Source organism: Scatophagus argus, chromosome 1 (genome assembly GCF_020382885.2).
Source record: "Scatophagus argus isolate fScaArg1 chromosome 1, fScaArg1.pri, whole genome shotgun sequence".
In the NCBI taxonomy this organism is placed as follows: Eukaryota; Metazoa; Chordata; class Actinopteri; family Scatophagidae; genus Scatophagus; species Scatophagus argus.
In genome coordinates, this window is record NC_058493.1 from 28028380 (window position 1) to 28259468 (window position 231089).

Here is a 231089-nt window from a genome sequence, read left to right on the forward strand (position 1 = left end):
CTGACATGTATTGAACCTATGAAACGTAAAAACTAACGTATCCATGGTTTGCTGCAACAGCTGCCATTAACAATCTGACCAAGAAGAAGCCTCATTACTTTTCCTCTGTACCAACATGTCCTCCATCTTACTGAACCGACAGAAATAACACGAAGCCCCCAACACAAAGATGTGATTTTTATCAAATGATCTTTTCTATTATTTTTCAGCCATGTGAACTTTTAAGTGTTTTCATTGCTCTCTTTTGAGCTTTTACTTTATGCAAACACAGCATAGCACATATAGCATTTTGTGATCATGATTTTACTGAACTAATACTCATAAATCTTTTGTTCCCAGGGAGAGTCAAGTGCATTGCACACTGCATCAACCCAAAGTTTGGGTGAAGAAGCTGCCTTTGTGCTCCGAGAGAAGCTCAATGGTTCTAAGCTGAGATAAATCCTACTGATGTGTTATGGTTTCCCTGCTGTGAATGGCTTTCTCACCCACTGTGAGACTGGGATGTCGGCTGCATTATTTAAAAATCCTCCTCCCTGCCTCGGCCTCCAAACCGCTGCATGTTCCCTCTTTCCCTGAGAGCACAAAGCAAAACGGTTGATTTGTTTTTACAGACAAGGTGAGCACTTCTCAGGACTGAAAATGTGGATGTCAGTTGGACCACCCATGGAGGAGATGGCGAGCGGAGGTTTCACTCGTCCTCATCGCGGCTGCTGATTGTGCTGAACAGACTGGAGCTCCCTGGTGTCCTCGACATTTTCTGCCAGATGGTCCTCCTCAGTCAGTGGAGGGAACAGAGGAGTCCTGTTCACGGTGCTGCCCTGCACCGAGCTGTGTGAGACGGATCCTTATGCCCTTCACACAAAAACAACAAGCAGCTTGCTGAAATATGATGTATATTATGTGGATAAAAGTATTGGGACACCTGACCTTCACACCAACAGGGACTTTAATGACGCCTCATTGTAAACACACAGACAGCTTTGCAGCTCTAACAGCTTCCACTCTTCTGTGAAGGCTTTCCACAACATGTTGGAGTGTTTCTGTGGGAATTTGTGCCCATTCATGCAGTAGAGCATTTGTGAGGTCACACACTGATGTTGGACCAAAAGGCCTGGCTCACAATCTCCGTTCCAGTTCATCCCAAAGGTGTTGGATGGGGTTGAGGTCAGGGCTCTGTGTGGGCCAGTCAAGTTCTTCCACACCAAACTCATCCAACCATGTCTTTATGGAGCTTTGCTTTGTGCACTGGGGCACAGTCATGCTGGAATAGAAAAGGGCCTTCAACAAACTGTTGCCACAAAGTTGGAAGCATAGCATTGTCCAAAATGTCTTGGTGTGCTGAAGCATTAAGATTTCCCTTCACTGGAAGTCAGGAGCCGAGTCCAAACCCTGAGGAACAGCCCCATGGAGAGGACACTTTTGTCTATATAGTGTATTTCTCTGAAGCCCAAAGACCCCAGACTGATTTGAAAAGATGTTATTACACCTTTTTTAAAAGCCAAAAATCTTTACTGTATCTGCCAAGCTAAAAGCTGTTTATTCCCCAATGATAAATTTGAGCAAAAAAAAAAAGTTTTTCCCCTTTAACTGATGTTTTTTTCTCTCATAAACTGGTTGTGGATTAAAGTGCTATGTTAGATGCAAAAACTAAAATACTGAAAATAAACTTAGTGGTGCGGCTTCATGAAAGCAGGAGTGGGTCACCTTGCCCAGAGGCACGATGGCTACACTGGCCCATCAACTCCATCTGCAGCAGTCGATTGAAGCGAACATGCGCCAGTGAAAACACAATGTGCTCAATGTGTCGTCCTTTTTATCTCTGGCCTGATTTCATATTCCTTAGCTGTTCCATGCAGCATGTGAATGACAGCCTCGCACATTTAGTTGTTTAGCATCCAAGTGGAGCACAAAGATCACGAAACGTGAAGGGAATTCTTTAGAGGTTGCTTTGTGGTTGTAATATTTCTGATATGACACTGTAAAAGGGGACGGCTTATGAATTACACTGACAAAAAAGTAAAGTGGCTGAATAACCTTTTTGTGTCCAATATTCACAACAGTTGAAGGCCCTGCAGACCTCACGTCGATGTTTTATTCCTTTATTTATCCCCGAAGGGAAATTCTTCTTTATTACGCAGGTTGAAGTCAGGCACAGTTTTGTAGTAAATTAAACGAGGCCACCAGACTAAACACTGTGTTAAAAGTGCTGCAGTGAAGGTAAGACGAGTAGGCTTTTCCTAAAAACAACGTATAGACTCACACGAAAGTAACACACACAAAACACACAAAACTCATGACCTACTAGAAGTGTGTGGTGGAGATTCTGTCATTCTGCATTGTCTGATGAAGTACAAAAGTGTTAGCACCAAAATATACTTTAATTACCAAAAATGTAATGTGTTCATCAATAACGTTGCAGCTGCTGAGGCTGATTTTAACGTCTTTACATGGCTGAGCTGTGAATATTTCCTTCTGTGTAGTGGTGGACAAGGAGGATAAAGTAGCAGAAAATGTAAATACTCGTGTACAAATACCAGTGTGTACTTCAGTATTCAGTTACTTTCCACCCATGGTTATTCAGCGTAACAGATTCCGATGCGGCACCTGCCCCGGAAGTAGTTTTATTTTGAAACTATGGACCGGATGCTATGTGTGTTGAACAGTGTCGCTTTACGGGGGTTTAAACGGGAGCGTAAACGCTACCAAGAGTTCACATCGCGGAATGAACACAAGTCCGCCGCCTCTCCTGTGAGCGAGCCGCCGGACGCCGGGCTGTCGGTAGTTTGCTGGATTTATTAGTTTGTCAGGAGACGCTGGACTTCACTTCCTCAGCAGATAAACGAGAGGATTTGGAGAAAGAAGCTCGTCTGTCAGCGGTAAGTTTAAATTTAACGTACAGCAGCGTTCAGGTCGCAGCCCTCAGCGAGCGTTTAGCCGCTAGCTTTAATGTTCACACCGTGAAATGATGGCAGCCACTAATCAATGACTTTAATCTGACAGCTGCTGCCTGGAGTCCACTTGTTGGTGTTTGTTCAGTTTGTGTTGACCATCAGAACTTGGTTTGAAACGTTGATGGAAAATGGTAAATACATAACATTAGAATTATTGAATTAAACTTTATTTAAAGGTGTAGCACACGATTTATTTCTTTTTTTGTGAGTGTTTTAGCTGTATGTTGTTATAACATTCATCAGATTGTATTTTTAGTGCCTGACTGATAAATCAGACTCGCGTTATGCATCTGAAAGTATCTGCATGTCTTATTTTTAACCAGTTAAATGTCTTGCTTACTACACATTTCTGTCTTTATTAACCGAAATGAACGGCTGCTTATCAAAGTGTTTCTTTATAGGGCTGCAGCTCACAGTATTCTCAGTATTATCATTTAATCCGCTTGATTCAGTCAGTTTACTGCCTCACCAGAACCACAACATGTTGGGACTTTTGCCTTGAAAAGGAAATGAAAAATTCACCCAAATGGTGAACAGTTGCACATTAATTTTTTTACTGATTGGCTAATGGATGTTTGGACTCATCATTTCAGCTTTACTGTTTATATGTTTATGTTAAACAGATGTGCACCAGCTGCTGAACTGTGACCAGTTCTTTCAAATATCAGCATCAGGACCAGCATTAACAATCCTGCATTTTATGGAGTCTGATTATATAAATGACTTTCAAATGTATTAACGTAGACGATGCAGTAGTATGAGAAAACATAAACAAATATAACTTTAGAACATGTGTATTACTACAGCTAAATGTTACTGCAGAGACCCTCGAGGAAAGAACAGTCGCTCACAATAATCCACCACCGATGGTTTGTTGTTCCACAGGGTTTCCACAGCCGTAAGTGTTTCTGATGTCTTTTTTTTAACATGCAAGTAATCAAAACACAACTCAATAAGCAGTCTGCTATATTTATACAGCAAAATAAAGTCTCCAAATGAGAGTGGATTAACTGGCATGGCGTCCGGCTGGGGAGCCAAACGAGCATTTGGCTGGTGTTTGCTGCCGCTTTCACACCTCGTGAGTCTGTGCAACGCGTTCGCTGACCCTTCCACGAAATGTCCTCCTTCTCAGGGCTTCAGCTGCCAGACTCGTATCGAGAGACTCTGCTGTGCGAAGTTTCTGTTGTGTGTAAATCAGTTTGGCAGATTAATGTGCACCATCTGCATGACAAAATGTTCAGAATAGGAATATATTTGCCACCTGAACACCTCTGCCTGCCAAACAGAGACGTCTTGTATGTTCACATAAGGAGGCGAATGTTAGTCAAAGGGAGCATCCGCCCTGTCGTTGAAACGGTTTGTTTTGTTGTTTGTTGAGTCCTTTTTGCTGTTTGATGTGTACTTCAGGGCTGCAACCGCAGATCAGTTTCATCACTGCTTCATCTGAGGTTTAGTTTTGTTTGTAACGAATGAAGCGTTTAGTCTATGAAATGTCAGAAAATAAGAACAAACGTCTGTTGTGAGTAAGAGTCAAATGTGATGTGTGCAATGTGTTTAAAAATATTCAGGTTAAACTGATGTAAAGCAGCAAATTCTCACAGTGGATGAGCTGGCGTTAGCGTGATGCCAGTGCTGGTCTGTCTGTCAGTTCGTCTGTCTGTCCACCACTGAAATGTCTCTACAAGACAGATGGTCATGAAAGTTTGTACACACATTGCTGGCCCGATGTGCTTTAGGGCCACCATGAGGCGGACATTTTGGTGTGCTGTGTTGAAGAAGACTTGAAACCGCCGACTGAGACCATAAACTCACAAAGAAACTGTTTTCTGAGGTCGTAAATTGAGCGGGAAGTGGACTCATTTTCTCATAAGCTCACATACAATGAGACTTCTGTTTGAAGCCAGTGGAGTCGCCCCCTGCTGGACAGATCTTGAAGCTCCGTCCACTGATTACACTGTCATTGTGAGCATGAGCCGCCTGCCTCATAACCGCATCGTCCACAGTTCGATTCCCAGCTGAGGGTCCTGCCTGTCTGTCGGCTGTCAAATTAAGACAAAAATCCCCAAAATTATCGGTCATGGGAACAAATCTAAAACCACTTGTGTTTTGATCATGGCTCGATTCTTTCCTGGTTCTGGTTTTGTTGCTCTACCTTTGCCGTCTGCCTCAGTGCGTCCACATCCTGGAAGTTCAGGTCGCGTCTCTGTGGGACGGCCACAGGTCCATCTGTGCCTTCCCCTCATGTGCAGCGCTGAGGCACTTAGTCTATTTGTGGATCACAGCGTGGTCGCTGCTGCCTGACAAAAGGACCGACGAGCTGCGAGGGGGGCGGCGATCCTCTGGGGCTGGCAGCTACTTTACTTCCCATCCTGCCAGCAGAGCGTCCCCGGGGTAAACTGAAGGCGGAGCTGGCGGTTGGACGGAGGTCGAGCTCTGATAAACACGCGACGTCTGGTGTCGTCTGAGGAAAACTCTGAATATCAGGCTGTCGCTTTCAGCTCCAGTCGCTGAGTTTGGATTGCAGTCTTGTTGCTTCATCCTTTTAAGTCAGAAGGAACTGAGGAGCTTTTTTTGGTTTATGTTCTTAAACAATCAAACAATCAACAAATTATTTTCTCACTTCATTGATCATTTGTTTAAGCTATAAACAGTGAGAGTCATAAATTCCCAGAACACTTTTTGACTGCAAATCACTTTTTTTTTTATTATTGAAATTATTGCAGAATCATTTTCTCACAATTGTGAGCTGATTTTGTTGTTGTTGTTGTTTTTATTTGTACTTCTCAGATATGTTTTGTTTAGACAGAAGAACTGAAAGAATCCAGTATAAAGAAATACTGGCTCCTGGGCCTTCAGATTTCTGTCCGCTGATGATTTATGTGGCTGAGTGGACAAAAGCGAAGAAGAAGAAGAAGGAAGAGGCTCGTTTCCGTGATTTGTTGATTAAATTACCAGCCTTTAACACAACCTGTTCCCCTCAGACACAGTGTGGACACGTAATGCTAATGCCCCGGTGCTCCTTCAAAGGTTTCTGCTTGTAACCAGATTAAATTCAGTCAAAGTGAATTAAAAAGCAGATGGTCAGGCCTCCGCAGAGTGACCCCGTCCCTGAACTCTGCTCCGTCTCAGCACGGGGACTTTCTCAGCTTGTCAAATCTCTTTCTGAGTCGACCATGCGAGACGTTCGCTGCTTCACAATCACAACTCAAGAATTAAACTGAATTAAAATAAGCAAAGAAAAACCGTCCACGTCTACAGCCACACCGGAGACTCTGTCCACGCTGTGTTTACCGTGTCATCATCCTGATGCAGCGTGTTAGCATGCTAATATTTATTCATTAGCACTAAACTGCTCTGGTTTATCCCGAGGGAATGAGGGGACGAGCAACAGAGGACAAATCATTCAGCAGGACGGACGGACTTTGGGAGACGTTAAACAACTTGAGACGTCACCAGTCGGACCAGACAACGTGGATGATTCATCCTCTCAGGACCACGAACGGCCGTACAAAATGTCATGGGAATTTCCTTTAACAGTTGATGAGATCTTTCAGTCTGGACTGACATCAGGCCCCCCCCTTCGCCGGTGCCACGCTGCCAACATGGCTGAAATTATGACGAGGTTTTTATTTTGCTGCTGCAGGCGGCTTCGGGCATCAAAGCAGCTCTTTTTAATGTGTTGATGGCTGCTGATGGTTTGACTTGTGGTTTGTGGCGCGTTTCAGTCTCCAGTGTCTGCATGTGGGCTTCGTCAGGGCTCATGCAGCAGACATGCAGGACTGACGGCGACTTTAGAAAAGTTGGTGTAGTTGATGGTGTGAGTTTTTAAAAGGTCTGAATCACAGCCCTGATTCTGAAATTATTCCATTTTTTAACTCCTAACAGCAAAGGAAGAATTTCATGGTGCAGGGAACTTGTTTCTTCACTGTGCATATGACAGTAAACACTTTGCATCTTGACTTTGGATTAATTAGATTAAAGAATTTGCTGTCTAATCCTAATATTCAGTAACCGTACATCAAACTGAATGCAGTGTGGTAGCTTGTGGTAGCTTGTGGTGCTTTGGCGGCTCAGTCACTGCGCTGCAGCTGTAACACGGTGGCTGAATCACGAGAGCGTTTGGCACTCGTATGCACAGTCGGCAAGTCAGCACTTACTGGGAGCCAATAATTGAGCCCGTAGTCTGAATATGGCTGCTGAGAGAAACCAGCAGACAGCGTTTCTCTCCACGAGTTTATTCTCCCAAACCTGAACCAGATGGCCTCAGCTGCTGTGACTTTTACAGTGCGAGGCAGTTGCTGCTCCCTGTGTGGTCCTGGCCGGCGGTTCCACTTCGCGGTGAGTCTGAGAGTTGGCTCATCTGCGTGGAAGGTAGCATTTAGTCACACCTCGTGCATCGATTTTCAACAGCAGTTAATAGAGGAGAGCGTCGGGGTGACGAGAGGCAGCCGTCCTCTCCTCCGCCGCCGCATCCACCTCTTGGGGTTCGAGTGTAATTGGGTCTCTGGGGGATTACGCGTCTGCCTCTGCGCTCCACATTTTTACTTTCATCTCTTAAGGTTGGGTTCGTCCTCGACTGGCTGACAGCTCGGCGCTCTCAGATGGCACCGAGGGCTGAAGTGTTGGCAGCAGTGGAGAATAATTCTCCTCTCATCACACTCCCATCAGAGCTAAAGCTTTCCTTCAGCTTTCACAGCAGCCAGAAAACATCTTTTGGTTTGTTTGTTAGCAGCTCCTGCTCGTGTGCTGCAGCTCGCGTCTCTGGCTCGGTGTCGTCACTGGTTGTCAGTTTTACTTTGGTGGACTTTAACAGCGGCGTGTTTTTTAGCGTCGGTCCCTTTGACAACATTTCACTGTCTTGCTCTTCCTGAAATATTCATCAGAGCCCTGGTGTTGTCAGCCGTGACTCTGGAAGCACACGTTGGAAAGGCAGTTGGTCTCCTGTGAGCTTGTTTTCATCAGGATGACTTTGAGTTCAGCTTGAATCTGCATCTCAAACTGATCATCAAACACTTCAGAGATGAAAACGGTTATTCAGGTCTGATAAAATGTGCAGCTGGTGCAGGATTAGTCACCATCTCACCTCATCTCTGCGTGAATGTGATTTTATGTTTTCCCCCCTCAGTTTCACGCTGAGGAAATAGAACAAGTAAGAACTGGAGAAAAAGGCCTTTTGCTGTGTGGGCAGCGTGGCTGTCAACAGATTTGGAAGGTCCTTCACATTCGTGAGTCATGTGCCTTCTGTTTGACAGGCCTGCATCATCAGCACAGCAGCCAGCAGCAACCTGTGGCTGCATGCAGGGTAACAAGACGCTGTCCTGCTCCCAAATCAGACACACCTCACACCATCTGTGTAGACAAAAGTATTGGGACAGCTGAGCATCACACCAGCAGGGACTTTAATGACGTCTCATTGTAAAGACACAGACAGCTTTGCAGCTCTAACAGCTTCCACTCTTCTGTGAAGGCTTTCCACAACATGTTGGAGTGTTTCTGTGGGAATTTGTGCCCATTCATGCAGTAGAGCATTTGTGAGGTCACACACTGATGTTGGACCAAAAGGCCTGGCTTTTTGACTGTACGCATAGAGTCAGTCAGATTCTTATTATCTCTGCAGTGGGATGCTGCTCTTCCTGAAGTTTCTTCAGTTTTTCCTTATCTCTTAGGTGGTGGTTCCCGAACGTTTTCACTGACACAAGTTTGATCACAGACCTCCCACCTGATATAATTTTGTCATGCATGAAACCCTTGATCAAAGTACTCATCCATTTTGTCATTGTATTCCTTATGGATGGAGTTAAAGTGAAAATAAATTATTCCCTGTTTTGCTCAGAACCACTTTGGAACCCCAGCGCAAGGACCCACAGGGTCCTTCCCTGTGGGTCCTTGAACCCCACTTTTAAAACCACTGGTCCGTGGATGGAGGCTGTCGAGTGTTGTACAGCCTGAAAAACCTTCTGACACAAAGCTGTGGTTATAACTTACATAACTTGATGTGTTATGTCAGAAGATGCATGAAGAGTACACGTTTGGAGGTGTAGAAAGCTTTTATTTAGAAACCTTTGAGGTAAAAGTAGCTGCTGTGGATGCTCTCTCTGGTCTCATGAGATGAAGAGGAGGTCAGTCCAGGACCTGATCACGTACCGCTGTGTTAGCCATGACCAAGTCCGGACTGGTCTGTAGTGTTCAACAGAGCAGTGTTTCATTGGCCTGTTCTTCTCATCATCATCATTATGTGTATTAACACGTCATGCAGTGATAAAACGCTGAAAAGAGTTAGGAATGGACTCTTAAGTGATCAGTTTTTAATCCACTTTTTCACTTTCATGTTTCCTCTTTGGTGAAATAAACCGTGAAGGCTGTGAATCCAGTGAGAGGAATGTGACTTGTAGACAATTAAAGACATGAAAACCTATTTTTATTATTCATGTTGTGTGATCTCTGCGGTGGGAAAAGAGCTCACGACTCGTCTGTCTCGAACTCAGTTTCCAGCCTACACTTTGAACAGTTTTGGACATTTTTCTGTCTTTGTGGGTGCATGTTAAACCAATGAATATCTGACTCATGTGTCAAGAGCTTTAGATTTGAAAATCTGGACATAAATGTGATAAATGTGGTTATCATAGCATTCAAGAACCATGAAGTCAAAGTCTCTGCCTCCTGCTGCTGCATGTTTGGCTGCTTTCACATCCAAACTCTCTGAGAAGGAGCTGGAAACAACCGGCCGGTCACACATACGGTGGCCCAGAGGGGACAGTATTCATGCTGAGTATTCAGCCAAAACTTTGTTAACAGTAACATGCAAACAGAAGAGCTCCTGAGCGCTGGAGGATTAGTTTGTCCACGTTATGAGCTGTTCATCCTGTCACGACTGCTCGTGTCTGTTTACTGCTCACGTCTCTGCTGACAAACACTTGTGCAGTTTCGGATCATATTGAAAACAAGAAAAAAAAACAAAAAACAGAGAAACTGAATCATGAAGTGTGAATCATGTAGCACAAAAATGCTAAACACTGTGCTTTAGCGCAGTGAATCACTCATTACTGCAGCAATGTTTCCTTTTCTTTGACATTTCCTGTGGCCCGACGAGCTCGGGGTGCCACGCAGCACAGAACCCATCACGTGTGCTGGTTGCTATGGAAACAGCTGGACGTGAGGCAGACTACAGGAAAACTTGAATCCTGGCTCAGGAAATCTGTGAATTCATTTGAGACCTGCAGGGTTGGATGTGACCCCATCGGCCCCAGCAGTGAGCACGGATCAGGCAGAGAGTTTATCTGTCATTTCACTCAGATTGAAAATGATAATGTGCTGCAATGCTTGGAGCTAAATGCTAATGACAGAATGCTAACATGTCGTATTATGCGTCAGCCACCCGTCATGTGGACTGAGCTTCAGTGCGAGTCGTGTCTAAACCTTCTAGCTGTACCTCTCGGCTGTATATTTCAACCACCCTGACTCCTCTTCCTCCTCTCTGCAGCTGATGTGAAGAGGTGCGACGTCGAAGGCTAAACCAGCGTCTGAACCAGCGAGCCGTTAAACAGGTACATATGGTATGCCGCTTTCTGTCACTCCTCCGCCCTGTCCTGTCAGCCTTCGCTTCACTTTGCTTTACTTTTGTTCATCTTCACACATCACAGTCACCCACAGGTGTGTGAGTCAGAGGGGAAAACGTTTGGGTGCTTGTAGACTTTAGCAAAGCACCAGGAAGTCCTGAACCCTGAAGCTGAGGGGCAGACGTCTCCATTGAGTTCTTGTTTCAGGACGTGAGCCTGATAATCAGACCGTCAGCTGATTTCTCCTTCTTTGGTGGGTTATTTTACTTTTGACTGAAGTCCATCACACCGACGAACAACAAAGAAACATTCAGATTTATGACGCATTTCTCCTCCAGTTTGTGGCCAATTTTCATCATTTTTCTGTCATTATTTTTCGTGTACGCAGCCTGTTAGCTTTGCAAGAAACAAAGAAGTTTATTATGCACATCTGAGAAGAACTAATGTTGTGTAATCCAACGAATATGAGAGACGTCTGCTGGTTGAATACGGCTGAACAGCAGCACAGGCTACCAACACGATCACACAACAAACTGAACATTATAGCCGTGAAAACTGTTGAATTTAGCGCTTCAGTTCGAGTTTGGTCCGACTGAAAACATTCTCTGTTTTTAAATATTAAATTGCGCTGCTTTATTGCATTTTAGGGGCGCGTGTGTCTCAGCCTGGTTCACATCACTGCACTGATTAGATTCAGGCTCAGTGATGGATGCAAATCAGACTGCAAGGCCTGATCACATTAAGTTCAATTAGAACTAATTTATTTGCCCTGTCAGACGTCTTCGATGTTCAGGACGTCCATCGGTTCATTCATCAGAAACGCATCAGTTCGTCGTCTTTTCCTTTTCTTTGTTAATTCATGCAGGTTTGATCGACTGCCTCAAAGTGTCTTGTCGCTGTGTGTTCTGTTAAACCACCTGCTGACACACACACACACACACACACACACACACACGAACGTGTTAAAGTGTGGCAGACGGTGAGCTTGACTGTTGAGTCCTCAGTCTCTTTACATGTGAAAGATTCCTGTCATCATTAACAGGAGTCACAGGGTCTGTCGTCCACTCCCGTCTGTGTTAATAAAGGTTTAATGACGGTTCATTGGTTTTAAAACAACAGAAGCACAAACCCAGAGATCAGGCTGTTTCTGACTCAGGCTTAAAAATAAATAAAAGAACGTGTCGTCATCCTTTAAAGGCGGAAGACGCTGAAGATGTCGACGTTCGCAGCAGCTCCAAACTGACAGGCTGGAAAAGCAGAACCCGCGGCGTCCACTAAAACACCACATGTTTGCCAACTGCGAATGTGCTCGTGTTTTAGTAGAGTGTTAAATAATAGAACTCCCTGGATTGTATTTTAGGGTCCAACTCGTTCAGCACACATCATTACATCACTTTCACCTCAGCTCAACCGTCACAAACCACCAGCCTCTGGATTAAATCTCCTCTGTGTCTTCAAAACATTTTTACAAAACTCTGCTGTAGATTTAACAATAGAAATACTGGGCTAAAGAAATCCTGAGTGAAAATGACTTTAATTTGCCCTCTGATGATCAGTACTTTAAAGGGGTCGTTAGTGAGCGACGCTGGGCGACTTCTGCGTCTGAAAGGAGTTCAAAACCTGACCAGAGGATCGATGAATTGACCCTAAAATGCTGCTGTTTTGTTTTCCAGTATTTATGTTTTTTAGCCTTCAACAAACACGTTTTTCCCAGAAGCCCTTGCGTCTCGAGGGCTAAACGTTGCAGCTCGACAGGAGAAGAGAGCAGGACGTGAACGAGCGAACGCTGTAGACGTGTTCAGACGGCACAGCTTACTGCTGGAGACGGCCATCGCGGGTCGACGTGTCCACGCTGCCGCGCTGCAGTGTTTTCCCGTGTAGTTTAGAGTAAAAGTGTTGAACAACGGCTGTCTGTAGATGGAAGTGATGATTTGAAACCTTCGTCACGTCACATGAGCGCCTCACATTGGCGGCGGCAGCATGAGCTTCCTGGCGGGTGTTTGCTCTCCGGGACTCACTGAGTGTTTCGTGAGGCTGCGCTGACCCACGCTGGTTGAAGAAGCTGCTGACCCCCTGAGAGCTGCTGTACCTTCACCTTCACGTCTGTTCAGCATTCAGAGCAGGAACACCAGTCAGCCTCTGAAGAGGCTCGCAGCAGCTCCACCCTCAGGGGCTCCGCACTCTTTAAGTAGTCTTCACCCGCCTGCTTTTGCTTTGGTATGCATCTCAGGGCCTTTCCAAAATCAAAGTGTGTGAAAGGAGATAATTTGATGTCTCCCCTGCCAGGTCCTCTTTAAGGTTCTGGGTCTTGGTGGCAGTCTGTCAAACGGAGACGCTGTCCACACGACTGGACCGGGACGGGTAATAATAACCTCTTTGAAAACTCTCCCCTGGGGCTTCCTCTGTCCACCATTTATCTTCTTCCCCCATTTCTCTCCTCTTCATTCAGATGCTTTAAAGTGAAACGAAGTCAAGTCAGATTTGCTCCTTCAGTGTGCTGAAGAACCTTTGAGAGACCAGGAAGCAGATGTGATTCGCTCAGTCGCTTCTCTCGTGATGCAGCTCGACTCTGACGGCTTTGAGGATGTTGAACCCACCAAATGTTTGATTTCTTGTTTGGTTGCTTTCACCAAAACTTTTGCTAGGATCTGTTTAGTCTAATAAAAACAGCATGTGGTGCCTTAGAGAATAACTGAGACAGACTGAACAAACTGATCCTGTTTGTGGGCCTTTTCCCCCACATATTTAACATATTCATTAATATTCACCATTCACGTTGGCAGAACATCACAACCCATCAGACAAGTGGAACCACAGCGACATTCCTGAGTGCTTACCACCGTCAGTTCAGACTGAACCAGCAGGGTTGTGGTGCATGAAGGCGTGAAAACTGAAATAATCTGCATCAGCAAAATGAACGTGTTCACGTGGATGTTTAAAGGAACAGTTCACTGAATCATTTCCTCCTTGTTTGGGTCACTTGAGAAAATGGAAGTGAATTATCCGTGTGTTTGGGTTTCTGCAGTGTGATGGAACAAATCGTCCTTTGGACAAACAGCTGACTGTTTAACACTTCAACTTTAGAGTAATAAGGTAGCAATAGTCAGTTAATGCAGGTTTAAAGCTTAGGGAGCCCAACAGACCAGTCAGCTGTCAGGTGCTTTGACACCAGATGTGCTGCACGATCGGTCTGTCAGCGCGAGCCAGTCGAACCCGTCACCTGAAGAATGTCCAGTCTCTCCCCACAGGAAGCTGCCGCAGGCTGCAGGATGGTCGAGTCCAACCAGAGCCATTCACCATGACTACAGAGGGGGATTATGTGTGGCCGCTCTGGTCTGGCTGTGTGAAATTACCCAGCAGCCCAGACCTATTTTTGAAAGGAGCCACAGCTGCTAAATGGGCTCTGAGCACCACTCTGCGAGTGTGTCTTTGTGTGTTGTACACACTCAGAGCTCCAGGTACAGGATGAGTAGAACCTGTGCTTTTATAACACAGAAAGCTTTTTCACAGATGGACCTCAGACAAGCCAGAAGCAAAACATTTGATTGTGAGTCTTTCACCATTAAAGCACAGACGAATTTCTGATGGTTCAAAGTTTTGTACCACTTCAGCCTGAACTAAAGGTGCAGTTTCCAGGGGGCTCGGGGTGAAAAGCACAGAAACTCCGAGCTCGGCTGATTCAGACCCTTCAGACAACGAGGGATAATCGGCCTTTTGGCGAGGAAAAATGTGCGGAATATTTAATAATGAAAGCGAGTTTTTGTATTGTGGAGGTGCAGCTCGGCCACAGCTGCAGAGGACGCTGATGACCACATTCAACAACCTGATCTGTCGGAGCAGAACGCACTGAGGGCCAAGTCAAGACCAGGACCAGACCAGTGCGAGTCCCGCACTGCATGCCAAACCACAGGCTGTCTTCGAGTCGATCTGGACGAGTCACATGCTCACAGAAAACAAAAGAAGGTTCCTTATTAGCCCCCTCTTTATCAATAAACTGATTCGTAATTCTTCTTAATATCCTGTGTGTGTGTGTGTGTGTGTGTGTGTGTGTGTGTGTGTGTGTGAAAGAAATGCGGCGTCTTGATTAAATTATCAAGAGGCTTTGCAGACGTGATCTTCTTGTGAAGGAATTTGTCTTTATTCAGTCATTCAGTCTTTTCCCACGTTTTAGTGTCTGCCTATCAGGACAGGACACGATGCTTTTGTCCTGCCATCAGGCTTCATCACTCCTGTCTCCTCCTGTCCACACGCTGACGTCCCTGCTGCTCTGGTCTCCACGGAGTCCCCGCCTACACACCCGTCTGAGCCAATCGCATTGTTGTTCCAACTCCTTTTTATAGCATCAAATAACTAATTAAAACCAGACTGATCTGAAAAATAACACTTGAACAAACATCAGCTTGGCAAGAACATCCTAAAATGACAGAAAGCATCTTTGAGAAAAAGTCTATTAGATGTTCACTTTGAGTTATTAGTTTGACTCATGTCTCATCTGCTAACATGAAGGGGGAGGAGCTTATGAGCTGTACTGCAGCCAGCCACCATAATTAATGCTACAGTACATTAATGTAATAAGTGTGTGTGTGTGTTTCAGTAGTTCTTGAAGTGTCTTGATTTCAGAATTTACAGATACAACACATGGTCCTTTATTTTCTAAATCTGAATTCACAAGATCATTATTTTAATATGAACGTTTCGTTTGATTTACTAAAGAAACAAGCGACTGCACACGTGTCCGTCCGTCCCCTCGTCCGTCCCCCCGTCCGCCGTCCCCTCGTCCGCCCCCCTCGTCCGCCCCCCCGTCCGTCCCCCTCGTCCGCCCCGTCCGTCCGTCCCCCCCGTCCCCTTTTGAAACCTGTTGAAAGCTGTGGTCCCTGCGCGGTGCGGCTTCAGCAGGCTTCAGCAGGCTTCAGCAGGCAGCAGGACTTGATGCTGCTGAGCTGAGAGGAAAGTCGCAGCCTCTCACTTCATGTCTGTTTTCACGTCCAGAGCCTCTGAGTGTGTGAAGTGATCAGTGATTAACACTGCAGCTGGTGTGAGTCTGAACAGCTTACAGCTGGCTTCGTTAAAACCCCAAAATGTAACTGTAATCATGTAATTATAATTGTAGTAATTTAATTACGACTGATTAAATCGTGATTACTGTCATTTTGGGGCCCCCGCTGGTTTAATCAAGACGTCTGTTCTTCGTGACGATGGCGGCGGTTAGTGAGTGCGGTGGATGTGACTGTAATCACGATTCTTCTCTGCTTTTGTGGTTTTGGACAGCTCGTCGTGTGCTCGTGTTTGTGTCGTCCCCTCTTTGTTCCTAATCACACATCTATCTGCGTAATTGTAACTGCTGTGTAAATGTGCTGACAAACATGTGCTAATAATGCTGAGTGCACGTGGAGGCAAAGTCCCAACGCGCCACACGTCCTGTTTTATTAACCCCGACCTCACCCAAAGAGCCAGCAATTACCCAGAGTGCACCGGCAGCCACAAAACCTGCCTTTAATTGCAGTGAGAGCAGAGCAACCGCTATTTCACATCATTAAACTAAAAGCCACACACAGAACGGTCCAATTAGCCGTAAATACACGTTTGGACAACCGGGAGCTCCGGTGTTAACTGCCGCGTCCCCCGGGTGGACAGGGAGCATCAGAGGACGCCTCCAGTCTGAGAGAACCAGCAGGAAGTAGCGCCAGACTTCACGTGTCACATGTCTTCTCCCTTTTCACGGTTTCGTTGACGAGGACAGCAGTTTGTCTCAGGCTCCGTCGGTTTGACAAAAGACAACATGAGAGACACGACTTCAGTGCCCACAACACGATCTGATTGGCTGTTCGTCACAGGTGACAGCCTGTCCACACTGAACACGTGGTTTACGAGTTCAGTTCAGTCAGCGTCGGCCCTGAGAAACCACGTCAGTCCCTGCTAATGATAATTAATCAAATTTACAGTTTATTGAGCTGTTTTATCCAAGAAATCCTCCACGTTAAGCCACCGAACGTCCTCGGTTACTGAGTGGACAGACGGGTCAAAGCTCAGCTAAAATAACCCACAAACTGTTGAACAAGCTGCGGTCTCTGGTGTCTCCCAGGACGTCCGTCCACACGTGGCTTTTGATGATTTCATGAGATTTACTGACAACAAGACAAGCGTAGCAGACGTGTCCTTTAAGAAGCCGCGGTTATTTAAAGTGCAGTCCAGTCTGGACCACCTGCTGTGTGTCCTGTCGTGTTTGTTCCTCACGCACAGGGACAGCGACTTTCAAAATCACTTCAGAAAACCCTGAAACGTCGTCAAAGCGAACCGAACCAAATATCTGCTGTGACCAGAACCTTTCAGATAATCCGAGACGCTGAGGGTGTGAAGTCCCTCATGTGGACAGGTGGTGCATGGTGCTTTTCACTGGTAAACACCATCAGGGAGCATCAGTGCACAGTTGGTCCTCTTCACACCCCCACCGATGGCCCCACTCACGCCAACATGTCCTCCTCGGCACCAGCCGACGTCCCTCCGCGTGTCAAACGATCCCACGGGGACAGGCTGTCAGTGTCACGTCCCCACAACTGACACAAACTGTGACTGTCGATGTGTCATCCAGCATTTCTCCGTCCGACTGCGTCTCTGCGCTCGTGTGGACGGCAGAGCAGACGCTCACTGATGGAGACGTTACGTCACGTGTCCTTCACTGCCTGACAGGTGTGTGTGTGTGTGTGTGCGTGTCTGTTTGTGTATGTGTGTGTGTGTGTGTGCTCTCAGGGCCAGGGGAAGGTTTCAGCTCGAGGCTCAGCCATGGAGGGGGACTGCCTCAGCTGCATGAAGTACCTCATGTTCATCTTCAACTTCTTCATCTTTGTGAGTTCACAGCTTTCTTCTTCTTCTTCTGTTGTTCAGTGTGAGATTGAAATCAACAGGAAACTGTGAAGCTGGCTCGACTGTTTGTTTCCTGCTGTAAGGTCAGACAGCACAGACGGAAACTCGTCTGAATCTGCCGCGTTTTGCTTTCGTCTTTTCGTTCTTTTTGCTGTTGTAACTCCTGCTTTGTGTTTCTGGGACTAACAAACTGTACCTGATCCGGTCCTGACTGATCCATTGACCCTCTCCCTGCCAGCTGGGTGGCTCCTTCCTGCTGGGCGTCGGCGTTTGGGTGCTGCTGGACCCGATGGGGTTCAGGGAGATCGTGGCGGCCAACCCCCTCCTGTTCACCGGCGTCTACGTCATCCTGGCTATGGGCGGCATGCTGTTCCTGCTGGGCTTCCTGGGCTGCTGCGGGGCCATCAGGGAGAACAAATGTCTCCTGCTCTTTGTGAGTCCTCTGCAGCGTAAACCGAGCAGTTTGTCTGGATGTGTAAAAATAGTACATGTTATGATTACAGTTCAGGGTGCTGCTCTCACATGCCCCACGTTGAGTCTAATTTCATGAACACTTTATGAATTCACGTCAGTGTATAAAAGTGGGGAAAGTGCAACATGAAGGGGGTGAAGCTGAGGTCGAATCGCCGTCTCATCCCGTTTGTGCGTTACGTAAGACCGGAGTGGAAACGGTGCAAGTGTGCCATCTAGAGGAGAGAAATGTAACGACAAGTCTGACTGTTGTGTCATCAGAAAGGTTTTATTATTCAGCGTCAGTATGATACTGTGTGTTGTGTAGAATTATTTCATGGCCGTAATTTGCGTGTGACTTTCTTCTTCTTGTCCTTCCTCAGTTCTTCATGCTCATCCTCCTCATCTTCCTGGCTGAGCTGGCTGCTGCCATCCTGGCTTTCCTCTTCAGGGAGCATGTGAGTGCAGACCCCGGATCAGTTCAGCTCGTCGCTGCAGCTGGTTTGAGCTCCGTCCTGTGTTCGCACGTGGCAGACTCTCTGAAGTGTGTAACTCACCAGGAGTGTAAACCACCATCTCACCATGACATGATGTCACATTGGTTCTTTGGACAGTTGTGCATAAACTGTTGTGATTCAATTCTGTGTCCTTGTCTGTTCATTCATATGTAATCTGCTGCAGTAGACGTTTGCGAGCTGGAGCTACAGGCTGGCCGGTCGTGGTTACCTGATCTGGACTGTGTTTGTGTGTCTGTACAGTTAACCAGAGAGTATTTCAGCAGGGAGCTGAAGCGTCACTACCAGGGTCAAAACAACACCGACGTCTTCACGACCACCTGGAACGCCATCATGAGCACGGTGAGGCGGTGATTTCCCAGTTTCCACCTTACAATCCACCCAGTGTGACAGCAGTCCCATGGAGTCCTGTCGTCGTGTTTCTCTGCACAGTTCGACTGCTGTGGCGTGAGTGGCCCCGAGGACTTCGACGAGAGCCTCTTCAGGCTCCTCAGCCCCAGTAAGCTGGTCCCTGAGGCCTGTTGCCAGAGGAGCAGTTACCTTGGAGACGTGAGCGTGGAGCAGTGTGTGAGCGGCAGCGTGGCCTTCAGACACAACAAGGTCATTAGAGGAAACACACGCACACACACGCACGCACGTGGATTCGTGTGAACATGTCAAAGGTGCTTCGTTGTTTAACTCAAACTTCTTGCTGTTTGGTAATTCAACAAAACGATGCCTGAAGAGAAGCTGAATGTCATTTCCCCCGAGGTGTGTGTGTGTGTGAGTGTGCGCGCGTGTGTGTGTGTGTGTGTTATGGAACAGTGGAATCAGTTTCGTGTGTGTGTGTGTTTTCTTCTTGCAGGGCTGTTACTCGGCGATGGTCGACTACTTTGAGACGTACATTTACACCGCGGGAGCTCTGGCCATCGTGGTGCTGACAATCGAAGTACGTGCTGTCGTGTAAAAATGCATCAACGAGACCCACTAGAGCACCTAATGTAGATCAATCCGCCGCTGAAAATAGTCCCCAACAAATTCTCTATTTCCTCTACAGATGAAAGGTTTTATCGTGCCTGATTGATACTGCAGATGAAGGAAGCTTGTCTAAAATCTCTGTGCGTCTCTTTCTCTCTGCAGCTCTTCGCCATGGTGTTCGCCATGTGTTTATTCAGAGGAATCCAGTAAGCGCTGCGTTATCGGCGCCGTCTGTCAGGAGGGCACAAACAAAGCTGTAAAATATGAAACGTATTTGTACAGTGATAGTTTCCGTGTCTCATTGGTTTTGTGACATTGTTTCGTACTGCACCGCTGCAGCAGGACGTTTCGGGTACTTTGCTTTGGGCACAACAGACGCACACACAGGAAGTGGTCCTCCAGCTGAGGCTCTGCACCGTGAGCATCCAGGCTGAGAGGTTCTACAAGCCAAACGCTGAGGGCAAACCGGATCACAACCCGTGACCAGCAACCATTTGATTCATAGCCTGATCTGACAACGATGATTGATTTTCACGATCACAGAGAGTCTGCACAAACCTGCAGCTGCAGGGAGCCTCAGGACAGTCAGCATCAAAAACGTGTACTTTGCTGTTATACTCCCACCATCAACCACCCGACTTACTAAGGCGTCTGCTGCTTCGCGTCTCGTTCGCCAGACTCCGCTCAGACTCGTCGTTCATCACTCGGCTGATGGATTCCCACCTGTTCAGCACCCCCAGATGGTTACAGAAGACCACCTGCTCAGTGACCAAGATCAGTAAAGAGTTTCACTTCGTGCAGCTTCAAGTTCTGCCTCCACAAATCAGCAGACGAAAACCAGTTTGTCAGCAGAGCGGAGCTGATGAGAGTGGAACGGCACAGCTTTGCTTTAAAGCAGGCTGATGGCTGAGATGTGAGCTGGTTAAAGGAACAGTTCACTTAAAAAATGAAAAGTCAGTCATTAGCCTGGAGACGCCAAGCTGATCTGAAAAATCGTCATTTACACCCTTTTTTAGAAGCTGAAAAAGTGTTGGCACGCGTCCCGTCGGAGGTGGGTGCCCGAGCTTCAGAAACTGGTCCCTGATGATCTGTGTGACGGCTCTGGACCGTCAGTTTCATTCATACCTCACAGAAACCTGCTGAATGCGACACATTCTGCTTGTCTCCTGCTCGAGCCTCACCGTCATCAACACAAGTCATGAAAGGTGAAACGTGATTCTCTGAAAACCGTGTTGTTTATTTTCACAAGTCTTTACATTCAGGCAGCATTCAGTGTAAAGTATTTAGTATTTAAGTTTGTAAGTTAAAGCATCTTCACATCATGAGACTGAATGTGTGTGTGTTTTATGTAAATATGCCTCAGTGGGACAGTACGTGTTGGTGCACAGTGGATTAATGATCATTTTTGTCAGTAGTTATTTAATGGAACTTAAGCTAAAATAACCTTTTTCTGTAGGTGTGTTTGTATAAATGGCACTGACTGACATTAAACTGATTTCTGTGATTTTAGTGGTGTGACATTTAATTTGTCCTGCATACAAAACAAGCATCGTGTCAACAATTTTACAGACGTCTTTTACAACGGTGGTCGATTTCACTGCAATACCACCAGTGGCCACTGGGCCGAGTGGCGCGCTTGCATCCAGGTCTAAAAAAATACCCTACATAGACGAAAGTATCCAGACACCCCTCTTCATGGGCCTGTTCCTCAGGGTTTGGGCTCGGCCCCTGACTTCCAGTGAAGGGAAATCTTAATGCTTCAGCACACCAAGACATTTTGGACAATGCTATGCTTCCAACTTTGTGGCAACAGTTTGTTGAAGGCCCTTTTCTATTCCAGCATGACTGTGCCCCAGTGCACAAAGCAAAGCTCCATAAAGACATGGTTGGATGAGTTTGGTGTGGAAGAACTTGACTGGCCCACACAGAGCCCTGACCTCAACCCCATCCAACACCTTTGGGATGAACTGGAACGGAGATTGTGAGCCAGGCCTTTTGGTCCAACATCAGTGTGTGACCTCACAAATGCTCTACTGCATGAATGGGCACAAATTCCCACAGAAACACTCCAACATGTTGTGGAAAGCCTTCACAGAAGAGTGGAAGCTGTTAGAGCTGCAAAGCTGTCTGTGTGTTTACAATGAGACGTCATTAAAGTCCCTGTTGGTGTGATGGACGTGTGTCCCAATACTTTTGTCTATTGGGTGTACATTCATGGTCATAAGATTTAATTTGTGTAGAAACTGTTGAGTTTCTGTACTTAACTCAATGTAAACAGTTCAGTCCAACACAATATAATTTGTGAAAATCTGGACTGCAGTGACGTCCACTGAAATCCACGGATCTGCTGATGTTAACTTTTTCTGACAAACTCAACAATGACAGTTTGCTTTATGGGTCTGTAAAGATTCAACAAAACAAGCTGAAAACAAGCAAATTCACAGTAGCTGCAGTCCAGTAAGGGCACGCACACACACACACACACACACACACACACACACACACACACACACACACACACACACACGTCTCCACGTCAGATTTCAGCGTCCTGCGATGAAAACTCTGGCAGCTAAATGGTGGGGATGAAATTTAACACTGGTGGTTATGTTTTCATTGATGTTTCATCAAGAATTGTGGTGTTTTGTGATCTTAAAATGAGCCTTTTATAATTAGAGGGAACGTCTGCACTGTTGCACCAACATGTTTCTACAGTAGCCCAGGGTGGTCATGATTAAGCCATCTAGTGGCACATGTATGAGCTGTTTCTGTCAGCTGGCAGTGGAAAGCACCCCGATGGCCTTCCTGGTTATGGCTGACGACACACACTGACGTCCCCACCACGGGATCACGTCAGGTGGACTCGACTCGTGTGAAGCCTCAGGGCGCCTCCAGCCGCGGCTTGTAAACTGATACACCTGACAAAACAAAAGTGATACGAGGCAGCTTCTGAACTTTGTGCTCCAGCTTCTTATTTTGTTAAATAATATTCATGTGAGCGCTGTAACCTGCGGGGTAAAGCCATCACCAAATGTGGAGGACACCTCAGGGACAGACTGGGACGGCCACGCTGTACTTTGGACTGGTTCTGTCACACTTGGTTGGTGAAGGTAAGTCCTCCGCTGCACCTGAACCAGATTCAGCACAGAGACAGGGTCAATTCAGGTAAACCTGACGTTCCTATTGATCAGACAGGAGAACACTGGGGTTTGCTTTTCTCTTTCACAAGATAGATAGATTGATGCTTTATTGATCCTAAGGGAAATTCAATTCAATTTATTTATACAGCACCTTATGCAATCAAAACTGTCTCCAGGTGCTTTACAGAGACCCAGAGCCTGAACCTCTGAGCAAACAGACAGTGGCAAGGAAAAACCCTTTTAACAGGAAGAAACCCTGAGCAGGACCCGACTCACAAGGGAGAACCATCCTGCTGATAGTCAGCTGAGTGAAGGAGGAGAAGAAGAGGTAGACAGGACAGAGAGGATGAGAGAGAGAGAGAGAGAGAGAGAGAGAGAAACATACATGCAGTGAACATCATACATCACAAAGGACAAACATGACAGGTTGTTATAATTGGAACTCTGAAGACTGTGTTGTGTGTAAAATCAAGCATCCAGCAGCACATTACAGCAGCGTAGGTTAGTCAAAAAGCAAACAAACAAGGCCTAACTGTGGGTAAACAGAAAATAAAAACTATACTGATCACAAACTGACTAAACATATACTAAACTAACACGTTTACCGCCACATTCAGACCTTGTTGTTGAGCAGACGAGCTGCAGTTTGTTCCTCTGGAGGAAACCACAGGGGAAAGCTGCACTGTCATCCTGAGGAAACCTGTTAGCATCCAGTTAGCATGCTAACCTGAGCCCCACACACACACACACACACACGTCTCTCACGTGACGTCAGCACTCTTCTGCTCATGTTTGTCCTTTTGTTGGAATGTTTTAAGCTCAAATTCTTGCCGCAGCCTACAAACATGAGCTCGTTTCTTCCTGAGTCATGCTTCACTTTCAGCAGCGAAGACTACAACTCCCATGATCCCACGCGGCTCCTCCCAGCAGGTGTCTCAGAGGACATCTGATGTGCTCTGTGTGCAGGCGGCGTGGTGCGCGTGCTGTGTCCGCCCGGTCAGCCCGTCACGTTGCCGTGTTCCTATCAGTATGAGGACCACACGAACATCTCGCAGCTGTCTGTGCAGTGGAGGAGCCCGCGCAACCGGCTGCTGTGTCACTACATCAAACACAAAGCCTTCCGGAACTGCACGGCGGGCTACACCATCAGCTACAGCCCCGGCACCATCACCCTGAGCATCCAGCGCGTCCGGGTCCAGGACTACGGGACTCACGTTTGTTCTGTGAGCAAACCGCACGAGTTCTCTGACTACAGCGTCGAGCTGGCCAGGATGTCAGGTGAGTCCGACAGGTGAAGGCGGGGCGGGTTTGTGTCCTCGCGCCCGCGCTGACGCAAAGTGTGTGAGTCCACAGTCAGTAGCGCGTGGTTCTCCTGTGTGTTTCTGCAGATTCTGTCACTGCAGCGCCAAACTGTGGATGGAAGCAGCCAGGTGAGCTTACGTCACAGATTAAAGGCTTCATGTCTGTACACTCTGTCACAGGTGAAAGTCACGCATTCAAAATGTAAGCGTTAGCATCAAGATACACACGATGTGCCAAAAGTAAAAGTCATGCAGGTTTGCCCGTTTCAGAATCCCGCTGTTGCTGTGTTAATGTACGCGTTCATTTAATGTTGCAGTGGAACTACTTTAATCTATAATAATAATAATATAATAATATATCACCACACTTTGTTGGTTATGTTTTGTATGTGCAAAGTAATTGAACAACTGCAGTGGAGTAAAAGTACAACGTGTGCCTCTGACATGTAATGGAGGAGAAATAAAAAGTATTTCAGGTGCAACACTTGAGTTAGTGCACTTAGCTGTGAGAAGTCACACCTCTAAACAGCAAGTTATAATGAATCAAAGAGGCTGAAGTGTTCACAGTGCGAACACGCTGACATGATTCGTGTGTGTGTTTGTCCTTTCAGGTCCCGTCTGGACTCCCGTTCTTCTCCTCGCTTTGGGATCGTCTGTTGGCATGTAGCAGATGGACAGTGGAAACATTGCTGCTTATCGAACTTAATTAAAATGTAATGACAGATGTGTTCAGCGACAGACACGCTTCACTTAGTCTGAAAAATGAAGCCACACAGAAGCTAAACTCGTGTTGTGCAGAGCTCTCAATAAAACCTGTCAGTGTGTGTGTTTACTTTTTCTTTTCATTTATGTTTCTGTGCTTTTATAAATGACCCACCTGCTTCCGTTTCTTCTCTTTTCCCATTAAGAAGTAAGTTTTTTTGGCCACAAAATGTGTTGGTACACTAAATAGTCAAAAGTACCCAGACAGCCCTCTTCATGGGTCTGTTCCTCAGGGTTTGGGCTCGGCCCCTGGCTTCCGGTGGAGGGAAAGACATTTTGGACAATGCTATGCTTCCAACTTTGTGGCAACAGTTTGTTGAAGGAGCTAAAACTCTCTGTTGGTGTCAGGTGTCCCAATACTTCTGTCTATATGAATGACTTTAAAAAATATTTTTAAAAACTGCAGGGTCCATCTGTGGCCTCAGGGTGGCGCCAGATGGCCGCCGGGTTTCAGTGCAGAGGTGAAGGGTCAGCGGAGTTCCGGCACAGCCCGTCTTTAAAGAAGACAACAAGCTAACAATCGTTATTATCGTTCAAAAAGGCTAACTTCCGGTTAGCTTCATTAGCGGACTCTAAACCAGTCGCGTTTGTCAGCTGACAACAAGCGGTTTAAACAAACCAGACTGTTTGGGTTCACGGTTCAGATGTCGTCTTTGCCCCCCGGTCAGATTCGGATCAAACATTTCCGGTTTCCTGTGGGTCTCAGCTGTCCGTTAATAGGTTCAGTTCCGGGTTTTTTCGGATTCAGGCATACAATTTTGTAATGGGCGGACAACAGGCCTCAGCAATGTGTGAGGCCATTTCATAACGATGAGAAAACTTCCCCTCTGGGCTTCCGTAATTGTCGTTGCTGGACAAAATCAGACAATAAATTGAGAAATATAGAAAAACCCCAATAATATTATCCTGTATGTGTATTTGTCCAGTGTTTTTTAAATATAATTGACCTAATGTAACTCCAATGATAACCTCAAATCCCCTTTAAATCGTAGCGTTAAACCTTTTATTTGTGGTATGGACTGTCTGACAGCAGTACTAATATATTCTCTTGTGTTTATCCAATAAAAATATGTTCGTTCATGTTAACCTCACACGTTTTACATCATCTGTGTGTATAAACTACAGCGTCTCAAAGGCGGGACAGGCTGCAGTACTGCCAGGATCCACTTGAGGGCATCGTCACGCCCTTCAGGCAGATCCGGTGCACCTGAGGCTTTTGGCGGCCAACGTGTTGTCTTCTTCCTCGTCATCAAGCTGGAAAACACTAAAGCAGCATTAAGGTAAACGCTGTCTTTCTGCTCTAATCATACGCTGTGACGTGTTTCGGGAGCTGATTGCTGTAGTCTGTCAGGACTGTGGATCCCGGACGACCCTCGTCCCTGAGGCGCTGCGGGCAGCAGTTCCACATCCAAGCCGGCCGACCGGAGACGTAACACCAGAACACCAGGATGCGAACTCCACCCAGCTGGCCCAGCCGGGGATCGAACCCAGAAGCTTCGTGCTGCGGGTCGCCGCGGAGCCTCACAGAGGTAACATCAACACCTGTCAACAATACTTTGACTACAGTCTCCGTGTTTGTGTCCTGACTGGAATCCGATGGCCCCAACGCCCTCCGCGGGATCGACAAACAGGTGCGTCTCCACGACACGTGGCTTCGTGACTGCGGTCCAGGTGATCCTCAGTGACCTCCCCGTGAGAGTTTCACCATTTCTGATGTTTGTTCTGCATTCATTCAAATCAGGCAGGTTCACAAACTTTAAAAAGTTCACACTCAAAAACATTATTTTCACTCCAAACAAGACAAGAGTTTAGTTTTCATCAACTCAGGTTTAATCACATAACCAGCCATGATACAAAAATAGACTCTGTGCTTTACTTTCAAACAAACAAGCCCCACTTTCAGTTCTAACGTTTAAAAACAAAAACGTGAGTCATAATAACACTAACTGTTGAAGTGTAGAAGTGTGTGTTCACCCTGAGCAGAATGAATCATAGGCTCAGTAAAAGATGTTTGGGTGTGTGGCGGGACACAAACGTGCTGTGACGGGGTTATGAAGGGCATTAGGTTTAAAAAAATTATAAAACAAGAAAAAGTTTTTATTTTCTGAGCATAAAGTGTTGACTTGACGAGAAAAAGTCTGAAAAGTCGTGTGGAAGTCAGTCGTTATGATACCTTCATGCTAAAATACTGCGTTTCTGCTTTGATCTGAAAGGTCAGGAAAGTCAACAACATTCAACAGCCTGCTGTAAGTCAGCTTTTTCTGGCAAATATATGACCTTATAATCTCAGAGAATATCGGAGATTTTCTTGCATATTTACCGCTTTAATATCAGAGAATATCTTCTGTTTTCTCCAGCCAAATGTAGGACTTTTCCTTACCTAATGGCTGTACTGCGCCGCCGCAGCTTCCTGCTCATAAACTCATTAAACAAGTTTGAAATCGATTGGTTAAAAAGATTCACAGCGTGATCAGCTCGGTGACGTTCAGCAGACGCTAACAGCCAAAACGTTACACAAAGGAAATCAGGTTATCGTGTCATTAATTCCTGATGTTGAACTGTAGTTAATGCTCTTATAATTCACGTTTCCTTGAACATCATCAAACACCTCATGTGTGCTTCGCATCGTGAAGCATCTGATGATGATTCAGAGCGTGCAGACGAATGTGCCCTCGTGATTCAAAAAACGCAGGAGAAATTTAACACTAACCATTTGTGAAAGAGAAAATCGTCTTCCGCCTGTGGCTTCCTGGATGCCGTCCTCCCAGACCAGCTCGAGGTCCTTGAAGACGTTTCACCTGTCGTCCCAGAGGCTTCTTCAGTTCGGACTGGCAGGTGTGGAGTCTCAGGCACTTAACCTCATTGTCATTGTGTTGATCTGTCCCGTCAAAGGTGAACACCTTCTGACACCATGACTCATGTGACCTGAATGACTCACATGATGGTTGGGGGGGTTCAGCGACTCACACGTCACCTCGAGAACCCTCAAGTTAATGACCCGTCAGGAGGTTAAATTCCTGGGAGCAGTTGCAGTACTCCAGGACCTACCGTGTCACTCCATCTCCAGCTGAATCTACGCTGTCGTCGCACACACCTGTGCAGCCACGTCCTGGTCCATCAGAGCCAACTCCCTCACCTCCTCCAGGAGGGTGTACAGGTTGGGAGTCTTGCTCTGACTGAACACTCTCTCCTCTCTGGAGAGTCTGGGCCTCTGGGCGGCCTTCTCCTGGGCCTGCTGGGTGGCCTCCTCGGCCAGGCGCACCACCTCCTGGACCAGCTGGCCGCGGCCCTGGGGGCGGAGCTGCTGGGGCTCGGCGCTGCAGTGGGGCTTGTTGCTGATGACCTCGAGGTTTAGGCTGTCTGCATGGCAAGGTGTGGAGTGGACAGAAATACGGACCTGAGGGGGGCACAGCGTTGTTAATCATCAGTACTTGTGGTGTCGGACCAATCGGATAGAGCTGTGGGCGGAGCTTTTAGTGAGACTACAGACCACAAATGAATTATATATTATCTTTGTTCCCTGTGGAGTTTCGACCACTAGGGGTGCTGTGGAGCAGAGTGTTTAGAGAGTTGGTCCTTGTATTGTTTGTAAGCACTGACTGTATAAAAATGGACAACATGAGACCTCCCCATAAGTGAAGCCCAAAACATCTGGACGCCCCCTGGTGGCTGGCTGCAGCACAGCCTGTAAAATCCTCCATGTTAGCAGAAAGGACAAAATAAAAACTCAAAATGTGTCATCCATTTTTACATGTCAGCGGCTAAAACGTGTAACACATGTAAACAAAGCAAGAATATTAAAAAAATACTCAACAAATTCAGCACTCCAGATATTTTACAAGGAGGGAAATGAACCTGGAAAATAATTTGAACGCAAGCTTGTCCAGAATGACCTAAACATCCACTATTATTTAGACTTTTATATGATTAATACTTAAATAACATCCAGTTTGACTTTAATTCACATGAACACATCTGGAACAGAAGGGGTCGTGTTGATGGGGGTCCTGAGTCGGTCAGACCGGACTGTCGGGATACGTCTTACGATAAACTTTGTCTTGGACACGTCAGGTGTCCTGATGAGAAGCGCACAGTGTAAACTTTGTGCTGAGGTCAGCAGATGTGCGACTCACCGTGATGTGGTCAAACAGTCTGAAGGTGGAGGTGCCGCAGCTGGAGGTGGTGGCGATGTGGTCCGAGTGCTGTCGTATGGAGCCGCTCTGCCACTCACAGCTGCCGTCCTGTCCTGCCGCCACCACCAGACCCTCCCGGTTCTTCAGATACACCGGCCCCTTCACGCCGTACCTGCAGGAGAACAGGTGGAGTCAGGGTTGCTGGGCTCGTTACACCATCACAACTCCAGTTTGACGTTCACTCAGCGCTCTGCTGCAGGGGGAGGAGTAGATGTTTTTGCAGCAAAGACTTTGCAGCTTTGCCAAAAATCACCCAAAGACTTTTTCCCAAGTTTGCCACTGGACTTGATATGGTTAAAAAGTTAAAAACAGAGCAGAGAAACAGGACAACAGCTGTCAGTGCGCACTACGTTTCATTAATGTGACAGAAAACGCAGAAACTCTCTGGTTATCACTGAAACGACTTGAGCAGACATCGAAAACAAGTGACAGTCTGTTTTCTGCCGAGCGACCATTCATACATCAGCCTCAACGCGCTGCTGGATTTGCTCTTCCTGACGACGGCAACACAAACAGGACACGGCCGCCGTCATCCTCTAGAAATAACCAACCTGACTACAAACTGATCTGAAACTAATCTGTCGGCAAGCAGCCCCACTTAAACCCCCAGTGAGTTTCTTACTCTGGGACGAACACCAGCACGCCGTTGTTTCGCATGGAGTAGATGACGGCGTCGGCCACGCAGCGCTCGTCCGTCTGAGGGTCTCGCTCTTTGAAGTAGAGACACTGGAACAAAGCGGTGGAGAGCTTCTGGGCCCGCTGGGCTGCCTGCAGGGGCCACAGACAGGTCAGAACAGTTCACACACCAAGAGGTGAGTCGTCACACAACCGCACTGACCCGGTTCTTGTTGTTGATGTGCTGAGCCATCTCCTCCACTTCCTTGTTGCTCGCTACTGCTTTCCCAGGGCCCAAGCCTCTCTCCACGTCCAGGGCTGCGCTGAGAAGGCGGTGGACCACCATGTCGGCATAGCGACGGATGGGCGAGGTGAAGTGGGTGTAACGGTCCAGAGCCAGACCTAAGACACAGAAAAAAGAACGGAAATCGTATTTAAAAAAAACATTAAACAGCAGATCCAGTTCCACTGAATAATGAGGAACATCCCGACTGTTTGGTGTACCGTAATGGTAGTACTGGTCTTGGGACTGGAGACCAGTGGAGAAGTAGACAGCCTGTGACATGGCTGTGGTGGCCATCATCCTCAGCAGCCTGTTCACCAGCGGGTCCTGAGGGTCCACAGCCCGGTCCAGAGACTCGGCTAAGGATTTGTTGGTCCTGGAGGAACACAGTTAACCCGTTCAGATACGCAGCTCTCTTCTCATCGACTGTGTGTGCTCACGGCTGCAGTGGTGGAAAATCACGATGCAGGAAAACAGAATCTCAGCAGCCACTGCAGTAAAGTGGAACAGATCACCTCAGGCGTGTAGCCTGATTCATGGTCATGCGCAGCTGTGATTCATGGTCGAGCTCAGCCTCTCAGCCGTGCGTTTCTGTGAGCCTTAAAAACATTCACAAATTGTGCACCAGGACCCGAGTCACCTGGGATCGATGGTGAATCCTCTGGACGTCGCGCTCTCCACCAGCTGGCTGAAGAACTCCTGCCGGGGTGGCGGGTGACGTCGCAGCAGAGCCTGATGAGGGAAGGTCTCCTGGATCTTGCGCGCCACCCAGTGGTTGGCGTAGATCATGCACTCAGCCACAGTCTCGTGGACCTCCAGAGGCTGCCGGGGCACCAGGGCCGTGATGTTCCTCTCCTCGTCCAGCTGGGCTCGCACCTGAGGAGGGATGGTAGCAGACACTACTTACTCTACACCATCTTGTTTCAGCAATGAATCCCAGGAGACGTCTACTGTTTTAACCAACGCTGTTTCAGCGCAAATAAAAATAAAAGAGGAGAAACCGATTATACCTCCACCCCTTCCAGCTCCAGAGCGCCTCCTTTGTCCCTCTGAGCCCGGAGGTTTCTGGCTACATGTGTCAGCAGCTCCAGAGCCTGCGTGAGCTCGGCCAGCTTAGCGTCCTTCTCCTCAGGCTTCAGCCGGGCCAGCTCCGGCACCTCCGCCTCCTCTCCATTGAGGAGCGCCTGGGCCAGCTCGTAGTGGAGCTGGTAGGAGGAGCGGATGACCGTGCGACCAAACCACACCTTGTTGACGGCGAAGGTACTCGCATCGAGCTCCCACAGCACGCTCATGGCATACCTGGAGTTGAGAGCGAACACACGCACATGAACGTGCAGACAGTTCGTCTCAGTGCGCTCACTAACACGAGCTGACTAGCTAAACAAAATAACACAGAGACGAGGAGTTTACTGACCGGTCGACTCCTCCCAGCAGAGAGCAGAGGTCTGCACTGAGAACAGCAGGCAGCATGTCGTACCTGCGGTCGGCCAGGTAGTAGGTCGTAGCCCTGAGACGGAGACAGAAGAATCAAGGGTAACTACATATTCCGTATTTTCCACCTCCTGTCCTTCAGATCACCAAGTACTGATGTGAAGTACATCAGTTATTTGTTTCCATGCATAAATAAATCTTCCTTATTTTTACCCTCCGATGAGAAGTTTCAAAACTGAAGATCTAAAAAACTATTTAAAGGGAAAAATGATTTGTGCAAAACAAGACAAACAACATCATCAAACCACTGAAGTAAAGGTTTCAAACTAAATGTCACTGGTTTCTAAAACCTCAGACATCCACTGTGTTGGCCCCTACAGACAAACCGTTTGAGAACGTTGTGGGAACGTTGCAGAGGGGTGACGCCCCGCCTCAGCTTCACGTCAAAGTGGTTGCAGGTGTTAGACGGTGACGCGCCTCACCTGTTTTAACAGCCAATCAGCTAGCAGAGTCGGCTGCTCAAGTCGGCTACAAACTGCCAGCCCGTCATGAGGAGAAATGAGGAGCTGGCCTGATTAGTTTGTTGAAGGATTAGCCGTGTCTGTGGGAGACTTCAAATTTACGGCCAACCTTTTAACTCTCTGCTGCTCGCACTGGCTCAGCCACTACGCACCTGTGGTTTTCGTCTTTTCATCAGTACTAGAAATGCAGCTGCAACTCACCGTCAGTCTGCTCATTCAGGATGCTGCAGAGAAACGCCTGAAAGGCCGGCACTTCGAGGCACAGAGAGTCGTTACTATGGAAACTACGCAGGCAGCAACCTTCGGACGCTTAAACAAAGCTAATTTGGAAAAATAAATGTTTCTGGTATTTCTGCGATAACTCAGCGAGCTCCTAACCTTGAACGAGCTTCCAGGTCGGTGAGCGAGCCCTCGGTGACAAAGTGGGTGACGTCTGCGATGTGGACTCCCAGCTCCAGGAGCGTCCCGCCGGCGAGGCTGCGCACCGACAGCGTGTCGTCTACGTCTTCGCAGCCCCGCGGATCGATGCTGAACACCACGTGAGTCTGCCGGAGGTCCCGTCGCTCTGCTACCTGGGCGGGATCCATCCTCCACGGCCTCTCAGGTGAGTTGACCGGCATCTCCCTCAGCTGAGCAGACAGGAAACGCAAGGTTACCGAGGGTGTCAAAAAGATGCAGAGCATTAGACACGGTCCTCCTCAGGCCAATAGCACCGCAAACTGACTGCAATTCACATAGAGGGCACTCGTGAGTTAGTCCTCAGTGAACGGGAGTAAATGGAGCCAGCTGGCTGAAATAATTACTTACAACTACTTGCAGACAAAAACAAAAATTTTATTTTAATTTTTGCAAATATATAATCAATATATCAGAATTGAAAAGAAAGAATAATAATATTCGTTCGTTTTCCTTACAGGACAGACTGTTTCACCTGTAAAGTGCTAGCATTCTGCTAATGTATACTGATTGGTCGGTAAAAGATTTACGACTACCTGTGCAACCTTAGGAAAGGCTAACTTAAATCATCATCGTCACATGAACATAATCACAGTAATTCGTTTTTGTGTATTATCATCCTTATTTTCCCAATGGACGCTACAGCACACGTCAGAAGCGTTGTTAAAACAAAACACAAACGTAGTGCTTGATTGATGTGTGAAACCAAAATGGCGAAAGCCGTAAACTGGCGCGTATGCCGCAAGTTATAAATGATCATACAGAAAGCCGCGAAAATGTAATCTAATGGAATTATACTGAAAAGATAAATACAATTGGCAGAATTTTTACACCATAAAACATCATATTTTGGAGCTACTGTTCCATAAGACCCTATTCGTTTTGGACCACCTTGCGAGCGCCCCCTACCTAACCGGAAGTTCTTCCAGATTCTTCCAAAACCAAAGTGATGGGACAAAATTCCCTTCCTGCATTAGTAATTTTTTTATTTTATTTTTCTGTGAGTTAAACAGAGTTATGAGTCTTTCACAGTGGAAAGAGATGCTGTACACAAACGGATTCTGAACAGCTTTTATTTGGAATTCAGGCTTCTGTGTTGGGATCCGAGTGCAGAAACACCCAGTGGAAGAGCTGGTGACCAGTCTGTATTGAGTACATGAATACAGATGTTAGCTGAAGCGTTAACTGATGTCAGCAGCCTGATCACCTGCATCGAAAACCAACCTCGCAAAATTACAAATCACGCAACTGAACAAACGCTTGCGATGAACTGGCTACGCTATACAAAGAGTCTGTTTTTGTTTTGTTTTTTTTTTTGTTTGTGAATCTGGGTAGAAAACTGAGATGCTGAGTACTGAAACCCTTCCCTGTTTATCGGTATGTAGATAACACAATGAGAAGTGGGAGATAAAATTGTGCTTGTTTTCAATATTTGTGGGTTGCTTTGTATGAGTTGTTGAATTCTCATTCATCTGTACTGATCTTTTGTACAGTGTTCACTGGCTTTGAATTGTGTATGAATGTATTTTTTTCCTGTCGATATTAATGTCTACTGATGTAATCTGTCTATGTATATATGACAAGTGTCAACCCCAGGACAATTAGCTGATTGCCATGGCATCAGCAAATGGGGATGAGTTGAAATAAACAAACACGTATGAATAATTTATTTTGCTTTGGGCTGAGAGGAGACCATCAGATATTATGTGCCGTGCTGAGACATGTCTTTCACCAGAGGCCTTTCTGTACAAAAGGAAATGAGCAATGTGAACTAAAAGAAAAGTCCTTGGATTGTTGTCACATGAAAGAAGTAAACGGGTAAACATTGGCAGGATGATCTGGGAAGGATGAAAGAAATGTGAGCATTGAGCATTCAAACCATTCATGTCTGTGTCCTCATTGGGTAAATATCCTTTACAAACGCTGATGGACTCTTGTGGTACGGAAGAGAAACTCTGCACTGGAAAAAGGCTGTGATGTATAACATGGCCTCTTGGGGGCAGCATCAACGCACGAGGAGTTACCCACCCACAGCGTGCAACGAACGAGGAGTTTTCAAAAACGTATAAATAAAAAAAGAACAACACTGCGACAATTCAGGTGGGCTTTTAAACATCAGATCTCAGTCACCCAAAGCTGAGTTTCAGAGGCTTATTTTCCATCACTGACTGATTTAATCATCACGGAAAAATCTGAAGGTCACTCTTCATTTTTGGCAGATTCTGAGGTCGCTCTTCTACAGCGTTTATTAATTCATGTCAAATACACGCAGTGCACCCCTCCAGTCCAGCTGAACTTCTATTTCTTCCACCTCTTCAGGTGAAGAGGAGATGAAATTCAGTGACACTTAATGCATGCGCTCGGAAAGCGTGGTTTACCCTCACTTCCCCACTGACCTGTGCATCTGAGAAGGGAGGCACGTGGATGCAGTTCTCGATGAGGATGGTCTGGACCTCGGTCTCCAGCTCCCCGGCCCGGCCCAGCACCCGCACGCTGTGGCCGTTGGGATAGAGCGACGTGCTTTCCCATGAATCGATGCGCACCACCACCCTGTGGTCCTGGGAGAAGAAGACGGGGAAAAGAGTTTAAATTAACTCAACATTGGACACATTTTGAGATGTTAAAAACTGCATTTTTTCCTTTTTTTACTCTTACATTTAAAACTCGTAATATTCCTGTGAAATGATCTTAAAATGCAGATCCCAGACAAACCAAAGTCTTATATTCTCACGAGTCTGTGAGGAAATTCGTCAGTGGCCACAGGAACTTAAACCAAACCTGCAGAGTGTCAGCCTGCTGAGTACTGATGCGGATCTTGGGGATGCGGCGGTCCCAGGGAATAGCAAGGATACGCTGGGAATTCCTGCTCTGGGACTGAGTCCCATCTCTGGGGGGAAAAGTGACCACATAGTCCCTCCAGTTCCTCTGCAGGATCCCCACAACGCGGCCTGTGGTTTAATGTCGGACATCAGCGGTTCACTTCTACACCACAGGTGTGACTGATGACAGTTAGTGCAGTGTTGTAATATTAAAACATTTCATAGTCTGACTATTATCTTGTATATTTTTTAATAAATACTGAAACAGAAAAAAATTGTCTCAACAGTATCAAAACGTGTCTCATCTCCAAAGTCCAAGCTCACAGTGGATGGCGAACATGGATGTTAACACTGCAGCTATCAAAGGTTTTAGACCTCCAGGAAGCTTTTTGCCTCCAAACATAACTCGGTTTAGCCAAAAACCTTACGTGCTTTACCTTTATTATATATTAAAAAATGAATCATTTTTTCAGGGTTCATCCAAATATGTTGTTTTTAAACAATGCTGACTGGATGAAATGTGGTGTTTTAGTACCTGTATAGCCAGATGGACAACAGGAATCCAGAAAAAAGGAAAGCTCACCGCTACAGGACAAATTAAATTCTGAGAAAAGGCTTCTTTTTATGTTTCTGTTGATCAGTGTTTGAGATCTTGCAGATCAGCAGGCAAACAAACAAACAAATGGGACAGCAAACCTAATGGCGTTCAGTTCAGCCTCAGTGGATGGACGTCCCCACCTGTCGGCATCGGTTTGCTCTGGTTTTCCTCTCCGCTCCTGTCCTCCGCCTGGGCCTCCGACAGGGCCGTGACCCTCCCTCTCCACTCACTCTTTGGCAGCAGCTCCACCACAACCGTGTCGCCGTGCATGGCTCTGTTCCGATTCTTACCGCCGTACACCAGCACGCCGCCGCTCAGATCTGAGATCAACGAGAGACAGGAAATGATGACACAGACAAAGACGGCAGGCTCAGGACAAAACTGTGAAAGATGAGCTGCTCAGGCACTGCAGATGGAAATCAGCTCATACGCGATTCTGCTATTAGAGATTCAAGTGTTTTGTACTCGGACTCTGATAGAAATAAAGATAATAAACCAACCACGGACCAAATGACCGTACGGCTGCTGCAGCTTCTCACCTGTGTCCTTGTTAGGCAAACCCTCCGTCAGCACAAAGGCTTCACTGTGGTGTTTGTTGATATTCAGAGTGCCCTGAAAGGAGAGTAGAAAAGTATGAACATTAATATAGTTTAATTCAACCTGTTAAAACAGGACTGGCCCTTTGAAAGGCTCAGACATACTCCGACTGAGCGTGCTCAGCACTTGTAAGATTCTACTTGAAGCAAGTTGACTCTCATATTGGTGGCAGATCCGGGCTCAAATCTCATGTTTTACTGGATATTTTTTTCCAGAAGCATTACAAGAAGTCTTTTCCTAATTTCCAGTCCAATGTCACAACTGTTGTCATAATGAAAGACTCATAAGACATAAAGCTGCCGTGTGGGCTTGTACCTTCATGTAACGCCCAGATTTGATTCCAGCCTCCAGGACTTCAGCGGGCAGATGTTCGACAAACTCCTTCTGCGAGCCCTCACTCTCCTTCTCTTGCAGCGCCTGGGAAATGGAGCCGTGCAGCTCGTGAGCCGCCTTCAGATCCGGCCAAAAGTCCCGCAAAAAGTCCTGAAAAACAAAGACGCATTTCAGGAAAAGATGAAACAAAAAGTAAGATTATGGGTCAGGGGATAACGTGGCTGCTCATTCTGCCGTAAAGGCACGACAATTTTGGATACTTTCCAATTAAAATTAGTGTAAAATAAACAACTGGCTGTGTGGTGCTTGGCCTAGTTTTAAAGACATCACTGCAGGATGTTTGGTCCTTTTACACTAAAATGCAGCTGAATCAGCTAAGCATTGTGAAGTAAAACAGGAGCAACAAGTTTTATTCTAATGACATGAGAGTGCAGACAAGATCAATACAATCAGCACAGTCTGAAGTTTGGACACCCAAGACTCGAGTCACCAGTTCAGTCTGTGACCATGTGAGATCTGAACCCAGTCTGTCCTTCAGTTCCTGAGTTCTGCTGCTGAATGATGGACAGGAAACACCATGAGGTCACAGTGAGGCTGACCTTTGACTCTTTGGGTTGGAAAATGTCATCACTTCATCATTTTATCCTGTTAGACATTTGGATGAAATTTCTGTCACGTGTAGTGTGTGAATTCTTGAGCGTTCGGATTAACTGAGCATGTTGGTTGGTTACCTGCAGGTGTGTCACGTACCTGGACGGAGATGACGTACACTCCTGAATTGAGGCTGCTGTACTGAGCCACAGCATCCTGGTCCTCTGTGATCATCACGACATCCATCAGACCTGCCAGGTGGTTGTGGTACCACACTGCCGCAGAGTACACACACCTACAAGCACACACACACACACACACACACACACACACACAGACAGCTTGCCTGTTAAAGCCCTAACCGTGATGTGTTTACGGTCTCGTTTGACGACAGCAGATCGCACCTGCAGCCTTCTGTCTTTCAAACTGAAAACTTCAGACGACATAATGTACAGCAGTAAAGAGTAAGCAGTACTTTTACTGTGCCTAATTATCTCTTCCCTCTGCATTCAGGTAAAGACGGGCATCTGCCGACCGAACGTTTTCATCTCATCTGCAGAAAGTTTAACCTGTGCAGCAGATACCACAGCAGATCTGATTTTTTTTTTGCAGTTGGAAATCAATAAAAATAAATCAAAGCATCAGCACATTCATCTTCATTTAGTGCACTCACAGAGCATCAAGCTGTTGAACGCTCCTTTACTGCTGCGCATGTGCCCACATCTATAGGGGGCTGAGTTCTGTTCAGTTCGAGACATTCTGGTGCACTTGAAGTAGAAAACAAGTATAATTAACCAAGTCTATTATAAAGTCTATACTGTACATTGTCATTCTGAACAGCTCCTGCTTTCTTCATTATTATATGTCCTTTCTAGCTGAAGTGGAGGAAAAATATCTCAAGAAATACTGAAATTGCCCCTTCAGTCCTCAAGCTCCTATGGATGTGCCTGCTGTTAATGCTTGATTGACAGCTTAGCCAGCAGGGGGCCCAAAGTGGAACTCAGCACAACCTCAACTGAAGTTGGAAGGGTTGACACAATCCTGAGCTGCTGAGCTACCCGACTGCTGGCTCAAGCTTCATCCTTACTGTGCAGACATGAGACTGAATCCTGGAGTTTTGGCTAAAAATGTTGCAGTGACCTTTGAGCACCAAATTCTAATCAGCTCATCTTTGAGTCCAAGCGGACATTTGTGCAAATTTAAAAGAAATTTTAAAGAAAGGTATCGCACTGTGAGAATGGACCAAGCAGACAACCTGAAAATGTACTGAACATAAAACCCGCCTCAGATGACAAGATGACACATTCGTTTAAATGAGTAAACATCAGGTTAGGATAACAGCATAATCCCTACTTATTATAAACTGCATGATTCTGAAACACACCCATACACTATATAGACAAAAGTACTGGGACAGCTGACCATCACACCAACAGGGACTTTAATGGCGTCTCATTGTAAACACACAGACAGCTTTGCAGCTCTAACAGCTTCCACTCTTCTGTGAAGGCTTTCCACAACATGTTGGAGTGTTTCTGTGGGAATTTGTGCCCATTCATGCAGTAGAGCATTTGTGAGGTCACACACTGATGTTGGACCAAAAGGCCTGGCTCACAATCTCCGTTCCAGTTCATCCCAAAGGTGTTGGATGGGGTTGAGGTCAGGGCTCTGTGTGGGCCAGTCAAGTTCTTCCACACCAAACTCATCCAACCATGTCTTTATGGAGCTTTGCTTTGTGCACTGGGGCACAGTCATGCTGGAATAGAAAAGGGCCTTCAACAAACTGTTGCCACAAAGTTGGAAGCATAGCATTGTCCAAAATGTCTTGGTGTGCTGAAGCATTAAGATTTCCCTCCACTGGAAGTCAGGGGCCGATGTCTGAATACTTTTGTCTATATAGTGTTTCTCCATGTATGCAGACACAAAACAAAGTAATACCTACAGTACTGTGCAAAAGTTTTAAGCAGGTGTGAAAAAATGCTGTAAACTAAAAATGCTGTCAAAAATATAAATAATTGTTTTATTTTTATCAATTTACAAAATGCAAGGTGAGCGAACAAAAGAAAAATCTAAATCAGTTCTTAAAGGTACACTTGCAAAAAAATCAGGGATTTTATAGGATTATAGTCACGTGTATGATCAACCAATTAGACCAAACAGGTGCTAATGAGCATCAATTTCACAGGTAGGTTGAAACACAGTCATTTAATGAAACAGAAACAGCTGTGCAGGAGGCTTAAAACTGGGTGGGGAACAGTCAAACTCTGCTGCCGAGGTGAGGCTGTGGAAGCCAGTCTCATGTCACAGGTTGTACACCCAGGCAAGACTGAGCACAGCAACAAGACACAAGGTAGTTATGCTGCATCGCAAGGTCTCTCCCAGACAAGCATTTCAAAGCAGACTGGGCTTTCAAGATGTGCTGTTCAAGATCTTTAGAGGAAGCACAAAGAAACGGTCAACGCTGAGGATCGTACACGCGGTGGTCAGCCAAGGAAACTTAGAGCGGCAGATGAAAAACACATCAAGCTTATTTCCCTTCGAAATCGGAAGATGTCCAGCAGTGCCATCAGCTCAGAACTGGCAGAAACCAGCGGGAACCAGGTACACCCATCTACTGTCCGGAGAAGTCTGGCCAAAAGTGGTCTTCATGGAAGACTTGCAGCCAAAAAGCCAGACCTCTGACATGGAAACAAGGACAAGCAACTCAACTATGCATGAAAACATAGGAACTGGGCTGCAGAAAAATGGCAGCAGGTGCTCTGGACTGATGAGTCAAAGTTTGAAATACCTGGATGTAGCAGAAGGCAGGTTGTGTGCCGAAGGGCTGCAGAGTGGTTCAATAATGAGTGTCTGCAGGCAACAGTGAAGCATGGGGGAGGTTCTTTGCAAGTTTGGGGCTGCATTTCTGCAAATGGTGTTGGAGGTTTGGTCAGGATTAATGGTGTCCTCATTGTTGAGAAATACAGGCAGATACTCCATCATGCTATACCATCAGGGAGGTGGATGATTGGCACCAAATTTATTCTGCAGCAGGACAACGACCCCAAACATACAGCCAATGTCATTAAGAACTATCTTCAGCGTGAAGAAGAACAAGAAGTCCTGGAAGTGATGGTCTGGCCCCCACAGAGCACAGAACTGCAGATGTTTCCCTGCAACCAATTCACACATTCCTAAAGACGTTTCTGAAGTTTCAGTGGTGCAGGCTGATCCAGTGTTTGGATCAAGATGCTCATGAAAGGAAATGTAGTCACCTCCAGCTGTTATTTCACCGTGTCAGATACATATTTGATCTACATTAAAGCAAATATGAGCATCAAACTGGATACTACAGAACATTAACTGGGACATCCCCACCACACAGCTGTAGTCTGTTTGTAACCCCATGAAACATGCTGCTGGGTCTGACTGCGCCTCAGTGCGCTCGTGTGAACAGCTCAGCGACGGCGTTCGGGACGTAACCAGAACTGACCTGGTCTGCCACTGGTCCTGGCTCTCCCCCTTCTCCCGAGGACAGTAGGAATACTCCTGGAATTCATTGGCAAACAGCACACAGTCGTGTCGGGGGTCTTTGAGGAGGCCTCGCAGACGGTTGTACTGCCTAAACAAAAACACGTCCACAACAGCAAAAAACACTCAGAGTCCAGAAGGAAGAGAGAACTACGACAATGAATACAATAACTTAAAGGAACAGGTCCACGTACTTCACTTTCATGCTGAGACTTGGACAAGAAGATTGATAAAAATATAATTTACAATATTATAGACAACCATAAAATCACTGAAAACAATAACTAATATTTTTTTCCTTATTTTTGGTATACAGAATTATCCACTTTCACAGTGGTACATCTCAATACATTATATCAGTGCAGTTCACTTCTGAAGCCTGCATTGATAGAAAAGCAAAGCTGCAAAGAAACTCAGAGGTCATCACACACACACACACTGTGTGGGCTCCTTGTGTGTGAACGGAAAACTGCAATTACTGACACAGTATGGCATCAGCATATGATCTACCAGCTATGTCTACCTAACATTATCAAATGTGAAGCTTCATCATATTAATGATGCCACATTTGAGAAAGGCAGCGTAAGCAGAAATCAAAACCAGAGGCCATGCGGGACTCCTTATTTACAGTGTTCATCAAGTTTGTCAAAAGCACTCCAGTGTGTTTGTGAGGGTGAGATATTGCAAGTCACAGGCCAGATCTCATTTAGCTTCGTCAGCAGAGCTGTTATAATGAGGTTGACCCCCACCCACTTGATACACACTCAGGCAGGTAGGTTCGCATTAGAGGAGGGAGGAACAGAAGGTCTTGACCACAGGACCTGTCCTGTTGCCTTCAGGGTAGAAACATAAGAGTGTTCATGTGTTTCTTTTGATATATGATAACATGCGTCTACATGAAAGTCTTACAGGACTCACAGCGATTTCCCACACAGGACCAAACCAGGACTGAACACACAGTGCGTCTGTCCAACATGCCGATGTGAGCGTACCTGCGTCCTTTGGTGTGCTGCACAGCCTGGCAGGCGGTCTGGGTGAAGACGATGCCCTGCAGCTCTCTGAACTCCAAAATCTCCAGATAGTCGACCACCACTCCAACATCAGGTACCACGTAGTGGGTCAAATCCCCCGGCAGCACCTTGCCGTCTAGTCGGGATGCGTTAGATGGGTGAATTTCTGCCATTCTCTGATTTAATGTCAAACACTGTTTCAAGTTTCAATGTTTAACTAAAGAGATGAGCACAGGTTACTTCACCTTTACAACAGGAACACATTTGTTTTTCATAAACAGTCCAGAATCTTAGGAAAGACCCTGACCCTGATAAAATCACAGTTATAAACTAATGTCATACGCCTCTTTAAACAGCTCCTGAGGTGTGTTTTTGACTGCTACATGGACAGGGAAACTGGGCTCTTCATCACTTAGTTTGGACATTTCTAAATCAAGCCGGACACGAGTTTACAGGAAATATTATTAACTCAACATATGTGTGACTGCAAACGGTGTCCTGCATCTCATTTCCTCCTCCCATGTCTCTGCTGTCAGTGAACCTCCCGTCAGTCTGTCTACACTGACTGGATTTTCACTGATTTAAAAGCTGGTGAGAAGTGACAGCTTCGCTATGATGCATTTGAGCTAACTGAACAAGTTCTGCGTAAATGTCGTTAGTTTCATGACTAAATGAAGCTAGCTAGTTTAGCTTGGTAAACCCAAAGCCACTGCCTGGTCTATTTTCGCGCTCCTAGTTGTGCTATTAGCTGCAGATTATGTTTGTTTGGAAGTCCATTGTAGTTTTCTGCGTGTGTCAGCTTTAGTTTTGACCTGACTTTACCGTTGTCACAGCCCGCCTGACACAGCGAGCTGTAGCAGGGGACCTGCGCTCTCAGATAATGTTCCCGGACCACACGGACCTTCCTGCCCCGGCAGCTCTTCAGATGCAGAACCTTCTCCGTCTTAATCATCTTCAGGACTCAGGAATGAGCCATGTGCGGCTGCCTGCTCCTGTTATCCTGCTGAGAAGTTACAAAGCGGGAAGCGACGCTTGTAAACATTCACGCTAAACTTCAGGGAAGTGCGCGAGGCACGTCCTCTGACGTCATGACGTTCAAAGCGGCACCTCTCGCGCTGCATTCAGGTGCTGTTGGACGCGGAGTCATGCGTGACGATGTAACAATAAAGAGCTCAATTTAACGTAAGATAACAAAACACAGTGATTTGTAGTTTCAACTGATTATTCACTACTTTAATGTAATCTGCTAGTAGACCCCCAAAATCCTGCACACTGGAATTTATAGTTTATACAGGTCTGGTATCGCATCCAACACCTTACAGCCTGATGTAAGCAACTCCTATCTGTCTCTGGGAACTGTCAGTTTCAAGAAAAATGCGTACACACTGGGATGAATCCAAGAAAGATGTCAATAAAAACTTATAGTTAGGACCACAGGAAGCATTTGGAGTTCTGTATTGATGTTACAAAGTTGTCTGAAAATGATGTCATAAAAACTTCCATTATGTAATGAATGGAAGTTCATTGGAAAGACATCAGTCAGTGGTCAATAATGAACGTTACAAAGATGTTCAAAAAAATCAGTCCAAAACGTTCATTCTGACTCTTTTGTTGAGGCTGGCGGGCCATAAAATAGGTTTTAAACCCTTAAATTAGATCTTAATCCCGTTGTACCGAAAAATGGCTGTAATTCACCTTGGGGGCATTAGGGAGTGAACAGAAGTAAATGTTAGCTAAGTGGCTAAAATAATTTTCACACCTACTTATAAACAACAAGGCTCAAATTTTATTTTAGTTTTTGCAAATATAGTATCGATTATATATCAGAATTGAAAAGAAAGCCCGTTCGCTTTTCTCAGATGCAGACGGTTTTGCTCATAAGGGGCTAGCATTCTGCTAACGGTTAAAGATGTCGGACTGTCAGCATTACATTACGGTAGGTTAACTTAAATCATCATTACGTGAACATAACCCCAATATAGTTTCGGTTTATGTATTATACTCCTTAAATATGTTTCTAATGGTGGCTACAGCAGACATTAGAAGTGTGGTTAAAAGAAAACATTGGTGCTTAATTGATGTGTGAAACCAAAATGGCGAATGCCGTAAACTGACGCATAATGCCGCAAATACTTAAATAGTAATGCGGAAAATGTATTTCATTACAAAAAAACAGTGGATATATAATGTAATGGACCTATATCTATTGTCTCTCTTGTATTGAAAATACGTTGAAAATTGGCAGATTTTTTTTTTTTTTACACCTAAAAGTTATATTTTGGGGCTACAGCTCCACAAGCCACCATTCATTTTGGACTGCCTTCTGAGCAGTCCCCTACATAACGGGGATAAGTTGAAGAGAGTGGGAATTCTTCCTATTAGAGTTTGTTTGCTATCAGGATAAACACTGCCCATTTCCAGTCAGTTATCTTCCAATTGTGGATACTCTGACCAGTGTGCCAAAAACACCGTGGCTTCGTTTAAGACTGTCAACACAACAGCATGCACGCAAAGGGTTAGCGTGTATTGGCTATGCTACAGCATCAAGAAAAAGGAGGAAAGTTTAAAGAAAAAGAAAATGAAACAGAGAAAGGTGTCATCAACAGTAAATTGGCCAGTTTTGAAAGATATCAGCCGTCATATTTCTGGTGATAAATGGCTGACAGATTACAACTGGAAAATGAGTGGTGACAGTGCCAGATAATGAAAACTGGTACGCTAACCTCCAAAATGAGGGCACCTGTCCAGAATGCTCTGCGGTTCAAATTCCTTGTGAAGAAGGCTGGCTAAGGTGACAAACGGACAGATGGGACTATTACCTCAGCAGCTGGCACACCTGGCAAAGGCTAAAATGTAAGTAAATCAAACTTGAATTCAGCGGGTGTATGATAAAATCACGGCTATGCTGCTCTGAACTCCTTTGCTAGCATGCTAGCAACAGCAAGTTGATTAGCGAAATGCTCAGTCAGTGCTTTGTTTGCCTGTTTTTCCTGTCCCTTGTTGCTCAAAACAACGCAATTTTCAGCTATCAAGAGTTAAATTTATATTTACATGTCGGTCGTTTTATTTTTATACAATACCTATAAAAGTGAAACTCCATCAAAAACCGCCAGCTCTCAGCGGTTTTTTCCCCAAAGCGAAGAAGGCGGTGAGGTGGGGGTTACTCCTCTCGCTGCCTCTGCTGCTCTTTGGCTGCGCTCCGGAGAGAAGCCGCAGCGCAGCATCAGCAGAGAGGACAGACTGAGCTCAAGTTGCCAACTACATCATCACGGACGCTGAGGACTTTACTCATGTTTCTAGATCTAAAAACGTGTTTTTACGAATAATTTCTCCCGTGTCATCTCCTAGGCCACTCTTCTAATAGTGTATTTATTTGCCTATAGCCCACGAGAATGAACTTTATTTAGGACGCATCCCTCCCTCCTGCAGGTAAGCTCTGAGGCTGTTATCGCGCATCCCGCCTTGTTTTCAGTTATTTTGCGCACACATGTGATCAGTTTAGGAGTAAATCAATTAAAAATGTTACTAATCTGACACAGAGGGATTCATGAGTTTCTAATCTTGTCACCGCACTCGTGTAGGCTGATTTTAAATCTTGTGTCGGTTGAATATTCTCCCTGTACTCCTGTCAGCGCTGCTGCTGTTATTGTAGTTTGTCCTGCTGAAGTTGATCTCAGGATTGTAATTGCATGACTTTTTATCAACGCTGTGGTCGTTTTGCACCAAACGGATGCAAGTCGAGTCCGTGCAGTGTGACATTTTGAAATAAGCTGCGTGCCTTTAAAATGAGTAACAATGGAAATTAGTGTAAGGAAAGTAAACATGAGCGGTGTATCCTGTGAAGAGGGATTTTAACATCGCCTGTCCTCTTATTCAGCAGTCGTGTTGTTTGTCTGGGTGTTTACATCACTGAGTGTTCGAGGCTGGCGCAGAAAGTTTCTCCAGCAGCTCTTTTTTATTTGTTCTTTCTTACCACGCAGTGACTTTGGTGTTTTTCTTTATTTACTGCAGTCTGACTTGTTCTCAGTCTCCTCACTTTGTGGTGCGGGTCTCGGGTCCCTGAGCTCTGCTGGTTTTTGTTCCAGTCGTCCGCTGGGTGGAATCAATCAGCTGTAATCACGTAGCTGGAATAAAAAACGAGCTGCGACCTGAACTGAAAACCCGCAGAGGACTGGAGACCACCGAGACAGCTGCAAGGCTGGACTCGCAAGGATGTGGTGTTTATCAGAGGGGTCAGGACGATCGCGGTGTCAGCACTAGATGGCGATGTTGAGCAAGGCACCTGTGAGCTTCCAGCAGGTGTGCAGGACCGCTCACACATCCAGGTGTGCAGGTTTCAGGTCACTTCTCTTTGGGGACCAGAATCATCGGTTGACGTAGGCTGAATGTTCAGAATATCAGCGTTGAAGCAGGGGGACAGGAAGCTGGCAGGACCTCATGGGAGGTGCACTTTGCTTCCTGCTTTGTGTTCTCCCCAGCAGCTCAGCTGAACGTGCTGTGCAATACGTCACAGAGACGTTTGTCACAAATGTGCCCTGGCAATAATAGTAATGCAGCTTTTGACGACTCCTGAGCTCTTACCTTAATTAAATGTGTTTTACTTCTTAAGATGATGATGATGCTGTGTGGGTGGCTGAGGCGGTGCTGCTTCTGGTGGGTCAAGAGTCCCTCCAGGAACGCAAGTTTGCCAGGAGTGCAGGAGAGAGCTGCACTCCTGCACTCCTGCACTGCCAGACAAAGAAGCTGCACTTACTTCACAGCACCTGAGACGGATGCAGATGCTGGCGGCTGTCATCCAGATGAATCCTTTTCTGTGATTTCAAATGCTCATATGGTGCAAAATGTGGATCTGAGACACTTTGAAACACATTTCGTGCTAGTTTTAAATGTTTGATACTTGAATCTGAGCGCAGATTTGATGTTTAAGTTGATATCGAGTTGATGTGATTCGAGGCTGTTGGCTGTTGGAGAAAATTAAGACTGAAAATCAAAATGTTCAGCCACTGTTTTGGGAAAAAAAAGGAGGAATCAATGATGGTTAAGAGAGCCTTCAGTATTTCAGCTAATCAGTTGTGGCTGCAGCAGTAAGATCCATTAAATGAGAATTTATTCTCAGGTCCACGTGAAAACACTTCGACTCCGTGGACCTCGTCTTAATAAGTGTTCCCTTCTCGCGCCTGCACTGCTGGTTTAGCCTGTTAATGGTAAACATAATTCCAGTCGCTGTTTAAAGCATAACAGGCCGTCGAGGGCAGAGTATTGAAGTGTGTCGCCTGCAGAAAACAGTTCCTCCAGGCCGGCTGCCCTCCCGTGCATACAAACCAAACCGCGCTGCTCTTTGCAGCCACGGAGGCGTTAAACACCTGACTGGGTGCAGAATGCAGAGGGAATACTGGGCTCTTGTGAAGCATGTGGAAGGATGTGTTTGTCCCTGAAATTCAAAGATGTTCGTGCAGTGTGTTTGGAAATGCTGTTTGTCAGTCTGTCGACACATTAAACCAGACTTTCCATTTCCATTCCTATTTCAGGCCAAAATGCTATTCATATTTATGCTCATTTTGGAGAAAACGTCTGCCTGAAGCACATCAGGCAATATTTGCAAATGATAAACGATTCTGGGTATATAAAAAATGAAAATCTGTTACACACAAATGACTGGAATGGAGATTCAGACTTGAAGCTGCGTTGTGGCCCACCTTCATACCAACAGCCAAGTTTTCATTACTTGATTTTATTTTGAAAGCAAGTTAATTTGTGTCTTGGGATGTTGTGTTTAGGTGTCACAGAAATGTTGTAACCTGATAATTCACGCACAGCCCCTTATGAGCAAACTCTAATATGACTTACCAACTCGACATTGTGTGTTCAGCAGATAATGACGCTGTTAAACACTGAGCTCGTCAAACGGCTGGAGGCTGATTGATTTCACCGTGTGAAACTGTTCGTCTGTCTCAGTCTGGACAGACACGAGCCTCGGCGACGGACGCCACCGCGTTTCCAGTCTGCTGAACCCTTTCGACTGGGACTCGTCCACGTCCTGTCAGATCAATACGTGTGATCACTGTTGATAAATGGGAGAACGCTGGCTGTTGCTTCTCAAGGACGTGTTGTATTGGAGCCCCGGCGCCTGTGGCTTCCTGCCTTTACATTAGCGAGTGTGTAAAGCCTGAACCTCTCGTGCTGCATTAGCACACAAAATTATTACGAAGCAGCTTCAGGATGTGAGGAGGGGAAAGTCATAATGAAGTGTCGTGTTTTCACTGGGTTCTAACCAAACCGCTCGTCTGCGTGCATTTGCTTTGTTTCTCGCATTAGAAGCAGAGATGAAAATCAAGCTCTTTGTTTATGGTGCTCCGCAGTGTGAGGAATGAATTATGGAGAGACTTTGTGGAGAAGTTTGAGCCCTGCTCTCTCTCTCTCTCTCGTTCTCAGGATGAGGCAATGGCACAACATCAGTCATGAAATTCAAATGGCTCATAAGGTGGAGGTAGAAGGGAGAAACCATTAAGGCCAGCAGCCCATCGGCTCTCAGCGTCTTATTCATCCTGCAACAAAGGCAGAGCGGAGGAGGGAGAAAAGAGGGGGAAGGAAAAGCAACATAAAAGACTTTTAAGTGGTTCTGCCTGGTGGGTACTGTGGAGTGGACAGGAGGGAGGGTGATGGAGCTGACCATTACAAAACATCATGAATGCTCTCCTCAGGGCAAATGGATGAGTAACACATTACACAGAAAAACACAGTCGGGGCGTCCGCATGTTGTCGCTGCGCAGACGCACAAAGTGCGTGCGTGTCACGCAGGGTCACGTGTTGGTTTTAAGCCTCTACGTTTGAGCATGACACCATGTGACCTAAGATCACAGCCTTCGCCATAACACAGGTAGAATTTATCAGGTGGTCGAAGGCAGTCGGCTGGTACGGAGGACTGCGGCCGCCTCAAAGAGTCAAAGTCCGACGGATAAATGGCTCGTTAAATAAATGAATGTGCCATGAAGAAAAGATAAACGACAGCTTAGTCTTTTGCAGAAATGCACAAAGAAAAGTAAACATAGGAATAAACAAATGTGAGGAAATAAACAAGGGGGAAATGTAAAGGGAAAATCATACAAAAATAAATACATTTAAATGACAAATTAATACATAAAACTGAAAATGAAATGGAAAATTAATAAATATAAAGGGAGATTAATACAAAGCTAAAAACATAAGCAAATTAAAACTGAAATGCCAGATTATGTCAAGTTTATAAATTGACGATTGCCTACATTTATTTTCTATATTGTTTTTGGTGCATTTAAAATGTTTTGATTCATTTATTTTGGATTTTGGCAGTTTTTGGTGGGTCTTCCACAGTTTGAGCAGTGTGGCAGGAAGTCATGATGCGTTCACGGTGAAACGGGAGTTTACATGTGATTTAGATGTTAGAACTTCAGCACCTCTGCAGTAGAAACACAAGGAGATGTTTAACTGTGGAGACGTTTAAAGGACAAATCAGAGCAATTTTTCCCTTCAGTGTCAAAACTAAAACTTAAAGTTTTGCCTCTTACACATGTTTCCTTGTGTAAATGATTCTTACTCACCAAAAGTGTTGCAGTTGGTCCAGTTGATCACCTTGTTTTTGTTAAAGAGTAAAAAGCTTTTTGTTTTGCTCCGGGAGACGTCTCACTCTGACATCTCTCGAGATCTGCACGAGGGAACAAGCAGCAGCATCTCAGCTCTCGTGACGCTTCAGAGTGAGACTTCCGTTTGCTGCCGGATGCGGTCAGCTTTGTTTTCTGTTAACCATGACCACCATTTTGCACTAACCTTTACCAGACTGTAACCTTAATGGTGGCAACGGATCTTCAAACTGGACGAACTCGTCAGCTGTCCTGGAAATGAATTTTCTGAATACGTTTGAGGTGGCAAACAGGCCGCACAGCTGCAGATGATTGGTTTACCCAAATCACCCCAAAATGCATTAACTCTAATGATAACTGGAGACTGTTTCTCTGCTCGAAATGATGAGGACTGTTCAGGACGGGCTCTGACATTCACTGCAGGAGTAGAAAATAACAATAAATAAATAAGTACATTTTCTCAAGCACCTAAAAACTCTTTCGAGGTACTTGTATTTGACTTGAGTCTTTCCATTTCCCACTACTTTATACTTCCACTCCAGTACACTTATTTGATAGCTTTACGTGCTACTTCTCAGATGTCGTTTAACAAAAGAAAATGTGATCAACACATCAGATAATAGGAATAAAACTTTAATGATCCCGGAGAGGAAATTCAAAAGCTACCCTGCAGATCAGCTGAGTGAGTTGATTCAGCTGGAGAAGTCGTGTGGACGTTGTTGGACTGTTGACTCATGCTGAAGGTGTGACAGGTGACAGGTGAGCAGCACGGTGAGGTGACTATCACGAGCCTTTGCTGTGGTTTGGTGGAACATAATGTGACCGAGTGCAGCTTTAAGGCTCATCTTAAAACTGTCACGTCCAGGTGTCAGGAGCTCGTTTTCGTCCCGTTTTTCTTTCAGTCCAGTTGCTAAGCAGTGAGCTCGACTGTGCTGTCGATCTTCTGAGATTTGACTTCTTCCTGATAACAGTCAGTGAAACCGTACTTTAAGAGCACGTCTGTTGTGCGCCTCACAGTAGATGGGAAAAAGCGACTGATGCAAGCAGAAAGAATGAGGCAAAAGCTAAAATAGAATAAGAGACATTTAACAAAAAAATGCACCCACTGATGTGCTTGTGAACAAGATAACAAAGTAAAATTCATTTCTGTTTAACCAATCAAAGCAGAAAGTAAATCAGAGGTTGAACTTTTCATTCTGTTAGTCTGTGAGTTCTGGCAAGGCTGAAAAATGTAATAACTTCCTCTCACAAAAGACGCTCCACCATCCACTCCATTATTTTCATGCTGTTTCATTAATAAGGTCTGCAGTTCGTGTCTGGCTTTTCTGTCAGTCCTAAAAACAATCAAATAAAAAGCAATTCTTGCACGTTCGGCGTGAAGTGTAAAAAGCATTTTATCGTAGATTGTAGGGTGGTTTCAGTCAGCCAAATCAAGTTGCATATCTGAGCGTTGCATTAATCATAGTGACCAAAAAGTCTGAAATGATGCCAGCTGGGACTTTGTGTGAGATCTTTCTGTGGCATTTCCCACTGCATCCATTAGACACGAGAGCCTGGAGACGGACAATCCGACTCATTATGCTCCTCGTTATAAGTAATGACCTTGCCTGCTCCGGGAGACGAGTGGAACCAAATTACAGCAGCGATCACCCCGTGACACCACACAGCTACTGGTGCCGAGCGAGGGAAGCATCCAGTTCTGCTGTTGCACTTGTTTCTGACTTTACCTCAGCGTGTGGCGAGCTCTCGTCAGCGTCCTGTGAGAGGAAACACAAGCTGAATAGCCTCTCCATCTTCAGTGTTTAGTTGCTTTCTCTCCTCAGATCTTTGCCTTCAGATGAAGCTGTCATCTTCCAGCTAACCAGCTTTGACAGCTTCCCTCACAGAAGACCCCGAGAGCTGAAAGCATTACAGTGGATTATACTAAGTCCAGCAGAGCACAGCTAGACGTTCTCATTGTGAGGCGATCTGCCTTCTTTCCTGACAGTCTGCACAGAGTCTCTATGGGGACGCTTACTGACCACGCTGTGACAGCTGCCAAACAAACCAACCTGCTGGGTACGCCGCTCGGCTTATGGACGTTTTGATAGAGCAACATAAACTGAATGGAATCCTGATGCTGCTCAGGTATCATTGAGCCTCCAGTCTGACTGAAAAATAAGTACAGCTTTTCAGAGCTCTGGGTAGTTAGAGCCCAAACAGGATTAACCCACCAGGGGGGTCCTGGAGCAGCGAAAGACCCTCAAGGCCACAAAAACCAGAGGATGTCTTGGTTTGGGTTTTTAGTTATTTCCTGTTTTACTCTGTAGCTCACTCCCCTCATGTGACAAGGCATCACTTGTGTAGGACTAGAAACTCACAATTCAGGACTTGGGACTTGTCAGTCTTGACTTGAGACCTTCAGACTGAAGACAACAGACCCACAAAAATGCATTTTTCTCTTTAAACTTGTAAAACATTTTCAAAACGACGTTAATACATTTTGCACATTCACCAGCTGCAGTTGGTCAAATCAGGTGACAAACCCAAACTCCAGGTATACACTGGGTCCTCTACAACACACGTGGAGGACTTTGTTCCTGTAGCAGCACCGAAAGCACTCAAAGTGTTCATCTCACATTCTCACTGTCAATAAAAAGGTAAAAACTCATCATGTAAAAACAAAACTGTCACCAAGAGAGGAGTGATTTACTTTCATATAATAGAACAGTAGTAGTGCGAGAACCGAAGGCTTCATAGTATTAAAGACAAATCAAGCAAATGTAATCTAATTACATTTTTGAAATGTAACCTGGCCTGGTTATAGTTACTCATTGTAATCTGACCCCAGATTACATGTAATCCCCGTCCGCTGTGATTTTCTTCCTCCTGAAGCTGCTGTTGCTGCAGCTGATTGGAGCTGAGAATCTGCTGAAGCGTTTTCATATGAGCTGCGACACTGCAGATGACCTTCAGTCCACTAATGAAGGAAAGTGCTGATTGCCGTGTGCTGCTGCGCATTGGAAACACCTTCATGTGCTCTGATGTGAATTCTAAAGTGAATATCTGAGGAAACTTTGGAGATAAATTTTCCTTCTTTTGCTTTAATGTTAGCGGCGGGCCTGCAACAACATACTAATTATGACTGACAGTCCTCAGAGGTTTCAGATGCTGGTGGGGTCAGAGACGTCTGTGTTTAATAAGGAGACGGCTGATAAATCCATTAAAGGTTTGGAGGTAACGCATCCATAAATGTATCTCATGTTCCTCCCCAACAAAAGTGACCATGGCAACAGGCGTGCCATCCAGCAGATGATGTGCTTCATGTAAAAGCTGCAGGAAACTTCTGTTTTGGTCGTTTGCTTTTTTTCCCTCACTGATATGAAGCGTGAACCATCTTATGTAACTAAAACTATCAAATCAAATCAAATAAAACTCCCCAGTGTTTTCTGATTGCAGATTAGATTGCTGTTATATGCTAAATTCAAACGAGATAATGCAGTGACCTCAAGTGCAGGTTGCCATAGCACCCTATAAACCACAGTGTGGAAGAGTACATGCTGAGCATTAACACGTCAGAGAGCGGAGGTCTGGTTTCTGTCACAGAACGACGTCTGACTTTCACTTTCGTCCGTGTGCGTTTGGCTCAGAGGGTGTAAGGAAGGATTTACACGTGACCGACATTACGTCCACAGTGACATCGATTTGATGACCTGTAGAAACGCCGCCAATCGAAATCCGTCTGTGTGGTGGAGGCTTCTGATTATTATAGAAATCCTGAGGACCACCTTCTCAAATAAGAAAAATAAAAGATAAAAACAAAACATACTGAACCGTAGATTTGTAATGTCCCTGTCAGCTGTGATGACCAAAATAATATCCTGCATTGCGCTGACCCTCGGCGAGACGCTTGGCCTTTCTGCTCGGAGATAATGAGATCAAGCTGTGGTGAAGGGCTGACATGCAGAGCAGAGCTTTGATTTTCTGTCACTCCATCTGAGGGAATGTTAGCGAGCTTCTCTCTGTCCAATCAGCTTTCGCAGATAAAAATAACCAGTTTTGTGGAAAAAAAAAAAAATCTTTCGTTTATCATTTTAATCTAACCATTTGGCAGCCCATTCTCGAAGCTGCTCCGAAGGCCGGTGGTGGAGAACGGCTGGTGTCTAACCTGTTCGCCATTACGAGTCTTTGGATGCTTTCTTGTCTGGTTATTCCGTCACTTAGGGATGAGCCAGGACAGAAAAGTTGTAATTCTAGTGTTGAATGTAGTCTGTGGAAGGTCCGGGAGAGAGAGGATTGTGGGAGTTCAGTGGCTCCCTTTGTCCCCAGAACAATAGGACATGCAGGCTCATAAATAAAATTCAGGCTGAGTCCCACAATGAAGAATTCATCTGTGGAGACCTGCAACAGCAAATGCATCTCACTCTTTGTTCAAGTCTTTTGCACCCGATGGAAGAAAGTGTTTGTTCGTTCCCTGTTCAGCTAACATGAGTGGAATTTAAGGGCTTTGACCTCAGCACATGTACCTTTTCAATTAGCTTTGATTTATAAGATACTCGGGACGTTCTTTAATTTCATAATGGGTTCAGCCGTGTCAGACTTTATGCAAACATGAGGATTAAAAGCCACATTATATCTCATTAATCTCACAGTGGAAGAGTGCTAGACAACAAAACACGAAGCTGAAGTCCTTGGTAAAAACAAACAATGGCCAAATGTTTTTTAATCAATATTAGCCAAGAATTTAAGCCCTTGTGGGTCACATTGTTTCAGATAATTTCACACCATCTGAGTACCACGTGTTTTGGCAGCAGATGCATTCGGCCAGTTTGAAATTGAGAAAGAATTGAAAAACCTGCAGCTACCCTGAGAGTACATTTTGAGATATGGGAATTGTTATGCAGCAAGTGCATTTCCCATTAAAGAAATCCCACAATCTGCCTGAGTTAAACCAAACTCTTGTCTTTCTATCACAGCACACACACACACACACACACACACACACACATGCACAGAGCGACAAAATAACTTAAGGGTTTGCTGTAACCCCAGTGCCCTCCCTTCATTTCTGTGGTGATCAATTATTAGCCAGTTTATCTCAATGACAAGTGGACCGTCCTCTGCGGGGCTGTGTGTGACTTTTTACAAATAGTGCTGATATGTCTTCTTATGTGTGCCAGCTCACCCAGGGGAATATCACCGCTAACCCACAGCTTCCTGGCTTAACTCCTCTTACTGTCTGTCAATAAGCGCAGGGGAGCGGACCGCCTTCAGAGGCTCGACTGTACAGCTCGGCTCTGCAGACGGGAGGGACAACCTCAGTAGTTTGGAAGATGAAGATGTGATGCTTTCACGAAAGCTGCGCTAATCAGTATTTTTGCATTAACGGTGGGTGAAAATACAACGTGTTATGTTACAGGGTTCACTCACAGAAAAAGATCACCCGACTCTGCGGTTCTCCTCAGCTCCGCAGAGCATTTTAGTCTCTTTCAGTCTCTTTCGGTTTAGAGGCCCACTGCTGGTTTTGACTCTCCTTCGCTGCTATCATCAGGACTGTTTCTAATCTTCACAAGCAGCAATTTTCAGAGAAAAAGCTTTCACAAACCCACAAACCAAAGTTAGCAGCCAGCCGGGGAACATAGTGGCACATTTAGCAGCCAGAGAGGCAGAAGCTTCTCTAGCTGGTGGAGACCAAACCAGAGCTAGAGGAGAGCGAATATTCCGATTTCAGAGTCAGATTTATCAGGTGTCTGGAAACAGGACTGTGCTGGAGTCATGGTATCAAAATTACAAGAGGATAGTTTAACAGTCATATGTTTAAAACTTGTACAAAAATACAAGCCAGAAAATCAACAGAGACTTTTCTAAATGCAAACTGTCTATCAGAAAACATTTCTGTGTAAAGGTTTTACATTTATTTATTTAGTTCCAGCAGAGGAATTTTTAACTTCATTCTCTACAGATTGTTCAGTAGAAAGGACAACATCTCAGCCTATTTTCATTTAAGGACGCCGTGTTTTCATGTGAGGACTTTGACTTGTCTGGCTTGTTGCTTCATTCAGTCTGACATTGTGTTCATGTCGGCTGGTTTCCTGTTGGGAGGGACGCTGCTTTATTTTGCTATGCCAACCTAATTGCCTTAACTAATGAGAGATGAATCCGTCCTGCCAGCATCACTTTCAGTAGCAGAACATGGGAGCAGTTGATGTTTCCATGTCAGTTTCATGTCACATCCACACCTACAGCATGCAGCTTCATAGGGAGAAGGTACGAGCTTCTGATTGGTCGTCAGTGACTTTGGACCTGTTTGAATCACGGTAAAAATCGGACATCTGCTCCGACTGTCACTCCACTTTGTTCATGATGTTTTTTGAAGCCTCTGCTGTGAGGATTTGGCTTTAAATAAATACTCTCCCAACTGGCAACTCTATTGTGGACAACAGCAGGTTTCCCTCCAGCGTATCTCTGTGGTTTATTGTTTTCTTGTTACCCTCAGCTTTCGACAGCCTGCTGTGGAGAAACACGCCTACGGCATGACGCCGCCACCACCGTCCTCACTGCTTCATGTGTTTCAGCTGATGTGCACCAAACATGGACAAACGGCTCAGTCACTTCCTCCAAGCTGTTTCAGGGTTTAGCCTCTGGCAAACAACACCTCACATATAATTTGAGTTTTTGAACTTTTTCCTCTTTGCCATACGACTGTGACTGATGAATCAGCAGGCAGAGACTGTTTGTCTCCTCTTTGCTGCTCCTTTATAACTTCGGTCTCCCTAACTCACCAGTTCGCCTCTCATACAGACTCGCACTTTCGAAGGACAGCCTGCTCGAGGCAGATTTACAGCTTTGACATATTCTTTACATTTTTATGGTAGACCTGACTGTACTCTGTGGAATTTTTGTGCCTGGGAAACTTTCATGAATCCTTCCTGTGATTGATACTTTTCAATAACTTTGATGCAGATTTGTTCTGAATGTGTCTTTGTCTCAGAACTTCTTGTCTAACCTGGAAACTGACCTGCCAGCAGATGAGACAGGTGTTTTAAAACTAAAAACTTATTGTGAGCCATTCAGACCAGGCTATATGGACACAAGTATTGGGACTTAACTCTTCATTATTGACTTCAGGTGTGGTATGGGTCTGTTCCTCAGGGTTTGGGCTCGGCCCCTGACTTCCAGTGAAGGGAAATCTTAATGCTTCAGCATACCAAGACATTTTGGACAATGCTATGCTTCCAACTTTGTGGCAACAGTTTGTTGAAGGCCCTTTTCTATTCCAGCATGACTGTGCCCCAGTGCACAAAGCAAAGCTCCATAAAGACATGGTTGGATGAGTTTGGTGTGGAAGAACTTGACTGGCCCACACAGAGCCCTGACCTCAACCCCATCCAACACCTTTGGGATGAACTGGAACGGAGATTGTGAGCCAGTCCTTTTGGTCCAACATCAGTGTGTGACCTCACAAATGCTCTACTGCATGAATGGGCACAAATTCCCACAGAAACACTCCAACATGTTGTGGAAAGCCTTCACAGAAGAGTGGAAGCTGTTAGAGCTGCAAAGCTGTCTGTGTGTTTACAATGAGACGCAATTAAAGTCCCTGTTGGTGTGATGGGCAGCTGTCCCAATACTTTTGTTCATATAATGTTTTTTATGCTATGCTATGTTTGTTTATAGCTAAGTTGAAAACACAAATCAAATTAAATTCATGGCCGTAGTAAATAGAGTAAAGTAGTTTTAATAAAAGGCATTTGTGGTTTAACTGAGTCAGTGTTGCTGAAGTGTCGTTGAGCAAAATACTAAATCAGCCACTAAATTGCAGAAGTTCTGCTTCATTCGTGAAAACATAATGATCATCCAGATCAGTTACCACATGAACACCCTTTCAAATCCAGTGTTCATGTTCATAAAGTTGGAAAAAGACACCAAACTTTAAAACTGAGCTGGTGGCAGTCCTGCTCTTTCCGAGTTAGTCATGTTGACGCCTAATGATCCTGCTGCCACCAGGACTTTTAATGTGAAACAGAATATAACAAGAAAAAAATCCTCCCTCCAGCTGAGGAACCACACGTCTTATGAAGTTTTAGCTTTAAATGAACGACCGTGTTTTTATCTGTCACCATCATGACTGACAGATCCAAACAGAGTGTTTTCACCATGAAATATGTCTCGAAAAGTTGTCTTGTGAATTGGCATTACAAACATGATCTCAGAGACGCCTGAGGAAACATTTTCAATCATATTATTTATTAAGCTAAACCAGGCCCGTACTTACACCTATAAAACAGAATAACCCAAACAGAAGAGGCACAAATAAACCAGCAGCACAGCGGACACGGTAAACCTTAACCAGGGAGAGCTGACATCTACAAAACAAACCTGCACCAATAACAGAGGAATCTGACACCAGATCAGCCCATTAATCCCAGCTGACGTCTGTATTTGCCACTTCGCAGCCTGAAAAGCTGTCAGAAAACAAACTCTAGCTCATTATTTTCCAGACATCAGGCCCCTGTGTGCTCTGTGCCAGACACATTTAAGCTCTCACAGAACACAGTTCAGTGTGTACGTAACGTGTCGGACCTTCGCTGTTTTCATCTTCACTGCACTCAAACACATTTTGGCCTTTTGTAACCCCGAACAGGAAATAAAAAACACGCAAATGTAAACCTGATGTGTGGTCGCACCAAGGAAAGCTTTTGTTTTCACAAGGTCAGATTTATTAATTTCCTGTTTGAGACAGGAAGTAACAGGAAGTGTTTGATAATGCGATGGAACACATTTTAGACACAGTTTTGAGATTGTACATGATTTGTTGTTCTCTCATGTATTGTGAAATTGGAATGAAAGCGTCCAGTTGGGATTATGTGCAATGTTGTGACTGGTACATCTGATTGTTTACTATTGTTTTTATTAGTAATGCTGTGCCTGTTGGTTCAGTGTAACTGTGGAAACATTTATCTGTGCAGCACTGAGTCCAAGACAAATTTCCCCTGTGGGGCAATAAAGTATTGTATCGTATCATATCGTTTCTTATTGTTTCGTATCATTTGTTTTGTCTTGTCTTGTCTCGTCTCGTCTTTCTCCGCTTATCCAAATCCGGGTCGCGGGGACAGCAGCCTCAGCAGGGAAGCCCAGACTGTTTTCTCCCGGCCACTTCCACCAACTCGTCCGGGGGGGATACCAAGGCGTTCCCAGGCCGGACGAGAAATATAATCCCTCCATCGTGTCCCGTGTCCATCACGCCCAAAACAACACCATCGGAAAGACCTCCAGGAGGCATCCAAACCAGGCCTCTGTAGGGCCCGAACCACCTCAACTGGCTCCTCTGGATGCAAAGGAGCAGCAGCTCTACTCTGAGCCCCTCCGGACGTCCGAGCTCCTCACCCCGTCTCTCAGCCACCCTGCAGAGGAAACTCAATTCTGTTGCTGGTATCCACGATCATCTTGTTCTTTTGGTCACTACCCACAGTCGTGATCGTAGGTGAGGGTTGGAAGACCGACCGGTAAATCGAGAGCTTCGCCTTCTGGCTCTGGTATCGTTTTGTATCGTATCATATCGTTTGGTTTTGTATCGTTCGTTTCTTATTGTTTCGTATCGTATTGTGTCGTATCTACTCATCTACTAAGTCGTGTCATTTTGGAAGCAGCCTTCCTGATGAAATCCGAGCTGACAGTCAGGCTCACGTTGCGGTCAGCATATCACTGATCCCTTAGTCTCCAGTCTGTGGTTAAAGGAATAATATGCAGAATATTTCGGGTGCTGTTTGTACACGCACTATTCAAAGATGGCCACTCATCTGTAGTTTAATGGTTGCGAGAGAGATAGACAGCCAGAGACAGAACACAGCAGTGAATCAAACTTTATTTTCTGGTGATTCAGACCACTCAAAGAAAAAGCAGAAAGCCCTCCCATTTAAGAAGCTGCTACCCTCAAATGTTTTTACAGGAAAATGAGTAGTTGACAGTTCATATTCTGTAGATCAAATAAGTGATTAATCAACTAATGGTTTCAGCTGTGCTTGTATAAACTGTTGCTAAATTATATAATAGTTTTCTCTCTAAAAACCTCAATTTAAATGTAGTGGTGTAAAAAGGACTCATAGTACTCATAGTATTTCCCTTCAAGGTGTGTTGGAGTAGAAGTAGAAAGCTGCATGAAAATAAAATACAAATGAGTACAAATATTCATCAGATTTGCAGTTAACATTTACTTGAGTAAATGTACTTTTCCACCACTGTCCCTGGTGCTGATTTTATGTTCTTCACTTTTATGGTCTTATCCTTTGATTGTTTATGTTGTCGTTTTGACCTGTGCTCATGGTAACGGTAGGTCTAAAAAGTTTCAAAAGTAGTATTTTCAGTCAAAGTCAAATAGTTTCAGAACGTTAAGTCCACACAAAATCTATATGGTCAGATACGTTCCTGATTGAACCTCTAAAGCCGAGTGCTTAATCAGCATTATACTTGGGCTTCTAATCAATGTAAAGGTGGGGATGGAGTGGAGGCCTGGCTTGCCTGACAAATTACAGAGAGTGAGTTGTGAGCGTTGCGCCTGGGCTTCAGAAATACCTCACGGCGGCTCGGCTGGCTGACAGGCTTCACTCATGAATTACGCAGCTGACATCGCAGCTCTCGGGAGAAAAGTTCCTGCTGGGATGTCGAGAGTTTGCATCAGTTGTTTGTTCTTGCGGGCCGTGATAAAAGCTCATCGCCTTCACCTCCTTCTCAACGACTGCAATTCTAGACGTAAATGCCTTTCAAGTCTGGGGCGTGCGTTCGGATTTAAATAAGAAAAGCTGAACTTGTGCTGTGAATAGCTGAGTGTTCCTGTCTAAGATTTCATCACTTTGATTAAGTTTTGCGTGTGGTGACAGCATTTTGTGACTGAACAGAAAGCCATACACGTTTGTCATCGTGGCGTTTCCCGCCCACACGTGGTTGGGTCCACTTCAGCGTCTTCGGCCCTGAGAGACGCTCCATAATGGAAGAGCAGAAACTGGGGCAGCCATGTTTCAGAAAGCCCTTAGTATGTAAGCGTGAGACTCAGGCCACATCAAGTATTTATAATCTGCAGACCGCAACCTCATTCAGGCGTGCGTTCAAAGGGAACCAGCAGTGATTATACAGCTTGTACTCATTACGTGTTATTGTACATTGATCCTTCTTTCGTTTGCAGGATGTGTACTAGTTTGTTCTGTATATTAGCACTGCGAGATACTTGGAAAGATTGGAGATTTTTTTAGCAGTGCATCTCACTGTGCACGCTCAATATGTCATCTAAAAGCAGGTCAATTACTGAAGGGATTATTTTCCCAATCACAGCGGATAGATTGGTGGTATAAACTGGAATTAGCAGAGCTGTCTGCTGACAGAAATTCACTTCTTAGGTTAAATATGCTTCCTGTGGTGGATACAAGCAGTATGTACTATTTATGGAAACTTTTTTAAGTATTTTTTTAGCTATTTCACTAATTGCTTTAAGAAAATCAGTTTACAGGTAGTTCGTCCCATTCTTGTGAATGCAATCACTTTGAGGGAATCTCTTTAAATTTAGCACAAACTTAAAGATGAGCTGATGAGAATTTGGTGGTCAAAGGTCACTGTGACCTCATAAAGCACTCATATAGAGTTCTTATGATAATTATGGCAAAACTTCACAAATTGTGATGACATTTTCCATCCCAAAAATCAAAGATCAGCTTCACTGTGCTCTCATGTTGTTTTCTGTTATTCAGCAGCAGAACTCAGGAAGGGCAGCCTGGGACCAGATCTCACATGTGGTCACAGACTGAACTGGTGACTCTGATCTCAGGTGTCCACCTTCAAACTGTGCTGACTGTGTGGATCTTCTGTGCTGCTGGGCTGAACGTGTGTGTGAAGCCTCCACGTTTTACAGTCTGTATTTGAAGCGCTGCAGTCCACCACGAGTTCACTGGTTTGAGGTTAATGAGCTTCAAGTGGTTGTCGATGCACAAGTGGTTGATGAAGCCCTCTATGAGTCTCTGCAGATATGATATGAGTCTGGACAGGCATGGATGGAAGCTACAACCTTGTTGTGCTGTCCACCTCCTGACCCCAGATGTTTGACAGTGGGGTGGACATCAGTGAGGTTGCAGAGGTATTACCACACATTGTGTGAGCACAGGTGAAATTTGATCATTTGATTCATTCAGTGAAATGCACAGACTCATAAAATGACTGAAGAATCCAAAGTGTTTGCTGAAGAGTGAGAGTTTTTGGTTTTTAATTCAGAGATGCACCCAGAATGACACCCAGGATGTTTTTACCTGCTCCCACAAATGTGTTTTCTTGCTGGATTAGAGTCACATAAAAGCAGACAAACTGTGCAGTGTGGACAGGCTGATCAAAACAGTTACAGGCAGGCAGGAACAGGCAAACAAAATGAACAAAACTGGTCTGACAAACAACATCTGAGCTGGGTGATTAAATGAGGTGACAAGTGCAGAGGTGAAGCAGTGACAGGGCCCGCCAGTAGGCGCTTTGTTAAAGCACCAAACCCAGAGCTTAATTTATACTGGAGAGCAGGTGAGGATGAGGAGGAGGAGGAAGAGGAGGCAGCTGTCACCATGGCATCAGTGTTGTTCTTCCCACAACAGCCATCTCTGACCTGCAGCACTTGTTATGGGATGTACAAACACTGCTGGGTCTTTGTTCCTCAGTACATCACACACAGAGACGTCCATTAATTAGCCTTAAAGGTCCAACCGTTAACAAACTCTGATAAAGCTTTTTTTGATAGGAAGTGTTTAGACTTTAATCTGGATCTGCATGTCTGAATCTTGCACAGGAATTTTGAGACGTATGCAAAATTTCACATTTCTGACTTGAACTGTCGAAGTTGGAGCAGAATTGTTCAGCGCGTGGGTCGTCTCTTGAGTTTGTATGAGGCTTATTAAGGTCCTTGAAAACAACCTTAAAACACGAGACAGTGGAAAATATCTCGTCTTTGTGTGTTATTGGATTAACTGACAACACAGCTCATCCTTCACCCACATGAATCACCACACAGCACATGAATGGCTGTGGGAGAAAATATGCTTACATTCAATGTGTGGTGTTTTGCAGCGATTTATTTGAACTGGACTCTGTAAGGACTGGTGAGTTGTCAACACAATTGAGGGCACATAGACTGATAAAAATAACACACATTGCTATTTGTCATGTAATTCAAAAGACCATCAGTCACCTCCATACGAAGCAGAGCACAGTAACAAAACCTGAGAGGATGGGGACTGCGTTCCCTGACATGCTCCTGTTTTTCAGGGAACACGTGACAGATTTTTGATTCACGGCTTTTTTTTTTCTTTTCTTTTGGCGACTCAAGTTTATGTGCATAAGAGTGTAAGAAATGTGTCCCCTCAGCAGTCAGAGTCTCCAAACCTGTTTTATTCCACTTTCTGTGTATTCCTGCAGTGTTCATCTAAATAGGCTCATCTGCAGAATTTCTTGAATGTCATTGGACGAGTTATCTTGCTAATGCCGCAGTGGGGGTCCGCAGTTTGGCTGTACTTTAACAGATTGTGCTGTTCTGTGGTACTAACGTGTTTACAGGGACGGCGGCCGCTTTTCACTCGCCGGGGCCTCTCTGTCCTGCAAGGCAGAAATGCTTTCTCAGCTCTCTCTTGTGCTCCTCCTGAAAAAGCCATTACTTCATTGTCCTTGATACCAAGAGGGAGTTGCAAAACAGGAAAAGCTTCAGTTTTCCTGGGGCTAATTATACATTATGTTGAAGTTAAAAGGCCCCGGGAGCCAAGGATATTACAGGCCATGAGGGGTTATAGGAGGCAGGGTGGACTGCATTCTGCCCCGAGAAAGGCTTTAATGTGGCATCTTGAAACATTACGAAGCCCAGTCAGTCAGGGACAGCAGTTTTCTAACATCCACGGCACAAAAGCTGCAAACATAACCTCCTGTGACATCTGCTGCTATTAGGAAGTGAAGCTTGTCCGAATTAGAGATGTCGGGACAATCGAGTCGCCACTGGTGGCTGCCCTGCTTATTCCACTGTACTATGATGCAATTTTATGATTTCTGATGACTGTGATCACCGTGCGGCACGGTGTCATTTCATCATGCGGTTGGTCCAGTGTCAGTGATAATAAGACCAACTGCCAGTTTCTCAAAATGAAAATCCAGTTAGACAAGTTAGACATTCGCCAACATCTTTCTTGTCATTTCTACTCTAAAAGGTCACTGAGTGGAAGAATCTCTTAGTTTATGTTGACTCACAGACAGCTTCCTGAGGTTACAAATGCTGACCAGAGCTCTAAATATGGATTAATCCACCGCTGAATATAGTCCCCTACAAACACACTATTTACTGCTTTTTGAACAACATTCACCAGAAACTGCAGTCAGCAGCTTTTTTAAAAAATTCCATTCGTCTTCCATACGTTCGTCTTCAGTCAGAATCAGTATCCTGAATGCCACAGATGGGGAAGGACGGACCTGAGAAGCTGCACACTTTTTGTTTTGGTTGGTTTTGGTTTGACAGGCTGTGGTTCACTTCCCCAGATGATGTTCCAGTCCTGGGAATGCAAACTGCACACAGGCCTGTACCCAGCATGCATTGCGTGGTTGTGAGAACCAGCATCAGTTGATACTCTTATGATCACATACTGCGATCATTTGCTGAAAACATCTTCTCATTAACGGGCAGTTTGGCTGTTTTCTGATTTGTCAGTGATGAGTGTTTTCAGATGTTTTCCGTCTGAAATCTGCCTCCTCGTTTGTTAAGAGGTCACTCTGAAGCGACATAATATTCCCTGCTGAGGGGAAGCGAGTGCAAAAACGTTACTGAAACACTCCTGTTTATTGGATTTAGTGAGAAAATACAGAAGATGAGCAGATTTATCCTTTAAGTCACTTATCACATTATGGTTGCAGCAGGAGCACGCGTTATCATTCTGATAAAGTTCTCACTTTGCAGTTTTTCTGGCAGGTTGTTGAGCCTGTTTTGCAAGTTTAATAAGAGCTAATATTTGAAAACCATCTGCAGTGAAATGCAAGAACCCCTTAATCAACAAAAGTGAGCGTGTCTTAAAGATAGAAGGGACTAAAGTGATCAATTTATTGACCGGGCTCCATGGCCATCAATACCATCCCTCCACCCTCGGATCCCCTTCGCCCATAGGTGACCATCGATCAGGGCCAGATGAAGGGTGAATGGGCGGATTAGGGTGATTTCACAGATTGGTGCATTGCCAATTGAGTGTAGCTGTTAAACACGCCGCAGCCTCGTGTGGATCCCTGAGGTCACAGTGCACTGACTCCACCGCCGTAATAACGGCTGCTCGTGCACTGCTGTCAGGCTTTCTTAACCAAAGCTTTGCACTTGACTGGTGAGACGTTACATTGCAGCCCTGAGCCGTAGAAATGACATTCAGCTACAACTAAATTGAGACAGTAAATGCATTTATGAAGGAAACATCACTGCTGATAAGAGACAATGTTTTTGTGTTTGACTGAATCCAGCGCCACGTTTAGAGGAGTTGCAGGGAGGTGGTCGACGAAACAGGAAAGAGACTTTGCTGCTGAGATTTTCAAATCTGAGAGCCACAAGACATCCCTACTTTTCCACGAGTTCGATTAGTCGTATATATACATCCTTTTGAACATTGCTTATTAGTAAGATTCCCTGTTAATTATCTCCAAACAAGTCATTGGCTCTGGGTCATCACGTGGTAGAGATGTGCTCTCTGTCAGTGTCAGTTCAGACTGAAATGAATACACCACTCAGTACTCATGACTTATTGAATGTGTGAATGTGGATCCTGCTTCCTGATCTGACTTAGCGTAATATTTAATTTATTAATACGTTCAATCCTATTAACACTTCAGGCTCTGTGAACACGTTTTTGGTTGCGTTTGAGTGCGTCCGACAGGCCTTTTAAGCTGGCTCAGTTTCAGTGAGCTGTGTGCTGCTTTGCCATCATTTTAGAGCTCAGATTACCAAAGAGCCCTGGAGACCACTGAGGAGATCGACTGGTCTCTTTCTGCTGTCAGCAAACTGTAACTCTCCATCACGGCGGGGCTGAGTATTGGCCACAGAGGAGCATGCTGGTCAATGAAGCTTTGAGTCACATATTAAAGGTCTGTATGGCTGCAGACTCTTTGGTGTGAGGACACGTTTGGGTCCTGGCTGTGGATGTGAATCAACTTGTTGTGGGAAAGCCTGGATCAACATCATTAATTAAACTGTGGGGGATGATGACCTTTGCTAAGCATTCATTACAGGAAGCAGCCCACGGGATGGATTTATCCATTGTGCCATGCAATGTGCAAGTTGTTAAGGGGGAAAGATGTTTGACTGCATTGAGTCGACCAAATGAAACCCAGACTTTTAAACATTTCCAGTGACTGCATTTGCTTTGTTATTTGAATCAAATACTCGGTTTTGTGTTTTATTTTTTTTTCTCAGGACTGAAACAAATTCTCAGAATGAACTTACTGCTGGTGAAAGAGTAACTGCAGAGTGTCTGTTTCACGGGGACAGCCGTGTTTACGGACACAACTTGCATATAATGACAGACGTATCACAGGTTTCGTCTTATTGTTGGATAATTGCTGACAGTGCAGCTGCAACCTCAGCGTGTTTCTGCCTCCCACCTTTACAGATCAAAATAGACTAAAAGACGAGGCAGCGTACCAAAGCACTGAGGTGTGTGTCAGACCAAAGGAAGAGAATAATTCATGGAACATCCACTACATTAGGTGTGGAGCAGTAATGACGTCACATCTTTAAAATGTAAAACACACTGATAGTTAATGGAAAAGCACACTCATCAGTGTTTTCTTCTGCTGGCCTGAAGAGCAGGCTCGATTCCAGTCTTCCTCTCCGGGGTTAAGGTGGTGGTGGTGGTGGTGGTGCTGGAGTTGATCCCAGCTGACTGTGGGGCAGGAGGCGGGTTTCACCCTGCACAGGTCACCAGTTCATCACAGGGCTGACACACACTGAGACAAACAAGCGTCACATTCACACCGACGGACAGTTTAAAGCCACCGATCAGCCTAACCGGCGTGTTTTTGGACTGTGGGAGGAAACCCTCGCAGACAGGGAGAATCTTCTGTTCTGACTGCAGAAAAATTTAGTGGAGGAAAAAATATCCAGAAATTCCTGTCTGATTATGTAAGACAAAACTGTAATTTATGGGAAAAGACAAAGCAAGATGTCAGTTTAACCGTGAAACACACGACGCAGTGGGTTGAATCCAGTCTGAATCAGCACGAGGTGTCTGCTGAATGCACAGGAAAAACCCACATGTGCTGGTCGTGTACTGAAGAGAAGATGACTGCACACTAAGCTCCAAGGATTTTATTAGCAAACGTACCTGATCTTTCTTGCTGATGGTTTGAACCTGTTTGATGTGGACACATGTATTCATTAGCCAGCACAAAAACATGAAGTTAGAAGCCCAAGCTAAGCAACTGAATAATGTAGAGGCATAAGATGTTGTATAAACTATGCGAGAAGATCATGAGAAGGGAAAACAGAGGAGTCTGTACATGTGTTTAGAAAGCACTGCTCTAAGTGCACATTAGCTGTTCTCTTACATATTATAATATACTTGAAATATTCATAAGAAGAGATCAGATTTCGGTTTTGATACCATAAAGTTTTCTGGTTTTTATCCAGTAGATCTGTTCTGATTCTGGTAATATCTAAATTCTCAGGAGAGGAATCTCATCTCAAAGCGTTAAACTTTGCGAAAGCATTTGGAAAAGACAAAAGATATCGGATGACTCTGAGTCTGAAAGCACTGGTCTGTTTCCTGACTGTTCGTTTTAATAGGGTTACTTTGGAGTGTGTGTGCCTGTTGCACAGTGCAGCTCGCTGCACTGCATCATATCCCCTTCCCCTGTAAACTCATAATACCAGTGTCTGTAGCACATCTTGGCAGCTCTGCCTAAGATCACTGTCTGACAGCTCTACTGCAAAAGCCTGATGTTGAGACATTCGTCAGGACCAGGGAAATAATGTTTGACTAACAATAACAGTGTTTTTATTGATTTCCTGTCGCTGTGAGTTGCTGCTTATGAGAAACAGCACCCAATGAGCACAAGGCCGACACTTGCACACAAATGTACTTTTACACAAGCAAGAATACTGTACACACACACACACACACACACACACAGACTGTGGAGTTGTTTTAATTTTCATGAACCGCAGTGATAAAATATGGCAGAGCTCAGGTAAAACCACTGCTGCCTGAATGTTTGATGACGCTGAATTATCTCTCGGTCGAATCCTCAGGAATATCAGATGGAAGCGTCTACCTGTATGTGCTGAAACCGAATTAATTTGCAGAAGTGAATTCTCTGCAGTTTCAGTGTCCTCAGGTGCGTCTTACACGAAGGTGATGATTAAGACGTTGTTGGAGTGCAAAATGTGGGGAAATCTACAGTACGTGGGTGGAAAATCTGCACCATCTCGCTCATGAGATGAGAAACGAGACCTACATGTCTAAAGTATCCTGTAATGAAGCATGGATCAATAACCTGTCAAGGCCTGCAGACTGTGGTCATTTCAAAAATATCTTCGTAATCTGAATTGCTGTATGTGTATTCATGGTCCTGCATTGGTTCTTGTCTGTCTCAAACACAGGGATCCTGAGATCCAGTCCCACCTTTGTCATCAACTGCGGGTCTTCATCTTGAAGTTCAGTCTCACCTCAGATTAGCATTCATCACACTCAATATTGCTCAAGGTAAGCTGGGTTCGTGTCTCTGGGAAACCGTTTTGTTCCTGTCTTACATTAAGTTCAGATTGAATCTTTGTTTGTGGACAGGCTACCTTCTTATCCAGAATGAGGCTTTGTTTCTGCATGTTCATTCAGAGGTCAGCTCTTGCTTTTTGTTTGGCATATAAACATCCTAATTTGACTTGTCTTGTTTGTCCTACATAATCGTAGACATTTAAATTAGCTGAACTGATTTGTGCTACAAAACGGCTGGCAGTGATAAACCACTTGCCATCCGTTTTGCCAGCATTTTGTTAACACTTATGTTGTTTTTAGCAGTGACGGCGTATCATAGCTGTGAGTCATTTACAGTACTATGATTTGATATGAGCGATCTGTTGTTGTTTGTAATGACATGAACACAGTGTCAACACAGCCGAGAAGAGGGAACAGTTAGCCTTCAGTCAAGAAGAAGAAGAAGAATCAGCTTTATTGACAGTATATATATTTTTACATACACATACTGAATTTGTCTTCTGCATTTAACCCATTCTTAGTGGAACACACATGCATCACAACGCAAATCACATGCAGTGAAACGATATGGCCCCCAGTGCCAACATGGTTTAAGTGTTGTTAGCTACCAAGCGACCAGTACAGGATTCACTTGGGTTTTGATGCACAACAGCTAGAAGGTAGCATTAGCTTCCACTAAACCAACAACACTTTACAGCTTTTCACTGCTCGATCTGAGTAGCACACTTGCCATTGATTTGGCGTCAGGGAACACATGCAGAACTGCAGTAAAACCAGCGATTTGTCCGATTAATGACTAATGTTGTAACACAGCATTTGTCTCAGTGTTCATATTGTTGTTATCTTGTATTGGCTGAGTTTTGGACAAACTGTACTTTAATGCTTTGGTAAGAGCATTAGCGATCTGAGTAGCATGCAGCTACTCAGATCAGGTAATGACACAGGTTTTGATTGTAGCTGGTTAGCTAACTTAGCTAGGCTAGCTGTTTCATTACTTCCAGCATTTGCTAAACTATGCTAAACTCCTTTTTTTCTTTGCTGGATCTACAGAGGTGCGGTTCATATCAACCTATCAATTAAATGTTTAGTCAGAAGGCAAACCAGTTGCCCCTCAGTTTCCTGTTAGCTTGCCAGTCAACACAGGCAAAACACAAATTAGCACAAAGTAAACGTTTCATGTACATGCACAATAACTAAGGCTGACTAATACTGGGTTTTGTGTAAATTATGTACATTTCACATTTTCAAGATGGGATTTCATCTTGAGAGAAATGTAATCAAAAAAACAACCAAACCAAAGCAAGACTTGGATATCTTATGTGCTGTGTGATTTTGTCTGATTATATATTATATCCACCCACGCAAAATTCTCTTTTTACTGTGAATAATGATCAGCATTTTTCAAAACTGCTTGTGTCTCTGGAATGATTTTCTGCTGGAGTTTCTTATGTGCGATTTGTTATTCTGCTGTCAGGAAATTGTCCAATTTCATCGCATCTGAATATCTGAATAATAATAAATAATCGCATTCAGAATTACATTGAGAAAATGTAGTTTTTATCCTTGACCCAAACTTGACACCACACACATGCCTGTGCCTCTCTTGCTTTAATGTATAATTATTGTCACTGTTACAACAATTCAGTTTGTCTTGGACTTAACTCGTCATCAGAGTTGATTCATGTGACTTCACCTTAATTACCAGGCACCTGTGAGAAAAACAACAAAAACATGCAGCTTGTCTGGCTCTTCAGTGTCTCCTCATGGCCTCGCTCGTATCACACCTAACGAGAACACTTCACCGGTTGTCCACAAACATCTTAATGTCACTCCGTTATGGGACAGAGTTGGAGGGACAATTTGACTCGTACCGCCTCTGTCACTCAGGTTTTTGAGTTTTTTTTTCATCATCTCCATGATTTTCTCGGGCTGTCAGTGTGTGTGCTGCTGAAATGGCCTGATGGCATGAGGAATCGGTCTGCTGTGGAGCCTTATGTCACTGTCATGCCCACAGGCGCCTGGGAGGAAACATCCGTTGTGCAAACAGTTTGAAGATGTAGGTGCCTCCATGGAGATATTTATCCTCTGAGGCTGGGTACGATTCAGTGTATCCTTAAAGAAAAATGTTTTGGTCATAATTTTGTTTTGAAATTTCCATCTGTATTGCCCCAAATTCCCTCCTTGCATCAGAGCCATAAAAGTGGCGACACAAACAACAATAACAGTAATATCTATGAAGCTAAAAATTGATGCTACATTGAATTCCTTTGAGATTCCGCAGTTTTCCTGTTTCACTTTCTGTAAAGACTGACGGTTGCCTGCTGCTGCCTTTACTGTCATAGCCACCCTTTATGTAAAGCAGCGAGAGATTTCAGTGGAAACAAGATTGGCTGTGTCAGACACACAACCTCACATTGAGTTGTTGCTTGCAGAGCCACGTTTGCTGATTGGCATTCTCAGCAGTGCATGTGTGCCCTGCTATTTTATTTGCATAAAGTACAGGAGATTTTAACTTTTCAGCGGCGGTCTTTTCTCCAGACGTGCATTCACCCGCCCTCCCTTTGCTCCACAGAAAATAACAGTGAATCACCACAAGCAGAAGTTTCATTGCCTTCTAAAACGGCTGTTATATCGTTCACATTTAAGGAACATTTACACCCTGGTTGCGTTGCTTTTCCTGTTGCTTTTTGTATCATGGCACTGGCCTCAGACTGTGCCATAACCTGCTGATTTTGTTTTTGAAAGTGCTGCTTCTGTCAGTTAGGTCTCATTAGTTCCACTGATTCATTTTGACCAGTGGTTCACTCTGTGTCACTCTTGTGAATTACAGTAATTACATTCTTTTATATCCATACCAGTTTACACCCACTCCCTAAACATACACTGAACAGTTTTGTAAATTATCCTTCTTTCATGCTGATCCTTTTTGTAAGGACAGAATCTGCCAAGGGACAGGTTGGGACAACAAAGATGATGAAAGGAAAAAATCCCCGGTTAAGTCTTGGTCTGTTCGGTCAGTTGAGACAGGGAAGGCTGATGCATGGATATACATGAATGAATGTGTGTGTATATTTGATTCTGTACTGTAGGCCTGCTGTCTCTGTAAACACTTGGACATCTTCTCCTGCTGCTGGTGGATGCTTAACGTACAGATTGGACATCAAACCTCCTGCAGTCCATTCCTTACTGCACTATAAAGAGCACAGCCTAACGGGGTGCAGACTACGAGCGAGGGCGAAAGAAATACTCTGTACTCCAACAGTACTATTAGTACTGATATATCACTATGTAAGGAAACATTACAGTAACATTTTACTGCTAACTGTATTTGTGTAGTTCAGTGGTTCTCAATAATCTGGGCTTCCCTCCAAAGGAACAGCAGATAAACGTGAGGGTCTGTGAGATGATTAAAAGGTGCAACACACTTCTGTATTAGACCAGAGACGGTTCAGAAACAAGGCAGGGATGACCACACCCACGCCGGAGACAGGAAGTGTATACCATTTCATATATTTTTCACAGCTTGTAAAGGGTCAACCTCTCTTATAGAGAATCTTTGATTATAAGGGAGAGGTGCGTTAGTTAACGAGCACCAGCTGTGCCAATCAACTCTCATGAGCCATCATCACACCTCTCCCCTCAATGAACTTCCTTTGTAGGACGGGTCCTTCCAAGTTGTGTGCTGGAAGGACAGTGATGCGGTCCCTTTGTTCTCGTTTGTCCTTTGTAAGAAGTCCTTTATAGAATCTGAAGGATCCTGGACATCAGAAAAGTATTTCGTTCTTCCATTCGATGAAGTGGCACCCTTGAAATTCAGTTTAGTTATTTCTCTCTGAAATATAAAGGAGTAGAAACCAGCAGAAAGTGGAAGTACACAAGAAAAGTACCTCACAAGTACTAGCACGTCATTTGAGGACAGCACCTGAGTAAATGTACTTAGTTACTTTCCAGCACTGCCACAGTGGGTTAAGGTGCAGTTATTTTCCAAAGTGAACTGGTTTGAAGAGCTGTTTTCCAGCCATGTTTTTGGAGATTGCGATCAAATGTCTGTTTCTTCAGAAGCCTTGTCCTCCTGTCTCTGTTTAAAAGGTGAAGTCTCGATCCTAACTGCGTCTCTCTGCTTCCCCAGGCACAGAGGGAGGAGGACGATGGGGGCTGGGGAGGTCTCCCCGCGAGCCCTGCTGCTGTGGCTCAGCCTGGCGGCCTTCATCTCTCTGGTCTCGCCCCTGAACCCGGATGACCCCAACGTGTGCAGCCACTGGGAGAGGTCAGTTTCCCCAGTTCAGGCTCTTCTCCTCCACTGTCCAAAGTGAAATAACACGTCTCTCAACGCTGCAGTGAACTAATGGACTCCCCGCCACAAATCAAGACTGAGTGTTTGCCAATAATCAAAAGCAAAAGGGAAGAGGTTTACTCCTGGGCACATATGGGGGACATAAATTCAGAGCGACGGTAATGTGACTGCTTGAGTGGTCTCTCCACTCAGTGCGATGCTGAGTAAAAGCACAATGTCATATCTGATGAGAGCGACGCGGAGTGCAGGTGCTCTGATCGATAATCTCTCAGTGTAATCAGGAGGAACTGTGGAAATGGATATTACCTCTGATGTCTATTACAGTTTTCTCTTCCTGCTAAAGGTTACACTCAGTCCAGTAACCTTTATTTAGCACGAGTCTGACAAACTCTCGCTGAACGACAGAAAAGTACAGAAATCAAAATTTAAGTCGGGATACTTGAAAATCCTCAATATTTTTAGGAAAATAAAATGAAAGCTTTCAGAGTTCTCTCAAAGAATCAATGACTTTCAAGGATTTTTCAGATTTGGAAAACCTCACCACACGAACACGCTGCGTCCGAGCTACCTGTGCAGGGATCAATACCTCACATTGTGATGATCTGATTTGAAGGGGAATCTAATTGACTTGACAGCATCAAGACAAAAAGAACTTAGCTCATTGATCTTTAGCTTTAAATATAAGATAAGATAAAATAATCCCGTATTGATCACCCAGCGAGGAAATGTTACTGCATGGACTGTTGAGTCCTCACTACAGCTGGTTGTTGAGCTGTGTACAGGTGAGTATAGGTACGGTAGTCATGATGCCTTATAAGCACCGTTAGTCAACCTCTGGTTTATAACCATTCACCAGCCTAGATGCATAAGCTTATAATTCATTACAAGTCACATCTATAATGTTTTATGACTGAAGAGAAATATTGCGTCCTTCTACGCCACAAGCTGCCACTTTGAGTTTTCAGATGTCACAATGATGGCGAGCGACGTGCTGGTTTACGAGCGACGAACGTTTCCTTCAGGTTCTGATTGTTCTGTTAACCTGCGATTGGCTCTCCTGTCCCTCCAGCTATGCGGTGACAGTGCAGGAGTCTTACGCTCATCCGTTTGACCAGGTCTACTACACCCGCTGCACCGACATCCTCAACTGGTTCAAGTGCACCAGACACAGGTAAGACACAGGTGGCAGCACGTTGTTCAAACCGAGGCGGCAGTGTGGACGAGTGTAGCAGCTGCTCTCACTGTATTAACCTCTTGATTATTGTGTCGTTCAGCCAGATAAGAAGTTAATCCATGAAATGTCAGAAAGCCTTGAAAAATGTCTCTCAAATGTCACGGTGACTGCTTCTGATGGCTCACACGGTTGGACCAGCTGTCTGAAATTCAAATGCTTTTGGTTTAATGTGGTATAAAACTGTGGTTTTTCTACATTTACTTTTTAGTACTGCAAACTGATATTTCAGATAATTTGTCAGTGTTTTAATTAATATTAAATGTTTAACGTGTGACAGCTTCCTTGTGTGACTGAACTTTCACAGTCAAGTAACGTTTTGTGTGTGTGCATGTATGATCCTATAAGGACATAAGCATAACGCCACCACTCGTGTTTTACGTTGAGCTAACGAAGCAGTTCAGCTCGTCTGAGTTCAGAGAGAAACTTGAGTTCAGAAGGTGGATGTTTGGATTTTTCTGCTTAGTGAAGAAAGTGTGAACATTTCCTTTGTGGACATTTTGTTAGTTTGTTTTGTCTCCTGATGAAACTGAACTCTAAGAGCCGTGCTGCTGGTTCTTCATGGGATTAACTGAAGTGTGGGGGGAATCCAACACTACGTGGATCGTAAATACCACCTGAAGTCCCCTGACAGTCAAATATCTCCAATGGTGTAATGGAGCATCACAACCTTCTCTGCAGAGACAGAGAAGACAGACAAAAGTATGCAGACACTCCTCTTTATGAGGCTGTTTTTCAGGGTTTGGGCTCAGCCCCTGACTTCCAGTGAAGGGAAATCTTAATGCTTCAGCATACCAAGACATTTTGGACAATGCTATGCTTCCAACTTTGAGATTGTGAGCCAGGCCTTTTGGTCCAACATCAGTGTGTGACCTCACAAATGCTCTACTGCATGAATGGGCACAAATTCCCACAGAAACACTCCAACATGTTGTGGAAAGCCTTCACAGAAGAGTGGAAGCTGTTAGAACTAAATGTCCTGCTGGTGTAATGGCCAGGTGTCCCAGTATTTTTGTCTATATAGTCTAACTATTTTGTGTGTGTGTGTTTATGTACATATGGTACAAAGGCAGAAATGTGTGAATAAGTGTTTGATCATTTCACATCTTTATCTCACATAATCTCAGATATTATCCAGCCAGTTCACATCTTATTCAGCGGGTCACACTCTCCACATCTTGTACTTCATGTAGTGCTGTTCCTGAGGCCCAGAGGCAGTCGGTCTCTGGTGTCTACTGCCCAACACCGACACTTCAGCTCCGCCTGATGTGGTCATTTTGATGAGCGACTGTCTGCGTATCGGATTTAATGACCACATTAAGCTTTATGGCAACCGGTTTAGCTCCTCCAGCTAAGAGCTGAGTCATTGATCTTAAGCTGGAATGTCAGACAACATCAGCGTCCTTGAACGAGTGGGAGAACCTCGCTGGTCTTCAGCTCTTTCTAAACAGCACCACCAGGTGTGAATTGTTGGTTGAAGTTTTTAGTACAACTTTTAGCTGTCGCTCTGTTTGCAACCTTAACATGAAAGTGACATTACACTTAAAATTAACATTATACCACATTAAACCATTTGACATTTGAGAGTCAGAGGAAGGACTAAACGTTATGCAAATTAAACTTTAAAAACTTTACCTTGTCGGTCAACATTTCAGCCTGAGTCACGTCAGATTTTACATCACCCTCACTGCTTACGTCTTTTCTTTTGTTTTTACTGAGACACCACGAGTGGCAGAAACTACATACTGTGCCTTTAAATGTACCTTGACATGATCAGTGGCAAGCAGACTTTTATCTTTATCACTCGTGTGTGTGTGTGTACAGGATCAGCTACAAGACGGCGTACAGGAGGGGCGTGAGGACCATGTACCGGCGACGCTCTCAGTGCTGCCCGGGCTTCTATGAAAGTGGAAACCTGTGTGTTCGTAAGTGTTGGTTCCTGAGCGTCTTCTGAGTTTGCATTAAATCACATAAATGGATGTTTTTCAGAGCATTTGATAAATAGCTTTTTACAATTTCTGCGTCTTGCTTTGTCTGAGCACATGCAGCTACTACAACAAGCAAATCTTTTTATCTCAACGTCTACCCTTGAGGGGATTTCTTCAAATTTAGCACACGTGGACTCAAAGATGAACTGATGAGGATTTGGTGGCCGAAGGTCACAGTGAGCTCACAAAACTTAAGAATTCACACACTAATTCTGACAAAACTTCGCCCAAATGTCTGACAGGATAAAATAAGTGATGACATTTTCCAACCCAGCGATCAAAGGTCAGCCTCACTGTGACCTCATGGTGTTTTCTGTTGTTCAGCAGCAGAACTCAGGAACTGAAGGGCAGACTGGGACCAGATCTCACATGTGGTCACAGACCGAACTGGTGACTCTGATCTCAGGTGTCCACCTCAAACTGTGCTGACTGTGTGGATCTTCAGTGCTGCTGGGCTGAACGTGTGTGTGAAGCCTCCGTGTTTTACAGTCTGTAGCTTCTCTGCAGAAACGTCCATGTTTGATGCTTTGTCTACTGACGTTGGGCAGTCGTGGATCAGCGGTTAGGGTGTCGGACCCGTAACCGGTGGATCGCTGGTTCGATTCCCTGTCCCGGTGTCCATGGCTGAGGTACCCTTGAGCAAGGTACCTAACCCCCACTGCTCCCCGGGCGCTGCACGCGGTCGCCCACTGCCCCGGGTTTGCTGTGTGTGTGTGCACGTCACTTGGGTGGGTTAAATGCAGAGAACAGATTTCATTGGAGTGAGTTCCCTCCAATGACAAGATATGTCACTTTCCTTTCCTTTCCACAGCTTATTTTAGCCGCTCTTTAAACTCTGATCCCTCTGGCCATCTCGTGCAGAAGTCTGTTCCCAATTATGTAGGCGTCCTCTGTGGTTTTGGAAAGCGTCTTAGGTTTATCTGTAAATGAGGGTTTGCCAGGTTGTGTGTGCAAACATTTACTCAAAGTTTGACGTCACAGCAGCAGTGACTCCGTGTCGGTCCGCATCTGCAGCCTCAAATCAGGGCAGCAAAGCAGGCCTGTGATTGGTCCATCTCCTCACAGTTTATCACAGGCTGGGCGGATTTTAGTGTCCGTACGTAAGCTGAGAGCACATGAACCAGATGGTGATCAGAGGATCATAAATGTGCACAGGAAGCCAAACAGGACAGGGGGAGTCCTGTTCCTCTGGTGGAGTCCGGACAGATCTGGATACTAACTGTCATTGACTGGTGCATGAAGGCACACAGCGATGAAGCACCAATTGTAGTTTTTCTAAAGCCTGCAGCCTGCTGCAGCTACCAGGGAGGATGATGAGAGTGGACTTGTGGTCTGAACCAGAACAATGAGCTAAAACTGGCTCAAAGGATCTGCAGTTCTGCAGTCGGGTGACTCTGGTCCTCCTGTCTCTTACATGTCATCGTTTGATCCGTAGCTTTAAAACTGACTCATTCTTTTACTTCAGAGGCGTCCGCTTATCGCAGTCATCGGGGTGTAATAAGTTTCTGATCTTGTTGACGTCCAGTAATAATCCAAATTTAATCAGCAGCATGAAACAAATGTGTGTTATGACCATTGTATTTTATATATATTTTATATATAGGAAAAGCAGTCTTGTTAGCTGATGTGTAATGCATACCTGCAGCTGTTAAGAGTCTGAATGATATAAAGACCAAATAAATGACTTAGTTCACATTGTGCCTGAGCAACAGTGTCACGTTGTTCATAAGACGTTAACACACACACTGCTCTCTATAATGCTGCAAATGCACACTTGATTTGATCAAAACGGCAATAAGAACAGATCGGGTGTTGTTGTTGTCTATCAGACTTCACAATCTGCAGAATACAGCTGGATCTGAAATATTCCCACAACGGGGGGAACGTGTGCGCGGCGAAACGTCTCGCCAACAAACAAAATCATTTTCCTGTCATCTGCATTGTTATTTTCAAACTTTTTCCACTCGATACACACAAGCCATCCCGCCTTGTTAAAACTGCAGTGTAGTGTTGTGGAACAGTGATTCAATCTGAGTCGTTATCTTTTCGCTGGCGCCACACAGTTATCTATATCTGCTGTTAGAGTTGTCAGAGTCAGAGATCAGTCGACAAAGTGGATCCAACGTAAAGTTTTACCACCCAGAGCTTTGAAATCGATGTAAACACGAGGAGAAAAATTAGAAAACAGGAAACAAAAGCTGCAAAGCGTCTGCTAATATGGAGTTAGAAATCAAACGCTCGGCTCAGACTCATTCTCCCTCTTTTCATTTTAACACGAGAGGCCTTTTATGTCTCTGAGAAAGGATGTCTTTTCGATATTTTCCACATTCACCTTATCTGCTCAGTTTCATCCCCTGATGTGTGGGACGGATCTGTTTTTGAAAAAGTTGGTCAGGGAGATAAAACATTTCTCTGTACAGTTGTTTCTGTCTGAATCTCTGTTCCCAGCTGAAGAAAAACACAACTCTTACCACAAACAGAACATCAGACAATTAGACCGAGCAGCTGAGACGACAGATGTTCCACACATACGTTCGGTTCTTGTGCTGTACACCCAGCCTTCAGCTTCTGATCCAAATTGTTAGAAAAGTACACACAGCACACACACTCGCACCCTCTCGCACATCTCTTTAACTCATCACATCTGACAAAAGTCCCAACACATCAGCCGACTGCCTCATCAGCTCACGTTGCCGACCCTGCGGCCCTGCAGCCCTGCTCGCAGGGCAAAGAGATCACGTGGTTCACACGGCGTTCAACAGCTCGTTTAAGCTGCCGGCGCTCGATCTGTAGGTGCTGCAGGAAGCTGAAAGTTGCAGTACTGGCAAACACAAGAGGTTATTAAAAAAAGCCAAAGTGACTCTTAATGCTGTGCTCCCAGAGGACTCTACGTGGCTGCGTGTCAGACGTGTCAGCGACATTCAGGTGAAGTCGGGTCTGCTGAATCACCGCTCAAAGCTTCCTCTTTGGTTTTTGCATCATACACAGCCTGGCAGGCACCACAGAGGGCAAAAAGCCTCCACAATCATTTGATAATTTGTGCTCTCAAATTTCTTAATTCGCAAACTTGAAAAAAATGAATTTAAAACTAATTTGCTGTTAGATAGCTAGATAGGTAGATACTTTATTGATCCCGAGGGAAATTCAAGATTTATCATTAAAGTAGTAGCAAAACCGTAAAGTTTCAACATGCAGAATGTGTCTAGAATTCAAAGGTAGCGACTTCAACTGGTGTATAAAGGCAAAAACATTTTCACATTTTACTCTGTGAACTGAGGTGATCATAGAAAGATAAACCATGTCTGCGTCCTTTCTGGAGTATCGTCCAGGCCTAAACCTGTAGTTTGTCCAAAGCTGTCGTGAACTCGTGAAGGCTGACGGACGCTCGTACGGGGAAGACGATCAGCTTCACCGTTTGACTGTCTGACTTAAATTTATCATCCTCACAGACTCCACTGGAAAACCTCAGCATCTCAGATTGAAGAAGCGGCACAGCGAAGATGGGCTGTCAGTTTATTTCGCCTCCAGCCTGCTCGAGCTTGTGTGTGTACATTTGGCTGTTTATGGATGTGTCTGAACATTTCTGTGGAAATTAATCCCATTACACAATAAACTGCCCAGAGCAAGCAAGACTATCAGCTGCATTTCATATTACAAGGATGGAGCAGTGATGGGAGCCGGACATACTGACAGACAGACAGACTCGTCTTTACAAGACAACAAGTTTTATTGCAGTACCAGTTACTCGGTGTACTTTCTCTGCCCACCTGCAATCAAACACATGCAGTTTCAAAGTTGGATCCTGAAAGTCTGCTTGAGAAGGTTGAACTTCAGCCCAGAGACGATGTCAGCGTTTGTGTGTGTGTGTGTGTGTGTGCGTGTGTGTGTGAGGGAGAGAGAATTCCTCCCTGCACAGTCTTTATCTCTTGCTGGTATACCTTCCTTGAGCCAGCAAAAGAAATCAATTATCCACCCTAGATGGTAAATTCTATAGGGCAGCGCTGCTTGTTCCTATTGAAGAGAGGAAGTGAATGGGTTCGCCTGGGGGGGTGAGGAGGGTGAAGACGACCGTATTGTGTGTCTTTATTCAAGATCTGCTTGTAAACAACTTTATTAGATTCTCTCGAGGGAGCACACACACACACACACACACACGACCTCCTTCTCCCGTTGGCCGAGTAGCCTGATTGCTGGAAGCTAATTCTTCAGTGTTTTCCTGCGAGGATCCGCCTCCCTGGTTGGCTAACGTTAACGGCCTCGGACAGGTCTTTTGTTGTGTGATGCGCTCAGCCTGAGCTAATTGAAAGGTTTCCCTCCCCGACAGAGAGGAGGAGGAGGAGGAGGAGGAGGAGGAGGAGGGCTGCTAATTTATTAGAGGGCTTTCCTCTCTGTGTGTTTTGCGTGCGCTCTCTTTCTTGTTTCCCGTCTGTCTGTAGGCCTTAAATAAACATGTAATTATGTGCAGAATGTAGTACATGTTTACTCCTTTGGCTTCTAGATTTCTGATTTTTAGGTAAGTGCCCTAAATTGAACGCATCTTTTGTTGTATTGCAGGCGGAGGAAACCTTTTGTTATTTTTCTTCTGTGCCCGAGGCCATTTTATCTCTTGTCAGGATAATTTCTGTCTTTTTTATTCTCGGCCAAAGTCAATCCATCCTCTTTTTGTCCTCTGTTTTTTCTTTCTCTCCGGCTCTTGAATGCCGTTTGCGTCGCCTTTCCGGCTGGTGAACCCGAGCAGCGTCTGTCTGTGACCTCGTCACCCGTCGACCTGCTTCCTCCCGTTTCCGTCACCCGCCTGTCTCCACCATAACCTCCACCACTCGCCCCTTTTGCACAGCAAACCTGGTACAAAAGAAGGTGGTGGAGATAAAAATAAAGTTGCTTTGGTCTGTGCAACATTAAGCAAGTTTTATCCTGCAAAAATGACTGAGGAGGAACCACACCTGGCTTTTAAATGACACCTTTGGTGAGTCATCACCGTGAAAAGTCATGCTTTGCTGACAGTACTGGACTGTACGTACAGCTGGTGGTTAATGATACATGATGGCAGGAGGTGTCAGAACCACCTACAAGGTGACAACTCCTCTGGAGGCGAAATACCTGGAACTCCCCATCAGGTTTTAGGACTGAAGAAGCCTTTCGGATGACAAGTGAAACGTCAGCAACCTTCACTTCTGGCACTTTAACCACCATAACCGAGATGACTGAGAACCTACACAGACAACTACTGCTTGGATTACTTTAATACTGCAGAAAAAGTCTGATTCTGACAATTCAGATGACATAGGCAGCTTCTCTTCTTAAAACCCGACGTCTAAACGGACTGACTGACTGATGACTGACCCTGACAATCTGGAGGAGCTCGTGTCAAACTGCATGAGTAATGAATTGAACTGCAGGAATGTGGACGCTGTTCACATCAAGGAGCTTTGTCTTCTAATAGTGATGTTTTTGTATGTGGTCACAGCCCTTATTCAACCAGGCATTTTCTGTACTGTTATGGCCAAATATTCAGTTTAATTTTCGGTCCCCGTTGCTCAAAGAGGTCCCGAGCAGCCCGGTCAACAGCTTTACTCTGGGATCAGCCTCACACTGTTCATTCTGGAGCTTCTCAGACCTCCACTCTCATCGAGGGCTTCAAGGGCACTGAAGACAGCTTCAGTATGCCGAGACAATAGCTGGAATTAGGTAGCGATTATTTAATTTGATATCTATTAATCTTTTTGTACCCGCTGCTGATGTAATCCTCCTTGTAGCCGTTCTTGCTCCGATCCGCAGGATGAAAGGATTTGGCAGCCGTTTAATGATTTATCAACTCTCCTTCAGGATTACAACACCATGTGTCGGTGGCTCTCTTATTAAAATCTGGGCCTGTATTTGCAGGATATTTTCTCTTTCTCTCCAAAAATATGCTGGAAAGAACCTCATTATAAAGTTCAGAATGCGCTGATTGCAGAAATGACCCCATCAAGCTTCTTTGTTTGCACTGGAACTGCAGAATGACACATGACATTATGCTACAAGGTGCTACACAGAAGACTACACATAAGTAAAATAAAATAAAAATACAAAAGCACAAAAGTAAAGAATAAAGGTAGAAATGTACAATAAAAAATATAAATGTACAGATATCCGCTGTATACAAACTGTTAAGCTCAAGGCAGACTAGACAGGGCAATACAATAAGTAAACTAAAGTATCCAGACAGACAGTGGAAGCTGTTAGAGCTGCAAAGCTGTCTGTGTGTTTAGAATGAGACGTCATTAAAGTCCCTGTTGGTGTGATGGACAGCTGTCCCAATACTTTTGTCCATATAGCGTATGTGTGCAAGCATTAAGTGTGTTTGTAAGTGTAGTTATAAAGCATCATGAAAGCATTACAATACACTGTAAAGCACTATAGATGTGGTCTTCATAGAAAGTGTCAGCAGAGACATGAATAGCGGTGTAGTATAAAAACTAAACGAGTCCTGCAGTATCTTTTCATCAACATTTAGTGTTAGTACAAACTAATACTCGTCACACATTTGCTGCTGGTGAAACACAGCAGCCCTGTTCTGCTGTATTTCTGAGCAAATGTAAAGCTTTCAGTGCTGCCGGCAGAAGCTCCTCCACCAAGTATAAATCTTTACTCAGCGTGCGGTGCCAAGCGGCTGCGAGGATCCCCGTCCTAATGCACAAAAGAAGCTGTAAAATGTTAACACGCCGCCACTGTAAATTTAGACAGGATGACCCCAGTGTGGCTAAAGACTCATAAAACCTATAGCTCTGCGAAGGACAGGCTAAGTCCTGGATCCAGTGTGCCCACTCTTCACTTTGAAGCTTTAAACTCCTCAGTGCCTTAAAACACAGCTAGTTTGGTTAAAACATGCCCTTAAAGTGTGCGACGCAGGATTAGTCAGGTGTGCATGTAGTGAAGCTCTTCTTCATTAATGTGACGCTTATTTGTTCCTGCACACACACACACACACACACACGCTGTTTTCGAGAGGAATCAGCTACACAAGCGGAGAAGCAGAGCAGCAGCATCCCTGTGATGGAGGAGCTGAAGTCTCTGAGCTGTCAGCTCGTTTTCTCCCAGCACGAAGCCTACCTGATGTACGATGCAGTATTCATACTGCGATGCACAAGTGATCCTCGCAAAATGAGTCGGAGGGGATGTTACATAAAGTTCAGCCGTGCACTTTTTAACAAGTGGCACAGATGATAATAAAGCTGTTTCTGCTTTGATTTCTGATGGCTTCTAACCTCTTCATGTTGTTCTGTTTGAGCTGTGGGACTGTGTGTGCTGGTCATGAGGCGGGAGGGGACATCAGTGTCCTCAGAGACGCCGAGTCCAGCCGAAGGAGTTAAGTTGGTTTTCTGTTACTGTGGATGAAACAAATGAGCTCTGACTCCCAGCGACACTTCCCTCGTTAAATAAAGTTTCTTAAAAATGTGTTGATTAGTCTGCTTTCTAGGCCTAAATATATATTTTTATAATTATATTTTGGAAATTTTCTGACTTTATTCCACATCTGACAGTAGAGAGATTACTGCCTAACTTGTTTACAGCCAGCGAACAACAAAACGGCTTTGGTCTCTGTAATTTCACCTAATGTCATGATAAGTGGCTCCTCTAAGTTATGATGAGGCTTAACGTTCAGGATGATTAAAGGTGTGGCTGCTGGCTGTCAGTAACCAGGCTTCAGATGTGGCAGAGCTGGCTCAGATTTGTCTGTAAACTCTTGTCATCTCGTGTGTTACGGTCATGATGGAAGCTGTAGCTTCAGAGGGTGTCTGTCCAGTGAAGCGAGTGTTATGTCCGTCTTTAATATGGAAAGGACATCGAGACACCGTGGAGGCTTTACTGAAGGCACAAATCCAGACACGGATCCATTCGGTGTGTGATACTGCACGCCCACAGGGTGTACATGTAGTACATGTAGTACATGTAGTGCAGTACATGACGCAGTATGAGAGACCTGAGCCTGAGACGCTTTATGAAGCGAAAAGTTTATGTTGTTGAAAGTCAGTTTGATTCGCCGATCACTTTAAAGTTTTACGTGTTAGGCTTTGAAGTCAGAGCGAGTGACGTTTTCAGATTCATTCATTTTAGGCTTTAACTGTGATACAGAGAGAAGTGTGTGTGTGTGTGCGTGCGCGCAGCCTGCATTAGTCTTCACTCTGTCTTTATTGCTCACTCTGTCTTTGTTTTTCGGCTGGCTCTGGTCTATATTTGATTTTTTCCTCTTTATTCTTCCTCTTGGTCTCTTTCCTTTTTCTTTCTTCCTCCTCTCCTCCTCTTCCTCCACCTCTGGCCTCCGAGCTAATCGCTGAACACGATAATGACACGGCAGCCTGGTGAAAACACTGCGTCATTTATTATGCTGTGATGGAGTCATTTGTTTTGAACCTACAGATAATGTGTGACAGCTCTCAACTGTAAGGTCGCGTCGGGATGAAATATTACACCAGGCGGAAAAGCTTAAGGTGAAAATGAAGATGTCAGTGCTGCCTTATCTGTTTGCTGTTCGACGTAGATAACATGCCTCACACACTATCAGCGGACCGGCTCGGAGCATCCTAACACATCTGACTGAGGCTGATTTTCTGAGGTCGCTGAAATCATAAATATTAAGAGCAACAAACAATTTGTTCTCTTGATGGAGTAATCTGCGCCTCACTGATGTATTAATTTGTCAAAGCACAAACAGTTGAAGCAGTGACACAGCACAGCCGTGACATTCACGCGCTCTCTGAGGTCCACTGTGACAGATAGGCACCTCTTCAGTGTGCGGGGTTAAAGGCACAGTTCACCACAAAAACAACACTACACGTTTCCTCTTTCGTGAAAACCCCACATTGCCCCAAACCCTCAGCTCAGCTGAGGAGGTCGACGCCATGGCGCCCTGTCGATCCTGCCGTCTTTTTAAATATGTGTTTTTTGAGCATCAGGATAAGCATCAAACTTTGGAAGAAATGTCTGGTTTTGTTTTGTTTTTGACAGTCTTTAAAAAACAAAAATCATCTTTTGAAAATAAAGTATACTAAGTAGATGTAGTCTGAATAACATTCAGAGTGTATTTGAAAGGTTACTGCAGTCTAACATTACAGTCATACAGCGAGTAGTAGACACAAAACACATGTTGATTCATTGCAGGGTGAGCACCTGATCGCCGTCTGTGAACTAACTTTCCTGACTGACACACTGGTCATGTAAAGTGTGTGTGAAGAGCCTGATGTTAACCTTTCTGTCCTCCTCTTCCTCCCAAGCATTGTGTACTGAAGAGTGTGCCCACGGACGGTGTGTGTCCCCTGATACCTGCCAGTGTGAGCCCGGCTGGGGAGGACTGGACTGCTCCAGTGGTGAGAGATTACAGTCACACAGTCACAGTACAGTCACAGTACAGTCACAGTACCGTCACAGTACAGTCAGAGTACAGTCACAGTACATTCACAGTACAGTCACAGTACAGTCAGAGCACAGTCACAGTACAGTCACAGTACAGTCAGAGTACCGTCACAGTACAGTCAGAGTACAGTCACAGTACAATCACAGTACAGTCAGAGTATAGTCACAGTACATTCACAGTACCGTCACAGTACAGTCACAGTACAGTCAGAGTACAGTCACAGTACATTCACAGTACAGTCACAGTACAGTCAGAGCACAGTCACAGTACAGTCAGAGTATAGTCAGAGTACAGTCACCGTACTAATGGTAATGGTTAAAAAAAACAAGAATTAAAAAAGAAGAAGAAATATTAGAAGAGTATTTTATTAGATATTAATAATAACTATTAGAAGAAAATACAAACAAAAACAGTTTAAACCAAACTATCATCTATAACGCATCATAAGCCCCATCAGTCAGCCTCTAGTTCATAACCAGTCGAGAGCCTCCATAAGACACCTGAACTTATTATTGATCATAAGTGACATCTGTAATGTTTTATGACAATTGATATGGTGCATCAGAAAGCTTCATGTGTGTTTATGAAGCTATGAATGCATTATAATGCATCACGTATGCCATCATAATGCACTAAAGAGGTGGCCTGCATAGAAAGTGTGTCAGGTTTTTTATTTATACTCCTGAGTTGAAGGAAGGTCAAACTACCAGAAGTTCTTTAGCAGAGTGAATGAGATTTAGTTTGAGGCCAGGAAATGATTTTTGAAAGCTTGAAGAATTTGAAGTAGAGATCATCTTTTTGCGTCATGGTTACTGATCAGAGCCCACCAGAACATTTAGGTCAGCTCTGTGGTGAGGAACACTAAGAAATTGTACCGATTGCACCTTTAAACTGGAAATGAAGCTTTTGCATCTCAATATCATTCTCATTTCTGCTGCCGTTTGGTTCCACTCCTCAGCTGTTTACACTGTCATCCTGCCCTCAGGCCTGCTGAAGGAGTCCACCTCAGTATGAACTGTGTGTGTGTGTGTGTGTGTGGTGGGGGGATTGAGGGGGTTATTGACACTTAATGAGTCACACAGCCCCTCGAGTCCCGCTTTGTTATTGGTATGCTCAGCCTCCTCATTGTTTACCTGTTTTTATTGCTGCCCTGGTGCCAGGGGACTGAGGCTAAACCAAGACAGGGGTTAAGTAAATCTACCACCACTTAGGCTAAGGGGAAGAGGAGGACAGAGAATGTCGATCAACTCGGCCTAATCTGCTCGGCCTCGCCCTGGAAGTTTTCTGACTTTAACTTCCTTTCCTCTGTGTGCTGTAGTTTCCTGTCGTTGTTCTGGCGTCCATCTGTTCATCACCTCTTGTTTGCTTTGGCGATAAAGCAGAGCTTGGTATGCATCAACCTCACACCTCGCCTCGCAGACTGTGTGACGGTGAATCCGAAGACCGCAAAATAGATTAAAAAACATCTTTTCGCCAATATCCCTTGTTGGATTATAACACAGCGGTGTGTACTCTCACATCCCTACAATAGAATTTGTCATTTCCACATTACCTGTGGAACAATGTCATTTGCTGTGAAGATGCTGCACAGTGAGACTGAATCGACCCTCCCACGGGGATACTGAGCTTATTCCTACACAGGCTGTTTTACTTTATGCACGCTCTCACCCGATTGGTCAGACGAAATGAATCCTGTGGTCAATAACAGATTCAAGGGTCCCATGTTGTTGTACTCGTTTATAGTTTTGTTTTCTGATACACTCTGAATGAGAGCTGCATCCTTCGTGACCATTCGCAATACACTCGGTTTAGTAGCAGTGGCATGTATTGAATAATTTTAAGGGCTTAATGTCTCACAGGCAGAACAGGTGCGTTACTGCATCCTGATTGGTGGATGGCACCTGAGCCTCCTGATTCCGATCAGTTCGGTGGAGGCTCTTCCAGTTCCAACGTGTGATGAGTTAGTGATTAGTCTCAGAGGGGAAGATAAAGAAGATAAAGTCCAGCTGTGATTTGCTGATGAGAGTCATTCAGTCCTGTGTGTACACAGAAAATACTCAGACACGTTCCAGTTTACTGAAGTGCTCTAACTCAAGACCATTTTGCAGCTTGAGGGGCTGTTGAACAGGACAGGCCGTCGTCGTACTGATGTAGTGTAAAGAGCAAAGCGTCCACATGTGGGGCAGGTGCTGGTGGATGCAGAAGATACTCTGCAGTGTCTGGATGAGGCGCTGAAGGATGTGACAGACCGAGAGCAGGCTGGTCATTTAGGGCGTCAGTCGTTCCCGTGTGAGGACGTGTTGATTAGAACCAAAATAGTTTGCAGTTTAAAAAAGCAGTAGAGTCATGTGATCTTTTTTCTGGCACTTTTCCTGTCCACCTGCCTGTCACGTCTGTATGGCAGCAAAATATAAAAGAGGACACTGGAATGGAAAAGAAACTGCCTGTGGGCATAATCACGTTTCCTGCACAATCTGCTCAGGAGCATTTGAATGTAATTTCCAGGGAACACGGCTCCACGTGAACAAGCGCTTGATTATTTCATTTATCATTTCGTTTACTGTTTTTCTATTATATGATTTTTTTCTAAAGCTGTCAGTAACAAGTGAGTCAAAGCTGAAGTGGACTCTCTGAGCACAAGGACGCTGAGGAGACGTGGAAGAGCAGGCCACAGGATTGTCCTTCGTATTTCTGTCGACTGTAGCCAACCAGATTAGCTGGTGAAGCCTCAGCCGCCTTCCTTCTCCAAACTCCGGCCCAGCTGAAGAACTTTGTTGCTCTGCCAGGCAGTTTAAGCAGCAAGGATGAGACGAAGAAGACAAAAGGGGAGATGTAGGCAGAGGACTGAGAGAGTTGGGCGAATGGTAGATAAGTACAAATTATGATGGCAGTTATCATGTAACGATGGTGATTATGATGAGAGAGATTATGAAGAAGGAGAAGATGAAGGGAAGGGACAATACAGCAAAGCAGCTTGAGATGCTTAACTGAATTAAGCAGAGAAGTAAGCTGCCACGTGGACACTTCATGAGTGAATAAGTTTGATTAACAGTGATTTTTATCTGTGCATTCAGACTTTATAAATCAAAGTTTGAAGTTTGGTTCTCTTGGGATTTGACTGATAACCAATCAAAGGATCATCAAATAACAAACAGGTCATACGCAACTTCAGTCGCATAGACTAGATTGCTAAAATGATTTCTTCCTCCAGGTAACCTGAACATGAGCAGCAGAGATACTTTATGTGTACAAAAGTATTGGGGCACACCTCTGTTTTATTAAATCCAGGTGTGGTATGAGTCTGTTTCTCAGGGTTTGTGCTCGTCCCCTGTATTCCAGTGAAGGGAAATCTTAATGCTTCAGCACACCAAGACATTTTGGACAATGCTATGCTTCCAACTTTGTGGCAACAGTTTGTTGAAGGCCCTTTTCTATTCCAGCATGACTGTGCCCCAGTGCACAAAGCAAAGCTCCATAAAGACATGGTTGGATGAGTTTGGTGTGGAAGAACTTGACTGGCCCACACAGAGCCCTGACCTCAACCCCATCCAACACCTTTGGGATGAACTGGAACGGAGATTGTGAGCCAGGCCTTTTGGTCCAACATCAGTGTGTGACCTCACAAATGCTCTACTGCATGAATGGGCACAAATTCCCACAGAAACACTCCAACATGTTGTGGAAAGCCTTCACAGAAGAGTGGAAGCTGTTAGAGCTGAAAAGCTTACAATGAGACGCCATTAAAGTCCCTGTTGGTGTAAAGGTCAGGTGTCCCAATAATTTTGTCTAGTGTATTTAATGTGAATATTTCTGTTCATACCTGCACGTCTTCAGGTCACCCAAACAACCTCGGCATACAGCTGAAAGGGTGACTCACTGTCCTCTTCTTGATGGAGGTGACAGTGCAGGAAATGGCCCTGAACACAAGGGTTTATGGGTAGCTGACCTCAGTCCTCCCTCATCAATGGGGCTGAGAGGCAAAGTGCACAAATCCCAGACTGCAACAATTGGGTTTCTTTGTGAACCCCACTCTCAATCTTCAGTGCGTGTTTCATTCGGCCATGAGTGATGAATTCGGCAGAGGTTTCCATTTGTTGTCATGGAAACGGACGATGCTGTTCTGCATTACATTAATGAGCCTTTTACTGATGAGCTTCTGAGACACCAGAGATTTGTTGTTTGTGTCTCTTATAATGGATGAACTTTGACAGTCAGGAACAGAAAAAAACATTTTTAATGAATGTGAATAGATAGATGTGACTGATTTAAGACTTTAAGGCTTGTTAATTCCCAGTGCAGCTGTGACCAGTTTGCTGCTGTTAAAAATAGCAAAGGTGTTGGAAAACGGCTGAAGCAGGGGGACCGTGTTAATAAAGGTGTTTTTGGTGTCTTTTACCCTCGGAGCTGCACATTTTACCTCCTGTGTTTTACTCCATTACTTTCTCCTTAAAGTTGCTATAAATATGATAATGAGTCAAGGTCGAGTTGGCCTGGTGTCGACTGCTGAGACGCACCGCGGCTGTCAGCGGCCAGCGTGGGCGCTCGCTCACTACTGTGCCCTGACATGCCATTCGTCAGAGCTGGACGCATGCAGCACACACATAAATACACTAACACACGTATCTCATGTGCACACACAGGCAAGAGGCTCACAAACAAGCAGAACAGCAGGTGGACACACACACACTCTCATAGAGTTGCTTACAGTGATGTATTTGCCTCTTTTTGCAGCTTCCTTGCGCAGCCTAAGTCCCGACAAGAGCCAAGTTTCACATGCTTTTTCTTGCTGGCATCCATGTTGGATAAAGCCTGTCAAGGTGTGCAACAACATAATGCAGCCGATGCTTTTCCTTCAGTGGCTCTTCCCTCTTTTCGCTCTCCTGTTTGTCTCCTGTGAGCCTCTCTTCTTATCTCCCAGCACCACTCTTCAGCTCGGCTGTACAAAATCCATACAGATCATTGCAGTGCAGCTGTGCCTCGGCTTCTGCCTTTGACTTGTGTTTGTGAGTGTGTTTGCTCCCTGACACTCAGCCTTTTTAACACCAACTTTATTCTTCATGAAATGTGTCGATAGTTTACATGTTTTTATACCATGGTGTGGTTGAACACTGGGTTCTGATTGGCTGAAGGGTGACCATTAACTAAATTACTGTGCTGTCCGCGGACCTGACGTTATCCTGCAGTGCCTCATCCTCACCACAGCGTGGCGACGGTAAACGGACAAGCTGCGGCAGCCTACACTGCCTCTCTGAACTTCCTCTGTGGGCTGTGTGACATGTCATTCTGTGTTCATCTCTGCTAACAACACACACACAGAAGACATCTGTTGGTGACAATCTGGAGATGGACAAAGACACGGCTGGATAGCCGATAGTCTTGTTGTCAGATTAAATTTGCACTTTGTTATTGACTCTGAATCTTGTTACCGTTAGCTTTCTGGCTAACAGGACTCTGTAGAGGCAGCCTTCCTGGCCTTTTCGCTGTCGATTAATTTGTGATAATGGACACCTCGTCAGGCCGGATAAGCGGTATAGAAAATGGATGGATGGATGGATGGATGGACACCTCGTCAGGCGTTACTTGCCATAATTCTTATATGCTTATGGAATTTATTTCTGATTTCTGGTTTGACCAACATCACGAACTCGGATCATAGCCATTGCATTCTTTACTCTTGTCTCCACATCTTGTTCCTTACAATAATTTTTGTTTTTAATGTTGCACACTCTTTCTAAATCTGACTGCTTTAAAAGTGATGGATCATATCAGGAACCAGAAGCAGCAATTAGACAACAAGAAAGTTTTTAAAAAAAATGTCTGGTGTTTTGAACTGCACGTCAGCTCCTTTAACATAAGACTAAGAGATGCAGTTACTACCTAACGACATCAGCGAAATGTGAGGTGAGAGTTACTGCAGCGACATTAACAGACTCAGCAGCAGGTTGATTCACTGACACCCCTGACTCAACAATAATGAGATGAGTGTCAGTATTTTTCTTCATGTAAATGTTAAAAGACACAAACAGTGAATGTATCTGCTAACAAGTGCTGTGTGTGAAGCCTGATCTTCTCCCTCGGGGACCCGGCCCTCCAGTGTCGGCCAGAAACCATTAAAAACACATCATGGAGCCACACTGACGCAATCACTGATGGGGACTCGAGTTTACGACTTGGACTCATTTCACTCATAAGTTACACGCACTGTGACCTTACAGTCGCCTTCAAAAGACTTGAGGCCTGATGTGTGCGAGTCATGAACAATCCCTTTTTGTGCGTTAAAAAAAAGGAAGTGCCACGCTGTACTAACGCCGCCAGACAAGCTCACCTGCTGCAGCTTTTTCAGGCACCTGAAAACACCACACGGTGATGTGAAGGTTAACCTGTGGAGGGTCAGCAGGCGCGCTTAACTTAGATGTGTGTGTGTGTGTGTGTGTGATCAGAACTCTTTGAGATAAAAGTTTGCATAAAAGTTTTTAGAATTTAAAGAAAATAAAATATTTTTGCTTAGTTTTGGAGTAACTAGCAGACAATACATCCAAATGCACACACACACACACAGATTGTAAAATAGCCACACAGCTTTTTTTTTAATATTCTGTTTTAGTGCCAAATAAGCGTGTAAAGACCCCACCGAGATCATCATCAGAAGCGTTTCACAGGAGAAGCTGCTTCCAGTCTGTGGCGACTTCGACTGCTCGTTGAAACCACTTGATCTTGAGATGCAGCAGCTGAATAACTCATAAGAGGAAGTAGGCCGCAGGTTTGTAAGGTTAAGTAAGAAGACGGGAGTAAGACGAGGAGGCGGAGGTGTGATTTGGGGGAGTCAGGGGAAGGTAGGGCAGAGACAGACGTGACATGTTTCTTGAAGAGATGAGTTTTCAATCCCCGCCGGGACATAGACGGTGACTACGCAGTCCTGAATAGGATGGGAAGGTCATCCCTCCATCGGGAGACACGAGGGAACAAAGTCGAGGCCGCCCGGAGGCAAAAGGAACTAAGCTCCCGGTAGGAGCTGATAGACTGTAGGCTCAATAAGAGACAAAACCCCCTGGGAACAGAGTGCACGGTGGCCTTTCATGAAGAACACTTCTGCAATTAGACACCGGGACTCACTCAACCTTTTCATTTCGTGTTTTTACCTGACAGGGCGCCGAGTTCAAGGACTTCAGTAGAGAAGTGATCAGTATGTTCAAGTCCACATGCTGTCTGTTACTTACTTTACTTCAGTCTAAATGCAGCAAAGTCGAGCTGTGAGCAAACAGTCGTGGAGTTAACTCTTCTGTCAGGCGGGCCGTGGAGTCTGTACAAACCAATCAGGAGCCTTGTTTTGTTTTATGTGAGCGTACGCACCAATTTCAGGATTCTCTTGAATATATTTGTGCCTTGCTGTTACGTTGCTGTGAAACAAAGGTGGAAGTGACAGACTGCAAATTCAGTCACACAAACAGGTGAGGCTCTAGTCCGATCTGTCTACCTGGTCTTCTTCATGTTCTCTGATTTCTGACTGTTTTCTACAGTTATAACATCTCTGAAAAGGCTTGTGTGCTTCAGGATTTCCTTTACACCTGGTCCACATATCATGTCGCCTCAGAACAATTTGGACAAACTGAAACAGATTGGGAACATCATGTGTGAATGTTGGAAAGAGGATTCAAATCGGATTCAGTGGGGTTTTCTGTGCTTCGGCGTCACATGACCTTCTGAACCTCCTGTTCCATTCAGCGCTGTGCAACATGAAGTCGTGTTTACGAGCGTAGCGCGTTTGCCGCGTTGCCTACATTCATACTTAATCCCATAAGCCAGTGCGGCTTCAGTCTGCGAGGTTAATGAGATGTCACAGGAAACCTTCTCGCCCTCCACTCAGACGAGATGCTCTCGGAGGATGAGAACAATTCAGCCACGTCTGAAATGGGATTAGCTTCTAAGAGCTATGGAGTGTTTATGTCCTTTGTTTATAATCTGCTGCCCTTATTGGTTTCACATGCTGAAACCTCTGAGTTTCACAGCGATGTTAAGAGGGCTGGCTCCAGTGTTGGATGTATCCGTGAAATGAAAAACAAAAGATGTTCGAAAGCAGAACAAAATCAGTTTACTACATCGTAAAAATACGTAAAACTGTGTAGTCCTGCCCTGTAACCCAGCGTGAGAAGCTGTCGGTCTTTGTGTTCTTTGTTTTGTTTCCTGTGTGCATCGTGAAGCTGCCAGTCCACCTGTGCTTTGCCTGGCAATTCATGACTGTGAACTCCCACTGCTCTTCATTAGCATGGAGTTCAGTAGGCAGCTAATACCTGTTGCCCTTGTTGGCGGAAGGGGAGGGTGATGATACTGTGGGGTCAGCAGCCATTAGCCGGTCTGTCCTCTGAGCTTTGTCCGGCTGTGAACCCCATTCAGGAAAAGACTGGCATTTTATGACAACGTGTATCTTTCATTACCCAGCAGACCGAGTTCAGCAAGTCATTAAGTGCAGCTTTGTGAGGATGAGGCTGCGAGTTTCCGTGGAGAGGCAGAGGAGAGCTGCAGGAGGAGCCGAGGAGATGAGGGAAGTGCAGAATTAGAAACCAAGCAAGACTGTGAATGCATGGAGGGGTGTGTGTGTGTGTGTGTGTGTGTGTGTGTGTGTCCTGGCACTTCATTTAGGTCCTCAGTGATGGTACACACTGTCTAAAGGGGGACGCTGATTGTCCTGCTTGACACGAACTGCACACACACACACACACACACACAATGCTGACGAGTGGACTTTCCCCACTGCCAAGTCCAATTAACGGCTGCACCCGCATCAGCATGCCCCTCGTGTTTGGTCAAAATTAATTTACCAAACAAACTTTTTAATCAGATTTCACCACGAGCCCTGAGGGGCGTTTGGCTCCGCACGCTGCTGTTTGGTGTCCACCTCCTACCAAAGGGAGCTGTGATCCAACTCAACGCTATGAAGCATGGCTGTGAGCGTTAAGAAAAATGATCCTTCAGCACTTCCTGCGGTTTGTTAGATTACAGCGAGCGACACAATGAAAGCCGCAGTCCGCCTGCTGCAAAGCAAAATGTTCAAATGTTTTCTTGTGTTAAATAACAATATTTTATAGACATTTACTGCTGCCAGAGGGAAGTCAGACACTGTTCCTGTTGACTGAATGTGTAATGTCAAAGCAGCTCATTCCAGCAGGTTAGATGACACTGGCAGCATATATGAACAACATCTGAAAGGCTTCTGGATCTGTGATCAGGCTGTCTTAGAAGCACCATTTAAAATACCCACGGCTCAGATCTCCGCTCTGTTATGGCTCATGTCACAGTTAAGACTCCACTATCATTTTATGAAACTGCTTTATAAATGTCACAGAGACTCGACGCCCTTCATATCCACAGCCGCATTTAAACCACAGGAACCTTTGGAGGAACCCTGTGTGCCTGAATTAACTTCAGGGGATATCATTTCACACCCCAAAAGGATCTTCAGTCTCTTTATTTTAGCCACCGTGTGTTAACATCTGCAGCTGTTTTTTGTCCACTGTGCACGAGATAAAGCCATCGAAGCCATCTTTTGGCACATCCCTCAGCACAACCTGTCGATTCCCTGAAAAGTCGTCCCTGGGACTAAAAGTGCTTTGAGTGGAAAACACGGTTGTTGTGTAACAGTAGGTGTGCATGTAACTTCCTGTCAGCTCTCATGTGGATGTTTGGTTATGACACAACTGGCTGAAGTCGTTAGGGTTGCATCTGCTGCAGAAAGTAACACAAGTCAAAAACACTAATACATTCAAATACAAAATTAAAATAAGAGAAAAGGTGAAATAAGCGGTGAACATGAATTGCCCGTGTCACTGTGACACAAAGCTCTATGAGTTGCTTAAAAATTGCACGCACATTTATGCAAATTAATTTCCCTAAATTTCTCGTTTTTAGCAGTTTGTGAATCATTCACCATCATTTCATGCACGCAAAACATTTCTCTGTGAGAAACTAAAGATTTAATGATCTTTGCTTTGCTTTGTACTAACGACACGTTTTGTTTGCAAACTGTAAAAAAGAGGCTTGTCAAAAGGCTGAGAAAGTGAGCAGGAGAATTAAAATTAAGCGCTTCATTCAGGCTGAGCACCTGGGGACAACACAACACCTGTGTGTCAGTGCCAATGATGGGATAAATTGATTCATTAGGCCTGCCTCTCCTGCAAAAGCACAAGTGGTTTTAAGGGAAAACACAAGCCTGCGCTCAACAAAGAGAGAACTTTCCATTTTGACCCACTCAAAGCAAATTAATTACACCTGCCAGGTTAACAAGGAAATGTGAAAGTTACTCAAAACGCCCCTTTGAAAGTGAAGACAGTGGACTGCAAACTACTGTAAACCAACTTTATTGATAGGATATATAGACGAAAGTATCCAGACACCCTCTTCATGAGGCTGTTTCTCAGGGTTTGGGCTTGGCCCCTGACTTCCAGTCAGAAGCTGTTAGAGCTGCAAAGCTGCCTGTGTGTTTAGAATGAGATGTCATTAAAGTGCCTGTTGGTGTGATGGGCAGCTGTCCCAATACTTTTGTCTCTATAGTGTACTTTTGATCACTCACAGTTGTCATGAAAAGAGCAGCTGTAGAACAATTAATACAGTTTTCTTTACAGCATCACAAACACCCTATGCAGGCGGATCAGATGAGACCGTTTCTGCCACAGCGGGCAGCAGGACTCGAATGGCGTCCTGTCATCAAGTCCGTTTTGGCAACCAGGTGGTGTAGAAAATCTCTCTTTATTTTTAGATTTTATAAGATTAACATTATGGGAGTTTGGTATATGTTTTGTCACAAAGTGTATAGTTTCGCTGCTCTCTGAACAGATTTGGGCTCCTTCAGCAAACAAATTGCAGGCTGCTGTTTTCCTATCAAATCCAGAGAGTGCTTCCCCTTCTCCCTCTGTATGCCATCAATCTTATGTGTCTGAGAGAGAGGGGAAATGGACTGGCTCCTCACCTCGGAAACCTTTTGATTACCCATTTTCCTTCTAATGCCACGTGAGCCCACGCTGGCCAAACCTCATGACAGACAACCCATTAAGGAATATAACGACTTGGCCATTCTGCGCTCCTTTCCCTCCCTCTGCTCGGCCTCAACATTTCTCTCTCTCTCTCTCTCTCTCTCTCTCTCTCTCTCTCTCTCTCTGTGCGCTCTGATTAATTTCCAAACTAACTTGTTTATCGTCCGCCGCCGCCTTCAGTCGGACTTGACCAGCAGAATAGATCCTTTTCCTCCCCCACACGGCTGACTTTGCTTTGACTTTGAAAATGTCCAGGAATTATTCATCGCCTTGCCTTCCCCCACTTCACATTTGCTGAGAGAAGAGGAGCACAATCGCAGCCTCCCCAGTCTCTTTTATTTCCTCGTCCACTTCTCTCTCAGTCATTTTGCACTTCAAGCCGTCTTGACCTTTCTCAAAGGGGCTGGTGCTGCAGAGGAGGGAACCGTGACCTCCAAGTGAGACTGACGGCAGGTCTGATGATTCCTAAAGGATCCCCTAAAGCCGGTTTGCTCTCTAGGATCACTCAGACTACTTTCTGGGTTGAGGATAAGATGATTCTTCACTGATCCCTCATGGAGGAATTGACTTCCAGGACAGAGAGGAATATGTAATGTGGAACATATCAGCTAATGTACTTTCACAGTATCCAAAACACACAGTCCAAAATTGAGAATGTGTTATTATTGGTAGTGGTAGTTTTAATATTAAATGAATTTAGATTCTCACATTGGGAATAGGTGGCACAGCACTGTGTGTTGGTGTTTCTAATGTTAACCGTGTTTACTAATTTAGTGTGTTGACAGGCTAACATACACTGTAAGGACAAAATGATTGAATCCAGGTGTGGGGAAGGCCCTTTTCTATTCCAGCATGACTGTCTATGAAGACAGGGTCCAATGCAGAAGAAGCTGACTGGCCTGCACAGAGGCCCAATCTCAACCCCATTGAACACCCACAGGGCAATCCGAAACGTAGACCCCAAGTCGGGCCCCCATGTCCAACATCAGTGCCCGACCCCACAAACCCTCCAGTGCACAATTCCCTCAGAAACACTCTGAAAGCCTTCCCAGAAGAGTGGAAGGTGCCACAGGTGAGACCAACTCCACACCAACGTCCATGCTCTCAGAATGCGATGTCTTTACATTCTCCATCCATCCATCCATCCATGCATTTTCTAGACCGCTTATCCATCCGGGGTGGTGGGGGGGGGGCGTATCCCAGCTGGCTACAGCCGAGAGGTGGGGTACACCTGGACTGTTTGCCAGTCAGTCGCAGGGCTGCTTTCTGGATGTATGAAAATGTAAATGCTTTCTAACTTTATCAGCTTTTTAAGGTGTGTTTACAGCTCACTGCGTTGCCTCCGAGTGGCCACAAAAATCCCTGAATGCATGACTAAAGGACAGATTGGACTCTTCTTGACTGTCCTCACTCAGCTGGACGCAGACTGTAAAGACAGTCAGCCCGTTCACGTCCAGTGATGACGGCTGACCTCTGACCGCGGCCAAATGGAGCCATCAGCTGTCTGATGTGCACCTCTCACCTCTTAATATTAGTCAGTGGTTCAGTGGGAGGACAGCCACCTGCCAAGAGCCATTAGACCTGAACTCAAATTTATGTCCCAAGTTTGCATAAAAGGAGATCATTAAAATGCAATTACCACACGAGAAAGCAAGCAGGACTATGGCTGAGCGAGTCCACACACACACACACACACACACAAAGAAAACATTAAGTGATCCAGTGAAAGGTTGCCACATCCCATGCGTCATTCCACAGCAAGGTTGTTGATGACGGCTAATGACAGCAATTATTTAGTCTTAAAAACAATACAAGAAGTGCAGAGTGCAGAAGTCAGTAGGAATTACTGCAGGCCTGAGATGTTTTGCCAGCCATCTTAAAATGATTGTTTCTACCATTGATTCTGCAGTGTTGACTTTCCAGGCTTATTATCTGGACATGAAAATGGCCACATTAAAAAGAAAATCTGTGAAAACTCAATCACGTAGACGCGCAGCCACCGAGCCAGTCGGCGTCACAGCAAACCGACACTTTATTCCACGCCTGTGAGCGATAAACTGTGTCATCCATCTGGCCTCCATCGCAGCCCCCTCCCCCTCCCCATCGACCGGCGTCCCGCGCAGCCTGGACTGTGCTGCCGCTAATTACAATTATTAATTGAAAATAGGAAATCAATGACTCTGAATTAAACACAAGCGTGCATGTTTGTATATGGGTCATCCGTCTCCTAATAACTCAGCTGTGCTTGACACAGTTATCTACTGACGGGATGTTGCAAAGTGCCACAGCTCCTCACACACACTTAGCGACACACTCGCGCGTCCCGAGTTCTGCTGTCGGCGCCTTTCATCACTTCTGTTTTGGAGGTGAAACTAGAGAGAAGCAGCCGCAGCCCCTCTGCTGCTTCTTATAAAGTATTGTTTACTCATTTGTCAAGGGAGCGCACACAGGCCGTCTGACAGTGTGCTGATGAAAATAGTTTTACTCATGCAAGCAGTGTGGCCTTGAATGAAGTGCTGGGCAGAACCCCAGTGCTGCTGGAAATATAAATGTACTGTACTTCTAAGGCTCAGCTGTGTTGACCTTCTCAATGAGCCCGAGGGACATTTCAGTTAAAAATGTGCCTCTTTTTCATTTGATGTGCCTTAAAACAATCATTTACAATTTTTCATATAAATAAAACACTTTTTATTTTACCACACTGTCGCCATGAGTCAAGCAGCGGATTGTTTTAAAGCCCTTACTGTGCTGTTCAGCTATGACGGATTCTCCATTTCTGCTGGCACAGGAAGTTATCGTCTTTGTGTTTATGGAAGCAATAAGGGCAATTTGTTTGGGATAAATACAAGCGAGTAGTATTTAATAATAGATTATATTGAACCTGTGCCTGCAGTAAATGCAAAAACACCAAAGTAACAAGCGAAGCAGCAAAGGTGTCATCGAAGTCATGAAAAACAAGGTTCTTACAGCTTGTTTCTCTCCGGGCCAGTCCAGAGGTTTATGACAAGGATGCCATTGAATTAAAAATGAATGAATTAAACTGGAGGCTGTGTGTGTGTATGTGTGTGTGTGTGTGTGTGTGTGTGTGTGTGTGTGTGTGTGTGTGTGTGTGTGTGTGTGTGTGTGTGTGTGTGGTTAGTTCACTGGCTTTTGCCCAGCCGACACTCTGAGTGTAGCTGAGAAGGCGTTCATTGGCTGACAGCAGCATCGATCCCCAGCGTCTCGACAGGGTGAAATCTTGACAGATAAAGAACGACTTTATAATCATTTATTCATCCCTGCAACGAGCCATTTAGTGGCTCTCGCTTCACAGAATGAGGATCCTTTTCTCTGCCCGCAGTTAAGGCACGAAGCTGATATGCCAGGCTGCCTGTAACTTTGCACGGCGTCTCTTTTCTCGTCTGTGTGTGTGTTTAAGAAACACACTCTCATCCCAGCTCGTCACATGTCGACGCTTTGCTATCCAAACATGAAAGAAAAATGATGAAAAATGTTTGAATGTGAAACCACTGGGAAGCTACAGAACCACCAAAAGTAATGGACCCACTCTTGCTGAGGTTGTTTGGGTGAGTTGAAGGCATGCAAGTATGAACAGAGATATTTACCTTAAATACTCTATATGGACAAAAGTATTGGGACAGCTGCCCATCACACCAACAGGGACTTTAATGACGTCTCATTGTAAACACACAGACAGCTTTGCAGCTCTAACAGCTTCCACTCTTCTGTGAAGGCTTTCCACAACATGTTGGAGTGTTTCTGTGGGAATTTGTGCCCATTCATGCAGTAGAGCATTTGTGAGGTCACACACTGATGTTGGACCACAAGGCCTGGCTCACAATCTCCGTTCCAGTTCATCCCAAAGGTGTTGGATGGGGTTGAGGTCAGGGCTCTGTGTGGGCCAGTCAAGTTCTTCCACACCAAACTCATCCAACCATGTCTTTATGGAGCTTTGCTTTGTGCACTGGGGCACAGTCATGCTGGAATAGAAAAGGGCCTTCAACAAACTGTTGCCACAAAGTTGGAAGGATATTGTGTTCTGGTGCTCAGGTTTTCAATATAGATAGAAAGATAGGATCTCCCAGATCCTCTGACTGTGCACGCCCCTAATTTATCCAGGTGGATAAACTCAAATAAAACCACGCTGTAGCTCAGAGTTGACCCCCCCCAAAGCCCAAACCGCGATCAGCAGGGCTCAACCAAGACAAATGAGTGCGGTTTCTGCTCCATAGATCAACAGATGGCCCAGTGGCAGTCGGAGTGCTGCTGTGTTTCCGGCCACTCAGCACTCTGCCTGGCTTATTGGCAGGGTGTTCCCCCCTCGTTCCTGTGCAGTCAGGCTGCTCGTCGATCACCGTCTTGCTGGGGCTCTGGTGGCCTCTTTACAGGGGAAACTCTTTCGCAGCCTACTTGGGTTCATGTGACAAAGTCCTCTTGTCCCTGGTTGTCCCCTAAAGATGCGTAGTCCAGGTTTCCAGGCAATCAGATTCAGGTTTACTTTCACTGTCCCCAAATCAACAAATACGTGAACAAATAAATAAACAGCCACCCTTTTTGTGTGTGTGGAAGACTCTCCAGTGGGTCAACAATCATCAAAATTCTTGTCTGAGTTCTCGTCTCGCGTTTTCACTCATCAACCAGTTTAATTCTGATTCAATCAGCTGGAAAATAAGCACAGTTGAGAGCCGCACACGAACAGCTAATTCAGCTGCAGATGTTTTGTTCCTCTTGTTGTTTTTATTTCACACAGTCAATCACTATAACTCTGTGGCTCAGCCTGCGACTGTATTGACTGCCGAACAGGTTTGAATGCTCATCAGGAAGATGTCAGTGCAGACAGGAGTGGACAGAGAGGTTTTCAATTTTAATTTGATGCTGGAGAACTTTTGTATTTTCTCATACTGGTCAGAAGCAATGAATTAGTTATCCGTTTTGTGTTTGTGACAGGAGTTTGAAAAGTTTGCTTGCGAGTGGAAAGAGTTTGAGATAAGAGCCCAGAGAGGAGCCCGACATGAGGACGTTTAGCCAACCCCTGGAGCAACACGAGGCCGTGGCACACAGCACCGTCCTGTTTGGGACTGTCTAAATGTGAAGCACATTCCCGCTAAAGACCACACTCAGTCGCCTTTGCTGGATAAATAAAGTTTCAGTGAAACACATCTCTGCACACTTCAGCGATAACAGCCCTGTGAACTGCATATTGAAATGTTTTGGTTCAGGTCACATAGCTCCGACTTCCTCCTGATAATGACTAATGAATGATTATTACATTAGCATAACTTTTGCCTGTGTCATGAAAAGCGGTACAGTGAAAGCCTTGAGGTTTTTTTTCTTTTACGAATGGCTGCAAAGACAAGAGAGAACAGCATTTAAAGTGGGTGCAGCAGACGATTTAATGACGACATCAATCAGCCGTGCTGTGTGTCGATGTTACCTAAAGCGCTTCACAGAACCATTTAAAAGTAATACAGCTCAAAACAATGGGAGAAAAGGGACCTAATCATGTCCTGTTCTTCAAATTTGAATTTTGTTGGAAAATTTGTGGTAGCACTTCCTATGACGACAACATCTATAATGCGTTATGAGTGCATTCGTAATGCTTGCTGGTGCACCACGTCAACAGTCATAAATCATTATTGATGTGACTTATAATTCAATTCAGTTCAATTCAGTTTATTTATACAGCACCAGTTCACAACAAAAGTTATCTCATGACACTTTCCAATCACAGCAGGTCGAGACCAAACTCTTTAATTAAATTGTAATATGGAGAGAGCCCAACATTCCCCCTTGAGCAAGCACTTGGCGACGGTGGCGAGGAAAAACTTCCTGAATGATAAGTTCAGGTGTCATATGGAGGCTCTTGACTGGGGGGCTGACTGATGGAACTTATAATGCATTTTAACTACCTTCACTCACCTGTACACACCTGAACACTCAGCTGTAATGAGGACTCATAGTGTGCTATAACAGGCCATGTAGTATCATAAGTTGTTCCTGTATGTGTTCGGTTAAGTGCAGCACGTGTTGATGCTTCCTGTCATGAACTGAGAAACAGTCCACGACAGGAAGCAGCGGCAGTTTGGATCGGGAGCTTCGCCTCAGTGACACTTGTTGTTATGTAAATGTATTTTATTACAGGTGGGACGAGCAATTCTGGAGAAAGTTGAGTTTCGTTCCCAGAATGTCAAATACTCCACAAGGGACTCAGCACTCGACTGTCTTTCCCAGAATCGCTCGCCACCTTTAAGTGTAACCTTAAATGAAGCAGACATTAAGCTCGTCTGACTCCCTTCGTCTCTCCCGTCATGCAGGAATGAAGCGATCTGACATTTAGCCGTAGCTTTGCAAAAAAAAAATATTCTTAACGTCAACGTCAGTCTCACCACAGGACTAAACGTTTGGTTTCTACTAAAATCATTTGTGGCTCAGCTGGTATCAACTAAACTGCAGAGAGAAACTGGTCGGAGTACATCATGAATGTCAAAAACCAAGTTAATCCATCACTACAGAACTTTATACCTCACGTAGTGTCTCGTTGTAGGAAGCCACACTGGACTCACATGTTCAGTCTGAGTTCTGTAGAGGAAGAAAAAGACAAGAGCTGAAACAGAAGGGATTGAAAATAAAAGCTGTCAGACACAGTGCAAAGTGGGATGATTTAATAAGTGACTATTCAAGACATTATTCATGTAACACAAAATATTCTGTGAAATATTATGATTCAAACTAATTTACAAGTTCCAGAACCAAATGTTGAAGGATGACTGTTGCCAACTCGGTAATGAGTCGATCCGTCCATCCACCCATTTGCTGCATCTTTTTCTGGGGTTGCGTCGCAGCAGCTGCGGGATAGCAGCACTGCAGACTCTCCCCAGCAACACTTTTCAGCTCCTCCAGGAGGAGCCTGAGGTCTTGTCAAAGACTATATGGACAAAAGTATTGGGACAGCTGCCCATCACACCAACAGGGACTTTAATGACGTCTCATTGTAAACACACAGACAGCTTGTCAGCTCTAACAGCTTCCACTCTTCTGTGAAGGCTTTCCACAACATGTTGGAGTGTTTCTGTGGGAATTTGTGCCCATTCATGCAGTAGAGCATTTGTGAGGTCACACACTGATGTTGGACCAAAAGGCCTGGCTCACAATCTCAAAGTTGGAAGCATAGCATTGTCCAAAATGTCTTGCTTTGCTGAAGCATTAAGATTTCCCTTCACTGGAGGATTGGAGATTTAAAAGAGGCTACAGATGCATGTCTTTTCTCTCTGAGTGTAAACTGCTGGCCGGCTCACATAAGAAACATCATGTTAGATTTCAATAACTTTTCCCATCGCAAAACAGCAGCAGTTGTTTGAAATGTCTTCTTGTTTGTTTGGGGGTTTTTTGTCTTTTTTGGCAGCTATGAGATGAAGCCCACGCTTTTATTTTAATTAAATTAAGCATTTTGCTTTTAAAAAACGGTTAGCCTGGATGTGTGCTTCATGTTATTTTTTAGTGTTTGGTTTTTACATGAGTTGTGAGGTCCTCTTGGTTGGGTGCTGTGACTTCTGTAACATGTTAAACCCACCAAACACAACTTGTTTTCACCTTTTAAAAAGGAAAGACTGACAGACAGACAGACAGACAGACATAGTGTGTTGGTGAATGAGCCGTGGAGGTGATGGTAGGTAGATTTTCTTTGATGCTAAGCTAAGCTAATCTCCTGGCACCAGCTTCACACTTAATACAAGCTCCTGATATCACAGTGCAAAAGAAATCAACAAGCACATTTCTAACTATTCCTTTAATCAAGAATTAATGTGCTTCTGACAGCAACCTCTGGAAGGCTGAGCAGAGACAGAAACAAAGAAGTAGGTTAAGAACGTAATCCAGGTGTGTTTCTCTGTTAGGCATGAGAGAGAAGAAAAGAGCCAAACCTCCTGAGCAAGCTCAGGTTTTATTATTGGCAAAGAGTGACTACCCCACAGACAAACCTAGAAATATTTCTCAAAGAGTTAGCCCCTGCCAAAGTATATCATGCAGCTCTTAATTTAGTGCAGAAAGTTCTGCTTAGTGCCAGCGAGCTACTCTTGATCAAAGTCATTAGTCACTTGATTTGGACTCTTTGCTGCTGAATAATTGAGGCTGTGAGAGGATAAAGGATTTGACTACGCCGGCTCTCTAGTTAAGAGAAATAAAGAGAACTCCCCTCTTTGAGAGAGAGAGAGAGAGAGAGAGAGAGAGAGGAGGAGAGAAAAGGAGAGTGAGGGCAGGACGAACTGAGAGATGCATAGAAAACAGAAGGAAGAGTGTAAATTAGACAAAGATTGGAAGGGAGGGAGCGCGAGTCTGATTTACGCTCTGCCTGCGTGGAGCTCTGTCCACCACAGTACTTATGAAACATTTAACGCTTTAATATCTGTAAAACTACCTCCCACGTTTGGGGAGAAAAGTTCGGCGAGTCTGGACGAGTTTGCTCGTCATCCCTCGAGCTCGTTTCAGCGTAACGCCTGAGGTTTTCCCTCTCGACGTGAGGCCGTTCTGTCAGAGCTCTTGGCACTCCGACTACTTTACTTCCCTTCTGTCTGTGCAGCTCGCCCCGTGAGCATATATCAGAAAGATAATAGCGCTTTGATTTGTGTTATCTGAGCTGATGTAATATACAACAAAATGTTCCATCCTCCGTGCTTGTTTTCATTTAAACTGTGCGAGTTCTGATTTATATCAGCAATTCATCTGCTTACAGGCCTGCGAGTAGTTTCATAATACAGAAACTAATCCTCTCGTCAGTGCAGGTAAAGGAAGGAGACGCCTTAAAGGAAGGGTTTCTTATCGCAGATACTCCATCTGTGTGCTTACAAGAGGCCAACAAGGCTGAAAGTAACTGTGCACAGTCATGTGCAGGTTTAATTTTTGTAAATAAATGCAGTACTAGAATACAGAACAAACAGAAACGCTGTAGTTCCACTTTATTCAGAAAAGCACTTTGGTTGCAGTGATCGACTGAATTAAAATGCAGAATGAATTTTGTGCTGCTTCAGCCTGATGGGACGACTGCAGCGTCGCCACTGCTGGCGGACGCTTGTGGTGTTTTGTTCTGAGGTGTCATCGTGTCACATGAAGATGAACGTGGAGCAGTGTGTGAGCGTTTACACACTCCTGAGATTCAGATGCAGTCAGGTGTGTCCGGCTTACGGCCTCAGCGTGCGTGGGAGGGAAAACCACGCACCAAAAGGGATGTTTGGGAATGTTCTTCAGCTGTCAGTGGTGCTGATGCTGCGGCTGACCCGTGTCAATGCAGATGGGGTCATGTTTCTATGGCCTTAAAGATCTGATGACCTGGGATGGTAACACGTTGGGGATTAGAGCACATGTGAAGCTTCACATACCAAGTTTTTACAAATAAAAATTCGTAGAAATATTGTGCTGTCGCAGTTGTTTTCGGTCAAATGAAACAAACACGCAAAGTAATTATTTTCCTCTGAGAGTAATTAGCATCGTAATTGATAACTTTTAAATTGTAAAGAGTTAAAATGTGGTTTAGTGCAGTTTTTTCCACCACAGACCCATCAGTGACAGGATGTTTGCTGCAGCTGCCTGTGGATTACTTGTCTCTGAGGCATCAAATCATCTGAAAATTCCTCCTAAACCCCAATTTTGTGCTTTGGAGTTTGTGGCCTTATAGTTTAAAAGTCACAATATAATTACAGTTGCCTTGGCTTGCATGCACTTGGGTATCTGTGGGTATGAAGAGATCACAGACCAGCTGGGCTGGTAAACATCAGTGTGCTGTATAGAGTTTAAAGTTTGCTGCAGATCACAAAGTTTCAGTGTTATCACATCTGCTCCTCTCAGGTTAAACTTCTGTAAACTTTATTTATGATGCCAGTGTTCATGAAGACGGAGATCTGCTTTGTTTGCACACTGAATGAAGGATTTCTGTCCACAGGGTCATCTGTCTAATGTGTGTGTCTGCAGCTGTTAAAACCTGAGATATTCTGATCTGCAAATGGAGATGAATGGATGTTTGATTTTGATGTGTCAAGTTTGCCAACTTTATCTCACAAACCTGTAATAGTAGGTAAGAAATATAATTTCATTATTTCTTCAGGCTTTTGCTGACGAAAGTCTGAGTGAGTGATGAACTGCTGAGTGACCGTCTGAAGGTCGGCCGTGAGCGAAGCTTCAGCTGCTTCTGCCTCGTACGACTCTGCCTTGTCTTGTCGTTAAATGCATGATGCAGTAATGAAAATTGAATTCATTCACGCATTCATTGTTAAGATGTTTGTTTCAAGAAAAAGATTTTTCCTTCAAAGAGCAGACAAAACTCCAATCCTCTCCTGTTCTGCTTCATGAGAAATTTTGAAGCAAATGAAAAGGCAGAAGTAAAAACTCTGAGACGTTTGATAGATGAGGCTCCTGTGCTCGTCTTATCCCGCCTCACCTCTGCTCACACTCATGATGACCTCATTCCCGTGAATCCTGCACAGTCTCGGGCCTCGTGACTCACGCAGATGCTGATGATTTCAAATCACACGTTGACCCCTGTCCTCCTGCTCCGTCCAGGCTGTGAGAGCGACTTCTGGGGGCCCCACTGCAGTAACCGATGTCAGTGCCGGAACGGGGCCAAATGTAACCCGATTACGGGAGCCTGCGTCTGCACCGACGGCTACCAGGGCTGGCGCTGCGAGGAGCCCTGCGACGTCGGCTTCTACGGCAAGGACTGTCTGCTGGAGTGCCAGTGTCTCAACGGCGCCACCTGCCACCATGAGACGGGCGAGTGCCTCTGCGCGCCCGGATACACCGGGGCCTTGTGAGTGGCTCCGTGTTTTCTCCTTTTGTCTGAACAGACTGGTGAGAACGTTCGCATTCTGGTTTTTGCGGATTTGTTGTTAATCTTTGATGATTTGCGTCAAAAGGAAAGCACATCCACACACGACGAGTCGATGAGACCTGCAGGTGCATGCGTTGCTGTTGATGTTCTCCTTCTGATTTTGGCCTTTAATGGCCGACTTAAACGCTCGTAGGCGTACGTGCTGCCCCTTTAGAAGAATTACATCTCCAGTATAGAAAAATCATTCTGAAGATGTCACATCTTCAGAATCAAAATAATCTGCTTTTGATCATTAATAGTGTTTACAGTGTTTATCGGTTCACCCAACGTAGCTTCCTCTTCACTGGTCTCAGTTTCCTGTCTGATAGAAAATGTGAGCTGAACGAGAATCAGTTAAATTTCAGTGAAGGCGTTTGAAGCCCTGTGATTACGTTCCCGTTTCCTCCAGACTCCTGCTCTCCCTCCTGTCCGATTCCTCAGGGACGAAATGCTTTGCTGTGAAACGTTAAATCACCTCTCACCGTAGACTCCCGTGTCTTCTGTCTTCTGCCTCCAGCTGCGAGGAGCCGTGTCCTCCAGGTAAGCACGGCTCCCTGTGTGAACAGCGGTGTCCCTGTCAGAACGGAGGAACGTGCCATCACGTCACCGGCGAGTGCTCCTGTCCCGCCGGCTGGGTGGTACGACCTGCACCACACCCGCACCAACACTCTGAAGCTAAACTGAGCTTAAACATCAGTTTAGCTTCACGTGGATGATCTCAGTAAACTCACTTGTTTGCTGTGTTTTTTTCTGCTTAAACTCACCAACATCAGCGAAATGTTCTCCTCAGAAGACAGAGGAGCTAAATTTTGTGGATGCGTTGAGTGTGTGATATGAACATGGCGCCTGTCCGACGGGCACCATGTAGACCTGATGGTCATGTGATGTTCCTCCTCAGGGTCCGGTCTGTGCACAGCCCTGTCCCTTCGGATCGTTCGGCATTAACTGCTCTCAGGAGTGCACGTGTCGTAACGGAGGCCTGTGCGACCACATCAGCGGCCAGTGCCAGTGCACCGCCGGCTACGTCGGAGAGAGGTACAGTGTGTGACCACGATGACGCTGTTGACAAATGTTTATTGGACCCCTCAGGGAAATTCTCTCCTTGTAGATGCAAATATTAATAGAATTCAGCAGGAGACATGATAAAGCACATTCAGTTAGTGTCAGCGTAAAGTTGTTGTTTAACAATGCCAGTGACTAAATACAGGAAGCAAGTGAAATACCAAGTTTGACCTGCTGAGGTTAGCAGCAGGCGTGACTGCTTATTTAAAGGTAATTTAAATCAGTCAAATACAAAACAAGATCATAATTATCTGTTTAAAGTAGTTTTTGCAAAATATAGTGTTTGACCTTAATGTATAAAAAATGTAAATGAATGTCAAACCATAAATTATATAAGATGAATATTTCCACAGTTTTTCCGTACAAAATATAAAAATATTTTTTGGTGGGCTCATCCTGCACTCAGAGGCTTAAATTTATCCACTCACACGTGATTTATGGCGACGTGACGTCAGTAGCTCCACCCCTGAGCTCATTAGCCGAGGTGACAGAGTGACGTCAGAGCAGAAGGTGTGCGTTTCAGTAGGATTCACCTTAAACTGTTTACCTTTCAAAACAATGTGATTCAGGTCTGATTTATTTGTTTTGCTCGTCATGATCTGATAACGCAAGCGAAGGGGGTTTGGGTGCAGGCCAGCGCTCTGCATGACTTTGGTTCTCCAGGGACTCCAGAGACTCGGATCAGATCAAAACCCGTGAAGAATCAGACGCCGTTAATGTTTACATCCCGCCCTGTCGCGAGCCTCTCGTCCGTCAGCAGGTGCTTGTTTTGTTCTGCGTGGTGACAGAAAATCGTTCCTGTGCGACAACGAGGACGTTGCTGTTGAGTTTTCTTAAATGAATATTTTTGGCCCTTTGAACACCACAAATGAGGTGTCATGTAGCTCCATTACACTGAAGAGCAGGCAGACGTCCACACACTCGCACCACAACAACCTGCGTGGACAAACTGCACCGCGGGTAAGACCAGATCAGATTGGTCATTTTGATTCTGGGATGAACTGTCCCTTTAATATACTTCCCTCCTCCTCTCTCCTACATACTAATGCTCATGGACTTCTGTTATGCTCTTTTATGTCCATATTTTGTCTGTCCCCTGTCACCCAAAGAGGGAGACTTTAACAGAGAGCCATTTGAAATTGTTTCGTCTTTATTTCCTCCATCACCTCCAGTGAGAAAAGATTTTCCCACCTCCCTCTGGTCAGCTTTATCTCTCTCTCTCTTCCTTCCACTCTGTCCATCTTTGTCTCACTCCCTCTCCATCCTTCCTCCCAATTGAGCCAAATTACCTCCATTCATTTAGGCCCCAGACAGGTGAATTAGCCTACATGGAATAATTCCTATATTGAGTTCTCCTCCACCCCGTCCACGTTCTAATGGAATTAACCGAGATAAGAGTCCCGAGGAGTTCGGCATGATTTAAACGCGACACAAAACAGAAATCCTCACTGAGCTGTTTTAATTGAGTGATTTGTCTATTTCTTAATGTTTCAGCTTGCGGACGTGTTAAGAATGATGCAGAGACGTCAGCCCAGCTCGGGCTTTCGCTTAGCTCGAATCCTCTCCAGTCTGCTCTCTGCTGTTCGTTATGAAGACCAGTCAGTGTCTCAGCATGGTGTGGAGCTTGTTGACCTGCAGCACATGTGCTCTCTGTGACTGAGGGACAACAGGACTTTTTTTATTGTTAGGCAGCAGGAGAAGAAGAAGAATTACCCACCAGTTGCTTAAATGTGCAAAATATGTAAGTCATGACCTGAATTTTAGTTTAAGACGTTAAAAATGTACTAATATATGTCAGAGGCGTCTGCATATTGTGCAGCAGAGATATCCACTGAAGTTAGCATGCTAACCAGCTAGCTGTAGATTGTCCTCTCTGTAATACCACTTTGCACCACTAGAGGTGCTAGTTGGACAACCAAATTCCCCTCTTCCTCCTGCTAAATGAGCTCTATAAAAAGCCTGTGGGATGAGCTGCATCATCATCGTCTGTTTGCGTGAGCTCAGGAACCTGCTTGGAGATCCTGGTTCTCACAGGACAGCCGAGTTCCAAACACACCACGGAAACACGTTTTACTGCAGTCTGAGTACTTTCCCTTTTTTCTGCACATTTTTCTGGCAATACTTTAATAGTTTTATTAAAATAAGATTTTGAATGCTTAGAGACCATCAGCATGTTATTTAACATCATATTTTCAGTTTTACTGTCTAACTTAGACTCCTGAAGTACTAATATAAAGGTTGCATCCTGTCTGACTCCAAATACACTGTATTTATATTGCAGTTTTATCTAAAGTACTACTTCAATTCATGTTCCCTGTCATTCACCCTTTCACGTTCACACACCACCTGACCATCCAGGTTTCATGAGTGTGTGACCCTGTCAGCCTGCTGAGTGCTGCCTTTATTGCAACAAATTTCACAGGAACATTTCTAAGATATTTTTCCCCGCTGAAAGGCTTGAAGTGGGGCAGACATAATGACAGAGATGACAGTGATTAGCAACAATTACTCTCTGTGCAGTAAATCGCAGATAAAACGTGTTCTCTGTCAAAGAGGAGAAGTTGGCCACGTTAGCAATGGAAGAAACTCTTGATTTACATGTGACACCTACAGAGGTCTTCACGGGTCCACCAGAAACCTGACAGGCATGAATCAGTTTTCAAAAAACCAAATGAGATCCAGAAGAGGCAACAAACCAAACGATTATCAGGGTTCTGCCATCAGGTGTAGGATCGAAACTTGTCATTTATTCCTGCACACTTCACTGACTCAGCAAAACACATTTTGCCCCTGACATCACAACACTGAAAACCAGGAAGTGGATTTTGTCAATTCATGTTTAACTGCTTATCAAGTGCAAATGACCGACTTTGATGGGATGGGTTTGGTGCTTTTCTGTGATTATCTGTCGGTTTGGGACTGCTGGTCAGAGAATAAAAGCAGCTTTTGGCACTTTTTTCACCATCTTCAGACATTTTTACAGACTGATTAGTCATAAATCATTAATCATTAGCTGCAGCCTCAGACCTGAAAATCACAGTCAGTGAAACACAGCGAGTCCCGGGTTTAAACTGCCTTCAAATTCACTACATTTTTGTTTAAAAAAACTACAGAAGCTCACCTTCACTGCACACCAACTTTATGCGTGTTATACATATTTTTCATCAGTAACGAGAGTTGAACCAAAGCCAGTGCGTTACATTTCTGTTTCCACTTTACATTTTCGCTGGTGCCCGTTTGAGCTGCAGACTCGTTCAGACTGAGACGAACAGGATTTCCTGCGTGCTTCGCGTCTCTTCTCAAAGCTCCTGCGTTATTGTCTTCACACCAACCCAGGTGTCAGGATGAATGCCCAGTCGGCACCTACGGGCCGCAGTGCGCCCACAAGTGTGACTGTCAGAACGGGGCCAAGTGCTACCACATCAACGGGGCCTGTCTGTGCAACGAGGGCTTTAAGGGCCCCAGCTGCCAGGACCGCTTCTGTCCCCCAGGCCTGTATGGACTCATCTGTGACAAGTACTGTCCCTGCAAGGCTGAAAACACACTCAGGTACTGCGCTTTACACATTGGAATTACTGTAGCTTGTTCAACAGTGAAATTGCTGACATCTCTGCACTGAAAGAATTTTTTGTAGAGCCTGACTGATGTACACTATATGGACAAAAGTATCCAGGCACTCCTCTTCATGGGGCTGTAACTCAGGGTTTGGGCTTGGCCCCTGACTTCCAGTGAAGGGAAATCTTAATGCTTCAGCACACCAAGACATTTTGGACAATGCTATGCTTCCAACTTTGTGGCAACAGTTTGTTGAAGGCCCTTTTCTATTCCAGCATGACTGTGCCCCAGTGCACAAAGCAAAGCTCCATAAAGACATGGTTGGATGAGTTTGGTGTGGAAGAACTTGACTGGCCCACACAGAGCCCTGACCTCAACCCCATCCAACACCTTTGGGATGAACTGGAACGGAGATTGTGAGCCAGGCCTTTTGGTCCAACATCAGTGTGTGACCTCACAAATGCTCTACTGCATGAATGGGCACAAATTCCCACAGAAACACTCCAACATGTTGTGGAAAGCCTTCACAGAAGAGTGGAAGCTGTTAGAGCTGATGAGATGTCATTTTGTCCATATAGTGTATATTGACCCATCACATACACACATATATAGATAGAGATATATAGAGAGTGTAAGTGAATCCAGACGTAAGTATAAAGAAAATCAACTATCAAAATCCAGTATCTCATATATATATATATATATATTTATATATATATTTATATATATATTTATTTATTTTCACTATAAAACTTTCCATGTGAGATCTGGACATCACTAAACCATTACCTAAACAGATGAAGTAAGACTTCCGGTCTGGTTTGCCTGTGCACATCAGTGTGTTGTCTGACCTCTACTCTCCTGCCCTCTCAGCTGTCACCCTCTGTCAGGTGAGTGCACCTGTGCAGCAGGATGGGCGGGGCTGTACTGCAATGAGACCTGCCCGGCAGGTTACTACGGCGAAGGCTGCAGAGAGCTGTGCGCCTGTGCCAACGGAGCCGACTGTGACGGCGTCACCGGAGCTTGTATGTGCGCCCCGGGTTTCATAGTAAGTACAGAAAGACTCACTGAATCGTTCTGACACCGGATTCAAACCAACATCAGGGGTTTAAGGTGTTGAAAACATGAAAACCAGTCAGGCTGAATCTGCTTATAGATATGACAAGCCTCCATGGGGGCATTTCTTTGGGGGTGTTTCTGCAGAGACACATGATTAAATACAAATTTTAATGACATGGCGACCTCCGCCACCACAGCCAACAACTACATCCTACAAACAAACTGAACCAGGCGCTGCAGGTTGCTGCTGCTTAATTATTGTAATCTCTTTTGGGAGTGGAGATGCCACTAAAATGAGTTTCTGCATTATTTCTCTGTGTGGTTCCTGTAGCAGCAGGTTACTTCAGCCATCGTCGGCTTACAGAGCAGACTTTCTGTGTCAGGAAAGCAGAAAATATATTTCTGCTGTGCAAAATTATGTTTTTATTATCATCATTATTATTACTACTGGCTCACACAGTCGTCAGGTAGGCAAACGTACAGTAGCTAAAGTTTGAAAGATCCAGCACTTAGTGCCATCTGGCGGTCAGGTTGCAGACTTCAACCAACTGAACCTACTGATGCTGATCAAAAACATAAAAGTCAGTGTTTGGAAACCTAGTGGCCAGATGTTCTGCTCCCTCTGGGGATATAAAAGGCTCGTTCCAAGGTAATGAAAACACAAAGATTCATTCCTCTAATTATGATGACATTTCTGCCTGTAAATCCCACAGCCTGGACCTTATAGCTCTCAGAGGTTGGACGCTTCTGAATGCAAAGCTTACCTACCAGATTGGTTTCTGTGATCAGGAGGCACTGCCTGCTCCCAAGCAAATATAGCACAGATCAGGCACAGAAGCTTCATTTCTAACTTATTAAACAGTTTAATAAATCTTTTCTGTCCCCAGGTACATGAAAACAATAGGACAAATGTGGTGCTGTGTCTCCGCCACACACCTCACACACCTGGTGTGAACAAAACAGGAGCCTGTAGCTTAACGACCGTGTGTGTGAAAGGATTACATTTTCTCTCAGACTCTTCATTCTGAGTGTTGTTCTGTCCAACCAACCTGTGAGGATCACAAGTGTGCAGGCTGTGATGGCTGCAGGTGCAGGACGACCTCCGTAACGTAATGAGGTTAATCAGGTGCTGGTGACTGTGCAGGTTTCGCCGCACAATGAAAACCTACTGCAGGTGCAAACTTCATGATATGAGTCAACCTAAAGGAGAAAGTGTGTGGATGTCCCTGTAGTCCACTGTGAATGACGTGGCCTTCACAGGAAGTGTTACTGTAAAAGATCCTGTACTGTACAGCTGGCAACCAGCTGGTGTTTAAGTTAACAACTTGGAGGGAAAAATAAAATCAGGATTAAAGGAAAATGTTGGATTTTGTTGTGTGAGAGAGTGATGAAGCTGTAGTGTGTGTGTGTGTGTGTGTGTGTGTGTGTGTGTGTGTGTGTGGCGTGATGCCCCCCCGCTGCGTTGACTGATGATGCGGTGACTGAGCTGAGAGAGCAGATGAGACACCTGGGAGCACAGAGATGACAGGGACTTTGATAATTGGACTGAAAACATCGGGGGATTTTCAGCAGATGAAAGTCGGATGAGCTGTAGATGAATGTCCGCTTGGTTTATGGCGGCTAAATTCAGATAGATGTTGCTCTCAGTGCAGCCTTATTGATTTGAACTGAATTCACGCTGTGCTGGTGACTTGCAGTTTGGTGTCACTGTGTGGACAAGAAACCAGCTTTAAACAGAATTCGTGTGTGCGGTCCTGCTGTCACCGCGTTGGACAGAGCGGTCGGTCGCTGTAAACATGTGCAACTCTGAGTCACGACTGGAAATCCGCAGAACACGACCGACGTGTCGTACCGTGAGGAACTGCTGTGCTGGTTTCAGAGAAAAGGAAAGAATTGCATAAGGTTTTCAAACTGGTGTTATTCCTGAAAGCAGAAAATGTGAACTGTGGAAACCTTTACTGCATACTTTTACAGTATTCGTTCGACTGAGGGTTCCTGAAGACGTTTGTGATTAGCTCCCCTGCCTCTGGATTCGTTCAGGGTTCTCTTTGGAGTTTCTGACCTTTATTGGCGTCCCTCTGCCCCGCCGGTCCACAGGTGGTGGAAACGACCGAGTCAGGCGGCAAAGAGGAAGACTGCAAGTTAATAAGCACGAGTCTTTATGGACCGTAAAAATGTACAAGAAATGGATTTAAAAAACAGTTCTGTGATTATCACTTAAGCTGCCAAAATGCAGTGAAGTACAAGTAAAATTTGTCAGCTTTATGAATTGAAGTTATAAACCCTGTATGACATATTTAAAGTAAGAGTGTGTTTAATAAACCATCAACAACTGAATACAGCGTGGATTCTTTGTATCACAATACATTCATAATGTTCAATATGACCACGCTCACATTATGTTTTGTGATGCACTAAGTCAGCTGCCGTAACGCATCCATAATGTGTTACGACTGTAGTCAAAAAAACCTGATGTTTTGTGAGTGCTGACATAGTGCATCAGAAAGCATTATGAATGCATTATAATACGCTTGTGGATGCCCCCATAAGATCTTTTTATCCAAGTGTTAATCAGCAAATATTCTTGCACAAGTTGCTTTACTGCAGTACTGTTTAATAATTAAACACTAAAGTCATGCACAATCAGCATTTTGGCCAGTTAAAAATGTATTTATCAGTCCCCGGACCCCCGTGTGGTAAACCCCAGCTGGCCCCTGGACCTCGTGCCTCTGGTGACTTCAGACTGTCACTCCTGCTTTGTTTTACCGCCTGTCTGTGATGGCTGTGCACAGGAAAACTGAGGCAGCCCTGCACTGTTAGCTGTCTTCTGTAACCTTGATCCTCCATGTCGCTGCTGTCCAAAGAACGTGAGCTGGTTCCAAACCGAACAACCTGCTGGCCTGTCCGTGACCCTCCAGTCCATGTTCTCTCAGGTTTTCTCCCATTGCTGTTTTGATTGAAGTCATATTTTATGTAATCATCTTTGAATACAGACATCTAACCACTTCATTCATCACTTATTTATTTATTGGAATGACAATAAGAAAATTTAAAGAAAAATAAAAGCAACAGGCTGATGAAGCTCCACTCTATACTGCTTTGAATTCAAAATTGCATGATAAATATCAGGATCCATCGATCCACGTCTGCTTATTATTCCAGAGGTCACTTGTTTGAACTCCTCTGGGAAAATCTGATGATTTGCCTTATTTGGCCCACACACGTTATTTATTAACAAAGTTTCGGAAAAAAAAAAAAAAAAAAAGTCCTTAATTCACCAACTTTTTAATAAGGCCTCTCTCCTCTCCTGTCTTTGCACATTTGGCTGGCTTTGTGAATATTAGATTAATCGCGATTTAAAGGCAGCAGGTTGGAAGCAGCGGCTTTAATTAGCACAGTTTATATGTTGAAGGTCCTGATCAATGCGACGGCGTGCTGGAGGTTCAGGTTGTGTGGAGCCCTCTTTGAGAGCAGCTAACAGGGCCGAGCGAGCTCAGACGTCCTGCTAATGCCAGGCTGTCCTTCTAGCTGCTCTGACCGTGTCCTCTATTGATTGGACAAGCGCAGACACAATGTTTCTCTGCGGGGACTCCATCAGCGATGATCGCCTCCCTCCTCCATAATGCATGCGCTTGTTTGCTGCATCTCCACCATCAAATTTAATGCAGTCATTGGCTTTTAATGAATTTAAAGATGAGCCCTGACTAAAAGCTGTTTCCCTGTGGCGGGCTGGCAGCAGGGGGCGACGGTGGCCAAATGCTGCCTGACAAGTGGATCCGAAAAACTCCAGACTTGTGCAGGCAGTCCGCTGTTCACAGATGTATTGCAGCTGAGCAGGAAGTGGAAATTTGTGTAAAATACTGGATTAACATTACTGATGCAATCACATATATTGTTTTATATACCGTCCCAAGTAATATTTCATATACTCATTACGTTGACCCCCTGGGGGAATTCATAAAGTACCCTACAGTAATAAATTCCCCTCCAACACGGTGGGTGTACACACTGTGTGGTGAGGATGGAGTAAATTGTTTTCTATTGCAGTATTTGTACGGTGGCCTGTACAGCCCAGTACCGATGCTGATATTTTGGTGTTTAATAATTTATCAGCTGATTAGTAAATTTTTAAAACACATAACATAAATAAACAATGTTGGTACAGATCCAATAGATTTGTGTGTGTGTGCGTGTGTGTGTGTGAGTGAGTGATACACACAAAGCAGGATGTTTTACAGCTGATAAATCAATCTGTGCCCTCTAGTGGAAAGTCAACATAACAGAGAGTGAACTGTGTAGTATGAAGAGCTGAACGATGAAGAGGATGAAATGGACAGAATTTTCAATGAGGAATGTTCATCGTTTAAAAAGAAATGTTAAAAAGTCTATTTCTCACCGTTTTGGGTTAATCAGCCTTTGGTTGAAGTGGTGGACAGTCGTGTCCTGGAAACCATCAGTGATTTGATGTTTGTGCTTTAAAATAGAGGCGGAAAACAAAATGAGTGATAGTGAATACATTAAAGTCTGTTAAAATCTGTTTCTAAGGCTGTCTGTTACATCCAGTATTTATACGCTATATAGACAAAAGTATTGGGACATCTGATGTTGGCTCACAATCTCTGTTCCAGTTCATCCCAAAGGTGTTGGATGGGGTTGAGGTCAGGGCTCTGTGTGGGCCAGTCAAGTTCTTCCACACCAAACTCATCCAACCATGTCTTTATGGAGCTTTGCTTTGTGCACTGGGGCACAGTCATGCTGGAATAGAAAAGGGCCTTCAACAAACTGTTGCCACAAAGTTGGAAGCATAGCATTGTCCAAAATGTCTTGGTGTGCTGAAGCATTAAGATTTCCCTTCACTGGAAGTCAGGGGCCGAGCCCAAACCCTGAGTTACAGCCCCATGAAGAGGGGTGTCTGGATACTTTTGTCTACATAGTGTACATACAGTAAAGCTATTAGCAGGTTACAAATGAACACAGAAACCCATCATTCAGTTGTACTGCAGTGTGTGATCAGTTTCTATCTGTCTGTCCAGGGTGACGACTGCTCTATCAGCTGTCCTGCAGGTCTCTATGGGACCAACTGCACCTCCTCCTGTTCCTGCCACAACGAGATCGCCTGCTCGCACATCGATGGCTCCTGTCTCTGCAGAGAAGGTTGTGATGCTCCATTACACCATTTGAGATGTTTGACTGTCAGGGGACTTCAGGTGGTATTTACGATCCACGTAGTGTTGGATTCCCCCCACACTTTAGTTAATCCCATGAAGAACCAGCAGCACGGCTCTTAGAGTTCAGTCTCATCAGGAGACAAATCAAACTAACAAAATGTCCACAAAGGAAATGTTCACACTTTCTTCACTAAGGAGAAAAGTCCAACCGTCCACCTTCTGAACTCAAGTTTCTCTCTGAACTCAGACGAGCTGAACTGCTTCGTTAGCTCAACGTAAAACACACTTCATTCAAATTCAAATGAGACAGAAGTGACTCACCTAACCGTCTCAGTTTGTCTTTCCACCGTCCCCTCTGCTTTGGTCCAAATAAATCCTCAGTCCACAGAGTCAGATTTTTAGCAGCTTTTTTACCTTTTGAGTTTGCGTTTGTTGACTTTGCTTTTCTTCCCAGCCAGAAACTCCTGAGCATCCAGAATTGCAAAAGCGCCCACCTTAACGATCTCCAGAACTTTGTCTTGCTTTAGATTTTGTCCTCCACTTCACTTCCTTAATGTCTCTCAATATCAGCATCTTTAAATATTAACGCGCCACCGAACCTCATGGGGAACGTGGATAATTAAAGTGGAGAGACATCTGAGGCAGAGCGAGGGGCCAGAGGCCTGAGAGCTTTGGCTGGAACAAGTGGGTGTCCGCCTTCACCCTCTAAAACCTTATCCCCTTTTTCTCTTCGAGCTGCTGAGGGGAAAAAGTTCACGGTTATCAAACATGTGTCGGCCGTGTTACTACAACCATATTTATGCTTGAAGCTTGTAGAGCAAACATCTGTTCAGGCACCACGAGGACTGTAACGCGTAGAGAAGGAGGCGTTCAGTCCGGATGGCCTGCATATCAAAAAGATTTAAAAAAGAAACTTTGGAGAACTGATGCATTATTGCATCCTGCATCTGCTCGTGTTGAAGAAAATCCACTGAAGGAAGGAGGTAAAATCAGGACACTCGGTGCACTTTTTAATTTAAGTAAACAAAGGCTCAGCGTTTCAGCACATGTTGCCGTCCTCAGGATGAAAGCCAGTAATCTCTGAGCTGAGACAAAGAGGACGAGCGCTTAAAAACCTGTGGAGTTCACAGGTGTCCACACACTGGAGAGACGACAGGATGTGAGACGGGGACGGACGTGTAACCCCTGCAGTTGACCACCAGGGTGACCAGTTTGTCTTAAGAACCAGCAAATACAGGAAGGATACAACGAAACGTGGTGCAACATGTTAAAAATCAGCAGATATGTTCAAATGAAGCTTTAGGCGGCCCTGACTCAGGGGGCCTTTAGAGGAGTTTTCTGTGGACTGATGGTCTTTGGGTCCTGTCTGTGTGCAGGCTGGCAGGGTGTGGACTGCTCCATCCTGTGCTCCAGCGGTACGTGGGGTCTAGGCTGCAATCAGACGTGTCAGTGTGCCAACGGGGCGGCCTGCGACCCCGTCAACGGGACCTGCACCTGCTCCCCGGGCTGGAGGGACGAGTACTGCGACCTGCCCTGTCCCGTGAGTGCTGGGACGTTGGTCCCTCAGTGAGAAAAGCTGGATTCAGCTGAACTCAGGTTGTCGCTCAGTATTTTGTGGCCTGCAGTCTAATTGTGATAAAGTGCATGTGTGTTTGTTCGTCTGGTGTGTTCTTGCTGGGGTCAGGACGGATCCTACGGGCTGGACTGCAGGATGAGATGTGACTGTGTGAACGCCGACGGCTGCCATCCAGTTTCCGGCTTCTGTCGCTGTCTCGCAGGTTGGACAGGTGAGTCACGCCGCTGCAGGCCACACCAGTGACAAGACCTCAGCAAGCGTCTGCTGTCTGTTTACGCAAAACACTCCAGGAACGTTTCTGTAACGCTGACAGCAGGTGAGGCAGGTGAGGCAGGTGAAGCAGGTGAAGCAGGTGAGGCAGGTGAAGCAGTTGAAACAGGTGAGGCAGGTGAAACAGGTGAGGCAGGTGAAGCAGGTGAAGCAGCACGCAGCCTGGGACGGAGGAGCGAAACAGGCTGACTCAGGCCTTTGCGGAGTCCCCCACAGATAAAACACCTTGGCTCTTCTGCTCTCGCTGCTCCTCCCTCCTTCAGCCTTTGTTTACTTTAACAGGTTGAGTTGCAGCTCTGCTCATTTTAACCCGCTGATCATCAGTCAGCAGAGTCGTGATCGCCGATGATCGATGTGAGAGCCGATGAATATGGAAAAGGTGTTTTAATTGAGCAGCCAGAGGGAGGACCAGTAACGAACTGACACCGAGAGGAGCTTTGATCCACTGGAGAATATTTAGACCAAACGTTAGAAGTAACCGAACGAACTGAAGAAGCAAAGAAACATGAGGTGTTTTTCTAAAGTCTGAGGTGTGTGATTATAGTTAAACCTGCGTGCATCAGCTTCAGTGTGTGAGCAGCCTCAGACGCCTGCTGTTGTCCAGTTCTCAGGGACGACACTCAACCGCTTCGTCTTCTGCTGTGAGGTAAACACATAAACAATAAAAATACGTCGTTACAGAGATAACAATGGAACGAGCCTGGAATGAGCCCATAATCTGTCACATATCCTGTCCTAATACTCTAATGTATGCAGCTTTTGTAGTAAACAACACTTCAACAAAAACAGGAAACGATAGACATGAATAATCAAACTGAAACTTTAGACCAGCTGGGAAATAAGTCGAGAGAATTGCATTGTGGGACGAGTGTGTCCGTTAGCTCCACGCTGTGTGTACATAGTGAAGTATGTCACAGTAAGTACTCGTCAGTACGTGGTGATGAGCTGGGACACAGCATACAGTAACTTCATTTCCTTCAGACTGTACGTTTTGCGTGAACTGAACTGGGTCAGACACATTCAGAATATTTGTGTCAAATCACATGTTTGCACTTCCTCTCAGCGCTGCAGCCCCTCGGGAAACGAGCGCTAGCTGTTAGCTTCACACCTGAAGCTTTAGTGTAATGCAGCGCTGCAAGAATGAACGTTTCTGCTCCGTATCCTGTCCCCACCTCCTGGTCCTCCACCTTCCTTTGTTGTAGCTTCACAGCCTAATGAACAGAGTTTCAACCCACTTTGTGGCTCAGAGGTAGTTTATTAATTGAGTTGTAATGGCTGCCTGCGCCACACTCTCATATTCTCTCATATTCTGTGTCAAAGGAAGTTTCTAATGAGCTGCAGATGTGCCGGGCTGCAGACAGCAGGACGGAGACACGCTGGATTTGCTCATACACTTTTCTTACTCTGTCTGTCTGTCCTGCTTTCTGTCTGCGGCTATATTTAGAGAGAGAGTGTGTGTGTGTGTGTGTGTGTGTGTGTGTGTGTGTGTGTGTGTAAATAAGAGTTAATGTAATGTAAGTCTCATGGGCCTCGCGGTCCCCGGACTGTCCCCTGTGAGCAGACCGGGCTCTGATCCGATCTGCAAGCCAGCCTTTGTGTAGACAGACTGCTGCCTCTTAGGACACACGCACACACACACACACACACACGCAAGACTGATGAAAGAAGGAGACATTTCAGCACATGATTAAAGGGCAAAAATGCTCAGGCGGAACTTGTGGAATTTTTTGTTTTTTTGTCCTAAAGTATATTCCAAAGACGTTTTTTAACTTTCATGCAGCCGATTGGCATATAACAGCATGGACAATAGTGTTGATGGATGGTGTTCACTTTCCAACTCTAAAGTGTCAGTACGTATCTGAGCTACACTATCAATCTAACAGCCAAAACCTCGTGGACTGCAGAACCTCGTTTCATTATGTTTTAATAACAAACTGGATTTAGCACGTGGCAGACTCACTTCATATCTGTGGCGACTGACTGAGAGCTTCATCACCTGAAGCTTGTGATGGACCTCACACCTGTTGCTGCAGAGAAGCTGCAGACTGTAAAACATGGAGGCTTCACAAGAGTCTGCAGTCGTGTTAACATGCAGTGACCTCCATGTTGATGTTAGCCAGGTAACGTCAGTGTGTCCACCATGACAGCTTAGCGTGTTAGCATGCTGACGTTTGCTAGTCAGCACTAAACACAAAGTGCAGCTGAGGTATTTGCACGTAAAAGAAAGTGTTGGACAAAATTAAATTTGATGGGACATTTGTTGTATCCAGGTTGCACAGTGTGAAGCTCCACAGTCCTGTGATAAAACAATCAGGATGCTGACTTTCTGGATTTGTCTTATTGTCAACAAAATGCCATGAAAAGACCAAATCTGTTTATACTGTCTGACTTCCTGTCTGAGGCTCTCAGCTGTAAGTCCATTGTTTCCTGTTGAAGATGTACAATTTTAATCTCTTTAAGCTCAAAAATAGACATAAGACAATAGCATAGTATAGACACTAGACAAAAGTATAGTATTGGTCAGGTGTCCCAATACTTTTGTCCCTGTCGTGTACAGAGTTTCATTTTTAAACAGCTGCTCACAGTTCATTTGTTGGGAACTATTTTCAGCGGTGGATGAATCCATATGCGCTAGTGAGTCTTTGTGGCAGCAGGCCGTGTGTGTGTGGGACAGAATGAGAGTCATCCACTGTGTGTGTGTGTGTGTGTGTGCGCGTGTGTGTGTGCGTGTGCATGGCTAACAGTGCAGCTCTGTGGCACAGAGGAGGAAGACGTACGAGGCTGCGGTGCGCTCAGTATTTGTTAGCTGATACATTCGGCGTCAGTTATGGTTTTTTTGCTGATGAAAATAAAAAACAATAGAGATTATCACCAGCCTTATTTCTTAGCGGGGAGATGAGTGTGCAGGACTTGTCTCTCTGTGTGTCTCCCTCCTCTGCTGTTCCCTCACCCACACGTTTTTGCATCATTCTCTTTTCTCAGCTTTAAGTGGCACATCTGAAACTCATTTAAGAGCTGCGTAACTAAGAACAAAGCTTTAGCACAGGCTAAAAATGTGTGTGTGTGTGTGTGTGTGTGTTTTGTGCAGGTGTCCACTGTGACAGTGTGTGTGAGGAGGGACGCTGGGGACCGAACTGCTCCTACAGCTGCACCTGTGAGAACGGAGGCTCCTGCTCTCCAGAGGACGGCACCTGTGTGTGTGCTCCGGGCTACCGGGGCACCAACTGCAGGCGAAGTACATCAACACCTGACAACACACACACACACACACACACACACACACACACACACATACTCACAGTGTGTGTTGGAGGAATCCAAATCCAAAGCTTTATAAGAGCTCAGTTTGAAAAATGACTGCATTAGAAGACAGTTCTGATTGTTTCAGGGGGTGGACACTGAGCACCTGACGCCCTGTGGAGGTTTCCTGTAAAAAACATTTCTGTTTGCATTCACTTCTACTCACCAAAACTCTCTGTGTGTATCCTGGAGGTCTAAAGTATGTGTTGAATGTATTTCCCACCTCATAAAACATTTGCAAAACTCCCTTTTTATAAAAGTTTGAAAGCTGAATTGTTTACATCCATCTTTTGTCTTCTTTTTTCCTGACTTTAATAAAAAGTATAATTGCTAAATTGGTCAGAAACTCTCTTAAACTCGATTCAAATCACCATTTAAATCCAGCCAGCTTGCGAACTGAATCGGGACCTTCAGCATTTGATGTAAAGGGGCCATTTACTGAAGATTTCATATACTGAGCTGCTCATCTCGTCCTCAGGCTGCACACAGACGTTCATTTCATGCCACTAAAACAGCAAGCAGGTGGTGACTGAGTTATGGCTGTGGTGCCCTTTACGTAAAAGCTGAGCTAAACCTAATAACACTCAGTTATTGCCCTTGAAATCTGTGAACAACTCTGAAGTTATGATGAAGTGAAGCATCCTGCAGCTGCACGTCTTTTATTCAGATTTTTGACATTTTGGTGAACAGTGAAGCAGAATTTGGATGTTTCCAGAAATCTGAATCCAAACCAGCGAGAACCCAGTCAAAAGTGTCCTCGTCCAGTCAGGAGTAACACGGTTTTTATTTTACAGTCTGATTGGACAGAACTGTAAATCAAATACTGTACGTGTACTGTACGTGTACTGTACGTGTACTGTACGTGTACTGTACATGTACTGTACGTGTACTGTACATGTACTGTACTGCGCTTGAAGTAAAGTCAGCTGCTTGCCTGGTGAATCCGAGGAGTGTTGATATGTAACACACACCAGCTTTTACTCTGCTTCTCCCTGCAGCAGGGTGATAAATTTAAGGGCTCTCGGTTCACAGTTTAGGCAATTATCTTAATTAGGAAAATCCTGTAGCGTGAGAGAAGCAGTAGACCAGGCTGCACCAGCTTGTCTCACCACTTAGAGGAACATCAATTAAAGCAAATTAAAGGCCTCAGGAAGACGTATGAGGGAGGATCAGTGGCGAGAGGAAAACAAAGCAGAGCTAACACAGCCAACAGGTTGACCCCAGAGAGGAGACAGCAGGCAGGGGGCACACACACACACACACAGATACATTATATAGACAGAAGTATTGGCGTCTCGTTGTAAACACTCAGACAGCTTTGCAGCTCTAACAGCTTCCACTCTTCTGTGAAGGCTTTCCACAACATGTTGGAGTGTTTCTGTGGGAATTTGTGCCCATTCATGCAGTAGAGCATTTGTGAGGTCACACACTGATGTTGGACCAAAAGGCCTGGCTCACAATCTCCGTTCCAGTTCATCCCAAAGGTGTTGGATGGGGTTGAGGTCAGGACTCTGTGTGGGCCAGTCAAGTTCTTCCACACCAAACTCATCCAACCATGTCTTTATGGAGCTTTGCTTTGTGCACTGGGGCACAGTCATGCTGGAATAGAAAAGGGCCTTCAACAAACTGTTGCCACAAAGTTGGAAGCATAGCATTGTCCAAAATGTCTTGGTGTGCTGAAGCATTAAGATTTCCCTTCACTGGAAGTCAGGGGCCGAGAAACAGCCCCATAGAGAGAGGATGTCCCAATACTTCTGTCCACATAGTGTACATATTATAGGTATGGTGGACATGGACAACATTAAGCCTTCATGTTTGCAGAGTTTGAAAATGTAGCTTAAATTGGGACTACGTGGACCATGAAATCTGTAATTAAACTGATCAAAGATCTAATCAGAGAACTAATCAGGAAGTTTCCTTTAGACTCGAAATTGGATTTATCACACACGCACACACACTCACACACACACACACACACACACACACACACACACTGTTCACCAACATCCTTCCAACAGTAGTGTGTGTGTCTGCAGCATGTTCACCTGGTTTCTACGGCCATCGCTGCAGCCAGTCATGTCCTCAGTGTATCCATAGCGACGGGGCGTGTCACCACATCACCGGCCATTGTGAATGTCTCTCCGGCTTCTTCGGCTCCCTCTGCAATCAAGGTCAGTTTCTTCGGTCCTTTGTTCCAAAAAGATCCGACAGCTCTGCCTCTGAGGACAAACGGCTGGTTTTTGTTGGGCAGTTTTGTGTGTTTGCAATAAGGAATTCTTCATTCATACGAAATCTTTAACAGAATAAAGCCTTCCAGATGACTCAAAGTTTGTGTGGTCGAAGTGTGCAGAAGTGAAACTGCAGTGAAGTGTGGTATGCTGTTGGAGTGAAAAAGCTGCATGAAAATAGTTTCTGCATCACAGAGTTTTAATGGGGTAATCCGGCGACTTAGTATTGAGCTTTAATAAAGTTGGAGTCTTGTGAGAGACAGATGATAAAGAAAAACAGTCAAATGAAAGCGTTTTGTCGGGCTGTTCCTATGTTGTTCACCCCTCCTGCCTTCAGACCACATGCCGCCCTGAAGGGACCGATGAACCCGACACAAGCCTCCCTGAGCGTCCTCAGAGCCGGTCAGGGAGCCCGAGGGACGCGTCCGACAGCAGCATCTGGTGTCGCTCGAACCTGTTTCACACCTTTTCTCCTCGTGTCGGGTGGAACTGCGAATTCAGCTTGTCGTTCTGGAAAGAGTCAGGACTCAAAAACCAAAGTAACACTGCAAAGAGGACAGTTCATGAGTGTGTGCACATTCTACTGAACCAGGCTGACGGTCTGAGGTAGAACAGCCTAAAACCTCTCCAGCTCCTGACTGACACGGGGTTCAGCTGGGTCGTGGTCTCGTTAACCCGCGGATTCTGATCTCCTCCCTCTTCATTATCTCTGCCATCAGCTTCACAGTGGGCAGCTCGGCTACGGGAATAAAATGTGCAGATTCCACCGAGACCGAGGTGTCACCATTTTTACACCACTTACATCATGGTTGGTCACAAGAACCCCTGGCTGATGAAGTCCAGCCATAGAGAAGGAGAATCCTCTCTGAAGAACCTGGGCTATGCTGAATCAGTTCTATAGGCAGTCTGATGGGTGCTGGTCCTGGTTCCTGCCTCTGTGCCTCCTCCACCAAGTCTCTTGGCTTTCCCGATGAACAGAAGGTTCTTTTGGTCAGTCCAGAGAACACACGGCGCCATTTGAGGCGCCACCCAGCCAGAAATCAGCCAGGATCGAGGTCCTGGATGCTCAAAGCTGCACGCTGTTACACTGAGGTCGCCTTTTTGCATGCAGCGTGTGAGCTGACACTAATATGCTGTTTTTAGTTCAGTTTTGGAGCTTTGGCCCAAACTCTCAGCAAATTCTTCACATGTAATTTGACAGTATTTCGTAATCACTGTCTTTCACGTTTGGCAGCCAAAGCCTTCAGGAGCCCTGTTTCCTAACCAACCGGCGGGTTATTTGGCAGCGGGACTGAACCCACAGAAGTCAGCCTCTTGACATCTTCGTTTACAGAACCTCTTTGTCGTGAGACCCTGGCATCTCTTTTTAACTCGAGGTTAGGATTGAAGCCTGCATACAAAGCAAAGCCCTTGGATTTCAACATTTCATTAAAAAATGAAGGTGATGAAAGGGAAAAAAAATCAAAACCTTGAGCTCGTTCTGCGTCCCCTTTAACAACTTTTCCTACCTCTTCATTTTATCTGAATACTCTTTTTGTCGGTTCCTCCCGTACATCATTATTTCAGGATGGTTTAGCTCCTCTGCAGGTTAAACAGGTGTTAATTCTCCTATGAAGGCAGTTGGTCCAAGGTTCGTTGCCAAGTTGAATTTTAAATAGAGACAGTGGAGGAGTGTGCTGTGAAATATTCATCATCATTAAACATGAAGACGGCCTTAGCTATGCCCTGTCCTACATTAACCATTCTGCTGGCCGCTGCATCTTTGAGCAGGTCCGTAGATAACCGAGCGAGCCTCGATAAATCACACGTCCAGCACGGAGGCTTTTAATGGCCTGAAGAGCCAGTCGCGCTTCCTTCCCTGCTCCCTCCATGTTTGATACCCTTTTGTCCGAGTTATTGGTGTTGTCGTCAGGCGACCCCTCAAAGGGTCTGCAGGAGAAACCGCCTCACTGTGTGTAAGAGTTAACGGAGACTAAATGAAGAAGCCACGTTGCTTTATCGAGCAGGTTTACACAACAGAAACGTCCTCTCAGGAAGCTTGCGGTGTACTCGGTGTTATCTGTAAATCTCGACGAACCAGAAGCCAACTCGCCGTACATCCACACACTCAGCCTCAGACAGCCAAACCGTATTAGGATTCCTTAATTGAATTCTTTCAAATATCAGACTCTTTTGATGGCTGGGCCTTCACCTGAATGAAACATAAAGTGAATCTCACCCTAACAAAACATTAATATAATCAGAAGTGCTGCTCTTCAGGAAAGCCTTTACTGCTGTGCTGTGATTATTGTGCACCGATCACTCAAAGAATAATAAATTATATTCAATATATGGCTCTGTGTGGGAGCTTTCTTTGATTTGAATCGAACTTCTAATTATTCCAGATATCCTCCTTCTATTGTTCTTTATATATTTAATCATTTCAGTGTTTTTTCTAGCTACATTAAGGTCCAAATTGTTCCTGAAACTAAATCACAATTCTGTTGTTTCTGGCCACGTTAAAGGTCAACAGCAAAGGACAGTGCTGCTTTGGTCATCACTGCAGACTGATAATGTGAGCTTTCTGAGGAGTGACTGACCGTTTCAGGGCTTCTAAAGAAGGTGGCTGGACGTGTTGAGAGAACTGAATGGACTTGGATGATGGTGCTCACTTGCTGATTGCAGTGAAAGCAGCTCACTGGACAAATAAACTGGCTTGCATATTTTTGGAGGCCCGTGGAGCATGAGTTTGGCCTGGGTAAAGCCCTGCTGAGAGGATTTGCCAGAACTTCATTAAGGTCCTCCCCGAAGGCCTCACACACTCACGTTTTTGCCTCAGCAGCTGCAGAGGTTGGAGCTTTTCTGGCCTCCTGGCGTCAGGAGCTGGAGACCACACTGATGGAGGCCTCCGCCAGACTTTCCCAGTTCACTCTCAGCACACGTTAGCAGGTCTGTCTGGCAACATCTCCCACCACCTGATCCAACCTATCAGTGGTCAGAGCGTCCAAGATAATAGCTGATCATCAGTCTTGTCATGGCCGTGGCTGGCGAAGTACTTTGTTGTACTTGACCTTCTTGTTTGTCCCTCCAATAGTTATCCAGATACTTCACTCTGGACCAAAGTTCTGTACCGACCGGGTAACATCACTGCTAGCAAAGCAGCTAAAAAATGAATTAATAAAAGTTAAGAGAAGATCCTCGGGGAGCTGCTGAACAGTCCCCGTCCTGCTAATTATTTCCATTAAACTCTTTTTATTCATACGTCCTGGTCACACTTTGATCCAAACTTTACAGACGCTAGTCAGACATTGGTAAGTGTTACATAAGTGGAGAAGTGGACTTCATTAAAGGATTCATAATGATCTTTATTGCACTTGTAGTCACAGATAAGAACCCCCTTCTGGGTTTTATTCTTTCAGTGAAACAATATTCACTCCTGGCTAATGGCTATTATCAGCACAGACAGGGAGAACCTATTAATGAAGACAATAGATTTTATGCAACAGGTGGAAAATGTAGTAAAATGCAAATCGGTGCAGAGGAGTCGTGTAAAAGCAATGAATGTCTGCGTAGCTCATACATATATAATGTATTTATCTTATCTGGCATTAGGAAAGAGGAGTTCATGAAACTGAAATAGAGCTGTGAAGTTCTGTGAGGATAACCTGAAGCACATGTTGTCCCTGTGATGCAAACGCTCGTTAAACACCTCAAAGTTTGGTGCTCGTAAGCATTTCTGACTTTTACACTCTGAGCTGATTAAAATGCAACGTGACGTCCTCTTCTTGTCCTGTCCGGGGAATAACACTGTGGGCTTCCTGTTTATTAAGTTTTACACTTTTAACTTAATGAAGGCAAAAATTCAGTTAACCACAGTTACATATACTCACAGTCGTCTCATGTGAATTCGAAATAATCACAAAAACCCCAGAGCTCATTAATATATTATCAGGCTTGTCAGACACGAGAGTATCTGTCTCAATATTTTATCGGTGTAACCGCATTTAGTGAAATCTGAATGTAGAAAAAGTAGAAATATTACATCCCCGAGCAACAGGAAGAGCAGCGCGCTGAAATGATTAACTGGAAAACAAACTAACTTTGTGGAAAAACTCCCTCCAGCTGCTTTTAATATTTCGAGCTGACTCATTCCATAAACTTTCAAGCACTGTACTTTTGAGGTACTTGTACAGATTATGAGTATTTCCATTTTCTGCTTTAGTTTCTAGTTACTATGCACATTAATACAAACTCTAATCATCAAATGGGTTTTTCGTGGGTAAAGAGAAGACTGGAAGACTCAGGGCTCCAAGGGGGAAATTCACAAGCTGAAATAGGACATTTGGGATGAGTACTTTTAGTATACTTGAATGCAATTACTTGTACATAAGATTGTGAATGGAGTAACTGTGTGTGTGTGTGTGTGTGTGTGTGTGTGTGTGTGTGTGTGCGTGTGTGTGTGTGTGTGTGTGTCTGTCTCAGTGTGTCCCAGCGGGAAGTTTGGTAAAGGCTGCGCTGAGACGTGTTTGTGCACCAACAACAGCACCTGCAACCCCATCGACGGCTCGTGTCAGTGCTTCCCCGGGTGGATCGGCGAGGACTGCTCCAAACGTGAGGCGCGACAATCACTTCCTGTTCCTCTTCCTCTTCCTCTTCCACTTCCTCTTCCCCCACCGCCAACCTTCATTCTTTGTTTTACAAAGAAGAGCCAACTGACATGAATTTCCTCTGCGCTCTGCTGCTCCCTCGTTACACTCAGGGTGGCCTTGAACCAATCAGAGACAACTGGAGGAAAAACTTAAAAGCAATCACTCCATTGGCTCTGGCGTTAATTATCCATCTTACACTGAACGGAGACACGACCATCAGTCCTTCACTTCAGGGGCCTGTTTGAGAGGAGGCTCTGTGTGTTCATTTGTTCATCTTTCTGTCTCTTTCCCTAACTGTGTGTGTGTGTGTGTGTGTGTGTGTGTGTGTGTGTGTTGGCAGCGTGTCCTCAGGGCTCGTGGGGTCCAGACTGCATCCACACATGTAACTGTCACAACGGAGCTCAGTGCAGCGCGACAGACGGCGAGTGCAACTGCAGCCCTGGATGGACGGGACTCTACTGCACTCAGCGTAAGTGTCACACACACACCACACGTGCACACACACGCGTGCGCACACACCACACACACACACACACACACATACACGCAGACCTAATAAGAGAAAGAGTCATTCTGCTTTCAGTATCTCATACCTACACCTCCACCTGGTGGCAGATAAGAGAACTACATGTCATTTGTTCCTTCACCTCCATAAAATCCTTCCTTTCCTCCCTTCCTGCTCCTTTCCTTCATCTCTTAGATATTCAGTTCAGTCGCACCAATCAGATTGTGTTTGACAATAATTAAGTAGCGTCTCTTTTCCTTCTGAGAATCTTTGTCTCAGGAAACAAAAGCATGAAGCCATATTTTTGGTGTTTCATCCATTAATGTCCAGATGTGATGTCGTCAGAGTTTGCTGACTGCGTGTGGCCTGAAAAAAATAGATAAATAAAAATAAATATGTATAAGCATAAAAGGTCAAAATGTGTTCCAACATCTAATGGATGCTGACAACAGACATTTGTGGTGAGAGTTTAGAAGTTTGAACTCATCTCCTCCACAGAAGTTCAGCCTGTTTCTGAGCTCGTTTACAACATGTGTGAACAACTTGTTTCCTGATTTGCTGGAATCTGCAGCTGAGATGTTGCTGCATCAGTAGAAACAAAGAGGACAAAAGACAAAGAAACACATCCAGAGCGTCTTCAGGTCCTCTGAGCAGACTGGGTTTGGTTCAATCTGCAGAGCTGATCCACGTTGGTTCCACTGTGACATAACGGATCAGCCAGTCCCAGAAAAGCTGCTTCCGACACATCTGAGGATTTGTGGATCATCTCTCAGGTTGTGAGTTTGAAGAGAAAACAGCTGATGTTGACGCAGCGTTTGTTCGTCTGCAGGCTGTCCTACGGGTTTCTACGGCTCTCAGTGTGCTGAGGTGTGCCGCTGTCAGAACGGGGCGGACTGCGACCACATCACCGGGCAGTGCTCCTGCAGGACGGGCTTCATCGGGCAGAGCTGTGAGCTCAGTGAGTGGCTCCACGTCTTCAGTCTTTTGGTGTTCCGTTGTCAGTGCATTCCTTTCATTTATATTCAGTGTAGTTTAATGCAAACAAGGCCGAAGAGAGTCGACCCACAGAGTCCAGAGTTCACATGTGTCAGCTGTGCTTCACTGTGTCCACCTGTGAGACGCATTAAATCTGTGCTCCCGTGTCCAGAGTGTCCTGCGGGGACGTTTGGGTACGGCTGCCAGCAGCTGTGTGAGTGCATGAACAACGCCACGTGCGACTACGTGACGGGGACCTGCTACTGCAGCATCGGCTTCAAAGGCATCCGCTGCGACCAGGGTGAGGACTCGTGTCAGGGTAATGCAGCCTGATGACGAGTGTTTGAAGCTGCTTCTGTCTGCTGCTTTAGATCAAATGAATCAAACAGAAAATGGGATGACAGGGGAATGCACTCATATGTGTTTTTTAAAGATGAAAAAGAAGACTCAGATACAGAAATCTGCATCACAGAGTGAAAGTGTTTCTAAAAGATGAAGGAACAAAGATGCCAGATGGACTAACATCATTCATTTCACAATTAGTCAGAACATTTTTTATCTGACTGAACTTTTTTACAAAGTTGTGAAAACTTTCATGGCAGGTGGTCCAATAGTATAGAGACATAGTGTTTCATAGTACTTCTAGACAAAAGTATTGGGACACACATAAAGACATGGTTGGATGAGTTTGGTGTGGAAGAACTTGACTGGCCCACACAGAGCCCTGACCTCAACCCCATCCAACACCTTTGGGATGAACTGGAATGGAGATTGTGAGCCAGGCCTTTTGGTCCAACATCAGTGTGTGACCTCACAAATGCTCTACTGCATGAATGGGCACAAATTCCCACAGAAACACTCCAACATGTTGTGGAAAGCCTTCACAGAAGAGTGGAAGCTGTTAGAGCTGCAAAGCTGTCTGTGTGTTTACAATGAGGCGTCATTAAAGTCCCTGTTGGTGTGATGCTCAGGTGTCCCAATACTTTTGTCCACATAGTGTATTTCAGTCTGGGCAGACCAGTTCCTTTAGGCCAAACATACACAGAGATGTGTACTGACTCACAAGTTGACAATAACCAACAGGTATATGTTCTCTATGGTATATAATATACATTTTACTTGGTTTAAGGAAAAATACCAAAATTAAGGGATGACAGGAGCAGCACATTCAAGGAAAAGCAGAAAAAAATGCCGGAGCTTTTATTTTGAAACTTTAGACAGAAGATGCTGCAGTATGTGCCCTGAAGTCTTCAGCACAGAAGACTAAAATATTTGTCCTCCTCAGCGGCTCTGATGATGGAGGAACTGAACCCCTACACCAAGATCAGCCCCGCCCTGGCGTCAGAGCGGCAGTCAGCCGGCGCCGTCCTGGGCATCATCTTCCTGCTGCTGCTCATCATGGCCATGCTCAGTCTGGTGATCTGGTTCCGCTACCGGCAGAGAGAGAAAGGCCACAACGTGCCGAGCGTCACCTACACGCCCGCCCTGCACATCAACTCCACCGACTACTCCCTCTCCGGTAAGACGTCTGCCTCTCTCGCCGCTTCTCCGCCTTTTTGTTCCAGGTTTCTTCGCACATCCAGGCAGAATGAAAAACCTAAAGTGGGACTGGGCTGATTGCTTTTCTGATTAATCGTTTAAATGTCAAAAAAATCCTCAAAGCATCTTCCAACTGTTTGTTTTGCCTCCCAGCAGACAAAAGATATAATTTTTTTCATTTAATGATATGAAACAGAAAAAAAAGAAAATTCTCCCACTTTAAACGATTAATCATTTATCCAAACCTGATTGTAGGTGAGTCAGTCGATTGATCTCGCTGTGTGATTGTTAACCTCCTCCTCCTCCTCCTCCTGGTTCCACTTGGAGTTCCTTCAGTTTATTTTACAGCTCGGGGTGACGGCGTCGCTGTCAGTACTCAGATGGCTTGTGTCGGGTGTACTGTGTGTGTGTGTGTGTGTGTGTGTGTGTGTGTTATGGCGGTCATGTTGAACTGATGTTGTGTGGTGACAGCAGGGCTGCAGTGCACAGGCCTGCTCTCCTCTGCAGACTCCTCTCCCAGTAACAGCTCTGTAGGCCGCTGCTTCTCCAACCCCAGCTACCGAACCCTGGGACCCTGCACCTACGCCGCACACTACGCCAAGCCGGACAAGAGGAGCTCCGCCAAGGTGGGTCTGAGGACATAACTTGAGGAAAACTCTCACAGTGTGAGCCATGGACGGGTTATAACGGCCACGGGCCCTGGACACAAACTCACCGCTGACCCCTGCCCACATCTACGCAGTTTGGTCTGATAATCGCATATTAGCAATTATATTGATTGTTTGGTGTGTTAAATGACTCTTAGATCTGTTTCGTCCCATATATGTCACACACAGCACAGTATCTTTAGGAGTCAGAACACAAACCTTCATTTAAATTAAAACAATCTGTGAAACAACATTTGAAACATAGTACCACATACAAACCAGTACTATGATTTCACAAAACCACCATGAAAAAAATCCTTTCTGACCCATCGGCTTTCTTCAGGCCTTGTTTGCTCCTTTACTGTGGCAAATACTGAACATATCGTTATTTAATTAAATTAGTCTGTGGTTTTAGCATAGCATAGTCTGTATGTAAAGATGGATGATATGATCGCCCCCTGCTGGCTGGCTGCAGTACAGCTCATAAGCTCACGACACGAGCCAAACTAAAAACCCAACTGTTTCCCAAAGATGGATTCTGTCAGTTTAGGCAGCTGTTATCACACTGATGGTCGTTCAAGTGTTCACGTTTCTGGTCAGTTTGAAATAGTTACTTGAAGCTATGAAAAGGTGCAGAAACATCATGACTGACAGCTGATGTGACGTCATTCGATGTACTTTGTGCAGATGAAGACAAAGAAGCGACACAGGAACAGTGCTCCAGAGTGGGGGGCCTACTGTAACCTCGGTGAGCTGGGTCAGTCGCCACTTCTCCCTGTCCTGTTTTGCTTTTGTATTAAATTATTTGTTTGTTGATTGGTTCTATACATTTCCAAGCACCACCACTAACAACAGTTAAACCTAGTCTTTTATTGGAGTCTTCTATTCAAAAAAAACATTTTCCATACAGCTGGGAAATGTGTTAACACCCTGAAACACCACAATAAAAGTATGAATTAAACCGTTATATTATGGTGTTGAGAAAAACTCTGGAATTCTCCTTTAATCTTCGAACCAATCAGCAATGTGAATAATCTGACGACGTGCAGGATGCAGTCGTGCTCGTGTTGTCCTCCTTTCAGGACTTTTTCTCTCTGCTTTCTGCGCAGGCGTTTACTGCATTGACCGACGTTACAGCTACCACGTGGAGCCGCACTACAGAGGTACAGTGTGAGGCGGACCGAGCCTGCGTGACCTCATCGAGCTCCCCAGCCAATCCTCTTGCTCGAACTGTTCCCTAAGCCAATGAATGCCCCTGTTGCCTTTCCCTGTGGTGAAAGTCAGAACAGCAAGCCAAACTACTTTTTACAGATAAAAGTTGCCTTTCACATTGGGCGTCATATCTAAAACGTCTTCATATGCTTTGTATGAAAACCCTTTTTTACACTAACGGGAAACTACAGCCGTCAGCCGATAAATGCAGTGAAGTAAAGGAGCAATATGTTTCTTTGAAATGAAGTAGAATGGAGGAATAAAGTCTCATGAAATGTACTACTCATGTAAAGTACTGATACTTCAGTGGTCTCCACCGGGGGGGTGAGGAGGGGCACAGAACGTCCTCCAACAGACTCATGAAGCAGTTTTTGAAGACTGAAAGCTCACATGTGGATGAGGCGCCGCAGATCCAAGCTCGTAGCTGACTGATGTGACTGATCTTGTTGTGTTTGTGTCTCTGCAGGATGACTCCTCTCCTCTGTGTGTGTGTGTGTGTGTGTGTGTGTTCCCCCCCGCCCCCCCGGTGTGGGGGGGTCCGCCTCCTGCTCTGACCCCGTCACCCCCTGAAACTCACCCGGGGAATCTCTCCTTCATAATAAGTGGATGCTGTGTGTTCCTGTCTCTGTGTATTCAGCTCCACAGAGCGTCTGTAACCTGCACTGTTCTGATGCTGGCCTCGACGTGTCACCTCTGTTGTCCAGTGATGTAGTGATTTGCACTAACACGTGTGTTTCTTAAAGGATAAGTCTGGTGATATTCTGCATTTTTATTTTTTACCACCCGTCCACATCTGGAATCAGTTCAGTCCAACAAGTCCTGTCAAAGCAGCCACCTTCAGTCTGGATTCAGTGTATCGTCCCACTGCCCAAACACTCACTAGAGCACCAAATGTGGATTAATCCACCACTGAAAATAGTCCCTGCTTATATACAGTATGCTCTTTTGACGTGCTCCGAGAGATTTACAACAAACTGTAGAGAAATTAGACCGATTTCTTGGACGAACTGTAAACAAATAGAATATCACCAACCATATCCTCAAAACGCAGAATCTACAGAAATGTAATCTGGATTCATAACAGTGGAAAATTCTGTTTGAAAGTGATTTTGTAATTTCCTCTGAATAGTTTACACTCCCAGTGCAGCCTGACTGTGTTATTGGGTTAACTGATCCACATGCGCTTTATCTTTTAGACTACATGAAGGGCTCCTTGTCCAGCACCTGCTCCCTCAACAGCGAAAACCCGTACGCCACCATCAACGACCCGCCTGGTGCGTGTAAGCACTCCGAGAGCAGCTACGTGGAGATGAAGTCACCGGCTCACCATGAGCACATGACACACTGCTGCTCCGCCGCCATCGTCACCACCACCACCACCACCACCACGCCGGCCAAGAACGTCTACGACATGGGTACGTTTAGAGGCACATTTCGCCCAGAAATGAAATTTTAGTCTTTATTCACGCACCTTCACGCTGATGCAAAGTCGGGTGAAGTTTCATTGTACACAAAACATTTCCGGAGCTTCACAGTGAAACAGCGTTGCAGCTTCCTGCTAAACAACTGAGGAATCTGGAGACTGAAAAACAAACCCTGAAAAGACATCAGGTGGCTCCCTACAGCTCGTCCAGCATTACACAAGTCTCCAGAAGACCCGAGATCCCATATTGATTTGAGAAGATGTTCTTCACACCCTTTTTCAAACTGAGATCTTTTCTGTAACCACTTGTGAGAAAACACTTGACTCACCTCGTCTGAAACGGGTGCCCGAGTTCAAATGAGACGAATGTGTGATCTCTACATGCCTCTGTGTTTACCTGCTACCCTGAAGTCGGTGTTTCACTCAGCAGTGGCTACACCCATACTCATGGAATCTGTGGTTACGATGGTAACCGATTTCTAAACCAATTAACTAATTATTTCATTTTAAAACAAGGAGAAATGTTAGGAGAAATGTTTCTCCCAGCTGTCCATCAGCAGCAGATGATAACTGAATTTAAATTCCTTTAAGGCCAGAGTTGCATTGCAGTGGCACTGCTTACATCTTCTCGCTTTGTTTTTTAGTTTCAGTTTTTAACTCGTGCCTCTGGTTGTCTGATTCAATTCCTCGGCTCTCTCCGTCTCCCAGAACCAACCATCAGTATCGTCCAGGGAGCCGGCGGCATGGCGGTTCCCAGTTACCCTCAGAACCCGTACGACCTGCCCAGGAACAGCCACATCCCCAGCCACTACGACCTGCTGCCAGTACGCCCCAGCCCCGCCCACAGCCACAGCCTCACCCTGCACAGCCACAGCCCCCCGCTGCCCGGCAGCCCCACCAGCTCGCTGCTCTAGACCCACTGGGCCAGTGCTCCCAGTTCCCCCAGACCCAGGAAACTGTGAACAGGAAGTAACGCAGAAAAATCTTTTTTTTTTTTTGTTTAAATTGGTGAGCACAGATGGACGTTTAGAGGACAGAGGACGGGTTCATTTTAACTGACATTTATTTATTTGTGTGTGTGTGTGTGTGTGTGTGTGTGTGAAAGAGGTGAGAATCTCCTTCTTGCAGTGCTCCGACAGCAGCTGCACTGCTGTTTGATATTTCATCACTGTATTATATCCACTCTGTCTGAGCTGTTCTTGTGCCAGTCAAGACTACATGTTTGTGTCGTATTGTAAATTCCTCTCATCAACCAAACATCAGCAGAGGGAGCACACAGACATACCTCCATTCTGGTATGCTGGTCTCTTGTGTTTTTTTTCTGGGTCAGAAGATGGAAAGTCGAGGACGATAGGAAAAAGAAAACGATGACTGAGCTACTCGTGTAAATTTGTCTCGGTGGGCTCGTTTCCCGGGGTTGGACAGCAGAGTTAAAGAGTTTGCCAAAGGCTGAGGTCCACTTGACGCCCACATGCAGCAGATCTGCCAAACTGTACACAGAAGAAGCATCATAGTGGCATGAAGGCCCGCAAACAGACGACTCTGAAGAAAAGGTGCTCATTACTCTGAAAAATATGTGAAGAAATGCACACAAAGTGCAGTCGACCTGTACAGTTCTGGTATTTTTACACATCCTTTCTTATTTCCAGTTTACATATTTAAAGATCCTGCCAGGGATCCATATTTTCTCTCTGAAAAGTTCTCTTTTTGTATGTACTGTGGACAAAGTGGAGTATTGGCTGTACACTTACTGTACACTAGTGATTATTATTGTGATTTTGTTTTTTTGTGTCAAGCTTAATACACATTGCATGCCAAAGATTATTGAAGGTATAATAGTTAGCCAGGAATACCCTTATTGTGCCATTTGTTGCAAACCGATTGTTGTCATCTGACTGTCTCAACATGGAAACGACTCTGAAACTGTGGAGCTGCAAATAACGGTTAGTTTCATTACCAACTCAACTTTCTATGAAGGCTGCATCTATAGCAGGTTATGGGGTCATTCATAGTGTATTATAATGCTTTATGACTACATTCACAAACACACATAACGCTTTCTGATGCACTGTGGTGAATTACAAGTTGAAGTGTCTTACGGATGCTGTATGAGCTGCTATAGCACACTGTGAGTCCTCACTACAGTTGATTGCTGAGTTGTGTATGGGTGAGTATAGAGAGTCATAATGCCTTATAGGCCCCATCAGTCAAAATCTAGTTTATAACTAGTCAAGAGCTTCCGTAAGACACTTGAACTTCTAATTCATTATAAGTCACATCTGTAATGTGTTATGACTGTTGACATAGTGCATCAGAGGGCATTATGTGTGTTTATGAGTGTAGTCATAAAGCATTATGAATGCATTATAATACTCCATAACACACTGTAGTGTGTTAATCGTTTAATTGATTGGTCATTAAGATGTCAGTAAAAAGTGTCCAAAAGCCCAAGCTGACGTCATTTCAGCTCAGTGTGTGTGCAGCGAGGTGAAGAGTGGAAGCACTTCCCTTCACAATCGTCCAAAATTTCTAAAGTTTAACTTTTAAAGTTACTTCCTCCTCAGCTCTGATGTCATCACAGACTTTTGTATATTTTTGATCTAAAATGCAATGAAAATATCTAATCTCATCATAGCAACAATTTCTCACATCACGTGTGGAATCGAGCCGTAAGCTGATAACTATAACCCGGTAAACAGCAATAACAGGACATGTTGACAATCAGATGTAAACAGCCTTTTTTTCTCTGTTTGATTTCCCACTTTTGCTCCATTTGCTCTGACTTTATCTTGCTCGTATGTCTCCTCTTCAGCTTTGATCCAAATAATAGTTTCAGCAATAGTAGATGTATTGAGTGCTGCTTGTTTGTCTTTTCATTTCAAACTCAATAAAGTTGTCATTAGCTCAGGGCAGTCGTGTCGTGTCTCGTTACGTAGCAGCTGTTGTGCAGATTTGAACATTTGAGGCTCATTAAGCGGTGATCAAGCCACCACCAAGTCCAATTATATAGTATAGACAGTATGTGGACAAAAGTATTAGGCCACCTGCCCATCACACCAACAGGGACTTTAATGACATCTCATTGTAAACACACACACAGCTTTGCAGCTCTAACAGCTTCCACTCTTCTGTGAAGGCTTTCCACAACATGTTGGAGTGTTTCTGTGGGAATTTGTGCCCATTCATGCAGTAGAGCATTTGTGAGGTCACACACTGATGTTGGACCAAAAGGCCTGGCTCACAATCTCCGTTCCAGTTCATCAGAAAGGTGTTGGATGGGGTTGAGGTCAGGGCTCTGTGTGGGCCAGTCAAGTTCTTCCACACCAAACTCATCCAACCATGTCTTTATGGAGCTTTGCTTTGTGCACTGGGGCACAGTCATGCTGGAATAGAAAAGGGCCTTCAACAAACTGTTGCCACAAAGTTGGAAGCATAGCATTGTCCAAAATGTCTTGGTGTGCTGAAGCATTAAGATTTCCCTTCACTGGAAGTCAGGGGCCGAGCCTGCTCTTCAGGACTGAGCAGAACTCATAAGCCACAATAAATGAAAACACCTGTGGCGTCTGCAGGGCCTCCCACAGTCTGACCGACCAATCACACTTCAGGACATTGTTCTGATTAATTAGCTAATTTAGTGACACTTTATCTCACAGGTCCTGGACTTTCTCAGTAATTTCCTGGAGAGGACTTTGTAATTTGGAACTAATTAAAGAGAAAACAGAGATAGAGACAGCACACAAAGTAAGTACCTACTCATTAATTTGTTGAGTTTGTGAGAAAAAGTAAATTAGAGACAAGTAAACACAGTTAATAGAGTTGGGTGGAGTTTATAAGCAACTGTTGATTTAAAGAGGCCTTTCTATGCACAAAGTGCTGCTAAAAGTTTAATTCGGGCTGTCAGTGATTCATTGTTCTTCATCCACACACAAACAGTGAAAAGGGCCATCACAGTTTAGCAAAAACAACCTTTAAATCCTCACATCAACCATAGAGTGATTTGGCATTTTAGTTTGTCAAAAGTGTTGCCAATTAATGTTCACTCAGCCGATTCGTCTGGTTCTTTTTCAACCACAAAAGACAAACTTTACTCGTCTTTGTTTTGTGGCTGAGGTGCACTGTTGTATAAATACTGACGGCGGCGGTGGACGTATTCAGATCCTTTATTTCAGTAAATGTACTAACACTACACAGTAAAATACTGTTTTGCAAGTGAAAGTCCTGCACTGAAACTGTTGCATGTCGAAGTACTCAGTATGCAGTAAAGTGTCCCCTGCTGTCCTGTCCTGTCTGACCTCAGATCAGCTGACTGTGGCTCCTGCAGGAGTTTCCTGTTGCGGTTGGCTGAGCTGCAGCTCATTTTGACTGCAGCTGATGATTGTTTCACTCTGATTCATTATTTTCTCCACCGAATCCGCTGATTGAGTTTTTTTTCCAACAGTCCAAATATTATTACAAAGTTACTTAAACTGTCAAGTGTTTCTACAACAGGCACATTTGTTTTCTGACAGTTGACTGTTTTGGTTATACTTGTGGATCCTGCTGGGTATCTTAATTCATAACGGTGGTGGAAAGTAACAAAGGACATTTAGTTCTGTTTAGTACAGTTTTGAGGTACTTGTACTTCCACTCCCCTGCATTCTGTTCTCCCCTACATTTATTTAAGAGCTTCAGTTACTTTGCAGAGTCAGATTATTGATACAAAATATTGAGCAACTAATAATACAACGCATTTGACTGATCCTTCCTTCAGTGTACGAAGTAGTCAGAACTAACTCCACCTTTATGATCATAAACACACCAGTAATTATAATCCCAAAATATCATAAATATAATCTAAATGGGCCTTTCTGCATAACGAGTACTTTTACGTTTAGTACTCAATTTTGATGCTTATACTTTTGTACTTTTAAGATTTTGAAAGCAGTAATTTGACACTGTAGTATTGCTACCTTTACTTACGTAAAAGCTTACATTACTGCTTCCATCGCTGATTTGAAACAACACATCACGTTTAGTGAGTTCTTCGTATGTTTTGTGCAAAAATATCAACTCTATAGATAACCATAGTGAAGTAAAAGTACAGCGATGTACAAAGTAACGAAAAAAAAATAAAATGGCTGAGGTGTGTACAGATGAGTGCAGGTAGTCATAATGCATCATAAGCCCCATCGGTCAACCTTTAGTTTATAAGCAGTCAGGAGCCTCCATAAGACACCTGAGCTTGTAACTCATTATAAGTCACATGTATGTTTTATGACTGCTGACAAAGGGCATCAGAAAGCATTATGAAGGCATTATAACACATTATGAAGGTCTCCATGATGCTCTGGAGACATGCCCTTTTTCAGAAAATACTCAAATGAAGTACAAGTACCTTTTAAATTTGTACTCTTCTTGGTCACGTTTCACCACTGCTCGCTGAACGACTGTGAACAACAAAGTGTTAGCAGTAATCAGATGATGTTAAGGTTTATGACTGGTGCGCTTTATTAAGATGAACTGATAACTTAAGATATAGACACAATTGTACAATTTATCAATCTGTACAAAACATAAAACCATTCATTTTGACCCCCCTCTCACATTTAACCCTCCAGATTCATTGAAATGACATCATTTCACTCTTGCACGTTTACACTGAAATTACAGTCAGTTGTAGAATTCAATATAGTAAAAAAAAGAAAAGAAATCAAAACACACTTCTTTAAAAAAAAACACAGAACAGTGGAGGTACATGAGACAGGATCAGAAATCATATTTTTCAGGAAAAAAGGAATCACTTTTTCTTTTGCCAGCTAGTGAGTCTGGAGAGGCTCGGCTGGCGGCGCCGTCTGTTCGAACAAAAACGCCATTGGCACTTCCAGCCAGGCTCACTCGCTCCGCAGCTACTGATCTACACTCTGCCTCTAAACACACAGACACACACACACACACACCGATCGTATGTCTGCTAACACCAGCGCACACTGACACGGCTACAACCTGGAACAGGACACACACTCAGGAGGCGCTTAGCGAGGCATCTGTCAGTTTACAGACTGGGCACAACAATCAGCTCGTTAAGCACGTCGTCCAGGCCTAAACCCCTCAGCAGGTCTCGTGGACAGTAATGACAATGTTAGCTACGTAAGGCGATACGACGTACAGAAAGCCATGCATCGTGTTGAAGTCAGAGGCAGCTCGGTGTACGTAGGCTTAATGTGACCGGGGGGAGCGACAAGGCGGTCGTGTGTCTCCTCCAGGGACAGACAAAGCGAGCTCACCGACCAGGGAGGAGGCGGGTACGATGGTGAGTTGTTGGCAGGTGAATGAGGCGTTTTCGGCCAGGTGAAGGAGGCACTGTGACCTGAATTTAGAAAGAATGCGAGTTTCCTGTCAGTCAGAACGCTGAGGATTGAAGGAAAGACTCCAGAGACTCAGCCTGCAGTTTTGGTTTTTGAAAAGTGGCGCCGTCTTGAAAACCGTACTTCTGATCTGCGGAAAGACGTCCACATTCTCAATCTAATCCTAAACAAGAAAACAGGTTCACTGGATCATCTACTAAGGTTCAGTCTGACATGCACATGAAATCCAAACCAGCGGGTGAAAAACCGTTTCCTACTTCCAGCGAGTCCTCACTAGAGTTCTGCGGTTACATGCAAAGCGGTATTTTGGAGTTTTGATTATAATGTTATTGAGTATCATACGAATGTTATACAAGAACACTACCTCGGTTACTTTGCTGTTTTAAAATTCCTTCATTTGCTATAGAAGTGCACTAAGAAATAAAATCCAAACAGCCATGTGCTAGTTTCTGCATAGTTGTAGTCAAATGCGTCAAAAATGGATGCATGCTGTTCTAATGTCAGAGTCCGGGGGACCAACGTGTCTTCAGTCTGCACGACGTCCCACTGAGACTTGAAGCAGGCCAACACGAAAATGGACAGAAGTCGCGTTCCGCTTGCACGCAGCAGCCGAAACATCACACGCCGTCAAGGCAACGATAGTGTTCCACACAGAGTCCAGGTGCTGTCACCTGCTAACGCATGCAGCACAGCACATTTCCACCTTTATAAGACATGCAAAGCTGGCCCCGCCCTGCCACCTGCTGCACACACGGTGACGACCACGACGACGAGGCCTGACTGATTCTTTCCGCTGCGCAAACTCAAGCTCAGCAAATGCACAAGTTTCTAGCGTCATATTCACAGCAACCAGATCAAATGACGTGACACTACCGGAGCACACGCGTCGGCGCTGCGCCCCATACATCCACATGGTTTCCAAAACAGTACATTGCACTAAAGAGGAGGAGGGGGGAGCCTGAATGACAGAGGAGAAGCTCGTATATCGGAATACACTCTGATGTGCTTTAAATTCATATATACCCAACAGTAGATATATGATACAAGACAGAGAAAGATCATAAAAAATGTGAAAAATCAACAGGAGCACAAAGAAAGAAGAAAAGAGCAGAAAACAAATCACATTCATATATTAAGACATTTTGTGTGACATTTCAGCGCATCTACAGTAATGAAATCTAAAGTGATATGAAATGCCTGCTGCCTGCTGTCCTGCAGTAGCCTAACGACAGGGGGGCACTGCTTTGGGGGGGGGGGCGGGGAGGGGGGTCACCCCACGTGGTGACTTCTTATTCTGGGATGTATTTACCTGGGGGCCCGGGGAGGAGGGGGTTTGGGAGGGGGAGCAGGTACAGAGAGGTGCAGAGACGGGGTCACAACCTTGAAGCTGTGGCTCGTCTCACCACACAGTACACTGAGGCAGTCTATTCTCTGAGGCCGGGAGTCGAGGAGCTGAGGGAGGGGGAGGGAGGGAGGGAGGCGAGGGCTGCGGAGAGACAGAGAGAGGGGAGGGACAAAGGGGGGAGGAGGGAAGCAGCAGATCCGTGGCCGGGCTAGATGTTCTGACAGCACTGCATCTTTGGTTTGTTCTCAGTGGGCTGCACCTGGATGTTGACCACGTTGTTGCTGGGCGACATGTCGCTTTCCTGACGCTCCGACATCTGCTTCTGGGAGACGATACGGTAGATCTCTGACGGGACAGGGAGAAAGGTGAGAGATGGGAAGATGATGGCACAGTTCATGCTTCAAGGCTCAGTGTGTAGGATATAGAGAAATGTAATATGTAATATCACCTGTTTCCTGTCTGCCAGAGAACTAAACTGCTGTCCTCTCATACAAATGGCAGACACATTCTGTTAAGACACTTTTGTTTTGTTTCTTCCTGTGGGTGTCATGTGACAGGAAGCAGACTGTAAAAATGATGAGAGTCACAGTGAAGATTTGTGATCTAACAGGGCTGCGAGGGCGAGACCCGAGACACGTTTAGAAGTTCTCGTTAAATCAGACTACCAATCAGTTTTCACTGTCGAGGAGGTGACTGAGCTGAATGACCTGAACGAAGACAAGCCGGACAGCTTCACAGTGGCTGACATGTTACTACATTAGAGCCCAAACGCACCGTTTCCTCCTGCCTGGTGAACGTTTGATAGAATGAGCAGCTGTTCTAGAAAATCACGTTACATTTCCCCACATAAAAGGGAATTCTATTTGAGTTTTTGAAGATTTACATCTTCAGTCTGAGGAGGTCTGAAACATGACTGGTTTTGGTCTTTTTAGGGCACATAAGGAAAAACACAGTAGCTCTGTTGTCACTCAGTATCCCTTTAACCAAACGAAGGCATCGTGTCGTCACACAGTCACAGAACAGGAACACTGATAACAGAAGGTTTGCCACTCGGACAAGATAAGCCGTTCACACAGCATTACGTCATAAAGACAATCGATGCAGCTGTGCTCTGTCGTGATCCCTGCCCAGCAACACAAATTCACTCGACCTGACTTCCTTCTCACTGTAATCACGCTCATAAAACCAGCGGTAACAACCACTGAACCGTGTATGACTTCCTCAATAAATGCTGACCCTGCTGGAGTTGTCTCTCAGTGTCGGAAAGGTGGTGACTGTGTGTGAGCGCTGCTGACAGGGTGAATGCAGACACGAGGACCAGAGGACACAAACCTGTCAGGATGGTCTGGAAGGCCGTCTCCACGTTGGTGGAGTCCAGAGCCGACGTCTCCAGGAAAGACAAACCGTTCTTCTCTGCGGGGCAAAGTCGAGCAGCACGTTAGCTGCCATTTCAAATATTTAACATTCCTCAGATAGCAGAGCAGTTTGACCCGATGAACAGAAACATGTGAGGGTGAAAGCTGTGCCAGCCACAGCTGTAACATGTCTGCACTGCGTTACACTGGACACAAACAGTTTATCATGTCAATACAACCGTCAGAATCAGCAGAAGATACACACTGGTGAGACGCACACGGGGGATTAGCTGACTAATCATTTAAATGTTGCAGCTGGTTATTAAACTATTATTATTCCATTAATGTCCATGTAGGAGCCCTTTGTAGAGCTCAGTGTGAGCAGGACAGCATGTTGGACCAGCTGGTGTCCCCATTGAGCTTCGGCTCAGGGTCAGGTTTTTGATGCTATGCTAGGCTAACGTTGCGTTGCTGAATTGATGAAACACATTAACGGTGAGCAGTAAATACTCCCTGAGAGACAGGAAGTTGGACTGCGCTCAGCAGGAGTTACGGTGGACACGTCACTTTTCAGCCCAACTGTGGTGCCCCTCAGTGGCTTTAAGTTCAGGCTCAGCTGCCGCAGGACACATTTAAACTACAGGCTGACATCACACACTCCGAAATGAAATGAAATGTGCTTGTGGTTCTCCTACAGATCATCACTTAAAAGAACAACACTTAAAAGTTGTTTAACACTACTGTAATGCATGTCGTCTAAAATTGCAATTGAATTTATTGATTATTTTTTCTCTTGGGCTGCATTTTTAGGATCAAATCTTTTACAATAACATCCAGGATTTTCTAACCAAATTTCCTCTCTGACTCTGTGGCACATCTTGTGTTTTAACACATCTTTTGTCTCAGGTTAAATAAAGAAGGTTTAACAGCACAAACAGAAGTGAGGATTCTCACCAGCAAAAGCCCGGGCCTCGTCAGTGGGAACAGCTCGCAGGTGACGCAGGTCGCTCTTGTTGCCCACCAGCATGATGACGATATTGCTGTCGGCGTGGTCTCTCAGCTCCTTCAGCCAGCGCTCCACGTTCTCGTAAGTTAGATGCTTGGCGATGTCGTAGACAAGGAGCGCCCCCACAGCCCCGCGGTAGTACCTGCAGCAGAGCCGCGTGCACGCTTAGGAAAAGTCTGGAATCAGCGTGCAATCATAATCAGAGGCAACCAGCAGAATATTACAAGTGGTTTGATGGAGCAGTTCGGTAACCTGATTTCAGCCCATGAACCTCCAGACACAACAAATAAATAAAAATTGTTAGCTTGCCTTCCTCATTTCTGTTTCGCTTTTCATGCACAGAGCTGAAGAGCCAATCGGAGCGACTTGGGCCGAAAAGACGCCAGCGAGAGCCGACCAGCGAGAGCGACGAGGGACACATAACAAAAACTGGGGCCAAACGGCTTCATGGCAGCGTGATGCGTTAGTCCAGTGGATTTATGGGCCGGTCTCTTCCGGCTGATTAGTTAAGTCAATTATCCATTCGGAAATAATAAACCAAACTAATCTAATCTAACTGATTGCAAAACAGCTAGACACTGACACTGAAGGTAACGAGAGATGGAATGCTACAACATGGACTCTGTGTGTGTGTGTGTGTGTGTGTCTTGAAATCGCGACTACCTTCATGTTTCACACAGGAAAACGGGCCTGCAGGGACTACACAAAGAGCCAGGAGGGATTCATAATCTGTGCTTTGCAAAGATCATAAGCCCTGCTGATTAGCACTCACGCTGATGTGATGGCACGGTAGCGCTCCTGGCCAGCTGTGTCCCAGATCTGGGCCTTCACTGTCTTGCCGTCCACTTGGATGCTGCGTGTGGCGAACTCGACTCCGATGGTGCTCTTACTCTCCAGGTTGAACTCATTCCGGGTGAATCGGGACAGCAGGTTACTCTTTCCCACACCTGAGTCACCGATAAGGACCACTGGATCGCAGAGTGGAGAGAACACATTTTAATACAATCTCTAAGAATAAAACATGTCAGAAAATGTTTGACTGACATTCAACAACTGCTGAGCTGCTGCTCACATTTTAATGGCTAAATGTCATACAAACTGATAGTTTGTATGACTGACAGTATCTGATTGGATAATCGAGCAATCGTTATTTTAGTAATCAAATTATTTTCAAAAAATATTGTTACTCATACATACAGTATTCACACCTTCTGTTTTTACTTTTACTTTCTATCATTTTCATATTAATTATATTTTTATATTATGTGTCTTTCTGACCTTTAATCTAAACTTTTGTAAATACCTTAATAATTAATCAGCAAACCACAAAGCTGAATCTACCAAACACTTACACTGAAATGTAGATGGACACCAGTTTGTTTACTTTGCCAGGCATTTTCACTTGTTTTTGCTAAACCAAAACTGAGTGCAGTTAAATAAACAGTAGCTAACACCGAGTCCAGCAAGTTAGCTGCATGATTTACTTTAAACTAATGACTGGACGTGTTTCTTTTATATTTTTATTTCGTTAATTATGCCGTTCGCTTGGCTATATGGACATTAGGAAGATGATGTGATAACGGTTAACGTTAGGTGTGTCCGGCGTCAGGCTGGTCCGCGCCCACTTATGGAAGCTAACATCAGCTAACAGCTAACGTTAGCCGACAACCAAGACGCGCTTTCGTTTGCCAATAACTAACTTAACGTAACGAAATAACTACAAATTGTATCTCCATGGCTTAGAGGAAGGGCGTTTTATGCCATGTAAATTAATTAAACCTGCTGACATTTCTCAGAAAGCTCGGTGAGAAGCAATCAGAGCACAAAGGTTGACGGTGGCTAAGTTAGCATAGCCTGACAGTTAATCAGCTGGCCTGTTAAAGCCTGTCAGCTAATAGGAGTGGAGAGCTGTAATAATAACAAGAAAAACCTTTGTTTTACCTTTGAACAAATAGTCATATTCGTCATCTCTAGTGCCCATCGTCCTATTAAGAAATGGTCCAAGATCTAATTTGATTTTAATGAAAAGAGGGCGATCTCTTATAATTTACTCTTCCAACCGGGATCTGTTTGGAAGCCGTACTTCCGTAGGCTCTTCTTCTTCTACTACTACTACGACTTCTTCTTCTTCGTCTTCTTCACCTGACAGCCTATTGACAGCACACAAAGGGAACGCAGACATCTTGTGGTCAAAAAGGGAACTGTCCAGCACCTTTGTTGGGCGTTGGGACAATTTGGCTATAAATGTGAGTCAAAGTGGCAGCTCTGTTTTTAAAGTGCTTTTCAACCACATGGGAAGAAGATATGTGAATGTAAAAGCTATTCATGAGCAACGAGCAGGACTGAGGAGGACAGACCCTGATGAATAACAGGAGGACACGAAGGAGAAAGGCCTTTTAGAAGGAGAGATAGAGCTCCTCCTCAGACGGAGGTACGGGATCCTGAGGATGGACATTCAGATGGAGAAAGAGTCAGAAAGAGCTGGAAGGCATAAAAGGCACAACATGAAGAGGAGGGAGACTTTGGGAATGACAGGCCCCGTCGTGAGGAGGAGTCCGCAAAGGAGAAGATGAGGACCGAGGAGGACAACAGACAGACAGACTCGTGATGGACCATGAACAGTCAGTGCAGCAGAACCAGAGATGGTTTTTATTCCATACAGTCTTCTGTGTAAAAACATGGCTCCTTCATTACCCACAATGCAGCTCGGCAGCTCACGTCTTCCTCTGGCTCCACACACCCAGATTTAAGCCCTGAACCCTCTTGGGGTTATTGGTGTCACCTGCTCAGTGCCTGAGAGGCCGACATAAATGTGGACATCACTTTGGGACATATCGTACTCTGACAACACCAGGAATCTCAGGCTTTCTGAAGACTTGGATTATGCCAGATGAGCTGTGTGGGGCCGTTTTGTGTTTGTTTTTATTGTTGTTGGTTTTTATTTGTTTAGCAGAATGCTGCTGCACTGTTTTGCTGTGAAGCTCCTGAAATGTTTTTTGGAAGAAGAAATGTCATCCTACTTCAGATCAACACGGAGGGGAGGAGAAAATGACTGAGTTTCCCTTTTTGGGTGAACTGTTCCTTTAATGCCACCACCATTACTACCACTGTACAACTACTAACAATAATATTCATGATAATAGTAATAATAGAATAATAGAAAGAAAATGCATCTTAATATTGTTTACTAAAATTTACAAAACTCATGTTATACAAAACATTTTAAATTTAAAGGAAAATGACCAGAAAATGTTGAAGTTTAAACATCTGAATTCTACACAATTTTCTTCTTTAATAAAAATCAAAGTTATATTCTTTAAGTTTATTATTTGTAATACTCAGTCCTTTCAGTCGTGTTTATTTCTTCTTGTAATCAGGAAGGAATTTCTTCCATTTTATATTCTGCAAAGAGAAAAGAGAAGGACAGCAGTTAAATCAGACACATCTGCTCTCAGAAACACATCTCGTCCTTCTCTCTCACTCACATTTTTCCCCCAGGTGGATTTGGACTTCTTGGTCTTCATATCCTCGAGGGACTCGTAAGTGTTTCCTTGGACGGCCTGCGTGGGGATCAGCTCGTAGGTGTCGTCCACCAGCCCTGCAGGCTTCGGCCTCTGGGGGACCTCGGCGTACGTGGCGCCTCCCTGCGGTGCGGCGCTCCGTCCGGGCCCCTCGGGGGCCTGGTACAGCGGGTTGGACCTGGACATTTCCACGTCCTCAGCCTGCTGCTCTGATCTGGAGCTGCTCATGTCTCTGGGATCGTGGAGGGAGTAGGTGTGACAGGTGACTCTCTTCATCGGAGCGGGTGCACATGATGTCGACGAAGTGAAGGAGGGACTACTGAGCCGGTTAGAGTACTCCTCTTCCTCTTCCTCCTCCTCCTGCTCCTCCTCCTCCTCCTCCACCTCCACCACCTCCTCCGCCTCCGCCTCCGCCTCCTCGTGCTCTTCCATGTTGTTCAGTCTCGGTAGGGATTTGCTTCTGGCCTCCACCTGTGTGGGCTCTGAGTGTGTGATCCAGAGATCACCTGGACGGCTGGTGTCGGTGGTGTGAATGGAGTCAGACATTAGCGCTGGGTTGGTGTTTCCTCTGCGTCTCTCTAATCTGTTTGGGTCGGTCTCGCTTGGACGTGACGTGTCAGGCAAAGATCCACTCAGGGTGAAGCCCAGAGGAAGACCTCTCTTTGGAACTGGAGGCAAACCCTGAAAGACACGATGCCAACTTTATATTTACAGAGTTGAAATTCCTGCGAATATTCCAACAGCTTCACAGCATCCTAAAAAGATGCTGAGGTGTGCATGTTTATGAACACTGAAATGTCAATGTCAAACACTGGAAGAAAAGTATACAGCTTTTGCATTTTAAAGTGCTTTTGTATGCAGCACAACAAACTCTAATAGTGGGCCAGCTGTGACGTCTGTCTCACCTGTGAGAGGGTCACTGTGTCCACAGACACCACTCCTGTCAGCTTCCTGCTTTTAGATTTAGGCGGCAGCGCAGGCGGCTGCACTGGAAGTTCATTTTGAGATCTTTGATCATTGCCAGGGTGGCGCTGATGATCAGTCCTCTGGTCCCACAGAGTCCGCAGAGCCTGGACACTCACCCCAGACGTCCCTTTGGTTTTGTAATTCACCACATCGTACAGCTCACCTGTGTTTACCTGAAGACAACAACCTGCGTGACTGTTTTGTTCTCAATCCCCCCCAACTCCAACAAGGAAAACAAGCGAGGCATGTAAATGATGCAGGCAGCAGTCAAATTAGACCAGTGGAGCTGCAGCCTTTCAGATTCAGAGACTGCAGTGTTGTACTGCACCAGCTGGCCAAACTGACTGTGCACTGAAGCTTATTTAATTCTTCACTGTATTTAAAATTACATCATGTCAGAATTACACTCGACCCCAGACAAAAGTATTGGGACACTCGTCCATCACACCAACGGGGACTTTAATGACGTCTCATTGTAAACACACACACAGCTTTGCAGCTCTAACAGCTTCCACTCTTCTGTGAAGGCTTTCCACAACATGTTGGAGTGTTTCTGTGGGAATTTGTGCCCATTCATGCAGTAGAGCATTTGTGAGGTCACACACTGATGTTGGACCAAAAGGCCTGGCTCACAATCTCCGTTCCAGTTCATCCCAAAGGTGTTGGATGGGGTTGAGGTCAGGACTCTGTGTGGGCCAGTCAAGTTCTTCCACACCAAACTCATCCAACCATGTCTTTATGGAGCTTTGCTTTGTGCACTGGGGCACAGTCATGCTGGAATAGAAAAGGGCCTTCAACAAACTGTTGCCACAAAGTTGGAAGCATAGCATTGTCCAAAATGTCTTGGTGTGCTGAAGCATTAAGATTTCCCTTCACTGTAAGTCAGGGGCCGAGCCCAAACCCTGAGGAACAGCTCCACACCACACCTGAAGTCAGTAAAACGGAGGTGTGTCCCAATACTTTTGTGCATATAGTATATGCTATTAATGTAGTCAAACACTGTACTTCACATAAGAAGGTACATCAAGTAAAAAACTCTGTACTACAGTAACTGATCAGACTCACAAATTATTTCATGGCAGCAGGTTAAAAACTAAAAGCTGATCATGCTAACATGTCTCAGTAAGAGTTAGATGAAAGGGTCACCAAAGTCACGGAGTACATCATCTGAGACCCACAAATGTCTGTATAAAATCTGGGGACAATTCTTTTCATATTTTGGAATCATTTTACTTAGAAATAGTGTCATTAAATTCACATGTTAAATATTGTTTATGCTCATGCTGGTGAGCCTGTATGGCTGCCATGTTTACATGATGGATTCCAGAGCATCATGTTAATTAATGTGCATTAAACAAAATAAACATACTTTATTGGGTAGTTGAAAAATTGTGTGAAAAGTCAGGAGGAGGGTTCATCCTCTTGGGGTCATGAATGTCTGAACCAAATCTCACTGTGATCTTTTGAATCATTTTTATGATTTCAGTCTGAACAAAAGTGGCGGCTGATCGATGGACGACAGACATGACCTCGTCTGTGGTCCCTCCTCACCTCATAGCAGCTGGAGGTCAGGTATTCTCCAAAGGGCTGGATGGGGCTGACTTTGTAATACTCTATCAGCTCTGTCAGGCTGCCGTACGTCTGACAGTCTCCTGATATGACGAACTGTCCATCTTGATTCTGGGTGATGACAAAATGGCGGCACCTGTCATGGCCCCTATGGAGGAAATGCACAGCCGGTGAGATGGATCGGAAAGGCAGTGAAGGAGCACCTGAGCAGTGCTGAACAGGCTTGATTCTCCTCACCTGTAGGACAGGATGTATCCGATGGCTTTATCGCTGAGGCGAATGAAAAAACAGCCCAGAGCTTTATCTCTCAACAGATCCTCTGTGTCCCTGAGGCAGAGAGCGAAGCAGAACCACTTCAACGACTCACAGGCAAATTAGATCTAAAAGTGTCGCTGCCGTGTCATGAAACCTCTGCCCAAGTCGTATCTCTCTTTCATCCACTCTCACACACATCGCTTGGACACATCGCTTGCTTTTTCACAGAGTCTTAATATGTGGAGTCAGGTTCACTATCGTCCATTGATTTCCTTAAAGCTGCGCTGCGTGACTTTGGAAATAAAAAACTAGCACAGTCTCAGTCTTACAAATGGAGAACTTGATTCATTGTTCAAAAGGAGTAAAACACACCCTGACTCTTTTAGCAGCTACAGCCTGGTAACTGTGGAGCCAGAGCATGTGCAGTGGAGATCAGGGGGTGGAGCTGCGGTCCTGAGCACCCGTCTGAGCCAATCAGGAGCAGCACTGAGCTGTCTGTCATTAAATTCCAGCCCCTTCTTATAGCATCAAATAGCTAATTAAAACCAAACTGATGAGAAATATGAACACTTGAACAAACACCAGCGTGATTTATTTGAAGTGTGCTTTGAGGTTTTAGTTTGGCTCGTGTCCCATCAGCTAACATGGAGGGGGAGGAGCATAGCTTTCTAGAGTATATCCATCTTTTGTTTGGCCTAAAATAAGCAGTCATATGTATATATTCAGTCTAACAATACTGCAGTCATACGCAGTATGAAACACCCATCATGTGTTTGTTTTTAATTGTAAGACATATCCTTCGTGTCAGGTTTTTGTCTGAATTGTATAAACATTGAGCACATAACCTGGGTGATGGAAGTATTCAGATAGGTAGTGACGCAGTGAAAGTATGTTAGGGTATAGCAAATGTATTTAAAGTATCAAAAGTAGTAGTACTCACAGAGAAAGGTGTTGTCCTACAATGTATTCTGTGACTGGATGAGTGGTACAACTGCTAGTCTGAACTGCTCAATATACTGCAGAGTAGTTTAATCTACAGCAGTGTGCAGTATAAAGTACTTAGCAGCTAAAGCTACAGTGGTACAGTAAAGTACAGTAAAGTATTGTAAAGTTGCATGGAAATACTTAATAAAGTTTTCAGAGAAGTAATTAAAGTTCAAGTGGAGTAGAGTCGTTCCATACATATTCTCGGTTACTTTCCATCACTGCTTGACCTGCGTGTCCTCAGCAGTGCTGTAACACATAAACAAACATGGGAGACACGCAGTGCTGTAGATAACCTACAAGAACCCACAAGGTCAAAACCAGTTCAGCTTTGACTCCCTTCTTCCCTCCTTCACCACAGATCCTGCTGAAAACACGTGTCTGTGTTGCTTACTTTCTTGCAGTGAAGCCTAGAAACCAGTCGGGGAAGTTTCCGTTGTTGAGGATGAGCGGCGCCTGCGTCTCGGTGAACCACCTCTGGACCAGCTCCTTCAGGCCTCCTTCTGATGCCTCCATGCGGAGGTCCACGCTTGACTTCTTCTCCATCCTCATACGTTTGCCAGGAGCTGACAGAGCTGTGTTAGCGCACCCTGCATGCTCTCTGCTCGGACAATGTTTGACTCCCAGAAGGAAGACGAGAGGCCTCATTTGACTATTTCTGTTGGGTGTCAGTCTGGTCTGAATAGTGATATTGTCTCAGTTTATCTGCCAATGACTCCTCTGCCTCTCATTGGGCTGCCAGTTTCATTTTACTATCTGTGTTCCTTGTTCCAGATTGAATTTAGTAAATTTGTTTGTTTTCATTTTAGTTCTTGTCACCTTCCACTTGGGGAGAAATAGTCCGTCCCAACAAGTTAAGGTACCAAGGTACCGTTTAAATTCAGGAGTAAAGACTTGGGCAACCGTTCAGATGTCTAATTTACTCATAGACCAAAGTACTGGACAAAATAAAGTTTTGACTTGAAGGTGGCATTAAAACCCAAATTTATAAAGAATCATCCAGAGGAAAGCCTGAATGTCTGGATATCAACCTCAGGGTGGCGCTAGATGAAAAGTTGGGCGATTGCCAGAATTGGCAGGACTCGTCCACTTGGAACCTTCAACATCTGCAGCAGATTTCCTGACGACATTAATTAAGACATTTTGCTCAAAATGCTGAATGTCAGTCTCATGTGGGCCCAAGCTGAACGGTCAGGGATCATCAAAATCTCTGTGGTTCATCCTCAGGAGACCTTGAGTATCAGAACCAAACTGAATGACTGTTTTGTGAGCAGAATGAGTTCACATCTACACATTGGGTTTTTGGCCAGATGGTGGCGGGACAGAGATGGAGACCAGCCGGGACGTGATCTTTGGACACTCAGTGTGAGCGCTGAAGGAATCCGGCTTGCGGCAACACCAAACATGGAGCTGAACATGCTAACCATGCATGCTAACTTTAGCCACCATGAAAAACAACAGAAAGTGTAAGAATTTAATAACAGCAAAATATGTGCACAAAAGTTACAGCAAGAAATGATTTGATGAAAGCTCATCTTCTTGAAGAAATGGACCAGCTATCGCTACAGAAGAGTACATGTTATGTTCACTGGGAGTCAGTGTTGCTCACTGGTTTTTGACCAACACTGAAAATATAAAAATTAAACTGCAGATAGAAATTTGTATGAGTCACGTGACACATAAACGAATAATTTAGCAAAGCTACTTTGATTTGAAGGAGAGGTCCATGTGTGAAAACATCCCGCGAGGGTTTGAATTTGTCACAATAAATGAAGATAGAAGATGATGAAATTAATCATTTTTATTTAAATGAATATATGAAAGGCACTCATTCCCATACGCGTCAGGGCGCGCGAGACAACAGGTGTCACGAGCTGACAGCACGAGCTGAGCAGATGGTCGAGCCGAGAGGCAGAGTGCCGGGAGACACGGAGCGCCAAACCTCATTTATATTATCGCGAAGAAACAATTCACTTACAGTGTTGGGAAGGTGCAGACTGATTTCACACATTTGACTGAATCGTCTGAATTGGCGCGTTTTATTTTTCCATTCGTCCTACAAATTAACTCAAGTAAAATCACGTTTTTAAACCTAATCGTGTTAAGGTGTTCGGAGCAGTGCGAACAAATGATAGTTTACATCTAATTCAAACGACCTGCTTTGCTCGGCCCAGTTTTGTCATTCACTTGTAGCTCACACTGCATCACAGGAGGAGGTTAAGTTTTCAGACATCTACTAATATCATGCATGTTACAAGAAAACGCCACAATCAATTTGTAGTTTTCTAAATGAGGTTCAGTACGACGCTGTGTCTGTGATGTGTTGACACACAGTCAGGACAGGACAGGAGGAGGACACAGCGTCCACGATCAAGTCTTCAGTATTTCAACACGGTAAGACCTTTTCTATCCTCTGATGATGTTTCACATTGGTAGTTTTGGTGACATTTACGGTAAGCTAAACGTTTCTCCAGTGCTGCCGAACCCCTGACTGTTCCGACCTTCAAGGTGATGACATCTTCTGTAACAGGCTCTGCTTTTCAAAACCCTTCACTTTGGTTAGCTTTTGTCAGCAGGGACAGCAAACGTTTCCCCACATGTCCTCCTGGCTGCCAGCAGCCATGGACGCATTCAGGCAACAGAAGGTGGAGGATTTCTATGAGATCGGTGAAGAGCTGGGAAGGTAGGCCACAGACAGACATGCAGCATGTAAGGGATGCCATGTGTTCACTTTGATGACTGTGGAATATTGAATGTTAACAGGGATCTGATAACACAACCTGCACACCAGGTACTTAACATTAAACAGAAAGACAGAGCACAGCTGTGACCATGGTCTAAATACATTTAGAAAGGGCTAGAAAGCTAACAATAAACTTTGTTTATTTATTTTTATTTATGTCAGTGGAGAACTGACATAACTGGGAGGAGGATGAGTGTATTTTTTATTTATTGATGTATATTTTATTTTGATATTTTCACAGAGGAATCTAGCCATGGGAAATTACGATTCATGTGAAATGATCATGTTTTATCTTTTGTGTTGGAGGACATACAGGACAAAGAGGGTAATCATTTGAAAATATTTTTTGTAAAGGTCTAAAGTACATGACAGAATTAACAGCCTCGCTGTGGTCACATGATCAGGAAGTCAGTCAGCCATCAGCGGTTTGCTGAACAGCGAGCTGGTCAGAGTTACCTGCGATAACACCTTGTAGAGCTCACTGCACACATGTGACAGTAAGGAATCACTTAAGACTGTGAAGAGCGGCTGCTCACGTGTGTCGGTCGCTGCTGTGCTCCAACAACATGGAAATGAAACCGGATCATTAACTGCAGGCTGGGAACGTCTCCTGTGCCCGTGATTCCTTCATTCTCTTTCAACCTTTTGTTTGACTTGTGATCACGTTTTCAAATCAGCTGTTTCTACAAACCTCTGAAAGCACAGCGTTCCCAGCAGACAGTAAAGGTCCCACGTGTCGGGCCTTGGTTTGCTGCTGTGTGTTGTCAGGTGGAGACAGCTGCTCTGCACCTCCTGCTGCCTTTTAAAGCAGTCGTCTATCTTTAGCGGCGGCTGTAGATGCTCCCAGACTGGCTGCAGAGGAGGAAGTGTTAGTTTACAGCCCGTTCGAGTGCGCCAGGGAAAAGCAGCTGCACTGTCGCGTAACCTTTGAATTTTAAGTACTCAACCACATCAAACTCAGCACATGAGGTGTTTGCTTGTACTGGGATGCGTGAGGATGTGAGTGACAGGCCCATCGCTGGCCGACTTTGTGACAAAACTGAACCGTAATCCCACCGCAGGCCAAGCAACAGAGCAAATAATAAAAAGACTCAGTTGTTTCACCGTCCCTTTGAGCCTTAAGCCCGTCAACACTTTGATGCTCAGTCAGACTGAAGCAGGAGTGGAGCAGTTTGCTTTCTCAAAGTCTCTCCTTTAACTGAAGTGTCCCCATCAGGCCAGCGTGTGCAAAATTATTAAAATGCAAATTATTCCAGATTATCACAGCTGTTTAGTTTGGTCCGTCCTTCTTTCCTCACGTCAGACAAATGTATGGATATCTTTAGGTGTGTGTTGAATGGTGAGATTAATCTGCTTGAGCTCAATTTGTCTGTGAGCTCAGACAAGACAGGAATAAAAATAAACCTGCAGTCACACTGAGGGTTTAACACTCATCCAAGTAAAACATCCAGTCATGGGGGCTGCACTAAATCCAGGGAGGAGAGATCAATTATAAATAACAATTACTAATTAAGTAGGATTTTTTTTAATGCAGAACTTGCAATGGAGTATTTTTCACTTTGCTCTATTGGTTCGCACTTAAGTGAATGATCTGAATCTTATTCTATCACTGCCAATAACAAAACCAAACACTTTTGATGAAGATCCCTTAAATGTTTTGGTTTTAAAGAAATGGGATCAAATATATACTTCATAATGAGCTTGTCAGTGCCCCCTGGTGAACAAGTTATGTAATGACGACTACTGAATGCTTCTAAATGACCTCATTGATATGAGTGATGCACAAGCTGTGATATCATCCAACCAGCAGCTCATCTGTACTGCAGTGTTTGTCAGCAGTTGATAAAAACTACTTTTTCGGTCTTTGCTCCAAACATTTTCTTCCCCCTCTTGTGTTTCAGCGGGCAGTTCGCCATCGTAAAGCAATGCCGAGAGAAAAGCAGCGGCCGCCAATTCGCCGCCAAGTTCATCAAGAAGCGTCAGAGTATGGCCAGCTCTCGGGGAGTGAGGCGGGAGGAGATAGAGCGGGAGGTGGACATCCTGCAGCAGATCCAGCACCCCAACATCGTCACGCTGCACGACGTCTACGAGAACCGCACTGACGTGGTGCTCATCCTGGAGCTGTGAGCCAACGACCATCCGGGGCCCCTGAAAATGTTCAAAATATGTTCTTATGTAAATGGAGGCAGGGACGTTATCGTTGTCACTGGTGTGTGTGTGTGTGTGTGTGTTCGTGTTCCAGGGTCTCTGGAGGTGAGCTGTTTGACTTCCTGGCACAGAAGGAGTCTCTGAGCGAGGAAGAGGCCACTCAGTTCATCAAACAGATCCTGGAGGGGGTGAACTACCTCCACTCCAGGAAAATCGCCCACTTTGATCTCAAGGTTTGTCAGTGTTCTTCTTTATGTTCAGATTTCTGAGCCGCATCAAAGGGTCACGCTGAAGTGATCTCATGAACTCGCTTAATTCAGACGTGACATTTTGTCAAAGCGACCAAATCTTGTTTCACGCTCTGAGTTTATTTCTCATGACGGCTCGGCGTTGTTTCGTAACACTTTTCTCCCAGCAACACAGCAGACTTTCATCAGAGTTTGAGACATCAGCAGAGCATTTTTGTGATTCGGGTTTCAAAATAAACAGGAAATGGAACCATCAGACATCACTCTGTGTGTTCTTGTAGCCAGCTGTTTGAATGACACGACGGCTCGGCTGGGATCAAGTGCCAACAAACAACATCAACAGAAACTGCAGATGAAGGTGTGATGCTGTCTCATCTGAAGGTCGTGTTGCTAACAAGCAGCTGTCGACCTTGTGACAGTTTGTATTGTTGTTATTGAAACAGCAAAATGTGGCCTCGAGTTGACTCTTTGCACTTTCTGCAAATCAGACCTTTGTCATTCAGCATGACAGGAAGTAATGTGGGCGACAGTCTCGCCACTGGGCCCATTTAGTTACGGCTCTGCTGGTTTCAGTCATGACTCATGAGCTTCATATCCATTGAACATTTATTTTATTCCTTGAAAAATTGATTCTAGACTGGAGTTCACATTTCATTTTCACTTCATTTCAAGCTGATGTCTGCTGATGGTTTTCGTGTCGGGGGATCTTTTTGCACCTTAATGTATACTGCACTGCACTGTCGTTGTTATGTTGGTAGTTTTCCTCTCTGTGAAAGCCTCTGTGTCGTCTGCAGCCTGAAAACATAATGCTGCTGGACAAACACGTGCCGCTGCCGAGGATCAAACTCATCGATTTCGGTCTCGCCCACAAGATTGAAGCTGGGGTTGAGTTCAAAAACATCTTTGGAACACCTGAGTTTGTAGGTAAGACAAAAACGTGGATGTTAAACTCCAGTGTCCACAGCTGCTGTAAAGTCACTGTCCATACACAGACAGGCTCCTGGGACGTCCTGTTTACTGTGCGTGTAGTCACGTGAATCAACATGAGCGGCTACACTGTAGCTGAGTCCATTTGCCTTCTGATATAATCAGGCAGACACTTTAAATCTGATCAGATTTACACAATTTATGATTTTTATTGTCTCCAACTCAAATCTACATTCAGCAACGGTGACTACAGCCACAGCACACACACTGTAGGTACAGCACACAGGACAACAAGCAGCCTACCAGCTGTAACCATACAAAACATTAAGGCCTGCTGGGTCTCAAAGAGCTCTCAAAACAGCCCATAAAGCAGTACAGCCATTTATCTCCAAATTATTATAATCTAATTAGTTAAATATTTCCTCCTCAAAGTTCTGCTATTGAGAGCAAGCCCAGAGAAGATGAGTCATCTGGCTTCATCTGTCACAGATGACTGTAACTCGAATTATCAGAAGTGAATGTGGGCCACGATGTCAAACTCTACAAACTGAAGTCTGGTCTGCATCCCCTCGTCCTGAAACCCATCATGTAGGCCAGGCCTCCCCGGGCTGAGTGTAAAAACATACAGGCATTGTGACATTAGATGTTTAGAGGTGCAGGGCTTCAGAAATGTTAGAAAAAGTTATGAAAACTATGCTGGGTGTGTCAAACCGAATTAGAGTCTGCTAATTCTTTTAACGCTGAGGCTTTTTGTCATCTCGTTTGCCTTTTAAGCACCAGAGATCGTCAACTACGAGCCACTGGGACTGGAAGCAGACATGTGGAGCATCGGGGTCATCACATACATCCTGCAAGTGAAGCCCACATCACAGATGCATCATTTCCACTGCATGGCACCGCTCAGCTTGACTCAAATTCTCATCCTTTTTTCATTTTTCCATTAGCAAAAGTCGTGGAAAGTTTCTCGGGGTTGGCACTTTATTTTGGTATCACTTCAGTGGAGGCCAGACTCCTGATTCGTCAGAGAGATTTTCACTAGAATTGTTAACTTGCGTGAAATGCTGAGTCCTCCTGTCTTTGTGCCACCATGAGGACGACATCACAGCAGTTTCGTGCAGCTTCGCTTTGGCCAAGAATCAGCTCAGAATCCCACCTACACTGAGGGGCTTCCAGCTGGAGTGGGAGTCGAGAAAAGAGTCGAGCTGAGACTCGACATGGAGTGTAAATGATTCTGTAATGTGACTTTACGCCATGCTGCACATTACGCTGCAGCTCACTTCAAACGGGACGATGAACCGCCCCTCCTCTTGTGTTTGGTTCCAGGCTGAGTGGTGCTTCTCCTTTCCTGGGGGAGACCAAAAAGGACACACTGAGGAACATTTCCACCATAAATTATGAGTTTGATGAGGAGTTCTTCTGTCACACCAGTGAGCTGGCCAAGAGATTCATCAGCCAGCTGCTGGAGAAGGATAAGAGGTACGAGCTCAGTGCATGTGAGTGACGTTTTCCTCCGGGCACACTTGTGTCAGTACTGGGATTGTTATTTTGATTTTCTGTTTTCTCTTACAGGAGAAGATTAACAATTCAAGATGCTCTTAATCACCCATGGATCAAGGTAAAGAGACACAGATTCAAGATAGATTTGGATAGATTTTTAAACATTTCTGTGTTTGGTGAGTGCGAGGAGGACTATCGACAAAGACCAGAGAAAGTTCATCGCCCACAGACCGTCACAGTTTGGTGTTGTCCTGTCATGCAGTGGGAAGGTTTAGTTCAGCAGCAGACTGAACTGAAGACTGATTATGTGCTGAATAATGAATAGAGCCAGGAGCAAACAAAGTCCAGACCAACGTGCTTCAGGGTGCTATGATTTATGTCCCCCAGCACCTGGCCAATTTAACCCAACAACAATGTTTTGATTTAAGTAGTCCAGCTCGAGATAAGAAATGGAAAGTAGAGCTAATATATATTCATGTGCAAGCTGACTGAGCCTGAGAATATCTGCGTTTGGGAGACCAGATTCTTCATTTAAATACAAATTTTTATGCAATCATTATGGGCCAAGAAATATTTACACAATATTCAACTCTCTGTCAGTCGCTACAGATGTTACGAGTCTGGACAGACGTGGACGGAAACGTCAAACAAACAAACAAACAAACTCAAACCCAAATGACCCACTGGGTGGCCATCCTTTAGTTTATGGCGGCATTGACCACCCCTGGCCATCAAGCCTGTGTCACTCATGATATGATGAAGGAAAAAGTATTTGTGGTGTGTAATGCACCTTTAATCCAAGCCTGCTTGATTCATGAGCATAAATGCGTCAGCTGTATCTGTGCCTGCTCTTCCCTCTGTGGGTCAATGTTACTAACTGTTTCCTCTTTAAACCCTGAAGTTTAATGAACACAAGGACGAAAATAAAACCCAGGAGCCAAAGAAACGGGAGCGACGCCAGCTGAAGACCAAGCGGCTGAGGGAGTACACCATCAAGTCCCACTCCAGCATGCCGCCCAACAACACCTATGTAAACTTTGAGCGCTTTGCCCAGGTGGTGGAGGACATTGGCCAAATGGAGAGTGCGTTTGCGAGCCTGGCGACAGCCCATGACTCTCTGCAGGAAGACATCGACGCCATGGTCTCCATATACAATGAAAAGGAGGCCTGGTACAAGGAGGAGAGTGAAGGCGTGCGCCACGAGCTCTCGCAAATCCGCTACGAGTTCCGTAAGGTGGAGGCCTTCAAGAGAAGCCTGCAGGACGACATGCAGGCTTTCAGTTCCGGCCTCAGTGCCATCAGCAGCCGCTACCAGGAGAGACAAAACCACTTTGATGCACTGCATCTGGAGCTGAGCAGTGAGCTGAAGTGGGTGCAGGACGTGATGGCTTCGTTTCCCATGGACGGAGGTGGGGGAGGATACCCCAACTGCAGCTTCTCCACCGCCTTCAACAACGACGTGAATGAAGCCCTGAAAGAGCTGCTGAACCGCTCCTGTGGAGGAGAGCTGCTGTCCGGGATCAACCTGGACTTCGAAACTGGACAGCAAAGATGAATTTTACTGGTATTTGAAAATCACTGACAGGATTCAGCGTCACAAGAGGAAACGATAAGGATGAGCCGTACTGCTACACATAACGATTGGGCAGAAATCTAGTTTCACATCAGAGAAAATGGTTCATTTTCATGCCGAAAATAATTCACTAAAAGCTTTGTTCTTAGCCAAAGTGCAATGTTCATCAAAGCATTTTCGCATGATGTTCAGTCTGATGTGTGTTGGAGATCAGACATAAAAACAGTAGAAACACGTATTTGTACTATGGACGTCAATTAATTTAAAGATTTATTAATTATTCCAAATATTGTTTTATTACTCAATTCATTTTACAATTAATTTACACCAAATAAATTTAAAACCATGTCTCATTGATGTTTCACTGTTCAGTAATCTAATTATCATTTCATTTCCAGGCTGTGTTTTGATATTAATAATAAAAAATATAAAATGTCCAGTGATGCCAGGTGGAGTGTAACGCTGTGTTACCATAACACCGGCGGAGTAAAACTTGTCAGTGAACAAGAAACATTTATAAAGTTGGAGTGTGGCTGCTTGTGGAGAGAGTGATACGTACATTAAACTGATTTTTAAATGGATAAAATGCATTTCAACGCTGCTCAGGTCCACAGCAGTACATTTCGATTTCTTCCTGTTAAAAGGGTTTTTCCTTGCCACTGTCTGTTTGCTCGGAGGTTCAGGCTCTGGGTCTCTGTAAAGCATCTAGAGACAATTTTGACTGCATAAGGTGCTGTATAAATAAAAATTGATTGATTTGCTGCTTAGTTTCCAACACTGGTACTTCTACTGCTTCTTCAAAGTAAACACATCTGGTGTTTAATGTCTTTCCCTCATGTATCTTTCTCTTTGTCATTTCCCTCATTCCGTGTGAGCTCTCTGCTGACGGCTGCCATAAAAATGACCACACAAAACAAACAGCAAACAGGACGTGTTTCTGAGATAAACTGAGAACTGCACCTTCAGCTGGGCTTCCATATGTCTGCGTCTTCAAGATAACCGCGAAACCCACTGGAGACACCACGTGACAGCACATGACGTCAGCCAACTTCACCATAGAAACTGGTAAAATGATTTTTAAACAAATGAGCTAATAGGCTGTCAGTCACTGCCGTTGCAAACCGTCCTCTGACATGAATCTGAATGATGGCGTTGTGATCTGTTTTTTCTTCTCGATATCGCGATAATATCGTCACTGTGAATTAACTTGGTCACGATAATTTTGTAGTGTAAATCTGATACTGTGACACGACTAATCCTTTATTCACATTTTAATAAACCATGCTATACATGCGATGACAGCAGTGAAACTGTAACGACACACAGTGTAGAAATGACTGTTAGCAGAGGCAGTACTGGTCACCCGAAGCTGAAAGCGGTGTCATGTAGAATCGCTGTGTTCCGGACCCCTTTGTCTCTGTGGCCGTCAATACGATGTGGATGAGCCGCTGGCATGAACGAATTCAGGAGACAGAGAGAGTACACGAAGACAGGTAGACGGGCGGCAAAGTGTTCGGGTAAGCAGACAGACAGATAGAGACACAGACAGGGAGACAGACAGGTCCCAACGTCACCGCCCTGGGCTGGGGCTCGGCTAGGGGTTGGGACCCAGCAGGCTGGACCTAATCGCAGTGGAAGGTACGGGAGAGGCGGGCGGAGGCATGGGAATCCATGCATGGCTCTGTCTCCTTTCACAATAACGTTATCGAAGCGTGCGGATATTGACCGAACTCCCGGTGTTAATGCAATGAAGCACGGCTAGGTTCTTGTGTAAGCACAACGCAAAGAAGAGGAAGCCCTTGACAGCGACTGGTAAGTGAGATTTCACTCCAGCTAACGTTAGAGTGCAGCTAGCAAAGCCGACCTGCTTGACGCTATGATACAGCAGATAAGCCAACCTGAGAGCCAAAATAGCTCATGCTAAAGCTCGGGTTGAGCTTTTTGTACACGTACATATCGCCTAACCATTAACTACCATTAACTTAGCCTCCTGTCATATTTGTGCCTTGGTGTGCCATGTCTGTTTTTCGGTTTGCTAGCTGAGAGACGTGAGGAAAGTTAACGTTAGCAGTCGTTAGCTAACGTAAACAGTAGCGCCAGTTGACAGTCGTCTTTTAGGTTTGTTGCTGAACAATTTGCCCGCGATATATCATTTAACAGAATTGTTTCGGTTTGCCAGAGCTGCCAAGGCTGCTGTGTAGTGCAGTTTCTTCAACGTTTGCAAGTCTCATGCAGCTAATGTCAGTGATCTGTGTAACTGTTAGCTGCTGCTGATTACTGCCTCTCTAATTTGACACAACAAGCACTGTAGCAACCGTCTCATCTGAGGCCAGCTGTGTCATGGTATTCACGTAGCTGTCTAATGTTATCTGCTGGTGGTTAGCTAGGTGCTAACAGCCTTAGCTAGAGCCATTGTTAAGGCAGTCTTAGCATGGGCCGTTACTGCAGTCGAGGTGTACAGTTAGCTAGCTGGGTGCTGCTGGCCGCTTCAACCAGACTGTAGTCGTTCATGAACAGCTGTAGTGTTTCCTGTCACGAATGTACGACTGGCAACGCGATTAATCCATGGCTGGCCACGCTGAACCACAGCTTCAGAGATTCTGGATCAGTAAACATGACTTTGATCAAATGCATGGGATGTACTGGGTAAATAGGTGCAGTTTGGTCAAAGTCTGCAGCCTTTCCACATCAGAGTCTCAGAGAAGGATGTGGTTCTGTTGTTCACACGTAGACTTTATATGTGGAAAAAGTCTTTTTCCGTGTCTGTTCTTACGGTGATACCTTTCCAGATAGCTCAAGCAGTGCTCACAGTAAGTGCTCAGTTGAATTTCCAGCTATTTTTACACAGAAATCTACCAAGGCAAAATGCATGCTGCGATCAGGTTATTGAATGAAATGTCACCTTGTGAGTGTCTTGTTATTGGCCCACTTACTCAGTCGTAACAGTGTTGGAAGGTGTTGTGTGTTTTATCTGGTAATGTTTCTGTTTTGGTTAAAGTGTAGGACTTGCGAAAATCATATGAGGTGCCGAGCCTGAAATTGTACGTTTCTGTATTTAACCTCAGAGGATAAATTAAGACTGATAGCACAAAGGCTGCCAGTTTCTCCCACAAACTGTCAGCAGATCCATCATCTTGTCAGTCCACATACACACTACTTCTCGCTTCTGTAATCATTTCAGTTCATGTGCACATGTCACATAGATTAAGTGCAGGCACAGTGTCTGAATGGAGTTTTATTTCAGCAGTAAGTTAGCAGACTCCAGTTTACATTAAGTACATGGAATCTAATGCATGAGAGATCTCATCTGCGATTAGCTGAAATAAATCTTTATTGTTCAAGAGGTGTTGATTAGTCTTGTTCATGGGGGTTGTTGTTGTATTGGAAGGTCTCCCTTTCACTCACATAGAGCCTTGAATCCTAAGTAGTTGGAACACTGTGTTAAACGTAGCTAACAAAGAATGCAGCCATCATTATTTTTTCAAGACATTTAGGGATTTCACCGTCTTCAGGTGATCAAGCCATAATGTGGCCTGTGATCCCTCAGGCCTTAAAAACCAACATAAATGTATAAAGGGTATCGCTACATGGGCCCAGGAGCACTTCAGAAAACCGTCATCACCAAACACAGTTTGTCGCTGTCTCTACGAATGCATGTTGAGACTCTACCATGAAAAGCAAAAGCCATGTATCAGCGTCCAGAAACACAGCTGACTTCTCTGAGTACAAGATCATCTGAGATGGACTGACACAAAGTGGAAAAGTGTGCTGTGGTCCGACGAGTCCACATTTTAAATTATTTTTAGAAATTGTGGACATTGTGTCCTCCAGGCCAACGGGGAAAAGGACCATCCAGATTGTTACCAGAACAAAGTTCAAAAGCCAGCGCCTGTGATGGTTCATAGCTGTGTTAGTGATTCCTGTGGCCATAGATTTTGTGTTTTACCTTTTAGTAAAAACATAATCACATAACACTCCATCTTTTTTCTCATCTTTTATTACAGAACAATGTGTATACCTGCCAAAATCCCATGAAAACAACGACAGCTTTTGCTTTTAGCACACTTTGGTTTCTTATCATATTTAAATAACATACAAACACTCTGAATTAGGATCCAATCAGATACAATTCATAAGTGTAATCAGAATCACTAATGTACCCAGCCTCACAAAGGAGCAGCTTTAATAAACTTCAGTCAATTAATATCTCCTTCACAAGAAATTGTTATTCATCATCCTAAATGAGAAGATGTCATCTTTCATGGAGTTAAAGGTTAACTCATTACAATACAGTAGGTTTGAGAGAAACCGTGTAAGTGTTTACTCTGTATACTTTGTTTGAATCATGTGGCCATGCTTTTTCAGCCCTTTCCGCATGCACATGACTAAGCACTTTACAGAATTGCTCTTACATGAAATAAATCAAATTTCATGTTTCAGTGAAATGATGCTTGAATTAATAGTTGTTATCTCTTTCCGGTTTAGTAGTGCTTCTATGGGCAGCGTTGCCTTTGTGTGAATTGTAGGAAATGATGGAGGTGAACTAGAACAAACCACAGCAACACAACCAGTATATATTTAAAAGATGGTGATACAAATAAGCGTGTCCTCTTTGTATTTACAAAATTGACCAGGGAATTTCAAGACCAACTTGAATACATTATGGGCTTGTAACCACATGTTAAAGTGACCTTTGTTGGAAGACAGCATGTGAAAATGAGTTTTGTCCAGTCCTTGCTGTTCACAAGTTTGATGTTAACATTTTGTACAATGTTGGATGTTTAAAGGACTGATGGATCCAGAGTGACATGCCATGGCTTTAATGATCCCCCCGGTGAAACTGAAATGGCTGGAGCACCTAAACAGCTCATGGATCACGGAGGACAGCGAATCAATAGCCACACGGGAGGGGGTCTCGGTGCTCTACTCAAAGCTGCTGGCCAACAAAGAGGCCGTTCTCCTGCCGCAGCAGGTGCTGTGTCTGAAGGGCCCCCAACTTCCAGACTTTGAGCGTGAATCCCTCTCCAGCGATGAGCAGGAGCACTACCTGGATGCTCTACTCAGCAGCCAGTTGGCTTTGGCCAAGATGGTCTGCTCCGACTCTCCCTTTGCTGCTGCCCTGCGCAAACGTGTGCTGGTGCTCCAGCGCATCTTCTATGCACTTTCAAACAAGTACCACGACAAGGGAAAGGTCAAGCAGCAGCAGCACTCTCCGGAGAACAACTCTGGCTCGGCCGATCTGCACTCTGTCAGCGAGCGGCCGCGCTCCAGCACTGACGCCCTCATTGAGATGGGTGTTCGCACCGGCCTCAGCCTTCTTTTTGCTCTGCTGCGCCAGAGTTGGATGATGCCTCCTCCACCTGGCCCGGGTGGAGGTCCTGGGGGCACAATAAACTTGTGCAATGATGTCATTCACACAGCCATTGATGTGGTCAACTCCCTGCCACCCCTCTCTCTGGCCAACGAGAGCAAGATCCCACCAATGGGCCTGGACTGCCTGGCCCAGGTCACTACTTTCCTGAAAGGAGTCACAATGCCAAACTCGGGGGCGGATATTTTAGGGCGTCGGCTTGCATCAGAGCTCCTGCTCGGGCTGGCTTCCCAGAGGGGCTCCCTCCGCTACCTGCTCGAGTGGATTGAGATGGCCTTGGCCGCATCAGCTGTGGTCAGTACTATGGAGGAGAATAAGATGCTGCAGAACCAGGAGGGACTCATTGGCTATGATTGTTTCATGAACATCCTCATGCAGATGAGACGCTCTTTGGTGAGTAAACGTTTAACAGCATTGGCTGACGACAAGTTTTTCTTAGTTGTTAAATTACTCAAGACAGAACTCAGTATATGTCGTAATTGTTGCTTATATCAAAGACAGCCACTCTGAATAACTCAGACCGTTTACATGGAGATAATCAGTAAAGCCTGAAATAAAAACCTGATGATGTATCAAATCCTTTGTCGTATAGCCAGCGTCGGTTTGCTTTTTTTGGTTTTTGGTTCCTATCAGATAAAGTAATTTAAGGTTTCCTTTAGTGGGCTCTGTTAGAAGGCTTGGTGCTGCCGAGTGTGATGTTTGTATTTATTTGGATTCCATGTTGATCTTAGTGTGTTATGGTCTCAGGGCTCCTCTGCAGATCGCAGCCAGTGGCGAGAACCCACACGGACCCCTGATGGCCTGTGCTCTTTGTACGAGGCGGCACTCTGTCTTTTTGAAGAAGTAAGAAATTTACAGTGTTTTACTTTCAGAATTGTATTTATCATCCTGCCGTATGTACGTAACACACCTCAACAAGCTGATTTCTAAGAGTGGATGGCACAGCTGTCATACAAGTTGCTCCTCCTCAGAGTTGCTGTCACTGTTACCCGTCACCCAGAAGCTCCATTTTCAACATGTAATTCATTTTCCTCAAAGTCACCCTTCCCTCAAAACGATGTTGTCTTTAGAATGACCTTGTAAGGAGAAAGAGTGCATGTAATTTTAAGAACTGCTGTCTGTGCAGTCATTAAGTGAACGTCTTGGCCGGTTCTGTAATCACGTCCTTTGGTTTCAGGTATGTCGGATGGCATCAGACTACTCTCGCACCTGTGTCAGTCCGGACAGCATACAGACCGGCGAGGCGCCCGTGGTGTCTGAAACCTGTGAGGTTTATGTGTGGGGCAGTAACAGCAGCCACCAGCTCGTGGAGGGCACACAGGAGAAGATCCTGCAGCCCAAGCTGGCCGCCAGCTTCGCCGATGCACAGACAGTAAGAGGACAGGGTTCACACTGTGCCTGCTGTGGAGCTGTATGTTCACACATGTTGAGACGGGAGACGTCTGTCCGCCTGTATTCATCATAAGAAAAACTGTTTGGCCAAGTTTTGACTCTTAAGGAGGGAAAAAAAAATTTCCCCTCAAGGCTTGAATTATACTGATTGGCATAAAAGAAGGCTGTTACATCGACATGGTGATGATGCATTCAAATTCAAATTTCACTGGCTCTTCCTCAGAGAAAAAAACAGCTGTACATCAAAGCAATGCGTCATGCTTTATTTGTTAGGCAATCTGATACAGGGACTTTCAGATGGAGGCAGACAGCATCAAGACTGCTCTCCTCCAATGTCTTCTCTTTTTCAGTTCACAGGGACAGGAAACCACACCATGAAGATAACAGATCTGTCTTTAAGTGTATCTCTGCACTTTTGATTAAATTTAATGGAATAATGACATGTAATAGATTATGAGAAACTGTCATATGGCAGATGGGTCTCTTAATATGGTGTCTAATGACATACCGTATCGTCTCTCCATAGCATTTTGCCAGTTGGTCTCAGTTACTCACAGTGACACAAGGACGAGTCAGCTTGCCGTCTTTCACCACACACATCTTTCCCTCATTTCTCTGCAGATTGAGGCAGGTCAGTACTGCACTTTTGTGATCTCTTCCGATGGTTCAGTTCGGGCGTGTGGAAAGGGCAGCTACGGCCGCTTGGGCCTGGGGGACTCCAACAATCAGTCAACGCTCAAGAAGCTGACCTTTGAACCGCACCGAGCCATCAAGAAGGTGTCGTCGTCCAAGGGCTCAGACGGCCACACGCTGGCCTTCACTACGGAGGGTGAGGTGTTCAGCTGGGGTGACGGTGATTATGGCAAACTGGGTCACGGGAACAGCTCGACACAGAAATACCCTAAACTTATCCAGGGGCCACTACAGGGGAAGGTATGGTTTCACTCCACGCAGTGTTTTATTGACCTGGTCTGCATTCCAGATTTTCATTCTGTTCACAGTAGCACGTTTAAAGTAAGCCCACCTTCACGTGGTGAATTGTTTTTGAACTAGAAGCTGTCATGTAAAAACTCAGAAGGAGACTTGAGGATTATAATAATTGTCAGCTGACATAAAAATCCAGGGCCTTGGCTATGGGTTTCTTATAGCTCAGTGTGCCTCCAGTTTTGAAAATGGACAAGAGAAATTCAGTAAATACCTTTTTGCTTGTGTGATTGCTGGCACTGACAAACAGTCATAATGTGTGTGTGCGCCAGGTGGTGGTTTGTGTGTCTGCTGGCTACAGACACAGTGCTGCAGTCAGCGAGGATGGAGAGCTGTACACATGGGGTGAAGGAGATTTTGGACGGTTAGGTAAGCTGCTGATTTATCCTAAAATCTCTTCTATTGTAATGTAAGGCATGTCTGCATTAAAATGTCTAAAAATGAGTCTACTGACTAACGTGAATAAAACATTAAAATTCGTATGTGAACAATATCTGCTTGAGTCACGTCAGAAAGATTTTCATCAGGCTAAAACTCTACTTATGTCTTTTGTTCGACTGCGAGGCCTCTAGCTGCAGAGAGTAACACGCTGTTCATTTAAAGGAACAGTTCAACCAAAAATGAAAATTCAGTCGTTTTCTGCTCACACCTTCACGTGTCAGCAGGCCCCTGATGAGTGTATGCTGTAGAAAGCAGCGGGTTCAGAGGTCTTATTTGTGTCAGAAGCAGAAGGTCAAACCTCAGTTCTGAGAAGGGAAATCTTCATATTGCCACTCTCTTAATTTCCATTGGTTGACAGCCTCACCTTTTTAATTGTTTGGGATTGCAGGTCACGGTGACAGCAACAGCAGAAACATTCCCACTCTGGTTAAAGACATCAGCAATGTGGGCGAGGTGTCCTGTGGTAGCTCCCATACTATTGCACTGTCAAAGGATGGACGCACCGTGTGGTCCTTTGGAGGAGGGGACAACGGTGTGTAGACCCCTCATTAAGACAAAGTTTGTTGTTTATTTTGTTTACTTATGTTTCATGTCACAAGTAATCCAGTAAGTTGAAAGATTACTCACTGAAGTTTGCCGTTTACTTATTCAAAGTGTGTGCATGTAGTATTTTTCGATTTTACGATATATTTAAAGGTGTAATTTTGTTTTATTTTTTATTTATTTAAACTGTTAAACTGTTTCACTTCACTAAAATGTGAGTATGCGCACATACTGTAAATCACTCAGTCTAAAGAAAAACCATCTGTTGTCCTGCAGGAAAACTGGGTCATGGTGATACTAATCGAGTCTACAAGCCAAAAGTAGTGGAGGCCCTGCAGGGGATGTTCATCAGGAAAGTGTGTGCAGGAAGCCAGTCGTCTCTCGCCTTAACCTCCACCGGACAGGTCGGACATCATTTTTGTTAACCAAAACAGAATAAAAGCTGTGGTTTGTTGAGGAAAAAGTGGAGCCTTGAGTTTCTTGAGCATTTGTGCTAAAGAGTTTGGTGCAGCTGTTTGCATTCTCACTGACAGCTGTTTGGACACGGACAGGATGACATTTTGAGGTCAGGACTCGTTATGTAACAAAGCTCTGCTTTCTTTAGTCTCACTGTTTTCTCATCAGGACGGTCTTTGTTTGGGGGAAAGGACCAAAATAAAAATGCTTTGCAGTGTGAACAGCAGAACTCGTCTGCTAATGTTGTTTCATGTCTCTTATTTGTAGGTGTACGCTTGGGGCTGTGGTGCTTGCCTGGGCTGCGGTTCTTCTGAGGCCACGGCGCTCAGGCCCAAACTGATCGAGGAACTGGCTACCACCCGGGTGGTGGACATCTCCATAGGGGACAGTCACTGTTTGGCCTTGTCGCATGGTAGTTGACTCTTCTTTTTTCATGCCCAAGCTTCCTACCACTCTGTCTTTCTGTTGTGGTTTTGTTCTTCTCTGTAGATGGTTATCTTTCAACAGCTGGTGCTGCATCAACAGAAACACATTTGCATGCTGTCAGGGATCAGCACTCAGTGTTAAAGTACATGCTAAATGCGCTGCCTGTGTCAGACACAGTTTAAGTTCCGTTTTGCAGACACAAGATAGATTTTGTTGTTCTTTAAACATGTGGCAGAACTGTCACTGGTAACAGGATGTAACTGCAAAAACACAGACCACATTTAAGCTATTTCTTAACTTAACTTCAGTATTTCAGCTTCTGCACCGTCATTAATGAGTCTAACTTTACGTGCAGTATGAAAAAAATCATCAGTCATGTCTAATATTACTGCTACTCAAACCACCATCTAGACAATGAAGTGTACGCATGGGGCAACAACTCCATGGGCCAGTGTGGTCAGGGGAACTCCACAGGGCCAATCACCAAGCCCAAGAAGGTCGTCGGCCTGGATGGAGTCGCCATTCAGCAGATCTCAGCCGGCACGTCCCACAGCCTGGCGTGGACAGCCCTGCCAAGAGACAGGTGAGCTACCGTCAGAGTTCATACGTCGAGTGAAGGTAACGCTGACTGCAGCCCGGTTATACAGGAGAACTTCATTTAGTGGGGGAGGGAGGGTGAAGGCGAGTTCTGATGTCACAACACCCCCCGGCTTCTGTACTTAATAAGTTTGCACAACAGAAGTCAAAGGTCAGTGACTGCATGTGAAATGTGCCGCAGCTTTTCCTTCTCTGTTGGCGTCGTGCTTGTCTGTGCTGCTGTTGTGTGTCAGAGGGAAGGTGACAGCAGTGGGTTTTCCAGAAGCATTTCAGTATTCAGCTGTTCTTAAAGGTCAGCTTCAGATGCACTTTTTCAGATGAAAGTGGCGTGCTGTGTGTATTTTTACAGTTTACCCGTGTTTGTGGAGTACAGCGATATGACAGCATGTGCTGTGAGACAATGTAAATTTACCAGCTTTTTGCTTTTTATTGACGGAGGGAAAATCTGTTATATCACTAACTCCTACATGTGTGAGTTGTAAGTGTATTTGTATTTGTAGTTGTAATGTGTATTTTACAGGAAGTTAAGTCTGCATTGTTTGGCCCTGACAGAATACTAGCAGCTCTTCATTACAGACAGATGAATTTATTTATAGAAGAGAGTTGATGTGGTTTTAGGGCACAAATGAGGTCTGGTTTTCTGGTCACGAAGAGTACGACCCCGCATGTGAAAACAGTCGTTTAATGTCTCCTGCACGGAGCTTTCCATGTCACCAGGGTAGACGGTTTATACAGACAGACAATGTTACTAACTGGGCTTTGACAGCAATGGTGGGCATTCATGAGGTGAGGGGGTTTAATGAAAAACTAATGAGTTGCATCATGGGAATTGTAGTTCAGGACATTTTGATGTGTGTTGCTTAAGTTTTGTCTTTTTTTAGTGCTTTAAGGGCCAAATTATCCGTTTATGGGTAGTGGGTAGACTGGTTCAAGGGATCGTTGGAGGAGCTGACACATTTTTAACTGCTTTAATGAGCTGCGTTTCAGTAACAACACTCAGCAGTTTAGATTCAGTGATGCACATTCTTTCAAAGTCATCCATTCAAGCACCTTGAATTGCTAGAGCAACTGTTAATATTAGCTCACTTCTGCTCTTTAGGCAAGTGGTGGCTTGGCACCGGCCCTACTGTGTCGACCTGGAAGAAAGCACCTTCTCCCACTTGCGCTCCTTCCTTGAGCGCTACTGTGACGGCATCAACAGTGAAATTCCTCCTCTCCCGTTCCCTTCATCCAGGTAGGCACACACAGCCTGCAAGGCACACCTTCACTGTTAAAGCCCTTTCACACCTGCAGTCGACCCCCACGTAATGGGGCAGGGCTCGATATCCAGAGAAGTCTGTACCACCTGGACAAATTCCCACCTGAAGACCTCATAACATTTCAGGGAAAATGCTGGTACAGCTGTGTGGTGAAAGCAAACCGAATGAACAAACCAATCATGAGACTGTGCTGATGACATATTTGAATCTGTGCCTGTTTTTTATGGTTGTCTTAGCTGGCGTCACAGTTACTTGTTGGGTATTAAGTGCATTCTGCCCCACCTATTGCCTGAAAACTTATCCCAGTAATTTTCCAGGAGCTGTGTGTGAAAGAGGCTTTAGTGGCTGTGGAAAGTAAGAGAGGGAAGATTTACGGCACTTCCTCAAACCATTCCTGATACTGACAAATTACTCTCATTTGCTCGTTGTAGACTGGTGTCAGATTATGATTTTTAGATTAATGCTTTATGGAACATCTAACTCCTCCAGTTTCTGAATAATTCTTTATTCACGTGTTTCTGCAGGGAGCATCATAATTTCCTCAAGCTGTGCCTTCGGCTTTTGTCCAATCATCTGGCTCTGGCTCTGGCCGGGGGCGTGGCCACCAGTATCTTAGGTCGGCAGGCCAGGCCCCTGAGGAACCTGCTGTTCAGACTGATGGACTCCTCCGTGCCAGATGAGATTCAGGAGGTGAGACGAGAGTGCGACAAAACTTCAAACATTTGGATTGTTTGGACGAATAAGGTTGAATAATGATGAGTCTTCACATTGTAAAGATTCACATTGTAAAGATTCACTTTGGATGGCTCACTTCTGAACGTTTTCATAGTTCACGTTTAATAGATTTTTAACATTTCAGATAATCGTGAAGCCACAGGCGACATCAAATATTTTTTGTTTAGTTTACAATAATACAATTAACGAAAAGCACCAGAAGTTGACATGAGAGACGTTGGAGCCGTCATTGTTGCTTATAAAATGAGTAAAAAAAATCTGACTTTGAGCCTTTAATCTAATGTCTCTTAATGTTAATTTTAAATTATAGACCTTAAAATGTCTTCTGTATGATTTTGACAGGTCTGAAAAAATAGATTAGAATGTGAAATTAATGTTACTTTCTACAAACCTGGATTAATATTAGTATTTTAAATGTTTTATTTATTTATTTATTTTCTTGTCAGAAACTTGCATTATTTGCACTAACAAATTCCTGACTGGCAAAGATGTAGAACGCTTTAATCTCTTAAGTAAATAATAATTAAATCTGTATAGTTAATTCTTTTCACTTTTTGATTTTGTATTCAGTTAAAATAAGATGCTTGCTGTTACAGTAGGATTTTGGGTTATTCTTTGTGCTTTTCACTTCATGTTACCTTGAGAAGCACCTTCATCTTTTTTTGATTAATGTGGAGTAAATGAAGTCATTTCTTAAAAAGTCATAAAGTTGTGAATCTGAAACATGACCGTAGGCCGTGACAGCATGCTGTTGTGTGTTCGTCCCCTCAGGCGGTGATCGAGACTCTGTCGGTGGGGGCGACCATGCTGCTGCCTCCACTGAGAGAGAGGATGGAGCTTCTCCACTCTTTGCTGCCTCAGGGCCCCGACAGATGGGAGAGCCTCTCCAAAGGACAGGTACCCTATGTTGCCTAACACTCTGGTCTGAGTACACTATATGGACAAAAGTATCCAGACACTCCTCTTCATGGGGCTGTTTTCCAGGGTTTGGGCTCGGCCCCTGACTTCCAGTGAAGGGAAATCTTAATGCTTCAGCACACCAAGACATTTTGGACAATGCTATGCTTCCATCTTTGTGGCAATAGTTTGTTGAAGGCCCTTTTCTATTCCAGCATGACTGTTGACTGACATGACTTTGAGTTTGGTGTGGAAGAAGTTGACTGGCCCACACAGAGCCCTGACCTCAACCCCATCCAACACCTTTGGGATGAATTTGAACGGAGATTGTGAGCCAGGCCTTGAAGTTAGGGTGTGTTCACATTAACCAGTGAGTCATTAGTTGTGGCTTGTAGACTGAAAGACAGTAAGGTCAGCTCAGTGATGGACGACAAATGTAGCTTTTACAGCGTGAGCTGCTTGGTTAATGGCCCACTTTGTTCTGTGGGTTGTTTGGACAGAGTGAAAAGTTGTTTTTGATTCTTCTAAGTGGTCTCTTACAAAGTTTTGACCAATCTTCCCGACATGCATTTCAACAACAGGGAATATGTATGGGATTCTGCGTTCCCAATGTTAATGGGATTAAAATGTCTTGACAGGTTCCACTGACCTCAAAAATCAACTCAACAAGGCAGCTGCTTACCAAGAACTTTTTCAGATAATTTGTTAATGTGTGTGGACCTTCAGACCAAAGCTGTGAAGAGCCTGCGTTTGAATGGTGCTGTACAAATAAACTTGCCTTGTGTTTGTGCCTCAGAGGATGCAGCTGGACATCATCCTGACCAGCCTTCAGGACCACACCCACGTGGCCTCGCTCCTGGGTTACAGCTCGCCTGCTGACGGCCCCGAGGTGCTTTCTTCTGGCCCGGCCTTCACAGCTTCCCCAGACCCCACGTACAGCACGACAGCGGGCCACCCTGACACCCACCTAGCTGAGATCCTCATGAAGACGCTGCTCAGGAACCTGGGCTTTTATACTGTAAGCAGATGATGTTTGGCTCAGCTCTTCCAGAGAGCACAGAGTTTGCTCGTTTGACTCCACTGAGTGTCTCTGTGTGTGTGTGTGTGTGTGTGTGTGCGCGTGTGCATGTGTGTGTGTGTGACTCAATAAGAGACCTTTATCTGTCAGATCATTATGATATGTTCAGAATCGACAAAGGCAGACATTACTCAGGAAGGAAGTCGACATATCAAGCACTACTGTTACACTCTCCCAGGCTTCTCTCAGTATCTGAGTGCTGGAGGCAGAGCATGACTCATATAATCCTTTGTTATTATCACCTGCTGCCTTTTTTCCTGGCACAGCAGTGGCTTGTTGCTGTGCTTCGTTCTCTAAAGAAGGCATTTTTATTGATTGTAACACACATACACACACACACACACACACACACACACAGGCTCTTTTCAAGTCCATGTGATTATGCGGGTCTGAGCAATAATGTATGATTAGACTGCAAGGCTTTCTGCATTTGAGTCGCTTGTTTTGGATTCATTGCCTCTTGCTGTATTTTTTCCTTTTTGCTTGCTCTCATTGCTGTATCCATAAAGAGAGCCCTGTTTTCTGCTTTGGGAGGGAAATCACAAATGGAAAAGTGACAGCTAGATAAAGGATATAATACAGTGGAAAAAAAACTGTAATCATTTGGATGAAAGAAATTTTGAAAATACTGAAAATGCAGTTTACAAAATGGGGACTGAACAAAGTAATGATTCTCTGTATCTCATAAGACTTAACTCATAACTTTTGTGCACCATTTGAACAGAACGGATGAGTGGCTAATTTGAAAGGCATCTCAAAATTTCTGCATCATCTACAGCTGCTTTTTATTCTGGACTCTTTTATAGATAGATCCCTTTCATACCAGCTTTAAGCTGTCATCCAAAATCTTGTGCCATGAAAACACATCCACACACACTCAGTTCCTATTGGCTATAATATAGTCATATCCATTTATTCTTCTCGAGTATGTTAACAAACTAGTGATAGTTATTCTTCTGTGTTTTGTGTCGTGCAGGATCAGGCTTTTGGCGAGCTGGAGAAGAACAGTGACAAGCTGCAGCAGGGTACATCCTCCTCTGACAGCAGCCAACCAGCTCACCTCCACCAGCTTCTGTGCTCCCTGCAGAAGCAGCTGTTGGCGTACTGCCACATCAACTCTGTCACTGAGGTAGGGCCCTTCTCATCTGCAACCTGTTCAAATATAAGACAAGACAAGTGTATTTATAAATTCACGTTGTATATATGGAGTACACCCATTTTGTGAAATATGGACCAGGATGCTTATACTCCATCGCCTGATTTCCAAACAGCTCTACTGTGTGCAAGTCACCCAGAGGTCCATTCATTCCTATGGGAAACTTTGTGATCTGGAGTGGGTTTGCGACACTCGTCCTTCCATTTTTTTTTTCAGTCTGAACTTTGCCTGGAGTGTGTTGAAGAATTTTAATCTTTAGTGGTTGATTTCGTGCAGATCATACACACTATGTGCAACAGGAAGTTGGCAAAAAAACACAGATTATCAGAAATGAAGGGTTATTGTGTTGAAAATAGCATTTATGCCTAAGGAAAACCTTCACAGACTTATTTAAACTTGCAGAACCAGTGCCATTAGGGTCATGTGACTCATTCCTTCTTTGACACTGGTTACAACATCATGTTCAGGTTTGGATTGCACAAGGTCATGCCCAAGGAAACTCAAGGGACAGCTGCCTCGTGTTGTCCAGTTTCATGAGGTTATTTACTTTCTGTTGCATGTCCAACTTTAGAACTCGCATGGTCCTGTTAATGAGGCACAAAATTACATTAAATCGCCCTTCTTTGTAAGAAAACCATACTTATTGTACATGATGCATGAAGGGAAGTAAATCCAAGCTGGGCAGCTTTTTGTCTTTGCGCCATTTGTTGACCAATTGAGTGGATTTGAGTGCCAGGAACACATAATATTCTCATGTGAGAGAAGTCAGTTCATTGGTGGACCTTGATGTTTTTCTGCAGAACTCCAGCAGTGTGGCTTTACTCCACAAACATCTGCAGCTGCTGCTGCCTCACGCCACAGACATCTTCTCCCGCTCGGCCACTCTGATAAAAGAGAGCTCCTGGAACGGCAGCATACAAGAGAAGCTGCAAGGTGAAGACGATTAATTCATCTCTTGTTTACTTCGTCCTTTTCTAAAACAAATAAATGCCCTCATTATGGTCATACATTTCTGAGAATTTTGTTTTGCTTTTGCACGTTTTGCCACTTGCTTCTAACTCAAAGACAGTGCAGTTCAAACTACATGACAAAACAAAGAAATAATCACGCTTATATATTGTCATTTTAAACTATAGGATACTTGATTTACATTAAATGGAAATGATAGGAATAGGAAAATCTTTTCATTACCTTGCTAAAATGCTACAACAGCGTGAACCCTGAACCCCAAACTCCCAGTAATCTAAAATAATTTTCAGAAAACATTTTGTCCTTTGTCAGTCCCACTGTTGTTAACCTCTGGCCACGTCTCTGTCGTCTCCAGATGTGATCTACGTGTCGGCAGCAGGCAGCATGCTGTGCCAGATAATCAACTCCTTGCTGCTGCTGCCGGTGTCGGTGGCGAGGCCTCTGCTGAGCCACCTTCTGGACCTGCTGCCTCCTCTGGACCGCCTCAACAGACTGCTGCCTGCGGCCTCCCCTCTGGAGGACCAGGAGCTGCAGTGGCCTCTGCACGGTGGGCATTAAGACATTTTCATTGTACAAATGAAAAACTGCAGAGTCAGTCCTGTCTTATCCTTCAAAGTGGATACATTTGGGAAACCTTTGAGGCCAGGAGAATATTTGCTGACCTTCTTCCACTCCACCTTTTCTTGCTTCCCAGGCACATCTGACTTTGCTGAGCCAGTCTCAGGAATGTCCCTGCCACAGCTGGCGCTCTCCTGGGTGTGGCTTGTGGATCTGGAGAGGACAGTTGCCCTGCTGGTAGGCCGTTGCTTAGGTGGGATGCTGCAGGGAGCTCCTACGTCGCTGGAGGAACAGGACACTGCTTACTGGCTCAAAACGCCCCTCTTCAGCAATGGCTTGGAAATGGACATTCCACAGCTGGGTAGGGGTTAGACCAACACAGCAGTGTGTTCACCTGTCTCACTGAAGGCTTTTGTCCAGCTGACTCGTAAAAACGAACATGTTTCTCATTTTCCCGTTTTATTCCGTTATTCATTCGTTGTTTCTTCTGTGACTTGTTGAGCTGATGTTCCCTTGTGTCCTCCAGACGCCTGCATCAGCTCATTACTGGAGGCAGCACTGTCTGGTAACGAAGAGCAGAAGCCTTTTGACTGCACGCTGCGTCCTGACTTGAGTGTCCTGGTGGATTTGGCTCTGGGCTCCTCTAAAGAGCCTGCCAACAGCCTCTGGATCAACATGCAGGACTATGCCATCAGCAAAGGTCTCCCTTTTGATTGTGCATGTCATGAATTCTGTTCTGTTGCCTCTGTGCCAGGGGCATTAGTCTTAAAGTGAATGACAGTTTACTGACTGCACTGTGCATTCTGTTGCAGATTGGGACAATGCATCTCTCAGTAATGAGTCCCTGTTAGACACTGTGTCCAGGTTTGTGTTGGCAGCCTTATTGAAACACACTGGACTGCTGGGCCAAGGCTGCGGAGAGGGCAGGTACTGTAACAGGATATGTATGTTGCATTAAGGCTTTACACGCTGTTCCATAGTACCAACCTAAATTATTTCCTGTCAGGTACCAACCGTCCAAGTCCCTGGCAGAGGTGTATCGCAGTGTTTATAAGGTGCGAAACCGTCTGCTGGCGTGTAAGAACATGGATTTCATCCAGACGAGATCTTCTTCGCGTGAGAGGAGGGTGAGTCAGCCAACCTTTATATGTCAGCTTTAATTATTCAGTGATTTGCATTTGATTAAAGTGTCTCTCAAAATTCTTCTCTGGTATTTTCCTCTCTAATTAGAGAGCTTCCTGTCTGACTTTCACATTCACTCATGGATGTCATTTGGTTCCACTTGGACAGATTTCAGACAATCAGGACTCTCTGGACATGGACCCTCAGGAGCACTCGTTCACACGCACCATCGATGAGGAGGCAGAGCTGGAGGAGAGAGCCGACCGCGACCGAGAGGAAGGTCATCAGGAACAAGACGATGAAGAGGAGGACAGGGAGCATGAAGTCATGACGGCCGGAAGTAAGTACATCTGCCTGGAATGATGGACTTTGTGTATGTGTGTGTGTGTGTGTGCTGTTTGGGGCTAAGCGAGCACTCAACTGAAATGAGTATCCTGCAAAGATAATATCCTTTCTATAAGTGTCACCCACTCCTGCTCCAAGCCCCGCCCATTCTGAGTACAAATATAGATACATAATACAGATAATGGTGCACAGACATTACATCTCGGGTCGTCAGAATTCAAAGGTCACTGTGACCTCATAAACACATTTTTGACCATAACTTAAGAATTCTTACACACATTACAACAATATTTGACACACACGTCTTGACTGATACTAGCAAAGCACTTCATTTGTTATCTTTTTATTCTCCAAACCTGATGAGGTTACTCACATTCCCAGTTTCTCCTGAAATCTTTCCACACGTTTTTATTTATTTATTTTTATCAGTCTCCACATGCGTGTGGCGTAGCCAGTTGTAAAATAAAGTTTACATGGCCTAAAAAGTGCTAAATGAGTGTGATGTTGTTGGACAAAGCTTTTTGATGTGCTGCATTTGCATGAGCTCTGGTCATGAGCTTTGCACTCCGGTAAACTTGGAGTGTATGATGTGGCTGCTGCTTGTTTTCTAACCCAGCATCTTGTGTGTGTGTGTTTGATCTGTGTGTGTGTATGTGTGTGTGCGCGTGTGTGTGTGCGCATCTTGCACGGCACAGAAATCTTTCAATGTTTCCTCTCAGCGCGGGAGGTAGCTCGCAGCCGGGACAGAGAGAGGGCCAGCAGCAGCACAGGACTGGGCTCCGTGTCCAGGAGCGCAGGAGGTGGGGAGGAGGACGCCATCCTGTCACAGGAGGGGAGGAGGGGCAGTACGGGTCTCCCTGAGGGCCAGGACCTGTATACAGCAGCCTGCAACTCTGTGATCCACCGCTGTGCCCTGCTGCTGCTGGGGGTGAGCCCCGTGCTGAGCGAGCTGGGCAAGCAGAACCAGGAGGAGGGTCAGACCCAGTCGGCCACAGGAGCACAGGAGTGTCTGAGCTTCATGACCAGGTCAGAACAGAACACCGCTTGCCTGGAGGGCAGGTGGTGATGAGTGAGGACAAAACGTAGGACAGATGAAGACAGAAAATCTTTCTGTTCAGTGTGAGATTTTCCTGAGGCAAAGCATATGATGACCACACTGGCCATGACGAGATCCCCTCTCACGCATATGATGTGATCACCTTTAGACAAATCGAGTCTTTGTAGTCTGTTTTTCAGTGGACAGTGTTTTCATATTAGTTCTCACTGGCCTCATGTATTCACTTTAAGATGGGATCTCTTTGCAGCCATTGATATCGATAATTATTGTTAACTCATTGATGACATTGATAACAGTTACAGATAACAGATGTCAATAGTTTTATCGAGTCACATCCACACACAGCGACCCTGTTCATCGTGTGTCTGGCTTTTTCTAACAGAATGTTGTTGTGCAGTCTGGCAAGTGGGTTTTTACTTGCTCCTATACAAAGTGTTTTCTTTATTAGTCGTTATGAAATGACAAAAGACAAAGGTCCGTTGTTATTTTGTCTGTCCTGCTCTCAATCTGTGCAATACATTGTTGAAGTTCTCTAACGTCGTCCAACTTAACTCAGCAACAGTGTGTTTAATTCATTTTTCCTGGCAGGTGGGTTGCTCGATTTGCTAACCTGAGGTGGCATTTAGTTGTCCTCAGTGTTGAGTCCTGCCATATATTCAAACACCACATTCCAGCGGGAGCACCTCGGACCTGTTGATATCTGGTTACTGTTCTCCAGGGCTTGTGGTTTGCCTTTGCTCTGAGGAGCCTTAATAGAATCTGTCATAGTGAACATATTACCTTGCCCATCTTGTTTTCTGTCACATACAAAACTGAGGGCCCTTTGTGGTTGGCCCGGAGTGATTTAGTGCAGTGGTGTTATGGTTTTATGTATCATGTTCGGGGGTAAAATCATTTTCTTATCTTGTTTACTTCAGTTATATTTGCACGGTGTTGTCCTGCCAGAGGTCATGTGCTTATGTGATGTGTTTGCAGGAGTGAGAGTCTGAGTGCAGAGAGCCGTTCAGTGCAGAGCAGCCCCAGTTACAGACTGATGAAGTCCCGGAGCGAGTCTGACCTCTCCCAGCCCGAGTCAGACGAAGAGGGTTACACTCTGGTAACACACACACACACGCTGTCATACCTTTGTCATACTGTCTCACTAAGTGTTGGTGCGTTAAGGTGGTGATTTGAAACCAGACTTTGATTTCTCTTTCAGAGTGGAAGGAGAAATGTTGACCTGGACTTGGCGTTCTCTCACAAAAAGAGAGGTAAAGATCATCTGCAGAAAGATCTGTCTGATGTTGTCGGGAAGTTGCAGGTTTTTCGTTGTCATCATGTGTTACTCTTGTCTCCCTGTCTTTTGATTCCTGTGTGGATAGTTTATTTGCTTCTTTTGGGGCAGTTGAGCCCCAAACACAAGAGGAGCTCCAAGCAAGTAAACGATGGCATGTTTCTTCCTCTTGTTAGCTCATACCTCCATGACTGCGATGCCTACCATTCATCTCATGATGAGGGCCTGAGCTTCACTTCAAGATACTTCATATTCTAGTCTCTTTGCTAATACGTAGACAGAAAGAGGAAATAAAGATGTGCCTATTGTAGACGTAACGGTTCATTCTTCTGCCTGGAATGTTTGTTCCTCTGCGCACTGATGGCCTATTCCTTGTGAAGAATGTGATTTGTCACGCCGGAGCCTTACCAGGGAATTGCCAGTCCTCCTTTTAAAGAAGTCATCAGTACAGACACTTTGACGTCAGTGCTTTCAGTTGTTATATAACACGAGTCATGGTTGCCATTTCAACTGCAGCATTTTTTCCCTCAGTGGGTTTGGAAACCCAGTGCGCCCATTACAGATCAAACCATGATGGCTGATGAAGGCTTGTGCCTGCATGAAGAATCAGCATTTGGCCATTTGATTAACTCTCATGGAGTAATAATGCATTGCACTGCATAGCTCTTAAGTGCTTAGAAGCAACATGGCCCATCCATCAATAGAAATCTCTGGTGCATTAATGTGTCTGAAAGGTTCCTCTGTGTCTCCTCCTGTCTGCAGGGTTACTTCACAGCTCCCCAGACTCCCTGGCTGAGTCCTGGTTCCGGGCCAAGCTGAGCCGCCAGCGGAGCTACAGCTCAGCACACTCCTATGAGGAGTCAGACCTGGACCTGAGCCGCTCGCTGGGCATCCACGCCCTCATTGACAACATGGTCAGCTTCATCAGCGGTGATGTGGGCCTGGCTCCAGCCTTCAAGGAGCCAGAAGAAAGCATGTCCACCAGCCCACAGGCAACTATCCTGGCCATGGAACAGCAGCAGAGCAGGGCAGAGGTGAGGGTCTGTTCAGGGTCTCTGTCTGCTGTGGTACAAAACGCTTTGATTGTTGTAATGCCACGTGAATTTAAAATGCAAGATAGTAGATAGAGATGTTAGTTTCCTTAGCATCTCTGTCCACAGAGTCAGCAGTCTGTCTGGGAGGACAGCGGCTGGACAAACTGTCTTCACCAGACCGAGTGACAGCAGACATTTACTGAGCCAAACTATTTTTCATGTCAGAAATCATGACTGTGAAGGGAGCCTTTTGCTCCCAGTCAAACTGAGAGCTGATCAGTCAGTGTCGATATGGTCAGCAAGTTAAAAACGTGTATGTAGATGTATACAGCGGGACATCTGTCTGATTTTTACCATGAAGACATCTTCAGAAAAACAACATATGACTGTTTAATGACCCACTTATCCACTCTTAGCATCCTGCCAGAGCAATGCAGCTTAAAGGAAGCTGCTGGAGATATTTTATTTTTCAATTACTGTCAACAAATCCATTATAAACACTATAAAGACAAAAACTGAAGCTGCATCAGTCCGTCCTTTTTGACTTTCCTGTCTTGCCTGTGACTTTCAGCCACTCGTCCATTAGTTTCTTCTGAAGACAAAAATCTTACAATTGGTCGCAAATATAAAATTGCATCTAGAATATTCTCTTGACCACTGGGTTGTGCTTTATCTTCAGCTGCGGTTGGAGGCACTCCACCAGATTGTGGTGTTAATCTCTGGCATGGAGGAGAAGGGAAGCCAGCCCGGGAACGCAGATCGATCCAGCAGTGCCTTCCAGTCCTCCTCCCTGCTCACCTCCGTCAGGTTGCAGTTCCTGGCTGGTTGTTTTGGCCTCGGCACCGTGGGTACAGGAGGGCTGAAGAGAGAGAGCGTGCAGCTTCATCACTATCAGGTATGTAGCTTCTCAGCTTCCATTCATGGACAGTGTTTAGAAGATTAAAATATTTTCAGCATTTTGACTTGATGTTAGAAGTCTCAATGATTGTGTCTGATTTAACCAACAGTAATATTCATATTGAATGCGCTTTTACCTGTGCGTTAACACACCTGTGCATCTTTTTTTTGGCAGGATGGTGTAAAAGCAGCTAAGAGGAGCATCCAGATGGAAATCCAGACGGCTGTTCATAAGATCTACCAGCAGCTGTCTGTCACACTGGAGAGGGCACTGCAGGCAAACAAGCACCACATAGGTAACGAAGACCACTCCTGTACATCCCCAGCAGTGGAGCTTTGATCATTTGTGTCACTTTGTTAATTAGACTTTTACCACAGAATTCTATGACGTTAAAGCCTTTGAGTAGCAGGTAAAGTTAAGCTTTGAATCGATCTGTTCTCACTCGTTTTTTCAACATGGTGTGTCTGACACGAGGAACAAACAGTGCAGCTTTCAAAACACATTTAGCTTGTTGTGTCCTGAAAAGCCCAGTCAGTTTCAGATTAGACCAGACTAGACCTCTGTCTCTTGTTCCTTGTCCATCCTAGAAGCCCAGCAGCGCCTCCTGCTGGTCACCGTGTTTGCCCTGAGCGTTCGCTACCAGCCAGTGGACGTGTCCTTGGCCATCTCCAGTGGCCTGCTCAACGTACTGTCCCAGCTCTGCGGCACTGAGACCATGCTGGGCCAGCCGCTTCAGCTGCTGCAGAAACCCGGAGTGTCACAGCTCAGCACCGCCCTCAAGGTGGCCTCCACACGGCTGCTGCAGATACTGGCCATCAGCACTGGGTAAGGCCCCAAAACCAGGAGGAGTGCTTTGTGAACCGATCCCATAGAGAGACAAAAACGACATCAACAGTTGTGTTTCTGCTTGGATTTGCAGGACATATGCAGACAAGTTAAGTCCCAAGGTTGTCCAGTCTCTGCTGGACCTGCTGTGCAGTCAGTTGAAGAACCTGCTGTCTCAGGCAGGAGTTAGTCTTCTGTCTTCTGGAAGTGACCAAGAAGACAACAAACACGAGTACAGTGCAGACTCTGAGAGAAAAGATTTCAGGGGTGAGAGAAGAGTTTGCTGTCGTTTATTCAAACAAACTTTTTTTTTCACTCAGGAACAGCCTGATGTTGTCCATCAAGTGTTTGAGAATACATGCACTACACTGTATTTGATTATTATTAAGGCTGGGACTGCATTAATGTGATAATTAATCGTCGACAATTATCGTTTTTTATTTTATCACAAAATGACGCAGTTTTTTTAGTGAGCAAGTGAGCAACGGTTAGATAACTAGTGAGCAACGGACTTTGAAAATACTTCTAATATGAAAATACTTCTAATAAAAACAACTGAGCGATAAAATAATTGTCTGCGTTAATTAATTATCATGTTAATGCATACGCGATAGTAACACATTAACGCAGTCCCATCCCTAATTATTATGTTACATTTGTGGTTCTAAATCCTAAACCCTGAACCTTTTTAAATATGATTGTTTCTATAAAGAAAGTATAGCAGAATCTATATAACAGAGCCATAACATGCCCTCTATAATTATTTGTATTTATGTATGTTGTGTCATTTCCAGCTTTGATCCGTAAGCAGCACACTGCCGAGTTGCATCTCGGAGACTTCCTTGTCTTCCTCAGGAGAGTCGTGTCCTCCAAGGCCATCCAGTCCAAGATGGCCTCCCCAAAATGGACTGAAGTGCTGCTGAACATTGCTGCACAGAAATGCTGCTCAGGTACAGGCCCATAAATGTACAGTACTTCATCCAATGAAAGCATAGCTGAGACTTTAACTTTCTTCATGGCTGTTATTTGTAGGGGTCCCTCTGGTGGGCAACCTGAGAACTCGGCTTCTTGCTCTGCATGTGTTGGAGGCTGTCTTGCCTGCCTGTGAGGCCAATATGGAGGATGACCAAATGACACAGGTTCACCACTTAACTTTGTGCAAGACCCTCAATGACAGGTTGTCATGAGTCAGTCAGTGAGCTGATTTACACCTAATGTTCTCTTTCAGGTAGTGGAGCGGCTGTTCTCCCTGTTGTCTGACTGCATGTGGGAGGCTCCCATTGCCCAGGCCAAACACTCAATCCAGATTAAAGAAAAAGTTCAAGAACTCAAACTACAGGTGTCCAACCAGCCTTTCTCCTTTCCTAACCCATGTCTCTTGATTATCATTTTTTGTTTGAGAGACTGACAGTTAGCTGAATCCACAGGGAGAAGCAGAGGAGGAGGACGAGAACCTTCCCGTTCAGGAAGTGTCCTTTGACCCGGAGAAGGCTCAGTGCTGTGTGGTGGAAAATGGCCAGGGCCTGACGCATGGCAGTGGGGGTAAAGGCTACGGCCTGGCCTCCACTGGCATCTCATCTGGATGCTACCAGTGGAAGGTACAGTACTGAATTGTGAAGTCCAGTCAGAGGCTGTTAACATCGCTGTTGTAGTCAACAGCCCTAGAAAGCCAGCTGGATGTGCAGGCCAGAATTATTGTTATTAATCACCAATAATTGTGGACTTGCAGTAAAAACAGAGCATTAATCGAACCGAAAGTAAGAAAAGTTGATGTCGGCCTGTCCGTCTGTTTTGAGTCACGTCGCCTCTTGTTTCCCATAGTTTTACATCGTGAAGGAGAACCGAGGCAACGAGGGCACATGTGTAGGTGTTTCACGATGGCCTGTGCATGACTTCAACCACCGCACCACGTCGGACATGTGGCTGTACCGAGCGTACAGCGGAAACCTTTATCACAATGGGGAACAAACACTGACACTGAGCAGCTTCACTCAGGGAGACTTCATCACCTGTGTCCTCGACATGGAGGCCAGAACCATCTCGTTTGGCAAGAACGGAGAGGTGAGACTGAGCTCAGTAACAGATACTCTGGTGTTACACATCTGTTTATACGGGTTTTCAAAATACATGCATAGATTTACAATTTGCTTAAACCTGTAACAACAAACAGCATGAAATGCATGTTTTACCCAGGAGTTCTGTGTTCAGTCCTAACTGCTCACTTGTGATTCCACAGGAACCAAAGTTAGCCTTTGAGGATGTTGATGCCACAGAGCTCTATCCCTGTGTGATGTTCTACAGCAGCAACCCAGGAGAGAAGGTCAGACAACATAAATGTCCACCTGACTGGGAGCTATTCTTCACATCTTTTATTTCCACCTGCTCATTGATGAACAGTGGTGCTTCAGGATTGGGAAAATATGATAGAAATAAGATGAATGCATGTATTTAGTGGTTATATACAGTATTTATGTATGTACATCTTGCTTATTTTTGAATGCTTCCAGGTTAAGATCTGTGACATGCAGATGAGGGGAACTCCTCGAGACCTCTTACCCGGTGACCCGGTCTGCAGCCCCATGGCCACCGTCCTGGCCGAAGCCACTACACAGCTGATACGCATCTTACATCGCACCGACCACTGGACCCATCGCATCAACAAGACCATGATCGAGCGGCTCCACAAGATCAAACCTTGCTTTAGGGAGTCAGCCAGCTCATCTGGGAGCGGCGGCGGTCAGAGGCTGAAAAAGAGTCGCTCAGTGCAGAGTCGTGAGGAGCACGATGCCCAGAAAGAAAGCCAGGAAACACCCACGAGGACGGAGGAGGAGAAGGGACGACACGGGCGGCAGCACGGCCTGGGGGAGCTGTCGGAGCATCACCTGAGGACGCTGTGTACCGAGGTGTGGCCGGTCCTGGCCATCATCGGAGGCGCAGACGCAGGCCTACGCGTCGGTGGACGATGTGTGCACAAGCAGACCGGGAGGCACGCTACTCTGCTGGGCGTGGTGAAGGAAGGCAGTACGTCAGCAAAGGTGCAGTGGGACGAGGCTGAGATCACCATCAGGTACCGAGTGAAGACTCGCTTTTCTTTGTGGCTATGTTGCTATGATTATTTTTTACTGGTATCCTTTACAGGTGCACCACATTGTCAGCCAGTAATAAATTTATTTAGGTTTTGATGTTATCGGCTGTCACTGGGTCTCTGAAACCTACTTTTACCTTTCACATATTGTGAAACAGTGACTTCATTATGGGGAATGACCCTCTCAGTTCCTAGACAGGAAGATGACATGATTGTGTGTCCACCAGCAGTGCTTAGCTGGTGTGTGTGTGGTCATCAGCAGTGTGACCTCATGACTGATTGTTTCTTTGCTGTCTGACACTCTGCTTTAGCCCCTTGATTTTTTATCACTTTTTCACTGTTTTCCCTTCCTCTGATTTCTCGTATTCGTGCTTCTGTTACTGACTCTGTCCATTTTTCCTCGTTGTTAATCCATTAGTCTTTTGCATGACCCAGTAAATCATGGAGCGGCATGTTTCATTCCATCTTTTTATTTGTCTTGCATGCTGTGCTCTTTCTCTCCTGCCCTGTCCCTCACATTGTGTTTCCTTCCCTTGTCTCTTTTCACTCTCCACTCCCTTCTATTAAAGCTTCCCAACTTTCTGGTCGCCTAGTGACACTCCCCTGTACAACCTGGAACCCTGCGAGCCGCTGCCCTTCGACGTTTCACGTTTCCGTGGCCTCACCGCCTCGCTGCTGTTGGACCTCACCTACCTTACCAGCATCCACGAGGACACCGCCGCAAAGCTCAGCGCACGCCGCCACGACAAGAAGCACCGCAACGCAGCGTCGACCGGGCACGAGCCGACCAGTAACGAAGAAAAGGCGGACGGTGAGGGGCACAGCCGTAACGAGCAGAAGGACAATACTGGAGCTGCACCAAACACCACCTCTGACCTGCGCGTGTCCCACAGCTTGGATGAGGTGAAAGCACACGTGGCACCCAACTCAAAGTCAGAGAGTGAGATCTCCTCTGTGGTTAGCGGCAGCGTAGGCGGGAACGAGACCCTTTTCACCTCAGCGCCTCACACTCCAGCCGAGGGGAGCAGGAAGAAGGGCCACGAGCACGGCTCCCGCGGTCACGACACTTCACCTTCCTCTGTGGCCACCCAGTCGGAAATCCACGCTGTGCAGCTGTCCTACCTCTACCTGGGAGCCATGAAGACCCTCAGTGCCCTGCTGAGCTGCAGCAAGTATGCTGAGCTGCTGCTTATACCAAAGGTAACGCGGGATGCTAATTCAGTCACTCACATTTTCTTCAGTGGATGATGAAAAGGAATAGTTTGTTATTTTGCGAAATCCGCTCAGACACTTTCTTGACGAGTGTTAAATGAGCAGACTGATTCTGCTCGATTACCCGTCTGTTAAATATGACGTCAGTTTCGCTGCAGGTTAGCTTACAGTTGGGTCTCCAGAGACAGAAAACGGTTCCCTTCCTGGAGCTCATTGCAGTCATCTACTCAAAAGATATCAACATGGACAGAGGATGTCCGTTACGTCCTCGTAGACAGCGCAGCAAAACAAAAAGATGAACCTCATTCTCAGTTTTGCCTTGCTTACAAAACAAAGTTTGTTTCCTCTGGGGTGGCAGTAAATCTGCCTGAACATAGCTGTGCCCATAGGAATTTTTGTTTGTGTTCAAATTATTTTAAATGAACAATTGAATGTGGAGCAAACCAAAAATGATGGCTGATGTGAGTGAGAGCACATCCAGGTCAAATATTTTCAGCTTTATGCACATATTCTCTCTTCTAGGTGTTACCAGAAGCGGCACCCAGCGGGCACAATGCCGATCTAAATGCCAGCACTGGCGGGAGCACAGCTGCCACCTCGCCGGCATGCAAGGAGGAGGTGGAGATGCGGGCTGCTCTGCAGTTCCTCATGCGCCATATGGTGAAGCGGGCAGTGATGCGCTCCCCCATCAAGAGGGCCTTGGGCCTGGCGGACCTGGAGAGGGCACAGGCCATGATCTACAAGCTGGTCGTGAATGGGCTGCTGGAAGAGCCCAGTGCTGGAAAGCCCAAGCCTGGTGAGAGTCTGTGGAGATTTTTTGTGTTTAAAAAGTTCTCACTGGTAGTTGGTGCTTGGGGAGTTCCTTACTGTATAAGTAACGGTCATATTATCAGTTTCATCTGTTTTTTCGTCTCCTTCAGGGGTGAGAAGTGAGCCAGAAGGCGAGGGGGAAGGGACAGAGGGCGAGCAGTTGGCACAGACCCCTGTCACCACCAGCCCCTCTGCCTCCAGCACCACCTCCTTCATGAGCTCCTCGCTGGAGGACACCACCACTGCTACCACACCTGTCACAGACACAGAGACTGTCCCTGCCTCTGAGTCTCCAGGGGTCATGCCTCTGAGCCTCCTCAGGTCAGAACAGATGGTTGCACATATTGTCACTCTGCGAGTGTTAATCGTTAGCCTTGTTCTTCATGTATGATTCATTTGAGATGATTATTTTATTTTTTGCTTGTGACCCAACAGGCAAATGTTCTCAAGCTACCCGACTACCACCCTGGTTCCAACGCGTCGAGCACAGACTCCTCCGGTGTCCTCTCTGCCAACGTCTCCATCAGATGAGGTCGGCCGCCGGCAGAGTCTCACCTCCCCTGACTCGCAGCCCAGCAGACCACAAAACAGATCTGGCACCTGTAAGTGTGCAGCATTTCCACCCTGTTGTGATCATGAAAAACTTCACTGTTATGAGTAAAACAAAACAGACAACACAGGGTCTCCCGCAGGACATTGGTTGTGTGGTCATAGATACAAATATTCAGTCTGTAACCCTGAGGTTAACTTCAGCCCGATGCTTTGATGTTCTCTGTCAGGTGAAGTGTGTGTCCAGATGATGAACACAGCAGTGACTTTTTCCTCCTCACTTGCTGTCAGCTTTGCCTTTTTTGTTCTTGTTTCTTGTCACTGCGATGCTCCGACATGCCACTCTGATCAGTTGCTGTGAGATCAGTCACTGTCATCCACTGATCTGATGATTAGTTCCCTGTGGAGTTTTTTGATGAAATTAAATCCACATGCAAGTAAATCTACAGATGTCCTAATTACTTGGCTCATTTATTGTTCTGCTTGTTTGCTGCAGCTCTGTCGGATCCCAGCAGCAGGCTGTCCACATCTCCTCCTCCTCCTGCCATCGCTGTGCCCCTGTTGGAGATGGGCTTCTCCCTGCGGCAGATCACCAAAGCGCTGGAAGCCACCGGTCAGTTGTTTGCCTCTGCTGACAGCTAGTTCATTTAATGCGGTGCAGTGAAGCTGAATTCTTAATGTGACCAGCACAAGTTAGGTAGACGGCACAGATTTTAGATTTTCTCTTATGAAAAATGTCATTAGTTGGTAATTAGGAGACAGTATTATGTGCTTGTAGCTTGTAGTAGCTTTAGCCATGGCCTAATAGGGTTGAGTGTCGTTTATACCAGTAACCATACCAGTACCCTTAAAGTCACAGCAGCAGAGTACTTCAGTTGTCATGCTGAACTATGAGTATTGTAGTATAAGTATCACATTAAAGGGCTCAATGTGTATTCCTGTTACCTCAGGTGCCCGAGGAGAAGCAGATGCTCAGAACATCACAGTGCTGGCCATGTGGATGATAGAACATCCGGGCACTGAGGACGAGCACGACGAGCCTCACACCAGGGGCGGCGGCGTCGGTGGTGACGGCTCCGACTCGTCGTGTGCAGGTGCAGCAGCGTCTGCTGGAGGCAAATCCCAGGACAGGAGCTCCTATCTGTGCTCTCCTGGAGACATAGCCAGCGCAGACGCTTCAGAAATGGAGGAGGGCTTCAGCGAGAGGTACAGTCAAATTCATGGACACAAAAATACTCTTAAACGTCATTTGTGTGAGTTCAGAATTAAAACAGCAAACAGTGTACTAGGTTATGAAAAGGTTTGCTTCTCTATCTTTCTTAATATGTAAATAAAGTGTGAGTTTGCGTACGTTGCAGTCCTGAGGGTCTGGAGCAGGACAACGCTTCAGCCTCCAGCGGCGCTCCGCTTAGAGGCCGCTCCGCTGTCGGCAGGAAACACCGCTTCGACCTGGCTGCACGCACACTGTTAGCCCGCGCAGGTAAGACTTTGCGTCACACTCAGTCCAAGTGCAGATTTGTCTCCCATGTCCTCGTTTCACCTCATATTTCCTCTCCCTCTAAGCTGGACTGTACCGCTCGGTGCAGGCCCACCACAGCCAGTCACGTCGGGAGGTCTCATCCCTGCAGCAGCAACAGGACCCAGGCGCCCTGTACGACTTCAACCTGGATGAAGAGCTGGAGATGGACCTGGACGAGGAGACCATGGAGGCCATGTTTGGCCAGGATCTTGCCAGTGACACTGACATTCTGGGAATGTGGATCCCGGAGGTACTGGACTGGCCAACATGGGTGTGTGTGACTTTATGCTATGGCTAGCGGGCTGCCATCACCATTCTGCTGTTTACCCTCCCTGCATCACTCCTCACTCACTGTAAAACTCATACTATACACGCACATGGAAATGCTCTAGTCAGACGCTTGTTTAAGCACACTTAAAGTGGCCCACTCAGTTGATGTAACTGGCATGAAATGGAAGAACACTGTTATTGATTATTGGTCGTCACTTGGGAAAGGAACTCATTAATGTAAAGCCGTCATTGATTCATTCTTCTAACTCATCACATTGCATGGATTTTTTAACTCCAGTTCTTAACATCTTTGTGTTCTGTATGTATGTGTGTGTGTCTTGTAAATACACGTTTGTCTTCATGTATGTGAATGTGTGTGTGTGTGTGCGCGTCTCTGTAAATGTACCGCACCTCGCAGCACGTATGTGAGACAGATGATCGAGATGAGGTGGTGGTCTGCGAGTTGTGCGAGGCCAACGTGGCCAACTTCAATCAACACATGAAGAAGAGTCACCCGGGCTGCGGGCGCAGCGCCAACCGGCAAGGCTACCGCAGCAACGGCTCCTACGTGGACGGCTGGTTCGGAGGGGAGTGTGGGAGCGGAAACCCCTACTACCTGCTGTGTGGAGGCTGCAGGGAGAAGTACTTGGCCATTAAAAGCAAGGCCAAAGTCCCCATTGTGGAGAGGTAAGCACACCTGAGAACAACGCTGCTGGCAACAATCATCAGGCGTTCTGTTTTATTTCTGCACTGTTTTCTACTACCTTGTTATTTGAAGGAAGTGAAACTGATAAATGTCAATGTTACTTCATTCTGTGATATATCTTCAGGTATAAGGGACAAGCTCCTGACCTTCTGGGAAAACAGGACAGTGTCTATGAAGGTGAAGTGTGTCATGAACACTTTTAATGTTTCTTTTCGGAGGTCTTCGTCTGTCTTTTATTTCACATTGTTTGTGTTTGTCCGTCACTCTGCAGAGGACTGGGACATGCTGGACGTTGACGAAGATGAGAAGCTGACGGGGGAGGAGGAGTTTGAGCTTCTGGCCGGCCCGTTGGGCCTCAATGAGCGCAGGATTGTCCCGGAGGCGGTCCAGTTCCCGGACAGCGACCCACTGGGAGCCTCCGTCGCCATGGTGACAGCCACCAACAGCATGGAGGAGACCCTGCTGCAGATCGGTGAGGAGGACTTTGAATAGCCGGTCACTGCTGGAGACAGCAACATATTTAATGCTGTGACGTGAAGTAACTGAAGTAAAGCAGCTGGTTCAGGCCTGTGCTCTTAAACGAGTGTGTGTTCGTGTGCAGGCTGCCAGACCTCAGTGGATAAGAGTTCATCAGGCCGTGTGACCCTCGGCGAGCAGGCGGCAGCCCTCCAGAACCCTCATGACCGAGTGATGGCTCTGAGGAGGGTGACGGCTGCAGCCCAGGTGCTGCTGGCCAGGACCATGGTGATGAGGGCTCTGTCCCTGCTGTCTGTCAGGTAGGAGAGGACAAACACCCCCTCCTCGCCTCTGTCCATCTGTTTGTCTGGATTATTAATGCCTGCATTTAGATATTTTGTCAAGTTTGATCAGCTGACTTCTTTAGAAGTCAACTTTTCATGTGTCTGTAACCTGACCAGGCGCCACCTGGTGGTACAGAAGAAGAAGAACATGACAGTGTTCTTCAAGCCACTGATTTGATCTGAATATTTTGCAAGATGCCATAACTTCATAAAAAATGGTTTTACGGTAAATTAGAAAAATCAGCACAATAATGATTACATTCATGAGTATTTCCACTTTCTGATACTTAAAACTCTTCAGATTGAGATCAATAAATACAATCAACAAATAAATTATTTTGTAATTTAACAACGTAGTATTACAACATCTATAATGTTGTGGTATTATAGATTCAGTTAAAACCTTATTGATCCCTGAGTTGAAATTTACCCAGCAGATAAGCTGTATAAAGAAGTTAAATTACACTCACGAGCCTCAACATTAAAGTAATGAACACATTTATGCACCCACAACTATAATCCAATAAGATAATATAAATTGTTCTACATAATGAGCTACTAAAATAAAATACTTTAAATACTTTTTCTTTAAGAATGTATTGGTGCTGGTGTTATTGTACTTTTACTTAAGTAGTAAATTTGCATGGCTGTTTTATTTATTAATCATATCTTGAAAATGTTCCTAAAATGTAGCCGACAGGTAGGTGGAAGCAGAGTTTTCAGCCTGTTACGTAGTACGTGACCCTCACCCTCCGTCACCCCTCCTCCCCCACAGTGGCTCCAGCTGCAGCCTCGCAGCAGGCCTCGAGTCTCTCGGTCTGACTGACATCAGGACTCTCGTGAGACTCATGTGTCTGGCAGCTGCAGGCCGTGCCGGCCTTTCCACCAGTCCTACAGCGGGCTCCGGACATGCTGAAAGGCCCAGAGGAGCCGCCAAGGCGAGCAAGCCTATCTCTTGTCTGGCCTACCTCAGCACAGCGGTGGGCTGCTTGGCCTCCAACAGTCCCAACGCTGCCAAGCTGCTGGTACAGCTCTGCACTCAGGTACTTAATGTTCCTTATCGGCCTGGCACTTCTTCATCCATATCATAGCTGTACTGAGATTTGATGATGAATGCTTTTATTTTCAGTTCTGTCATCCATTTACTTCATCAGCCGTCACACGGTCCTTCCTTCTCACTGTATGTTAGTGTTCCAGTGCAGAAACTTAACATAAAAACATAAACAGCGTTGTTAAACATAACAACGCTAAACATCGCGGCCAGCAAAGTTGCATAAATTAGCGTCAGTGATGCAAGTGTCATATGTGGGGGGATGTTGACGGGCTAGCGTGTACATACGGGAAACACGCATCTTTACTTTAATTGTGAGTATATTTAAAGGATGTAATCTACTGTTGTCTTTGTTTCACTCATGGAAAGAATTGTTTCCCAACTTTTCGAACCACTCTGAGTGCTGTAGCTCCTGTAAAATACTGCAAATAAACTGACAGGGAGAAAAGTTCATTTTGAGGCAGCTTATTATTAGAGACAGGCCTTTATCTTTAATTTTCCTCTGTTTGATAAGTGCAGCCTTACTGTTTTCTTATCTGCTCCTTGTTTTTTGGCAGATCATAATAAAGCAATCCCTTTTTCCTTTCCCAGAACCTGATCTCTGCAGCGACCGGCATGAATCTGACCACCGTGGACGACCCCATCCAGAGGAAGTTCCTGCCCAGCTTCCTGCGTGGCGTGGCTGAGGAGAACAAGCTCGTCACCTCTCCAAACTTTGTGGTGACGCAGGCTCTGGTGGCCTTGCTGGCAGATAAAGGGGCCAGACTCAGACCAGCCTATGACAAGGCTGATGTGGAAAAAAGAGGTTTGTAGAGAAAAAAATAAATCGTCTATGTAGGAATCAGCATATTTCTTATGTTTTAATTCTGTTTGTGAAAGATTTGGTTTTTCTAAAATAATTGAAATCTTTCACATCAGAGTAATTATTTAAAAAGAACTGAACATGATTGACTTGATTGAGTCACATGGCAGACTTTAATCTCTCAGTAATCTGTCAGTATGATTTATTTTGTTCTGGTAATGTAACTGTATGATGCAGTCATTCATTCATTCATTCATTCATTCATTCATTCATTCATTCTAACTTGTTAGTTTTGTCAGTTTTGTTTGTTTTTTTTAAATTTAGTCCTATGTTCGGTGTTTTTATTTAGTCAGACTATAGTTGACAAAAACTTTGGGATTTGTTCAGACTGCCAGCTCAAATTCTGTTCCCATGGCAACAAATGCAGACAGGTTGGTGATGTCTGGACACACAAGTCTGAACTGATCGCTGGCAAAAGTGAACCAGTGCAGATCTAATTTGAGAAACAAATTTGATTTGTCTGCAGTCTGAACAAAGTTTTAGTTTTAATACCAGAAAACCGTCAGAGCAAACTGTTTTAGTCATCAGACTGAACATTTCAGTCAAGTCTGTGTTACACTCTCATGGTAAGTACAGATTCATTCACTCGTCTTTATAGCATATTAAACCTCATAATGATGGTAAGGTGAAGGGCAAATAAACAGCACGTCACTGAATACATGCCAAGTCCATCAGCGAGTGAGTTAGCCGCTCAGGTGTTTCCATGCACACTGCGCTGGTGTTTACGACTGTGATGTGATGGCTTTTAGCTCGATAGCCCGCCAGTTTTAGACTGCAGCTTCAGCTGAAAGCGATCCAAACATTTAGATGTTAATCACGTCATCATTATGAGCACGTGTCTGTGAAATTCAGTCTGTCAGGCCTTCGTGCACACATGCTGTCATGCTTGTGCCAGCTTTGCTCTTTTCCTCTGTTCACTCAGGTCACCTTTTGGTTTTTCTGTGTTTTCTGAGTTGTCATGTTTGTCTTTTCATCTGTTGGTCCTTCCTCTCACTCACCGGGCGACCTTGTCACCTTGTCTTCCATTTCGAGCAGGTCTAATTGCGCATTTATATGCCCATCCTTCCCATAATCCCTCCGCTGTAGGGCCTCTGGAGCTGGCCAACGCTCTGGCGGCCTGCTGCCTGTCGTCCAGGCTGTCCTCCCAGCACCGCCAGTGGGCCGCTCAGCAGCTGGTCCGCACGCTGGCCGCCCACGACCGCGACAACAACCAGAGCCGGCCGCAGACCTTTGCTGACATGGCGGGCGACCTGCGAAAGTGCTCCTTCATCAAGCTAGAGGCTCACCAGGGCAGGGTGAGTCGATGCACATCAGCAGTGTGTTCTCTGGCTGGTTTACAGCTCACAGCTGTTTGGTATTTTAAGTCTTTCTCTGTGTCACTCAGGTCATCACGTGTGGTTGGTGCAGTAAGAAAGGCCTGCTGGCCACCAGTGGCAGTGATGGGACGGTCAGGATGTGGAACGTAACCAAGACCCAGTACACCCTCCAGCAGACCTGCATCTTCAACAAGGAGTAAGACTTTGTGAAACACAAATGCTTCAGTCCAACGTTCTGCCTCCACACACCTCAGTATGTTGATGATACACATGGAAGGGAAATGCTGGTGGAAGCTCCGCGTCACTTAATGGAAAACTGATGTTATTTGCTGCAGCAGGCTGCTGTCACGCTCACAACATCAACGAAAGCCAAATGTTGTTGCCGGTGTGGACGTTTTATTACAATTTACGACAGGATTGTAATTAACATGACAAGAGTTCAGAGAGGAGGAAAAAGTCCACGAGTTTTAACACTACAAATACTGTCAGAGCTGTGGAATATCAGTTCGTCATTGCTCACTACATCTCAGCCTTTCTCACCTGCAGGTGTGCGTAAGCAACAGGTCCTGATCTTTAAATGCAAACAACAACAAACAAGTCAAATTAATGATTGTTTTATCTGTATCGATCATCGTAACCAGGTAATTATTGGTTATCAGCTGAACAAAAAACAAATCCTGCATCACAGCAGGATGCAGCACGAAATGAACCCCAGCCACAAATCTTTGCGTGCGAGCTGTTAATTAAAAATCAGTTTAATGTTCTTGAGATTCAGTACAGCATCACACTAAAAAATGTGACAAGGTTGAAATGTATTGATATTTTGTCAGCTGTTGTGTTTTCAGCTTTGTTAATTCTGTGTTCTCCCTCTCATCAGCAGCGGTTCCTCAGAGGAGGGCATGTCGGGTTTGGGGTCTCCCAGCGATCCTTGCCTGTCACCTCTCGCATGGAGCGTCACTGGAAAATATTTGGCCTCCGCCATGGAGAAGATGGTCAACATCTGGCAAGTTAATGGTAAACATTTAGGTTTTTTTTTTCCTCTGGGCTCTTGGTTCTCGTTTATTCTCCATTATGTTAAAGCTCCATTTGAGTTGAAAACCTGTCTCGGTGTGAAATGAATGTGGCCAAGCTCGCCTCACGGGTGTGTGAGTTCCACAGAATATGAATGAGATGGCGTTAAGATTTTATGGCTCCCATTAAAAATAAATATGCCCGGGGACTGGATGCGGTCCAATCATCATTTCCTGCCTCCTACCACTCGCCCTGCAGCTTGCACCATCTGTTCTCTGCCATTTTCGGTCTCCGTGAGGATTAAAGTCCACCACATTCCTGTTTTTCCTTTCATGAGCGTGTTTTCTCTCGTGCCTCTGAAATGTGCGCTTGTTGCACAAATGAATTAAACCCACTTTTGGTATCGCTGTCTGTCTGTGAGTGTTGTTGTGTGATAGGTTAAAATTGCCGTCTGTGATTTTGCTCCTCAGTGAATCTCATAAACATATAATGTCAGTGTGGGGTAACAGCTCTACACTCACTCTTCTCCTCTCAGGAGGTAAGGGCCTTTTGGACGTGCAGCCTCACTGGGTGTCGGCGTTGGCTTGGCCTAAAGAGGAGGCTGAGACCTTGTGGTGCGGAGAACCCAAAGACATGCTGCTGGTGGGGCGAATGGACGGATCTCTGGGCCTCATCGAGGTGCTGGATACCTCCAGCATGCACCGCACCGAGCTGGAGCACTGCTACAGGAAAGACGGTATGGAGCGAGCGAGAGACACTCCAGATGACACAAGCTCAGTTTAGAAATCTTTGATCATGATGCACCTGCCTGTCAAAGTGACCCTTCATCCTCTCTCAGTGGCAGTGATGCACATAGCCTGGTACAGTGAAGACAAGCCTTTCGCTGTGGGCTACGCAGATGGCAAGCTCCTGATAGGATCCAAAGAGCCCTTAGAAAAAGGAGCCGTCGTGGTCATTGATGCGCACAAGGTGAACGATTTCTACAACACGAGTAAGTTGTTTTCATGGTGAATCTCTGAACTGAATTTCTGTGCACGTTGTTTCTACAGGAGTCTGTCACCAGCATGAAGTGGAGTCCTACTGGTCGGATCTTGTTGACCTGTGCCAAAGAGGAGACTGTGAAGCTGTGGGCCAGTCCGGACTCGCACTCGGACTCGGAGTCGAGTTCAGGCTCGGGCTGGCGCTGCCTGCAGAGTCTGAGGCACCCCTCCCTGGTTAATGGTGTGGCCTGGTGCAGCCTGGCCGGACGTGGCCCAAAGCCCCTCAACATGTTTGCCATGTAGGTTGTCCTCAAATACAGACAGGACTGTGGCTGGTTGTACTTCTGATTAGACAGTTCACAAGGCGTCCACTCTGGTGGTGTCGTCACCATGAGTTCCTCAGAGAATTCCAGTCTTATTTTGAAAATTCACATCTGCTGTAATCTTTGGGCTGTTTGTAATGTTTTTCCGTGAAGGAGTATTTTCAGGTTTTTACATGTTTTTCAGATGCTGCCAGAACGGCCTGGTCTCTGTCTGGACTGTTCCTCAAGACATCTCTAATTTCCCGGAATCCCCCTCATCTGACTCAGACGGCTGGTGGGAGAATGAAACTAAACCTAAATTCACGGTACTTAACATAAATAATCACTTGTCACCTGACTGCCGACGTGTGGTGTTTGCAGTATTGATATGATATGATATAATTAGAAACAATGATGAGCTTATATCTCTGACCATACCTGCACATACGCACCGTCCTCGGAGAGCACGTGTTTTGAGCAGCTCTTCCTCTTACATGCTGTCACTGTGTTGCAGTCCTCACGGTGGTCAGCAGACGGAGCCGTCTGTGTGCTCCAGCTGAAGGGTCACATCACTCCGGTACGAACGCTGGCCTTCAGCCCCGATGGTCTGGCTCTGGCATCTGGAGGAGTGGGAGGCCTCATGAACATCTGGTCCCTGCGGGTAAGATGTACACACACACACACACGGCAGGTGAAAATACAGGACGTGTACGAGTACCGCAGGTACTGCTCACACAGATGTACGTGTGAAGGCATAATAAACAAACACGGAGGTAAAAAGAACAAATGAGTCATTACACACAGTGGTTTACAGTGATACTGAATAGCTTTCCACTTTGTGTGTGTGTGTGTGTGAGACAGGATGGGTCAGTGCTCCAGACTGTAGTAGCTGGTTCAGGGGCGATCCAGAACATAGTCTGGATCCCAGATGTGGGTGTCGCCGTCTGCTCCAACAGGTCCAAGGTAGAAAATACACTTGAGCTCGGGATTTGTGTTTTTATTCGCATCACTACAATCAAACTGATGTTTATTTACTCTCTGGTCTGCTTCGTGTCCAGGACGTGCTGGTTGTCAGCTGCTCCAAAGAGTTCATGGCGTCCAACCACGTGCTGGCCACTTGCCGCACGGCTCTGAAGAAGCAGGGAATAATCGGCCTCAACATGGCGCCGTGCATGAGGGCCTTCCTGGAGAGGCTGCCTGTCATGCTGCAGGAGCAGTACGCCTACGAGAAGGTGCAGCGACATTCAGTACAGACTGACTCTGCTTAAATCAGCGTAATCCAACTGGAATTGTGTACAAAACAAAATTCTCCATTTGCACATACGTCTATTTTTGTAACACATCAACTCTGTATTTGTTATATTCGGTCTGATCCAGTCAAGCAGGGTCTCGCTGTATCGCTGCAGGTGTGGTTTACTTGAATAGATTCAAGCAGACCGTCAGCTCTGTTGGTGCAGTCAGCTTGTGTGATCGGATTATGTTTTGTCAATTAAATTCTGGCCTTTCGGCAACGTTTTTTCCTCCTTGCAGCCCCACGTCGTTTGTGGCGAGCAGCTCGTCCACAGCCCCTACATGCAGTGCCTGGCCTCCCTGGCTGTGGGTCTCCACCTGGACCAGCTCCTGTGTCGACCTCCTGTGCCACCTACTCTGCGTCACTGCCCGCCGGAGTCCGGCACCGCCGTCTGGTGTGCCAGCGAGTGGGCCTGGCTGGACTGCTTCTCGACAACAGTGAAGGCGGCGGAGGCCCTCGCTCGGGGCGCGACCTTCCCCGAGTCGTTCTCCGTTCCCGACCTGGAGCCTGTGCCCAAAGACGAAATGGCTCTGCTGATGGTGAGGGAGGCTGCTGCTGTTTGTGCTGCTGCTTCACCTGCAGGAGCTGTAATTTCTGATGCAATAAACTCCTGCTGTTGCATATCACAACAGTGTTTGCATGCTGTCTTTCCAGGACAACAGTAAATGGGGGTCTGGTATGGATGAACAGATCATGTCCTGGGCCACCTCTAGGCCAGAGGTAATTTATTTGGATACTGAGATTAGCTGTAATAAAAGGTTTGTGTGCTCCTCAGACCCTGACAGTGATAGCTGTTACTTTAGCTGCTCCTATTTTGTCTTGTTGTCCATTTGATACACACTGTGCAGGACTGGCATCTCGGGGGGAAGTGTGACGTGTACCTGTGGGGTGCAGGGCGACACGGGCAGCTGGCAGAGGCTGGCAGGAACATCCTGGTGCCAACCACAGCCCCGTCCTTCTCTCAGGCGCAGCAGGTACACAGGCAGTCCACAAAACAGCATCCTGTCGCTCGTAAAGGACACGTTGTTGTAGTTGTTGTGTTTTAAACGTCACTGCAGGAGCATGTAGTTGTACTGATAGCTACACTGTGCACATGTGTATAACACGGCACTGTGGGATGCACAGTGAAATAACGAAACATAAACTGGCGGCTCCCTTTTGATCCCTGTTGATGTCCACTATCACAATATGTTTATCTGCTCTGCACCACCAGCCCTACCTCATTTCCTGCCTCTGTTTCCTCTTCGCTTCCTTCTGTACCTCCTGCTCTCCCCCTTCAGGTGGTGTGTGGTCAGAACTGCACCTTTGTGATCCAACCTAACGGGACCGTGTTGGCCTGCGGGGAGGGCAGCTATGGCCGCCTGGGTCAGGGCAACTCGGACGACCTGCATGTTCTCACCGTCATCTCAGCTCTTCAAGGTGCCGCAGAAATCCTGCTACCAGACATCCTGTCAGACGATAGAAGACATGCTTACATGTGTTAATGAATTTATTTTATTGAGAGCTGGGAAATAAATCGTAAAAAGAAAACAGGCTGACTGTCTAATAATCAGCCAAGGCTGATGACCGTCTGTCCCAGTAGATGTGGCTCAGACTCCTGGAGTCTGATGAGAAATCTGGTCTGGGGACCTGGCTGGTACTGACGTTTGGTAATGTGAGGCGCTTACAGAGTGTTGACCTCCTCTTCCTGGTCATTGTCTCATCCAGACCCATTTAACCTCGTGTTACTGCAGCAGAGCGATCACCTGAGGTGGAGGTGTCTCAGTAAGACCCCGTAGTGTGTGCATGTTTGAGATTAGAGCCGAGATTCTGTGCGCGATGCAGCCTGCTTTCAAAACTGGATTTTAAAATTTGAATCTGTAGAGAAAGATGTGAATGTCTGTTAAGCTAAAAAGAGAAGTCTTTCATCTTATTTCCATTCTGAAAAATCTGCTAAAAGGTTAAAGGTCCTCAGACTTCAGTTTGTCTAGAATCACCTTCCAGTTGAGTCCATCGTGCTCCTGGGAAAGTTTGTCCCTTCTTCTTCGTCGCCTTTGCCCTGACGCCGCCACCGTCTCGCTGTCCCTCAGGTTTTGTAGTGACTCAGCTGGTGACGTCGTGTGGCAGCGACGGTCACTCCATGGCTCTGACGGAGAGCGGCGAGGTGTTCAGCTGGGGCGACGGCGACTACGGGAAGCTGGGCCACGGGAACAGCGACCGCCAGCGCCGGCCAAGGCAGATTGAAGCTCTGCAAGGAGAGGAGGTGGTGCAGGTCAGTCTTCACCTCCTACGTGTTTTGTTGTCTTTTCATTAGTTTGGCAGCAGCCACATTCATCTTCAGATTTTTCGTCTTTTCTTCCAACACTTGCTGCGTTTGCCCTCAGATGTCCTGCGGGTTCAAACATTCTGCAGTGGTAACAGCCGATGGAAAGCTGTTCACGTTCGGTAACGGTGATTACGGCAGACTGGGACTGGGAAACACCTCGAACAAGAAGCTGCCAGAGAAGGTCACCGCTCTGGAGGGATACCAAATAGGACAGGTAGGACAGAAGATATTCAGGCTCACCTGCTTGGTTTGTGTGCCACAGGCAGAAAGAAGCAGCCATCTTTGAACACAGATGAGTGGCGAGCTCTGACTTTATGTGGACGTTGGTTCCCTCCTCAGGTGGCTTGTGGTTTGAACCACACGTTAGTCGTGTCTGCTGACGGAATGATGGTTTGGGCTTTTGGTGACGGGGACTATGGAAAACTGGGACTCGGGAATTCCACAGCGAAGTCCTCCCCTCAGGTAGGTGCTGTGCCACCGTGAGGCCGTGTTTCACCTGTGCAGCTGAGTATGCAGGATCTTGTTGTGGAGGGAGTGTAACGAAGGTTCGCTCTGACCTTTTGATTCCTCAGAAAGTGGACGTCCTGTGTGGACTCAACATCAAAAAGGTGGCCTGTGGAACACAGTTTTCTGTGGCTTTAACCAAAGATGGCAGAGTTTTCACCTTCGGTCAAGGTAGGCGATTATTCAGTGGATTCTTAACAAGATCTCGTTTAAAGCTGATTGATATTGACCAGCAGAAGTGACTCGTGGTCGCGTCGCCGTCATTCCGTCTGAACACTGAAATATTTGCTCTCCTCGCTCCTTGCAGATCGCCTAATTGGCCTGCCAGAAGGCCGAGCCAGGAACCACAACCGGCCCCAGCAGGTTCCCGCTCTGTCGGGGATCCACATCCAGGATGTCGCAGTAGGAGCTGAACACACTCTGGTGCTTTCCTCCACGGGAGACGTTTACACCTGGGGCAGCAACTCAGAGGGCCAGGTAACCTCTGCAGACACACACACGCTCACACACACGCTCACACACGCTCCGAGGCTGTCAGTCAGTCTGAGTGCTAATATTAGAAAAGAGACAGCAGCAGATTGTCATTACTGCGACATATCTATAATGTTGTTCAGCCAGCATCTGCTCTGGGAGTAAAGAGTTTAAATCTGAATTTGAAATGTGCATCCTGTTATTCTACTTTTAAATATGTTGCATACATGTTAGGAAATAAATGTCTTATTTTGTAAGGGAATGTCAAAAAATGGACTCATGTCTCCATATTCTCAACTGTGAATGTTTTTCCTGCACATATTTGAGCCCCTGACTTTTGGACACAAGAAAGAATTTGAATAAATCAACGTGAACTCTTAGAAACTGTCAGATCTGTCAAATGTGAAGAGAAGTTAAGTTCAGCCTGACACAATACGTTTCACACAGAAACTCTGTGATATTAATTATGAATTCATGTTTACATGCGGGGGGTATGATTCATTTGAGCTGTGGCCTTGTTGTCTAGCTGGGTCTGGGTCACACCAACCACGTCAGAGAACCCACAGTGGTGACGATGCTGCAGGGAAAACACATCCACCAGATCTCTGCTGGACGCTGCCACAGTGCTGCGTGGACGGCTCCCTGTGTGCCGCCTCGAGCGCCAGGTGAGACGCACACGCTCACACACACACACACACACACACGAACACACGCCCTCCGTCAGGGTGCTGCTCTCTGACGGGCGGTCACTTCTTCCTGGAGGTCAGATTTCCTGCGGTGCTGCTGGGTCGTGAAGTGAATTCCAAAGTGGAGCACAGACGAGTCAGCTGAGTGACTGTTTGGTGAACAAACACTGAAGAATTTTGAATGAGGCCTCACTTCAGAGATGAAGTGTGTGCTTAGTGAGTACGTTCATGTGGTAGTAAAACATGTCAGTACTTCACAGGAGTAAACCAAACTGATGGGGTTCTGCACAGCTGCCACATAAACATGAACGTGTTTACAGCTTTTACTTCTTGTAAACTAATTTGTGTCTAAAAGACCACAAGTTGTTTGTGGATTTCCTGTTTTTACACACATTCACCAAGCTGAGTCGCTCCTCCTCAGGCTCGTCGGTTCCCCTCCAGCTGGGCCTTCCTGTGGCCGTGCCTCCTCAGTACAGCGGGCTGAAAGAGGTCAGCATCGAGGCGGTCAGGGCTCGCCTGCGACTCCTCTACCACTTCTCCGACCTCATGTACTCCTCCTGGAGGCTCCTCAACCTCAGCCCCAACAACCAGGTGGGCAGAGAGGCGAAACCAGACGCTAGTGTTGTTTTGAAGGCAACATCAGCGGGAAAATACTGTCGTTATGATGTTACAGGAAACGCAGCAAACATTAAACACACATACGTAAAACATTTAAACATACGTACACACTGTATTACAGTCATGATTGTTACTCTGCAGAGCTGTACCTCCCACTACAACGCTGGCACCTGGGGGATTGTTCAGGGCCAGCTGAGGCCCCTGCTGGCCCCCAGAGTGTACACTCTACCCATGGTGCGCTCCATAGGCAAGACCATGGTGCAGGGCAAGAACTACGGCCCCCAGATCACCGTCAAACGGATCTCCACACGGTCAGTAGCCCCACAGACTTCTCTGGAGAGCCTGTGCTCATTTCACAGAGTTTCAATGTTTTTATCTTTCCTGTTCCTCAACCTGATGATTTCTGACCTTTCAGCCTCTGTGAAAAAGATTATCATAATTAGTATTATTATTATTATTACAAAGTGGGATATTGAAGTCAGGCAACACAAAAACATTTGCATTAGAAACTGATCCAAGTTTCTTGTTTTGTGTTTTGTATTTGATGCGTCTGCTGTGCTTGATGCGTCCACTCAAACAGAATCAAATGCAGACGCGTCTCTGTGTGAAGACAAACGTCTGCATCATCCAACTCTTTTGTCCTCTTCTGTGCAGGGGACGGAAGTGTAAACCCATTTTTGTCCAGATCGCTCGTCAGGTTGTGAAGCTGAACGCCTCAGACCTTCGCCTCCCCTCGAGAGCCTGGAAGGTCAAGCTGGTGGGAGAGGGGGCCGATGACGCAGGGGGGGTCTTCGATGACACCATCACAGAGATGTGTCAGGTACGGACACGATCTGAACACCTGTACTTACTGTGAATGAGTCGAGGGCAGCTCAGTGATGTTCCTCTGTGGACGTGTTTGTAGGAGCTGGAGACGGGCGTGGTGGACCTGCTCATCCCCTCCCCCAACGCCACCGCAGAGGTCGGCTACAACAGAGACAGGTGAGGACACGGCCCGTCTTCATCCCCTCTCCACGCTGCTTTTTCTGCTGTGCTTTACTTTAACTGTGAATTACAATCAGAACTGCAGTGTGACAAACATCAGTAAAAATGAACTGAATTAACAGGATGTGCTCAGTATCAACTGATCAGTTTGTTTGTTGCAGACCACACAGGATGACAATACCTTCTGCTTTCTTTAAACTAGACTCCTCTTTGTCTTATTTATTCAATGTTTTACTCATTTCATCCTCGTCATGCTCCCGTGCAGCTCCATCACTGCTCCATCACTGCTCCTCCTGCTCCTGTCATGTTAACCTGACTCACTTATGGTGGACCACGTTTCTGTCTCCTTGGTTCTGCTTAGGTTCCTCCTCAACCCATCTGCCTGCCTGGACGAGCACATGCTCCAGTTCAAGTTCCTGGGCATCCTGATGGGCGTGGCCATCCGCACCAAGAAGCCCCTGGACCTGCACCTGGCCCCACTGGTGTGGAAACAGCTGTGCTGCATCCCCCTGCTGCTGGAGGACCTGGAGGAAGTGGACCTCCTTTATGTGCAGACGCTCAAAAGCATTCTTCACATTGAAGACAGCGGCATCACTGAGGATAATTTCCATGAGGTGAGAAAGAGATTTTTGATACCACGATGTTTATTTAAACACGTCACGTCACGTTAATCAGTCGCCGAGGTGCTGGTTTCGTACTGTTTCTCACTAAATGCATTTTCCGCCTTTATTTCTCTAAATTGACTTAGAAGAACAGCCTGTAGCTTGTTTCCATTTTTCATGGATTTGATTAATTTAAACTGCAAAGCCCCGATTGGACGATTGTTTTTCCAACTTGTAAAACAGCAGCCAGTGAGCAAAGCAGCAGAACAAATCAGGCAAACATCAAAATCCAACTTTATCAGCATATCGGCCGGTGTTTGCTTAATGCAGCTGAGTGTGTGTGAAGTGCCTGAAACATCCCTAATCTGAACGTTATAAAATATCCTGTGCCGTGCAGGAAACATTGAAAAGGCAAATCTCAGCTGCACGTAGAGGCTGGATTTACGACATCAAATGGAAATTAGTCTTCATCAGACTGGAAACTTTGTGCATGTATGGCTGAATATTCGTCCTTCCACATGCTCGACAGCTCAGCAGTAAAAGCCACGCAGCCGCCGCCCCTCCACCAGCTTCATCACACTGTTTTAAAGCTTAAAGCCCGACTCCACAGCACAGCACTGAAGGCTCATGGGATGACTGATAATTGTTAGGACAGCGTGGGCAGCGTGTTTACTTCTCGTCAGCTCATGTGAACGTTTGATTCATCAGAATCACACGCGCGCTGGGTAAAGTATAATAAGCAGGCGGCTCACAGCCTCATGAGCCTGTTTTTATTCCCACGGCGAACAAACCAAAACAGACTTCATATGATGTCACATACCGTGACCACGCCACACCCAGCGAGCGCTGCGTGAGCCAGCCAGGGACACGTTGTGGTCTGTGGGAGGTTAATCCTATTTAAAGCCATCCCAGTGGAACACCGTGATTCTGTGAAAACAGGGACAGTAATGTGGCTGGAACCAGTTTGAAGTGTTGTGAAACAGCAGCACTCGGAGCTCAGCTGAGGCTGCTCTGAATCTCCTCCCTGCTCCGGTACAGCCTGTTCCCCTCCCAGCACTGATAACCCATCAGTCTGTGTCTCCGGCCACTGCTGATACAACCACACACACGCACACACACACACTCCCCTCCCACCCAAAACCCACAGATAGGCTGGCCCGGGCAGCAGAAAGCTAACACGTCCCGGAGCCCCTCTTCTGTCCAAACAACCTCACACAACCCCTGTTCTGTAAAGCCCCGGCCTGCAGGAATGCCAGGACCGCTGTTGATGCAGCATATCCTGCCTGGCGGAGACTTGGCGGCGGTCCCAGCCTCGCACAGGAGAGGAGGGGGGGGTTTTGGAGCCACAACACTGCGACGGCTGGCTCCGTCAGCCGGGCCGAGGGAGGAGAGGAAGGCGCTGCGTCTGCTGCCTTGGCGGAGAGAGAACCTCCGAGTCGGCCGCGGCGTCAGTCCTGCCAGATGAGCTGTCAAACGTCTTTGCACGCTTGTGTCGTCTCTTGTTGTTCGCCAGCCCAGTGAATAAATGAAGAGATAAATTTCAGCTTTTGTAACCCATCTGATGCATCATTACTCATTCAGAGGTTTCACAGACGAGCACTGCAGATCAGTTCTTTGGAAATAATGCTGAATTCCTGGATGAGGACTAATGTTCTGATTAACTGTTTACTGAACAGTTTGAGCATTTCCTTGTAACTTTGTGTTTTTCTTTGCTGACAACAGAGAGGAGATGCTGAGTCGAGCTCCACCTGTTGCACATCGAACTATCAGTGTCTGCTGAAAAATAACAAGACATGAAAGTTTTTGAACTGTAAAATGTCCTCGTCAGTGTGTTTCTAACAGCCAAAGGGTCAGCACTGTTAAATGTTGACCGTGTGCAGATATATCCTGATCAGATGTGAGCCTCGGTGTGAGCTGGACATACACGAACATTCCTTCCTTGGCTCGCGTCACTCTTTGGGATGATGCTCGCTTTCACCTTCCAGTTTTCTCTTTCCATTCACTGTTTATCTGAGCTCCAACAAAAATGTTGAAAACATTTCAGATTCTTTCATAGCTTAACGCCTGATTATTCTTTGTGTGTGTTTTCCAGATGATTCCTCTGGACTCCTTTGTCGGGCAGAGTGCAGACGGCAAGATGGTGCCCATCATCCCGGGAGGAAACAGCATCCCTCTCACTTTCTCCAACAGGAAGGAGTACGTGGAAAGAGCCATCGAGTACCGGCTGCATGAAATCGATCGACAGGTACGGCAGCAGAGCTGCAGTTTAACTTCACCTGTTCAAGAGGTCACTTCTTCAGTGTGAGGTGTGATTCAGGATCAGTGCAGACACAGAAGCCATATGAGAGGCTCATATTACAAGGCAAAGTGGATCTGATGCTGGAGCAGCAGGCCTGCTCTTCAGCTTCAGCTTTTCCTCCAGTCCTGGTTCTTCATGGTGACATATTTGTCACGTTCTGGGTGTGAACCTGTTTAAGCTTTTGAAATCACATTTTACAAAGTCAACAGCAGATAATTTGTCCCGAAGCAAACAATAACAATGACAGTAATCGGTAGAACTCTGTCAGCAGTCAGGGTCTGTTTCTTCAGTGAAACGCTGCAACATGTCATTATGAGGGAAATCTAAATTGTTGTATTGGGGCGGCTCTCATAGGCAGACTTCTCAAAACCTGCACACATGAAACTGACTCTGGCTGCACGGCTGAGAGACCTTTTTGTAATCATAACTTTAATCAAACGGTGGAGTCGAGGGACGGCGAGGCTTCGGCCCTGAACGCGCACATGAAGCCTGTGCTGTGCCTCCCGCTCTCTCAGGTGGCGGCGGTGCGTGAAGGCATGTCGTGGATCGTGCCGGTGCCGCTGCTGTCCCTGCTGACGGCCAAGCAGCTGGAGCAGATGGTGTGCGGCATGCCCGAGATCTGCTGCGACGTGCTGAAGAAGGTGGTGCGCTACAGGGAGGTGGACGAGCAGCACTCCCTGGTGCAGTGGTTCTGGCAGACTCTGGAGGAGTTCTCCAACGAGGAGCGAGTCCTCTTCATGCGCTTCGTCTCCGGACGCTCGAGGCTGCCCGCCAACACGGCCGACATCTCGCAGAGGTTCCAGATCATGAAGGTGGACAGGGTGAGTGAATGAATGTGCTTCGTGTAGGAGGGACAACCAGTTTGCTCCTTTGAAGGCTGTAAACTTCATACGTGATGTCCGGGGTTCGCAGGTCTACTGATCAGGGTTTTGATTTGTGCTGCACCGTCAGATCTCACCACCCCAACGCCGCCGGTTTGATCTGACAGGACCACCGCCAACGACCGATTTTTTGTCTCTCGGTTACTCATGAAGACGATGTGTCAAAACAGGAAGTTGCAGTGAGTTTTCCTCTGTGTGTTTCCTCCACAGCCGTACGACAGCCTCCCCACCTCCCAGACCTGTTTCTTCCAGCTACGCCTGCCTCCGTACTCCAGCCAGGCCGTCATGGCCGAGCGGCTGCGCTACGCCATCAACAACTGTCGCTCCATCGACATGGACAACTACATGCTCTCCCGTAACGTGGACAACGCAGAGGGCTCGGACACGGACTACTGACGCAGGCAGTTTCACATGCACAGAAATTGTTAAACCCCAGGATTACTGGGTGTGGACTGTCCAATCAGAACGCCGCAGACACACACACATACACACACACACACACACACACACACACACGCGCGCGCGCATACACACCCTTACACACACACAGTTCGTCATCAGTGCACCAGTTGTAGGGAACTCCTGAGCAGAAAGGCCACTTTTTAAACCCATTTTATGTACTTTGAAAACTGCACAGATTTTCATTTCTCCTTGTGGTTTATTGGCAGTTTTTAAAGACACAAAAATCCATGCGAGAAGTGCATTTAGTGTTCATTTTCTTCCATTACTCCACATCCCATTTTCAGGGTTTCTGCATGGAGGTCTGTTGATTTGTTTGGAAATGTGTATAGAAGCAGGTGGCGGGGAGGATATTGTACATTGTGTAAAATGCTTCATTAGGAAAATGTTTTGCATAATATCCATATTTATTGTTTTCATTGCCTTTGCTGAGTTTCCCAATGCATACAAAAAAAACAATAAATGCTGCATAATTGATTTGTTCCTCTGCTGAGGTTTGCTGTTCCTAAGTGAAAAAAGGACAAACATTTCAGAAAGCAGACGTCACATTTATTTCAGAAATACAAAATATCACAAAGGCCGTCTTTCAGGGGAGTAAATAAAGTGTGAAAAAACCACACTATGTACACGACGGAGAACCGCAACACGTCTGAGCAGAGCGTTTGAACTCTCGTTGGCAGCAGTTTTCTCGTCTTAATACGACACTCACACGAAAGTGATCGACTCAAACAGTTTCGCGGTGGCTTCAGTAGCGCCGAGATGGATCCGAACCGCCTCCACGGTGAGGCCAAAGCCCGCCCGGCCCGTGACGCCCCCCCGTTCGGACTCGACTCGTGCACCAGAGAGAAAGACGTTTTTAAAAGCTCCTGACTGAACTGCTGTGGCGTGAACTTATCTGCTTTATTTGACCGTTTGTTCACGTTCGTCCTCGGCTGTTGTGTTGAGCTGCTGCTCATTAATACCAAACACTTCCTGACTTTGCTGCTTCATAGTAAAAGACTTTAAATAACAACATAATCCATAATCCTCGTTGTTCGCAGTTTCACGGAGGAACTACTTTCCTTGCGTATCGTCGTGCATCTACTCGTGGACAGAAACTGCTGTGACTGTGCAGCCAAACGTTCTGAATTGGCGAGAAAAAGCGACGAGCGCTGAGTCAGAGGGGCGTTCAGGAACAAAACAGGCTGCTGCACGTTCCAAAGTTACGCTCTGGTGACGGTTAATCACTCCTCCTGGCCTCAGCCGTCTGAGACGAGCCAAAGCTTTGGCGTCTTCCACGAGGACCGTGAAGCAGTCGGCGCTGCTGTCAGTGCGCATGCGAGTGTTGTATTAAGAATAACTTGAAAACATGTTGGATTTGTGGCAGAAGATGTTTCTAAATTTGCTCTGGGGTGTCTGTGATGGTTCGGTCTCATAACGACATTCAAACAGGCACTGGTGACTAAATACGCTCTGTTACTGGAAGTCCTCGCCAGCCTGAAAACCTTTTAAAACCACGCAGGTTAAAGCGGCGCTGGATGGCAGTTCAGTGTCACGTTCGCTGACGTTCCGTGGGTGTTCGGTCACCTGCTGCTGTTTAAATGAATGAATTCCAGCAGCTGACTCTGGACTCATTTGTGCACATGGTGACAGATTTAAACACTGGCCAAATGAACGTAGTGTCATACTGATTTGATTTTGTCCGGCCCTGCAGTTTCGGAGGTGTGCTGTTCTCACCCGACAGCGATGCTGTGCGAGTCGTCTCTGGTGTCAGCATGAGGTAGAGGACTCGTTAAAGACCTAAAGAGAAGCAGGTAACAGTCAGCGTGTTCAGGTACGGAACTCTGACGTCGTGTGCTTTCAGTCACATTCAGATCCTTAAACGCGGTCCGTGTTCTCACGATCCCTGACTGTTCGTTCCCTCAGTCTGGTGTCGAGGGTCTCGGTAACGACCCCCCTCATCGACTTAACCTCTGAACTCATCCATCCAACTCAGACATCAGTGAAAACTGGAGGTCCAGCGTTTGCCTTTAAAAACATCCTGAACAGCCAGCTTTTAAACGAGGTTCCACGTTGTCACGTTTTTGTCACATTCGGATTCTTTCCGTTCGCCCTAAAGAACCTGAAATCCATCAGCTGTAGATTTTAAAAAGATGCAGAAGACTTTGAAACATGCTTTTTTTAAGGCCTTTTAGTGTCTTCAGGAAGCCATGTTGGGGGGGCCTGAGTCTCACACAGATCTGACCCCAGATCAGCGCATGAAGCGTCCGCTCAAACTGCAGGCGGCTACGACAGCCAGCCTCCGTCTCCTCCCGCAGTCCTGGGAGCGATGATGCTCTCCTTCGCCTGCAGGAGTCTTTCCAGACACGGCGAGCTGATCTTGAAGGCCAGAGGCCTCTGGTTGAGTCGAGGGTCGACGTGGAAGCGGCGCAGGGCCTCCGTGTGGAAGTCGGTGCTGGAGGAGACGGCATCGTCCTGCGTCACTTCCTGGCTGCAGCGTGCGGGCGGAGGGGAGGCTGCGCATCGGCCGAGCGTCGATTCAGGAGTTTTCAGGGAGCAGATGGGCGACGTGTGGAGCCATTTCAGGTGGGTGGAGGAGTACGAGCAGGCGAGAGTCGACTCCGCGTCTGAGGAGCGGAGCGACGCCACAGAGGGTGGAGGAGGGGAGGCACTGCTGTGATGCTGCTGCAGAGACAACAAGAGGATTACATCAGATTTATACTGACGCTCACCAACAAGTCGGGGCAGTAAACATCAGACGCTACGTCAGCAGCACTGTCCAATCACGTGGGTTTTAATGATCACTGCTGCAGGTGAGTGAACACACATACAGCGATGAGGGTGGAGAACATCCACCGTTCAGCTTCCTGTTTACTGAGTGAGTGAACGTCTCCTCGGGAGCTGACGCAGTGAGTTAACACAGTAATAACCTGCTTTCACTCCTCACATCCTAACGTGAAGGCTGATAATCCCCACGCTCTGTCCAATCACAGGCCGTCGCAGGGCCGACACGCCGTGTGACGGCCATCACAAACCCTCTCGTTACTGACTGACCACGAACAGGTGCTGAGCGTTCAGCTGGACAAAATGTGCTCCACGAACTCCTCAGAAAACTAAGACAAATTGAAAATTAAGACGTTTGATGGACGACTTGTGGACAAAACGATAACATGCTGGTTTCTGGTTCAGTACTGCAAAAACAGCACACAAAGATGAAGAAGCTCACCAGTTATTGATCTTTTTAGCCTGTTGGACAGTCGACTAATCGCCGCAGCTCCGATAACTACTCACTACTGCAGTATTTACTATGTACTGTAGTATGCGGCACGTAATATAGGATCGGTACCACCTCGAGGTCTGCTGCAGGATCTAACAGACATACGAATCGATTCAGGACAGACTGACAGGCCATTTTTAGCCAAACAGCAGAAATCTGACGCCAAAGAATTAAACCAGCAGGAATGATTTGTTTGCGTTCTTCCACGCTCGTTTCGCTGGATTTATTTTGGATTCGTCTTTAACTTTTCTTATGAAATGCTGGAAATCGCTGCCAGTAAAAATACATAAACACCTTCAGCTGTCCTCTTCCAGGATTCTGTTACATAATCCGACTCTCCTCACCGAGACTCGTTACTCAGAACTGAAGCTCCATAAACAGCAGATTAACTGGACAGAACTGGATTTTGATCTTTTATTTGGCTGCAGCTGACTGCCATTGCTGACTGACCTACCAGCTATTTTCTCTATTAATAATCTAGAAAATGTTTGGAAATCATCCCCCACGAGATCCCATCACTCCAAAACTCAAAAAGAAAAATATTCACATCTCAGAGGCTGAAACACGTGAATTTTTTGCTTTCAGTTCTCAAAGGTTCCAGTCATGAAACATTTCTTTACCTTTTGCTTCTTAGGCGGACTGCAGTCGTCCGTCTGGGTCACATTCGGTTTGACGTGGGGGAACCAACTTTGAAGCATTTTCTCTATTTTCAGTACGATGCTGAGGAAGCGTCCGCTAGGAGAGAGAAGAGAAACGTGCTGGTTTATTTCAGTTATTTTAGAAGCTCTTCACGTGTTTCCTGTGCAAACATCTGATTTTGTAAACCCGTCTCTAAAGGTGAAGTGAAGGGACGGTAATTCTCCGTATGAAATGAAAACACTTAAAGTAACGTGTGCTTCGGCACGGCACCGATGCTGCTCGGCGCCGCGGGGATGCCGACGGGACGCGGTGAAGTCATTTGTGTCTTCAGACTGAATGTGACATCTGATCGGCGGAGGAGTTTTCAGCTGCAGATTACAGAGTCAGAGACGCCCTGCAGCTCAGATGGCTTACGGATGTCTCGCCAATGGCCATTACATAAGCCTCAGAGAGCCTCTGCCAACACGCTGGCCGCTCTGGCTCAGTCTGATTGGTGGACAACATGAAACAGCACAAAGGCTGAATAAATAAAAAGGCCTGTTGGGGGAGGCAGCAGCTGAACCGAGCCTGTCGACGTTCCCCTCCGCCTGCTGTGTGATGCTATGCCAGCACACGGACACATACGAGCATCACATGACGTGTACGGAGGACGACGAGTAGAGCATGTTCAGGTCCACATGAGAAATGTGACCGCAGTGAGCGCGCACACACACACACACACACACACACACACACACACAGGCTGCAGCCCACACGTGGCAGCAGCGGGGGAAGGCCCTCGTTCCATTCACAGCCTATAAATAGAGCAGTAAGCCCTTGAGCGGCCTGATGAGGCCCCGCCCACTGCTCACAGCCCTGAGGTGGAGTTAAATAATCCGCACGCGCGCACACACACACACACACAGAGTTGACCCAAACCTGACCTCACACCGAGGCGTCACCATAACATCTAATGATTTACATTGTGGGACGTGGTTTGTTCCCATAAGGAGGTTATCAAGTCCCCACAGTGTGACTGTGCAAACAGATCAGGGTCCCCACGACGTCAGCATTACAAACAGACACACACACACACACACAACCCTCCGACATCACACGATACACTAATCAATACCAGCTTCGTGCACTGATTGATTTCATCAATGATTAATCTGCCAGTTTTTCTTTCAATCGATCACTCGTTTAGCAGAGGCGGAATTTAACAAAGTACATCTGCTCAAGTACTGCACTAATGTACTTCCATTGTGTGTAACTTTATACTTCTACTCCGCTACATCTCAGCAGCAGATACGCTATATAGACAAAAGTATCCAGACAGACCTCTTCATGAGAATATGATCAAACACATGTAGTGGAAGTACAAACTTCTTCTCTAAGAAACCCAACTTAAATAAAGGATAACGTTGGCCAGAAGGTGAGTTTTTGTTTTTGTTTGTGAGGTTTGCTGTTTCTGTCGTACTGGCAGAAGAAGAAGAAGAAGAACCAAAGTCTCGTTTCCATCTCTCACGAGCTGAACTCAAAAATCCTTCCTGCAGCAGATTTTTCTCCTCTCACGAGCAAAGCTGATTTTATTGCTGTAAATAATCTCAGCTAACTTTGACTTTTACAGCCTCCGACTGCCAGCGTCGCTGGGTTTGCTGCCATGTTTTGCCGCCTGCGCTCTGCCAACTGGGACACGCCGGAGCCTAAAAAAACATCCAACGTGATCCAGCGTCGGATGGCTGGAATGTTCCCCCCCGCCACCGCCGCCACGCCACGCCACAGGACGTGTGCGTGTTAAACCTGACAGTACTGGGACATGTCTGAAGCCACCTACGCTGCAGAGCTCCATGTGTGGTCCAGCTCAGACGCAGTGTTTAAACATAGATGTTCATCTCGCAGCCCACACTTCACTGTACGTGTCAGCAGGAAAACGTGTGAAGACGTTCAGTATGGAAGACGAGAGCGGCAGACCTGCTGTTCGTCCTGTTGTGCACTTCAACAGAATGACTTTGGAATCATCTCAACAGCTTTGAGCAGACACGGAGGGACTGTCGGACAAATTTTCTAACTTTATGAACAACAACCCAACATTCATACACATTAAGACTTTTTCGTCCACGATGTTCCATGTCATCAGAATACGAGCTGCGGTGGAGTCTGAACGCAAACCTTCCTCCTGGTCTGCACTGACTTAAACTGAGCAGCGGACTGGGGGTTCAGGTTTAGGTTCAGGTTTTGTGTCTGTGCCTCAGACGGACTTCTCATGGCCGTTTAGTCTCACTGCTGAACTTAACGTGACCCTGGTTTGAATACACTTATTACTGTTTTTCTATTAGAATTTATATTAGCCAACTGGGACATTTTCCAGCTGACCTTTCCGCCTGTTCACAGCATGCTCACCAACTGCCACACGTGACAGCAGGCTGCTAACCTACACTATACAGACAAAAGTACTGGGACACACCTCTTTATTATTGACTCCAAGTGTGGTGTGGGTCTGTTCCTCAGGGTTTGGGCTCGGCCCCTGACCTCCAGTGAAGGGAAATCTTAATGCTTCAGCATACCAAGACATTTTGGACAATGCTATGCTTCCAACTTTGTGGCAACAGACAACAACAACAACAAATGCTCTACTGCATGAATGGGCACAAATTCCCACAGAAACACTCCAACATGTTGTGGAAAGCCTTCACAGAAGAGTGGAAGCTGTTAGAGCTGCTGAGCTGTCTGTGTGTTTACAATGAGACGCAATTAAAGTCCCTGTTGGTGTGATGGGCAGCTGTCCCAATACTTTTGTTCATATACATATAAATCTTCTGTCTGGCAGTGGAGCTGAACTGTTTCAGGGTTTTTCCCTCTTTTGTGTTGTGGTTAACAGCTTGGTCCACTCTTAGTTCAGTTATTTTAAGTTTTAATCGAGTTTGCTGTAAAGATAATTACTGTACTTTAACTGTAACAGCCAATAATAGTTTGGTTTAAATGCTACATTTCTCTGCAGTCAAAGTGAAACCATGTGAAACCCGTCGCCCTTCACAGCAGCTTAACCATCTGATTTAAACTGCATCTGTCCGGTCCTGATAGAGTCGGCTCAGCTGGAAATCACAGAAGTGCATTAAATGACCTTCAAATGTTTTCCTGTGATTGTCAAACTCCTCAGAGCGAAAGTCTGCCTTCAAAGGCCGAAACGAGCGCTTCCAAAGTGACGACGGAGGCCAGCTGCTTCGCTCGCCGTGTTCAGCGTGAGGACGTACTTCATGTCCGTGACGTTACCGCGAGGTCGTGCAGAGTGCAGCCACGAGACGTGACGCAGGGGAAAATAAACACGTGTCCAGTTTGTCTTTTCGGCTATTGAAGTTTGACAGTCATTTCTGTTAGAGTGAAAGCAAAATTGCGTCTTTGTTACGTTCAGAGCTCATTAAAGCCGTTTGACATCAACGTTTTCTCTTTTATGGGGATCACTGAACAGGATAAACTTCAGTACTGTGAGAATTTATTAGTAATTTTACATTTTAGACTGTATTTAATCTTGCCAGTGACAGAATGATGAAGTCCTGAATTTATTCCCTGACATCATTTACAAAAATAGGAGCCAAGCAAACAAAATGAATGACGTGAACCTCGTGTGCCAGCAGACAAGCTGTGCAAATACTCTAAATACTGAATTGAAAATGTCACTTAAATAAAAGTACGGAATCCGGAAACTGGACTCAAAGTAAAAGCACTCAGTATGCAGTAAAGTGTCCCCTGTTGTCCTGTTCTGTCTGACCTCAGATCAGCTGACTGTGGTTCCTGCAGGAGTTTCCTGCTGCAGCTGGCTGAGCTGCAGCTCATTTTGACTGCAGCTCATGATTCTTTTCATTCTGGATTCATCTGGTGATTATTTTCTCCATTAATCCACTGTTTGTTTGGTTTGTAAAATTTAAAAAATAGCGAGAAATGTGATCACGGGAACATTTGTGGTAACAAATTGTCAAAATAGCTGCCAATTAATATTCTGTTAATTGATTGATCAGCCTTCAGGTGTTCCTACATTTTCATTTTTTGTGTACAAAAAAAAAAATAACTAAAGCTGCCTAACTGTAGTGGAGTAGGTGAAGTATAAAGTACTTCAGTACTTCCCTCTGAGTTGTAGTAGGGTAGAAATACAAAGTAACATAAGCAAGCATCTCCTCGCTTTGGGCCTCGAGTCTGACCCATCTGGCCCCCACGTGGATGTGGATTTTCTTGCTCTCTGCTGTTTCTACTGCAGCGCACTGACGAGCAGACGCTGAGGCTGCTGGAGGCGCTCTAATGTACTTACCCCACGTTTGGATTCTGAAGGACGCCCGTTATTCTCTGGATTCGGTCCATGGCGACGCTCTCCTGAAAGCTGCTGAGACCTGCAGGAGAACAAAAAGACAAAGAAATCTGCTGAGAGTCCTCGTCAACCTCGTCTCCAGTTCTGACCCTCCTTCTGCATTGCTGTCCCTCCCTCCGTCGACCAGAGGGGGCGTCCGCAGAGGGACAAGCTGGACCGCCAGCTGCAACATGCTACAACTGGACCGCCGGCTGTAACGTGGGAAGGACCAGTGGACTGAGCCAAGCTAGCAGTGTAGCTTAACGCTGGTCAGTCCAACACTTTGGTCCAAACTGAAACATCTGAACAGCTACAGCAGACTGTCGTCAGAGAGCCAACCCTCCAGACTGCCTTCTCCATCTAGCGCCATCATCAGGTCAAACATTTTCATTTATCTGACACTTTGGTTCAAAGACAGCGGGGCTCCCATCAGCCTCAGCTGTACCCTGTTGTTGACTGTATTCTCGTGTAAAGTAAAAAAGGATTTACTGTAAAAAGTCAGGACTCAGAGACGTTTTGGAGAGAAAAACAAATGGCGCCCCCTGCACTGTGATATTCATCAAACATACCTACGAGGTGCGGGTTTAAGCAGGGTTTCTTACATTTGGAGTGAACATTTCAGAGTGAAAATACCTCATGATGGGATGCTGACTGTTTGAGAGCTTCATCTCTCACCTGGCCTCGTATTTGATGGCGTTTGCGTGCAGGACGGCCGCAAACCGCCGTCCTTCAGCTCATATCCCACCTAAAGCGGGATTCGGCACAGCCGAGCGTCTTTGATCCACTCTTTCATCTGTGAAGCAGTCTTAGTTTAAAAGGATCTTAAATGACTCGTGAGGCCTTTGATCCTTTCTTTAGCCGCCTGTAATTTTCAGCGTGTTCTCGGCCTCTTTCATCGTGGACGCACAGTTTTAATGATTCCCAAATGAACACAAGACTTTCTTCAGTCCCTCAGTGAATCCACTGAATGTGTTTTCATAACGCAAATCGATTTGTAATGAATAATGTGTTTAATTTTGGTATTTTATAACTATAAAACATCTTCATCTAACGTGGACTCCACTGGGAGTAAAGGAGGACTGGGACAAACCATTTGCACAGGTGTAAAACGGACGGAGAAAGATGAGTTTTCTGAGTGGATCAGAAGCAGAGACTCAAACCAAACGGCTGACCGTCTTCTGAGCCCACTGAGCTCGTGGTGGACTACAAAGCTTCAGGTACGGACGCTGCTGCAGAGAAGCCACAGACTGAGCCGTGGAGGCGTCACACACATGTTCAGATCCAATCAGCCATAATTAGTGCACGAATTCTTCAGCTGAACTTTGACCTCCAAATCCCGATCATTCAGATTCAGATGTTTTAATTCATGTGCTAAGAAAGAACTCATCTTTGTGATGTTTCCCCAAAAACAAACTGCACTGAAAGTGACAACACTTTGCTCTTACATATTTACAGTTTGCTGGATGCACATGTGGGATACATGTGGTACATGTGGGTATTCAGTTCAATTCAATTCAAATTTATTTAGTGCCAAGTGCCAATTCATAACAGAATTATCTCAAGACACTTTACAGGTGTGTAAACAACACATGAAAAACATTCATGTGGGTATTCAATGGTTATCCTGAATTTAATTTCCTGTGTGTGAAGATGTGTAGCTGTGTAGGTATTCAATGTGTGTGTTATGGTGATGTAAATTAAATATGGCTGACTGCAGTCAGGTGCTGTTAGCTTAGCTTAGCATAAAAGCTGGATGCAGGGGGAAATGGCCTCCCTGACTTTCTCAAACTCTGACTTCACTTGCTGCATTGTTCTAAGCTGTATATGAACAGAGGACACATCGAGGTTTCGGGGGAACAACATGCCGTTTCTCAGAGAACAACAGTGAGATGCAGCAGCTTCCTGGAAACTCTGGTTCATCAGCAGATGCAGCATGTTAAGTCTCCCTGAAACATCTCAGTTTGTTTGGAGATTAAACAAACAAGATACCAAAGTCACACTGGCTGTTTCCTTCTGCTTCTATTCTTTATGCTACGCTACGCTAACCACGACACACCTGATATCCATCTTCTCGTTTCACCCGGTGGCCAATGAGAGTGTGTTGGACTGTCCGGCGTCTCCACAGCCCACTGTGTGTTTCTTTTTGAACAAACCTGCCTGTGAGCTGCTGAGCTTAGCAGGAGGGGAAGCTGAAAGCTGGAGTGAGACACTTACGTTCAGAGTACCTGCCTGATCTCAGGCCCCGCAGGATGGACGACAGAGGCTGGATGTAGCACTGCAGCTCCACGCACTGAGCGGAACAGAAAACTGAGTTAGCATTCATGCTATCACTGCTGCTCCACATAAAGTGCTTTCTAATGGCTACTTAGGTGTACCAGTCCACCGCAGAGCTGCTCTGCTTATTGCCTTCCTAAGACTGAACACAGGATCACATTAGTTACGTAATCAGTCACTTAATTTAATGAGAGTGTGTGTTTGTGTGCGTGTGCGCGAAGCTCTGAGCCAACCGTGTGTATTGTCGGACGTGACTTAAAGCCATCTGAGTATCTTTAATTCCTCATTTTGTCATGAAGTCATTGATTTATGGTGAAATGACTGATTGTCCACTTCCAATTGCTCCCATTGGCTGCTGTTGTTAACGCTGAAGGTAAACGACCGCGGACCCTTCAATAAGAGGCGACCGTGAACAGCTGACAGAAGCTTAGCGAACAAACTGACAGCAATCGTGAACTCGACACACGACTCGCCAAGCGGGTACGTTAAGAGACTCCCAGCGGTACCCGACGGGCGCCATCGCGTCCTCTCAGACCGTTTCATATCATCAGGTGCTCGACGCCTCCCTGCAGCTACTCTGCCATCAGTTTGCTTTCACTTCCTCGTGCTTCTAACATTCCTGTTATTGATTTCGGGAAAGTTGTGCAGCTGCATTGCATTCTGGTCTTTATTTCTGCTACTGACTGTCTCTTCACTGCTCGGTATCTTACACTACATGGCCTGAAGTATGTGGACACCTCTGACTTTAACTGCATGGACACGTGTCCGGGAGGCCCAAAGCTCTGTGGTGACATTTCACTGTGTTATTCACTGACCCTTTGACTTTGTCAGGGCTTTCCTGTGATCTTCTATCTCAGTAGAGATTATCTGACTTTTGCTGAACACTCATGAAGAACATTGGTAACAACAGATCGATGGCCATGAAATGACCACATACTTTTGGCCATGCAATGTGGGTGAACACTGATGTCTAATGGCAGATACAGAAAGACGCCGTCACTCTTCCATCCTGAGAGACTGACACCGCAACGTTTCTTAGCATCACTTCAAACGGTTTAAGGTTTTACACTGTACAAAACGTGCGACTCTGCAAACTTCTCACCTTCTGCGAGAATAATTCATCTTCAGCGTCAGCTCGAGGCTTTTCACAGTCCAAGCCAGCACCAAGTGCTCTCTTCCTGGCTGAACGATGCTTTGACTCCACAGAAAGCGTCTGCTGTGAATACACAGACGTAAATCCCCGAACTGGACTGACGTCCGGGGTGTGCAGGGCGCCTGGAGAGTCAGCATCGACCCCGCGGTGGCCTCCTTCCTCACAGTCACAGCGCTCACTCCTGCTCCTCCTCCTGGTGGCTCCACAGCCGAAGCAGCTTGGAGATTCCCTTAACGACAGGGAAGGTGGTGGTGGTGGTGGTGATGATGATGATGATGATGGCGGTGGTATCAGTGGCTCCTGCACATGCTGAGGACTTAATCTCCCCGGGCTCTCGCAGTCGTCGTCGTCGTCGCTGGCGAGCCAGTCGATGGAGCAGTCCGAGTCGGAGGTCGACATGGTGGGAGTTAGACTCTCAGCCAGCAGAGGGCATCACGGACCTGTCACACAAACACAGCAAAGGTTTACAAACAGAGTGTACTTTGACCTCTTAACCCCACTGGACCTGCCCACACACCCACCTGAGCCAATCAGGATCAGCACTCAGCTGTCAATCATGACGTTTCAGTCCCTTTTTATACCCTCAAATAATTAATTAAAACCAAACTGAAAATAACACTTGACAAACATCAGTGTGATAAGAACTGCCTACAATGACAGAAACCATCTTTGGGAAAAACTTATTCGACATTTAGTTTTTAGTTTGGCTCATGTCCCATCTGCTAACATGGAGGGGGAGGGGCTTATGAGCTGTACTGCAGCCAGCCACCAGGGGGCGATGCAGATGTTTGAGGGAGCTCTCATGTCGTCTATCTTTATAAACAGTTGGTGGTTTAAACGTTTTGAGCAGAACTATACAAAACAGTCTACAACTTAAAAGGTCACGAAGACACCGGAGTGTGAAGCGCGATGAAGACGCCGCGTGAGTAACCAAGCACAGGATTTCAGGGAAAGCGAACACACTGACACACACTTTGTTATCTCACCACTGGATCTTATCTCTGTGCTGCTAAAGGCTGAAGGCTGACTGATGGGCTGATGTCATGCTATTGAACCAAAGTGTTCACATGAGTTGGTTAAGGCCTGTACAAGCAGATTATGTTCTGGAGTTAGTAAACATGACTGCACTCTTATATAAAGATACATAGTTGGCATATACACAACACAACTGGGGATGTGACCTTTGGCTTAAAAAAAGGGACTTTTTCATTTCATCTCGACTTAAAGGTGGAGCTACAAATAACACAGTTTCATTATCGATGAACCTGCCAATTATTTCAAGATTAAGCAATTAATCCTTTAGCCTGTCAAATGTCAAAAAAACTGTCTGAAATTCCAGAGCCTAAAGTGACGTCCACGTGTCTTCTTTTGTCCAACTATCAGTTAAAGCAGCAAATCCCGACACTTCAGAAGCTGGAAGCTGCACGTGTTTGACATTTTTGCTTGAAGAGCGATTGAAACGATAAATCGATTATCAAACTAGTTGGCAGCAGATTTTCTCCTCGTTGCAGCTCTACTTTAAGGATAAATAAAAAGAGAAAGAACCCAAAAAGAAATCATTCAAATCAAATCTATGATAACGCAAATTAAAAGCACTAATTACACATGGCTTCGTGCCGAGAGGACCACGAACCTCAAACCAGATCTTTATTAGTTGGACACACACGCAGTCTAAGACAGGAACCGTCAGGTCCTCAGAACTGGAAACCCGAGGACGATGTGGGACGCACAAGTCCATTAACCAAACCAAAACGTGTCTGCTGGTCTCATCTCACATTTCACACCAGCGTCTTAAAACCTTTTCTCAACCAAGAGTCCAAAAATAACAAAAAGGTGACGAATGAACGCAACTTAATGAAACTGAGGAGTTTTTAAACGAAGCCAAATTTGATTCTCATCATCGACCGATCGAATTGATCATCTGCTTGATTATTTTCTACGTTTAGTGGATTAATCATTTGGGCTGTAAAACGTGAGAAAAGTCATCAAGATCTCCCAAAAGCAAAGCTGGTGTCCTCAGATATTTTTGTTTTGTCCAACCTACAGTCCACAACCCAAAGACACTCAGGTTACTGTGACAGAAGACAAACAAAGCCGACAAACATTCACAGATGGCTTCAAAACGGCCGAATTTACACCCTCAAACAGCTGAGAACACAAACGATTACCGTGACACTTTACTGACTTTCACGGCTTGGAAAAACGCGGGATCTCCGTTAAATCCAACCTGCAGTTGTGCTCTGATCACTTTGTTCCGGATCCCAGTGGGACCAGCGAGTCCGGCAGTCGGCACTGAGCACACGGCCGGTGGATTAAGTAACCCCGCTCCGCTCCGTCCAGCGTTATGTAAGGAAAAACATCCAAACACATGGACGAATTTCCCGTCGCCGGTCGCTTCGCATGTGCGCACGCACACGGCTGAGACAAGTGACCCGATCCAGACGTTTCCTGGTCCCCGCGAGCCCCGCACGGAGAGCTTCAAGCTCACAAAACCCGCACCGCCACGGCACGTTCAAAACCCGCACCCACAAACAAGACGCTGCCACAGTTTGAACAAGCAGAGGCCACAGAAACGAACCTGCGGGTCCGGCGAGGCAAACCGCAAACATCACGTCCAAAACCTTCTCATTCTGCGCGGCAGCCTCTCACCTCCGCCTCCGGAACAAAGTGTCGCGTGTCCAGGTGAGCTGCGGGGAAGCAGAGCACGAGAGGCGGGCGTGTGTGCGAGCAGCGGACCGTCACTTACCAGAAGTACACTGTGTGTTGCGTTTCCCGTCCGGGCTCGGTGAGCTGAGGACGTGCAGCCGCCGCCGCGCGCGCGTGTGTGTGTGTGTGTGTGCTGACTGATGATGATGGACTGAAACCATGAATCCGACAGACGCAGTCAGGAAGGCGGGCGGAAGGCAGGAGTCCCATCCAGCCCGTGCAGCCTCTCCCTGGGCAACGTGTCTGAGAGGGGCGGGGCTCACGCATCTCGTCTCCGGCGGGCCGGAGCCGCGCCGCGCCTTGACGCGCCGTGACGCGCCCGGCCCACAAAACGCACCGGAAGCGGCCGCACACAAGTGGAAAAGACTGTGAAAAACAAATAAAACAGAGGAGAACAATACACACGCACGTGACGAAACGCTGTGGCGCGCGTCATCGACGGTGTTTCTTCAATTAAGCTCTCCCATTGGTTCAGAGTGACGGCAACACGTGACGAGCGGGAAGTTGCTAATTAATGCTGCATCATTCACCTGTTCAGACCGGAGGACAGGAAGCAGCCAGGACGCAGACTCTGGTTTGATGCTCAATGTAGTTTAGCGTTATTATGTATGTTAAACATCTGGAATCTAATCTGAAAACGCGTGTCTTAATCCAGGTTATCATCCAGATGTGGGACAATGAAAGCGCACCACTCATATGACTTTACCTTTACACATTTTAAGAAAATGTTTCTGTCATTTTAAGAAATATGACAGAAATATGAAATAGCTTTTAACAAGCAACAAAGTATTAATAATAAAATAACTCAAAATAATAATAAACTTAAACAAAAGGCAAAACAAAAGCTGGCTTCACGTTTAAACACGGACATGGAGGCACGTTCTTTAAAGGAATAGTTCAACATTTTGGGAAAGGCGAGGGTGACTAATTAGGTTGTATTTTCACTCCAAAGCATTTATTTATCTGAAGAACTGCGGTAATAAAACACTGCTGCCCATCAACTAGGCCTACTTTATATACTATACATACTACAGAAACATTTTGTTGCTAATATGGTGTACTTTTACTTTACACTTTCATTTTTAAATAAAATTTCCCCACAAAGATTAGCCTAGCTTAGCTTATGCCAACTATGTCAATTAGCCTAAAGACTTGAAACAAGGGGAAACAGCTAGCTTGGTTCCCACCTGTCAACACTCTCTGCTTCTCTGTCTCACACCATAAAAAATATTTTGTTTTGGGTTTTTTTTATAAACAAACAAGATGCAACATGTTTGTCTGCTTTTCCAGTCTTTATGCTAGCTAGCTAAACTAAAGACCTTCGCGCTCCATTCGGCGGGAGGTACCGATCTCCAATGTAATTACTGACAGCAGAGACGTAAGTGTGAGGTGACAAACAGCACAAATGTCTTTTTCAAAAATGTAAAGTGACACGAAGGAGTCAGCCTTCAGTTGTTCTAGGATCAAAATGAGCGGGAGTGTTTTTATCTGACAGCCTTTCAGTTGTCCTCCAGCTCTTTTTACCCGGCAGTGACTTGCACTTCCACTCAGCTCAGGACCAGTGAAACCACGACTGTTCAAGTGACTTACATCCTGTTAGTGTTAACTTTACACTGCATAAGAAGGGAAGAGGGGAAACCTTGAACCCTTCTGCACATATTTTCCAACAATGGACCTTTACATTCGGCTTTTCATTGAAGTATAACGAACAATGGGCTCATTTAAATCTTCCTTTCTTTGCAGAGACGGTCGGATTTCGCAGGTCTGAGCGCTTCGGGGGAACATTCTCTTGAGTAAATCCTGACGGTGGAGGAAACATCTGCACATTGAACGTGAGTCAGAGGCTGTTATCCATACGTTAGTCATGGCCTCTGTGCCAGTCGTGGACATCAGCAGCTGAGTCATCTGATCGGTCAGAGAAAATACTCGGCCATGTGGATTTTGTTCATAAAGTTGCGCTGCTGGTGTTGGCTGTGAGGATGACGCAGCTGTTGAACAACCACGACAACAACAACAACAAGTCACAGAAAACTGCAGCAACTCCACAGTGAAACGAAGAATTCAGTTACAAAACACAACACAGAGCCGTCACATTAAAACCGTGTGAAGAACAAACACGTGCATGCAGAGTCCAGGACCCGCTGAAACCTGAAGGCCTCACACGTCAGGTCTAACCTTAATGTCAGGATGAGCCTTCGAGTGCGCGCGTGTGTGTGTGTGTGTGTGTGTGTGTGTGTGTGTGTGTTGAAGCAGTGAAATACTCAAACCACATAATCCCACTCATCCGCAGTTAAAGGGGATTTCAGCTGCTGCCCTCCTGCAGCATCCAGCAGATGAAAAGCTGCCCATCGATTCTTTGTCAGGTCTGATGAAGCACACGAGAGCTGGGAGCTGAACCCGAGGTGCACACACACTGACTCGCCGTGTGTGTGTGCGCGCGTGTGTGTGCGTACTGCCTCACTGGTGATCGGCAGGTTTGTTCAGTTTTTCGCCTGTTTGTGTGTGATGTGATGACAGCAGTGGTAGATCAAGTATTCAAATACTTTAGTGAAGTAAACCAGCAGCACCACACTGTGAAAATACTCCAGTACAAGTAAAAGTCCCGCATTCAAGAAGTTACTTCAGTCAAAATCAGCTTTTAATGGAGCAGTGAGGAGTCTGACTGCACTGCTGTGACAGAAGTACTTCAATACGCATCACGTTTGAGAACAAAGAGGATCAGACGGACACTTCAGTCTTTGTTTTATAACAAATAAAACAAGTAAAAACTGACTGCAGGCAAGCCAGCTGCCCCACACAGGAAGTGAGTTAAAACACGAGTGCTGATCACTGATCAGTACAGCTGGAGGCTACAGTAGTGCAGTAGTGGTACTGCGTTAGTACTCTGTCACGTCTCCGTCTCAGTCCTGCTGTCCACAGCCTGCTTCACATGGCTCAGAATCTCACTGCAATCTGCAAAGAGTGTGTGTGTGTGTGTGTGTGAGTGTGTTTCACTGCAGGCCTTTTCTCTGAACACGTGACTCCAGATATATTTCAACACAGTTATGTAACTCTTATCCCTCTGTCTGACTGTCCCTCTCTGTCTCTCTGTGTGTCTCAGTGTCTCTCTGTGTCTCTGTGTCTCTGTCTCACTGTCTCTGTCTCTCTATCTCTCAGTGTCTCTGTCTCAGTGTCTCTCTCTGTCTCTCTGTCTCTCTGTCTGTCTTGATCTTAGTAATGCCTGGTTGCATAATTTGGCTGAAAGGTTTCATTTGAAGTTAACTTTGTGTGTGTTTTTATCAGAATCAGAATCAGTTTTATTGTATGTACGCACATACAAGTTTCACTTCATCTGTCCTGTCTGGTTGCTCAGCCAAACCAGATGACGATGGAAGTGCAGAGACCAGACTGGAGTGTCGGACTGGAACAGCAGCTCCCCGTTATGTCGTTGCACAGCCTCACCTGCTGCCTCCTGTCAGACAGGTGAGGGCTGGCACAGTGAACTGGGTGAGTCCGGGGAGGAGGACTTCAGGGATGATGGTGTTGAATACAGAAGAGCTCAAGTACACAAACAACATCCTGGCATACGTCCCTGCAGAGTCAAGGTGCTTCAGGAAGCAGTGCAGCCCCACGTTGACTGCGTCCTCGACTGACCTGTTTGCCCAACAGGCAAATTGCAGGGAGTCCAGCAGGGGTCCTGTGATGTCCTGTGACGTCCTGTGATGACCTTCAGGTGAATCAACAACAGTTTTCCAAAGGATTTCGTGACCACAGACATCAGAGCAACAGGCCTGTGGTCAATTAATCCTGAGATGGAGGATTTCTCGGCGCCGTGCGGGACTTCACACAGCTCCAGTGATCTGCCGAAGGTCTGGGAGAAGATGGGGACCCGCCGCTACGAGGCGTTAGATCCATCAGCTGACAAGAACCCAACAGTAAAATCTCACTTCCATGCAGGAAAGTGAAGCGAGTTCAGTTTAAAGCCTTACTTCACACCACACACAGAAAGAAAGGTTTCATGTACATCATAATAAATAAACAACACACAATAAATACGTAAAGAACTGGTGCACACAGGTAACCCACACACCTGTCCAAACAGGTGTGTCTTTAGCTGCCTGTGAAAAGCATCTGCAGACAGTGAAGGTGCCTCAAAGCCCAGTAACAAGTTGCACAGCTCGTCTTTTATTTATCTTCTGGTTTTGTACAGATTAAATAAGCCAGATTTAAGGTAAGTGAGCTTTGGAGATACTGATGAGCTGAGCAGGACGTCAGTCTCCCCGTCACGAGCACGAGCCTCTCGTCTGCACGTAGGTGCTCGTTTCCTTCTGCGTAGTGACACCTGAAGAAAGTAGTTCCTACGTGAAGTTCCTCACAACGAGGTCTGTGAGCTATCAGGTCAGGTGAGTAACCAGGTCATGAATCCTGGACACGTGAGCAGCACTAATGAAGTGCCGTCTGGTTCCAGTATATTGAAAAACAGTGCGGATGGCACATAAACGGCACAACAGCAAGGAGGAGAAATGTGTACTTTTGTTTGTGGGGTGGACTGTCCCTTTAACGCGCTTTCGGCTCACATTATTTGCATTCCTCGTCTTGGTTTTTCACATAAGATTCCCTTCAGCTGTAGAACTCTTCCTGTGTGCTGGCTTTTCCCCACAACCTTTGCACCAGTTTGGTTTGTTGTGCTCAGTGATCGGCCTGCTCAGACTAAATACGAGGCGTCCTTGAGCGCCCTCCACTTCCTGCTGCCTCGTTTCACCATGGCAACACACGGCCAGGAGGGAAGGTGGAGCAGAGGAGGCGGAGGGGTCCACGCGGCCGTGAGGCTCGCGCCAGGACTGTGAAAACACTGAGCTACGGCTACGTTAGCAGCTACATTAGCTGCGTTTGTGTTGGTGTGATGAAGACAGATAAGGTCACAGTTAGAGACAGCTTCGTCATGTTGTCCCCGTTAGTGTGTTAGTCCAGAGTCCCAAACTTCTCACACAAATGTGACCTCACGGTGTGTGTGTGTGTGTGTTTCTGGACAACAGTGGAGCTCAGTGGCACAGAGGAGGGAGGTTTTGCTTCCTGTCACGTCCAGCGTTCACGTGCTTTACGTACTGTTTGTTTAACGTCCCCTTTTGAAGTGAACGCTGATTTGTCGTCTGCACATCCTCACGGGCCGACGCTGTGATTGGCTTTGGTAGAAGAAGGACGACCACCTGAGGCGGCGCTTTCTCACGGAGCTGTCCGTCTGTCTGAGTAGTTCAGAGTGTGACATGTCCCCACCGAGCTGCCGTATCCTCTCCATCCTGTCCAACATGCTCATTATCGTCCCGTTCAGTGTTTGAACACAAACACTGCGGTTCGCCTTGACGCGGTGTAAAGACGTGCAGCTCAGGCCCGAACGTGCACAGACAAGACCCGCCTGTGCGGACGGTACAGACAGGAAACTAAACACGAGCTACACGAAGGTGAAGACTTGACGTGGATTCATCAGGTGGACACAAACACGACTCCAGGTGATCGGTCAGATCAGCTCAAAGGGAGATGATATGTCAGTGTTGCGTTTACAGCTTGTTTCTGC

At 45.6% G+C, this 231089-nt stretch overlaps 8 protein-coding genes and 4 long non-coding RNA genes across 31 annotated transcripts; 8 read left to right on the top strand and 4 right to left on the bottom strand.

Annotated features, from left to right (window-relative positions):
• Positions 1 to 2663: 2663 nt before the first annotated feature.
• LOC124063287 (tetraspanin-18-like) lies at positions 2664 to 20799 on the top strand. Of its 2 annotated transcripts, none has more exons than XM_046396785.1 (9): positions 2664 to 2876; positions 10432 to 10504; positions 17255 to 17350; positions 17607 to 17801; positions 18202 to 18276; positions 18577 to 18675; positions 18766 to 18933; positions 19178 to 19261; positions 19453 to 20799. In XM_046396785.1, exons 2-9 carry the CDS (start codon positions 10502 to 10504, stop codon positions 19498 to 19500), a joined length of 768 nt encoding a protein of 255 aa, XP_046252741.1. In that variant the 5' UTR covers positions 2664 to 2876; positions 10432 to 10501; the 3' UTR covers positions 19501 to 20799. The 2 variants fall into 2 exon arrangements, with proteins under 2 accessions (XP_046252741.1, XP_046252752.1); XM_046396796.1 differs by having other exon boundaries at positions 2665 to 2876; positions 10432 to 10495.
• A 2495-nt stretch (positions 20800 to 23294) lies between these two features.
• LOC124063314 lies at positions 23295 to 24562 on the top strand. The gene is made up of 3 exons (XR_006844087.1): positions 23295 to 23708; positions 23819 to 23860; positions 24343 to 24562. It is a non-coding gene; the product is annotated as an uncharacterized LOC124063314 (long non-coding RNA).
• Positions 24563 to 25117: 555 nt separating this feature from the next.
• LOC124063324 lies at positions 25118 to 37573 on the top strand. Of its 2 annotated transcripts, XR_006844088.1 has the most exons (4): positions 25118 to 26124; positions 36421 to 36531; positions 37077 to 37188; positions 37444 to 37573. It is a non-coding gene; the product is annotated as an uncharacterized LOC124063324 (long non-coding RNA). The 2 variants fall into 2 exon arrangements; XR_006844089.1 differs by lacking the exon at positions 36421 to 36531.
• dis3l (DIS3 like exosome 3'-5' exoribonuclease) lies at positions 27281 to 42546 on the bottom strand. 2 transcript variants are annotated; one of them, XM_046396861.1, is made up of 18 exons: positions 42274 to 42406; positions 41434 to 41668; positions 40403 to 40531; positions 37090 to 37225; positions 36322 to 36489; positions 35949 to 36021; positions 35550 to 35729; positions 34771 to 34940; positions 34389 to 34550; positions 31915 to 32165; positions 30999 to 31091; positions 30595 to 30883; positions 30225 to 30460; positions 29806 to 29960; positions 29525 to 29703; positions 29309 to 29454; positions 28627 to 28798; positions 27281 to 27890 (listed from the first exon to the last, which is right to left on the bottom strand). In XM_046396861.1, the coding sequence occupies exons 2-18, from the start codon at positions 41622 to 41624 to the stop codon at positions 27567 to 27569; spliced, it is 3054 nt and encodes a 1017-aa protein (XP_046252817.1). In that variant the 5' UTR covers positions 41625 to 41668; positions 42274 to 42406; the 3' UTR covers positions 27281 to 27566. The 2 variants fall into 2 exon arrangements, with proteins under 2 accessions (XP_046252817.1, XP_046252807.1); XM_046396851.1 differs by having other exon boundaries at positions 27282 to 27890; positions 41434 to 41587; positions 42274 to 42546.
• LOC124063329 lies at positions 32003 to 33206 on the top strand. Its single transcript, XR_006844090.1, has 2 exons — positions 32003 to 32140; positions 33080 to 33206. It is a non-coding gene; the product is annotated as an uncharacterized LOC124063329 (long non-coding RNA).
• Positions 42547 to 44150: 1604 nt separating the features above from the next.
• Positions 44151 to 138763, top strand: LOC124063335 (multiple epidermal growth factor-like domains protein 11). Of its 3 annotated transcripts, none has more exons than XM_046396895.1 (26): positions 44151 to 44304; positions 67678 to 67780; positions 71919 to 72056; positions 73153 to 73254; positions 75139 to 75239; positions 84557 to 84649; positions 106269 to 106515; positions 107093 to 107213; positions 107474 to 107610; positions 110974 to 111186; positions 112066 to 112240; positions 117285 to 117405; positions 118796 to 118959; positions 119104 to 119206; positions 122354 to 122500; positions 124602 to 124736; positions 129255 to 129383; positions 129762 to 129890; positions 130756 to 130884; positions 131074 to 131202; positions 132187 to 132420; positions 132915 to 133066; positions 133775 to 133844; positions 134197 to 134250; positions 135496 to 135714; positions 136431 to 138763. In XM_046396895.1, the coding sequence occupies exons 3-26, from the start codon at positions 71938 to 71940 to the stop codon at positions 136634 to 136636; spliced, it is 3429 nt and encodes a 1142-aa protein (XP_046252851.1). In that variant the 5' UTR covers positions 44151 to 44304; positions 67678 to 67780; positions 71919 to 71937; the 3' UTR covers positions 136637 to 138763. The 3 variants fall into 3 exon arrangements, with proteins under 3 accessions (XP_046252851.1, XP_046252868.1, XP_046252860.1); XM_046396904.1 differs by lacking the exon at positions 44151 to 44304 and adding an exon at positions 44675 to 44880; XM_046396912.1 differs by lacking the exons at positions 132915 to 133066; positions 133775 to 133844; positions 134197 to 134250.
• A 570-nt stretch (positions 138764 to 139333) lies between these two features.
• LOC124063379 lies at positions 139334 to 146792 on the top strand. Of its 2 annotated transcripts, none has more exons than XR_006844101.1 (4): positions 139334 to 139463; positions 143661 to 143776; positions 145673 to 145853; positions 146453 to 146792. It is a non-coding gene; the product is annotated as an uncharacterized LOC124063379 (long non-coding RNA). The 2 variants fall into 2 exon arrangements; XR_006844100.1 differs by lacking the exon at positions 146453 to 146792 and adding an exon at positions 146115 to 146298.
• Positions 141186 to 147897, bottom strand: LOC124063372 (ras-related protein Rab-11A). Its single transcript, XM_046396979.1, has 5 exons — positions 147714 to 147897; positions 146545 to 146740; positions 145721 to 145914; positions 144744 to 144824; positions 141186 to 143756 (listed from the first exon to the last, which is right to left on the bottom strand). Exons 1-5 carry the CDS (start codon positions 147751 to 147753, stop codon positions 143620 to 143622), a joined length of 648 nt encoding a protein of 215 aa, XP_046252935.1. The 5' UTR covers positions 147754 to 147897; the 3' UTR covers positions 141186 to 143619.
• A 438-nt stretch (positions 147898 to 148335) lies between these two features.
• On the bottom strand, positions 148336 to 155711 carry sh2d7 (SH2 domain containing 7). The gene is made up of 7 exons (XM_046396965.1): positions 155569 to 155711; positions 153462 to 154503; positions 152066 to 152155; positions 151811 to 151976; positions 150199 to 150432; positions 149258 to 149974; positions 148336 to 149174 (listed from the first exon to the last, which is right to left on the bottom strand). The coding sequence occupies exons 2-7, from the start codon at positions 153713 to 153715 to the stop codon at positions 149130 to 149132; spliced, it is 1506 nt and encodes a 501-aa protein (XP_046252921.1). The 5' UTR covers positions 153716 to 154503; positions 155569 to 155711; the 3' UTR covers positions 148336 to 149129.
• Positions 154732 to 162205, top strand: dapk2a (death-associated protein kinase 2a). 4 transcript variants are annotated; one of them, XM_046396925.1, is made up of 12 exons: positions 154732 to 154851; positions 154915 to 155057; positions 155402 to 155461; positions 155631 to 155750; positions 157712 to 157933; positions 158053 to 158191; positions 158448 to 158564; positions 159001 to 159130; positions 159908 to 159983; positions 160457 to 160609; positions 160703 to 160748; positions 161532 to 162205. In XM_046396925.1, the coding sequence occupies exons 1-12, from the start codon at positions 154837 to 154839 to the stop codon at positions 162183 to 162185; spliced, it is 1875 nt and encodes a 624-aa protein (XP_046252881.1). In that variant the 5' UTR covers positions 154732 to 154836; the 3' UTR covers positions 162186 to 162205. The 4 variants fall into 4 exon arrangements, with proteins under 4 accessions (XP_046252881.1, XP_046252888.1, XP_046252898.1 ...); XM_046396932.1 differs by lacking the exon at positions 158448 to 158564 and having other exon boundaries at positions 154736 to 154851; XM_046396942.1 differs by lacking the exon at positions 154732 to 154851 and having other exon boundaries at positions 154921 to 155461; positions 155641 to 155750.
• A 1113-nt stretch (positions 162206 to 163318) lies between these two features.
• On the top strand, positions 163319 to 211669 carry herc1 (HECT and RLD domain containing E3 ubiquitin protein ligase family member 1). 8 transcript variants are annotated; one of them, XM_046397003.1, is made up of 79 exons: positions 163319 to 164015; positions 166991 to 167967; positions 168322 to 168417; positions 168752 to 168946; positions 169588 to 169899; positions 170223 to 170319; positions 170780 to 170923; positions 171211 to 171338; positions 171658 to 171802; positions 172228 to 172399; positions 173513 to 173647; positions 174197 to 174362; positions 175179 to 175304; positions 176101 to 176322; positions 177359 to 177511; positions 178339 to 178471; positions 178863 to 179054; positions 179202 to 179426; positions 179592 to 179765; positions 179878 to 179992; positions 180072 to 180192; positions 180356 to 180527; positions 181228 to 181558; positions 182565 to 182685; positions 182788 to 182839; positions 183625 to 183896; positions 184576 to 184791; positions 184969 to 185089; positions 185382 to 185619; positions 185714 to 185886; positions 186414 to 186569; positions 186652 to 186758; positions 186848 to 186958; positions 187047 to 187217; positions 187441 to 187680; positions 187856 to 187939; positions 188127 to 188686; positions 189274 to 189904; positions 190439 to 190712; positions 190837 to 191047; positions 191162 to 191328; positions 191772 to 191888; positions 192226 to 192481; positions 192634 to 192755; positions 192839 to 193065; positions 193483 to 193751; positions 193895 to 193947; positions 194042 to 194242; positions 194372 to 194546; positions 195346 to 195613; positions 196213 to 196426; positions 197519 to 197778; positions 197868 to 197995; positions 198677 to 198813; positions 199346 to 199546; positions 199649 to 199779; positions 199860 to 200089; positions 200298 to 200418; positions 200607 to 200753; positions 200954 to 201055; positions 201151 to 201324; positions 201623 to 201922; positions 202038 to 202103; positions 202232 to 202357; positions 202664 to 202802; positions 203453 to 203634; positions 203747 to 203902; positions 204028 to 204150; positions 204261 to 204363; positions 204500 to 204669; positions 205190 to 205328; positions 205771 to 205940; positions 206109 to 206278; positions 206622 to 206787; positions 206872 to 206948; positions 207313 to 207565; positions 209646 to 209798; positions 210368 to 210673; positions 210944 to 211669. In XM_046397003.1, exons 2-79 carry the CDS (start codon positions 167017 to 167019, stop codon positions 211127 to 211129), a joined length of 14928 nt encoding a protein of 4975 aa, XP_046252959.1. In that variant the 5' UTR covers positions 163319 to 164015; positions 166991 to 167016; the 3' UTR covers positions 211130 to 211669. The 8 variants fall into 8 exon arrangements, with proteins under 8 accessions (XP_046252959.1, XP_046252986.1, XP_046252995.1 ...); XM_046397030.1 differs by having other exon boundaries at positions 198680 to 198813; XM_046397039.1 differs by having other exon boundaries at positions 192839 to 193044.
• Positions 211670 to 211719: 50 nt separating this feature from the next.
• Positions 211720 to 225842, bottom strand: LOC124063420 (circadian-associated transcriptional repressor-like). Of its 4 annotated transcripts, none has more exons than XM_046397104.1 (6): positions 225579 to 225842; positions 222782 to 223272; positions 221620 to 221695; positions 219370 to 219448; positions 215069 to 215183; positions 211720 to 213853 (listed from the first exon to the last, which is right to left on the bottom strand). In XM_046397104.1, exons 2-6 carry the CDS (start codon positions 223229 to 223231, stop codon positions 213458 to 213460), a joined length of 1116 nt encoding a protein of 371 aa, XP_046253060.1. In that variant the 5' UTR covers positions 223232 to 223272; positions 225579 to 225842; the 3' UTR covers positions 211720 to 213457. The 4 variants fall into 4 exon arrangements, with proteins under 4 accessions (XP_046253060.1, XP_046253035.1, XP_046253043.1 ...); XM_046397079.1 differs by having other exon boundaries at positions 211720 to 213856; XM_046397087.1 differs by lacking the exon at positions 225579 to 225842 and adding an exon at positions 225411 to 225559 and having other exon boundaries at positions 211720 to 213856.
• Between the last annotated feature and the right edge of the window lie 5247 nt (positions 225843 to 231089).

Bases quoted from the DNA above. Each gene is read 5' to 3' on its own strand.
- LOC124063287 (XM_046396785.1), top strand. The intron at 18,676-18,765 runs GTGAGGCGGTGA...TTCTCTGCACAG, and splicing joins GGAACGCCATCATGAGCACG to TTCGACTGCTGTGGCGTGAG. The intron at 19,262-19,452 runs GTACGTGCTGTC...TTCTCTCTGCAG, and splicing joins TCGTGGTGCTGACAATCGAA to CTCTTCGCCATGGTGTTCGC.
- dis3l (XM_046396851.1), bottom strand. From the start codon at position 42,403: ATGATTAAGACGGAGAAGGTTCTGCATCTGAAGAGCTGCCGGGGCAGG. The intron at 32,166-34,388 runs GTCAGTGGGGAA...CTGTCTGCTCAG, and splicing joins CTCCCTTCTCAGATGCACAG to CTGAGGGAGATGCCGGTCAA. The intron at 28,799-29,308 runs GTAAGAAACTCA...GTTCTCCTGCAG, and splicing joins GTGCTGGTGTTCGTCCCAGA to GTACGGCGTGAAGGGGCCGG.
- LOC124063335 (XM_046396895.1), top strand. From the start codon at position 71,938: ATGGGGGCTGGGGAGGTCTCCCCGCGAGCCCTGCTGCTGTGGCTCAGC. The intron at 111,187-112,065 runs GTACTGCGCTTT...CTGCCCTCTCAG, and splicing joins AAGGCTGAAAACACACTCAG to CTGTCACCCTCTGTCAGGTG. The intron at 130,885-131,073 runs GTGAGTGGCTCC...TCCCGTGTCCAG, and splicing joins CGGGCAGAGCTGTGAGCTCA to AGTGTCCTGCGGGGACGTTT.
- LOC124063372 (XM_046396979.1), bottom strand. From the start codon at position 147,753: ATGGGCACTAGAGATGACGAATATGACTATTTGTTCAAAG. The intron at 146,741-147,713 runs GTAAAACAAAGG...TCTGCGATCCAG, and splicing joins ATATGACTATTTGTTCAAAG to TGGTCCTTATCGGTGACTCA. The intron at 144,825-145,720 runs GTGAGAATCCTC...TTTGCCCCGCAG, and splicing joins CGAGGCCCGGGCTTTTGCTG to AGAAGAACGGTTTGTCTTTC.
- sh2d7 (XM_046396965.1), bottom strand. From the start codon at position 153,715: ATGAGGCCTCTCGTCTTCCTTCTGGGAGTCAAACATTGTCCGAGCAGA. The intron at 152,156-153,461 runs GTAAGCAACACA...TCTCTGCCTCAG, and splicing joins CTAGGCTTCACTGCAAGAAA to GGACACAGAGGATCTGTTGA. The intron at 150,433-151,810 runs GTGAGGAGGGAC...TGTTGTCTTCAG, and splicing joins TGACCTCCAGCTGCTATGAG to GTAAACACAGGTGAGCTGTA.
- dapk2a (XM_046396925.1), top strand. The intron at 157,934-158,052 runs GTGAGCCAACGA...TTCGTGTTCCAG, and splicing joins GTGGTGCTCATCCTGGAGCT to GGTCTCTGGAGGTGAGCTGT. The intron at 160,749-161,531 runs GTAAAGAGACAC...TAAACCCTGAAG, and splicing joins TTAATCACCCATGGATCAAG to TTTAATGAACACAAGGACGA.
- herc1 (XM_046397003.1), top strand. From the start codon at position 167,017: ATGGCTTTAATGATCCCCCCGGTGAAACTGAAATGGCTGGAGCACCTA. The intron at 192,482-192,633 runs GTACAGTCAAAT...CGTACGTTGCAG, and splicing joins GAGGAGGGCTTCAGCGAGAG to TCCTGAGGGTCTGGAGCAGG. The intron at 206,949-207,312 runs GTGAGGACACGG...GGTTCTGCTTAG, and splicing joins GTCGGCTACAACAGAGACAG to GTTCCTCCTCAACCCATCTG.
- LOC124063420 (XM_046397079.1), bottom strand. From the start codon at position 223,231: ATGTCGACCTCCGACTCGGACTGCTCCATCGACTGGCTCGCCAGCGAC. The intron at 219,449-221,619 runs GTAAGTGTCTCA...GTTCTCCTGCAG, and splicing joins ATCAGGCAGGTACTCTGAAC to GTCTCAGCAGCTTTCAGGAG. The intron at 213,857-215,068 runs GTAAAGAAATGT...TTGTCTCTGCAG, and splicing joins GTCCGCCTAAGAAGCAAAAG to CAGCATCACAGCAGTGCCTC.